Source organism: Diorhabda sublineata, chromosome 2, assembly GCF_026230105.1.
Source record: "Diorhabda sublineata isolate icDioSubl1.1 chromosome 2, icDioSubl1.1, whole genome shotgun sequence".
NCBI lineage: Eukaryota > Metazoa > Arthropoda > Insecta > Coleoptera > Chrysomelidae > Diorhabda > Diorhabda sublineata.
Genome location: NC_079475.1, coordinates 2,620,639 through 2,839,449, shown reverse-complemented (window position 1 = coordinate 2,839,449; position 218,811 = coordinate 2,620,639). Strand labels below are relative to the sequence as shown.

Here is a 218,811-nt window from a genome sequence, read left to right as displayed (position 1 = left end):
AACGATGTCGAGTTTATATTTTTAAATGATTGGGTAACATAAATTTTGCAATTTACCGCACATCTCCAGCACTCATAATAGCGGTGAAATAAATTTTAAAGGCGGAATACTTTTTCTCCATCAAAAAGGTGTAATGTTATGAAAAGGAATACTGTTTTATTAAGTACAAGTAATCGGTTTTGTTGTGAAGATCATTTCGAGGTAAGTAGGTATTTTTCAAATAGCATATTCAAAAATTACGATACAGGGTAGTTTGACGAATTATTGTAACAATAATGTAGTTTAATGTGTTACTTATGATTTCATTATTTTTTTTTGAATTGGCGAGGCGTCCGTACCTGATTATTATTAAATAAAAAAATGAACAATAGGTTTTTAAGAATTAATAATTTCTCAATATTCATTAGCATGGAGAAGATTTGACCTCTAGAATATTTTTCTTGAGTAAAAAATAAAAGCGGTATGATTTTCATGTGGTACTTTTTTTCACAAAAACTACTTGTAAGTTAATGATTAACTAAATCAAATTAATAGAATCTAGGGGTACTATAACTTTTAAAAAACAATAATATTTCCCTTTCTCCTGTTAATTATTTTGTGATGAAAATCAGACACTTTTTTACTCGAACACCATAAATCCAACAAAATCGAATTTGCTCCAAATTAAAAGTAATATACTTTAACACTTAACACGTCGCGCATTTTAACAGATGCAAAATCGTTATTTGTGGCTAAATAACTAGCCATTGCAAAAGAATCTATTTTGGGGCAAGGTGTAGAAAGAAAAATGAAAAAAACCCAGCTCCATTTTTATCAACAGATCAATTATTTGTCGTGAAATAGCGACAAGTCATTGGAGCCAGTAGCATTTTGTCAAACACACCGGCCGCTCTCCTACGTAATCGTTGCTGATGATGTAGAACCTATTTGGAAGGAAAAATATTTTGATCACAGTTTCCGAACTTAACATCGCAATTTTCCTTGTAAAATTTAAAACATGATCTACAAGAACTTTTGGAATTTATCACTTTTGTACCTTAATTATTCTATATTGATTTAGTTATTCTAGACATTTAATAATTGTTATTGAGCAGTTATTAACGACTCACCATTCACAGGGATTTTCCACTAAAGTTTAATACTTATAAGCTATTTTAATGTCGAAAAGTATAAAGACCCCATAACTCAGTAATCTACCAATTGCACTGCTCATGAAAATTAATAGTAGACAGCTGTTTAAGGGGAATAAATAATTTAATAATTCAAAAAAAAATCATAGACAATCTAAACAATCGCATATCACTGATCTATGACCCTGGCAAATTTAAATTGAAATCACACACCTTTCGTTTTCATTTATACTACTAGAAACATACTATTGGATGATTTGCATCCCCCCAAAAAGAAAATAAGAAAAAACCTTGTTCTTGAAAAACGCATAATTCTGACAGAAAAATGAAACTTTTAATTGAATCAAGGAGTAAATAGCTTTATTTGAATTTGTAGTATCTAATTATGTCAAATTTTTTAGTTCGGATAAGCTACTCCAATGGTCGTACCGTTTGCGCACGTTCGGTAGAAAATCCTGATTCTAGCAGAAAACTAATTCAATTTAAAAAAAAATTACACATGACTCGCTTTATCTTCATTTGTGCTACCTATAAATTATTATTAATCAATTTGCACCATCATGTAAATTGGAAAAAGCATAAAATTGATACGTTTCGAACGCGTCGATTTTCGTTTTAGCGATTGACTGAATATCGAATCTACAGACTTAGTTATTTTGTACTATACCTTGTTTTTAAACTAGGAGGAGTAATTTGAAAAACCTGATTCGCACCACTAAAAATTACTAGATTTAGAGTGAAATAAAGTTTAATAATTTTGAATTTTTCTAAGTGGGCCAACTAAAATGGGACGAGGCTCGTAGGTGAAACCTAAACTTTTTACAGTAAAAGTTCAAGCCAACAACAATATATGTGTTAATTTATGCAGATATAATCATAATATTTGATATACTTACTTGGAATCATCAATTTTTATTGGACTTGGTGTGTGTGTGTAAGGAATGACAAATAGATATTGTAGGCTTTAAAATAGTCACTATAGAATGCATGTTGTTCTGGAGTAAAATTATCGTGCATTTCTTGCACATACTGAAGTTGCTTGGCCATTATGTTACTTTGTAAAGTGAAAGAGCCAGGTTTGAATTGAATAACCTTCACTCCATATTTACTCATTTTTGTTCTAAAACCATCATTAAATGCAGATAATGCTGCTTTTATTGCACCATACACAGCTGTTCCAGGAAGGGCAGCGTGTGCACAGTGACTAGTAACAGTAATTACTCTGCCTGCTCGGTTCTGTGCATTCTCAAGCATACGCAGTATAGATAAAGAGTCTCGAACGAGAGAGAAAATGAATATTGTCGGCACCGTAACGTAGTGACGTTTTTTTTTCCATACCAACTGTCCATATAGGGGTATTACATATAAGACAAAACATAACTGGTATGTTCTGTGGGTGTTTAATTATCTCACTCTGTGGCCGCTCGGTCGAGGATTTGATCGATGGAGGACTAATAAGCGCATACGCAATGAAAATTAAGGCTGCCAAATTGTTTGTGATAATGATAGTCATTATTATTTCCATAAGTAATGAATGTTATGAATAAAAATAGGTAATATGTAACGTAATATATGAAAGTAGTTTATGGATTCATTTCACTAAACGTTCACAGCGCCTGAAATACTCTTTTCGCCGTAACAACTATCGTTATGGTCGCGGCGAGAATGTCACTCATGACTAACGTTCACGACGACTCTAGTAATGAGCGTTGAATTAGCGGATTCACACATCTGCTATTAAATAATAATATCTAAATGAATTAATATTATTATTTTTTTTTAAAAAAACTTGGTATATCATTTGAATAGGTGACACAAATCTTTTCTCTTGAACAAAAAAATGTGGATCTTTATTCACCACATTTCAAATTAGAAATAGAGATACAAAACATAAAGAATCAGATTAATCTGGAACGATTGAAGGCAGAGATTGATTAGGACAGTAGAAACTAGAACAATATCATTTAATAGAATTGTATCTTCACCCCCTTGAGTACAAAGTAAAGTTATGGGTCTACAGTTTACTACACAGCATTTCCATGATGATATTATGTTTAAAGTTATGTAGCATTAAAATGTATGTAGGGCAATTTTAGAAATAAGGCTAGTCAATATAAATTCATGTTTGTCATCACATGGAATGATGTGATTTTCATGTTCTAACCTAATTAAACTCAGACCGACATAATTTATGGTTTTGAAGAGCTTTAATTACTTGACAAAATAAATTCAAATTACAAGCGAACTGGACTATATGAAGTAAAATAAAAGTCAAGATGACTGCACTTAAAAATTTCATTAGCAGGACCGCCAACCATTCATAATAAAAAAACCGTAGTCTCCGCAGTTTTTTATTAATTACTGTGAAAACTGACAATTATTTAAAGTAACAATTAACAAAAAAAAATAATTAAAGACATTTAAAGTATGTCCACTTTCTGGGTGAATATTCTCTTAAACTTCTTGTCTAATGATTATATAATTTTCAAAATGTCCGCTCCTGTGTATCCTTTAACATTAGGTACACCCATTATCGCATCAAGGTCTCCCCTAGGAGCTAGATGTCGTTGTGAATCAGTAGCCTCATTACCATTCGGTAGTCGAACATGTGCATAGTCAGAATTAGTATCTAGGAGCTCAACCTCTTCTACAAGTGGTTCAAATTTGCTTTGCCTCACTTGTTTTTTTTTAAGAAAACTGGACCAGGAGAAGATAGCCAAATAGGAACTGAATAGCCATTTACTGATCTTCGATGATGATTGAATTTACGTTATGTGGCATGCAGTTTATTACAGTACATAACAGAGACCTGAGTTATTCAGTCAGAACTTGCTGCCATTTCCAGATATTCAATTTTTTTGACTTTAGGGCAAACTGAAGCGTCTTCCAAATAACCCCATTATATCGCTCATATTGTCCATGGCAAACGCGGGTGTTTATACCAAGAATCCCTCTCTTCCCAAAAAACTTTCCATTTCATTTCAAACGAGTCCAATTCCCGGTTTCAGGGGTGGACCTTGGTATAAACTGCTTCTCACACGGTCAACCCTACGCTGCTCTCGTGAGTGAAGCAAATAATTTATTGATATAATTATCCCGACAAACCAAACGTCTAACGTTATATATAAAGAGGCATTGTAAATACTTACTAAAGAACTGTTTTTTTTTGTATATATATTATGTTGTAAGATTTGTAAGCGTAATTTTTGTTTAATATATTGATCTATTTATATCAAACATTGATTTTAATTCTCCTTGGTAGTACATAAATAATAAGAGTTTATAAAAAACCTTTATTTACGTGAACGAAGTCGCGGGCACAGCTAGTAATAAGTTTGTAGTTTATAGAACATGAACGAGGCTCCCCGATCAGTATGTAGAAGACAGAAAACAAATGTTTTAGACAGCAAATCACTGATGATGAGAAGACTATCCTTTATCTATGATCTGTAACAAAATACTTGTCAATACCTAACCTAAATATATTTTCTACTTGTAAACTTTGTTCATTCATCATTTCTGGTTGTTGTGCATTGCTTTATTTCAACTTAAAAAAAACAGTTCTTATCTTGTATAACTTTTGATTAAATATGGATACTACTCCAAGTACCAGCGGTCTTTCTTCTCCACCAAAAATTGATAGGTTTGGGTAATTTATCACTAAACGAAAAACAGAGTATGATAAATTTGTATAAACAAATTTTAACTGATCAACCAAAAATCAAGTTTACTGTTGTGTCTAAAATTGTTACAACGATGGGTAAGTTATGGAAAAATTACATTTTTGTATGAAATTAACTTGAAACATATTTAGTTTTTAGGAATTGCGAAATCGACTGTATATCGTACGATAAAAGAATATCGAAGTACGGGAACAGTTGTTAGTCCAAAACATTCTGGAGGTCGTTCAGGCCTTGTTAAAACATTTGATGAAACTAGTAAAATATCATTCGACGAATTATACATAGTTTCTTTTTTTAAAACAAGATCCCCGCATTGAACAAAATTTTAAATGAAATTAAGAAAAATACGGATTTACAAAATGTCGCTCGTTCATCATTATACAAACTTATGAAAGAAATCAATTTCAAGTAGTCAATTTTGTCATGTTTTATATAAAGGACATCATTATTTTATCATTGGTCACTTGTTTGTTATAGCTTATGATTTTTTTAACCAACCTAAATAATCTATTTAGTCAAAAATAATTATTTGTAATACAGGTACTCTTATCTCCAATTAAAAAGTGCATCATATTCATACATTAATGTAGATAAAATTAATAAAACTAAAAATAAGTTTCAAATAAAGACAAGCCTATTAAGATGTTAACAAATAATCTAGCATAACTATAGGATATTTTAATGAACTTTCCCTTATACAATCTGCAGACCATTATATTTAAATATACCTATGTTTATCAAATATAGAAATAAAAGTAGGTAGTGTGTGGGTGTCCCTTATTATTTTCTTTTATTTATTTAGTGTGTATTAAATATTCATGTAATATGTATAAATTTTTAGATATTTGAAAAGAAGCTGTAAGAGTGTTTTAATAGAACGTGATGATATTGTAAGATGGAGACGACAATACTTAACATCTATCAAACGTTACATGTCAGAAGGTAGATCAATAGATACAAATATCAAAATAAAACCCAAGCTTTTAACAAAGGATTATCTACAGGTCTTAAAAGCCCATCAGGAAAAGGTAAACATCTTATAATTCTTCATGCTGGATGTGAACAAGGATTTGTTAAAGAGACATTACTCGTTTTCGAAAGTAAAAAAACTGGAGATTATCATGAGGATATGAATGGGACAGTGTTTGAACAATGGTTTTCTGAATTTCTAAAAAAATTGCCAGATTGTGCTGTAATTGTAATGAACAATGCATCCTACCATAGCCGTCAAATAGAAAAGGTTCCCACAACATGTTCATTGAAGAAAGATGTGCAGTATTGATTACGATTAAAAAATATAGAATTTTATATGGGTATGGTTCGATCCTAACTTATTTAAATAATAAATCAATATAAAGAAAAATTCAACACATATGTTACTGATGAAATGACACAACAAAATAATAAAAGTTTTGTTAAGGCTACCGCCATATCACTGAGAATTAAACCCTATAGAATTAGTTTCGGCTAAATTAAAAAATGAGGTGGCAACCAAAAACGTTGCGTTTAAATTAAAAGATGTAAAAGAGTTGTTAATGGAAGCATTGGATAATGTTAACAATATTAATTGGCAAAATTGTATAGCACATGTATTAAAAGAAGAAGAAAACATGTACGAATTGGATGGGATTATGGATGATCTTCTACAACCTATAATTATTTCCCTTTCTAACGATACTGAGAGTGATTCTGCAACAGATACTGACGGTGATAATTAGGGTTCACACCAGCAATGAAAAATTAGTGGTCCAAAACGACCACCCAAGTTATGATTTAGTGGTTCAAAAATATAATGTGGTAGACAAAAGTAAAAAAATTAACATATGCATGCTACACACACTTTTATACATATTTTTACGGCATACATAAATTCTTTTATGCAAAAACAGCACAGTAAATATAAAGTGTAGGCATTTTTAGTTAGGCAGCCGTTATTGCATTCAAGTATTATGATTTGCCTATACAGCCGGGCATTCGAGACATGCGCTCTGTGCTTAAGGGTAGTGGGGAGATTATGTTAAAAGTCAAGGGACTGTAGTAAGACGAGGCCAGTTGTGTTAGAACGATTTATGATTATGCTTCGCGACGAAGTTTATGTACCATCCTAAAAAATAAAATATATTTATTTAACAAAAACCCAAAAATATTATTCGGATCAGTCCGAGCTTTTGATCCAGGTGCTCTACAAAACATAGGTTTTTTTAAAAATATTTTGGGCGACAAATTTGTCGTTGATGTGTATGATTTTGGCGACATTTCTTGATGATTTGGCGACAATTGTCGCTATGCTGGCGTGAACCCTAGTGATAATGTTTAGATTTGCATTTATTAATGCAAATTGTTCTACATAGTAAGTAGTACGGGTTTTTATTTTGGTATTATAATTTGAAGCATGTCTTTTCAAAACGTAAGTACAGTTTTGCCCTAAATTTAGTTTTGTGGTTTTTGAGGAAGTGTCATGCACATGCCCTGAAAAGTTTACAATAGGTGACGCATGGCACTCGCTACTGAAAAAACAAATAATCAATTTAGGGTGCAATGTCACTTAACAACGTTTTGGAAAAGCAGAAATTGATAAATATAGAATTGCAAAAAAATTGTTTTAATTGTTTAAAACAATCATTAATGCTATAGTTACATGTCCCATTTTATTTTCTTTTTAAACTTGTTTATTGAACATCCCTGGGTATTGCATTGAAAAATGAAATCCTTATACTTTTCGTTTAATATGGTTCTTAGGTTAATAAACAACATTATAGTATTGTACTTTGTAGTTATCACATTATAAAAGAAATTTTACATTAACAAATAAAACCAAAGAGTTAAAAATGTAATAGTCAGATCTGATGTTTTGTGTTTTGTAAAAACTCAATAAAAATTTCAAAATAATAAAAACATTATTTCTTATAATTCCTTGCAGGTTTGGTCATTATTGATATTTCTCTTACTAAAGTATGGGTAGGTAATTATGTAAATAATGGTATCGAGATTATTTCTTCGATATTTCTTGGTAGAAATATATTGAATTTTGAATTTGAATTGAAGTTGAATTTTATACATAGCTTGTATTATTAAGAACTAAGATGAGATTCGCATATATTATCTATAAATATATTTTTATCACTGCCAAACTTACCAAATTACTTTTCAATAAAAAATGTTTGTTAACATAAATGAGGTACAATTTAATACCACATACATAAAATAAATATTGAAGAAATCTTAATTTAAAAAATTTTAAACAAAACAATACATCCACTTTATTTATTTGTTACAACCTAATATTTAGCTTCGCGATAAGTTTAGGTACTTTTGTTGGATATAATTTTGTTAAAACGTTTTGTACATTATAAGTCATTTAAAAAACAATGAATATATAAGTGTAAATAAACCAAGAACATTTTATGATATATTACTTTATTTTTATTTAACAAACATCAGTTAACTTTTTCAATAATAGTTAACACAAATACGTGGTTCTCCTATAATTGCAAAGTTGTCAACTCGAACGCTATTCCATTCACCTTATAAATATTTGCAAAGTTATCGACTCGAACGCTAGTCCATTCACCTTATAAGTATCTGCAAAGTTGCTGTTTCTGTTGATTCTCAGATACTTATTGATCATTGTCTATGTTTTCTGTCCTGTGCGCGAGAAAAACAAACTAACAATACGTGACAGCTAGGAGGGTGAACGAGATGAACGAAGCAAGCAACGAACAACGTCAGAAGTTATGGCCAGAGCACTTTTTAGACAAATGATAGTGTCTTTGAACATTTTCTTATATAGAAGTTAATAAATATAAAAACTATCCACGTTATTCATTATTTTAACATGGTAGCAGAGCGTGGTTTGTTAAAAAAGGTAATTGAATAAGAAGATTAAGTCGATATTTGAAAAAGTAAAAAATTGAAGGTTAAATAGAATAGCTTGAAAGCATGGCCGGCAGAAGAGACGATTTTGCTTTGCCGATATTTGATGGTAAAGATTGGACCAAATGGAAATTTAGATTAATGATAGTATTGGAGAGTAAAAATTGCATAAATGTAATTAATGAAAAAATGCCAGAGGGAATAGAAGAAGAGGCACAGAGAACAAATTGGAAAAGAAATGATGTCAAAGCAAGATCTCTAATAGTACAAGGTGTGTCAAATGCTCAACTTGAACTAATTATCAACGAAAAAACAGCATCTGATATGATCCAAAAATTGAAATCAATATATGAGCCATCCTCAACAGCATTGAAGCTAATCGCAAAAAGAAAATTATTAGAATTAAAAATGAAAGAAAATGATGCTAAAGAATTCTTAACGAGATTCGAACAACACATAAATGAATTACGAAGTACAGGAGAACAAATATCAGAAGATGACCACCTTAATTATCTATTACTTACTCTCTCAGAAACCTATGACAATTTAATAGATATTGTAGATGCATTGCCTCCTAATCAAAGAACTGTAGGATATGTTAAGTCAAAGTTACTCATAGATTTCAAGAAGAATCCAATTAAAGAGAATAATACACAAGTATTTAACTCACAAGCAATAAACAGAGGAAATCATGTAAAAAATTATGAAGAACAGAATGGTATTAAAAAATGCTTCAAATGTGGACATATGGGTCATATACAGAGATTTTGTACAAGTTATTGCAATACAAGAGGTCATTACAGAGGTCACAGGAACCGTAGAGGATCTTTTAGAGGCAGAGGAAGATACAGAGAAGAAACAAGCAGTTCTAACTCGACAGGAAATTTTGCAGATGCACAAGAATACAACTCTTTTCAGGTAACAGTCATGAATTCAGAGAAAGATGTAACAGAAGCAAAAGAAAAAATAACATGGCTTCTAGACAGCAGATGCAGTGATCATATTGTTAATAAAGAGACTTATTTTAACGAGATAAGAGAATTAAAAAAAACAGTAAACATTAAGGTAGGTGATGGTCATATAATAAAAGCTTTGGCTGTAGGGACAATAGTAGTAAATTTTACTGTAGGTGATAAAGAAGTCAAAACACATATTAAAAATTGCTATTTTGCACCAGAAATGTCAAAAAACTTATTAAGTATGTCAAAAATAACTGATAATGGCAATAAAATTTGGGCTCAGCAGAATTATTTGAAAATTCTAAACAAAAATGATGAAACTATTGCATTAGCTGAAAAGAGAGGAAATCTATATGAACTAAATGGTAATATAGTTTTAGAAATTGAATCCAATGTTTGTAATGTTGTAAAAGAAAAGGAAAAATGACACAAAAGGTTAGGTCACGTAAATTTTAAAAATCTCTCAATTATGTGTAAAAATAATGTTTGTGAAGGTTTACCCAGTTCATTAGAAAATACACTTATTCAATGTGAAACATGTTTATTGTCAAAAATGACAATGACAATATGAATGTTTTTCTTTGTGAAGATCATGATACGTTCAAATCGTTTCTTTATTATGTTTCAAAATTTCATTTATTTGTATGGTTGAAAAACATTAATAAGATTGTGAAAGGGAAACAAAAAGTTGAAAAATCATCAGATAAGATAAAAATATATGCTGCACAAAAATTTGAAAAGCAATTAAAATATTCAAAAAAAATGAAAAATCTCAAATGTTTGAATATAATTTAAGTACCTATCTAGTTATATACTTAGTGTTAATAAAAATATATTGTAGGGAAAGTATTTTATTTTTGCTTTTCGTAATCCAAATAACCTGAACATTGATTTGAACTGAAAATTTTAAACATTCCGCCAAATCTTTAGTCGTTGCTGTTTCCTAAACCCGTAAGGTGGCGCTAATCGCAGTGTTCAAATATAATGTGAACAGTTTCCTATCTATCCCACTATCCTTTATCTATGGCTTGGATTCACCCTTAAGAGCAGGCAATTGATTATACAAACACCGCAGTGTCCAAGTGGTTGCCGAGTTACATGAACAACTAAATAATTATAATCATAGAGATATTACCACTGTAATATCTCTATGATTATAATGCGCTTAAATGGAATTAGAATATGATTTTATTTTATACTAGTTATAACTATTAAAAGTGTATAAATATATTGGAATAATGATTAAGGCAGATTATTTCTAATGACGCCATACTGATTTCATAAGTTTTAGAAATGGTGGAGAAAAGTGAAAATTGGATTTTACGAAAATCATTGCTCAAATTCGAAAACTGATGTGATTTTCACTCTATAGGTACAAAAATTCTCAATTTTTTGCAGAAAACCGAAAAATTTTCTTGGAAATTGTGACACGCATGAATAAAATATTCATTATTTTTGATAATAAGCGAAACAACAATCGAAAAAAAAAAACATTAAAATTGGATCTTCACGAAAAGCAATGCTCAAATTCAAAAACTGATGTGATTTTCGGAATCTCCATTTCTGATAATTTTCTTTTTCTGATGAGATTAGATAGCTGTTTTTAAAAATATCAAATTTGTATATAATTGATTAGTCTCACCCTTAAGGAAATGCAACCAATCATACACAATGTTTAGAACTGGTTGTTGAATAACACGAAAAAGACTATTAATGGTTTTCGGCATCGCTCGGTAGACGGCGACAAAATTGTAAAATGATAGGATAATTAAAAGGATTGAGGTTTCATTTTAAAAAAAATTATTATTTTATCTATGCTAGTCGTATAACGGGTTGCGGATATGACAGGCGCTACAAAAACACTTCCATTAGGAATCAAACAAGAAAATTGGATTTTCACGAAAATCGTTGCGCAAACTCAAGAGTTTCGCTTATTATCAAAAATAATGAATATTTTATTCATGCGTGTCACAATTTCCAAGAAAATTTTTCGGTTTTCTGCAAAAAATTGAGAATTTTTGTACCTATAGAGTGAAAATCACATCAGTTTTCGAATTTGAGCAATGATTTTCGTAAAATCCAATTTTCACTTTTCTCCACCATTTCTAAAACTTATGAAATCAGTATGGCGTCATTGGAAATAATCTGCCTTAATCATTATTCCAATATATTTATACACTTTTAATAGTTATAACTAGTATAAAATAAAATCATATTCTAATTCCATTTAAGCGCATTATAATCATAGAGATATTACAGTGGTAATATCTCTATGATTATAATTATTTAGTTGTTCATGTAACTCGGCAACCACTTGGACACTGCGGTGTTTGTATAATCAATTGCCTGCTCTTAAGGGTGAATCCAAGCCATAGATAAAGGATAGTGGGATAGATAGGAAACTGTTCACATTATATTTGAATACTGCGACTAGCGCCACCTTACGGGTTTAGGAAACAGCAACGACTAAAGATTTGGCGGAATGTTTAAAATTTTCAGTTCAAATCAATGTTCAGGTTATTTGGATTACAAAAAGCAAAAATAAAATACTTTCCCTACAATATATTTTTATTAACACTAAGTATATAACTAGATAGGTACTTAAATTATATTCAAACATTTGAGATTTTTCATTTTTTTTGAATATTTTAATTGCTTTTCAAATTTTTGTGCAGCATATATTTTCATCTTATCTGATGATTTTTCAACTTTTTGTTTCCCTTTCACAATCTTATTAATGTTTTTCAACCATACAAATAAATGAAATTTTGAAACATAATAAAGAAACGATTTGAACGTATCATGATCTTCACAACGAAAAACATCCTCTGTAAATTCATTTGTTTAAACCTGAAAATAAAAAAATATTAAACTCACATATTACAAACACAGTATATAATGGACTAAAAATTACATACTGAAACATAAAAAAACTAACCATTTTTAAAATCTGATTATGCCAAAAGTAAGGTATTTTATGAAGCATTATTTATTAAAAATCAAATTTCCTAAAAATTAAAAATGGTTTTTGTTTAATCTATATATCTTTTATCATTTATTTTACAAAAAAACTTACTTGAAATTTTTGATGGAGTACACATCATGACCTGGGATTGCATATTTTGTTCTGGTGTAATAAGTTTAGATGAAGAAACTGGTAAAACTTCTTCACAAATCAATTTTGAAGTTGATGGTATGGAGATGTTAATTGTTTCTGCTTCAGGTGAACCTATTTGCTCTGATAAACTATGCTTTGAGCGTAGTTTAACCATTTTGGCAGAAGAAACTGTAAAAAGACATATTTCTTTCATTTATCGTAAATACTTATAGTTATTATTAGTATTGCTGCTTCAGTGATATCCTTGAGAAAGAGAAAAGAAAAGAGAAAAATTTATAATTAATAGATTTGGAAATTGATTAAACTCACCTTCTTTCCTGTTAGAAGCATTAAGAAATAGAGAAGGAATTACATCCTGTTTTAAGGTCGATTAATTTCTGGTTCCAACATAGCGGGCATCTGCACTAAAGTGAATAGTACAAATACAGTACGACTTTCGGACTCTTTCCATAGGCTTCACCTTTAAGTCTTCTCGGCCAATTGCATTAATCCAAATATCATACAGCTACAACAAAATTTTATTTGTTAGTTTTCCTGTCTTCTGTGAACTATTATTACTATATATACCTATATAACATTATGTTGACTTAATTTTTCACACCTTTAAATATAAGCAAAAATAGGCATGCCAGATGTTATGCCGTTTTTGTTAACCATTGTTATTGTTAACTTCAGGCCACATAAAATTTCTCCAAAATATAAACCCTGGCATGGGCAAGAATGTATGACATGCACGTTAGGATAAAGTTAATGGCATATTTTTTTACTTACTATTTGATCTTTTGGAAAAATATGCATTTGGGCATCCTTGTTATAATTGTTACAGCCATTAACGCAACAGTTAAAAACCATGTTGAAAAAGTTCTTAATCAATAAGCTTAAAATCACAAAAAAATGGCGGAATCCGAATAATGAGAGAATAATACAAAACTATAAACGCACAAATCAAACTATCCAATTTACTAAACACCAATAATAACCACAATAGTAATAACTAAATAATAAACTTGTTGCTGTACCTCTCAGCTGATAGATCGATAAATAATTGTATACCATGCGCAATCGCGGAGCTGTGTTGCGCCCTCTGATGAGTTTAGGAAATAAGAATATGTAGTAAACTTTCACGCTCATTAGAGTTACCAGAGCATGATTCAAGCATTTCAAAGAAATTTTATTCCAAACTACTAATCAGATCAGTTATTTAGGTATTGTTCGATTGTTCCTAACGTAATAATGTAAATTATTGCTATATATATATATATATATATATATATATATGGAATTTTCAAAAGCACTATTGTGATAAGTAATAATAAACCGTATAGCAACAGACGCCTTTTTTGTTCCAGCTTCATCCTAGTACATTTTGTAATCAACATCTTCCGCCTTCTTTCTCTTCATTGTTCTCCTGACACGACCAAGAAGGCGTCTGCTAGTTAGTGAACAAATTCATTTATTTTTTCATATCTCACAGTTCTTGTGATCCTAATGTGAAATTATTGTCTTCCGTAAGCACAAATTTATTAATTTTGCTCAATTATGTATTGCTTCTTTATGTTTTTTTTTTATTTTTGCTCGAAACTATAATTTCAAATAAATGTATGATTCAACAAAATCACGTTGGCCAGCTTGTTCTTAGAACAAATTTTTGATACAATTTTGTTTTTTAATTCAGTTGTATGCTTGAAAATTATCTCCAATTATATTTTACATATACAACCAAAATTTTAGTTCCCAATGTTGAATACATATTTATACGAAAGCTTGTAAAGCATATTCAAAGTTGGTATGGTATGTTAAAGTCATAGGTTAATAGAAAAATTGACGTAGAAATAATATTACAATTATTGTCATATTATGTTGGCGCCGCTGCGGTCGCCATCTTGCCATTACTATTTGTTTTCATTTGATTTGGTTTTTGAGCAATTTTTAAATTAAATAAAATATTATTTTGTTATTATTCTTTGTTTGAGGGATAATTATACTGAAGCATCATTTAATTATGTATTACCGTATAATACCTTTTGGAACTAACAACTAAAATGCCTCATAAACAGCAGGTAAGAATTCAATATTTTGGAGATATCTTTATTAAATATGTTTAATTTCCGAATAGAACAAGACTGTATTAAGGTTAGGTTCATTTTTGGAATTAGGGATTGTTATAGGGCTATAACAATAACTCTGTTGTATTTATGACTTATAACTATAATTTTAATTCTTGTATTATTCATCTATAACACTAAATTCGAAGTAGTACATGTAAATCATATTTTTCATATCTATGTAAACATAAGTTGATTATATTTTAACGGGAAGGAAAAGCAATGCTGAATATCAGACTAACAAAATATTTTTTATATGGGAAAGATTTGCACTAAAAACATATCTACAAATTTGTCATTATTATTTAATAGAATGTATAATAAAAGATGTTAACCGGGGCGGTTGCAAGTTAAACAATAAATTTATCAGGTATTATATAAATTATTTAATTAAAATCAAATTAGCAAAACGATCATTCTGCAGGTTAAAGTTTATTCTGAAACAGCACATCTAAAGGACCTAGAGCTACTGTTTCAGGCAAATTAAAGTTATTGTCAAGTTATGGAAGACACTTCAATGTTACCATCGATGAACATGAAGTCTGAGAAGTCTCGGCTGGATCCATCTTGAATTGCAATCCTTTTGAAAACAAATATGAAACTTGAGCTGACAACTCTTAAATTGAAAAAAGGTGAGTATGTATCTGAATGTCTCAAATTTCATCAATATTTTACTTTTCTAATTCGATGTTTCATTGAACTTTGAAAAATTCTTTTTGTATATTCATATATTTGGCAATGTATTTGATACAAATGAAAACAGAACTAGATTCATTATATATTTTTTTTGAAAATGCTTAAATCAAAGATGTATTCTAGATTTGCTTTTTTTATTAATAAATTTCTTATGCAGTTTTATTATATTTCAACTGCTATCATGAATGATTTTGAACTCTTAAAAGTTGATCATATATCTGCCTGTTTAAATTTTTGTTCTTTCTCAATTTCAGATTTGAAGAGTACCTGATGCCTCCAATGTAAAAGCAGCAAACATTCCCATATGAAAGTGTTATCAAAGTTATGGATGGAAAGGGTCAATTTCATTACTTTTCAATATCTTGATGTTTGTTTTGTTGAAAATATAAAAAAACTATTAAAAATGAATACACCAAACTGAATAACATTTATGTTAGTTGGAATATCATTTTAATATAGAATAAAAGTTCCAAAACTGTAGCATCTTATTAGTAGTTTTACATAAATGAAAGTGTGTTAATAATTCGAAAATTATTCCAACGGTTAGAAAATTTAGGAATATTGGAACATATCATAGAAAACGAGCCAAATTGTCTTTGAAAGTGTATCATTAGAGAACCGATTAATCAACCGAAAACTCTTAATTTATCAGGAGATAAAGCATGGTGGAATGTATGTATGGATTAGATTTTCTGATTCATTTAGTATCAAACTGAAAACAAAGTTTCAAAATGGAAGATACCGTTTGTGCGATTTATGGGAGTTACACCTTCTTGCATTGCTTACTTACGATGGACTGTTATTGATTTTACTCGAATGAAATCAACATGCATTTGTTAGAGTGCAGCCTTGAATTGGATCCAATAGAGCAGCACCTCTGGGATGTTGTAAAAATATTAGTTTGGTATCTTTATCCTTTTCCAACAAGCCTCCTGAAGTTGGAGAGTATTATTTTTTTTTTCAAAGGGAAAACATCACTTAGACAACCATCCAAAACTCAAAAAGTTTCAAGAATTGGAGGTAATATAGGAGTTCGAGGAGTTATCAATAGTCTTATATATATATATGACTGGTAATTTACTAATTAATTGTTAGGGGTTGTTGCTGAATGCAATGTTGGGTTAAGTTTCAATCAATAATCCTTTTAGAACAAATACAAATCACATTACTGAAGTTAATTTTTTTTGGGAATAAGAAATTTTTTCATTTTTATAATTTTATTTAATGGTCAAATTTCGTATAATTCTGAAAGTTTAATTTATATGATCAAATCACACGAATGGATAATTTTAAAGTACCGAAAAAGATATCGAGGGAGGGGTAAAGAGAAAAAAGAAAGAACAAAGAAGAAATAGGGATAGAAGAGGTGAAGAAAGGTATAAGAAAGTTTGGGCAGAAGGGGCATATGACAGGATCAAATGGAGAAAAGCGGCATGTTTTGTTATATAGAGTGTCCCACATAAAAACCGACTCAGCAGAGGCATATAGGGGTTGTCACGATTGGGGATAATTCATCTCTATATCAATTTTTCCCCGAGGAGTTGTAAACAAATGTTTTCTTTGTAACCCTCCAACATAAAAATAGCAAATTTGGTACACTCGATGTCACTGTTAAGGGGATCAAGTAACGACGAGTAGAGGGCGAACGAACCGCTCTAGGGGGATTGATTAGGGGTGACCTAACAATTAAATGTGAATTTTTTTTATCTATAACTTCTCAGGGATGTAAATTGGTATAGAAGTGAATTGACCCTAAGGTTCGTATTTTGGGCTCCCCTATACGACTCTGCTCTGTGTCGTTTTTTATGACACTCTGTATATATAGCACTAACTCTAAGTTTTATAGCGTTCTTCTAATTTTAAACCAGAGTTAAATATTGTTTATAAATGTAAAAAGAAGTGTACATATATTCATTATATTTATTTAACCCCCATATTCATTCTTAATTGTGAAAAATCAAAATTATTTGATTTTTTTCATGAAATCTTTAGCTTTCAACTTGAAATCGAATGGATCATTTTAAATTTTCGTCTGTTGTCTTTGTATTCGAATATCGTTTGTTTCAATTGGCATTGTATTTCGAATTTTTAATATTTTTTTAGTATTATCAGATATTCCATTTAAATAGTTTTGTTTTTATAAACTTTCAAAACGGACAAGTGAGTCATCCGATGAGGAATAACGAAAATTATAAAGCAATGTAAACAGATATTGAATATTTCCGTGTAGATTACAAGTTTTTTTTTTATTATTTTATACGAGATCTCTAGATGATACTCCATACACATTTTTGCTATCGATTTTTAGTGATGAAGCGTTTACTGACATTATTTCTATATTAATTTCGTACGTCGCCACCCTTTTGTCTTTTTTGTCCCTAACAAAAATACTGAATGAAGATGGCGTCTGTTATTTTCACTAGATCAAGGTAGTATCGCAATGTGTGAACATATTTTTTTTAATTAGAAAAACAATTAGAACATCCAAAACCGAAGAACATACTCCTCGAACGATGGAAGGAGATCGAATATCAAATAGAGCCATCTCTATAGATCGATATCAAAAAAGTTTGTTCAGAAAAGTACTAGATGTCACTGAGGCCCATATTATAAAAATATCTCGAACGAGCGAAAAATAAAACTTTTAAAAATTGAGAATAACGTTTTTTGAAATATGGACAAGTTTATATGAAAACTGTTAATAAATAAAATAACACTCTGTAGCATATATTGTACGTTAAAGGAAAATAAATTTACCTAACTGACTTTCTTGATAAAATACAATATCCTCGTAGTCGATTAAATTGTAATTATTTTCTATTTTGCATACAGGGTGACTGGAAACTCTAAACTATTTATTTCTGCATTCAAATGTATCATACTGTATTATCAAGTGCTTTATAATATCTATTAGTTTAACGAAGATTTAATTTGTGTTATAAATACAGGGTGTAGGGTATTTTAAAGTAGAAAGAAAATTAAAGACCGGATCTTTCTTTGTCCACCGTGTATATAGGAGACTGATTTCACTATAATATACAAGTTGTTTATTAAATTTTAATAACATTTTTTGATATCTCTCAAAATTACTCAAATACCGAACGTTGTCGTAAGATTAGTACACTCTGTATAACATCTTAGTATGCAAGAAAATAAGAATTAATAACTAGGTGTTATAGATGTTAAAACCGTATACTATGTTTCTTTAATTATTCTTTTGACTTCCTGTAGATATGTTAAGATTGTAACCGTAATTGATGTTTAGATAGCTACAAAAATGAATTTTTTTGAATATCAAATACAGAAGACTCACCCTATATATGATCTACATTCCAAAGTTTTTACAAAAAAATGTGTTTGTAAGAACAGAATTTTTTTGCAAAACTACTAGGAAACACATAAATTATGGTATTTTTCTTAGATTATATTGTAAAATACAAATAGTTGAGAAAAACTCTGTAATAACTAACTCACTTAAGTCGAATAAATTATCTTTGGTTATATAACTTTGAATTTATAATACTTTATATTTATAATATAAAGACCCTTATTAGTTATTATAGATTGTAAAAATAAATAATCCTATAATAACACATTTGGAGGCCACATTTGAGTTATATGATGAACTTGGTCGATTGGTTACAATACAAAATTTATACAGAGTGGATCACAGAAAAACACCACCACCCCGATATTTGGCATGTTTCAATACATTTTGGGGAAGGTTGAATTACCTCGAATCTTGTTCATTTTCACGATGGTAAATAGCAATAAAATCAAGAAAAACTAGGGAAAACTAAGATATTGAAGTACAAAAAGTATAAAGTTTGATACAAAATGGGACGTCCTTAAATTTCCCAAATAAAGAATGTAAATGTATATTGGTATGGTAAATAGCTACTGTCTTCTCAATAATTTGAATTTAGATTCATTATGTTAGAATTTTTTGAAATGCTATATAAATAGGCTTTTCTTTTAAATCCAGTGATAATTATTGTTCAATATAAATTATTTATTCAGGGTAATTGGTAATTTTTCAATTGTTCCCAGAAAGATCTGTCGAAAAATCTTCATGAAAACTAAGACACATTATGAAATTTCAACTACGGGGTAGCGCGAAAAACAAATATGGTATTATCTTAGTGGTAGTCAACTAAAATGAGCTTTCCCGTTTATGAATTTTCCGAAAATTGTTACAGATAGTTTCCAATATACATGTCGACCCAATAAATGTCTTTCGAACAATTATACCATATTTTCGTAAGTTATTGAAAGAAAAATGATGCAAAAATTAATTATTTTGGAAAAATAATCACGATTTGTCTTTGTTGGAATATTATTTTGAAATTTCTACAAATAAAATCTAGTACTGGTATCGATAGAACAAGTTACAAAACTTGTTTGAAAAATGACTCATTGGTCAACGATTGATTTCAAGTCTAATTACCTTTTAAGGTATTATTAGTATGAATATGCATTCGACGACGGTGGCGGCGGCGGTAACAGAATGTACATTTCCGATTGAATTTTCAAAAATCGGTTTTAAAATAACTTTATTGCAATTTTCTTTGAATTTTCTTTCTGACATACGCAGAAGTTTTTAGTGAAATAATTCGCTACTTTTTCGTGTTTAAAAATAATATCGAGTTTTGTAAAGTGAAAAGATTCCATAGAAAATGGAAATTGGTAAGTGATTTTCAAGAAATTAATTTCCGTTTATTCATATTATGTGTATAGTTGCCCGATTGTAAACTTTTTACGAAGAACATCCACTCAATCCAACGCTCCATTATTTTTTTTCTGATACTAAGATAGGGACGAGGATCACATGATATTTTTGAAAAATGTTCAAACTACAGCATAAACATTATACTGTCATTCTTTTACTATTATGTTTTGAAATATAATTGCTAATCATCATGTATATACCGCAACACCAATGTTACTCTTCGTGCTCCATTCTCTCATTTTTTACAAAAAATCACAATGCAAATTGTAACAAGTATATATAAAGAATTTTGAATGAAGATCGAAAGTAATTGGAAAAAGAATATAAAGGCAAACCCTGTTCGAAAACTACAAAACATTATTCTTGAAACGTAGAATCTTATTTACACTTTTTTCCAAAGATATTTAAAAATGCTAGATACACATTTGTTTCGAGTTCACAAACATAATTATTTTCTCTTTAAATTACTCAATAGCTGAAATTAATCTAATAGATCCTTCTGTAAAACACTGACTTTATTGTGGGAAATGTGTGAATTATTCCAAGCTTCTACTATCAAATACAATTTGCCTTGAGACGTATGTCTCGAAAGATTTCATTTGCTTTAGTTGTAAGAACTCTACTATCTAAAAACAAAACTGCTAAAAATGTCCTTTCGTACGTCGCCACCCTTTTGTCTTTTTTGTCCCTAACAAAAATACTGAATGAAGATGGCGTCTGTTATTTTCATCTAGATCAAGGTAGTATCGCAATGTGTAAACATATTTTTTTTATTAGAAAAACAAATAGAACATACTCCTCGAACGATGGAAGGAGGTCGAATATCCAATAGATTATTGAATAGGGCGATATCAAAAAAATTTGTTCAGAAAATAACTAGATGTCACTGAGGCCCATATTTTGAAAATATCTTGAACGAGCGAAAAATAAAATTTTTAAAAATTGAGAATAACGTTTTTTGAAATATGGACAAGTTTATATGAAAACCGTTAATAAATAAAATAACACTCTGTAGCATATATTGTGTTTATAATATTTTATTGAGATTTGTGATTTATATAGTTACAGATATTAATTAATGAAGAAAAATAGATTGAATTTATTTTTGAATAACTTTTTTAACATTCAGAAAGTTTTAACAAACATCCAATTAAAGTTATAAAACAATGTTTTTAAAATCTTTAGGGATCTTCTGAAATATAAAGTTAAATATGAATATTTTATTTGTTGTTGTTAATCTCGATAGAATTGATCATGTTGTGATTAGAATTTCGTGTAAAAATTGAGAAAATGGAATGAAATATGTAATCGAAATATACAGAAAACAGTGTGAAAAATTATTATCTTAGAAAGATTATTCTAAATCAATCTATAACTTTAATTTAAAGGAATCATTTGAAAACAATACGTATATAAAAGTATCTAATTCTGAATTTACAACTTTCTTGTGGTTACACAAGCTTCAAAATATGTGATGATATAATGTCATCGTCTGGTTATCACCCGGTATAATTCAAAATTTGACATATTTAAATCTAGTATCTATATTTTATGACTTTGATGATGATTAATTATAATTCACATATTCCAATTGAGCTGTTCCAATACACCTCAAATTTCACTTTGATTCGAAATAGTAGTACATAGATCCTTCTGATCAATATAAATGATAATTAGATATTTAAGTAACTTGAAAATTTGATTGAATTTGATCATAAATGAGGCAGGCAACCGCCGCAATACGGAAAAGTGATTCGAAATTTTCGGTATCGGTTTTGGTGTGCCGCGAATCGATTTTAAGTGATGGAAATCATGGAAATGGAAAATGGATATGGAGGCTTTCCTTTGTGGACAAAGATATGTGAGTACAAATCATTTTACGTATCAAATTCCCCAACTCTAAATTATAAACTTCAATAATATTTGCATAGTAAGTCAAATTACTAATTTTTTTTTTATAATTTTACCATCTCAAACATTATTATTGAAAAGTAATGAACACTTTGTATAATTAGTATCCAAGCAAGATTTATACTCAAAGATTGTAAAATTAAACCTCATTTTGGAAAATTTTCTCAATTGTTTCAAAAAATTACCCAAGAATTTTTATATGAATGAATTCCTTCTCACCGATTAGTAATTTTAGCTATCATATGTTCAGAAAAACAATGCTTATTCTAAAAGAAATTTTTATAGTGAAGGTAGATTGTTTAGAATTCAATGTTTTAAATGGTTTACTATGGAGTCTGGTATGTTTATTTTAGATATATTCTACGGACCATTATTACACCCTTTTTTTTGTTAAAAGTATCCTTTATTTATTTTTCTACGTTATCGAGAATTTACAAGAAGTATAATATATTTGAAAAACAACACGTGAATTATAATTTTACAATAATTGAATGAATACAATTAATCTCACAAGCGAACTAACCGATATTCATTGTGTGTTTATGATATTTAATACAATTGCGCTTTATATAAATAATGTCCTTCTAGAATTTTCTCCATGTAACTCCTCCATAACTAAGAATGAAAAATGACGGAGGTATTTTTCATATCTTGTTGTCTTCTTTTTTCTAATTCGATGTTTTCTTTCTTCTTTTCTTCAAATTTCTGTTTTCTTACAAATTTACTTTTATATTTACGAATTAACCATAATGTTATTAAAATTACACAAATTATTATTATTATTATTATTATTATTATTATTATTATTATTATTGTTATTATTATTATTATTATAGTAAAAATAGTCCAATTGATACATGGCTTTGCGGATTATAAATTTCATGAATTGGGTTTATATTTCTAGCAATTTTATTTATTTCGTATAATTTGTCAAAATCTATGTTGGTTAAATTTGGAGATTTATAAATTTGATTATTTAAAAATTTGAAGTTTAATTTTGGTAATATTATCATTTTCCTTCTTTAATTTGTATGTTGGTTGAGAAAATTCCACTTTCTATTTGAATACTAAAGTTCTTTGGAATTATTATAATTGATTGATAACTTATTTTAAAATAACGGTCCGAAACACATTTAGAAATCACTTCAGTTTCTGAATTTGGAATTACTAAAAGTTCGTTATTTGTCACTTGTTCTAAGTATAGTTTCTTGGAGGTTAATTTCACTAACAACACAATTTTCAGCAGAGCGTCCGTTTAACAATTCAACATTACAATTGTCTTTTAACTTAAATGTTTCTTTACAATAATATTTCTCTTCTAATGCCGGACATTCTTCTTTAATAAAATTAACTTCTTGATTTCCGGCCAAGTAAGGTTGAGGAGGGATAAATATTGTATGATTTTGGATTATAGGATATAAATAGAAAAATTCATAGGTTTTAGATTTTAGGATTGGAACATGGGTAACAAAAATTATTTTAGATTTGGAATAGGTTACTTGTGAGCCCAGAAAGAGATAATACGTTAAAATATTATTAAATTTTGGGATTTGTTCTTCTTTATAAATAGTACTTAAATATTTCATCATTTCTAAAATTTCTTGACTAGATATTACTGAACTATGGATCGTATTTAATTTAGAAAATGTTATTGCATTTTCAATATTATCAATCAATGTAATCAGTCAGTTTGAGAGTCCAGATTAATCTGTGAAATTGTACTGTGAAATGTTATAAAATTATTCAAAGTTATTATTTTATTTTCTATCGAAATGTGAAATTTCTCTAAATTGTCAGAAAGTTTCTGTTGATTATTCCATAGAGTCGTAATCGATTTATTATAATGATCAATTAATTTTTTATGTAATGAAATTTGTAAATTTACTTCATGAATTATGTGTTTTTGATTTTGTTGTAAAATATTTATAGCATTATCATATCTTTCTTCATCATCTGATTCTAGAGTTCCAAAAAGCCATTTATCTATTTTTCCTACTGCATTTATTAATCCTCTTTTTAATCTTAAATGTGAATAAATATTTTCTGATTTTCTATCTAAGGTATTAATCAAAATTTCCGTTCTACCTAGTGATTGTTCGGCTAAATTATGATAAGAAATAGGATTTGTAGCGTTCGCTTGAGATAAATTATTTTTTAAACTATAATAATATTGTTTCAAATTATTTATTTGTTTATGAATAAATTCTAAACCTATATAATATATAAGTTATACAAGCTATTTACTTTTGTAATTGTTATGTCTTCTGTCTTAGTTGTCTTATAAAGTAGTAGTAATATTAATACTGTTGTCAGCTTCATTATTCTGTAACAACTTTTCTGTTTTAGTTTTTGGTTTTCTGATTATGTTTTTGTGATAGGTTCCTCTATCAGTTTCTAACAATATACCAGAGTCTTTTATGATTTCTGCCTTTTTAAATTTAGGTAATTTTTTATCTCGGAATTTTGTTTTTATATAAGCTGTATTTTGATTTTCATTTCTCTTATTTATTATTTTTTCTTTAATATTAGCATTTCTGTCTTTAATTTTTTCATATAATAATTTAGAGGTTTCAATTCTGTGCAATTTGCAAAAATCTTGCAGGTCGTTATTCTTGAACTCTGAACCACAATCAGCTGTAATTTTGTAAGGTAAACCGTGATGAGTAACATAATTTAATATATTATCAACAACTGAGATTCCATTCACACTTGACATTGAATATGCTTGACCGTAACGAGAGAATGCATCTAGGGTAAGGTACCTAGTCATTGGCACCTTAAGCGTAGGTGCAAAAAGAAATTCAAATTTCTTGACTATGGAATATTTTGTTATATTGACTTTTTTTTATTTATATACAAGAAACTTAGAGCTTTATCTAAATGTTTACATCATAAAAATATTCTCATGACACTTTTAACAAAAATTTTTTTTGTACACACATGTAAGATTCAAGAGTTATTGGCACCTAACGCTAGTCATTGGCATAGCTATCACTGTAGTCATTGGCACATATTTATACAATGTTGGCACCTTGAGGAGCCAGTTATTGGCATCCCAAATTTGAAATTTTTGAACTGTGGACAACAATGTACACTTAAATATAACAAAAAATAAATGGAGTTGTGGATATAATTTTTTTATTAATTAAAGCTTTTTGGATTGACATGATTTGCATAGAAAATGCTCTACATATAGATTGTGTTTTTTAAGGCATCGGTAATGGTAAATTCGAATACACTTTTCACATTTGATGGCAAAATTGGAAATTGTAGAATTGGAACAGCATATATAACATAACCCTTTATTTACGATTTTATTGTTTTTTGGAGGACCTTGCTCTTGTGATGTTCCATCTTCAGATAAATGTTTTTTATCAACTTTAATTTTATCTGTTTTAATCTGATCAAAATTTTCTTTCACGTTTTCTTCTGTCTGTTTCGTGTACTCGTTATGTTCAAGGGCCGATGATAAATTCCTGATGTGTGTTTTCTTTTTTAACGCTTTTGCTTTTGTAGATTTGGTAGCAGCATTCAATTCTCTCTTATTTTTGTTCTCTTTTTTCTTTTTTTCTTTTTCAATTTTTTCTTATTGCTTGTCTTCTTGGATCGGTTTTGTTAGGGTGCCATTTCTTTGTTCCATGTTAGATACTTCAAACTCACCTGAACAACTGGGAGATTGTAAAGATCGTTCAGAAATATTTTTGGACTCAATGTCATTGTGATTGTATTGCTCTTGCAGTTGGGTAGGCTCTGCTAAATCTATATCATAAATTGTAACAGCAGAATCGTTTTCTTCATCATTATGGTAATCCTCGTGTGTATTATTTGTTAGCTTTTTAAAAATATTTACTAATAGCCCAAAGTCTTCATTTGAATTATCTACGTTTGGAGATTGTGTTTTTGCCTTAATTTGCTCTAACTTTTCAACTCCGATTATTTCAACAAAGTCATCGTAAGTGACGCTGGAACACCCCTCAACATTTTGTTGAATAGGTTGTTTAATATTAGTTGATTTGCCGAGACACTTAGAAAAATCTATTCTATTCACATCCCACGGACACAAACCACAAGCTTCAAAGCCATTTGAAATAGAAGTGGTTTTTAGACTTGCTACAGCTTCTTTGAGAATAGGAGCAAAATGAACCTTATTTAACTGAATAAACGGGTTATTTCTCCTCCACTTTAAAACTGCTAATTTCCAAGCATTCTTTAAAGGTTTAAAACAAGAAACATCTGCCGGCTGTAGCAGTCTTGTGGCACTTGGGTATAAGGCGATAAGGATTATTTGTAGTTTGGAACATAAAGTGCTGAGTTAATACGTCATGTGGGTTTTATGCCCATCCACAAACAAAATTATAGGAAATGTAACGTTTTGTTTAACAAGATGAGTATGAAATATATTCAAAAAATAGTTCCGACTTCATCCACCCGTTGTCACTAATTCCTAAGCCCCAATCGCCTGGCACACTATTAACAATGTTACTAGGAAATCTTTTGTACGGATAGATGACCATTGACAGTGTGACAACACCAGACGCTGCAAATGTAAACATCACCGTCAAATTAGCTTTAGCGAGTCCCTGATCTATCTGATAAACGTTTTTTGAGTCCCGGGGAGCAATGACTTTTTCTTCTTTAGGGCATAAAAGGAAACAAGTTTCGTCGCCATTGTACACCCTTTCCGGGTCGTTTAGAATTTCAAAATAGTTTTTCTCTTTCAAATACTTTTCTATGCCATGAAACCAATTTCTAATGTCGTTTTCAGAAATAGCGCTGCTGGCTTTGGTGACTGCTTCCGGTGTTCGATTAACGAGGTTTGGGTGTCTGTTTAAAAATGTTTTGTACCAGTGTCTTCCTGGAGTATTGTCCTTAAATGGAGTTGGCCGAGGATTCAGGTCTAAAAACGTTTTCACAGATGCCTGCACATCGTTTTTTCGTCTGGGGAAACCCTTTCTATAGCTATCAATAATCCACTGCTCTAATGTATTTTCCTCTTCTTCTGTCAAGTAAGACGAAGGACCGTGGCGAATTTTCTTAAAATTTTCACTCAAGCGGTACTGTAGAGTTGGTCTAGGAATTCCATATTTCACAGCTGCTTGTTTTTTTGGCATCCCATTTTGAATGTCCACCAAAGCTTTTTGTATCAGATTTTCGTCGTATCCTTTGACATATTTGGATTTTTCTCTAACTTTCGGCATTGTAGTCTATTAAAAAAGAAAAAAAAATGTAGAAAAACTTACTTAAAGTTCAGTCAAAAGAAAATAAAATTAATTTTTGAGTTTTTTTAAAGAAATTCATGTGTAGAAGATTGCTCATCTAAATAATGTTAAAATTGTTCAGAAACAACATAACGTCTTTATATAATTGACTTTATTGCCCAAAAACCGTTTAGAAGTTTGAAATTTAATTGTTATTCAAAAATTTCATATGTGCCAATCACTAGGCACACACTAACTTCAGATTGCACTAGTTATTGGCACGTATGCCAATAACTACTCACACAAATAATTTTGTACCTAGTAATCGGCACCCACAAAATTAACAAAATTTAACGAACATTTTCCTAAGAATCAATACTCAACAATGCTAACGATCTTTATCGATCTATCGTAAAACAGATAAACATAAATCAAGTAAAAGAAAATATTATACAAACCTTTAAACACAACACTTTTCTAATCGACACAGTAAAGCAATGGCGTTCACCAGTTCACAGTTGAAATAAAGTGAGATTCAAAGAAGCCATTTGCAGAAATAAGGTGGCAACTTTATTACTCACTGAGAATACAGTGCCATCTAGTACTAATACTAAAGCTAGTAATGTAAAGAAATCTTGTAAATGTAATAAATGAATAGAAATGCCAATCACTCGGCCAGTGCCAACTATTAGGTCTCTTACCCTATTATAGTTAAATATGACTGATTTGCTATTTTAAAAATGTCTATATGTATGTGTTCGAATGGTTTAAATTGAATTGGGGTTAAATTGAAATGAATTTAATTACTGGGGGATTTCTGTCATATTCATTCTTTTGACATATTTCACAATTATCAACAAAATTTTCTATATCTTGTAACATTTTAGGCCAATAATATTTTTCAGTTAATGATTTCTTTAATTCGTTAATTCCTCTGTGTCAATTATATTTTCGCTAATTATTTTTTTCGTCCTCTTTCAAATAATTAAAATTATGAATTTCATATTGGCTTATTTCTAAAGGATAAACACTAAGAGGCTCATTCAAAATTATATAAATTGTCTTAAACGTTTTATTTGTGTTACACTGATTATAATTTAAATTTATTTATAGTATTTTCCTTTTCCATTGGTTAAATAAACAAAGTTATGAATTATATTATTAATTTTTTTATATATATTCTAATTAATAATAACTTTTTATTATTATTATAGTTTCTAAAAGTTTACTAATTTTTTTTATATTTTACTTATTTATTATCTATTAATTCTAAATCTTATCTATTTTTATAACATATTAATAAAAAAGAGAAAGGTCTTAGTATAAAAATCCATTTTATAATTTCTTGAATTGCGTACCATTTTAATGAATGATAATATTTATTTTTCCAAAATTGTTCTTCTATTATCTTTTCATTTAATATCGCATTTAATTTTCTATTGAAATATTTTAATCTTATATTACTATTATTCTTATCAATTTATTTGTTAATTATTTCATAATTAATAACCATTTTCTCATTTCCATTATTCATGTCTCTTTTATTAATCATATTATTTTGATTTTGTATATTCAATATATTTGTATTTAATTCAGGTTTTATAACATAACATTCTTCTTCTAATATATCATTATCTAATTTTATAACATCATTTATATTTTTTTCTCCCATTGTCATATCATTATTTATTTCATTTATTTCTCAGTTTAATTCTATTAAATTTTCATTCATTCATTCATTATCATTTTCATTCATTTTTAATTCATCTGATTCCGTATATTGTAATTTTACATTTAATTCCACTTTATCAAATAATTCTTTTGTATTATTATTCATTATTTATTATATCAATACTCCTACCATTATAATATTTTCTTCTGAATTCTTTTCTGTTACATTTAATTTACCTCTTTCTTCTGCATCAAATAATTTACTGAGATCTAGTTCTACTTGTTCATTTATTTCTTTACAATGATTTAATTCCGATTCTTTCATTTTTATGAATTTTTGAATTTTTGGTGATGAATTATTAGATGTAAAATTTATTTCAATTATTTTTTCACTGGGTTCTGATTCGTTAATTTCTATGAAATTTTCAAAGTATGCTAATAGATCATTAGGAGTAATTTATTTTTTCTGCTTTTGATTCTTTTTCCCGTGGCTCTTTTCGAAAATTTACGGTTTGATCATTATTTTCTTCTAGCTCAAATTGGAAATCAATTACTTCTTCTTCTTCTTTATTATTTTTATAATTATTATTGTATAATTCTTCAGATGTAAAATTTGGTTTTTCATTTCTTGATTGGAAATATCTATTATTATTTATATTATTATTATTATTATTATTATTATTATTATTATTAATTTTTACATGTCTACTGGGTCTATCAGTAAAACTTCTCGATGTCGTGGACCTCGGTTCTGGTCTTGGTAAACGGTTTACAGGTATTTGGTTTGGCCGGAAAACGTTTTTTCTGGTGCCAAACACCTGCGCGTTTGTTGGATAATTTTGTCTCTTTTGTGGTATAGGATTTATAGGTTGACTAGGGAAATTATCATAATTATTGTTGTTATTATATCTTTGATTGTTTTTATAGTTATTTCTTTTATAATTATTATCATAATATTGCCGGTAAAAAGAATTGTAATTACTATATTGGTTATTTCTATTATTTCTTATTTGATTCGTTTGAACATTGTTATTATTATTGTTATTGTTATATTTAACTCTGGGCTCATAAAATTGGCCATAGAGTTTTTCAAAATTTTCAAACTCGTCAACATAAGCCATAGCATCCTCTAGCGATACAGGCTTTTTTAAATACATGTTATTGCGTATGGTGCCTGAACATCCTACTATAAAGGTGTTCAAAGCTGTTTTTTCGCAATGGTTTATTTGACATTTTTTGTCAATTTCCCCTAAATTTAAATTATTAATGATTCTTTGGATTGTTTGACTTTTCAGCAATTGAAGTCTATTTCCAAAGGCTATCAGACTCTCATTTTTAAATGGTCGTGTTTTTGTTAGTTCTTTTAATATGCAATCTAAATCGCGTCTGTCTGCAAAGCATTGTATCAAAGCTTGTTTTAGTTTGAGCCAGGTATTTAGTTCATTCCTATTTCCTACCATCATTTCTAGTTTTAATTTAAACAATTTCCAATTTAGGGTTTTTGGACTTGAATTTGCCATTTTTTTTTCGGAATCTGAATTATCTTTTAAGTTTAATTTACACAATGTATTTAATAAGTTATCTAAATCGTTCATAAAAATTATATGTTCAAAATTATTAGATTATCTCTTCCTTACTCAGAGTTTGATAAGGATAGATAAAAAAAGGAATAAAAATAAGGAAACTTGGCACTTACAGCTATCTGAAGTCCTGAAGTTCCTCGTTGAACACGTAGATCTAGTGCTGCTGTACTGAAGTACTTAGTCGGAATTTTTTATCGCATTTTGCGTGAAAAATCGCGACCGCATTAATCCGAATGAATGCTCCAATTATAATTTTCGGTTTTCGAAAATTATTTTTAAAAATTTATTTTACAATAATTGTATGAATACAATTAATCTCACAAGCCAACTAACTGATATTCATTGAATAAACTATTATATATTCAAGAACGATACATATATTAATTGCTAAGTTGTTTACAATCATTTGTATTTATAATAAAATAATTGCTGATAAAGTGTTTATGATATTTAATACAATTGCGTTTTATATAAATGTCATTTTCTAGAATTTTTTCCATGTAACTCGTGCGGTGCAGGTTTGGAACCTATTTTATTAGTTTGTTTACACTATATCGAGGGTTTAATACCGGTAACGAAAAATGACCCTACAGCCCTTTTTTCTTCGCCTTTGTCTTTGTTCCAAGAATTGTTTGTTTCAAATATATTTTTTTTGATATTTATGAGATTACGTTCAACAAAATTCTTAGAGAGATAGGGACCACCCTACACTAAGAGAAATAAATAATCGATAGTAATACCAAAATAACTATACATGTTGAGGGTTTATTACTGATAACGAAAATTGACCGTGCAGCCCCTTTTTAGATGTCTTTATCTTTGTTCGAAGAATTTCTTATTTACTTACAATTCGAATTTATTTTTGATATCCATGAGAAAAATAACGTTTAATAGAAAATTTTCTGATATCGTTTGCCCAATTTGGGGATGAGGACCACCCTACACCAAGATAACACAAATGTTTTTTGATTTATATGTAGCTATTCTTATGAAACTTGAAATAAATTTCAGTAACATTAATGTTAATGTAACACTAATGAAAATACTAATTCGAAAAACGAAGATATATCGTAGAAAAATTAAAAGTTTATGCATAGTGTCTTAAAGTACTTTTTCGGACATTTAAAATGAGCTTTTATAAAATCGTCTAGCATGAAAATTAAGCGATGACAAATATTAGCTAAGTAACTCGAATTTGAAGAAAAAAATGTCAATAAATTTGATACCATGTGCGGCAAAATTAAAATTAATCATAGCCCATGTAAAATTATCTTTGTTTAAGCCCTAGCAACACGTTCCAAAAGTTTGGATGGTTTGGAACACGTATATTTTGATAGAAGTTGTCTAATGTGAATTTTTTTTTTTCGATTTAAAAAAAACGTTATTTTTTCAAAATATCCAAAAACTATTTGATCAACCGATAAATTTTTTAAAACTAAAATTTAGCTCTCATTTTACTGAACATTTTGCTTGTTTATAAACTCATGTAGCTTGAAAAGTGAACGAGATATAAGCGTTTAAAATATTGATTTCAATGCTAAGGGAGAGTCTTTTTTATTATTAACATAAAAATTCTCTGAAGAAAAGGGCATAGAAGGGTTTTAACTCTCATGCTTTTGTAGCTTATAAAATTCCCTACAAAATGATGTTAGGATGAATGCAAAAAGCTTAAAGGGAAGCCGAGTTATCATTAAAAAACTGAATACATTGATAGATATGGGAAATCACGAAACGTTTTGATCTTTTTGGAGTTTTGGAGTATTTATTCTTCTATACATGCTATGTCTTCTTTGTATTTATATATCTGGACTCCTACATGTATAAATACATGCAAAAAAATAATATATATGTATATATTGTAATTATTTATTTCTACCTCTATTATTGTTTTTATTATTGTTTTTATTTTTCTATTGTTGTCGCTAGCACGTTATTTGCCGGGCATGAAACTCATTCTCTCTTTGAGTTCTGACATAAATAAATAACTTATGGATGTTTTTCCTTTTAACAAATCAATAAAAGTTTTATGTTAAAAGTTAATTGTCAATGTAGTTGAGTACGCCTATAGTCTAACCTGAAGTTAGCCGTTCCTCTAATTTGATAATTCTACACAGTTCTCTGTTATAAATCGACTCAGATGAATATTCTATTATTTAGATGTACAATATAAGGAAAATACTAAAAAATTATGTCAATTTTATATGATATAATCAAGAAGTTCTATTTCTGTGGAAGGATTACATATGATACATTGAACAAAATTTAATTATACTACACAATTCATATTATTTCTACGGAAAAGGAATCTTAACCTCACAAATAAGGAATTTTATCCATTGTCAACGTAAGTATAGGTAATATTCCTTTTTTTTTAATTATTTTATATTGTTACTATTATTATTATTGGCCAATAATACTTGAAGGAACTGACCTGAGATGAAATATCTTGCAATATCAGATCTAAAACTTGCATTTACTTCTGTGAATTGTCAGTAACAAATCTTCAACTCATTGGATTTTCTTCAGTCCAGATATTTATCTTCCATTCATCTTTAATAATTCGCAATTATTTTGATTTTGATTCAAATTTAACTTCTATTATAACTTTGCACTCCCCATTCCAAATAATGATCCTCCTTTTTTTTCCTTAGCAACCATATAATATGACTGACTAGACTTTTGCTCTTGTCTCCTCACAATGTCCTTCACTTTTCAAACACTTGTCAGTTCTTATATTTATGTTTTTAAATAAACTTTTATTTCATTAATAGTTTATGAATTTTCACTATTATGGGTCATTTTGGCAACAGTTTCATATATTTTTTTTTTAAAAAAATTTAGTTTAATTATTATCTTTAGTAAAACTAATCTCAATAAATTATAAATTTTCATTATGTACCTACTTGCTTTTAGATTTCTGATCATTTCAATATATATATATATATATATATATATATATATATATATATATATATATATATATATATATATATATATTCATTAATATTTATAGGGGGTAAAAAATTGTAGAAATATTTCATTCAATCAGAAGCCAATTCATTTTCATTTTCTTAATGAAATCCATCACTTTAAGCTTTCAAAAAAATCGAAAATAAAATGATTTCATACTTTCAGCAGTTCTTTAAATAACTGTATTAGGGTAGTTACATATAAAAAATATCACTCACATTGTAAAAAACAACAATAATTTTGCATGTTTGTTTTTCGTATTTTCGTTCTTTTTACCACATTTTTTAAATAATCTTTGTATGATGAGGGTTTGTTTTTAAGGGTAGGTGAGCTGTAAGATATAAAATATCTCTCAATACAAAACAATGAACATTCATTATATTTGAACATAACTTCAGCCCATTACCGTTTTAATTCATTAGTTTTCAATTTATTGGAGTAAGGGGTGATTTTCACCTTTTACCGAGGATACGAAATGATTTTTATAATTGTACTGATTAATATAAAATGAGTGTATAACTTAATATAATCCAAAGACATGTTTAATAATCCAAATTCTAAAATTTATTTATTTTGAATAAGACAAAGAATGTATCAGAGCAAATATAATCTTAACAGCCATATAATATGACATTAGATAATTTAGCTTGCAATATTTAAGTTTAATAAACATGTATAAGCAAAGTATCGTTTTTAAATAGCTTTTTTATGGTCTACATAACTCGTTTTCTTTTTCGAGAGGTTGTTACGTTATCCTAGACAGACAGACAGGGTAGAGTACGATTGTTTCGGTAGCGTTACAGACAGGCCATGAAATTTTGAAATTTTAGCGTAATTTATGAACAGTCCCTTTACAACATATCACCAGATAACAAAAGAACACTTATCATTGGTGATTTTAATATTGACTGTCTAAAACCCACAACAAAGTCGAAGCTACTGTACAACCACCTGCAATCCAACTCAATAAACAGTGTAAACACTACAGATCGACCAACATACTAGCTTTGCCTCTGAATGCGCGAACGATAAACAAAGAGGGTTAGTGTGCGACAAAGAACGACTTCGCCCTTTCACGACGGTAGGAATGCTAACATCCTTATTCATTCGCAAGTAGAATATAATTAAAGGAATTATGCATAATCACTAGAGAGTATTTATTGTAGATGGATTAATAGTCACAACACATAGTGATATCCTTTCTACCTAATTGAATGTTCTATATTGTAATCCTAGTCAAAATTCATTTGAATAAAAGTTAAGGATTGAAATATATCAGATTATGAGCAAGTATTTTGAGAAAAATTAAATTGATGATTATATAGTTATTCAATGATTATTTAACAATTTTTAAGAATTTTTTGAGTACTACTGCCTATAGATAATATGACTTTTCTCCTACTGTTAACACATTCTCAGATTGGTTTACGTCAAGTAAATCTTCGATTTCGTCATAAAATCGTCCTCAAATTTCTTCGCTCTTTTGCTCTGGAAAAAATTCTTTGAAAAAATAGTCGCAATGTTGCATAACATCGTTGAAATTAAAAGATACATTTTTATTTGCAACATAGTCTTTGAATTCGGCCCAAATCGATTCGATTAGATTCAAATCCGGATGATATGGTGGTAGTCGCAAAACGTTATGATTTGCTGTTAGAAAAAGTTGATGTATTTCATACCGCTTATATTTTGGCTTATAGTTCTTTATGAGGCCATATAATTCAGGTTTCAGCATCGTTTTATTAAATGGAATAACTGATAACCAAGATTGCATCTCGGTATTTTGTCGATTTGTTTATTATGATAAGGTGCATTATCGATAACCACAACGCTCTTTGGCGGCAAATTTGGAAACAACTGTTCTGACACCCATTTCTTATAATTATGAGAATTCATCTCATTATGATAATCGCCTGTATTGCGATTAGATTTCCATCTTATATATGCATTAGGCACAAATTCATTTTCTCCACCTGTATGTATTATGATTAAACGTTGCCCTTTACTAAGAAGTTTTTTTAGACCATCCTCGGTATTATCACCCCAGCCTTTTTGGTGCGTATGTGTAGCCTGAATATAAGTTTCATCTGTGTAAATAATAGGTCGACCTTTTTTTCTGTAGGTCCGCATTTTTTTAAGAATTGTATTCTCAGTAGTCGAATGGGCTGACGCTCCATTAATATTTTTTCTGTTAGTTTTCACCTTCCTCCATCGAAATCCAAGCTTATGAATGTTTTTTCTCAAAGATTCTTTGCAATCCTGATAGTTCATATCGCGAAGAATGATATTTATAATATGAATTGCGAGGTTTGAATGTTTCTCACTTTAGTGTTCAAAGGCATTTTCAAAGTAACTCTCGTCCCACTTCTCCGACTAGTCTACTGCGCATCCAATTCTCACAGGCAAAGCTATATTGGTCTATATGTACGAGGATATATTGAGAAATTCTTAGCCTACTATAGAACCAAACAAAATTTCAATGTCAAAATATTTTATTACTCAACATATTCTCCTCTTATTTGGATACATTTATTACAGCGAACCTGCAACGTCTCTAGACCTTTCAAAAAAAAGTTTCTTCTTGCTGTGCAAACCAGACCTCCACAGCTTTTATTACCTCCTCGATGGAAGAAAATTTATACTTTTTTTCAGTTGAGTAAAGAGATGATAATAGGATGGTGCCAAATATGGTGAATGAGAGGGGGTGTTCTATTAATTCAAACTCTAAATCACGAATTTTTTTCATGCCAACATAAGATTTGTGTGCAGGAGCGTTGTCCTGCAAACACAAAACACTTTTGGATAGCTTTCCGCGTCTTTTCTCTTTAATTTTTTCCCGTAGAGCGGTCGGTAATGTCGAATAGTAATCTCCAGTTATTGTTCTACCCTTATCAAGCACAGATCGAACGCGATGCTTCTACCCTTGCACGCTTTTGGTCAACATTCAAACATTTGGGGATCCATTTTGCAGCAATTTTTCTCATTTCCAAATTGACATGAACTATGTGATGAACGCTTTCGTATAAAATATTCAGTGTCTCAGATATCCGTTTTAACCCAATTCGACGGTCTAATAAAATCATGTCATGAACTGCATAGATATTTTCGGAGACTGACACAGAAACTGGCCTTCCCGATCGGTCATCATCTTCAATGGAGGATATTAAACTTAAATCTTCTTACCTCTCAACCCTTGTAAATACAGGTACTTGATAATGGCTCGATACTCCAATTTTTCGATTTTCACATTTTCGGTGAACATCTTTTACTTTTTAATTCATTGCGTAACTCTGGTTCACTTTTTTTAAATCAAACTTTACACTGACACTTCTAATAAGTTATTGTTCGTTGCTATGGTAACACAATATTTTGTTTATGCATGGAACTGGTCTAGGCTAACTACATATAAATACATCCTCGTATTCCCACAGGAACCACAGCTACTTCAAGTAATCTTATACATTATGTACGTGTTAATAACAGCCAAGCATTAAATCACTCAAAGGTGTATCTCAGCAACATACCAATGAGTAATCACAAAGCCTACTACATATTACTGCCTTTGAAGTCAATTTGAGTAATCACAAAGTTTTATACTGTCAAAACACTAAATAAGCAAAGACTGATTACTACAATCAAAATATGGAGTCAGTGAAAGGAAATAGCAACAGGAAAGTTGAAAGAAAAACAGAAGCCATCCTAATTCAATAAGATTATGTTGTTATTTGTTACACAGCAGTGTTGATTAAAATCAATCTAGGTTTTTATATACATTTTATTTACATCTTCATATATATACATCATCTATCACTTATATCTTACAAAACCAACCATGTGTTGAAAACCCGGTAAAACCATATATTAACTTAACCTTACTTTTCTCAATAATAATCAACTATAAAAACAAAACTATGTACATAGAACATTAAACTACTATTTCTACAAATCAAGCGCCATCTCTATAAGAAAGCATTTACTTAATATAACTCCTAAAGATTTCTATTATAACAGATTATTTTGCAACAGCTGAAGTAGTTAGTAGGTGTGGACCATAATTTGTAGATGGCACCATGCATTCTACCTATATAAAAGGTGGTAGAATTTCTTTGTTTCACTGTGGGAACTTCTTTAACTGTTACAAACAGACAATTAACGGTTGGTGAAAGTTATTGCAAGTATTTATAGAATGGAACATGTTTATACAGGGTGATTCATTAAGAATGTCCAATCTCTGAGCTGTAGATTCTAGACCTCAAAATATGATGATTCTGCTCAACATGCCTTATGCAAATATTTCTAGTTTCCGAGATATGGGGTGTTCAAAGTTTAAATTTAAATTTTGATTTTCTCAATAATTTTTATATATTCTCATAATTTCTCTTTGGAAATTGGCAATTTTAAGTTTTTAAGTGTTAAACAAAACCATATAACATAACTTAAAATTCATATTTTGGTAATCACTGCATGGCACACAGGTTGACATCTACATGAGCTCATGGCAGTGAAAGTGTTAAGAAAGCTTTCAACACTGTGGACTGGAATATGCTCTTGGATATCCGGAATCGACTGGGGGTTAGAGGATTTGTATGGAATTGGTTCCGGAATTACCTTGAACACAGGTGCCAGTATGTAAGCTACAATAATCAAAATAGCCTAACAAAGATGTGTATGTGTAGAATACCTCAGGGCTCGATAATACAACCAACTCTGTTCCTGGTTTATGTAAATTCCTTGGCACTTTTAGCTCTACATGGGAGGATAAGCTTGTATGCAGATGATACATTACTAACATACTTCACACAAACAGCTGAAGAAACAAAAAGGTTTATGGAGAGTGATCTGTAACTAGTCTCAGGTGGGTTTAACTACCTTAAACTGACATTAAATATACATAAATCACAATACACCAAATACATCAACCTGGGATTATTTTGAGCTTAGTTTTAGATCAATTCCACTAGCAAGAACTAAGTAGGTCAAGTATCTGGGCCTTCTTATAGACTACAAACTTTCATGGGAATCACATATAGACAGTATCTGCAGGAAGATAGCATCGGTAGTTGGAATGCTTGGGAGAGCCTCCACCATTTTGTCTTCCAAAACACTTACTAATATTATACTACTCATTTATCCATTCCCACCTTTCATACCTCAATGTTCTGCGAAACAAAGCTATGAAACGAGTCTTTGGTTTGCCTCATCTTCACCCTACATCAGGCTTATACAAATGGATTCTCAAAAAACATTAGAAAAATATTCTCCCAGTCATCTGCTTCATAGTAAAGAGCTGTGCGTGTGGACTAGCTGCACTGACACTGATACACTAATGAAAAACTGGAATTTTTACTAAAAAAATTTCTAATTCAGACCAATTCATAACTGGCCTAACGTACTTACAACTGTTCATGCTGTATTTGAAGATGGTTTTCGAAGGAAAAATATTAAAGAAGGTTTTTATATCTTTACTTTCTATATTTTGCAATAAATTAACATTACAAAATTTGATAAGATTTAATTGTTTTTTAAACCATTACAATTGTTTGTAAATTATGAAACCAATTAAGAATTTTATTTTATCATGTATTATAACGTGAAACTAAGACACACGAGGCTATACGGCTATATATTATTTGAGAATCTACAAATAATTGTCTAATTAGGTACATAATATTTCACTTATTATCGTAACCTTCACTGTCTCTCATGACCAGCTGATTTTATCAAGTCTACCATACCAAATATTAGGGAAGAGCATAAAAAATCGATATATTTTGAGTATTGATAGTCGTATTATTCCACTGTACTGTCGTACTATTTTACCCGTTTTAAGTATATATTAATAAATTAATTGAATATACAAGTAAGTATACATTTAAGGGTATACCAGAAGTGCGAGCTCTACTATAAGATATCTATATTTTTTATTCTGCATAAATCGAGATTGAAAAATATCGATATATTTTTTTTATTTACCCATCCCTATTAAATATACCACAAAGTTCGATTCATAGATAAAAGATATACAAATACTTATTATGTATTACATATATGGTCAAGACGCAAGGAAAAGTTTATCTGTCGCATTCAAATAATAATCGAAAATTCATTTCAACGGGCTACTAAAGAGACGAGAAAAACTAATATTTTTCATTTTATTACTAAGTATGCCCAGTGTAATATGAACTATATGGTACACCGAATCCACATGAACCGAACTTTATTTTAGTTCGATGAACCACAAGATGACAGAAAAGTAAAAACAAGGATCAAATTTTGTATTTATAAGAGTGATTAATTTGAATTAGAATAATTTTATAGGAATTCCAAGTAAGTTATTATTCATCATAATCATATTTTACTTTACTTATAATAATATAAAATATTTTGCTCTTTCAAAACAAAATCACATCTTTAATTTTATATAATATTATTTAATTATGTATTAATACTCTCATTTTCAAGCCCTAAAAGAAATGTTATACGTTAAGGTAATCATTTTACTTAAGTTAGTTTTTTTAGATGCTGTATGAACAGAAAACATGACAAATAATCAGTTAACTTCCAAATGGAGCTGGACTAGCCTTTGTGGCACTGAGGAATTTCAAATATGGTCTCAAGATCGTCATGATTTTGGACTTTGTTTTCAACAACTATGTTTTCATATACCAGTACTAACCTTATTAGCTGTTTGTTCTTCCTATTATTTTGGACTCCAAATAGGTAAACATCAAATTTCAGACAGTAATTTCGTTGCTATTATTCATATTTTACCATAGCTTAATTGTGATAATTTGATTTTTTTAGGTTTCGTAAGGAGGAGTAAACTTCAAAAAATTGCAATTTTAGCTAGAAGTATAATCAGTCTCATTTTATTGTTCACTCCGATATTACAGATATACAATAGTATTAATTCTAAAGAAGAAAATAAAGAAAACGCCACGTTTTTACTTTGTGCAGTCCAAGCTATATCATGGTGCTCACATTTTCTTTACACATTGGGTTTGAGAAAGCGATTAGGAAATAATCCGAGAGGTCCAACATTTATGTGTATTATATGGTCCCTTATTTTTGCTTTAACTGTAGTATCAACAAGAAGTCAATATCTGGAATATTTATTACATCCAAATGAGACTACAAAATTGTCATTTGTGATTAGCATATGTTACCTCATTTTACAATTTCTATATGCCATAACATTAATACCTGGTTCTGGAGGCTCTGTCAGCTTAAGTGAGTTAGACCAATACTCAGAGGTAGGTGTATAATGGTGTATAATGATTATTTCAAAATGTTTCCAAATTAGTAAATAGAATTATCTGTATAGTTTTTTATCTTCTTCAGGTGAAATCTCCATTTAATGAAGGCTGGAGATAATTTCAGCATACTTATTTCAGGATTGCTTATGTTTTTCAACCACAAATGTTGCCTGCGACCAGGTCCACATTTTCCTTTGATTTTTCCTTCTACTATTAATTTCAGTATATCATACTTGTTAAAGTATATTTGGGCCAGATAAGCGGTCTTTCTTCTCTTTATTGCTGTAACTAACTCATTTTCCTTTCCCATATGTCTAACACTAGATTTCTAATAAACTCGATGTCTTGTTTGTCTAACCCATTTTTCTGTTGTGGTGTCAGAAGGACAGTATGATTAACTTAATCGAAGGCTTTCTCGTAGTCTATGAAACAGACGTAGACATTTTTCCTCTGGGTTGTAGGATTTTAAGCACTTAGCTCATCAAGCTTATCAGCCTGAATTCATCACATTTCTTGGGGAGGGGAATAAATACAGAGGTAAGCCAGTCTTGAATATTACCTGTTGCATGAACTGGAACATTGGCAAGGAATTTTCTTCTTCTATTAGTTTCATTATTTCTATGTGGATTTCGTCAGGACCTGTTGCTTTTCCGTTTTTATCAGCTTAATTGCTTTGGTTATCTCTGATTTTAGCATGTTTTGAGCCTCTTTACATTCATTATTCTTGTCGAATATTCAGGGTGTATCGTTAGAAGATGTTTTGGGTCCCAATGTAAATAACACCCTAATTACATACATTAATACAAAAAGTTCAACTTCAACTTTTCTCACAAGTGGTCAAATACACAAATTAATCACTATACCTTTTTCACAACTGCACAAAGTTGAAGAATATAAGTAAAGTAACTAAATATATATTTTAATGGTTAGTACAACAAGAATAACAATCAAGTATTATATCTCTAAACTGTTAAATATTTTATTTCAAATTATAATTGAAGGTGATGGTGACATTTGTATGTTGGGTGTTGAAGCAGCTTCACAAAAACTTGGACCCCTCTTCAAGGCCAAAAAGCTTCTATACCCTACTATACCTTTCTATACCCCACAACAGCTTCTAATCCTATAAAAGGCTAGATTCGTCCACCTTTGGAGTATTGCTCGACTTCCAAGATTTGATCAGAAACTGAGATAGCCTAGAGTATAGAAGAAAGGTTGCTGACTTTATTTTGTTTCACCGATACTAGCAAGGCAGATGCTCTTCTGAGCTATCTAGTATGGTCTATCTAGAGCAGTATTTGCAAAACCTACTTGACAGGTAGATGTGGATCATAAACACCCAGTTTGCATGCAGACACACAGAACATCAATTTATTGGGACTATTCTTTGGAGAAGTGCAAGATCAACATCTACAGGCATCTCCACATGGTAGGCACTACTCTTGTGCTTGCTTTTTATACAAAAAAAAACAGGAACGTTATTTTCTTTCAATAAATTTTATGTTATATTAATTATAGAACTTGAAGGTTGTTCAACTCTGTCTCCATTGAAGTATAGATCTTGACAGGTTTTTCAACAGAGTTGATGATTTTATTAGCAATGTTAATTTTATTTTTAATAGACTCCCTAATGTATTCTAGAAATAGTCACTATCGTCATATCATTTATTATTAATAGGTATTTAGATTTTTTGCGACTTTTACAAAAGTACGAATAAAAAAAATCACCTTTTATGTTCAATATTTTATTCCAGACACCAGAACGTCAGCCGTTGATAACTAGCAATGCATATATACGTTTTGTTGAAGAAGGTGACCCAAGTTATCTTGGAGTGGCTATGGAAAATGTTAACTGGTTCTCTTATTTATTCTTTTCTTGGGTTTATTCTCTTATAAGAAAAGGCACCGAGGACAAAATTGTGAGTCCTGAGGATTTATATGATTTGCCAGTATCAATCAACAGTGATTATAATACTAATAAATTACAAGCTTATTTAAATTTAGAAAATGGTAAGCAAATGTAACTTATTTATAATTTATACAGAAAGAGATGTATTTATATTTAATTTGTTCAGTTTTTCAGAAGCTGAAATAATATCTATTTTTGTCTTATACACGGTGTCCCACGAAGAGTTAATATTGAATATTGAATATTCACTTTAAAACATCAGACTATTTTCTTTTGGCTTTTAGTTTTCCATAATATTTTGTAGCTTATCTTATTATTGTCACAAATGGTTTAATTCGTTTAACTGTTGCTTAAAATGAATCAAATACTGTAAAGAAAGCACAAGTTCTTGTAACAAATTTGCCATAATTATCATGTATTAAAAGCAAATATACATAATCTTTTTTATTTTTTAGTGCTTATGTCAACGGGTCAAAATAAAATAAAAAAATAATTTATAAGGATCTGCAAAGGTCAAATTTTTTACAGAAAAATTAAAAAACGGAAGTCTGCCATCTTTGAAAATATTTTACTTAAAAAGATCGTATCCGAAAAACCAAACGTAGAAATTTTCATGATTTTACAAGGACAATTTCTTTTATTTCAACTCTCCAAAAAGTAAACTTCAATTAATAATTTGGTAATTATATAGAATTGGGGCTCCACCCCAAACTTACTCCAAAAATTTTTTCGCTCATATAGGCTTGTTTTCTAGGGCTCCGGAGGTACTTTAAGGGTGGGGGAGACACATATTTTCCATCATACCACTCATTATCTTATGCATATTGAATGTCAATAGTTATCCCTTCATATCAGAATACGCGGTCATCTAGAGCAATAGCACATGAGCTTAGGTTAGGGTAGGATAAGTTAAGTTAGATTAGGTTGAGTCAATCGTTGAGAGCTCATCGTGAAACATGTAAGTATTTCTTTTATTTAATATTATAGGTATCAAGGACGTGACAGTTATGTTGGAAAATATGTGTCTCCCTCCTTAAAGTACTTTCTGAGCACTAAAAAATAACCCTATATGTGCTAAGAAATTTTTGGAGTAAGTTTGGGGTGAAGCCTCAATTCTAAATAATTACCAATAATTTGTTTAATCCATACCATGGTGATATTTCCCTTTAGCTGTTAAGTTACCACTGGTAAATACTAGACTACCACTATCACCACTAGTTAACTATAGACCTTCACAAAGAGCAACAACCTTCAGTAGATAAGCTTCCTTTTCATTTTTCTAACAAATATAAATCTGTAGTTGACATTACATAACTGCTTTTTACATATTATGTGTTTTGAATAGGTTTAAAATTGCTGAAACTTTTTTTATCGATTACTCGAGTTTTAAATAAAATTTCATTGAAAAGTTGTTGGTATCCAACTTGAAATTAATTTATTTTTTTTAGTTATTTACTTTCTTTAAGGCAGTCAAAAAATGAACTAAAAATTTATCTCAAATGGGAGGCTTTTTAAGTGCGCAAATCAGATATTGGGTACATTTATAATTTTTGATGATTTCAAAAAAAAAGGTGTGCCAGGTTTTTAAGCCTTAGCGATCGTTACTTAAAAATTTTGTGTCTTATTTTACATAAGAATTAAGTGCAACTGATTCTTCTCAAAAACTATTCAACATTTAACCATCAAAAACTCTTTGATGAGACTGGTGCATGCTTATTTAAAATCGATTTGATATTTGAACAAGCACCGTCTCATCAAGATCCACAACTTGTATAAACGCTCATCGAAATAAAAGTCATTCAAGAAATTTTTGAAGATTATAAGTTAAATATAAAATTCTTCTTGACAGGAATCACTCAAATTCTGTTTTGAATGAATTTTTACTGGAACCATTAAATGAGTGTATGTTTGGTGAAGTATCAAAAGCTGGCAGATAAACCTAACCTAAACAAATTTTGAGAGAAGGAACAAAATCAAATTGAAATCGATTTTAAATACGATCATTGACATTGGAACATTCAACCGTCTCACCAAGATCCACCAATTGTTGGGTCATCGAAACAAAAGACATGGCACTTAATGAATATTTAATTCTTATTTGAAACAAAAGGCACAAAATTATTTTTATTTAATTAGGCATCGCCAAGTTTGAAAAACCCGGCAGACCTTTTTTTTGAATTTTTTAAAAGCTTTAAATGGACCTAATATTTGATTTGCGCACCTAAATAGCACCTAAAAAGTCCCTTATTTACTATAAACCATTTTTTCACTTAGGCCAGCCAATTTTATAGTGGTTTCTAATGCCAAATTCAACGTCCTGTGTAGGAAGTTTCAGTTGTAATTACATTTTGATTTGCATTTACCTTCATTTGCTAGTTTCCTAATTGTTCCATTCCTCAACTGTCTCTCCACAATTTTGATTATTTTGGAGCCAGTATATTAATCAATATTTTTTGTTCAAATTTTTTTTAAGACACAGGAAAAGGTTAATTTTTTATTTTAGACCTATTATCAGCTATTTGATCTGTAATTGACACCTTCTGTTCCATTCATTCTGTATCTTTTCCTTTTTTCTTGTTCCAATTTGTATCATATTATTTGATTATGTAGAGAATTTTATTTATAGGCCAAATGTGTACCTGTGAGATTTATAACTGAAATGTCACATGTGGCTTTGGGCAGTGGTGCTTTTATTCAATTTAAATCTTCAACAATATTATCATTTATCCCTATGCATTTACAATCCTTTGGTCCAGGGATTTTCGACATTTCTATGGTGTAAGGAAATAAATAAGAAAGAGTTTTAAAAGAGGGATGGAATCGAAAGAGAAGTATTCTGGAAGTGTCTCTTCGTGCTGGACCACTCCAAAAAAGGTCCTGTGGAATTTTGATACCACTACATCCAAAAAATATTTGGATCTCAGCTACATCCCCTCGCCAGTTTTCTGCACTACCTCTTCAGGAAGCACAGGATATATAAGGTGTAGTAGAAACTGCTGGGTGTAGATTCTGTGGAGGGAGGAGGTTGGAACTCCAGATACTTAAACTCAGTAGTAGAAATTAGAAAGTGATTTGAAAATAACTCTGATAGGTGGCACCGTGAAAGATCCCAGTGCTATGTATTGACGTTTATGTCAAGTTATATCAAAAGGATTTCGTAATAGCTTCTTCTTCTAGCAAAATCCATCACAAACCCATCTGTAAATTGTTTTTCTTTAAGATAGTGCAGTCAGGCCGCCCTAGTTTACTAGTGTATTGAGGGTAGTCGGTTTGACCGTTAGTAGTGAGATTCGACATTCATGGAATAGCCTAATTAAAAGCAAAAAAATCAATAGCTGTAGGGATACACTTCAATTTATTGAGAGAAAACTTATATACTTCAGTGGACTGTAACACTTTTATTTTAAACATAAAATATAATTCTCTGGTACAACACCCTACTTCGCTGATCATTTGTGATAAACTGACTTTTATTTCTAAGCGCTGTTGCTGATTTTACAAACAATGTTTTATACAAATCAACAATAGCTGTGACAGTTCTCAAAGATATGCATGTGGTTGCTGTTTTATATTGAAAATCTTAAAGCAATAAATTATCAACAAAATATCATGCCTCTTATAATTAATAAAGCGGGTTTTTTTAATTCACCTAATTGGTACATAAAATTATTAAATACTGTTTATTTTGAAATAATTATATGAATACTTTTAGATCCAGAAGCTGTACGAGAAGTTGAGATTTCTTCACCATCAAGAAGTTATAGTTTATTGAGGGCACTTCATAAGTGCTATGCTTTGCAGTTTTATAGCATTGGTATCCTTAGGTTGACTGCCGATTGTTGTGGTTTTGCCGGACCAATGTTATTAAATAAGTTGGTTAGTTTCATTGAAAATAAGTCAGTTGATATGAAATGGGGTTACATGTACGCTGTAGGACTCATTATTACTACCACTTTTGGTAAGTATTTTTTATATTAAAACAAACATATTATGCCTATAGAAAACTTGAATGGTGCTATTTTTTTCATCTTCCCTAATTTTGAAAAATTTGGCATATCAAATTGACAAATGTAGAAATGGCAAAAATTTATAAGCAACATATTTTGAAATAAATCCTGTCAATGTATATATGGTTACACAAGTGTCATTAAAAATGTATTTGTTGATAATTCGTTTTGATTTTATGTCTCTTTTCGAAATTTTCGACGTTTTTACCTATTTTTGTCTTTATCGAAACTCACTGTTTACACTACCGGTACACCAACACTCACTCAATTTTTTCTTTTATATCAGGTTCCAAATTATTAGATTTCTTTTAGTCCCCAAGGTACTTCAAGGTTTGCAGGATTGCACGCTGAAAAATAATGAGATAAAATGAAGATAAAAATTACCACATTTTCAATTTCTGTATTCTTCACTTTGTTGATAAATTCTAGCAAATTCTACTGAAAAACTTTTCGGTTTCATGGGTAGGTTTCATTGCTTGATTGTTAATTTTGGAAAGGTAACGGAGCTTTGAATATGTACCTCAGTGTACTGGTGACAACGTTCTCACAATTTTTAAATGTTTCTTTTTCACTCGAGATTATTTTATTCAGAGAAATCTTTGAGATTTTGTTGTATGGTCCTGTTTCGATTAAAAGCTATCAACTCTCTCGAAATAGTCCTTTCTGTCCATTATAACATCTTGTTTTCTTCGTCAGCTTTAAAGTAAAACTAATCTTTTTTCCTAAAACTCCTGACAGTATTCAAATCTTTACTGCTGACTGATGGGTTTTCATCCATGATAGATATATTTTTCGAGATTTGACTTCTGCACGCCTTTCAGACGAAATTCCTAGAATCATGAGGAAGTCACTGAATGGATCTTTCAATATATCCAAGCAATTTGCCAAGATCTCCATCGCCAGTAACACCAAAACCCTAAACCTTATTCAACAATTACATTTCTTTTCTGTCAAAAGTTTGGGAAGAAAGGATTTTTAACAATGTTAATAGGCCTCAAAGAAATTGTCTTGGATTAAATTTCTTTCAATTTCAGACATCCTCTTTTTAAATTTTGAACTCATTTTAACTTGATTACTCCATTTACTGTACAGATACATGTTTTCTAGATCCAACCATTTCTTTCTGCTCTCAACTCACAAACTCTATCTGAAACCATAGTCTTACGTCAACTTTGGAAAACTGGAAAAAAACTTAACCCAACGGCATGATTTAAGAAACCAAATGTCAGCACTTACCAATCTGATTTCAATACTAATTTTTAGGTACCTGTTTTGTGGAGTCACCACAATTAAGTTTGGAATTTTTGGAAACGTTGGTGATATTCATATTGAACACACTGTTTACTGTGTTGATGTAGTGGTAGTCGAAATAGTGTGTTCAGTATGTATATCATCAATGCTTATTTATCAAAATTTTTGCCTAATTATATTAATCAATAGATCACGTACAACATAAATACTAACTCATTGATGCCAATTTTTTTTAAAATTTTTTGAAATGTGTTTTTTTTTTGTTAATATTATAATAATAATCAATATGGAGTTACGCCCAAGGAACTAAAGTTGCTTCTGGTCACTTGAGGAGTCACTTCTACCAAGCAAACTCAGTGCAACAAATTGGGTATAATCAGGATTTAATTTAGGAAAATTATAATAGTCTCAAAAATATTTTTATTAATAAAAAATTATTAATCTATAGTTTAAATTACACACTAAGTTTCTTACTAATATATGTCACCTAATTTATCTCTAAACGTCAACAATTTATATTTTATGATTGATGGTACCCATAAAAACATTCCGGGTGGAGTAAAACATTTCATTTTCTTACAGAAGTAAATTGTTGGATGTTTGCATGATACACATACTTTATATTTAGATTAACCTTTCACAATCTAATGATCTAACTATTCTAACTGATCCAAACTAAACTCATCTTTTCCTGTAAGAGCTGGTCGTGGTCCACGACCAGATGATCTTGTTCCATAATGCTGCAGAATGTACAAAACACATCCCCCTGGAATTGCAAAAGATCCGTTTTTAATCCTAATCATCTATTCAATAGCTATCCTTGGATCATGCAAGCAATTATGGCTCAGGAAAAATAAGGCCACCACCTTTTTTGGACCTTATTCCAATCCTATATGTGAATATGAATTGGTTGCACAAATCGGTGCCTCCCGTATGAACACAATTTGTCAAAACTGTAACAACATTATTGTCATTCCATCAATTCATTTTTCCATTGGAAATTATTTCAAATTTACCCCTTACTTTTCGAGAAAATGAATGCGTACGTAGGGGAAGGACTTTATAATTTACTTTATTTTCACTTAATGTCCCTGTTCCTCAAAGACCTTTTTCGGTAAGGTTATTTACAAGTTTATGAGAAGTGAAAAAATTTTTAATAAATATTCGGATTCCTGCCACCCAGAGAAGTCGGACTATAGATGATAAATATATGAGGGACTCAGAGGTGGAGTGGATCAAGTCCACCAAACTAATTATGGAGAAAATGTAGGTCAAAGTTTTTGTAGGTTTATTAATTAAAACACAACAAGTCCGAGATGAAAAATGAACGAAATACTTTATTATACTTTATATTTTTACAGATGTAAACTAAAATAACTTCAAATACAACTGGGGTAATTTCTAAAAACGATTATTTATAATTTTTTGGACTTGAACTATTTTATGACTGAAAATGTTTTTATTTTAAACATAAACAGGTTCATCAGTATGTTCTTCTTCGTCAGTCAGGAATTTATTGCCTTCGCTTTATCTAGTAGTAAATTTTTATAAAAATTGCGGTATATGGGCGGGATAAAGCGAAGGAGATCTTTCATGTGTTGCTTTTTAGATTCAGTTACATTACGTCTGGATGGATAGAGTTGGTCCTGTTGGATGGTTAATGATGTGATTTTTCTTCCTCGTGCAGTTTTATTTAAATAAAATGTTTCAAACGCAATGTCTTCATTGAGAGTTTCTTTAAATTTTAGGGATATTGGCGATGCTCTTTCCAAACGCAACCACCTGATTTTTAACCATGATGCTGCTTCCAAATTGTTGGTTGCGTTGGTTGGTAGCGCTTTTTGAAGATCAAAAGTTAGTACATAATAGTTGAGGTCTGAAGCCTTTTTTTGGTCAGATTTCAGAGCATTGCGGGCTTGACCAGCTTTTGCAAAATGTATTTCTTTATCTATTTTGAGTTTCTTTTTTATTCCCTAATTTTCTTCAACATCAATTTTCATTTTAAGGTTGTCGCATAGAGAACAAGTATCTTTAGCTGGCGGTTTAAAACTTAACATGGTAGTAACATTTTTTTTGCAAGGAATCTCATTTTCTGAGATACATTTTTCTTTGTATAACCCATAAATTTTGCTGATAGTTAATTCCTCATTCAAATATTTAATGCCAGGGTTATCTTTTCTGGTATAATGACTCTGGTAGGCGGGAAAAGAGTTGATATGCTCAATAATTTTCGAATCATCCACTTTCTTTCTTGGATACATTCCTTATTACTAAACATACTTCATGTTTCAAATTACAATGATATAATCTACCAACTCTAATTTATAATGTATCTAAAAAATACTTCTTATATACTAATATGGTGTCATTTTCTATTCGGAAGCTGTACTTAAAAGACGTTTGTTTTGCTGCCCCTGTGCCACTTCTAATTCGTTTTCTTGCGACTCTTTGTGCTGTTACCAAGCCTCTAATAAAAACATTTTGACGGGAATAGTCAGCTAGTTTCCAAAAAGGATCAAAAATTATCTTGCGCTGATTTCTTGAATTTTAGTGGTGAAGTTTTTTTTGCACTCGCATTCTATGTTCTGGGATGTTTTCGAAGGTACGAGTCTTCCCGATGAAGAAATATATTCTTTACCGCAATTTCGTCGGCTTTTTTTCACATTAGCCTTCCAATTATTTTTATTTACACTTCGCTTTATAGATTTAGTTAAACTTAAATTAATTGTTCGCTGAATACACTGTTTAATTAGAATTATTTATTTATTTATACCTGTCGCAATATCATTCTGAATTATCGTGTCTGAAACACCCGCCATAGTTGGGCTTGTATCATTGTTTAGTGTGGGTATAATAACTTCAGGACATTAGATACTGGACATTTGTAATGGAAACACAACCTCACTTTTGGGAAGTAATGCACACTGATTAAAATAATAATAATAATAATAATAATATAATTAAACCATACCTTCACACTCGATAGAATCGGACCTTTCCGAAGGCTGATAATCTGATCCACTTTCTTGGAATGGTTCATACTCTGTTTCACTGTCATCCATTTTAAATTTTATTAGTTCTGTTCAGACCAAAGAAAAAGTAACACCCACACACAACAATAAATTTCATGGACTTGATCCATTTCACCTCTGACACGAATAAGCAAAGTTTTCAGAAACCAAATGAAAACCAACACTGGCCGCTTTAATGCATAAAGTGCGACTTGTTTCACTCCTCTACTGGAATAAATATTGTTTAATATACCTTTAAAGTCGGATTAAAATAGTGCGAAATTGGACTCGATCCACTTCAATTTTGAACCCCTCAAATAACAAAATATAAAAAAGATGTTTTGTTGTTCAGTTTTTTTTTTGAATAAAGCAAAAAAAATTAGTTTACTCAAGTGCCCAACAGCAAATTTAGTTCAAAATTTAAACGTGAAATTTTCATAAGTTAAATTTCATTTTTCAATTCCATTTTTAATGAAGTCATTTAGGTAACTAGCAGTAAAGGGAATTGCCTAAATCAACTCGCTTTCACTATCAGTCACATAGTTGTGTCAACCAAACTACCTGCTCTTCTTTACCTGAGACTCTAATAGCTAAAATATGTATCTTATATTCCTTAAAAAATTGAATTGTCATTCAACTTTAGTTGCGGCTAGTCACTAGTTAAAATAAAGCAGACAAAAATTAATTTATTCATAGTTGCTTTGAAATTTATGAAATAAAATTATGAATTTTATTTAAATTGTTAAGGTCTTTCACGAGCAATGACAGCTTTCTCGGTGCTATGTATGTGAATCATTTTTAAAAAGTCAGTTTTTTTGCATTTGATTCCTTTATTCTCTTTCAAGAATTTTCGATTTTCTGTAATTGAAAGTACGGTTTTTTGATGTTTTATTAATGCGATTTTATTTTTTGTGTTTTAGATTTTAATTTAGGAAATATTTGGAGAAAATGGAAATAATTTGATAGTTGTCGGGATAGTTTTTTGTTCCTATGATAAGAAACGGTGATTCACATTTTAATGCTTAGATTCTGTTATGTTTCTAATCGATATAGTATCCATTCCTTGATTATGTTATTCATAATTTTGTCAAGATAATCATTTTCTTTTAATACAGTTTTTGCTTTTTGAATAGCTAAGTATCTAAATTCAGGATCTGATAGTTGGATAGATCTATCAGCCAAACTTATAATCACTGATCTTTTTTGTGACATAGGATGACATGAATTAAAGTTTAAATATCTTCAGGACCAAATTGGTTTTGTATACCATTTTGTTTTTATTCTATTTTGAATTTTAATAATGTGAATCAAGTAAAAATGTATATAAATTTTTTGAAAATATATCGTGAATCCTAACACAAATAACAGTTTTATTTTTTTAACGACAGCTGTCAAATTCTGCAATAGTTAAATTATAAGATTTTTTTTATATACACACGTTTTTCTTGATAATAAGAAACTATAAACGCCGTCTATTGATTATTTTCATTGTTTCTAATAGAAAAAAAATATGGTTGAGCCTTAATTTCATCATATACACACAATAGAATCCAATTCTAGATAATTTGGACATGCTTCGAACCAGTTCTTTTTTTTTCATCACAATAAAACACTGGAATGGATTTACAGCTTGTGAACGACAAACATGAGTTGACTGTTGACTCATTTCGTCATCCCCTTTTTTTAATATTGGCAAAAGTTGTGGCGGCTGTCGACAATAAATTTTCTATCAAAAGGGTGATTTTAAAACTGTTAAAGGGTTAAATGGACCATTAGATTACTATATATTTGCATCTTTTAAAATACAAAAACATTTTTTCTCCCACTCCTTTCACTAATTTCTAAATACGAGTTTTCAAATCGTTCTAAAATAATTTGGCAACAAATCGAAGTTATAAGTAATATTAGTCCGTATGAAATTCCTCACACGGCTTTAATATGAATGTTACGTAGTTCACAACAAATTTTAAATTATGTGTTTCCCTATGAAATTGTCTGACATGATTTTCACGGCCACGTGAGAAGAATGGAAGAAAGTAGACTGCCACATATCGAACTTGAAGGGAAACCAATAGGGAAAAGAGAACCTAAAATATGGATGGGCAGCTGGCAGTCCACCTCCCACGAACTGATACAGAGGAATCTGCAAAACTAACAGATCATGAGATATTAAAAATGAATAATAAGAAGATATTCGATTCACAATCTCAAGTACAAACATTTTAAAAAATTACTATTATTTGAACCAATTTCTTTGGTATTTATTACAGCCTTGAAAATGCTTGAAAAGTCTTACGTATCACGTTCCTTCCTACTTTTTATAACATATTTACTGGTAGTACTAACAGAATTTATAGGCATGTCGAGGAAAATAACATCTTAGTGGTCGCAGAGGAGATCACCAATACAAACAATAATTTGCTGAGGACTCTGTGATACTTCGACAAGCACAAAAAAATCTCTGCTTTTATAGATTACAAGAAAGCATTTGATAGTGTACTTCATTTGTGGCTTGTGGAGGTCTTGCAGATTTCCAAAGTCCAGACAAATGTAGAAAGTGTTAACAAAAATAAGAGACCATTTAGTATATAACATCAGCTTGTTGTGTGTTAGCTAATACTGACTAATTTGCACAGACATTATCAAGTGTGCAACATAATTCACCAGGAACTGGAAAACAAGTTCGGTATGCACAATAATTATACACACCAGCCATAGAAGATGCTCACAAATCACAATTTTAAACTCTACAACGATAGGTCCATTATCACCAATAATAGACTTGACACCGTGGTGGTTGATAAAAGAGTCAATGCAGTCTTTCTCTTCCACGTAGCATATGTAGCACACACACACACACACACATACACACACACACACACACACGTGTGAAAGATACTGCACGATAGCATCGCCAAAATTATTACTGGGATTACCAGATGGCTGTGATAATAGATACTTACGACTGATCCTAATCCTTTCGATACTTTCTATTCGGAATAGGTAGATGATACCAACTCTATGTAATGCATAAGTCTTTTGCGTGATACTAGTATTTTTCAACTAATTGACAAACAAAATTGAAATTGACAAAAACATGACAGCTATATGGGAATGGTGTACTGGATACAAAACCTAAGGACCGTGCACGAAGAAAACGAGGTACCTACACGAAAAACTGACAAAAGAGAATAGCCCAGCAAAACCTTTAACAAAAATAGTAAATACAGTGAAATAACAAATAAAACAGACAATAAAATCAGGGCAAAAAGAAAAATGGAGCTAGATGGGCAGATTAGAAAAGAAATGAGATAGAAATGGTAAACCAAAAATAGACATGGGCATGGCTGACATATGCAAATCTCAAAACTGAAGCACTCATTATGGCGTATCAAGCCATTTCCACAAATTACATGAAAAGTAAAATAATGAAAACCAACCACAGACAAAAATGCAGACTGTGTTGGATATTTAATGAAACGATCCATCACATTATAGCAGACTGTCCTATCTCATGGTGGCCACAAAACTGGAAAATGTGGAAACGTCTGGGAATTTTCAATTTACTGGAAAAGACAGAGAATTTCTCTAAGAATCTGGAAAAAATGACAATTTTAAATTAGGCTTATTTAAAATTATTCAACTACTAGAATTTTTTCGTTTCTTTCGAATGAGATTGAAAAATTAGCGCGCATGCGATTGTCATACCGTCTAGAAAAGATGTTTAGAATTAAAAATAGCTTTCAGATATTCAACATTGTTTAATTACATTCAAAAAATATTTCTTTCTACATTTTCTCTGCAATTACGTTGGAAATTTAAATTTGCACATTAATGCATAATTATTCTAGGATGCACTGACATTTTTCAAAACTGATAATTAAAGTAGGCTTTGCGAACTGTCCAAATATCGAACATTCGAAAAAACGTCAACAATCGTATTTCAAAAAGTGCGACGATATAAACACTTTTTTAGTCAGTCTAATAGTGTTTTTCATAGTTTTTAGAGATCCGTATTGTACAGTTCTACGTTTGGCAGACGTATTTGTTTATGAAAAGTTAGACATGCCACCAACATTAAGAGGAAGAGAAAATTGATATTGTGCTAATAGTGGGTAATAAATATAAAATATTTCGAGAAGCAGCATCCGACATCCAGAAAAAAATATTCACAATGAAACTGTTGGAAAAATATTTGATAAATTTAAGACTTATGGAGATGTATATAATAAATTTAGCAAAAAACGCCAAAGCATTGTAGAAAATAATGACGTTGCGTTGCAAGTAATGCTCTCTGCAACTGAGCATCCTAAATATCCTTTGCGAAAAAGGGCATCTTCATTGCCAATGGATATAAAAAAAAGTACAGCTTCAAAGATTCCAAATAAATACAAATATCACCCTTACAAACCTCAAAAAATTCATACTTTAAGACCAGGAGATAATGATAGACGATTTGAATTCCGTTGTGACATACAGGGAATCTTAGTAGATAACCCATTTATGTCAAGGTGTATTATTTTTACGATGATGCTACATTCTCATCAAATGGGTCAGTTTCTAGCTAAAACTGTCGTTGGTGAAGTGATCCAAATCCACATTTTACGTTGAAAACTCGGGACTAATATTCCTTGAAAACAAACGTGTGGTGCGGAATGTACAAGAATCAAATAATTAGACCTTTTTTTATTCAAGAAACCTTGAATGCTGATCGTTATTTGTGATTTTTAAACAATAAATTAAATGATTTTCTTGACAACCTTCCCTTACATGAACGTCAGCAGATATGGTTCCAGCAGGATGGTGCCCCATGTCACAGCAGAATAGAGGTACGTCGATACATTGAAACTATTTTCAATGGAAGGGTTTTTCATCGTTTTTCGGAAATTCCTTGGCCTCCGCGGCCTCCAGATTTAACCCCACTCGGTTTTTTCTTGAGAGATTACTTAAAGTAAAAAATGCATATTCATTTAAATGCGTAGTTAGAATGTTACAAACTAGTGATTAAGCAACTTAAAGGTTATCAGTGTTCGATAAAAATTAAGAGATACAGTGAAACCTCTCAAGTTGTACACCACTTTAAGTTGTACACCTCTCAATGTTGTACGCATTTTGATTTAACCAAATGAAATACATTGACTTTATTTGAGAATTTTTCTCAATTTTTACACCTCTCTAACTGTATGTTGTACAATTTCTTCGCCATAAAAATGATTCGTTTGACCTTTCAAAGTTGTACAAATTACCATAAAAAATGACAAAATCCGTAATTACGCCGAGCGCAGCCAAAATTTTCATAATCTTCCTATCACTATATTCAAATATAGTTTCAATGCTGATGAGACAGCTTTAATATATGTATCGGCAGTCACTGCTGAAGTTTTACGTGAATAAAAACGACTCATGCAAAGGAAACAAGTTATCGAAAGAACGATTGAGCGTTCTGTTTTGCTGCAGTTCGACAGGCGAGAAGTTAAAACCACTTGTGATTGGAAATTCCAACAAACCAAGGGTACTTAAAAAAGAAGATATCAAAAACTTGGAGAACCTTCCTGTTCATTGGAAATCTAACAAGAAGGCCTGGATGACTTCTCAGATCTTCGATGAATGGCTTACCTAGGTCAATAACGATATGAGAAAAGCTAACCGCAAGATAATACTAACTGTTGACAATGCTTCATCTCATAAAACTGCAAAGTTATACAGCAATATAACAGTATTGTTTTTACCTCCTAATTTAACATCGGAGCTTCAGCCTTTAGATCAAGACATCATTAGGAGTGAAAAAGTAAATTACCGCCCGAAAATGTTACAGCATATGATTTTTCACGCATGATATTACTGACGGCGAAAGCGAAGGTGAGATTGACCAAAAAGATGACTATAAGATACCAGAAGAGCCTGCCTCTGTAAAATTTGAAAAGGCACTTTCTCTCATCAGAGATCTTGAAAAACTTGCTTCTGATATACAGCCTTCTTGGATGTCGTATATTTATAAAATGAACAGTGAATGTGAGGATGGTATATTTAGAAAGAATATGATACAAGCAAAAGTTAGTGATTTTTTTAAACCTGTTAATTAATTATTTATCAGTTGGAGGATTAATTTTTTTGTTATTGTAAATTTGTTATTCGTTGCATAGACATTTTAATTATTTTTATAAATATGAGCAAGTAACTATCTATTCAATAAATAACTATTGAAGATAAAAACAAATAACAACAAATAACTTTAATGATTGCATCGTCTCCCCCCACCCTTATCTCTCTAAGTTGTACACAAATGTTTGGAACTAAAGATATACAAGATAGAGAGGTTTCACTATAATTGTTTTTAAAAGTTCATTTAGAATTGTTTAATCCAATTGCATTAATGTGCAAACTTAAATTTCCAACGCAATCGTAGAGAAAATGTAGAAAAAAATATTTTTTTAATGTACATGAACAATGTTGAATATTTGAAAGCTATTTTTAATTCTAAACATCTTTTCTTTACAAGAATTTTCGATATTGTCAAAAAGAAAGGTACTTTACTTTAGAACTAAAATCACATTTTTTGACAAACCTCGCATGCGACTGAAAAAATTTAACATCTGATTGAATTTTATGTTTTGAACCATGAAGAACTTTTTATAAAAAATAACTTTTTTTCGTAGAATTAATAATAAAAAAGTTTCCCATATGCCGCCAACTTACGTGGACATACAGTATATGTATTACAAATGCTATTTAGATTTTTTCCACTAAGTATTAATTTTTCATATTTATTTAATAAATATAAATAAAATAAAAGTGTTATGGTAATTTTTTATTTACTACACTTTTCATAAGTAATATTATTCTTTAAATACATTTTTCTCCAACCATCAAAAAATGTTGACATTTTCAGGTGCAAAAGCCATCAATTCCCGTACAAAAATTTGCTCGTTGCTTAGCAACACTTTTAATCCTAGGATTAAAAACGCTACTTTTAATCCTAGGACTAAAAGTAATTGCATTTGAGCTCTCTAATTGAAATTTGAAGAAACAAACATTGTCTCTTACAAACTTAGTAAGACAAACTAATTGGGCAACTATATATTTTTATCGTGTTCGGGATTCATTTTGAAAGCAGCGTAAAAACTACTACAAAAATTATATGATAAGTACGTCTACTAACGTCTACTTGACAATCGATATTTACCAATAATACCAGATATCCATGACTACCGACTTGCTATCGCTGTTAAAATTAATAGGTGTTCAAATTTATTACCAAATTATTAACGATTTTTGAATAAAACTAACTTTTTTCTCCAACCATCAAAAAATGTCATTTTTGTACTATTTTCAGGTGCAAAAGCCATCAATTCTCTTACCGTACAAAAATTTGCTCGTTGCTTAGCAACACTTTTAATCCTAGGACTAAAAGTACTACTAAACTACTACAAAAATTATATGATATATATCAAGTACGTCTACTTGACAATCGATATTTACCAACAATACCAGATATCTATGACTACCGACTTGCTATCGCTGTTATAATTAATAGGTGTTCAAATTTATTACCAAACTATTATCGATTTTTGAATAAAACTAACTTTATTTTAATTTTGACTTGGTTGGAGAAAAAAATCTATATAAAAATCTATTTATTGTTACGTTACGTTACGAATTCTAAGATTTGGCGAAGTCGCGATCTGTTTGATGTTTTTATATAAATTTTTATCATAGCAGGCGATTTGTTTTCATTGTTTGTTTTGTGTTGTTTGCGCACGAAATACTTCGAAGCAAATGGTCGCCTGTTTTTTCGGAATAAATGTGTGAAACCAATCGCAGAAGACGAATCATTCTCCACCAAGGCAATGCGAGCTCTCACACATCAGTTCAAACAGGAACAGTCAAAACTTCGAATTGATTAATCATCCGCCGCATAATCCTTGTTTGGCACCCAATGATTTCTTCTTATTATCGCAGATCATAAAACGACCAAATTATCAATAGTACGAAGAAGATCTTATCAATGCTGTATTAAATATAACAAAACTTATATACAAGCGTATTAAGCAACTGTTATCCCATTACCACCATGAGTGCAGGACGCTGTCCCGGCCTATAGATATAGAAAAAAATTTAGCACATTGTCTTGTAGTTCGATCTAGAATGAGTTTGCCCTGCGATGAAAAGGAGATGTGCTGCTTAGTAAACAAATAAATTATAATGAAAAAATTGACACCATCAGGTCACGATTGGTATTTGGGCTTCATGGTGAGACACCTAAATTTGTCATCTAAAAAGCCCGAACCTTTGCAGAAAATTGAAAAGTTGCCTTTGATCCTAATTTTTATAAGAAGCTATGAAAAAGTCGTTAAACGCCCCAACTCAAGCTAACTTTCTATTTAGTTACACTTATAGGGTACGAGCAATTGATAATAAGGGAAAAACATTATCTAGAGTGTCAGAAGGCTCAGGAAAAGGACCTACCACAGTTCTGGCTGGAATAGCAAATATCTCCCTCCATTTTGATCAAAGGGATTGCTGTGCAGGTTAGGTTAGGAGAACGCCTTCCCCGGCACGCTGTATCTAGCATCTAAAAACGGATGGATGGTAGAATCGCACTTTTATCATAAGTAAAGCCGTAAGACTAAAATAGGAGGTACCAACACAGACAACATCTCTACTATTTGACGGCCATTATTTAGATTTTTCAGTTACATGACGAATACAAACCATTAGATAAATTCGTATTTAGGTCAGTCAAATTCAAATTGAACAAATTATTAGTGGTAAAACTGAAATGGAAAAATCGTCAGGACGACTAAGCAAACAAAAATGTGTAGAACTGATGGGAAGGTGTGACTAAAGAAAATATCGTATTAGGATTCAGAAATACTGGGAGTTTTACCCGTTGATACCTCTAAGTTTTCCGAAAATTATTTTGATCCTTTAACGCTAGAGAAATATAAGAAAAATATTTCATCTGCTTATAAAAATGTATTACGAGGATGTATTGATATCTAGTTATGCATAAACAAAATATTGCGTTACCATAGCAACGAAAATTAACTTATTAGAAGTGTCAGTGTAAAGTTTGACGCCAAAAAAGTAAACCAGAGCTACGTAATAAATTAAAAGAAAAAAGATGTCCACCGAAATACCTGTATTTAAAAGGGTTAAGAGGTAAGCAGATTTACGAAAATATGCTTAATACCCTTGGTGATCAATGTCCTTCGTATGCTACCGTGAAAAATTGGACTGCAAACTTCAAAAGAGATAAATTTTCCATTGAATATGATAACCGATCGGGAAGGTGGCCAGTTTCTGGGTCAGTCCCCGAATATATCGATGCAGTTCATGACATGATTTTATTAGATCGTCGAATTCGTTTAAAACGGATATCTGAAGCACTGATTATTTCATACGAACGCGTTCATCATATAGTTCACGTCATTTTGGACATGAAAAAATTGCTGCAAAATGGATCCCTAAATGTTTGAATGTTGACCAAAAGTTTGCCATTTTTTAACATATCTTCTATCTATCTATACGAGGCTCTCCTAAATGCATACAAAGTCCTGCCATCAAGGAAACAAATCTCAATGAAATGATTTTTCCTAATCAGACTCTACAGCAGAGGTGTCAAACTCAATTTTGAATTGAATTGAATTATTATACAATTTTATTTATTAAATTATATAAGTATATAATATAAGGTTGTTAAAAATCATATCAAAGTTATAAAAGATGGTAGATGGTGAATTATGTTGAGCTTGAGGATCCAGATATCTGACTTTTCTTGTTTTTGACAAGCTCATTGATGTCAGGTATCATATTCGTTGTAGTTATTTTAAGAATTGGTTGGAGATGTTCATTCGTAAGTCTTGTGCGATGTTTGTTCTTATTTATTTTCATGGCGGGAAACATCTTCTCACACATCACCAAACATGCAGAGAATGCAAACTCTTGAAATATTGTGTATAAAATGTAAGAGCGTTAATATCTACTGGAAGAGTTTCTTCATTACATCAGCCGAAGATCCTACGGGTGCACAGGGCGCCGTCGGAGCAAAAAAGTTTTAACGTTAATTGTTGAATGAATATTGTGAAAAAAAATAGTGAAAATGCCAGAATGGCAGTGCTTCAAGGTAAAAAATTGATTGTGTTTCTTTTTTAGTACGTAAAGTATCGTAAATGCCAGCATCAAAATACTCTTTGATTAGTGAAACGTTGAATTGATTTTATTGTTTTGATCGCGATTTACTTCGATAAATATGAGAATGAAGGAGACTTTCTTGACGAGTCTGATGTAAATATTCATAGCAAGTGTAGCCCAGAGTCTCAAGTCGTGAAATAAGGCTTTGCTATATAATATGTTTAGCAGTTTAGTTTAGTGGGCTGGAGAACAAGAAGCTGCTATATATTTATAATTTAATGATGAATTATAGAATGTTAAGGGTGTAATGTTAGCTGTCCGAAAATGCCGTATGCGCGAGGTAATATTGTGGCTAAAGTATTTAACCAAATTAAAAAAAAACACTTGCATATTGCAGCATAAATAATGCTTTACTCCGAAGCAAAGACTGATTAACAAAAAACAAAAAAACAGTATGTCTCAAATATGAGCGCGCACATCACTGAAATGTAAAAGAATGTACATAAAAACACTCTGCTTCGGAGTGAATTGAATCTTGAACTTTGCAGTCATCAACTGAAAAACATAAAATGTTGAACAATGAGGGCACAATTTAACCCCTACGAACGGATGTTTATGTAGAGAAGGTTGCTTAGTCATATTGTTCAGCAATTACGTGAACAATAATGTATGGGATATTACTCCATTACTAGAGGATGCGGGTTCTAAAATATATTAGGTATCTTAAACAACAAAATATCAGATACAGAAAAAAAAGTTCATAACGTATCAATAGGTTTATAACAGAACAAATACTTAAATATTTTCTCATCTTCTAAGATCCTTAATACGCCTTTTGTTAATATGTTGCGGATTGATGATTTCTGGTAACAAACATTTGAAATAAAACTCCTCTAGATGCTTACACATTTTTTGGTCCCAGAAGTTGTCATCTCGAAATATCTAAAAAAAACAATTATGGTAAGTATTAGTTATAATATACTTACTGGATAAACTTACAATTTCAGACTCAATTCCAATAGGTGTCCAAACAATAAAAATACAATAACGACGTTGTGTTATATGGAGCTCCCTTGTACTTGAAAAAAGTAATTGCCGCTACGTTTTAAAAACATACGTCCTTCCCGAAGTTCTGCAAATTTAATAATTTATTTTTGGATGGCGTTTATAGGAGTCGTTTTAGCTGCTGAATAAGGACACTTCACCTCAATAATTCCGTTATCTCCTATTAGACTATCAGGTGTAGCTGCCAAATAGGGCTTTTCAGCATCAACGAATAAACCGCATTCTGCTACAGCGACGTTGTGAATTTCTTCATACAAACGAATTGCAATTTTTTCATGTCCTTTGCCCCAGTTTGTGGCTATATTGCCGTGAAATGGATTGTACAGAATTGTTTTAACAAGAGCTGCGCAGTGGGTATTTGCACGTTGTTTGCAAATTTGTCCGAAAACAGAAGCTGTTAGTCTCTTAGATCTCTCTTCTTTCCACAATAAACAGTCTGCTTGGCCGATTGTGTTGTTCTGTAAAATCTCACATTCTTCTTTGCTCAGATGAAGGTTATTGAGGAATTCTTTAACTCTTGATTCGTATTCTTCTTCATGCATATCTGATGACGGTAATCCAATCTTCATCAGCCTCTGTTATTGCTTTTCTCTTTTGTTTTATTGTACCAGAAAACAATGCTCGCCTACTTTTTTTCCATGCAATGTTTTGTGCACGTCTTGCAATGATCTTTTTGGTATACTTTCCAGGGCTCGCATGGGTCACTTTTTTATGGATATAGCGCGGAAATTCGCCAGCAGGTACGTTGTAGGATATGGCAGCCGCTTCACATCTTGTTGCATAGGAACGTCGCGTCGTATAATTGATTCTGTTCCCGCCAACAAACTTTGCTACAACAGAATTATAACATTCTGCAACATTGTTGTCCATATTTAAAATCAAACTTTCGGCATTTCGCGTAACACATTCTGCGACATACAAAATATCCTGGAACAGTCCAGTCCGGAAGCTTTCATTTCAGTTACCCAATCATATTCTTTTTTCTGTTCATCTTGGTCAATGTTTGTCATTTTAGAACAGAAATATGCTTCACATTTTTCGTGGTTTCCAAAAACGTGGTAGGGTCCATTGTAAATGTCTTTTTTCAATAATCGGACTTTCTCAGCATGGCACTCTTCGCTTTTTTCAGTGGTAATATAATTGATCGCTCCAATAATCCCACTGCGTAAACGTTTTATACTGTTCATCAAAATATTCCCTTGTTTAACACTGACAGGCAGATTTTTGGAACTTGTTTTCTTCTAGGTTAGTGCGCGCAACCGTGTACAATAATTTCGCAACAAGTGATTGCGGCATTCGATTTTTGATACTGGTGTATCATAGGGACGTGCATCGGCCAGTTTTTTTGTCACGCTACTATCACCATCACCAACAAGATATAAATATTTAACACCATGCATCTCGATGCTGTGTTTGAAACCTTCAACTATGATGTTAGATTCCATGCCTGTTGATGGACCAGACCAGTTTTTAAAACACGTGTGTGCAATTGGTTGTTCTTCCTTGTTTTCGGCTTTGCACACAAGCAACAATATTTGTTGCGTATTCCTAGGAATAATACCTTTTTGGTTTCTTGACCAATGATTACTCCCACTCCTGATGCTGCATCATAGTTTACTTTATAAGAGCGTTTGCTCCAGGCTCCATTAGCTATAATGGTGATGTATGGAATGCAATCTTTACCTATGTGTCCCTTTTCGATAGCAATTCTGCGTTCTTGTATGCCAGCTTGTTCTATTATTTCCCAAGCTATCTCATGAATACTGTCGGCCAATTCATTTTGTATTTTTTGGTACAAATGTGAACTCATTACAGGCAAATCGCAAAACCCCAATTATTCCTCTATTTGTGCTAAACCACCACCAGTGGATATTGCACCTAAGACAATCGCTTGATTCACATTTAACATAGTAGGATCGGGATCAATGTCCACCCTCTTAGATTCAAGACAGTTAGTGCACTTAATTGTAAAAACACTTCGATATCCCTGACGATATTCACTCACTATTTCTAAATTCTCATTTCTATAATTGAAGATGTCTACATGTTTAAAGTTTATAATGTCATTGAAAAAATGTTTCACATTCACAATTCACCGACCTGTTACTTTGAATTGTAACTTTTCTTGAGGTCCTTCCAGTAGGGTGGGGGTATGTAAACTTTCTCGCTGTTTTGGAACACCATCTTCTATGTGCAAATACGTGGAGCTTGTTGCCTCAACTTCGACTCGTACGTCCTCTCTAAAAGGTAGTGATGTAGCACTACTACTAGTACTTGGAATGTTTATTTCTTCTGTAGCCACGTTTTTCGGTCTGGGAGTTACATTTTCGTCACAAAGTAACTGCCTTGTTCTGCAAGTAAGTGAGTGTTTTTAATCAGTTAAAATACATTGAGGAAATTTGAGACTTGAAGCGCGTGGAAGATTCTTTCGTTCTCGACAAAAATAATAGGATATTTCCGCTTACAACTAAGAGATGGCGATACTATCTTTTACTCTTGCTTGTCTAGACACAAGCTTTAAAAAACATGATTCTTCTTTCTGTGACACATTATGATCGCGGCCCTTATTGATACATTTCAGGGGCCGGAAGTGGCCCGCGGGCCGTATCTTTGCATGACTGCCCTACAGCCTGTTGTTACCGTAAAGCATTACAGGAGGGACGGATATTGTTGCTGATCTGGTTCCTGAAAAAGTGGTTTCCCATTTCAAGCAATCTATATACGGCGGAGTTTTATCAACAACTGCAAGAAGCTGATAAAGAGAATAAAATCAAAAAGACATAAAGTTCCAAACAGATGTGAGAATTATAAAAAAGACAAATACTGAAATTATGTGATACTGTAAGAGAACATGTAAAATCTTTATATGAAGAAATCGAGTCGAGTCGAGTTCAATCTCACCAAACAGTCAAATATAAGGAGGTTGTCTTGCAAAAACACAACACCTTTGAATAGCTTTCCGCGTCTTTTCTCTTCAATTTTTTCCCATAGAGTGGTTTAGTAATGTTGAATAGTAATCTCCAGTTATTGTTCTACCCTTATCCAAAAAATGAATCATGATTACTCCATGGCAATCCCAAAAAATTGAAGCAAGAACTTTTCCAGCAGATTTTTGAACACGAAACTTCTTTGGTCTTGGAGAACCAGAGTGTCGCCATTCCATCGATTGTTGCTTTGTTTCTGGATTGTAGAAATGTATCCAAGTCTCATTCATAGTAACAATTCGGTTTAAGAAGTTTACATAGTTTTCAAATCGCGCACAGATGGAACGCGATGCTTCTACTCTTGCACGCTTTTGGTCAACAATCAAACATTTGGAGAAACATTTTGCAGCAATTTTTCTCATGTCCAAATTGACGTGAACTATATGATGAACGCATTCGTATGAAATATTCAGTGCTTCAGATATCCTTTTTAACCCAATTCGACGATCTGATAAAATCATGTCATGAACTGCATCGACATTTTCGGGGACTAACCCAGAAATTGGCTACCTTCCCGATCGGTCATCATCTTCAATGGAAAATTTACCTCTTTTGAAGCTTGCAGTCCAATTTTTCATGGTCACATACGAAGGACATTGTTCTCCAAGGGTAACAAGCATATCTTAGTAAATCTGCTTACCCCTTAACCCTTTTGAATACAGGTACAATTTTTCGATTTTCACAATATCGGTGGAAATGTTTTTTCTTTTAATTTATTGCGTAACTCTGGTTTACTTTTTTGACGTCAAACTTTACACTGACACTTCTAATAAGTTATTGTTCGTTGCTATGGTAACACAATAATTTGTTTATGCATGGAACTGGTCTAGTCTAACTACATATTAATACATCCTTGTCAATGCTGACAATGATTTTTTTATTTTATTTTAGCTGCTCTTTGTGATTCCCATTTTAATTTCTTGATGTCAGTGGTTGGTCTGAAAATGCGAGGTGCTATAATAAATAGTATATACAGAAAAGTATTATCAGTTCGATCAACAATTCTTTTATCAAAATTGTCTGTTGGAGAAATAATGAATTACATGTCAACCGATACAGATCGTATTATGAATTCTTGTCCAAGTTTTCACGCATTATGGAGCATACCGTTTCAGGTAAATAAAAAAATAAATAAATTTTCTCTTTATTTTAGAATTTCGTGACAATTTCAGCTCGTCGTAACTCTTTATTTGCTTTACGAACAAGTTGGTTTAGCATTTTTAGCCGGTGGTATATTCACCATAATACTTATTCCGATAAACAAATTCATTGCTAACAAAATAGGACAGCTCAGTACTAAAATAATGGAACAAAAAGATGAAAGGATGAAATTAATGTCGGAAATTTTAAGAAGTATCAGAGCAATTAAATTGTATGTTTGGGAACAGCATTTCGTTCGAAATATTACAAGTTAGTTGTAAATGTCGATGCTCAATAGAAAAATTGATAAAAACTTTGTTTTAGAAAAACGAGATGCGGAACTGAAGTACTTGAAAAGTCGTAAATATTTGGATGCACTTTGTGTATATTTCTGGGCAACTACTCCTGTAATCATATCCATTTTAACGTTTATCACTTACGTTCTTATGGGAAATAAGCTAACAGCTGCGACTGTATTCACTAGTATCGCATTATTGAATATGCTAGTTAGTCCATTAAATGCGTTTCCTTGGGTATTGAATGGTATGACCGAAGCTTGGGTATCAATAAATCGCATCCAAAAATTATTAGATGTAAGTAAAAATGTGACCATCTCATATTTTAACATTTATAGAAGTATCATAAATATATTAATAGAAATATCTACTTCTTCTTCTGCTGCCTTGCACCTACAGTGTCTTGGCGATTATCTTATGGTCAGGAATCTATTTATAGCAACATTACACAGTTCACCTTATAAAAGAAAAACGAACGAATGGCTTAATAGGATGATAAAAGAAATAAACGATGATGGAAATACAAATAACAATTCTACAAAAAGATAAAATATCAAAACTATAAAACAATAATAAAAACAAGAGGGATAAAAGCGAGAGACGGCAAAACAGAACACCTCCCACAAGAGATGAGAAATATGAGAATGAATGCCCCACAAAAATGAGGTGAAAGACGAAACAAGAAAACTGCGGAATGACAAAGCCCCGGGAGATGAAGGAATAGAAACGGAACTTCTTAAATATGATGGAGAAAAACTAAGTTAACATATTCATCAACTAATGGAGCAAATATAGAAACAACAGAAAATCCCTAACGAGAGCACAGGCATAATCACGTCAATATATAAGAAAGGTAATAAGGAAACATGTGAGAGCTATAGAGATAAAAGGAAGGAATTAGCAGAGACAGAACTAGGGGATTATCAAAACGGCTTTAGACCAGGAAGATGAACTATAGACGCAACCCACTTCATAGACCAAATGATAGAAAAGACAGCGGAATTTATAAGAGAAATACATATAGTCTTTATTGACGTCATAAGTGATTTCAACTCAATAAAAAGAGAGAAAATAACAGAGAAATTAGAAAGACAAGGATATCCAAAAAAATTGAGAAAACTCATAGTAATAATACTAAATAAGAGTGAAATTAAAAGTGAGATTCCAAGGTATAACGTCAGATAAAATGCACACAAATAAGGGCGTTAAGCAGGGAGATCCAATGTCACCAACGCTATTCAATATAATTTCGGAAGGCATTGTGAGAAACGCAGGACTACATACTACTTATAACAGATGGAATACAGATAGTAGCATAAGCATATGATGTAACGATCATAGCAAATGGAAAGAGGGAATTAATAAAATCGATCAACAAATTAGAAAAAGAAGCAGAAATTACGGACTGGAAATAAATGCAGAAAAAACAAAATACATGAAAATAGGGGGAAAACTAAAACAGAGAGCAAACCAACTGAAAACTTGCAAATATAATTTTGAATTTTGAAACTATCTAGGAATAACGTTGGGACAAACAACCAGAGAGAGGATAAGGGATAGGATACAAAAGGGCTATCAAACCTATGGAAGAAACAAAAACCTACTAAAAAACAAAAACATAATTAAGCAAAACAAAATAAAAATGTACAAAACCCTAATGAGACCAGTAATCACATATGCGATGGAAACAACAGTAATAAACAAAAGAGAAGAAGAAGAACTTAGAGGAACCGAAAGGAAGATAATGAGAACTATAACACAGGAAGGAGAAAGAAGAACAAAGAAAAACGAAGAAATAGAGAGAGAACTGGGGAAGGAGAATATAGTGAGATACATAAAAGCGCAAAGGCTCAACTGGGCCGGGCACATAATGAGAAGAAAATCAATTTAAATGATCAAAAGAATGACGCCAGGGATCCCATTGTGGTCAAGGAGAAGGGGCAGGCCGAGAACAACTTGGAGAAACGAAATAGAGGAGGACACAAGAGCACTCAATATAGAAAACTGGAGAGCAAAATGCCGGAAACGAAAAGAATGGAAAATAATAACAAAAGCAGCCAAAACAAACTATAAAGAAAATAAAAATTAGAAAAGGAGGAGTAATCCATCTCAAAAAAAAAGAATTCAAAGCGCCAAAAGCAATAGCCATAATCCACGTGGGATTGAAAGGCTTGATGATAATGATGAAGTAAAAAATCTGACTTTCTCATATTTTAACGTTTATAGAAGTATTATAAATATATTGATAGAAATATCTTCTTCTTCTCCTACTGCCTTGCACCTACAGTGCGTTGGCGATTATCTTATGGCCAGACATCTATTTATAGCAACATTACACAGTTCACCTCTGTTGTTTGTGCCAGTCCAACGTTTTATATTACGTAACCATGACATTTGTTTTCGGCTTACGCCTCTCTTTCCTTGTATAATCAATCTTTCTCCTCTAAGAACGTGCCCCAAGTACCTTGATCAATTTGTCTCAGTCCCCGCTCTTCTAAGTACATCCTCGTTTCTCACTCTGTCTGTCCATGATATACGCAACATTCTTCGAAGGGTCACATTTCGAAGGTTCTAGTTTATTGATGGACGATAGACGTGTTATCTATATGCAGTTGGGCACTTAAAATTGCATTTCTACTTATTAACATGCACTTGGTTTTTGTTGCATCTATTTTTAAGCCATATGATTTCCCAATATTATTTAGTAATAATTGCATCTCGAGTACGTTGTCTGTGAGTATTGCCGTATCGTCCGCATAGCGAATATTATTCAGCGGGTATCCATTAATTTTAACGCTATAATCAGAGCCCTCAAGAGCCTCAGCAAAGACATTCTCTACATTGAGGTTGAACAGCATAGGAGACAAAATACACCCCTGGCGTACCCCTTAAAAACTTTGAAGTCTTCTGTGTTGATTGTCTGATTCAGCCTAACCCGTGCTTTCTGGTTCCAGTAGAGGTTTTGAATAATTCTTATATCTCTGTTGTCGATGCTGACGCTCTGCAGCGTTTTTATCATAGTGTCATGTTTGACGGTATCAAACGCCGTCTCGTAATCGATGTAAACGTATTTTCATTGGTCAATGCAGTTTTGAAAGAGGATATTTAGGCAAAAAACTGCTTCGCGTGCACCCATACCAAACTGGGTCACTCTACTTAGTTCTTCTAACTTTCTGAACATCCTTGTGTGAACGATACGGAGGAATAGTTTGAGTATATGACTCATCAAACTAATCAGTCGATGATCTTTGTAAAATACAAATACCGCTTTTGATGTCTTTATATATTATTATAAAAGTTAAGTAACCCGTGCTATAGATGTCTTTGAAAAGGTTTACCAACATGTCAATGTTATCGTCTAACAGATTTATAGCTGTCATCTGGTCCAGTAGCTTTACCCAGCTTTGTTACTTTTATCGCGTGTTCTATCTCACTTCGGATAATGGGACGGCCGGATAATTTTTCAGTGGGTAGGCTTATGCTAGGATGTTTTGGTCTGTCATCACTAAATAGAGATGAAGCGTAATCCCCCCATGTCTTGGCCAGTTCCTCCTGGGTATTTATAAAATCATTTTGGTCATTTTTTAGGCGGGTGGTTTGATATTTCGCGAGATCTCTTTTACCTATTTGTGTGGTTCTAAGCTATCGCCCCTCGTTTGTAAGAGTTCTAATTCTTCGCAACGGTCCTTTATCCAGTTTTCCTTTGCTAGCTTAATTTTTGTTCTTATCATTTGTATTTCTGTTGGTTTTGTTGGGTTTTGTATAGTCTACATTTTATTGGTTCTTTTTATATTATTTGCGACTTCAGCATTAGCCTCGGTTATAGCTGTCTTTATTTTTCCTTCTATGTCCTGATGATCTTGTTCTATCTTTCTTAGGTTCTGGTTGATATGTCTACTATAAGTTGCTTTAAGATGTTCGTCTCTCACTAGTTTCCTCGTGTGCATGTATTTGTTATTAGCTGTTTTCTTGATCGTTGAAGGACGAAGTTTTATATTCGCAATCAGTGGATTATGATCAGATGCAATATCTACATCGGGATATGGAGAGAAATATAACTTTCTCCTTTTTCTAAAATTCAATATATCAACTTCATCCTGTCGTGTGCAGTTATTATAGTCAAACCGATTCTCCCTCTTTGATTTTTCAAACAAGACCATCAAAGGTGAAATTACAGTGGAAAGAAGAATCTAACCAATTCAACAACCTATATAGCTGTTGTTATTTTCAGTGGGTTTGGGTTCTTAGTTGAGAAATGATGAAGTCCAAAGTTGACAAAATGTTCAGTTTATTGAACAAAGTTTGAAAAAGTACCTGTCAATGTACACAAAAATCAGTATCGTAACTTTTACAAATTTAATAAGAAAAATATTCAGGACTTTATATAACTTATACAACCTATTGGCTTGTTTACAATTCTGTGATAAAAAATTAATGAACAAAGTTTTGGCATGTGGCGACAAGATTTGAATACAAAAATAAAGCTTAATTTGATACGAAATGAACATACCTTTTGAATCGATTGATAATACTTGTTTTGATCAACAAAACTCTTGCTGAATAATCGTCGGATTGTTGCTCAATACTTAACAATTCTTGAAATTAAAGTAAATTAAAAATTAACATGAACATGGTTACCAACTTTGATTCTATATAAAACAAAATAATGTGAGGTAAGTATAGGGTCAAGGCTGGGATAGGTCGGGTCAGCTGTTTGATCAATTCTCAACAATACTTCGTTTTATTAGCAAATCTAGATTCAGTCCCCTATACGTATTCAGAATCATCAGGAAGGTTGAGGAACTCGATTACGTGGAAGTGACTGTATCGATTTAAGGCGACCAGCTGAAATAATTGGACAAGTTTGTGAGGTGAAATTGATGGAAACCATGCAAAAAAATGAAAATCGAAAAACATCCTTAAGAGGTGTTAAGCAGGACGGTATTTCAGCCTATGCAATGCTGTATATACAATAGAAAAATAGTAGACAATATCAGAAATGGGAAAGGAGAAATTTTGAGGTGGTTAAGGTGAAGAGAGAATATAAAATCGAGAAAAGATTCAAAAATTTTATATAAACCAAATCGCTGCCCTAGTGCTAAACTATCACATTTCAAAACCAATCATTCATAAGGTTTTGTTTTTATTAAGGTGTAGACGAACACAACAATGAAATTGGACGAACACTGATTTCATTGACAGTAGTTTTTATATCTGACGCAAGGTTAGACAACTTGAAAAAAATGAGGTAATTCTAGTAGTACTAATTTCACGATGACACTTCTTTCTTCATGACAGTCCCAACAGTCTTCCACGCTTACTAAGACATTATATAATCTTTCAAGTAAGAGGACGTTTTGGGAGGACGGTTGGATCGCCTGATATCAGTAGTGGGAGGCTCTGGAGCGGCCCCTACAACTGGAACCTTTGGTGTTGAAGTCGGAACTTAAAGGTATCCCCCGTTGACTACGGTCAGAGTCTGGATCATGAATAGGTTGAAAGTCATGTAGGTTTAGAGGAGAAAGAGCAGTCGAGATATCTCCTTCTGGTTCAGGGGCAAAGTGGAATTTCTGAACGCCGAAGCAGGTCAATTTATCTCCACTTGTTGATCATCGATCTGAACGATGTAGTGAAGTCTTCCGAGCTTCTTGAGAATGGTGCCGAGATTCCGGTTGTTGGCATAGTATTCACAAAGTTTTACTTCCGCCCATCTTGACTTAGCATCGATCACAATAAGAAATGGGTTACAATGAAACGGGCCAGCGTAATCGATATAAATACGCTGCCAATTTGATTCTGGTTCATGCCATGTGCTTTAGGGGGGCTGGTTTTATGTTTGGTTCGTGGAAGACGATCAATGTCCTTGCCAGTACACATGTCGAAGGGCTAATTGTTTCATTTTAGTTGTACCTAATGAGTCCGATGAATTTCATCCAAGATTGCCTTTTGTAGAGATTTCGGAACGACAATTCGAACAATATACCATCTTCAACAGTGTATTCACATGCCAATGTTGGATCGATTTCAGCAATTATCTTTTAAATTTCACGATCAGAGAATGAAGCAGTTTTGATGGTTTCGGCATTCACAATTTGAGATGAAATTTGATTGACGTTAGCCATGCAAATGTTAGAAATTCCAAGATTGAGGGCTGCGTCGGTTGAAATTGTTGCCCGATGCACCAAAGCTCTGGAAAAACCATCTGCGTTGGCATTTAGACGACCGCTCTTGAATACTACATTGTAGTTGAACGCAGAAAGATATGTTGCATACGTAAAAAATGTATCGTCAGTCAGGATATTTGGTATTAGGACTGATGATTTTGCTCAACGGTTTGTTGTCAGTTTCTTATCTTATTCAATCTTATTTAATCGGTGAGATTCACAAAAATTACACATAAATCATTTCTAAGAATTAAGTTTAAAATAATTATTACAATAACTCTACTTCGAGTTGTTACAGTATTGCCCAGATATATAAAAAAATGATTTTGCATTGTTATTATTTGTTTGTTATGTTACTGTATTGCACTAAAACTTTTACATAACATTTTTGATTTATGCTAATTTCTTATAGGACTATTATAATCCTATAATAGTATCCTTACGTCAAAGAATTAAAAAAGGCAAGATTTTTTTAATAAAATTGTAAGATTAGGCTACAATTTTTTTGTATACAAGATTTTAGTTTGTTGAATTAGTCGTCTTCAGATTGTTCGTCGACTTCACCAACAGTGAAAGTTCACAAATTTTCGAAAAAAGAATGGTATATACGTGAAATGAGGTTCTCTATGCACAAACTCAATAGATCCGCTTTCTTCAAAACAGTAATACCTGGGGGAATTGGGTATGCTTGTTTGACTCCAAGAGTTGGAGTGTTGAGTGTGTCATTGTTTACTGAAGAGGCAACACATTACTTTGATTTCACTTTCCTCGACGTTGGTCTAAGTTGGTCTAGGTATTTGAAGTGATTTTGGACGATAAACCTCTGGGAATGATTGTTATAGAGCCTCCTCTTTTCTTTACTTTCTTGTCATCCAAATTAAATGATGTCTTTTTATTCATAAGATGTTTTGTAAAACACAGAGTTTCCTGTATCCTTCCGAACCTCAAACATAATAACATTAGCCCACACTATTCTTTCTCCCGATGTATCATATTGAAGGTGAGTAGCTCCTCTCCAATCCAGGACATCTCGTGTGTCCATTTCTTTGACAACAAACTGATCATGTTTCTGTTTTGATTTAAAATTTTTCTCAAAAAAATGTAAGTACAATAAGTACAGGTAAGATAATGGCTATTGTTAGCAGGAGGTCACAACACGTGTTAATTCACATGAGAGTAAAAACTGTATTTTCACTTATTAATAAATACGTATTGCACTGTAACTTAATGATACATTTACGATGAGAGTAAAATTAAATGAGAGTTGCACAGAAAAATCAAAATGATACGTATAACAGTCACTGCTACTACGATCGATACAAAAAGGAAATTGAAATTATAAAATTAGAATTTATGATACTACAATTATTATAGTCCATTGCCATCTTGCAATCCTATTGCGGATTTGTGGATATAATTAAAAAATTAAAAAACCGCTATGGAAAAATAGGGCTTGACCGTATAAGGGTGAAAAATTTAGAGTAATATAATATTTTTTATTTTAAGCCATGACAAAAAAGAATAAAAATCTTGCCAAAAAAATCAAAGTTTATAATAAACAAATAAAAAATAGGGGTTGATCGTAGAGGATTAAAAATTTGGGGTTGTATGTATTTTTTAATGCTGTATCACTCGCAAAGTATTTAGAATGTTCTACTACGAAATTAAAATTTCAAAATTCGCAAAATTCAATTAATCCGTGATCACTGTTTATTTTTAGCTTCCTTTCATGGATCTTGATAAAATCTATGATCAATCTGCTCTAGATGAAGGAAATACCGATAATGTGATTATTAATGGTACTTTTGAATGGGAACAGGCGGTAGCCTCTATAAAAATTTCAAAAGAAAAAGGTAAAATGACAAAAACTGTCACTGTTCCAATTATAAGTGAACATGAACAATCTTCAGCCAGTGAAACAACGGACAAAGTTATTTTTAAATTAGTAGATATAAATTTGAAGATTAAGAAGGTAAGGAAGATTTATGGTTTTATTGATAAATTCTGACTTTTACTGCCACGTGTATACTTAAGTATACCCCCTTTGTCTTTACATTAGTCCACGTGTATGCCAGGCCTTTTCGTTATTTTGTTAAGGGACTTATGTTGGTATGGTTATGGTTTGGTCTTGAAAATTTGCGAGGATTTTTAATAATGCTTTCGTTCTGGATGTAACTTTTTAGAAAAAAATCAAAAATATACATCAATTTTAGTATACAAATAAACAAATTGAAAAATATACCAAGAATATAAGAAATGAAAAATAAATTTTTTTCTTTTAAAAGATGAATTCTAAACAGTTATTTTTCAGGACAATATTGGCACTTGGGTGAGACTTGATTGGTTTTTCTTATACTATATGTTTGCCGTTGAGCTGCTCTATTTCAATGATGATAACTCACGCATCTATTCTTCTTCTCGTGTTGTGATATAGTCTGGAAGATTGTTATACATTAATAGCAGTTGAATACTTATATTTTCTTTGAATTGACTTATACCCATTTTCTTAGCAGGAAATTAAGTATTGTAAACATAATGAGCATTTACAAGCGCTGTCCCGGTTATCAATTAAACTGCAATTGTTTTGATCCACATTAGGCTTCCACCTAATTAATGTCGAGTAGGATGAAAGTTGATCTGAAACATCTATAAATCCTTTGGTTTTATTATTTCTATAACTGCTTGAGGTTTCTGATGATCTTCATTTCTGCCAGTGATGGTGATCAATATGTCTCTGTGGTTTGTAATCTGCATTGAAACCTCACGATAATCTTTCCATTAAGTACGCCATTAAGTGACGCCATTTTTTCATCTATACACATGCTCATCTGACAATTTAACAGTTTTAAAATTTGCGGTCAATATATCCACCAAAATTAAATTTTTTTGTAATTTTTCTCCATCAGGGCACAAATCCTTGTCTGCGAAATGCAAGAATTCTACTAGTATTTCAAATATATTTTTTGACATATGTGAGGTAGCTTTAGACCAAAACAAATAAAAAAAAAATTTCTCCAATAGTTCAATAGTTCGACATTTTTTATCCAAACCCATTCACACTAGAATACAACACACCAACGCACACTGAGACGAAACACCAAACAATTATTAGACGTTGTCATGTTAAAATCAGACTTTTAGATATACGAAAAAAAAAAATAAATGCAAATTCCTATTGTTTTTTAACGAGGATTCAATCTCTGTATTCAAATTTTAATTTTGATGTTCAGGGTGGCCCGGGAGACACTTGTTTTTAATTGAAACCCTCCTATTTGACGTAGTAAATTGATTCAACACCCTACTTCCAACAAATTTTACTTGGATCCCTTTTTTAATAGGAGCAAGCGTATACAAAGTGTTACGGGGTTTTTCGACAAAACAAAATCCTCCTTTTCTATTTAAGAGGAGTAGGTATCATTTAATGTACAATAAATTTTTCGCGCACACAAAACTCCTTTTTCTTAGTATTATTTTCCGGTTCAAAATCGTGAATCCATTGTCCATATACCCGGTTATAATCTTTGTTCTGAAAAAAAATTTAAAACGTCGCGATTGTTGTGAATAAGAGGTACCATTTACGAGAACGTGGACGAGAAATACGAGGATATATTGAAAAATTTTTAGCCTACTATAGACCCAAACAAAATTTCAATGTCAAAATATTTTATGACTCAACATATTCTCCTCTTAATTGGATACATTTATTACAGCGAACCTGCGAGAAAAGATAGTCGAACGGAGCCAAATCTGGCGAATAAGGAGGGTGTTCTAGTAATTTAAACCTCCAATCACGCATTTTTTGCATGGCAACATGAGATTTGTGTGCAGTGGCGTTGTCCTGCAAAAACAAAACACCTTTGGATAACTTTCCGCGTCTTTTCTCATCAAAATTTTCCTGTAGAGTGGTCATTAATGTCGAATCTCCAGTTGTTGTTCTACCCTTATTCAAAAAATCAATCATGATTACTCCATGGCAATCCCAAAAATCTGAAGCAAGAACTTTTCCAGCAGATTTTTGAACACGAAACTTCTTTGGTCTTGGAGAACCAGAGTGTCGCCATTCCATCGATTGTTGCTTTGTTTCTGGATCGTAGAAATGTACTCAAGTCTCATCCATAGTAACAATTCGGTTTAAGAAATCTACATCGTTTTCAAATCGAGCACAGATCGAAAGCGATGTTTCTACCCTTGCCTTCTTTTTTTCAACATTCAATCATTTGGGGATCCAATTTGGTAGCAATTTTTCTTATGTCCAAATTGACGTGAACTATATGATGAACTCGTTCGTATGAAATATTCAGTACTTCAGATATCCGTTTTAGTCACATTCGACGGTCTGATAAAATCATATTATGAACTGCATTGATATTTTCGGGGACTGACACAGTAACTGGCCGCCTTCCCGATCGGTCATTATCTTCAATGGAAAATTTACCTCTTTTGAAGCTTGCAGTCTAATTTTTCACGGTCGCATACAAAGGATATTGATGACCAAGGGTATTAAGTATATATTAAGCGTAAATTTGCTTACCTCTTAACCCTTTTAAATACAGGTACTTGATGATGGATCGATACTCCAATTTTTCGATTTTCACAATTTTGGTGGACCTCTTTTTTCTTTCAATTTATTGCGTAACTCTGGTTTATTTCTTGACGTCAAACTTTATGCTGACACTTATTTTATAAGTTACTTATGTTATTTTTCGTTCCTATGGTAACGCAATATTTTGTTTACGCATGGAACTGGTCTAGGCTAACTAGATATCAATACATCCTCGTACGTTTTTTTTGTTATAACTCTCTGGTTTGAAGGAATATATCATTGATTGACTCATTACCAATTAATGTAAGCAATATGCTTGTTTTTCCTCGTATCCTCGGCCGTTTAATTATTACAGAGGTTGTCGCTCCATCTCTTGCGGGGTCTTCCAACGCTTCGGCGCCCCAACAGCGACTTATTTCTAGATATTTTCACTATTCTGTTATCATTTACTCGATCTATGTGTTCGTTCCACTCTATCTTTCTTCCCAATATCCATTCGTTTACGTTGTAAATCTTACATGTTTTTCCTATGTCCTCGCTTCTCTCCTGTCAAAAAGTTTTCCAGCGATCCTGCGCACCATTTTCATTTCGGTGGTTTCTAATATCCTCTTTGTGTTCGATGTGTCTGGTCTGGATTTCTCTTTGTATGTTAATATAGGCCGAATGACAGCCTTGTAAATTCGGGATTTGGTCTCGATTGTATCGATTCTATCTTGATATTTCTATGCCTAGATATTTAAATTTCATCTCTTGTTGTATAATTTCATCATCTACCAGTTTGCATCTGATAGGGGTCGTGCATTTCGTTTTTGATGCAGATATCTTTATTTTTGAACTTTTTGCCGTTGCATTGAATTTGAATAGTAATCTCTCTGTAAGTCATCTTCGTTTTCTGCAATCAGAACAGCATCATCTGCATAGCATAGGATATTGACGTCTTTGTTCCCCATTTAATACCCTTTCAGGTAACGAGTGCTTTTTATTACTTCGTCCATAATGATATTGAACAATACGGGCCTAAGAAGATCTCCTTGTCGAATACCATTGTTTACAGGAATTTCTTCGGTGGGTATGCCATTGATTTGGCCTGTATTTTGTTTCTCTGGTAAATATTTTCGATAGGTTTTATGATGTTATATGGGATTTGTCTGTTGTATAGAAGGTGTACCATATCCTCCAGTTGTATTCGGCCAAACGCCTTTTCCAGCCCTATAAAAACAGTTTGTTGTACTCGATGGATTTTTCAGTTATTTGTCGCAGGACAAATATCGCATCTGTACAAGATCTTCCTGTTCTGAATCCTTGCTGTTCATCGCTCAATCATTTATTTTGTTTGTCATGATATTTGTTACTAGCTTCAAGGTTGTATTTAGAAGGTTTATGCATCGGTAGTTTACGTGTATCTTTTTGTCTCCTTTTTTTCAACACTGAAATTGTTGTACTTAGGCGCCATTCATCCGGAATTTTTTGATGTAATAGGATTTTGCGAGTTATAGCTGTTAGCTGCTGTGTCAGGCTTCTCCCCCCGTATTTAAGAAGTTCATTCGGAATGCCGCCTGGGCCTGGACTGTTCTTAAATTTCATTAATGCAGTTTCTATATCTCTTTCTTCTATGTCAGCTACTTAGTTGTGATTTCTGGAGTATCCGGTATGCTTTCTGTATCTTCTTTTTTATACAATTCTTCAAGATATTGGACCCAAGTTTCCTTCGTTATATGCTTTGAGATAATATATTCACTTGCTTCTTTTCTCTGAGTTCTGATGAATCTCCACATCTGTTTTTGGAGACAATAAAAGTCATTTTTTTCTAAAATGCTTCCCAATACTGTTCTTTTTCTGCCTAGTATATTGGTGTCGTTTCTTCCCCTCTTATAGTTATCGTAGTCTTCCGGCGTTTTTGTTGTCATGTGTTTTAGATAAATCTTCTTTTTTTTTATACATTGTTTTTTGACTTCGTTGCAGAACCATGGGGTTTTATTGGGACCGTGTTTTTGTTGTTTTACATTTCGGGTGCCAAGGGCTTCTGTTGCAACTTCTATTATGTTCCGTTTTAGTTTTTCTCAGCTGTCATTCACTCATTCTGCTCCGCTTATTGGGCTCTTACCAACTTTCCCCTGTAGTCTTTTTTGGTAAAGTACTTTTATACTAATATCTCAAAGTGATTCAACATTTTTTTTGCGTTTGTGTCTCTGGTTCTAATTTTTCCTTATTTTTCACTTTTATTCCAATTTCAATTTCTAATAGTAGTAATCTGTGATCGCTGCCCACATCAGCCGAGTTTGGGGTTCTTATATCTTATTTGTGTCGGATGTACCAACCTGTTAGGTTAGGTAGTCGTAGTTAGGTAGATGTAGTCGATTGTTGTAGTCTGGTATATCTGAACGTATACTTGTAGTTTATTTTGTGATAATCACCTCTTAATCTCTGAAATCGTTGTTTTACACCTGGAATTATTTCGTTGCCTATACGATTGATTCTCCGATAGTATCTCAACTGAACTGTTTGAGTTTAAGAACTATTATACTGACATTATTATAATGTCAGTATAATATAATGTGTTATTGTCCTTGATATTTTTTTTTTTGTATTGCAGCTGCTTTTCCTTCCTTTGCTCGTTCATTTTTGTCTACTCCTCTTTATACGATTATTTAATCTCCTTAAATCCTTTTTTCTTTGTCTCTTGTGGTGCACAGATCTCCATGTGGTTATCCTGGAGCTCTTTAGCAACTTCTTGTTCCTTGTTGCTAAGTGTTCTTATGTTCCAAGTAGTGAAGCGAAGTACATTTCTCTCTTTCCATCTCGTTTTCCTTTTTCATGCATGGTTCGTCATCTTTACATCCGTCTTTGTCCAATGCACAGCTTCGGCTCTGTGAGCTTGCTGCTGTTGTTTTTTACTTTGAGCAGGGAGCTGGCCTGACCCATGAACCCTCCTCCTTTTATCGGGCATGGGACCGGCAACGTAGTCACAGGGCTACTCAATTCAACCGCGATCATGCAGGCGGAATAAATACCTTATATAAATTAGTGCTTAGAAAATGTAGTATTTAAAAAGTAAGACAACATTTATTTTAGGGAGAATTTATTGGAGTCATAGGTTCTGTTGGTTGTGGAAAATCTACACTTATTTCTTCCATTTTAGGAGAACTCTCGAAAGAAAGTGGCACTATTGCGGTGAAAAATCTCGAAGCAGGTAAATGGATTTTTAAAGTCCCTACAAATATGACATAATACGCTTAGTTCAATGACGTCGTTAAGTCCTAATTCCGTGCGAGCAATTGACTTCCTTACATATTAATAAATTCTGCATCGTATGACAAATTAAAGCTTTATGTATGCAAGACCATTAAACAGTGTAAAGATATGTACGTATATATGGTGTGTGTGTGTGTGTGTGTGTGTGTGTGTGTGTGTGTGTGTGTGTGTGTGTGTGTGTGCACTACATGGTTGGTATATTCCAGGCGCCAAAAACTAGCATTTTGTAAATATTGTACGTTGTTACTACCAAATCCAAATTCATTTAAAGGCATATTGGGATCATTTACAATAAGGCCCTTTCGTAAGTTCAAAGATATTCACGAGCAGTGCAAAAAGCACGTTGAAACGCATTTCCCTAAGGAGGAATTGAAAGCTGCTTTTCCCGAAGGTGTGCCTGGACTAGCAACTGAATAAATATTCCCAGGAAATTATTGAAGAACGTCGCAAAATTATATTATTACCTGCATCAAGTCACACGACTTAGCACTGAAAGGTAAACATTATGGTGAAGGTATACTCGAGGATTTATACAGGCTGCGAATTGACGCGGGAGATTTGATTTTAACACATTGAAAAAGGGAAAAAGAATGTAAGCTACCGTTCAGTGGATATTCAAAATGAAATTATTGGTATTTGAGGAAGCGGTCTTAAGCTACTAAGAAGCAGCAGCATGTAGTGTGCTAGCAGATAAAACAGTTAATATTTCTGGCACTGAACAACTATCGATTGGGATGCGATATTTTGATGAAACATGATGAAACACACACAGGAAGTCCAAGAAATGTTTGTCGGATTCATTGAGCTAAAAGATTTGGATGCGAAATCGATTGCACATAGTATAGATGAGTTTCTGGTTTTGATTTTGATAGTTGTCAGGCGAAGAGGTACAAGGGATCTTACGCAAAAAGTACTCCAAAGCCCTCTACTTTCATTGCTTGTTCCACAAACTGAATCTAGTTATCAATGATCTACCAAAGATACTATAAACTTTGTAGCTTTGGACGTGATCAAAGCCTCGGAACACCTTAAAAGGATTTTACTTTTAATTAAAAACCACCGCGAAAATCCGGAAAAAGTGACAGACGAAATTATAAAGAAAGCTGCTGTTGTTGCTGATACTTGGATTCAATTACCACCTCCCTTAAAGTACGTTTTGCTGAAGAAGACACGCCATAATTCGCATTATCGCACACCCAGATGGAAAAGATGATCTATTGCCCAGTTTTATGATTTATCGAACATAAAGAATGAAATCGAACTTTGGCAGTAATTGTGGCACGATAGGCTTAATCTAACGAATCTAACAGTTGTTGATATCCTAAAAGAAACTACTCCTTCTTTCCCTAAACGGAAAAAGCATTAAAAATTTTGATCGCTTTCCCATGCACGACCTGTACAGTAGAGCGATTCTTTAGCAGCCTCAGAAGACTAAAAACCCGGCTAAGAAGCACTATAGCATAAGGTCTGGCCATGATGAGTGTACACAGATCTATAATAAATAAAAACCTCAATAATTTTAAAGATAAAGTGGTTGAAAGTTTTGCAAAAAATCCCCGCAGATTATGTTTCAATTAAATATTATTTTTGATTTATTTATTTCGCTGTCGAGGGCTTGTGAAGTTTTATACATTGATATTAGAACTGTTTGATGGAAAATTAATTTCCCATTGATATTTTTACTATTATTAGCTATAATTTAGCAAAAGCTTTGACGACCTATCTAATTATGCAACTACCAACGACTATTTGAAATTAAAAGAAAATACTGCTGCATTTAATATTTATTTATATAAAGTCATTCAAAGATAACTGCTATCAGAAATGGAAATATGAAAAGTGTTTTTTATTATTCGATTAAACTTTGTTCTACAACCATTAACATACACTGGCGACCAAAAAATTGAAATCAGTATTCGCAAACTGTACATCATTGCATGTGCTTTTGTAAGCTGAATGTGATACTCTATACTAAAAAAAATGCATTTTTATCTTGGATTTATTCGATTTATTTGATTTAAATCTTGGATTTATTCTGAAAAAAGCAACCAATTAACATTTTGGGCGAAATTCAATATTTTGTTAGGGAAGATATGGAACGAACAAAATGAAAAAACTTGACACTAATAACGTGTATTCCCTCCTCTTGCATTGATGACTGGTGAGAAGCTCAACGCAAGTTCAACGGTTCAAAGAGCTCCTATGGAGCTGGATATCCTCCAGACCACCACACTGCTAGTTACTTCTATTTTTTCCAGTATTTGAAGACTCTCCTTTAACGGTTATCGAGCTACATCAGAGATAAGGACTCTAGGATCATTGTACAGGTGGCAACGTTCCTTGAAAGGGGAGTACAAAAACTTGTATCACACTACTCACATCTTGTTTTTATGTTTAAAGTTTCCAATCATATTAGATGTATACTTTACTGATTGTTTCATTTGATCAAACTCAGATTTGACAACGAATCTGTAATAGGTCATGAAATCTCAAAAAGTACAGAGAATCTTGAATTACCAAGAAAAGTACAAAACTGTCACAATAAATAATTACATTTTGTGGTAGAGATTTCTATCTCTTAGAAATTTTCTTGATTTACGTAGGGTAGTTGCTCCACGACGTTACAGAAGAAGATAACATTGTGGAAAAAGAAATAGATTCCACAGACCTGGGCTTACCAAGTATGGAAACAAAAACACAAAGAAGAAAAGGAATCAACCAGGAATAATGTGCTCTCTTGGACATATTTAGATCTAGAGAAGGTGAGAATTAAGTATAGAGATCCAGATATAATCAAGAGTTATACTAAAAATACAAGAAACTACAGCTCTCAGAATTTCTCAGAGTACCTAAACTGCAATGGACAAACCTATAGTACAATTGCAACGTTAATAAACATGGATACCTAGGCACGATCATCACAAGAGAAAACAAAATGAACGCAGAATAGACCAACAGGACCAATATATCAACGCTATTTCACAGATAAAACCGTCCATAGTATTGGATTATTTAAGGAAACGCCAAACTAAAATGGGTCAGAATTAGAAATAACTGCATAAAAGAGCTAACATCATGAACATATGAGAATGAGTCGATAAAGAAGAGCCAGGAAACTAATGGAGGTATGTAAACAAAGGAAAAAAGAAAGAGGAATATAAAAAAGACAATTGACATGGCAAAGGAAATAGAATTTATTAAAATGGAATATAATGTAACCAAAGAAACAGAAAAGTATGAACAACGGGTGGGAGAGGACACAAACCCCTAATCTAACGTCTGAAAGAAATAAGAATATGACAAGATGTACTTCAGAAACTAATGTCCTCCTTTTGTCGAAGAAATGATCGATAGTTCCTTGAATTACAATTTTGCATAGATAAAAATAATGACATATTCAAAATCGGATTTAATGCTCATAATAACCAATTTTGACATTTATCGGGACTCCTTTCTTTGGGGAAGCTAAAGCCTGTGGAATTAGCTACCATGGAACGTTTACTACTTACAGCAGTTCAAGATCCATATCCACATGGCAGGCACCACTCGAACTACTTGAGTGTAATTGGCTTCTCACACACACTTGTGCTTGCTTTTTAAATAAGAAAAAAAGATCTTATTGACTAGTGACACTCATTGGACACTAATTGGAATTTCTGGAACTGTTAATGATGTTCATACTGATCACATTGTTCAAAATCAGTTTATCTTCAGTCTCTGAAGACAAAAACTTATCAGAACGCACTTCAGTTATTATAATTGAGAATTTTGGTGTAGTAGTAGTGTAAACAGTGTGCTCAGTACAAACTTCATTGCCGTCATTGACCAAACTTTGTATTAAGTTTTGAAATTTTGTAGGATTTGGTCTAGTTAGTCAACAGCCGTGGTTGCAGAGAGGTACTATACGAGATAACATATTATTTGGAAAACCTTATGAAGAAAAAAAGTACATGAATGTTATTTTTGCTAGTGGGCTAGTTGAAGACCTAATGATGTTACCGTCTCGTGACAACACAGGTACCCTTTTCTAATACCAAAGTATTTTTATTTCTTTAATTTTTTATTTCTTTTGATATGTTTATGTTTCTAAATGTTCTCGATTTTAGGTCTCTTTTGTTTCATAATTAGTTTTTTTTTATAATAAAGATAAATATTGACGTTTCGACTAATTTCTAAAAATCTTTCGTGTATCAGATTCCGTTTAAAAATTTTTTGAATCTTTATAATTGAATTTATGTTTTTTTGATATATCATGGTTCGTTAACGCAGTTTTATCTTTTTTATCGTATTAATGATCTCTTAATCTATTTTATAAATACTGAGATGTCTGCCCTATGTAGGCAGCGTCACAATTAGTACAAGGCACTTGATATATGTTTTTTCTTTTGTTTTTTGGTGTTTTAGATTTTAGTTTATTTAACAGTTACTGTTTGGAATATAATAAATTATAGTTAGATTCTATTTTCTCAAGTAACTTGTCCTTCGCCTATACAATTATCTAGATATTGAACTATTGCAAGAAAATCAGATTGGTTTCATAATAAATAAATGTTAATTCTCGAAATCTGTCAATAAATACAGTTTCAACCCTCCTTGTGTTAAAATATTGACAGCTTGCTTCGATATTTCAAAATAAATTCCGATTCCAAACTTGCCAAAAATCAAAAATAATACGTCATGACGAATTTTACACACTTCCATCATATATAGAGCCCCTCAGGGAGGATATCATGTGGCTACTAAAAAATATCAACTTCTCTTCTTTATTAATTTATAGGGTGATTTGTGAAATTAATAGTGTTTATACAGCTCATTTCATTTTTAAAAATTGTTCTTGATCTAGTACACTACTATCAAGCATTTGACTGGTATTAGCTAAATTTCTACTATCGGCTCTGGAAAATACATTTAGGGCTTCGTATTAAGTAATTTTAAAACTACAAAATAACCAATCGAACCACTTAAGTTGCAACCTCGTAACTCCATAGCACCAAATTTTACAGTAGAAAAAAAACGATGAAAAAATGATTAAATGAAGGTTTGAAATGTGTCTTTCAAATAAAAGTTCGATGTTCAAAAAATTATTGAAATAAAACAGCTCAAATAAGTTAACACGGAATGCGGTTAGCTTTGAACAAAATGGCGATCTGAAGTTCTGTATTTAGACTTTCAAATTATAACGTTTTTTTAGTTTTATCGAGTTTTTTAGTTAGATGCGTTGAGAAATTATCAAATGGTATCAAAAAGTTCATTTTGATAAAAAAACGGGGTCGCGTGGCTTGCGACTTAAACCGACGATATGCGACAATGTTGTCGCTCTTTTATCCAAATTTTAGTGAACGATCAAATCTTACCAAAAATAGAAGAATCACGATGATAACACATAACCTAACCTAATCTAAGGTAACCTAATTAGCTTGAACAAATGTTATAAATTTCGAGTATTTTAATTAAAACGATAAACTGTATCGAATTACAATAACGACAAACATAAAACAAAAATAACAGTAATCAATAGCAATAACGAGTGACAACATAAATAACTGGCAAAAAATACTATAATTGTAACAATAAAAATAATTTGAAGTAGATTCTCGAAATAGAAACTAGCAGCCTCTACACATTTTTTTGTCTAATTCTTGATTGTTGTATCAAATTACGGAAAGTCTACAATAAACTGCAAGAAAATACTAGAACTGCAACAAAAAAAAATGAATTTAAGGTAGATTCTCGAAATGGAACCCAGCATCCTCTACACATTTTTTGCCGAATTATTGATTGTTATATTGAATTACGGAGAGTCTACAAAAAACTGAAAAAAATACTAGAATTGCAACAAAATGAAAATAATTTGAAGTAGATTCTCGAAATGCAACCTAGTAGCCTCTACACATTTTTTTATCGAATTGTTGATTGTTTTATTGAATTACGGAAAGTATACGAATAACTGCAAGAAATACTAGAATTGCAACAAATCAATAATAATTTGGAGTAGAATCTTGAAATTGAATCTAGCAGACTCTACACATTTTTTTGACGAATTGTTGATCACCGTATCGAATTACGGAAAGTCTACAAAAAACTGTGAAAAATACTAGAATTGCAAAAAATAGAAATAATTTAAAGTAGTTTTTCTAAATGGAATTTAGCAACCTCTATACATTTTATTATCGAATTGTTGATTGTTTATTAAATTACGAAAAGTATACGAGAAACTGCAAGAAATACTAGAATTGCAACAAAGCAAAAATAATTTGGAAAAGATTCTTGAAATGTCTAGTCTAGCAGACTCTACACATTTTTTTTGCCGAATTGTTGATTACCGTATTGAATTACGGAAAGTCTACAAAAAACTGTTTAAAAATACTAGAATTGCAAAAAATAGAAATAATTTAAAGTAGTTTTTCTAAATGGAATTTAGCAACCTCTACACATTTTATTATCGAATTGTTGATTGCCGTATTGAATTACGGAAAGTCTACAAAAAACTGAGAAAACTACTAGAAATGCAACAAAAAGAAATGAATTTAAGGTAGATTCTCGAAATGGTATCTAGCAGCCTCTAAACATTTTTTTGCCGAAATGTTGATTGTTGTATTGACTTACGGAAAATTACGTAAATCAACAAAATACTGCAAGAAATACTAGAAATGCAACAAAATAAAAATAATTTGAATTCGATTCTTGAAATGGACCCCAGTAGCCTCTACATATTTTTTTGCCGAATTGTTGATTACCGTATTGAATTACGGAAAGTCTACAAAAAACTGTCTATAAATACTAGAAATGCGAAAAATAGGAATAATTTAAAGTAGTTTTTCTAAATGGAACCTAGCAACCTCTACACATTTTTTATCGAATTGTTGATTTTCGTATTGAATAACTGAATGTCTACGAAAAACTATAAAAAAATACTAGAACTGCAACAAAAAAAAATGAATTTAAGGTAGATTCTTGAAATGGAACCCAGCATCCTCTACACATTTTTTGCCGAATTATTGATTGTTATATTGAATTACGGAGAGTCTACAAAAAACTGAAAAAAATACTAGAATTGCAACAAAATGAAAATAATTTGAAGTAGATTCTCGAAATGCAACCTAGTAGCCTCTACACATTTTTTTATCGAATTGTTGATTGTTGTATTGAATTACGGAAAGTATACGAATAACTGCAAGAAATACTAGAATTGCAACAAATCAATAATAATTTGGAGTAGATTCTTGAAATTGAATCTAGCAGACTCTACACATTTTTTTGACGAATTGTTGATTACCGTATCGAATTACGGAAAGTCTACAAAAAACTGTGAAAAATACTAGAATTGCAAAAAATAGAAATAATTTAAAGTAGTTTTTCTAAATGGAATTTAGCAACCTCTATACATTTTATTATCGAATTGTTGATTGTTTATTAAATTACGAAAAGTATACGAGAAACTGCAAGAAATACTAGAATTGCAACAAAGCAAAAATAATTTGGAAAAGATTCTTGAAATGGTATCTAGCAGACTCTACACATTTTTTTTTGCCGAATTGTTGATTACCGTATTGAATTACGGAAAGTCTACAAAAAACTGTTTAAAAATACTAGAATTGCAAAAAATAGAAATAATTTAAAGTAGTTTTTCTAAATGGAATTTAGCAACCTCTACACATTTTATTATCGAATTGTTGATTGCCGGTTTGAATTACGGAAAGTCTACAAAAAACTGCAAACTCTAAGAAAAACTGTCTAAAAATACTAGTGTTGCAACAAAATAAAATTAATTTAAGGTAGATTATCGAAATGGAACCTACACCGTATTGAATTACGGAAAGTCTAGAAAAACTGTCTAAAAATACTAGAATTGCAAAAAATAGAAATAATTCAAAGTAGTTTTTCTAAATGGAATTTAGCAACCTCTACACTAAAAATACTAGAACGGCAACAAAAAGAAATGAATTTAAGGTAGATTCTCGAAATGGAACCTAGCAGCCTCTACACATTTTTTTGCCGATTTTTTGTTTGTTGTATTGAATAACGGAAAGTCTACAAAAAACTGACTAAAAATACTAGAATTGCAACAAAATAAAATTAATTTGAAGAAGATTCTTGAAATGGACCCCAGTAGCCTCTACACATTTTTTTGTCGAATTGTTTATTGTCGTATTGTAGCCTCTACATATTTTTTTCCCGAATTGTTTATTGGTGTATCGAATTACGGAAAGTCTACACAAAACTGTCTAAAAATACTAGAATTGCAAAAAAGAGAAATAATTTAAAGTAGTTTTTCTAAACGAAATTTAGCAACCTCTACATATTTTATTATCGAATTGTTGATTGTAGTATTGAATTACGCAAAGTGTACGAAAAACTGCAAGAAATACTAGAATTGCAACAAAGCAAAAATAATTTGGAGTAGATTCTTGAAATGGAATCTAGCAGACTCTACTCATTTTTTTTCCAAATTGTTGATTACCGTATTGAATTACGTTAACTCTACGAAAAACTGTCTAAAAATACTAGTGTTGCAACAAAATAAAATTAATTTAAGGTAGATTATCGAAATGGAACCTACATATTTTTTTGCCGAATTGTTGATTACTGTATTGAATTACGGAAAGTCTAAAAATACTAGAATTGCAAAAAATAGAAATGATTCAAAGTAGTTTTTCTAAATGGAACCTAGCAACCTCTACACATTTTTTATCGAATTGTTTATTGTCGTATTGTAGCCCCTACATATTTTTTGCCGAATTGTTGATTACCGTATAGAATTTCGGAAAGTCTACAGAAAATTGCAAGAAATACTGGAATTACAACAAAATGAAAATAATTTAAGTAGATTCTGGAAATGGAACCCAGCAGACTGTACAAATTTTTTTGCCGAATTGTTGATTGGTGTATTGAATTACGGAAAGTCTACAAAAAACTGACTAAAAATACTAGAACTGCAACAAAAAGAAATGAATTTAAGGTTGATTCTCGAAATGCAACCTAGTATCTCTACACATTTTTTTATCGAATTGTTGATTACCGTATTGAATTACGGAAAGTCTACAAAAAATTGCAAGAAATACTAGAATTACAACAAAAAGAAATGAATTTAAGGTAGATTCTCGAAATGGTATCTAGCAGCCTCTAAACATTTTTTTGCCGAAATGTTGATTGTTGTATTGACTTACGGAAAATTACGTAAATCAACAAAATACTGCAAGAAATACTAGAAATGCAACAAAATAAAAATAATTTGAATTCGATTCTTGAAATGGACCCCAGTAGCCTCTACATATTTTTTTGCCGAATTGTTGATTGGTGTATTGAATTACGGAAAGTCTACAAAAAACTGTCTAAAAATACTAGAATTGCAAAAAATAGAAATAATTCAAAGTAGTTATTCTAAATGGAATTTAGCAACCTCTACACTAAAAATACTAGAACTGCAACAAAGAGAAATGAATTTAAGGTAGATTGTCGAAATGCAACCTAGTAGCTCTACACATTTTTTTATCGAATTGTTGATGGTTGTATTGAATTACGGAAAGTCTACAAAAAACTGAAAAAAATACTAGAATTGCAACGAAATAAAATTAATTGAAGGTAGATTCTCGAAATGGATCCTAGCAGTCTCTACACATTTTTTTGCCGAATTGTTGATTACCGTATTGAATTACGGAAAGTCTAAAAATACTAGAATGGCAAAAAATAGAAATAATTCAAAGTAGTTTTTCTAAATGGAACCTAGCAACCTCTACACATTTTTTATCGAATTGTTTATTGACGTATTGTATCCTCTACATATTTTTTTGCCGAATTGTTGATTACCGTATTGAATTACGGAAAGTCTACAAAAAACTGCAAAAAATACTAGAATTGCAACAAAATAAAAATAATTTGAAGAAGATTCTTGAAATGGACCCCAGTAGCCTCTACACATTTTTTTGCCGAATTATTGATTACCGTATTGAATTACGGAAAGTCTACAGAAAACTGAGAAAACTACTAGAAATGCAACAAAAAGAAATGAATTTAAGGTAGATTCTCGAAATGGAACCTAGCAGCCTCTACACATTTTTTATCGAATTGTTTATTGTCGTATTGTAGCCTCTACATATTTTTTTCCCGAATTGTTTATTGGTGTATCGAATTACGGAAAGTCTACACAAAACTGTCTAAAAATACTAGAATTGCAAAAAAGAGAAATAATTTAAAGTAGTTTTTCTAAACGAAATTTAGCAACCTCTACATATTTTATTATCGAATTGTTGATTGTAGTATTGAATTACGCAAAGTGTACGAAAAACTGCAAGAAATACTAGAATTGCAACAAAGCAAAAATAATTTGGAGTAGATTCTTGAAATGGAACTTAGCAACCTCTTTTATTATAGAATTGTTGATTGTTGTATCGAATTACGGAAAGTCTACGAAAAACTGCAAGGAATACTAGAATTGCAACAAAGAAAAATAATTTGAAGTAGATTCTTGAAATAGAATCTAGCAGACTCTACTCATTTTTTGCCGAATTGTTGATTACCGTCTTGAATTACGGAAAGTCTACAAAAAACTGTCTAAAAATACTAGAACTGCAACAAAAAGAAATCAATTTGAGGTAGATTCTTGAAATGGAACTTAGCAACCTCTTTTATTATAGAATTGTTGATTGTTGTATCGAATTACGGAAAGTCTATGAAAAACTGCAAGGAATACTAGAATTGCAACAAAGCAAAATAATTTGGAGTAGATTCTTGAAATGGAATCTAACAGACTCTACACATTTTATTATCGAATTGTTGATTGATGTATTAAATTACGGAAAGTCTACGAATAACTGCAAGAAATACTAGAATTGCAACAAAGGAAAAATAATTTGGAGTAGATTCTTGAAATGGAACTTAGCAACCCTCTTTTATTATAGAATTGTTGATTGTTGTATCGAATTACGGAAAGTCTACGAAAAACTGCAAGGAATACTAGAATTGCAACACAGCAAAATAATTTGAAGTAGATTCTTGAAATAGAATCTAACAGACTCTACTCATTTTTTTGCCGAATTGTTGATTACCGTATTGAATTACGGAAAGTCTACAGAAAACTGAGAAAACTACTAGAAATGCAACAAAAAGAAATGAATTTAAGGTAGATTCTCGAAATGGAACCTAGCAGCCTCTACACATTTTTTATCGAATTGTTTATTGTCGTATTGTAGCCTCTACATATTTTTTTCCCGAATTGTTTATTGGTGTATCGAATTACGGAAAGTCTACACAAAACTGTCTAAAAATACTAGAATTGCAAAAAAGAGAAATAATTAAAAGTAGTTTTTCTAAACGAAATTTAGCAACCTCTACATATTTTATTATCGAATTGTTGATTGTAGTATTGAATTACGCAAAGTGTACGAAAAACTGCAAGAAATACTAGAATTGCAACAAAGCAAAAATAATTTGGAGTAGATTCTTGAAATGGAACTTAGCAACCTCTTTTATTATAGAATTGTTGATTGTTGTATCGAATTACGGAAAGTCTACGAAAAACTGCAAGGAATACTAGAATTGCAACAAAGAAAAATAATTTGAAGTAGATTCTTGAAATAGAATCTAGCAGACTCTACTCATTTTTTGCCGAATTGTTGATTACCGTCTTGAATTACGGAAAGTCTACAAAAAACTGTCTAAAAATACTAGAACTGCAACAAAAAGAAATCAATTTGAGGTAGATTCTTGAAATGGAACTTAGCAACCTCTTTTATTATAGAATTGTTGATTGTTGTATCGAATTACGGAAAGTCTATGAAAAACTGCAAGGAATACTAGAATTGCAACAAAGCAAAATAATTTGGAGTAGATTCTTGAAATGGAATCTAACAGACTCTACACATTTTATTATCGAATTGTTGATTGATGTATTAAATTACGGAAAGTCTACGAATAACTGCAAGAAATACTAGAATTGCAACAAAGGAAAAATAATTTGGAGTAGATTCTTGAAATGGAACTTAGCAACCCTCTTTTATTATAGAATTGTTGATTGTTGTATCGAATTACGGAAAGTCTACGAAAAACTGCAAGGAATACTAGAATTGCAACACAGCAAAATAATTTGAAGTAGATTCTTGAAATAGAATCTAACAGACTCTACTCATTTTTTTGCCGAATTGTTGATTACCGTATTGAATTACGGAAAGTCTACAAAAAACTGTCTAAAAATACTAGAACTGCATTAAAAACAAATGAATTTAAGGTAGATTCTTGAAATGGTATCTAGCAGACTCTACACATTTTATTATCGAATTGTTGATTGTTGTATCGAATCGAAAACTGCAAGGAATACTAGAATTGCAACAATGCAAAATAATTTGAAGTAGATTCTTGAAATAGAATCTAGCAGACTCTTCACATTTTTTTGCCGAATCGTTGATTACCGTATTGAATTACGAAAAGTCTACAAATAACTGCAAGAAATACTAGAATTGCAACGAAGCAAAAATAATTTGGAGTAGATTCTTGAAATGGAACTTAGCAACCGCTTTTATTATAGAATTGTTATTTGTTGTATCGAATTACGGAAAGTCTACAAAAAACTGTCTAAAAATACTAGAACTGCAACAAAAAGAAATGAATTTAAGGTAGAATTGCAACAAAGGAAAAATAATTTGGAGTAGATTCTTGAAATGGAATCTAACAGACTCTACACATTTTATTATCGAATTGTTGATTGTATTAAATTACGGAAAGTCTACGAATAACTGCAAGGAATACTAGAATTGCAACAAAGCAAAATAATTCGGAGTAGATTCTTGAAATAGAATCTAACAGACTCTACACATTTTATTATCGAATTGTTGATTGTTGTATTAAATCACGGAAAGTCTACGAATAACTGCAAGGAATACTAGAATTGCAACAAAGCAAAATAATTTGAAATAGAATCTAACAGACTCTACACATTTTATTATCGAATTGTTGATTGTTGTATTAAATCACGGAAAGTCTACGAATAACTGCAAAAAATACTAGAATTGCAACAAAGGAAAAATAATTTGGAGTAGATTCTTGAAATGGAACTTAGCAACCTTTCATTATAGAATTGTTGATTGTTGTATCGAATTACGGAAAGTCTACAAAAAACTGTCTAAAAATACTAGAACTGCAACAAAAAGAAATGAATTTAAGGTAGATTCTTGAAATGGTATCTAACAGACTCTACACATTTCATTATCGAATTGTTGATTGTTGTATTAAATCACGGAAAGTCTACGAATAACTGCAAGGAATACTAGAATTGCAACAAAGCAAAAATAATTTAGAGTAGATTTTTGAAATGGAATCTAACAGACTCTACTCATTTTTTTGCCGAATCGTTGATTACCGTATGGAATTACGGAAAGTCTACAAAAAACTTTCTAAGAATACTAGAACTGCAACAAAAAGATATGAATTTAAGGTAGATTCTTGAAATGGTATCTAGCAGACTCTACACATTTTATAATCGAATTGTTGATTGTTGTATTAAATTACGGAAAGACTACGAAAAACTGCAAGGAATACTAGAATTGCAACAAAGGAAAAATAATTTGGAGTAAATTCTTGAAATGGAATCTAACAGACTCTACACATTTCATTATCCAATTGTTGATTGTATTAAATTACGGAAACTCTACGAATAACTGCAAGAAATACTAGAATTGCAACAAAGGGAAAATAATTTGGAGTAGATTCTTGAAATGGAACTTAGCAACCTCTTTTATTATAGAATTGTTGATTGTTGTATCGAATTACGGGAAGTCTACGAAAAACTGCAAGGAATACTAGAATTGCAACAAAGCAAAATAATTTGAAGTAGATTCTTGAAATAGAATCTAACAGACTCTACTCATTTTTTTGCCGAATTGTTGATTACCGTATTGAATTACGGAAAGTCTACAGAAAACTATCTAAAAATATTAGAACTGCATCAAAAAGAAATGAATTTAAGGTAGATTCTTGAAATAGAATCTAACAGACTCTACACATTTTATTATCGAATTGTTGATTGTTGTATTAAATCACGGAAAGTCTACGAATAACTGCAAGGAATACTAGAATTGCAACAAAGCAAAATAATTTGAAATAGAATCTAACACTACACATTTTATTATCGAATTGTTGATTGTTGTATTAAATCACGGAAAGTCTACGAATAACTGCAAGAAATACTAGAATTGCAACAAAGGAAAAATAATTTGGAGTAGATTCTTGAAATGGAACTTAGCAACCTGTTTTATTATAGAATTGTTGATTGTTGTATCGAATTACGGAAAGTCTACAAAAAACTGTCTAAAAATACTACAACTGCAACAAAAAGAAATGAATTTAAGGTAGATTCTTGAAATGGTATCTAACAGACTCTACACATTTTATTATCGAATTGTTGATTGTATTAAATTACGGAAAGTCTACGAATAACTGCAAGAAATACTAGAATTTTAACAAAGGGAAAATAATTTGGAGTAGATTCTTGAAATGGAACTTAGCAACCTCTTTTATTATAGAATTGTTGATTGTTGTATCGAATTACGGGAAGTCTACGAAAAACTGCAAGGAATACTAGAATTGCAACAAAGCAAAATAATATGGAGTAGATTCTTGAAATGGAACTTAGCATCCTCTTTTATTATAGAATTGTTGATTGTTGTATCGAATTACGGAAAGTACAAAAAACTGTCTAAAAATACTAGAACTGCAACAAAAAGAAATGAATTTAAGGTAGATTCTTGAAATGGTATCTAGCAGACTCTACACATTTTATTATCGAATTGTTGATTGTTGTATTAAATTACGGAAAGTCTACGAATAACTGCAAGGAATACTAGAATTGCAACAAAGCAAAATAATTTGGAGTAGATTCTTGAAATAGAATCTAACAGACTCTACACATTTTATTATCGAATTGTTGATTGTTGTATTAAATCACGGAAAATCTACGAATAACTGCAAGGAATACTAGAATTGCAAAAAAGGAAAAATAATTTGGAGTATATTCTTGAAATGGAATCTAACAGACTCTACACATTTCATTATCGAATTGTTGATTGTTGTATTAAATCACGGAAAGTCTACGAATAACTGCAAGAAATACTAGAATTGCAACAAAGGAAAAATAATTTGGAGTAGATTCTTGAAATGGAACTTAGCAACCTCTTTTATTATAGAATTGTTGATTGTTGTATCGAATTACGGAAAGTCTACAAAAAACTGTCTAAAAATACTACAACTGCAACAAAAAGAAATGAATTTAAGGTAGATTCTTGAAATGGTATCTAACAGACTCTACACATTTTATTATCGAATTGATGATTATTGTATTAAATTACGGAAAGTCTACGAATAACTGCAAGGAATACTAGAATTGCAACAAAGCAAAATAATTTGGAGTAGATTCTTGAAATGGAACTTAGCAACCTCTTTTATTATAGAATTGTTGATTGTTGTATCGAATTACGGGAAGTCTACGAAAAACTGCAAGGAATACTAGAATTGCAACAAAGCAAAATAATATGGAGTAGATTCTTGAAATGGAACTTAGCATCCTCTTTTATTATAGAATTGTTGATTGTTGTATCGAATTACGGAAAGTACAAAAAACTGTCTAAAAATACTAGAACTGCAACAAAAAGAAATGAATTTAAGGTAGATTCTTGAAATGGTATCTAGCAGACTCTACACATTTTATTATCGAATTGTTGATTGTTGTATTAAATTACGGAAAGTCTACGAATAACTGCAAGGAATACTAGAATTGCAACAAAGCAAAATAATTTGGAGTAGATTCTTGAAATAGAATCTAACAGACTCTACACATTTTATTATCGAATTGTTGATTGTTGTATTAAATCACGGAAAATCTACGAATAACTGCAAGGAATACTAGAATTGCAAAAAAGGAAAAATTATTTGGAGTATATTCTTGAAATGGAATCTAACAGACTCTACACATTTCATTATCGAATTGTTGATTGTATTAAATTACGGAAAGTCTACGAATAACTGCAAGGAATACTAGAATTGCAACAAAGGAAAAATAATTTGAAGTAGATTCTTGAAATGGAATCTAACAGACTCTACACATTTTATTATCGAATTGTTGTATCGAATTACGGAAAGTCTACGAATAACTGCAAGAAATACTAGAATTGCAACAAAGCAAAAATAATTTAGAGTAGATTTTTGAAATGGAATCTAGCAGACTCTACTCATTTTTTTGCCGAATCGTTGATTACCGTATGGAATTACGGAAAGTCTACAAAAAACTGTCTAAGAATACTAGAACTGCAACAAAAAGATATGAATTTAAGGTACATTCTTGAAATGGTATCTAGCAGACTCTACACATTTCATTATCGAATTGTTGATTGTATTAAATTACGGAAACTCTACGAATAACTGCAAGAAATACTAGAATTGCAACAAAGGGAAAATAATTTGGAGTAGATTCTTGAAATGGAACTTAGCAACTTCTTTTATTATAGAATTGTTGATTGTTGTATCGAATTACGGGAAGTCTACGAAAAACTGCAAGGAATACTAGAATTGCAACAAAGCAAAATAATTTGAAGTAGATTCTTGAAATAGAATCTAACAGACTCTACTCATTTTTTTGCCGAATTGTTGATTACCGTATTGAATTACGGAAAGTCTACAGAAAACTATCTAAAAATATTAGAACTGCATCAAAAAGAACTGAATTTAAGGTAGATTCTTGAAATGGTATCTAGCAGACTCTACACATTTTATTATCGAATTGTTAATTGTTGTATTAAATTACGGAAAGTCTACGAAAAACTGCAAGGAATACTAGAATTGCAACAAAGCAAAATAATTTGGAGTAGATTCTTGAAATAGAATCTAACAGACTCTACACATTTTATTATCGAATTGTTGATTGTTGTATTAAATCACGGAAAATCTACGAATAACTGCAAGGAATACTAGAATTGCAAAAAAGGAAAAATAATTTGGAGTATATTCTTGAAATGGAATCTAACAGACTCTACACATTTCATTATCGAATTGTTGATTGTATTAAATTACGGAAAGTCTACGAATAACTGCAAGGAATACTAGAATTGCAACAAAGGAAAAATAATTTGGAGTAGATTCTTGAAATGGAACTTAGCATCCTCTTTTATTATAGAATTGTTGATTGTTGTATCGAATTACGGAAAGTACAAAAAACTGTCTAAAAATACTAGAACTGCAACAAAAAGAAATGAATTGAGGTAGATTCTTGAAATGGCATCTAGAAGACTCTACACATTTTATTATCGAATTGTTGATTGTTGTATTAAATTACGGAAAGTCTACGAATAACTGCAAGGAATACTAGAATTGCAACAAAGCAAAATAATTTGGAGTAGATTCTTGAAATAGAATCTAACAGACTCTACACATTTTATTATCGAATTGTTGATTGTTGTATTAAATCACGGAAAGTCTACGAATAACTGCAAGGAATACTAGAATTGCAACAAAGCAAAATAATTTGGAGTACATTCTTGAAATAGAATCTAACAGACTCTACACATTTTATTATCGAATTGTTGATTGTTGTATTAAATCACGGAAAGTCTACGAATAACTGCAAGGAATACTAGAATTGCAACAAAGCAAAATAATTTGAAATAGAATCTAACAGACTCTATACATTTTATTATCGAATTGTTGATTGTTGTATTAAATCACGGAAAGTCTACGAATAACTGCAAGAAATACTAGAATTGCAACAAAGGAAAAATAATTTGGAGTAGATTCTTGAAATGGAACTTAGCAACCTCTTTTATTATAGAATTGTTGATTGTTGTATCGAATTACGGAAAGTCTACAAAAAACTGTCTAAAAATACTACAACTGCAACAAAAAGAAATGAATTTAAGGTAGATTCTTGAAATGGTATCTAACAGACTCTACACATTTTATTATCGAATTGTTGATTGTATTAAATTACGGAAAGTCTACGAATAACTGCAAGAAATACTAGAATTTTAACAAAGGGAAAATAATTTGGAGTAGATTCTTGAAATGGAACTTAGCAACCTCTTTTATTATAGAATTGTTGATTGTTGTATCGAATTACGGGAAGTCTACGAAAAACTGCAAGGAATACTAGAATTGCAACAAAGCAAAATAATATGGAGTAGATTCTTGAAATGGAACTTAGCATCCTCTTTTATTATAGAATTGTTGATTGTTGTATCGAATTACGGAAAGTACAAAAAACTGTCTAAAAATACTAGAACTGCAACAAAAAGAAATGAATTTAAGGTAGATTCTTGAAATGGTATCTAGCAGACTCTACACATTTTATTATCGAATTGTTGATTGTTGTATTAAATTACGGAAAGTCTACGAATAACTGCAAGGAATACTAGAATTGCAACAAAGCAAAATAATTTGGAGTAGATTCTTGAAATAGAATCTAACAGACTCTACACATTTTATTATCGAATTGTTGATTGTTGTATTAAATCACGGAAAATCTACGAATAACTGCAAGGAATACTAGAATTGCAAAAAAGGAAAAATAATTTGGAGTATATTCTTGAAATGGAATCTAACAGACTCTACACATTTCATTATCGAATTGTTGATTGTATTAAATTACGGAAAGTCTACGAATAACTGCAAGGAATACTAGAATTGCAACAAAGGAAAAATAATTTGAAGTAGATTCTTGAAATGGAATCTAACAGACTCTACACATTTTATTATCGAATTGTTGTATCGAATTACGGAAAGTCTACGAATAACTGCAAGAAATACTAGAATTGCAACAAAGGAAAAATAATTTGGAGTAGATTCTTGAAATGGAACTTAGCAACCTCTTTTATTATAGAATTGTTGATTGTTGTATCGAATTACGGAAAGTCTACAAAAAACTGTCTAAAAATACTACAACTGCAACAAAAAGAAATGAATTTAAGGTAGATTCTTGAAATGGTATCTAACAGACTCTACACATTTTATTATCGAATTGTTGATTGTATTAAATTACGGAAAGTCTACGAATAACTGCAAGAAATACTAGAATTTTAACAAAGGGAAAATAATTTGGAGTAGATTCTTGAAATGGAACTTAGCAACCTCTTTTATTATAGAATTGTTGATTGTTGTATCGAATTACGGGAAGTCTACGAAAAACTGCAAGGAATACTAGAATTGCAACAAAGCAAAATAATATGGAGTAGATTCTTGAAATGGAACTTAGCATCCTCTTTTATTATAGAATTGTTGATTGTTGTATCGAATTACGGAAAGTACAAAAAACTGTCTAAAAATACTAGAACTGCAACAAAAAGAAATGAATTTAAGGTAGATTCTTGAAATGGTATCTAGCAGACTCTACACATTTTATTATCGAATTGTTGATTGTTGTATCGAATCGAAAACTGCAAGGAATACTAGAATTGCATCAAAGCAAAATAATTTGGAGAAGATTCTTGAAATAGAATCTAACAGACTCTACACATTTTATTATCGAATTTTTGATTGATGTATTAAATTACGGAAAGTCTACGAATAACTGCAAGAAATACTAGAATTGCAACAAAGGATAAATAATTTGGAGTAGATTCTTGAAATAGAATCTAGCAGACTCTACTCATTTTTTTGCCGAATTGTTACACATTTTATTATCGAATTGATGATTGTTGTATTAAATTACGGAAAGTCTACGAATAACTGCAAGGAATACTAGAATTGCAACAATGCAAAATAATTTGAAGTAGATTCTTGAAATAGAATCTAGCAGACTCTTCACATTTTTTTGCCGAATCGTTGATTACCGTATTGAATTACGAAAAGTCTACAAATAACTGCAAGAAATACTAGAATTGCAACGAAGCAAAAATAATTTGGAGTAGATTCTTGAAATGGAACTTAGCAACCGCTTTTATTATAGAATTGTTATTTGTTGTATCGAATTACGGAAAGTCTACAAAAAACTGTCTAAAAATAATAGAACTGCAACAAAAAGAAATGAATTTTAGGTAGATTCTTGAAATGGAATCTAGCAGACTCTACTCATTTTTTTGCCGAATTGTTGATTACCGTATTGAATTACGGAAAATCTACAAAAAACTGTCTAAAAATACTAGAACTGCAACAAAAAGAAATGAATTTAAGGTAGAATTGCAACAAAGGAAAAATAATTTGGAGTAGATTCTTGAAATGGAATCTAACAGACTCTACACATTTTATTATCGAATTGTTGATTGTATTAAATTACGGAAAGTCTACGAATAACTGCAAGGAATACTAGAATTGCAACAAAGCAAAATAATTCGGAGTAGATTCTTGAAATAGAATCTAACAGACTCTACACATTTTATTATCGAATTGTTGATTGTTGTATTAAATCACGGAAAGTCTACGAATAACTGCAAGGAATACTAGAATTGCAACAAAGCAAAATAATTTGAAATAGAATCTAACAGACTCTACACATTTTATTATCGAATTGTTGATTGCTGTATTAAATCACGGAAAGTCTACGAATAACTGCAAAAAATACTAGAATTGCAACAAAGGAAAAATAATTTGGAGTAGATTCTTGAAATGGAACTTAGCAACCTCTTTCATTATAGAATTGTTGATTGTTGTATCGAATTACGGAAAGTCTACAAAAAACTGTCTAAAAATACTAGAACTGCAACAAAAAGAAATGAATTTAAGGTAGATTCTTGAAATGGTATCTAACAGACTCTACACATTTCATTATCGAATTGTTGATTGTTGTATTAAATCACGGAAAGTCTACGAATAACTGCAAGGAATACTAGAATTGCAACAAAGCAAAAATAATTTAGAGTAGATTTTTGAAATGGAATCTAACAGACTCTACTCATTTTTTTGCCGAATCGTTGATTACCGTATGGAATTACGGAAAGTCTACAAAAAACTTTCTAAGAATACTAGAACTGCAACAAAAAGATATGAATTTAAGGTAGATTCTTGAAATGGTATCTAGCAGACTCTACACATTTTATAATCGAATTGTTGATTGTTGTATTAAATTACGGAAAGACTACGAAAAACTGCAAGGAATACTAGAATTGCAACAAAGGAAAAATAATTTGGAGTAAATTCTTGAAATGGAATCTAACAGACTCTACACATTTCATTATCCAATTGTTGATTGTATTAAATTACGGAAACTCTACGAATAACTGCAAGAAATACTAGAATTGCAACAAAGGGAAAATAATTTGGAGTAGATTCTTCAAATGGAACTTAGCAACCTCTTTTATTATAGAATTGTTGATTGTTGTATCGAATTACGGGAAGTCTACGAAAAACTGCAAGGAATACTAGAATTGCAACAAAGCAAAATAATTTGAAGTAGATTCTTGAAATAGAATCTAACAGACTCTACTCATTTTTTTGCCGAATTGTTGATTACCGTATTGAATTACGGAAAGTCTACAGAAAACTATCTAAAAATATTAGAACTGCATCAAAAAGAAATGAATTTAAGGTAGATTCTTGAAATGGTATCTAGCAGACTCTACACATTTTATTATCGAATTGTTAATTGTTGTATTAAATTACGGAAAGTCTACGAAAAACTGCAAGGAATACTAGAATTGCAACAAAGCAAAATAATTTGAAGTAGATTCTTGAAATGGAACTTAGCATCCTCTTTTATTATAGAATTGTTGATTGTTGTATCGAATTACGGAAAGTACAAAAAACTGTCTAAAAATACTAGAACTGCAACAAAAAGAAATGAATTTAAGGTAGATTCTTGAAATGGCATCTAGCAGACTCTACACATTTTATTATCGAATTGTTGATTGTTGTATTAAATTACGGAAAGTCTACGAATAACTGCAAGGAATACTAGAATTGCAACAAAGCAAAATAATTTGGAGTAGATTCTTGAAATAGAATCTAACAGACTCTACACATTTTATTATCGAATTGTTGATTGTTGTATTAAATCACGGAAAGTCTACGAATAACTGCAAGGAATACTAGAATTGCAACAAAGCAAAATAATTTGAAATAGAATCTAACACTCTACACATTTTATTATCGAATTGTTGATTGTTGTATTAAATCACGGAAAGTCTACGAATAACTGCAAGAAATACTAGAATTGCAACAAAGGAAAAATAATTTGGAGTAGATTCTTGAAATGGAACTTAGCAACCTCTTTTATTATAGAATTGTTGATTGTTGTATCGAATTACGGAAAGTCTACAAAAAACTGTCTAAAAATACTACAACTGCAACAAAAAGAAATGAATTTAAGGTAGATTCTTGAAATGGTATCTAACAGACTCTACACATTTTATTATCGAATTGTTGATTGTATTAAATTACGGAAAGTCTACGAATAACTGCAAGAAATACTAGAATTTTAACAAAGGGAAAATAATTTGGAGTAGATTCTTGAAATGGAACTTAGCAACCTCTTTTATTATAGAATTGTTGATTGTTGTATCGAATTACGGGAAGTCTACGAAAAACTGCAAGGAATACTAGAATTGCAACAAAGCAAAATAATATGGAGTAGATTCTTGAAATGGAACTTAGCATCCTCTTTTATTATAGAATTGTTGATTGTTGTATCGAATTACGGAAAGTACAAAAAACTGTCTAAAAATACTAGAACTGCAACAAAAAGAAATGAATTTAAGGTAGATTCTTGAAATGGTATCTAGCAGACTCTACACATTTTATTATCGAATTGTTGATTGTTGTATTAAATTACGGAAAGTCTACGAATAACTGCAAGGAATACTAGAATTGCAACAAAGCAAAATAATTTGGAGTAGATTCTTGAAATAGAATCTAACAGACTCTACACATTTTATTATCGAATTGTTGATTGTTGTATTAAATCACGGAAAATCTACGAATAACTGCAAGGAATACTAGAATTGCAAAAATGGAAAAATAATTTGGAGTATATTCTTGAAATGGAATCTAACAGACTCTACACATTTCATTATCGAATTGTTGATTGTTGTATTAAATCACGGAAAGTCTACGAATAACTGCAAGAAATACTAGAATTGCAACAAAGGAAAAATAATTTGGAGTAGATTCTTGAAATGGAACTTAGCCAACCTCTTTTATTATAGAATTGTTGATTGTTGTATCGAATTACGGAAAGTCTACAAAAAACTGTCTAAAAATACTACAACTGCAACAAAAAGAAATGAATTTAAGGTAGATTCTTGAAATGGTATCTAACAGACTCTACACATTTTATTATCGAATTGTTGATTGTATTAAATTACGGAAAGTCTACGAATAACTGCAAGAAATACTAGAATTTTAACAAAGGGAAAATAATTTGGAGTAGATTCTTGAAATGGAACTTAGCAACCTCTTTTATTATAGAATTGTTGATTGTTGTATCGAATTACGGGAAGTCTACGAAAAACTGCAAGGAATACTAGAATTGCAACAAAGCAAAATAATATGGAGTAGATTCTTGAAATGGAACTTAGCATCCTCTTTTATTATAGAATTGTTGATTGTTGTATCGAATTACGGAAAGTACAAAAAACTGTCTAAAAATACTAGAACTGCAACAAAAAGAAATGAATTTAAGGTAGATTCTTGAAATGGTATCTAGCAGACTCTACACATTTTATTATCGAATTGTTGATTGTTGTATTAAATTACGGAAAGTCTACGAATAACTGCAAGGAATACTAGAATTGCAACAAAGCAAAATAATTTGGAGTAGATTCTTGAAATAGAATCTAACAGACTCTACACATTTTATTATCGAATTGTTGATTGTTGTATTAAATCACGGAAAATCTACGAATAACTGCAAGGAATACTAGAATTGCAAAAAAGGAAAAATAATTTGGAGTATATTCTTGAAATGGAATCTAACAGACTCTACACATTTTATTATCGAATTGTTGATTGTTGTATTAAATCACGGAAAGTCTACGAATAACTGCAAGGAATACTAGAATTGCAACAAAGCAAAATAATTTGAAATAGAATCTAACAGACTCTACACATTTTATTATCGAATTGTTGATTGTTGTATTAAATCACGGAAAGTCTACGAATAACTGCAAGAAATACTAGAATTGCAACAAAGGAAAAATAATTTGGAGTAGATTCTTGAAATGGAACTTAGCAACCTCTTTTATTATAGAATTGTTGATTGTTGTATCGAATTACGGAAAGTCTACAAAAAACTGTCTAAAAATACTACAACTGCAACAAAAAGAAATGAATTTAAGGTAGATTCTTGAAATGGTATCTAACAGACTCTACACATTTTATTATCGAATTGTTGATTGTATTAAATTACGGAAAGTCTACGAATAACTGCAAGAAATACTAGAATTTTAACAAAGGGAAAATAATTTGGAGTAGATTCTTGAAATGGAACTTAGCAACCTCTTTTATTATAGAATTGTTGATTGTTGTATCGAATTACGGGAAGTCTACGAAAAACTGCAAGGAATACTAGAATTGCAACAAAGCAAAATAATATGGAGTAGATTCTTGAAATGGAACTTAGCATCCTCTTTTATTATAGAATTGTTGATTGTTGTATCGAATTACGGAAAGTACAAAAAACTGTCTAAAAATACTAGAACTGCAACAAAAAGAAATGAATTTAAGGTAGATTCTTGAAATGGTATCTAGCAGACTCTACACATTTTATTATCGAATTGTTGATTGTTGTATTAAATTACGGAAAGTCTACGAATAACTGCAAGGAATACTAGAATTGCAACAAAGCAAAATAATTTGGAGTAGATTCTTGAAATAGAATCTAACAGACTCTACACATTTTATTATCGAATTGTTGATTGTTGTATTAAATCACGGAAAATCTACGAATAACTGCAAGGAATACTAGAATTGCAAAAAAGGAAAAATAATTTGGAGTATATTCTTGAAATGGAATCTAACAGACTCTACACATTTCATTATCGAATTGTTGATTGTATTAAATTACGGAAAGTCTACGAATAACTGCAAGGAATACTAGAATTGCAACAAAGGAAAAATAATTTGAAGTAGATTCTTGAAATGGAATCTAACAGACTCTACACATTTTATTATCGAATTGTTGTATCGAATTACGGAAAGTCTACGAATAACTGCAAGAAATACTAGAATTGCAACAAAGGAAAAATAATTTGGAGTAGATTCTTGAAATGGAACTTAGCAACCTCTTTTATTATAGAATTGTTGATTGTTGTATCGAATTACGGAAAGTCTACAAAAAACTGTCTAAAAATACTACAACTGCAACAAAAAGAAATGAATTTAAGGTAGATTCTTGAAATGGTATCTAACAGACTCTACACATTTTATTATCGAATTGTTGATTGTATTAAATTACGGAAAGTCTACGAATAACTGCAAGAAATACTAGAATTTTAACAAAGGGAAAATAATTTGGAGTAGATTCTTGAAATGGAACTTAGCAACCTCTTTTATTATAGAATTGTTGATTGTTGTATCGAATTACGGGAAGTCTACGAAAAACTGCAAGGAATACTAGAATTGCAACAAAGCAAAATAATATGGAGTAGATTCTTGAAATGGAACTTAGCATCCTCTTTTATTATAGAATTGTTGATTGTTGTATCGAATTACGGAAAGTACAAAAAACTGTCTAAAAATACTAGAACTGCAACAAAAAGAAATGAATTTAAGGTAGATTCTTGAAATGGTATCTAGCAGACTCTACACATTTTATTATCGAATTGTTGATTGTTGTATTAAATTACGGAAAGTCTACGAATAACTGCAAGGAATACTAGAATTGCAACAAAGCAAAATAATTTGGAGTAGATTCTTGAAATAGAATCTAACAGACTCTACACATTTTATTATCGAATTGTTGATTGTTGTATTAAATCACGGAAAATCTACGAATAACTGCAAGGAATACTAGAATTGCAAAAAAGGAAAAATAATTTGGAGTATATTCTTGAAATGGAATCTAACAGACTCTACACATTTCATTATCGAATTGTTGATTGTATTAAATTACGGAAAGTCTACGAATAACTGCAAGGAATACTAGAATTGCAACAAAGGAAAAATAATTTGAAGTAGATTCTTGAAATGGAATCTAGCAGACTCCACACATTTTTTTGCCGAATCGTTAATTACCGTATTGAATTACGGAAAGTCTACAGAAAACTATCTAAAAATACTAGAACTGCAACAAAAAGAAATGAATTTAAGGTAGATTCTTGAAATGGAATCTAACAGACTCTACACATTTTATTATCGAATTGTTGATTGTTGTATTAAATTACGGAAAGTCTACGAATAACTGCAAGGAATACTAGAATTGCAACAAAGCAAAATAATTTGGAGTAGATTCTTGAAATAGAATCTAACAGACTCTACACATTTTATTATCGAATTGTTGATTGTTGTATTAAATCACGGAAAATCTACGAATAACTGCAAGGAATACTAGAATTGCAAAAAAGGAAAAATAATTTGGAGTATATTCTTGAAATGGAATCTAACAGACTCTACACATTTCATTATCGAATTGTTGATTGTATTAAATTACGGAAAGTCTACGAATAACTGCAAGGAATACTAGAATTGCAACAAAGGAAAAATAATTTGAAGTAGATTCTTGAAATGGAATCTAACAGACTCTACACATTTTATTATCGAATTGTTGTATCGAATTACGGAAAGTCTACGAATAACTGCAAGAAATACTAGAATTGCAACAAAGGAAAAATAATTTGGAGTAGATTCTTGAAATGGAACTTAGCAACCTCTTTTATTATAGAATTGTTGATTGTTGTATCGAATTACGGAAAGTCTACAAAAAACTGTCTAAAAATACTACAACTGCAACAAAAAGAAATGAATTTAAGGTAGATTCTTGAAATGGTATCTAACAGACTCTACACATTTTATTATCGAATTGTTGATTGTATTAAATTACGGAAAGTCTACGAATAACTGCAAGAAATACTAGAATTTTAACAAAGGGAAAATAATTTGGAGTAGATTCTTGAAATGGAACTTAGCAACCTCTTTTATTATAGAATTGTTGATTGTTGTATCGAATTACGGGAAGTCTACGAAAAACTGCAAGGAATACTAGAATTGCAACAAAGCAAAATAATATGGAGTAGATTCTTGAAATGGAACTTAGCATCCTCTTTTATTATAGAATTGTTGATTGTTGTATCGAATTACGGAAAGTACAAAAAACTGTCTAAAAATACTAGAACTGCAACAAAAAGAAATGAATTTAAGGTAGATTCTTGAAATGGAATCTAACAGACTCTACACATTTTATTATCGAATTGTTGATTGTTGTATTAAATTACGGAAAGTCTACGAATAACTGCAAGGAATACTAGAATTGCAACAAAAAGAAATGAATTTAAGGTAGATTCTTGAAATGGCATCTAGCAGACTCTACACATTTTATTATAGAATTGTTGATTGTTGTATCGAATTACGGAAAGTCTACGGAAAACTGCAAGGAATACTAGAATTGCAACAAAGCAAAATAATTTGAAATAGAATCTAACAGATTCTACACATTTTATTATCGAATTGTTGATTGATGTATTAAATTACGGAAAGACTACGAATAACTGCAAGAAATACTAGAATTGCAAAAAAGGAAAAATAATTTGGAGTATATTCTTGAAATGGAATCTAACAGACTCTACACATTTTATTATCGAATTGATGATTGTTGTATTAAATTACGGAAAGTCTACGAATAACTGCAAGGAATACTAGAATTGCAACAAAGCAAAATAATTTGAAGTAGATTCTTGAAATGGAATCTAGCAGACTCCACACATTTTTTTGCCGAATCGTTAATTACCGTATTGAATTACGGAAAGTCTACAGAAAACTATCTAAAAATACTAGAACTGCAACAAAAAGAAATGAATTTAAGGTAGATTCTTGAAATGGAATCTAACAGACTCTACACATTTTATTATCGAATTGTTGATTGTTGTATTAAATTACGGAAAGTCTACGAATAACTGCAAGGAATACTAGAATTGCAACAAAAAGAAATGAATTTAAGGTAGATTCTTGAAATGGCATCTAGCAGACTCTACACATTTTATTATAGAATTGTTGATTGTTGTATCGAATTACGGAAAGTCTACGGAAAACTGCAAGGAATACTAGAATTGCAACAAAGCAAAATAATTTGAAATAGAATCTAACAGCTACACATTTTATTATCGAATTGTTGATTGATGTATTAAATTACGGAAAGACTACGAATAACTGCAAGAAATACTAGAATTGCAACAAAGGGAAAATAATTTGGAGTAGATTCTTGAAATGGAACTTAGCAACCTCTTTTATTATAGAATTGTTGATTGTTGTATCGAATTACGGGAAGTCTACGAAAAACTGCAAGGAATACTAGAATTGCAACAAAGCAAAATAATTTGAAGTAGATTCTTGAAATAGAATCTAACAGACTCTACTCATTTTTTTGCCGAATTGTTGATACCGTATTGAATTACGGAAAGTCTACTGAAAACTATCTAAAAATACTAGAACTGCAACAAAAAGAAATGAATTTAAGGTAGATTCTTGAAATGGTATCTAACAGACTCTACACATTTTATTATCGAATTGATGATTGTTGTATTAAATTACGGAAAGTCTACGAATAACTGCAAGGAATACTAGAATTGCAACAAAGCAAAATAATTTGAAGTAGATTCTTGAAATGGAATCTAGCAGACTCCACACATTTTTTTGCCGAATCGTTGATTACCGTATTGAATTACGAAAAGTCTACAGAAAACTATCTAATAATACTAGAACTGCAACAAAAAGAAATGAATTTAAGGTAGATTCTTGAAATGGTATCTAGCAGACTCTACACATTTTATTATCGAATTGTTGATTGTTGTATTAAATTACGGAAAGTCTACGAATAACTGCAAGAAATACTAGAATTGCAACAAAGGAAAAATAATTTGGAGTAGATTCTTGAAATGGAACTTAGCAACCTCTTTTATTATAGAATTGTTGATTGTTGTATCGAATTACGGAAAGTCTACAAAAAACTGTCTAAAAATACTAGAACTGCAACAAAAAGAAATGAATTTAAGGTAGATTCTTGAAATGGTATCTAACAGACTCTACACATTTTATTATCGAATTGATGATTGTTGTATTAAATTACGGAAAGTCTACGAATAACTGCAAGGAATACTAGAATTGCAACAAAGCAAAATAATTTTAAGTAGATTCTTGAAATGGAACTTAGCATCCTCTTTTATTATAGAATTGTTGATTATTGTATCGAATTACGGAAAGTCTACGGAAAACTGCAAGGAATACTAGAATTGCAACAAAGCAAAATAATTTTAAATAGAATCTAACAGACTCTACACATTTCATTATCGAATTGTTGATTGTATTAAATTACGGAAAGTCTACGAATAACTGCAAGAAATACTAGAATTGCAACAAAGGGAAAATAATTTGGAGTAGATTCTTGAAATGGAACTAGCAACCTCTTTTATTATAGAATTGTTGATTGTTGTATCGAATTACGGGAAGTCTACGAAAAACTGCAAGGAATACTAGAATTGCAACAAAGCAAAATAATTTGAAGTAGATTCTTGAAATAGAATCTAACAGACTCTACTAATTTTTTTGCCGAATTGTTGATTACCGTATTGAATTACGGAAAGTCTACAGAAAACTATCTAAAAATATTAGAACTGCATCAAAAAGAAATGAATTTAAGGTAGGTTCTTGAAATGGTATCTAGCAGACTCTACACATTTTATTATCGAATTGTTGATTGTTGTATTAAATTACGGAAAGTCTACGAAAAACTGCAAGGAATACTAGAATTGCAACAAAGGAAAAATAATTTGGAGTAGATTCTTGAAATGGAATCTAACAGACCCTACACATTTCATTATCGAATTGTTGATTGTATTAAATTACGGAAAGTCTACGATTAACTGCAAGAAATACTAGAATTGCAACAAAGGGAAAATAATTTGGAGTAGATTCTTGAAATGGAACTTAGCAACCTCTTTTATTATAGAATTGTTGATTGTTGTATCGAATTACGGGAAGTCTACGAAAAACTGCAAGGAATACTAGATTGCAACAAAGCAAAATAATTTGAAGTAGATTCTTGAAATAGAATCTAACAGACTCTACTCATTTTTTTGCCGAATTGTTGATTACCGTATTGAATTACGGAAAGTCTACAGAAAACTATCTAAAAATATTAGAACTGCATCAAAAAGAAATGAATTTAAGGTAGATTCTTGAAATGGTATCTAGCAGACTCTACACATTTTATTATCGAATTGTTGATTGTTGTATTAAATTACGGAAAGTCTACGAAAAACTGCAAGGTATACTAGAATTGCAACAAAGCAAAATAATTTGGAGTAGATTCTTGAAATGGAACTTAGCATCCTCTTTTATTATAGAATTGTTGATTGTTGTATCGAATTACGGAAAGTCTACGAAAAACTGCAAGGAATACTAGAATTGCAACAAAGGAAAAATAATTTGAAGTAGATTCTTGAAATGGAATCTAACAGACTCTACACATTTTATTATCGAATTGTTGTATCGAATTACGGAAAGTCTACGAATAACTGCAAGAAATACTAGAATTGCAACAAAGGAAAAATAATTTGGAGTAGATTCTTGAAATGGAACTTAGCAACCTCTTTTATTATAGAATTGTTGATTGTTGTATCGAATTACGGAAAGTCTACAAAAAACTGTCTAAAAATACTACAACTGCAACAAAAAGAAATGAATTTAAGGTAGATTCTTGAAATGGTATCTAACAGACTCTACACATTTTATTATCGAATTGATGATTGTTGTATTAAATTACGGAAAGTCTACGAATAACTGCAAGGAATACTAGAATTTTAACAAAGGGAAAATAATTTGGAGTAGATTCTTGAAATGGAACTTAGCAACCTCTTTTATTATAGAATTGTTGATTGTTGTATCGAATTACGGGAAGTCTACGAAAAACTGCAAGGAATACTAGAATTGCAACAAAGCAAAATAATATGGAGTAGATTCTTGAAATGGAACTTAGCATCCTCTTTTATTATAGAATTGTTGATTGTTGTATCGAATTACGGAAAGTCTACAAAAAACTGTCTAAAAATACTACAACTGCAACAAAAAGAAATGAATTTAAGGTAGATTCTTGAAATGGTATCTAACAGACTCTACACATTTTATTATCGAATTGTTGATTGTATTAAATTACGGAAAGTCTACGAATAACTGCAAGAAATACTAGAATTTTAACAAAGGGAAAATAATTTGGAGTAGATTCTTGAAATGGAACTTAGCAACCTCTTTTATTATAGAATTGTTGATTGTTGTATCGAATTACGGGAAGTCTACGAAAAACTGCAAGGAATACTAGAATTGCAACAAAGCAAAATAATATGGAGTAGATTCTTGAAATGGAACTTAGCATCCTCTTTTATTATAGAATTGTTGATTGTTGTATCGAATTACGGAAAGTACAAAAAACTGTCTAAAAATACTAGAACTGCAACAAAAAGAAATGAATTTAAGGTAGATTCTTGAAATGGTATCTAGCAGACTCTACACATTTTATTATCGAATTATTGATTGTTGTATTAAATTACGGAAAGTCTACGAATAACTGCAAGGAATACTAGAATTGCAACAAAGCAAAATAATTTGGAGTAGATTCTTGAAATAGAATCTAACAGACTCTACACATTTTATTATCGAATTGTTGATTGTTGTATTAAATCACGGAAAATCTACGAATAACTGCAAGGAATACTAGAATTGCAAAAAAGGAAAAATAATTTGGAGTATATTCTTGAAATGGAATCTAACAGACTCTACACATTTCATTATCGAATTGTTGATTGTATTAAATTACGGAAAGTCTACGAATAACTGCAAGGAATACTAGAATTGCAACAAAGGAAAAATAATTTGAAGTAGATTCTTGAAATGGAATCTAACAGACTCTACACATTTTATTATCGAATTGTTGTATCGAATTACGGAAAGTCTACGAATAACTGCAAGAAATACTAGAATTGCAACAAAGGAAAAATAATTTGGAGTAGATTCTTGAAATGGAACTTAGCAACCTCTTTTATTATAGAATTGTTGATTGTTGTATCGAATTACGGAAAGTCTACAAAAAACTGTCTAAAAATACTACAACTGCAACAAAAAGAAATGAATTTAAGGTAGATTCTTGAAATGGTATCTAACAGACTCTACACATTTTATTATCGAATTGTTGATTGTATTAAATTACGGAAAGTCTACGAATAACTGCAAGAAATACTAGAATTTTAACAAAGGGAAAATAATTTGGAGTAGATTCTTGAAATGGAACTTAGCAACCTCTTTTATTATAGAATTGTTGATTGTTGTATCGAATTACGGGAAGTCTACGAAAAACTGCAAGGAATACTAGAATTGCAACAAAGCAAAATAATATGGAGTAGATTCTTGAAATGGAACTTAGCATCCTCTTTTATTATAGAATTGTTGATTGTTGTATCGAATTACGGAAAGTACAAAAAACTGTCTAAAAATACTAGAACTGCAACAAAAAGAAATGAATTTAAGGTAGATTCTTGAAATGGTATCTAGCAGACTCTACACATTTTATTATCGAATTGTTGATTGTTGTATTAAATTACGGAAAGTCTACGAATAACTGCAAGGAATACTAGAATTGCAACAAAGCAAAATAATTTGGAGTAGATTCTTGAAATAGAATCTAACAGACTCTACACATTTTATTATCGAATTGTTGATTGTTGTATTAAATCACGGAAAATCTACGAATAACTGCAAGGAATACTAGAATTGCAAAAAAGGAAAAATAATTTGGAGTATATTCTTGAAATGGAATCTAACAGACTCTACACATTTCATTATCGAATTGTTGATTGTATTAAATTACGGAAAGTCTACGAATAACTGCAAGGAATACTAGAATTGCAACAAAGGAAAAATAATTTGAAGTAGATTCTTGAAATGGAATCTAGCAGACTCCACACATTTTTTTGCCGAATCGTTAATTACCGTATTGAATTACGGAAAGTCTACAGAAAACTATCTAAAAATACTAGAACTGCAACAAAAAGAAATGAATTTAAGGTAGATTCTTGAAATGGAATCTAACAGACTCTACACATTTTATTATCGAATTGTTGATTGTTGTATTAAATTACGGAAAGTCTACGAATAACTGCAAGGAATACTAGAATTGCAACAAAAAGAAATGAATTTAAGGTAGATTCTTGAAATGGCATCTAGCAGACTCTACACATTTTATTATAGAATTGTTGATTGTTGTATCGAATTACGGAAAGTCTACGGAAAACTGCAAGGAATACTAGAATTGCAACAAAGCAAAATAATTTGAAATAGAATCTAACAGACTCTACACATTTTATTATCGAATTGTTGATTGATGTATTAAATTACGGAAAGACTACGAATAACTGCAAGAAATACTAGAATTGCAAAAAAGGAAAAATAATTTGGAGTATATTCTTGAAATGGAATCTAACAGACTCTACACATTTTATTATCGAATTGATGATTGTTGTATTAAATTACGGAAAGTCTACGAATAACTGCAAGGAATACTAGAATTGCAACAAAGCAAAATAATTTGAAGTAGATTCTTGAAATGGAATCTAGCAGACTCCACACATTTTTTTGCCGAATCGTTAATTACCGTATTGAATTACGGAAAGTCTACAGAAAACTATCTAAAAATACTAGAACTGCAACAAAAAGAAATGAATTTAAGGTAGATTCTTGAAATGGAATCTAACAGACTCTACACATTTTATTATCGAATTGTTGATTGTTGTATTAAATTACGGAAAGTCTACGAATAACTGCAAGGAATACTAGAATTGCAACAAAAAGAAATGAATTTAAGGTAGATTCTTGAAATGGCATCTAGCAGACTCTACACATTTTATTATAGAATTGTTGATTGTTGTATCGAATTACGGAAAGTCTACGGAAAACTGCAAGGAATACTAGAATTGCAACAAAGCAAAATAATTTGAAATAGAATCTAACAGACTCTACACATTTTATTATCGAATTGTTGATTGATGTATTAAATTACGGAAAGACTACGAATAACTGCAAGAAATACTAGAATTGCAACAAAGGGAAAATAATTTGGAGTAGATTCTTGAAATGGAACTTAGCAACCTCTTTTATTATAGAATTGTTGATTGTTGTATCGAATTACGGGAAGTCTACGAAAAACTGCAAGGAATACTAGAATTGCAACAAAGCAAAATAATTTGAAGTAGATTCTTGAAATAGAATCTAACAGACTCTACTCATTTTTTTGCCGAATTGTTGATACCGTATTGAATTACGGAAAGTCTACTGAAAACTATCTAAAAATATTAGAACTGCATCAAAAAGAAATGAATTTAAGGTAGATTCTTGAAATGGTATCTAGCAGACTCTACACATTTTATTATCGAATTGTTGATTGTTGTATTAAATTACGGAAAGTCTACGAAAAACTGCAAGGTATACTAGAATTGCAACAAAGCAAAATAATTTGGAGTAGATTCTTGAAATGGTATCTAGCAGACTCTACACATTTTATTATCGAATTGTTGATTGTTGTATTAAATTACGGAAAGTCTACAAATAACTGCAAGAAATACCAGAATTGCAACAAAGCAAAAATAATTTGCAGTAGATTCTTGAAATGGAACTTAGCAACCTCTTTTATTATAGAATTGTTGATTGTTGTATCGAATTACGGAAAGTCTACAAAAAACTGTCTAAAAATACTAGAACTGCAACAAAAAGAAATGAATTTAAGGTAGATTCTTGAAATGGTGTCTAACAGACTCTACACATTTTATTATCGAATTGATGATTGTTGTATTAAATTACGGAAAGTCTACGAATAACTGCAAGGAATACTAGAATTGCAACAAAGCAAAATAATTTGAAGTAGATTCTTGAAATGGAATCTAGCAGACTCTACACATTTTTTTGCCGAATCGTTGATTACCGTATTGAATTACGAAAAGTCTACAGAAAACTATCTAATAATACTAGAACTGCAACAAAAAGAAATGAATTTAAGGTAGATTCTTGAAATGGTATCTAGCAGACTCTACACATTTTATTATCGAATTGTTGATTGTTGTATTAAATTACGGAAAGTCTACGAATAACTGCAAGAAATACTAGAATTGCAACAAAGGAAAAATAATTTGGAGTAGATTCTTGAAATGGAACTTAGCAACCTCTTTTATTATAGAATTGTTGATTGTTGTATCGAATTACGGAAAGTCTACAAAAAACTGTCTAAAAATACTAGAACTGCAACAAAAAGAAATGAATTTAAGGTAGATTCTTGAAATGGTATCTAACAGACTCTACACATTTTATTATCGAATTGATGATTGTTGTATTAAATTACGGAAAGTCTACGAATAACTGCAAGGAATACTAGAATTGCAACAAAGCAAAATAATTTTAAGTAGATTCTTGAAATGGAACTTAGCATCCTCTTTTATTATAGAATTGTTGATTATTGTATCGAATTACGGAAAGTCTACGGAAAACTGCAAGGAATACTAGAATTGCAACAAAGCAAAATAATTTTAAATAGAATCTAACAGACTCTACACATTTCATTATCGAATTGTTGATTGTATTAAATTACGGAAAGTCTACGAATAACTGCAAGAAATACTAGAATTGCAACAAAGGGAAAATAATTTGGAGTAGATTCTTGAAATGGAACTAGCAACCTCTTTTATTATAGAATTGTTGATTGTTGTATCGAATTACGGGAAGTCTACGAAAAACTGCAAGGAATACTAGAATTGCAACAAAGCAAAATAATTTGAAGTAGATTCTTGAAATAGAATCTAACAGACTCTACTAATTTTTTTGCCGAATTGTTGATTACCGTATTGAATTACGGAAAGTCTACAGAAAACTATCTAAAAATATTAGAACTGCATCAAAAAGAAATGAATTTAAGGTAGGTTCTTGAAATGGTATCTAGCAGACTCTACACATTTTATTATCGAATTGTTGATTGTTGTATTAAATTACGGAAAGTCTACGAAAAACTGCAAGGAATACTAGAATTGCAACAAAGGAAAAATAATTTGGAGTAGATTCTTGAAATGGAATCTAACAGACCCTACACATTTCATTATCGAATTGTTGATTGTATTAAATTACGGAAAGTCTACGATTAACTGCAAGAAATACTAGAATTGCAACAAAGGGAAAATAATTTGGAGTAGATTCTTGAAATGGAACTTAGCAACCTCTTTTATTATAGAATTGTTGATTGTTGTATCGAATTACGGGAAGTCTACGAAAAACTGCAAGGAATACTAGATTGCAACAAAGCAAAATAATTTGAAGTAGATTCTTGAAATAGAATCTAACAGACTCTACTCATTTTTTTGCCGAATTGTTGATTACCGTATTGAATTACGGAAAGTCTACAGAAAACTATCTAAAAATATTAGAACTGCATCAAAAAGAAATGAATTTAAGGTAGATTCTTGAAATGGTATCTAGCAGACTCTACACATTTTATTATCGAATTGTTGATTGTTGTATTAAATTACGGAAAGTCTACGAAAAACTGCAAGGTATACTAGAATTGCAACAAAGCAAAATAATTTGGAGTAGATTCTTGAAATGGAACTTAGCATCCTCTTTTATTATAGAATTGTTGATTGTTGTATCGAATTACGGAAAGTCTACGAAAAACTGCAAGGAATACTAGAATTGCAACAAAGCAAAATAATTTGAAGTAGATTCTTGAAATAGAATCTAGCAGACTACTCATTTTTTGCCGAATTGTTGATTACCGTCTTGAATTACGGAAAGTCTACAGAAAACTATCTAAAAATATTAGAACTGCATCAAAAAGAAATGAATTTAAGGTAGATTCTTGAAACGGTATCTAACAGACTCTACACATTTTATTATCGAATTGATGATTGTTGTATTAAATTACGGAAAGTCTACGAATAACTGCAAGGAATACTAGAATTGCAACAAAGCAAAATAATTTTAAGTAGATTCTTGAAATGGAACTTAGCATCCTCTTTTATTATAGAATTGTTGATTATTGTATCGAATTACGGAAAGTCTACGGAAAACTGCAAGGAATACTAGAATTGCAACAAAGCAAAATAATTTTAAATAGAATTTAACAGACTCTACACATTTCATTATCGAATTGTTGATTGTATTAAATTACGGAAAGTCTACGAATAACTGCAAGAAATACTAGAATTGCAACAAAGGGAAAATAATTTGGAGTAGATTCTTGAAATGGAACTAGCAACCTCTTTTATTATAGAATTGTTGATTGTTGTATCGAATTACGGGAAGTCTACGAAAAACTGCAAGGAATACTAGAATTGCAACAAAGCAAAATAATTTGAAGTAGATTCTTGAAATAGAATCTAACAGACTCTACTAATTTTTTTGCCGAATTGTTGATTACCGTATTGAATTACGGAAAGTCTACAGAAAACTATCTAAAAATATTAGAACTGCATCAAAAAGAAATGAATTTAAGGTAGGTTCTTGAAATGGTATCTAGCAGACTCTACACATTTTATTATCGAATTGTTGATTGTTGTATTAAATTACGGAAAGTCTACGAAAAACTGCAAGGAATACTAGAATTGCAACAAAGGAAAAATAATTTGGAGTAGATTCTTGAAATGGAATCTAACAGACCCTACACATTTCATTATCGAATTGTTGATTGTATTAAATTACGGAAAGTCTACGATTAACTGCAAGAAATACTAGAATTGCAACAAAGGGAAAATAATTTGCAGTAGATTCTTGAAATGGAACTTAGCAACCTCTTTTATTATAGAATTGTTGATTGTTGTATCGAATTACGGGAAGTCTACGAAAAACTGCAAGGAATACTAGATTGCAACAAAGCAAAATAATTTGAAGTAGATTCTTGAAATAGAATCTAACAGACTCTACTCATTTTTTTGCCGAATTGTTGATTACCGTATTGAATTACGGAAAGTCTACAGAAAACTATCTAAAAATATTAGAACTGCATCAAAAAGAAATGAATTTAAGGTAGATTCTTGAAATGGTATCTAGCAGACTCTACACATTTTATTATCGAATTGTTGATTGTTGTATTAAATTACGGAAAGTCTACGAAAAACTGCAAGGTATACTAGAATTGCAACAAAGCAAAATAATTTGGAGTAGATTCTTGAAATGGAACTTAGCATCCTCTTTTATTATAGAATTGTTGATTGTTGTATCGAATTACGGAAAGTCTACGAAAAACTGCAAGGAATACTAGAATTGCAACAAAGCAAAATAATTTGAAGTAGATTCTTGAAATAGAATCTAGCAGACTACTCATTTTTTGCCGAATTGTTGATTACCGTCTTGAATTACGGAAAGTCTACAGAAAACTATCTAAAAATATTAGAACTGCATCAAAAAGAAATGAATTTAAGGTAGATTCTTGAAACGGTATCTAGCAGACTCTACACATTTTATTATCGAATTGTTGATTGTTGTATTAAATTACGGAAAGTCTACGATTAACTGCAAGAAATACTAGAATTGCAACAAAGGAAAAATAATTTGGAGTAGATTCTTGAAATGGAACTTAGCAACCTCTTTTATTATAGAATTGTTGATTGTTGTATCGAATTACGGAAAGTCTACGAAAAACTGCAAGGAATACTAGAATTGCAACAAAGCAAAATAATTTGAAGTAGATTCTTGAAATAGAATCTAGCAGACTACTCATTTTTTGCCGAATTGTTGATAACCGTCTTGAATTACGGAAAGTCTACAGAAAACTATCTAAAAATATTAGAACTGCAACAAAAAGAAATGAATTTAAGGTAGATTCTTGAAATGACATCTAGCAGACTCTACACATTTTATTATCGAATTGTTGATTGTTGTATTAAATTTCGGAAAGTCTACGAATAACTGCAAGGAATACTAGAATTGCAACAAAGGAAAAATAATTTGGAGTAGATTCTTGAAATGGAATCTAACAGACTACACATTTCATTATCGAATTGTTCATTGTATTAAATTACGGAAAGTCTACGATTAACTGCAAGAAATACTAGAATTGCAACAAAGGAAAAATAATTTGGAGTAGATTCTTGAAATGGAACTTAGCAACCTCTTTTATTTTAGAATTGTTGATTGTTGTATCGAATTAAGGAAAGTCTACGAAAAACTGCAAGGAATACTAGAATTGCAACAAAGCAAAATAATTTGAAGTAGATTCTTGAAATAGAATCTAGCAGACTCTACACATTTTTTTGCCGAATCGTTGATTACCGTATTGAATTACGAAAAGTCTACAGAAAACTATCTAATAATACTAGAACTGCAACAAAAAGAAATGAATTTAAGGTAGATTCTTGAAATGGTATCTAGCAGACTCTACACATTTTATTATCGAATTGTTGATTGTTGTATTAAATTACGGAAAGTCTACGAATAACTGCAAGAAATACTAGAATTGCAACAAAGGAAAAATAATTTGGAGTAGATTCTTGAAATGGAACTTAGCAACCTCTTTTATTATAGAATTGTTGATTGTTGTATCGAATTACGGAAAGTCTACGAAAAACTGCAAGGAATACTAGAATTGCAACAAAGCAAAATAATTTGAAGTAGATTCTTGAAATAGAATCTAGCAGACTACTCATTTTTTGCCGAATTGTTGATAACCGTCTTGAATTACGGAAAGTCTACAGAAAACTGTCTAAAAATATTAGAACTGCAACAAAAAGAAATGAATTTAAGGTAGATTCTTGAAATGACATCTAGCAGACTCTACACATTTTATTATCGAATTGTTGATTGATGTATTAAATTACGGAAAGACTACGAATAACTGCAAGAAATACTAGAATTGCAACAAAGGGAAAATAATTTGGAGTAGATTCTTGAAATGGAACTTAGCAACCTCTTTTATTATAGAATTGTTGATTGTTGTATCGAATTACGGGAAGTCTACGAAAAACTGCAAGGAATACTAGAATTGCAACAAAGCAAAATAATTTGAAGTAGATTCTTGAAATAGAATCTAACAGACTCTACTCATTTTTTTGCCGAATTGTTGATACCGTATTGAATTACGGAAAGTCTACTGAAAACTATCTAAAAATACTAGAACTGCAACAAAAAGAAATGAATTTAAGGTAGATTCTTGAAATGGTATCTAACAGACTCTACACATTTTATTATCGAATTGATGATTGTTGTATTAAATTACGGAAAGTCTACGAATAACTGCAAGGAATACTAGAATTGCAACAAAGCAAAATAATTTGAAGTAGATTCTTGAAATGGAATCTAGCAGACTCCACACATTTTTTTGCCGAATCGTTGATTACCGTATTGAATTACGAAAAGTCTACAGAAAACTATCTAATAATACTAGAACTGCAACAAAAAGAAATGAATTTAAGGTAGATTCTTGAAATGGTATCTAGCAGACTCTACACATTTTATTATCGAATTGTTGATTGTTGTATTAAATTACGGAAAGTCTACGAATAACTGCAAGAAATACTAGAATTGCAACAAAGGAAAAATAATTTGGAGTAGATTCTTGAAATGGAACTTAGCAACCTCTTTTATTATAGAATTGTTGATTGTTGTATCGAATTACGGAAAGTCTACAAAAAACTGTCTAAAAATACTAGAACTGCAACAAAAAGAAATGAATTTAAGGTAGATTCTTGAAATGGTATCTAACAGACTCTACACATTTTATTATCGAATTGATGATTGTTGTATTAAATTACGGAAAGTCTACGAATAACTGCAAGGAATACTAGAATTGCAACAAAGCAAAATAATTTTAAGTAGATTCTTGAAATGGAACTTAGCATCCTCTTTTATTATAGAATTGTTGATTATTGTATCGAATTACGGAAAGTCTACGGAAAACTGCAAGGAATACTAGAATTGCAACAAAGCAAAATAATTTTAAATAGAATCTAACAGACTCTACACATTTCATTATCGAATTGTTGATTGTATTAAATTACGGAAAGTCTACGAATAACTGCAAGAAATACTAGAATTGCAACAAAGGGAAAATAATTTGGAGTAGATTCTTGAAATGGAACTAGCAACCTCTTTTATTATAGAATTGTTGATTGTTGTATCGAATTACGGGAAGTCTACGAAAAACTGCAAGGAATACTAGAATTGCAACAAAGCAAAATAATTTGAAGTAGATTCTTGAAATAGAATCTAACAGACTCTACTAATTTTTTTGCCGAATTGTTGATTACCGTATTGAATTACGGAAAGTCTACAGAAAACTATCTAAAAATATTAGAACTGCATCAAAAAGAAATGAATTTAAGGTAGGTTCTTGAAATGGTATCTAGCAGACTCTACACATTTTATTATCGAATTGTTGATTGTTGTATTAAATTACGGAAAGTCTACGAAAAACTGCAAGGAATACTAGAATTGCAACAAAGGAAAAATAATTTGGAGTAGATTCTTGAAATGGAATCTAACAGACCCTACACATTTCATTATCGAATTGTTGATTGTATTAAATTACGGAAAGTCTACGATTAACTGCAAGAAATACTAGAATTGCAACAAAGGGAAAATAATTTGGAGTAGATTCTTGAAATGGAACTTAGCAACCTCTTTTATTATAGAATTGTTGATTGTTGTATCGAATTACGGGAAGTCTACGAAAAACTGCAAGGAATACTAGATTGCAACAAAGCAAAATAATTTGAAGTAGATTCTTGAAATAGAATCTAACAGACTCTACTCATTTTTTTGCCGAATTGTTGATTACCGTATTGAATTACGGAAAGTCTACAGAAAACTATCTAAAAATATTAGAACTGCATCAAAAAGAAATGAATTTAAGGTAGATTCTTGAAATGGTATCTAGCAGACTCTACACATTTTATTATCGAATTGTTGATTGTTGTATTAAATTACGGAAAGTCTACGAAAAACTGCAAGGTATACTAGAATTGCAACAAAGCAAAATAATTTGGAGTAGATTCTTGAAATGGAACTTAGCATCCTCTTTTATTATAGAATTGTTGATTGTTGTATCGAATTACGGAAAGTCTACGAAAAACTGCAAGGAATACTAGAATTGCAACAAAGGAAAAATAATTTGAAGTAGATTCTTGAAATGGAATCTAACAGACTCTACACATTTTATTATCGAATTGTTGTATCGAATTACGGAAAGTCTACGAATAACTGCAAGAAATACTAGAATTGCAACAAAGGAAAAATAATTTGGAGTAGATTCTTGAAATGGAACTTAGCAACCTCTTTTATTATAGAATTGTTGATTGTTGTATCGAATTACGGAAAGTCTACAAAAAACTGTCTAAAAATACTACAACTGCAACAAAAAGAAATGAATTTAAGGTAGATTCTTGAAATGGTATCTAACAGACTCTACACATTTTATTATCGAATTGATGATTGTTGTATTAAATTACGGAAAGTCTACGAATAACTGCAAGGAATACTAGAATTTTAACAAAGGGAAAATAATTTGGAGTAGATTCTTGAAATGGAACTTAGCAACCTCTTTTATTATAGAATTGTTGATTGTTGTATCGAATTACGGGAAGTCTACGAAAAACTGCAAGGAATACTAGAATTGCAACAAAGCAAAATAATATGGAGTAGATTCTTGAAATGGAACTTAGCATCCTCTTTTATTATAGAATTGTTGATTGTTGTATCGAATTACGGAAAGTACAAAAAACTGTCTAAAAATACTAGAACTGCAACAAAAAGAAATGAATTTAAGGTAGATTCTTGAAATGGTATCTAGCAGACTCTACACATTTTATTATCGAATTATTGATTGTTGTATTAAATTACGGAAAGTCTACGAATAACTGCAAGGAATACTAGAATTGCAACAAAGCAAAATAATTTGGAGTAGATTCTTGAAATAGAATCTAACAGACTCTACACATTTTATTATCGAATTGTTGATTGTTGTATTAAATCACGGAAAATCTACGAATAACTGCAAGGAATACTAGAATTGCAAAAAAGGAAAAATAATTTGGAGTATATTCTTGAAATGGAATCTAACAGACTCTACACATTTCATTATCGAATTGTTGATTGTATTAAATTACGGAAAGTCTACGAATAACTGCAAGGAATACTAGAATTGCAACAAAGGAAAAATAATTTGAAGTAGATTCTTGAAATGGAATCTAACAGACTCTACACATTTTATTATCGAATTGTTGTATCGAATTACGGAAAGTCTACGAATAACTGCAAGAAATACTAGAATTGCAACAAAGGAAAAATAATTTGGAGTAGATTCTTGAAATGGAACTTAGCAACCTCTTTTATTATAGAATTGTTGATTGTTGTATCGAATTACGGAAAGTCTACAAAAAACTGTCTAAAAATACTACAACTGCAACAAAAAGAAATGAATTTAAGGTAGATTCTTGAAATGGTATCTAACAGACTCTACACATTTTATTATCGAATTGTTGATTGTATTAAATTACGGAAAGTCTACGAATAACTGCAAGAAATACTAGAATTTTAACAAAGGGAAAATAATTTGGAGTAGATTCTTGAAATGGAACTTAGCAACCTCTTTTATTATAGAATTGTTGATTGTTGTATCGAATTACGGGAAGTCTACGAAAAACTGCAAGGAATACTAGAATTGCAACAAAGCAAAATAATATGGAGTAGATTCTTGAAATGGAACTTAGCATCCTCTTTTATTATAGAATTGTTGATTGTTGTATCGAATTACGGAAAGTACAAAAAACTGTCTAAAAATACTAGAACTGCAACAAAAAGAAATGAATTTAAGGTAGATTCTTGAAATGGTATCTAGCAGACTCTACACATTTTATTATCGAATTGTTGATTGTTGTATTAAATTACGGAAAGTCTACGAATAACTGCAAGGAATACTAGAATTGCAACAAAGCAAAATAATTTGGAGTAGATTCTTGAAATAGAATCTAACAGACTCTACACATTTTATTATCGAATTGTTGATTGTTGTATTAAATCACGGAAAATCTACGAATAACTGCAAGGAATACTAGAATTGCAAAAAAGGAAAAATAATTTGGAGTATATTCTTGAAATGGAATCTAACAGACTCTACACATTTCATTATCGAATTGTTGATTGTATTAAATTACGGAAAGTCTACGAATAACTGCAAGGAATACTAGAATTGCAACAAAGGAAAAATAATTTGAAGTAGATTCTTGAAATGGAATCTAGCAGACTCCACACATTTTTTTGCCGAATCGTTAATTACCGTATTGAATTACGGAAAGTCTACAGAAAACTATCTAAAAATACTAGAACTGCAACAAAAAGAAATGAATTTAAGGTAGATTCTTGAAATGGAATCTAACAGACTCTACACATTTTATTATCGAATTGTTGATTGTTGTATTAAATTACGGAAAGTCTACGAATAACTGCAAGGAATACTAGAATTGCAACAAAAAGAAATGAATTTAAGGTAGATTCTTGAAATGGCATCTAGCAGACTCTACACATTTTATTATAGAATTGTTGATTGTTGTATCGAATTACGGAAAGTCTACGGAAAACTGCAAGGAATACTAGAATTGCAACAAAGCAAAATAATTTGAAATAGAATCTAACAGACTCTACACATTTTATTATCGAATTGTTGATTGATGTATTAAATTACGGAAAGACTACGAATAACTGCAAGAAATACTAGAATTGCAAAAAAGGAAAAATAATTTGGAGTATATTCTTGAAATGGAATCTAACAGACTCTACACATTTTATTATCGAATTGATGATTGTTGTATTAAATTACGGAAAGTCTACGAATAACTGCAAGGAATACTAGAATTGCAACAAAGCAAAATAATTTGAAGTAGATTCTTGAAATGGAATCTAGCAGACTCCACACATTTTTTTGCCGAATCGTTAATTACCGTATTGAATTACGGAAAGTCTACAGAAAACTATCTAAAAATACTAGAACTGCAACAAAAAGAAATGAATTTAAGGTAGATTCTTGAAATGGAATCTAACAGACTCTACACATTTTATTATCGAATTGTTGATTGTTGTATTAAATTACGGAAAGTCTACGAATAACTGCAAGGAATACTAGAATTGCAACAAAAAGAAATGAATTTAAGGTAGATTCTTGAAATGGCATCTAGCAGACTCTACACATTTTATTATAGAATTGTTGATTGTTGTATCGAATTACGGAAAGTCTACGGAAAACTGCAAGGAATACTAGAATTGCAACAAAGCAAAATAATTTGAAATAGAATCTAACAGACTCTACACATTTTATTATCGAATTGTTGATTGATGTATTAAATTACGGAAAGACTACGAATAACTGCAAGAAATACTAGAATTGCAACAAAGGGAAAATAATTTGGAGTAGATTCTTGAAATGGAACTTAGCAACCTCTTTTATTATAGAATTGTTGATTGTTGTATCGAATTACGGGAAGTCTACGAAAAACTGCAAGGAATACTAGAATTGCAACAAAGCAAAATAATTTGAAGTAGATTCTTGAAATAGAATCTAACAGACTCTACTCATTTTTTTGCCGAATTGTTGATACCGTATTGAATTACGGAAAGTCTACTGAAAACTATCTAAAAATATTAGAACTGCATCAAAAAGAAATGAATTTAAGGTAGATTCTTGAAATGGTATCTAGCAGACTCTACACATTTTATTATCGAATTGTTGATTGTTGTATTAAATTACGGAAAGTCTACGAAAAACTGCAAGGTATACTAGAATTGCAACAAAGCAAAATAATTTGGAGTAGATTCTTGAAATGGTATCTAGCAGACTCTACACATTTTATTATCGAATTGTTGATTGTTGTATTAAATTACGGAAAGTCTACAAATAACTGCAAGAAATACCAGAATTGCAACAAAGCAAAAATAATTTGCAGTAGATTCTTGAAATGGAACTTAGCAACCTCTTTTATTATAGAATTGTTGATTGTTGTATCGAATTACGGAAAGTCTACAAAAAACTGTCTAAAAATACTAGAACTGCAACAAAAAGAAATGAATTTAAGGTAGATTCTTGAAATGGTATCTAACAGACTCTACACATTTTATTATCGAATTGATGATTGTTGTATTAAATTACGGAAAGTCTACGAATAACTGCAAGGAATACTAGAATTGCAACAAAGCAAAATAATTTGAAGTAGATTCTTGAAATGGAATCTAGCAGACTCTACACATTTTTTTGCCGAATCGTTGATTACCGTATTGAATTACGAAAAGTCTACAGAAAACTATCTAATAATACTAGAACTGCAACAAAAAGAAATGAATTTAAGGTAGATTCTTGAAATGGTATCTAGCAGACTCTACACATTTTATTATCGAATTGTTGATTGTTGTATTAAATTACGGAAAGTCTACGAATAACTGCAAGAAATACTAGAATTGCAACAAAGGAAAAATAATTTGGAGTAGATTCTTGAAATGGAACTTAGCAACCTCTTTTATTATAGAATTGTTGATTGTTGTATCGAATTACGGAAAGTCTACAAAAAACTGTCTAAAAATACTAGAACTGCAACAAAAAGAAATGAATTTAAGGTAGATTCTTGAAATGGTATCTAACAGACTCTACACATTTTATTATCGAATTGATGATTGTTGTATTAAATTACGGAAAGTCTACGAATAACTGCAAGGAATACTAGAATTGCAACAAAGCAAAATAATTTTAAGTAGATTCTTGAAATGGAACTTAGCATCCTCTTTTATTATAGAATTGTTGATTATTGTATCGAATTACGGAAAGTCTACGGAAAACTGCAAGGAATACTAGAATTGCAACAAAGCAAAATAATTTTAAATAGAATCTAACAGACTCTACACATTTCATTATCGAATTGTTGATTGTATTAAATTACGGAAAGTCTACGAATAACTGCAAGAAATACTAGAATTGCAACAAAGGGAAAATAATTTGGAGTAGATTCTTGAAATGGAACTAGCAACCTCTTTTATTATAGAATTGTTGATTGTTGTATCGAATTACGGGAAGTCTACGAAAAACTGCAAGGAATACTAGAATTGCAACAAAGCAAAATAATTTGAAGTAGATTCTTGAAATAGAATCTAACAGACTCTACTAATTTTTTTGCCGAATTGTTGATTACCGTATTGAATTACGGAAAGTCTACAGAAAACTATCTAAAAATATTAGAACTGCATCAAAAAGAAATGAATTTAAGGTAGGTTCTTGAAATGGTATCTAGCAGACTCTACACATTTTATTATCGAATTGTTGATTGTTGTATTAAATTACGGAAAGTCTACGAAAAACTGCAAGGAATACTAGAATTGCAACAAAGGAAAAATAATTTGGAGTAGATTCTTGAAATGGAATCTAACAGACCCTACACATTTCATTATCGAATTGTTGATTGTATTAAATTACGGAAAGTCTACGATTAACTGCAAGAAATACTAGAATTGCAACAAAGGGAAAATAATTTGGAGTAGATTCTTGAAATGGAACTTAGCAACCTCTTTTATTATAGAATTGTTGATTGTTGTATCGAATTACGGGAAGTCTACGAAAAACTGCAAGGAATACTAGATTGCAACAAAGCAAAATAATTTGAAGTAGATTCTTGAAATAGAATCTAACAGACTCTACTCATTTTTTTGCCGAATTGTTGATTACCGTATTGAATTACGGAAAGTCTACAGAAAACTATCTAAAAATATTAGAACTGCATCAAAAAGAAATGAATTTAAGGTAGATTCTTGAAATGGTATCTAGCAGACTCTACACATTTTATTATCGAATTGTTGATTGTTGTATTAAATTACGGAAAGTCTACGAAAAACTGCAAGGTATACTAGAATTGCAACAAAGCAAAATAATTTGGAGTAGATTCTTGAAATGGAACTTAGCATCCTCTTTTATTATAGAATTGTTGATTGTTGTATCGAATTACGGAAAGTCTACGAAAAACTGCAAGGAATACTAGAATTGCAACAAAGCAAAATAATTTGAAGTAGATTCTTGAAATAGAATCTAGCAGACTACTCATTTTTTGCCGAATTGTTGATTACCGTCTTGAATTACGGAAAGTCTACAGAAAACTATCTAAAAATATTAGAACTGCATCAAAAAGAAATGAATTTAAGGTAGATTCTTGAAACGGTATCTAACAGACTCTACACATTTTATTATCGAATTGATGATTGTTGTATTAAATTACGGAAAGTCTACGAATAACTGCAAGGAATACTAGAATTGCAACAAAGCAAAATAATTTTAAGTAGATTCTTGAAATGGAACTTAGCATCCTCTTTTATTATAGAATTGTTGATTATTGTATCGAATTACGGAAAGTCTACGGAAAACTGCAAGGAATACTAGAATTGCAACAAAGCAAAATAATTTTAAATAGAATCTAACAGACTCTACACATTTCATTATCGAATTGTTGATTGTATTAAATTACGGAAAGTCTACGAATAACTGCAAGAAATACTAGAATTGCAACAAAGGGAAAATAATTTGGAGTAGATTCTTGAAATGGAACTAGCAACCTCTTTTATTATAGAATTGTTGATTGTTGTATCGAATTACGGGAAGTCTACGAAAAACTGCAAGGAATACTAGAATTGCAACAAAGCAAAATAATTTGAAGTAGATTCTTGAAATAGAATCTAACAGACTCTACTAATTTTTTTGCCGAATTGTTGATTACCGTATTGAATTACGGAAAGTCTACAGAAAACTATCTAAAAATATTAGAACTGCATCAAAAAGAAATGAATTTAAGGTAGGTTCTTGAAATGGTATCTAGCAGACTCTACACATTTTATTATCGAATTGTTGATTGTTGTATTAAATTACGGAAAGTCTACGAAAAACTGCAAGGAATACTAGAATTGCAACAAAGGAAAAATAATTTGGAGTAGATTCTTGAAATGGAATCTAACAGACCCTACACATTTCATTATCGAATTGTTGATTGTATTAAATTACGGAAAGTCTACGATTAACTGCAAGAAATACTAGAATTGCAACAAAGGGAAAATAATTTGCAGTAGATTCTTGAAATGGAACTTAGCAACCTCTTTTATTATAGAATTGTTGATTGTTGTATCGAATTACGGGAAGTCTACGAAAAACCGCAAGGAATACTAGATTGCAACAAAGCAAAATAATTTGAAGTAGATTCTTGAAATAGAATCTAACAGACTCTACTCATTTTTTTGCCGAATTGTTGATTACCGTATTGAATTACGGAAAGTCTACAGAAAACTATCTAAAAATATTAGAACTGCATCAAAAAGAAATGAATTTAAGGTAGATTCTTGAAATGGTATCTAGCAGACTCTACACATTTTATTATCGAATTGTTGATTGTTGTATTAAATTACGGAAAGTCTACGAAAAACTGCAAGGTATACTAGAATTGCAACAAAGCAAAATAATTTGGAGTAGATTCTTGAAATGGAACTTAGCATCCTCTTTTATTATAGAATTGTTGATTGTTGTATCGAATTACGGAAAGTCTACGAAAAACTGCAAGGAATACTAGAATTGCAACAAAGCAAAATAATTTGAAGTAGATTCTTGAAATAGAATCTAGCAGACTACTCATTTTTTGCCGAATTGTTGATTACCGTCTTGAATTACGGAAAGTCTACAGAAAACTATCTAAAAATATTAGAACTGCATCAAAAAGAAATGAATTTAAGGTAGATTCTTGAAACGGTATCTAGCAGACTCTACACATTTTATTATCGAATTGTTGATTGTTGTATTAAATTACGGAAAGTCTACGATTAACTGCAAGAAATACTAGAATTGCAACAAAGGAAAAATAATTTGGAGTAGATTCTTGAAATGGAACTTAGCAACCTCTTTTATTATAGAATTGTTGATTGTTGTATCGAATTACGGAAAGTCTACGAAAAACTGCAAGGAATACTAGAATTGCAACAAAGCAAAATAATTTGAAGTAGATTCTTGAAATAGAATCTAGCAGACTACTCATTTTTTGCCGAATTGTTGATAACCGTCTTGAATTACGGAAAGTCTACAGAAAACTATCTAAAAATATTAGAACTGCAACAAAAAGAAATGAATTTAAGGTAGATTCTTGAAATGACATCTAGCAGACTCTACACATTTTATTATCGAATTGTTGATTGTTGTATTAAATTTCGGAAAGTCTACGAATAACTGCAAGGAATACTAGAATTGCAACAAAGGAAAAATAATTTGGAGTAGATTCTTGAAATGGAATCTAACAGACTACACATTTCATTATCGAATTGTTCATTGTATTAAATTACGGAAAGTCTACGATTAACTGCAAGAAATACTAGAATTGCAACAAAGGAAAAATAATTTGGAGTAGATTCTTGAAATGGAACTTAGCAACCTCTTTTATTTTAGAATTGTTGATTGTTGTATCGAATTAAGGAAAGTCTACGAAAAACTGCAAGGAATACTAGAATTGCAACAAAGCAAAATAATTTGAAGTAGATTCTTGAAATAGAATCTAGCAGACTACTCTCATTTTTTGCCGAATTGTTGATTACCGTCTTGAATTACGGAAAGTCTACAAAAAACTGTCTAAAAATACTAGAACTGCAACAAAGCAAAATAATTTGAAGTAGATTCTTGAAATGGAATCTAGCAGACTACACATTTTTTTGCCGAATCGTTGATTACCGTATTGAATTACGGAAAGTTCAAAAAACTGTCTAAAAATACTAGAACTGCAACAAAAAGAAATGAATTTAAGGTAGATTCTTGAAATGGCATCTAGCAGACTCTACACATTTTATTATCGAATTGTTGATTGTTGTATTAAATTACGGAAAGTCTACGAAAAACTGCAAGGAATACTAGAATTGCAACAAAAAGAAATGAATTTAAGGTAGATTCTTGAAATGGCATCTAGCAGACTCTACACATTTTATTATAGAATTGTTGATTGTTGTATTAAATTACGGAAAGTCTACGAATACTGCAAGGAATACTAGAATTGCAACAAAGCAAAATAATTTGGAGTAGATTCTTGAAATAGAATCTAACAGACTCTACACATTTTATTATCGAATTGTTGATTGTTGTATTAAATCACGGAAAGTCTACGAATAACTGCAAGGAATACTAGAATTGCAACAAAGGAAAAATAATTTGGAGTAGATTCTTGAAGTGGAATCTAACAGACTCTACACATTTCATTATCGAATTGTTGATTGTATTAAATTACGGAAAGTCTACGATTAACTGCAAGAAATACTAGAATTGCAACAAAGGGAAAATAATTTGGAGTAGATTCTTGAAATGGAACTTAGCAACCAACCTCTTTTATTATAGAATTGTTGATTGTTGTATCGAATTACGGGAAGTCTACGAAAAACTGCAAGGAATACTAGAATTGCAACAAAGCAAAATAATTTGAAGTAGATTCTTGAAATAGAATCTAACACTCTACCCCTTTTTTTGCCGAATTGTTGATTACCGTATTGAATTACGGAAAGTCTACAGAAAACTATCTAAAAATACTAGAACTGCAACAAAAAGAAATGAATTTAAGGTAGATTCTTGAAATGGAATCTAACAGACTCTACACATTTTATTATAGAATTGTTGATTGTTGTATCGAATTACGGAAAGTCTACGGAAAACTGCAAGGAATACTAGAATTGCAACAAAGCAAAATAATTTGAAATAGAATCTAACAGACTCTACACATTTTATTATCGAATTGTTGATTGATGTATTAAATTACGGAAAGTCTACGAATAACTGCAAGAAATACTAGAATTGCAACAAAAAGAAATGAATTTAAGGTAGATTCTTGAAATGGCATCTAGCAGACTCTACACATTTTATTATAGAATTGTTGATTGTTGTATCGAATTACGGAAAGTCTACGGAAAACTGCAAGGAATACTAGAATTGCAACAAAGCAAAATAATTTGAAATAGAATCTAACAGACTCTACACATTTTATTATCGAATTGTTGATTGATGTATTAAATTACGGAAAGTCTACGAATAACTGCAAGAAATACTAGAATTGCAACAAAGGGAAAATAATTTGGAGTAGATTCTTGAAATGGAACTTAGCAACCTCTTTTATTATAGAATTGTTGATTGTTGCATCGAATTACGGGAAGTCTACGAAAAACTGCAAGGAATACTAGAATTGCAACAAAGCAAAATAATTTGAAGTAGATTCTTGAAATAGAATCTAACAGACTCTACTCATTTTTTTGCCGAATTGTTGATACCGTATTGAATTACGGAAAGTCTACAGAAAACTATCTAAAAATATTAGAACTGCATCAAAAAGAAATGAATTTAAGGTAGATTCTTGAAATGGTATCTAGCAGACTCTACACATTTTATTATCGAATTGTTGATTGTTGTATTAAATTACGGAAAGTCTACGAAAAACTGCAAGGTATACTAGAATTGCAACAAAGCAAAATAATTTGGAGTAGATTCTTGAAATGGTATCTAGCAGACTCTACACATTTTATTATCGAATTGTTGATTGTTGTATCGAATTACGGAAAGTCTACGAATAACTGCAAGGAATACTAGAATTGCAACAAAGCAAAATAATTTGAAGTAGATTCTTGAAATGGAATCTAGCAGACTACACATTTTTTTGCCGAATCGTTGATTACCGTATTGAATTACGAAAAGTCTACAGAAAACTATCTAATAATACTAGAACTGCAACAAAAAGAAATGAATTTAAGGAAGATTCTTGAAATGGTATCTAGCAGACTCTACACATTTTATTATCGAATTGTTGATTGTTGTATTAAATTACGGAAAGTCTACGAATAACTGCAAGAAATACTAGAATTGCAACAAAGGAAAAATAATTTGGAGTAGATTCTTGAAATGGAACTTAGCAACCTCTTTTATTATAGAATTGTTGATTGTTGTATCGAATTACGGAAAGTCTACAAAAAACTGTCTAAAAATACTAGAACTGCAACAAAAAGAAATGAATTTAAGGTAGATTCTTGAAATGGTATCTAGCAGACTCTACACATTTTATTATCGAATTGTTGATTGTTGTATTAAATTACGGAAAGTCTACGAAAAACTGCAAGGTATACTAGAATTGCAACAAAGCAAAATAATTTGGAGTAGATTCTTGAAATGGTATCTAGCAGACTCTACACATTTTATTATCGAATTGTTGATTGTTGTATTAAATTACGGAAAGTCTACAAATAACTGCAAGAAATACCAGAATTGCAACAAAGCAAAAATAATTTGCAGTAGATTCTTGAAATGGAACTTAGCAACCTCTTTTATTATAGAATTGTTGATTGTTGTATCGAATTACGGAAAGTCTACAAAAAACTGTCTAAAAATACTAGAACTGCAACAAAAAGAAATGAATTTAAGCTAGATTCTTGAAATGGTATCTAACAGACTCTACACATTTTATTATCGAATTGATGATTGTTGTATTAAATTACGGAAAGTCTACGAATAACTGCAAGGAATACTAGAATTGCAACAAAGCAAAATAATTTGAAGTAGATTCTTGAAATGGAATCTAGCAGACTCCACACAATTTTTTGCCGAATCGTTAATTACCGTATTGAATTACGAAAAGTCTACAGAAAACTATCTAATAATACTAGAACTGCAACAAAAAGAAATGAATTTAAGGTAGATTCTTGAAATGGTATCTAGCAGACTTACACATTTTATTATCGAATTGTTGATTGTTGTATTAAATCACGGAAAGTCTACGAATAACTGCAAGAAATACTAGAATTGCAACAAAGGGAAAATAATTTGGAGTAGATTCTTGAAATGGAACTTAGCAACCTCTTTTATTATAGAATTGTTGATTGTTGTATCGAATTACGGAAAGTCTACGAATAACTGCAAGGAATACTAGAATTGCAACAAAGCAAAATAATTTGAAGTAGATTCTTGAAATGGAATCTAGCAGACTCTACACATTTTTTTGCCGAATCGTTGATTACCGTATTGAATTACGAAAAGTCTACAGAAAACTATCTAATAATACTAGAACTGCAACAAAAAGAAATGAATTTAAGGAAGATTCTTGAAATGGTATCTAGCAGACTCTACACATTTTATTATCGAATTGTTGATTGTTGTATTAAATTACGGAAAGTCTACGAATAACTGCAAGAAATACTAGAATTGCAACAAAGGAAAAATAATTTGGAGTAGATTCTTGAAATGGAACTTAGCAACTTCTTTTATTAAAGAATTGTTGATTGTTGTATCGAATTACGGAAAGTCTACAAAAAACTGTCTAAAAATACTAGAACTGCAACAAAAAGAAATGAATTTAAGGTAGATTCTTGAAATGGTATCTAACAGACTCTACACATTTTATTATCGAATTGATGATTGTTGTATTAAATTACGGAAAGTCTACGAATAACTGCAAGGAATACTAGAATTGCAACAAAGCAAAATAATTTTAAGTAGATTCTTGAAATGGAACTTAGCATCCTCTTTTATTATAGAATTGTTGATTATTGTATCGAATTACGGAAAGTCTACGGAAAACTGCAAGGAATACTAGAATTGCAACAAAGCAAAATAATTTGAAATAGAATCTAACAGACTCTACACATTTCATTATCGAATTGTTGATTGTATTAAATTACGGAAAGTCTACGAATAACTGCAAGAAATACTAGAATTGCAACAAAGGGAAAATAATTTGGAGTAGATTCTTGAAATGGAACTAGCAACCTCTTTTATTATAGAATTGTTGATTGTTGTATCGAATTACGGGAAGTCTACGAAAAACTGCAAGGAATACTAGAATTGCAACAAAGCAAAATAATTTGAAGTAGATTCTTGAAATAGAATCTAACAGACTCTACTAATTTTTTTGCCGAATTGTTGATTACCGTATTGAATTACGGAAAGTCTACAGAAAACTATCTAAAAATATTAGAACTGCATCAAAAAGAAATGAATTTAAGGTAGGTTCTTGAAATGGTATCTAGCAGACTCTACACATTTTATTATCGAATTGTTGATTGTTGTATTAAATTACGGAAAGTCTACGAAAAACTGCTAGGAATACTAGAATTGCAACAAAGCAAAATAATTTGGAGTAGATTCTTGAAATGGAACTTAGCAACCTCTTTTATTATAGAATTGTTGATTGTTGTATCGAATTACGGAAAGTCTACGAAAAACTGCAAGGAATACTAGAATTGCAACAAAGCAAAATAATTTGAAGTAGATTCTTGAAATAGAATCTAGCAGACTACTCATTTTTTGCCGAATTGTTGATTACCGTCTTGAATTACGGAAAGTCTACAAAAAACTGTCTAAAAATACTAGAACTGCAACAAAGCAAAATAATTTGAAGTAGATTCTTGAAATAGAATCTAACAGACTCTACTCATTTTTTTGCCGAATTGTTGATTACCGTATTGAATTACGGAAAGTCTACAGAAAACTATCTAAAAATACTAGAACTGCAACAAAAAGAAATGAATTTAAGGTAGATTCTAGAAATGGTATCTAGCAGACTTACACATTTTATTATCGAATTGTTGATTGTTGTATTAAATCACGGAAAGTCTACGAATAACTGCAAGGAATACTAGAATTGCAACAAAGGAAAAATAATTTGGAGTAGATTCTTGAAATGGAATCTAACAGACTCTACACATTTTTTTGCCGAATCGTTGATTACCGTATTAAATTACGAAAAGTCTACAGAAAACTATCTAATAATACTAGAACTGCAACAAAAAGAAATGAATTTAAGGTAGATTCTGGAAATGGTATCTAACAGACTCTACACATTTTATTATCGAATTGATGATTGTTGTATTAAATTACGGAAAGTCTACGAATAACTGCAAGGAATACTAGAATTGCAACAAAGCAAAATAATTTGAAGTAGATTCTTGAAATGGAATCTAGCAGACTCTACACATTTTTTTGCCGAATCGTTAATTACCGTATTGAATTACGAAAAGTCTACAGAAAACTACCTAATAATACTAGAACTGCAACAAAAAGAAATGAATTTAAGGTAGATTCTAGAAATGGTATCTAGCAGACTTACACATTTTATTATCGAATTGTTGATTGTTGTATTAAATCACGGAAAGTCTACGAATAACTGCAAGGAATACTAGAATTGCAACAAAGGAAAAATAATTTGGAGTAGATTCTTGAAATGGAATCTAACAGACCCTACACATTTCATTATCGAATTGTTGATTGTATTAAATTACGGAAAGTCTACGATTAACTGCAAGAAATACTAGAATTGCAACAAAGGGAAAATAATTTGGAGTAGATTCTTGAAATGGAACTTAGCAACCTCTTTTATTATAGAATTGTTGATTGTTGTATCGAATTACGGGAAGTCTACGAAAAACTGCAAGGAATACTAGATTGCAACAAAGCAAAATAATTTGAAGTAGATTCTTGAAATAGAATCTAACAGACTCTACTCATTTTTTTGCCGAATTGTTGATTACCGTATTGAATTACGGAAAGTCTACAGAAAACTATCTAAAAATATTAGAACTGCATCAAAAAGAAATGAATTTAAGGTAGATTCTTGAAATGGTATCTAGCAGACTCTACACATTTTATTATCGAATTGTTGATTGTTGTATTAAATTACGGAAAGTCTACGAAAAACTGCAAGGTATACTAGAATTGCAACAAAGCAAAATAATTTGGAGTAGATTCTTGAAATGGAACTTAGCATCCTCTTTTATTATAGAATTGTTGATTGTTGTATCGAATTACGGAAAGTCTACGAAAAACTGCAAGGAATACTAGAATTGCAACAAAGCAAAATAATTTGAAGTAGATTCTTGAAATAGAATCTAGCAGACTACTCATTTTTTGCCGAATTGTTGATTACCGTCTTGAATTACGGAAAGTCTACAGAAAACTATCTAAAAATATTAGAACTGCATCAAAAAGAAATGAATTTAAGGTAGATTCTTGAAACGGTATCTAGCAGACTCTACACATTTTATTATCGAATTGTTGATTGTTGTATTAAATTACGGAAAGTCTACGATTAACTGCAAGAAATACTAGAATTGCAACAAAGGAAAAATAATTTGGAGTAGATTCTTGAAATGGAACTTAGCAACCTCTTTTATTATAGAATTGTTGATTGTTGTATCGAATTACGGAAAGTCTACGAAAAACTGCAAGGAATACTAGAATTGCAACAAAGCAAAATAATTTGAAGTAGATTCTTGAAATAGAATCTAGCAGACTACTCATTTTTTGCCGAATTGTTGATTACCGTCTTGAATTACGGAAAGTCTACAGAAAACTATCTAAAAATATTAGAACTGCATCAAAAAGAAATGAATTTAAGGTAGATTCTTGAAATGGTATCTAGCAGACTCTACACATTTTATTATCGAATTGTTGATTGTTGTATTAAATTACGGAAAGTCTACGATTAACTGCAAGAAATACTAGAATTGCAACAAAGGAAAAATAATTTGGAGTAGATTCTTGAAATGGAACTTAGCAACCTCTTTTATTATAGAATTGTTGATTGTTGTATCGAATTACGGAAAGTCTACGAAAAACTGCAAGGAATACTAGAATTGCAACAAAGCAAAATAATTTGAAGTAGATTCTTGAAATAGAATCTAGCAGACTACTCATTTTTTGCCGAATTGTTGATTACCGTCTTGAATTACGGAAAGTCTACAGAAAACTATCTAAAAATATTAGAACTGCATCAAAAAGAAATGAATTTAAGGTAGATTCTTGAAATGACATCTAGCAGACTCTACACATTTTATTATCGAATTGTTGATTGTTGTATTAAATTTCGGAAAGTCTACGAATAACTGCAAGGAATACTAGATTGCAACAAAGCAAAATAATTTGAAGTAGATTCTTGAAATAGAATCTAACAGACTCTACTCATTTTTTTGCCGAATTGTTGATTACCGTATTGAATTACGGAAAGTCTACAGAAAACTATCTAAAAATATTAGAATTGCATCAAAAAGAAATGAATTTAAGGTAGATTCTTGAAATGGTATCTAGCAGACTCTACACATTTTATTATCGAATTGTTGATTGTTGTATTAAATTACAGAAAGTCTACGAAAAACTGCAAGGTATACTAGAATTGCAACAAAGCAAAATAATTTGGAGTAGATTCTTGAAATGGAACTTAGCATCCTCTTTTATTATAGAATTGTTGATTGTTGTATCGAATTACGGAAAGTCTACGAAAAACTGCAAGGAATACTAGAATTGCAACAAAGCAAAATAATTTGAAGTAGATTCTTGAAATAGAATCTAGCAGACTACTCATTTTTTGCCGAATTGTTGATTACCGTCTTGAATTACGGAAAGTCTACAGAAAACTATCTAAAAATATTAGAACTGCAACAAAAAGAAATGAATTTAAGGTAGATTCTTGAAATGACATCTAGCAGACTCTACACATTTTATTATCGAATTGTTGATTGTTGTATTAAATTACGGAAAGTCTACGAATAACTGCAAGAAATACTAGAATTGCAACAAAGGAAAAATAATTTGGAGTAGATTCTTGAAATGGAACTTAGCAACCTCTTTTATTATAGAATTGTTGATTGTTGTATCGAATTACGGAAAGTCTACGAAAAACTGCAAGGAATACTAGAATTGCAACAAAGCAAAATAATTTGAAGTAGATTCTTGAAATAGAATCTAGCAGACTACTCATTTTTTGCCGAATTGTTGATTACCGTCTTGAATTACGGAAAGTCTACAGAAAACTATCTAAAAATATTAGAACTGCATCAAAAAGAAATGAATTTAAGGTAGATTCTTGAAATGGTATCTAGCAGACTCTACACATTTTATTATCGAGTTGTTGATTGTTGTATTAAATTACGGAAAGTCTACGATTAACTGCAAGAAATACTAGAATTGCAACAAAGGAAAAATAATTTGGAGTAGATTCTTGAAATGGAACTTAGCAACCTCTTTTATTATTATAGAATTGTTGATTGTTGTATCGAATTACGGAAAGTCTACGAAAAACTGCAAGGAATACTAGAATTGCAACAAAGCAAAATAATTTGAAGTAGATTCTTGAAATAGAATCTAGCAGACTACTCATTTTTTGCCGAATTGTGGATTACCGTCTTGAATTACGGAAAGTCTACAGAAAACTATCTAAAAATATTAGAACTGCATCAAAAAGAAATGAATTTAAGGTAGATTCTTGAAATGACATCTAGCAGACTCTACACATTTTATTATCGAATTGTTGATTGTTGTATTAAATTTCGGAAAGTCTACGAATAACTGCAAGGAATACTAGAATTGCAACAAAGGAAAAATAATTTGGAGTAGATTCTTGAAATGGAATCTAACAGACTCTACACATTTCATTATCGAATTGTTGATTGTATTAAATTACGGAAAGTCTACGATTAACTGCAAGAAATACTAGAATTGCAACAAAGGAAAAATAATTTGGAGTAGATTCTTGAAATGGAACTTAGCAACCTCTTTTATTTTAGAATTGTTGATTGTTGTATCGAATTAAGAAAGTCTACGAAAAACTGCAAGGAATACTAGAATTGCAACAAAGCAAAATAATTTGAAGTAGATTCTTGAAATAGAATCTAGCAGACTACTCATTTTTTGCCGAATTGTTGATTACCGTCTTGAATTACGGAAAGTCTACAAAAAACTGTCTAAAAATACTAGAACTGCAACAAAGCAAAATAATTTGAAGTAGATTCTTGAAATGGAATCTAGCAGACTACACATTTTTTTGCCGAATCGTTGATTACCGTATTGAATTACGGAAAGTACAAAAAACTGTCTAAAAATACTAGAACTGCAACAAAAAGAAATGAATTTAAGGTAGATTCTTGAAATGGCATCTAGCAGACTCTACACATTTTATTATCGAATTGTTGATTGTTGTATTAAATTACGGAAAGTCTACGAAAAACTGCAAGGAATACTAGAATTGCAACAAAAAGAAATGAATTTAAGGTAGATTCTTGAAATGGCATCTAGCAGACTCTACACATTTTATTATAGAATTGTTGATTGTTGTATCGAATTACGGAAAGTCTACGGAAAACTGCTAGGAATACTAGAATTGCAACAAAGCAAAATAATTTGAAATAGAATCTAACAGACTCTACACATTTTATCATCGAATTGTTGATTGTTGTATTAAATTACGGAAAGTCTACGAATAACTGCAAGGAATACTAGAATTGCAACAAAGCAAAATAATTTGGAGTAGATTCTTGAAATAGAATCTAACAGACTCTACACATTTTATTATCGAATTGTTGATTGTTGTATTAAATCACGGAAAGTCTACGAATAACTGCAAGGAATACTAGAATTGCAACAAAGTAAAAATAATTTGGAGTAGATTCTTGAAATGGAATCTAACAGACTCTACACATTTCATTATCGAATTGTTGATTGTATTAAATTACGGAAAGTCTACGATTAACTGCAAGAAATACTAGAATTGCAACAAAGGGAAAATAATTTGGAGTAGATTCTTGAAATGGAACTTAGCAACCAACCTCTTTTATTATAGAATTGTTGATTGTTGTATCGAATTACGGGAAGTCTACGAAAAACTGCAAGGAATACTAGAATTGCAACAAAGAAAAATAATTTGGAGTAGATTCTTGAAATGGAACTTAGCATCCTCTTTTATTATAGAATTGTTGATTGTTGTATCGAATTACGGAAAGTACAAAAAACTGTCTAAAAATACTAGAACTGCAACAAAAAGAAATGAATTTAAGGTAGATTCTTGAAATGGCATCTAGCAGACTACACATTTCATTATCGAATTGTTGATTGTATTAAATTACGGAAAGTCTACGAATAACTGCAAGGAATACTAGAATTGCAACAAAGCAAAATAATTTGGAGTAGATTCTTGAAATAGAATCTAACAGACTCTACACATTTTATTATCGAATTGTTGATTGTTGTATCGAATTACGGAAAGTCTACGAAAAACTGCAAGGAATACTAGAATTGCAACAAAGCAAAATAATTTGGAGTAGATTCTTGAAATGGAACTTAGCATCCTCTTTTATTATAGAATTGTTGATTGTTGTATCGAATTACGGAAAGTACAAAAAACTGTCTAAAAATACTAGAACTGCAACAAAAAGAAATGAATTTAAGGTAAATTCTTGAAATGGCATCTAGCAGACTACACATTTTATTATGGAATTGTTGTATCGAATTACGGAAAGTCTAAGGAAAACTGCAAGGAATACTAGAATTGCAACAAAGCAAAATAATTTGAAGTAGATTCTTGAAATAGAATCTAACAGACTCTACTCATTTTTTTGCCGAATTGTTGATTACCGTATTGAATTACGGAAAGTCTACAGAAAACTATCTAAAAATATTAGAACTGCATCAAAAAGAAATGAATTTAAGGTAGATTCTTGAAATGGTATCTAGCTGACTCTACACATTTTATTATCGAATTGTTGATTGTTGTATTAAATTACGGAAAGTCTACGATTAACTGCAAGAAATACTAGAATTGCAACAAAGGGAAAATAATTTGGAGTAGATTCTTGAAATGGAACTTAGCAACCAACCTCTTTTATTATAGAATTGTTGATTGTTGTATCGAATTACGGGAAGTCTACGAAAAACTGCAAGGAATACTAGAATTGCAACAAAGCAAAATAATTTGGAGTAGATTCTTGAAATGGAACTTAGCATCCTCTTTTATTATAGAATTGTTGATTGTTGTATCGAATTACGGAAAGTACAAAAAATCGTCTAAAAATACTAGAACTGCAACAAAAAGAAATGAATTTAAGGTAGATTCTTGAAATGGCATCTAGCAGACTACACATTTCATTATCGAATTGTTGATTGTATTAAATTACGGAAAGTCTACGAATAACTGCAAGGAATACTAGAATTGCAACAAAGCAAAATAATTTGGAGTAGATTCTTGAAATGGAATCTAACAGACTACACATTTCATTATCGAATTGTTCATTGTATTAAATTACGGAAAGTCTACGATTAACTGCAAGAAATACTAGAATTGCAACAAAGGAAAAATAATTTGGAGTAGATTCTTGAAATGGAACTTAGCAACCTCTTTTATTTTAGAATTGTTGATTGTTGTATCGAATTAAGGAAAGTCTACGAAAAACTGCAAGGAATACTAGAATTGCAACAAAGCAAAATAATTTGAAGTAGATTCTTGAAATAGAATCTAGCAGACTACTCTCATTTTTTGCCGAATTGTTGATTACCGTCTTGAATTACGGAAAGTCTACAAAAAACTGTCTAAAAATACTAGAACTGCAACAAAGCAAAATAATTTGAAGTAGATTCTTGAAATGGAATCTAGCAGACTACACATTTTTTTGCCGAATCGTTGATTACCGTATTGAATTACGGAAAGTTCAAAAAACTGTCTAAAAATACTAGAACTGCAACAAAAAGAAATGAATTTAAGGTAGATTCTTGAAATGGCATCTAGCAGACTCTACACATTTTATTATCGAATTGTTGATTGTTGTATTAAATTACGGAAAGTCTACGAAAAACTGCAAGGAATACTAGAATTGCAACAAAAAGAAATGAATTTAAGGTAGATTCTTGAAATGGCATCTAGCAGACTCTACACATTTTATTATAGAATTGTTGATTGTTGTATTAAATTACGGAAAGTCTACGAATACTGCAAGGAATACTAGAATTGCAACAAAGCAAAATAATTTGGAGTAGATTCTTGAAATAGAATCTAACAGACTCTACACATTTTATTATCGAATTGTTGATTGTTGTATTAAATCACGGAAAGTCTACGAATAACTGCAAGGAATACTAGAATTGCAACAAAGGAAAAATAATTTGGAGTAGATTCTTGAAGTGGAATCTAACAGACTCTACACATTTCATTATCGAATTGTTGATTGTATTAAATTACGGAAAGTCTACGATTAACTGCAAGAAATACTAGAATTGCAACAAAGGGAAAATAATTTGGAGTAGATTCTTGAAATGGAACTTAGCAACCAACCTCTTTTATTATAGAATTGTTGATTGTTGTATCGAATTACGGGAAGTCTACGAAAAACTGCAAGGAATACTAGAATTGCAACAAAGCAAAATAATTTGAAGTAGATTCTTGAAATAGAATCTAACACTCTACCCCTTTTTTTGCCGAATTGTTGATTACCGTATTGAATTACGGAAAGTCTACAGAAAACTATCTAAAAATACTAGAACTGCAACAAAAAGAAATGAATTTAAGGTAGATTCTTGAAATGGAATCTAACAGACTCTACACATTTTATTATAGAATTGTTGATTGTTGTATCGAATTACGGAAAGTCTACGGAAAACTGCAAGGAATACTAGAATTGCAACAAAGCAAAATAATTTGAAATAGAATCTAACAGACTCTACACATTTTATTATCGAATTGTTGATTGATGTATTAAATTACGGAAAGTCTACGAATAACTGCAAGAAATACTAGAATTGCAACAAAAAGAAATGAATTTAAGGTAGATTCTTGAAATGGCATCTAGCAGACTCTACACATTTTATTATAGAATTGTTGATTGTTGTATCGAATTACGGAAAGTCTACGGAAAACTGCAAGGAATACTAGAATTGCAACAAAGCAAAATAATTTGAAATAGAATCTAACAGACTCTACACATTTTATTATCGAATTGTTGATTGATGTATTAAATTACGGAAAGTCTACGAATAACTGCAAGAAATACTAGAATTGCAACAAAGGGAAAATAATTTGGAGTAGATTCTTGAAATGGAACTTAGCAACCTCTTTTATTATAGAATTGTTGATTGTTGCATCGAATTACGGGAAGTCTACGAAAAACTGCAAGGAATACTAGAATTGCAACAAAGCAAAATAATTTGAAGTAGATTCTTGAAATAGAATCTAACAGACTCTACTCATTTTTTTGCCGAATTGTTGATACCGTATTGAATTACGGAAAGTCTACAGAAAACTATCTAAAAATATTAGAACTGCATCAAAAAGAAATGAATTTAAGGTAGATTCTTGAAATGGTATCTAGCAGACTCTACACATTTTATTATCGAATTGTTGATTGTTGTATTAAATTACGGAAAGTCTACGAAAAACTGCAAGGTATACTAGAATTGCAACAAAGCAAAATAATTTGGAGTAGATTCTTGAAATGGTATCTAGCAGACTCTACACATTTTATTATCGAATTGTTGATTGTTGTATCGAATTACGGAAAGTCTACGAATAACTGCAAGGAATACTAGAATTGCAACAAAGCAAAATAATTTGAAGTAGATTCTTGAAATGGAATCTAGCAGACTACACATTTTTTTGCCGAATCGTTGATTACCGTATTGAATTACGAAAAGTCTACAGAAAACTATCTAATAATACTAGAACTGCAACAAAAAGAAATGAATTTAAGGAAGATTCTTGAAATGGTATCTAGCAGACTCTACACATTTTATTATCGAATTGTTGATTGTTGTATTAAATTACGGAAAGTCTACGAATAACTGCAAGAAATACTAGAATTGCAACAAAGGAAAAATAATTTGGAGTAGATTCTTGAAATGGAACTTAGCAACCTCTTTTATTATAGAATTGTTGATTGTTGTATCGAATTACGGAAAGTCTACAAAAAACTGTCTAAAAATACTAGAACTGCAACAAAAAGAAATGAATTTAAGGTAGATTCTTGAAATGGTATCTAGCAGACTCTACACATTTTATTATCGAATTGTTGATTGTTGTATTAAATTACGGAAAGTCTACGAAAAACTGCAAGGTATACTAGAATTGCAACAAAGCAAAATAATTTGGAGTAGATTCTTGAAATGGTATCTAGCAGACTCTACACATTTTATTATCGAATTGTTGATTGTTGTATTAAATTACGGAAAGTCTACAAATAACTGCAAGAAATACCAGAATTGCAACAAAGCAAAAATAATTTGCAGTAGATTCTTGAAATGGAACTTAGCAACCTCTTTTATTATAGAATTGTTGATTGTTGTATCGAATTACGGAAAGTCTACAAAAAACTGTCTAAAAATACTAGAACTGCAACAAAAAGAAATGAATTTAAGCTAGATTCTTGAAATGGTATCTAACAGACTCTACACATTTTATTATCGAATTGATGATTGTTGTATTAAATTACGGAAAGTCTACGAATAACTGCAAGGAATACTAGAATTGCAACAAAGCAAAATAATTTGAAGTAGATTCTTGAAATGGAATCTAGCAGACTCCACACAATTTTTTGCCGAATCGTTAATTACCGTATTGAATTACGAAAAGTCTACAGAAAACTATCTAATAATACTAGAACTGCAACAAAAAGAAATGAATTTAAGGTAGATTCTTGAAATGGTATCTAGCAGACTTACACATTTTATTATCGAATTGTTGATTGTTGTATTAAATCACGGAAAGTCTACGAATAACTGCAAGAAATACTAGAATTGCAACAAAGGGAAAATAATTTGGAGTAGATTCTTGAAATGGAACTTAGCAACCTCTTTTATTATAGAATTGTTGATTGTTGTATCGAATTACGGAAAGTCTACGAATAACTGCAAGGAATACTAGAATTGCAACAAAGCAAAATAATTTGAAGTAGATTCTTGAAATGGAATCTAGCAGACTCTACACATTTTTTTGCCGAATCGTTGATTACCGTATTGAATTACGAAAAGTCTACAGAAAACTATCTAATAATACTAGAACTGCAACAAAAAGAAATGAATTTAAGGAAGATTCTTGAAATGGTATCTAGCAGACTCTACACATTTTATTATCGAATTGTTGATTGTTGTATTAAATTACGGAAAGTCTACGAATAACTGCAAGAAATACTAGAATTGCAACAAAGGAAAAATAATTTGGAGTAGATTCTTGAAATGGAACTTAGCAACTTCTTTTATTAAAGAATTGTTGATTGTTGTATCGAATTACGGAAAGTCTACAAAAAACTGTCTAAAAATACTAGAACTGCAACAAAAAGAAATGAATTTAAGGTAGATTCTTGAAATGGTATCTAACAGACTCTACACATTTTATTATCGAATTGATGATTGTTGTATTAAATTACGGAAAGTCTACGAATAACTGCAAGGAATACTAGAATTGCAACAAAGCAAAATAATTTTAAGTAGATTCTTGAAATGGAACTTAGCATCCTCTTTTATTATAGAATTGTTGATTATTGTATCGAATTACGGAAAGTCTACGGAAAACTGCAAGGAATACTAGAATTGCAACAAAGCAAAATAATTTGAAATAGAATCTAACAGACTCTACACATTTCATTATCGAATTGTTGATTGTATTAAATTACGGAAAGTCTACGAATAACTGCAAGAAATACTAGAATTGCAACAAAGGGAAAATAATTTGGAGTAGATTCTTGAAATGGAACTAGCAACCTCTTTTATTATAGAATTGTTGATTGTTGTATCGAATTACGGGAAGTCTACGAAAAACTGCAAGGAATACTAGAATTGCAACAAAGCAAAATAATTTGAAGTAGATTCTTGAAATAGAATCTAACAGACTCTACTAATTTTTTTGCCGAATTGTTGATTACCGTATTGAATTACGGAAAGTCTACAGAAAACTATCTAAAAATATTAGAACTGCATCAAAAAGAAATGAATTTAAGGTAGGTTCTTGAAATGGTATCTAGCAGACTCTACACATTTTATTATCGAATTGTTGATTGTTGTATTAAATTACGGAAAGTCTACGAAAAACTGCTAGGAATACTAGAATTGCAACAAAGCAAAATAATTTGGAGTAGATTCTTGAAATGGAACTTAGCAACCTCTTTTATTATAGAATTGTTGATTGTTGTATCGAATTACGGAAAGTCTACGAAAAACTGCTAGGAATACTAGAATTGCAACAAAGCAAAATAATTTGGAGTAGATTCTTGAAATGGAACTTAGCAACCTCTTTTATTATAGAATTGTTGATTGTTGTATCGAATTACGGAAAGTCTACGAATAACTGCAAGAAATACTAGAATTGCAACAAAGGGAAAATAATTTGGAGTAGATTCTTGAAATGGAATCTAACAGACTCTACTAATTTTTTTGCCGAATTGTTGATTACCGTATTGAATTACGGAAAGTCTACAGAAAACTATCTAAAAATATTAGAACTGCATCAAAAAGAAATGAATTTAAGGTAGGTTCTTGAAATGGTATCTAGCAGACTCTACACATTTTATTATCGAATTGTTGATTGTTGTATTAAATTACGGAAAGTCTACGAAAAACTGCTAGGAATACTAGAATTGCAACAAAGCAAAATAATTTGGAGTAGATTCTTGAAATGGAACTTAGCAACCTCTTTTATTATAGAATTGTTGATTGTTGTATCGAATTACGGAAAGTCTACGAAAAACTGCAAGGAATACTAGAATTGCAACAAAGCAAAATAATTTGAAGTAGATTCTTGAAATAGAATCTAGCAGACTACTCATTTTTTGCCGAATTGTTGATTACCGTCTTGAATTACGGAAAGTCTACAAAAAACTGTCTAAAAATACTAGAACTGCAACAAAGCAAAATAATTTGAAGTAGATTCTTGAAATAGAATCTAACAGACTCTACTCATTTTTTTGCCGAATTGTTGATTACCGTATTGAATTACGGAAAGTCTACAGAAAACTATCTAAAAATACTAGAACTGCAACAAAAAGAAATGAATTTAAGGTAGATTCTAGAAATGGTATCTAGCAGACTTACACATTTTATTATCGAATTGTTGATTGTTGTATTAAATCACGGAAAGTCTACGAATAACTGCAAGGAATACTAGAATTGCAACAAAGGAAAAATAATTTGGAGTAGATTCTTGAAATGGAATCTAACAGACTCTACACATTTTTTTGCCGAATCGTTGATTACCGTATTAAATTACGAAAAGTCTACAGAAAACTATCTAATAATACTAGAACTGCAACAAAAAGAAATGAATTTAAGGTAGATTCTGGAAATGGTATCTAACAGACTCTACACATTTTATTATCGAATTGATGATTGTTGTATTAAATTACGGAAAGTCTACGAATAACTGCAAGGAATACTAGAATTGCAACAAAGCAAAATAATTTGAAGTAGATTCTTGAAATGGAATCTAGCAGACTCTACACATTTTTTTGCCGAATCGTTAATTACCGTATTGAATTACGAAAAGTCTACAGAAAACTACCTAATAATACTAGAACTGCAACAAAAAGAAATGAATTTAAGGTAGATTCTAGAAATGGTATCTAGCAGACTTACACATTTTATTATCGAATTGTTGATTGTTGTATTAAATCACGGAAAGTCTACGAATAACTGCAAGGAATACTAGAATTGCAACAAAGGAAAAATAATTTGGAGTAGATTCTTGAAATGGAATCTAACAGACCCTACACATTTCATTATCGAATTGTTGATTGTATTAAATTACGGAAAGTCTACGATTAACTGCAAGAAATACTAGAATTGCAACAAAGGGAAAATAATTTGGAGTAGATTCTTGAAATGGAACTTAGCAACCTCTTTTATTATAGAATTGTTGATTGTTGTATCGAATTACGGGAAGTCTACGAAAAACTGCAAGGAATACTAGATTGCAACAAAGCAAAATAATTTGAAGTAGATTCTTGAAATAGAATCTAACAGACTCTACTCATTTTTTTGCCGAATTGTTGATTACCGTATTGAATTACGGAAAGTCTACAGAAAACTATCTAAAAATATTAGAACTGCATCAAAAAGAAATGAATTTAAGGTAGATTCTTGAAATGGTATCTAGCAGACTCTACACATTTTATTATCGAATTGTTGATTGTTGTATTAAATTACGGAAAGTCTACGAAAAACTGCAAGGTATACTAGAATTGCAACAAAGCAAAATAATTTGGAGTAGATTCTTGAAATGGAACTTAGCATCCTCTTTTATTATAGAATTGTTGATTGTTGTATCGAATTACGGAAAGTCTACGAAAAACTGCAAGGAATACTAGAATTGCAACAAAGCAAAATAATTTGAAGTAGATTCTTGAAATAGAATCTAGCAGACTACTCATTTTTTGCCGAATTGTTGATTACCGTCTTGAATTACGGAAAGTCTACAGAAAACTATCTAAAAATATTAGAACTGCATCAAAAAGAAATGAATTTAAGGTAGATTCTTGAAACGGTATCTAGCAGACTCTACACATTTTATTATCGAATTGTTGATTGTTGTATTAAATTACGGAAAGTCTACGATTAACTGCAAGAAATACTAGAATTGCAACAAAGGAAAAATAATTTGGAGTAGATTCTTGAAATGGAACTTAGCAACCTCTTTTATTATAGAATTGTTGATTGTTGTATCGAATTACGGAAAGTCTACGAAAAACTGCAAGGAATACTAGAATTGCAACAAAGCAAAATAATTTGAAGTAGATTCTTGAAATAGAATCTAGCAGACTACTCATTTTTTGCCGAATTGTTGATTACCGTCTTGAATTACGGAAAGTCTACAGAAAACTATCTAAAAATATTAGAACTGCATCAAAAAGAAATGAATTTAAGGTAGATTCTTGAAATGGTATCTAGCAGACTCTACACATTTTATTATCGAATTGTTGATTGTTGTATTAAATTACGGAAAGTCTACGATTAACTGCAAGAAATACTAGAATTGCAACAAAGGAAAAATAATTTGGAGTAGATTCTTGAAATGGAACTTAGCAACCTCTTTTATTATAGAATTGTTGATTGTTGTATCGAATTACGGAAAGTCTACGAAAAACTGCAAGGAATACTAGAATTGCAACAAAGCAAAATAATTTGAAGTAGATTCTTGAAATAGAATCTAGCAGACTACTCATTTTTTGCCGAATTGTTGATTACCGTCTTGAATTACGGAAAGTCTACAGAAAACTATCTAAAAATATTAGAACTGCATCAAAAAGAAATGAATTTAAGGTAGATTCTTGAAATGACATCTAGCAGACTCTACACATTTTATTATCGAATTGTTGATTGTTGTATTAAATTTCGGAAAGTCTACGAATAACTGCAAGGAATACTAGATTGCAACAAAGCAAAATAATTTGAAGTAGATTCTTGAAATAGAATCTAACAGACTCTACTCATTTTTTTGCCGAATTGTTGATTACCGTATTGAATTACGGAAAGTCTACAGAAAACTATCTAAAAATATTAGAATTGCATCAAAAAGAAATGAATTTAAGGTAGATTCTTGAAATGGTATCTAGCAGACTCTACACATTTTATTATCGAATTGTTGATTGTTGTATTAAATTACAGAAAGTCTACGAAAAACTGCAAGGTATACTAGAATTGCAACAAAGCAAAATAATTTGGAGTAGATTCTTGAAATGGAACTTAGCATCCTCTTTTATTATAGAATTGTTGATTGTTGTATCGAATTACGGAAAGTCTACGAAAAACTGCAAGGAATACTAGAATTGCAACAAAGCAAAATAATTTGAAGTAGATTCTTGAAATAGAATCTAGCAGACTACTCATTTTTTGCCGAATTGTTGATTACCGTCTTGAATTACGGAAAGTCTACAGAAAACTATCTAAAAATATTAGAACTGCAACAAAAAGAAATGAATTTAAGGTAGATTCTTGAAATGACATCTAGCAGACTCTACACATTTTATTATCGAATTGTTGATTGTTGTATTAAATTACGGAAAGTCTACGAATAACTGCAAGAAATACTAGAATTGCAACAAAGGAAAAATAATTTGGAGTAGATTCTTGAAATGGAACTTAGCAACCTCTTTTATTATAGAATTGTTGATTGTTGTATCGAATTACGGAAAGTCTACGAAAAACTGCAAGGAATACTAGAATTGCAACAAAGCAAAATAATTTGAAGTAGATTCTTGAAATAGAATCTAGCAGACTACTCATTTTTTGCCGAATTGTTGATTACCGTCTTGAATTACGGAAAGTCTACAGAAAACTATCTAAAAATATTAGAACTGCATCAAAAAGAAATGAATTTAAGGTAGATTCTTGAAATGGTATCTAGCAGACTCTACACATTTTATTATCGAGTTGTTGATTGTTGTATTAAATTACGGAAAGTCTACGATTAACTGCAAGAAATACTAGAATTGCAACAAAGGAAAAATAATTTGGAGTAGATTCTTGAAATGGAACTTAGCAACCTCTTTTATTATTATAGAATTGTTGATTGTTGTATCGAATTACGGAAAGTCTACGAAAAACTGCAAGGAATACTAGAATTGCAACAAAGCAAAATAATTTGAAGTAGATTCTTGAAATAGAATCTAGCAGACTACTCATTTTTTGCCGAATTGTTGATTACCGTCTTGAATTACGGAAAGTCTACAGAAAACTATCTAAAAATATTAGAACTGCATCAAAAAGAAATGAATTTAAGGTAGATTCTTGAAATGACATCTAGCAGACTCTACACATTTTATTATCGAATTGTTGATTGTTGTATTAAATTTCGGAAAGTCTACGAATAACTGCAAGGAATACTAGAATTGCAACAAAGGAAAAATAATTTGGAGTAGATTCTTGAAATGGAATCTAACAGACTCTACACATTTCATTATCGAATTGTTGATTGTATTAAATTACGGAAAGTCTACGATTAACTGCAAGAAATACTAGAATTGCAACAAAGGAAAAATAATTTGGAGTAGATTCTTGAAATGGAACTTAGCAACCTCTTTTATTTTAGAATTGTTGATTGTTGTATCGAATTAAGGAAAGTCTACGAAAAACTGCAAGGAATACTAGAATTGCAACAAAGCAAAATAATTTGAAGTAGATTCTTGAAATAGAATCTAGCAGACTACTCATTTTTTGCCGAATTGTTGATTACCATCTTGAATTACGGAAAGTCTACAAAAAACTGTCTAAAAATACTAGAACTGCAACAAAGCAAAATAATTTGAAGTAGATTCTTGAAATGGAATCTAGCAGACTACACATTTTTTTGCCGAATCGTTGATTACCGTATTGAATTACGGAAAGTACAAAAAACTGTCTAAAAATACTAGAACTGCAACAAAAAGAAATGAATTTAAGGTAGATTCTTGAAATGGCATCTAGCAGACTCTACACATTTTATTATCGAATTGTTGATTGTTGTATTAAATTACGGAAAGTCTACGAAAAACTGCAAGGAATACTAGAATTGCAACAAAAAGAAATGAATTTAAGGTAGATTCTTGAAATGGCATCTAGCAGACTCTACACATTTTATTATAGAATTGTTGATTGTTGTATCGAATTACGGAAAGTCTACGGAAAACTGCTAGGAATACTAGAATTGCAACAAAGCAAAATAATTTGGAGTAGATTCTTGAAATAGAATCTAACAGACTCTACACATTTTATTATCGAATTGTTGATTGTTGTATTAAATCACGGAAAGTCTACGAATAACTGCAAGGAATACTAGAATTGCAACAAAGTAAAAATAATTTGGAGTAGATTCTTGAAATGGAATCTAACAGACTCTACACATTTCATTATCGAATTGTTGATTGTATTAAATTACGGAAAGTCTACGATTAACTGCAAGAAATACTAGAATTGCAACAAAGGGAAAATAATTTGGAGTAGATTCTTGAAATGGAACTTAGCAACCAACCTCTTTTATTATAGAATTGTTGATTGTTGTATCGAATTACGGGAAGTCTACGAAAAACTGCAAGGAATACTAGAATTGCAACAAAGAAAAATAATTTGGAGTAGATTCTTGAAATGGAACTTAGCATCCTCTTTTATTATAGAATTGTTGATTGTTGTATCGAATTACGGAAAGTACAAAAAACTGTCTAAAAATACTAGAACTGCAACAAAAAGAAATGAATTTAAGGTAGATTCTTGAAATGGCATCTAGCAGACTACACATTTCATTATCGAATTGTTGATTGTATTAAATTACGGAAAGTCTACGAATAACTGCAAGGAATACTAGAATTGCAACAAAGCAAAATAATTTGGAGTAGATTCTTGAAATAGAATCTAACAGACTCTACACATTTTATTATCGAATTGTTGATTGTTGTATCGAATTACGGAAAGTCTACGAAAAACTGCAAGGAATACTAGAATTGCAACAAAGCAAAATAATTTGGAGTAGATTCTTGAAATGGAACTTAGCATCCTCTTTTATTATAGAATTGTTGATTGTTGTATCGAATTACGGAAAGTACAAAAAACTGTCTAAAAATACTAGAACTGCAACAAAAAGAAATGAATTTAAGGTAAATTCTTGAAATGGCATCTAGCAGACTACACATTTTATTATGGAATTGTTGTATCGAATTACGGAAAGTCTAAGGAAAACTGCAAGGAATACTAGAATTGCAACAAAGCAAAATAATTTGAAGTAGATTCTTGAAATAGAATCTAACAGACTCTACTCATTTTTTTGCCGAATTGTTGATTACCGTATTGAATTACGGAAAGTCTACAGAAAACTATCTAAAAATATTAGAACTGCATCAAAAAGAAATGAATTTAAGGTAGATTCTTGAAATGGTATCTAGCTGACTCTACACATTTTATTATCGAATTGTTGATTGTTGTATTAAATTACGGAAAGTCTACGATTAACTGCAAGAAATACTAGAATTGCAACAAAGGGAAAATAATTTGGAGTAGATTCTTGAAATGGAACTTAGCAACCAACCTCTTTTATTATAGAATTGTTGATTGTTGTATCGAATTACGGGAAGTCTACGAAAAACTGCAAGGAATACTAGAATTGCAACAAAGCAAAATAATTTGGAGTAGATTCTTGAAATGGAACTTAGCATCCTCTTTTATTATAGAATTGTTGATTGTTGTATCGAATTACGGAAAGTACAAAAAATCGTCTAAAAATACTAGAACTGCAACAAAAAGAAATGAATTTAAGGTAGATTCTTGAAATGGCATCTAGCAGACTACACATTTCATTATCGAATTGTTGATTGTATTAAATTACGGAAAGTCTACGAATAACTGCAAGGAATACTAGAATTGCAACAAAGCAAAATAATTTGGAGTAGATTCTTGAAATAGAATCTAACAGACTCTACACATTTTATTATCGAATTGTTGATTGTTGTATCGAATTACGGAAAGTCTACGAAAAACTGCGGAATACTAGAATTGCAACAAAGCAAAATAATTTGGAGTAGATTCTTGAAATGGAACTTAGCATCCTCTTTTATTATAGAATTGTTGATTGTTGTATCGAATTACGGAAAGTACAAAAAACTGTCTAAAAATACTAGAACTGCAACAAAAAGAAATGAATTTAAGGTAAATTCTTGAAATGGCATCTAGCAGACTACACATTTTATTATCGAATTGTTGATTGTTGTATCGAATTACGGAAAGTCTAAGGAAAACTGCAAGGAATACTAGAATTGCAACAAAGCAAAATAATTTGAAGTAGATTCTTGAAATAGAATCTAACAGACTCTACTCATTTTTTTGCCGAATTGTTGATTACCGTATTGAATTACGGAAAGTCTACAGAAAACTATCTAAAAATATTAGAACTGCATCAAAAAGAAATGAATTTAAGGTAGATTCTTGAAATGGTATCTAGCTGACTCTACACATTTTATTATCGAATTGTTGATTGTTGTATTAAATTACGGAAAGTCTACGAAAAACTGCAAGGAATACTAGAATTGCAACAAAGCAAAATAATTTGGAGTAGATTCTTGAAATAGAATCTAAACTCTACACATTTTATTATCGAATTGTTGATTGTTGTATTAAATCACGGAAAGTCTACGAATAACTGCAAGGAATACTAGAATTGCAACAAAGCAAAATAATTTGGAGTAGATTCTTGAAATGGAACTTAGCATCCTCTTTTATTATAGAATTGTTGATTGTTGTATCGAATTACGGAAAGTACAAAAAACTGTCTAAAAATACTAGAACTGCAACAAAAAGAAATGAATTTAAGGTAGATTCTTGACATGGCATCTAGCAGACTCTACACATTTTATTATCAAATTGTTGATTGTTGTATTAAATTATGGAAAGTCTACGAATAACTGCAAGGAATACTAGAATTGCAACAAAGCAAAATAATTTGGAGTAGATTCTTGAAATAGAATCTAAACTCTACACATTTCATTATCGAATTGTTGATTGTATTAAATTACGGAAAGTCTACGATTAACTGCAAGAAATACTAGAATTGCAACAAAGCAAAATAATTTGGAGTAGATTCTTGAAATGGAACTTAGCATCCTCTTTTATTATAGAATTGTTGATTGTTGTATGGAATTACGGAAAGTCTACGAAAAACTGCAAGGAATACTAGAATTGCAACAAAGCAAAATAATTTGAAGTTGATTCTTGGAATAGAATCTAACAGACTCTACTCATTTTTTTGCCGAATTGTTGATTACCGTATTGAATTACGGAAAGTCTACAAAAAACTGTCTAAAAATACTAGAACTGCAACAAAAAGAAATGAATTTAAGGTAGATTCTTGAAATGGAATCTAACAGACTACACATTTTATTATCGAATTGTTTATTGATGTATTAAATTACGGAAAGTCTACGAATAACTGCAAGATATACTAGAATTGCAACAAAGGGAAAATAATTTGGAGTAGATTCTTGAAATGGAACTTAGCAACCTCTTTTATTATAGAATTGTTGATTGTTGTATCGAATTACGGGAAGTCTACGAAAAACTGCATGGAATACTAGAATTGCAACAAAGCAAAATAATTTGAAGTAGATTCTTGAAATAGAATCTAACAGACTCTACTCATTGTTTTGCCGAATTGTTGATTACCGTATTGAATTACGGAAAGTCTACAGAAAACTATCTAAAAATATTAAAACTGCATCAAAAAGAAATGAATTTAAGGTAGATTCTTGAAATGGTATCTAGCAGACTCTACACATTTTATTATCGAATTGTTGATTGTTGTATTAAATTACGGAAAGTCTACGAAAAACTGCAAGGTATACTAGAATTGCAACAAAGCAAAATAATTTGGAGTAGATTCTTGAAATGGAACTTAGCATCCTCTTTTATTATAGAATTGTTGATTGTTGCATCGAATTACGGAAAGTCTACGAAAAACTGCAAGGAATACTAGAATTGGAACAAAGCAAAATAATTTGAAGTAGATTCTTGAAATAGAATCTAGCAGACTACTCATTTTTTGCCGAATTGTTGATTACCGTATTGAATTACGGAAAGTCTACAGAAAACTATCTAAAAATACTAGAACTGCAACAAAAAGAAATGAATTTAAAGTAGATTCTTGAAATGGCATCTAGCAGACTCTACACATTTTATTATCGAATTGTTGATTGTTGTATTAAATTACGGAAAGTCTACGAATAACTGCAAGGAATACTAGAATTGCAACAAAGCAAAATAATTTGGAGTAGATTCTTGAAATAGAATCTAACAGACTCTACACATTTTATTATCGAATTGTTGATTGTATTAAATTACGGAAAGTCTACGATTAACTGCAAGAAATACTAGAATTGCAACAAAGGGAAAATAATTTGGAGTAGATTCTTGAAATGGAACTTAGCAACCTCTTTTATTATAGAATTGTTGATTGTTGTATCGAATTACGGGAAGTCTACGAAAAACTGCAAGGAATACTAGAATTGCAACAAAGCAAAATAATTTGGAGTAGATTCTTGAAATGGAACTTAGCATCCTCTTTTATTATAGAATTGTTGATTGTTGTATCGAATTACGGAAAGTACAAAAAACTGTCTAAAAATACTAGAACTGCAACAAAAAGAAATGAATTTAAGGTAGATTCTTGAAATGGCATCTAGCAGACTATACACATTTTATTATCGAATTGTTGATTGTTGTATTAAATTACGGAAAGTCTACGAAAAACTGCAAGGAATACTAGAATTGCAACAAAGCAAAATAATTTGGAGTAGATTCTTGAAATGGAACTAGCATCCTCTTTTATTATAGAATTGTTGATTGTTGTATCGAATTACGGAAAGTACAAAAAACTGTCTAAAAATACTAGAACTGCAACAAAAAGAAATGAATTTAAGGTAGATTCTTGAAATGGCATCTAGCAGACTATACACATTTTATTATCGAATTGTTGATTGTTGTATCGAATTACGGAAAGTCTACGGAAAACTGCAAGGAATACTAGAATTGCAACAAAGCAAAATAATTTGAAATAGAATCTAACAGACTACACATTTTATTATCGAATTGTTGATTGTTGTATTAAATCACGGAAAGTCTACGAATAACTGCAAGAAATACTAGAATTGCAACAAAGGAAAAATAATTTGGAGTAGATTCTTGAAATGGAACTTAGCAACCTCTTTTATTATAGAATTGTTGATTGTTGTATCGAATTACGGAAAGTCTACAAAAAACTGTCTAAAAATACTAGAACTGCAACAAAAAGAAATGAATTTAAGGTAGATTCTTGAAATGGTATCTAACAGACTCTACACATTTTATTATCGAATTGATGATTGTTGTATTAAATTACGGAAAGTCTACGAATAACTGCAAGGAATACTAGAATTGCAACAAAGCAATATAATTTTAAGTAGATTCTTGAAATGGAACTTTGCATCCTCTTTTATTATAGAATTGTTGATTGTTGTATCGAATTACGGAAAGTCTACGGAAAACTGCAAGGAATACTAGAATTGCAACAAAGCAAAATAATTTGAAGTAGATTCTTGAAATAGAATCTAGCAGACTACTCATTTTTTGCCGAATTGTTGATTACCGTATTGAATTACGGAAAGTCTACAGAAAACTATCTAAAAATACTAGAACTGCAACAAAAAGAAATGAATTTAAGGTAGATTCTTGAAATGGCATCTAGCAGACTCTACACATTTTATTATCGAATTGTTGATTGTTGTATTAAATTACGGAAAGTCTACGAATAACTGCAAGGAATACTAGAATTGCAACAAAGCAAAATAATTTGGAGTAGATTCTTGAAATAGAATCTAACAAGACTCTACACATTTTATTATCGAATTGTTGATTGTATTAAATTACGGAAAGTCTACGATTAACTGCAAGAAATACTAGAATTGCAACAAAGGGAAAATAATTTGGAGTAGATTCTTGAAATGGAACTTAGCAACCTCTTTTATTATAGAATTGTTGATTGTTGTATCGAATTACGGGAAGTCTACGAAAAACTGCAAGGAATATTAGAATTGCAACAAAGCAAAATAATTTGAAGTAGATTCTTGAAATAGAATCTAACAGACTCTACTCATTTTTTTGCCGAATTGTTGATTACCCTATTGAATTACGGAAAGTCTACAAATAACTGCAAGAAATACTAGAATTGCAACAAAGCAAAATAATTTGAAATAGAATCTAACAGACTCTACACATTTTATTATCGAATTGTTGATTGTTGTATCGAATTACGGAAAGTCTACGAATAACTGCAAGAAATACTAGAATTGGAACAAAGCAAAAATAATTTAGAGTAGATTTTTGAAATGGAATCTAGCAGACTACTCATTTTTTTGCCGAATCGTTGATTACCGTATGGAATTACGGAAAGTCTACAAAAAACTGTCTAAGAATACTAGAACTGCAACAAAAAGGAATGAATTTAAGGTAGATTCTTGAAATGGTATCTAGCAGACTCTACACATTTTATAATCGAATTGTTGATTGTTGTATTAAATTACGGAAAGACTACGAAAAACTTCAAGGAATACTAGAATTGCAACAAAGGAAAAATAATTTGGAGTAAATTCTTGAAATGGAATCTAACAGACTCTACACATTTTATTATCGAATTGTTGATTGATGTATTAAATTACGGAAAGTCTACGAATAACTGCAAGAAATACTAGAATTGCAACAAAGGGAAAATAATTTGGAGTAGATTCTTGAAATGGAACTTAGCAACCTCTTTTATTATAGAATTGTTGATTGTTGTATCGAATTACGGGAAGTCTACGAAAAACTGCAAGGAATACTAGAATTGCAACAAAGCAAAATAATTTGAAGTAGATTCTTGAAATAGAATCTAACAGACTCTACTCATTGTTTTGCCGAATTGTTGATTACCGTATTGAATTACGGAAAGTCTACAGAAAACTATCTAAAAATATTAAAACTGCATCAAAAAGAAATGAATTTAAGGTAGATTCTTGAAATGGTATCTAGCAGACTCTACACATTTTATTATCGAATTGTTGATTGTTGTATTAAATTACGGAAAGTCTACGAAAAACTGCAAGGTATACTAGAATTGCAACAAAGCAAAATAATTTGGAGTAGATTCTTGAAATGGAACTTAGCATCCTCTTTTATTATAGAATTGTTGATTGTTGCATCGAATTACGGAAAGTCTACGAAAAACTGCAAGGAATACTAGAATTGGAACAAAGCAAAATAATTTGAAGTAGATTCTTGAAATAGAATCTAGCAGACTACTCATTTTTTGCCGAATTGTTGATTACCGTATTGAATTACGGAAAGTCTACAGAAAACTATCTAAAAATACTAGAACTGCAACAAAAAGAAATGAATTTAAAGTAGATTCTTGAAATGGCATCTAGCAGACTCTACACATTTTATTATCGAATTGTTGATTGTTGTATTAAATTACGGAAAGTCTACGAATAACTGCAAGGAATACTAGAATTGCAACAAAGCAAAATAATTTGGAGTAGATTCTTGAAATAGAATCTAACAGACTCTACACATTTTATTATCGAATTGTTGATTGTATTAAATTACGGAAAGTCTACGATTAACTGCAAGAAATACTAGAATTGCAACAAAGGGAAAATAATTTGGAGTAGATTCTTGAAATGGAACTTAGCAACCTCTTTTATTATAGAATTGTTGATTGTTGTATCGAATTACGGGAAGTCTACGAAAAACTGCAAGGAATACTAGAATTGCAACAAAGCAAAATAATTTGAAGTAGATTCTTGAAATAGAATCTAACAGACTCTACTCATTTTTTTGCCGAATTGTTGATTACCCTATTGAATTACGGAAAGTCTACAAATAACTGCAAGAAATACTAGAATTGCAACAAAGCAAAATAATTTGAAATAGATTCTTGAAATAGAATCTAACAGACTCTACACATTTTTATTATCGAATTGTTGATTGTTGTATCGAATTACGGAAAGTCTACGAATAACTGCAAGAAATACTAGAATTGGAACAAAGCAAAAATAATTTAGAGTAGATTTTTGAAATGGAATCTAGCAGACTCTACTCATTTTTTTGCCGAATCGTTGATTACCGTATGGAATTACGGAAAGTCTACAAAAAACTGTCTAAGAATACTAGAACTGCAACAAAAAGGAATGAATTTAAGGTAGATTCTTGAAATGGTATCTAGCAGACTCTACACATTTTATAATCGAATTGTTGATTGTTGTATTAAATTACGGAAAGTCTACGAATAACTGCAAGAAATACTAGAATTGCAACAAAGGGAAAATAATTTGGAGTAGATTCTTGAAATGGAACTTAGCAACCTCTTTTATTATAGAATTGTTGATTGTTGTATCGAATTACGGGAAGTCTACGAAAAACTGCAAGGAATACTAGAATTGCAACAAAGCAAAATAATTTGAAGTAGATTCTTGAAATAGAATCTAACAGACTCTACTCATTTTTTTGCCAAATTGTTGATTACCGTATTGAATTACGAAAAGTCTACAGAAAACTATCTAATAATACTAGAACTGCAACAAAAAGAAATGAATTTAAGGTAGATTCTTGAAATGGTATCTAGCAGACTCTACACATTTTATTATCGAATTGTTGATTGTTGTATTAAATTACGGAAAGTCTACGAAAAACTGCAAGGAATACTAGAATTGCAACAAAGCAAAATAATTTGTAGTAGATTCTTGAAATGGAACTTAGCATCCTCTTTTATTATAGAATTGTTGATTGTTGTATCGAATTACGGAAAGTACAAAAAACTGTCTAAAAATACTAGAACTGCAACAAAAAGAAATGAATTTAAGGTAGATTCTTGAAATGGCATCTAGCAGACTATACACATTTTATTATCGAATTGTTGATTGTTGTATCGAATTACGGAAAGTCTACGGAAAACTGCAAGGAATACTAGAATTGCAACAAAGCAAAATAATTTGAAATAGAATCTAACAGACTCTACACATTTTATTATCGAATTGTTGATTGTTGTATTAAATCACGGAAAGTCTACGAATAACTGCAAGAAATACTAGAATTGCAACAAAGGAAAAATAATTTGGAGTAGATTCTTGAAATGGAACTTAGCAACCTCTTTTATTATAGAATTGTTGATTGTTGTATCGAATTACGGAAAGTCTACAAAAAACTGTCTAAAAATACTAGAACTGCAACAAAAAGAAATGAATTTAAGGTAGATTCTTGAAATAGTATCTAACAGACTCTACACATTTTATTATCGAATTGTTGATTGATGTATTAAATTACGGAAAGTCTACAGAAAACTATCTAAAAATATTAAAACTGCATCAAAAAGAAATGAATTTAAGGTAGATTCTTGAAATGGTATCTAGCAGACTCTACACATTTTATTATCGAATTGTTGATTGTTGTATTAAATTACGGAAAGTCTACGAAAAACTGCAAGGTATACTAGAATTGCAACAAAGCAAAATAACTTGGAGTAGATTCTTGAAATGGAACTTAGCATCCTCTTTTATTATAGAATTGTTGATTGTTGTATCGAATTACGGAAAGTCTACGAAAAACTGCAAGGAATACTAGAATTGCAACAAAGCAAAATAATTTGAAGTAGATTCTTGAAATAGAATCTAGCAGACTACTCATTTTTTGCCGAATTGTTGATTACCGTATTGAATTACGGAAAGTCTACAGAAAACTATCTAAAAATACTAGAACTGCAACAAAAAGAAATGAATTTAAGGTAGATTCTTGAAATGGCATCTAGCAGACTCTACACATTTTATTATCGAATTGTTGATTGTTGTATTAAATTACGGAAAGTCTACGAATAACTGCAAGGAATACTAGAATTGCAACAAAGCAAAATAATTTGGAGTAGATTCTTGAAATAGAATCTAACAGACTCTACACATTTTATTATCGAATTGTTGATTGTATTAAATTACGGAAAGTCTACGATTAACTGCAAGAAATACTAGAATTGCAACAAAGGGAAAATAATTTGGAGTAGATTCTTGAAATGGAACTTAGCAACCTCTTTTATTATAGAATTGTTGATTGTTGTATCGAATTACGGGAAGTCTACGAAAAACTGCAAGGAATACTAGAATTGCAACAAAGCAAAATAATTTGAAGTAGATTCTTGAAATAGAATCTAACAGACTCTACTCATTTTTTTGCCGAATTGTTGATTACCCTATTGAATTACGGAAAGTCTACAGAAAACTATCTAAAAATACTAGAACTGCAACAAAAAGAAATGAATTTAAGGTAGATTCTTGAAATGGAATCTAACAGACTCTACACATTTTATTATCGAATTGTTGATTGTTGTATTAAATTACGGAAAGTCTACGAATAACTGCAAGAAATACTAGAATTGCAACAAAGGAAAAATAATTTGGAGTAGATTCTTGAAATGGAACTTAGCAACCTCTTTTATTATAGAATTGTTGATTGTTGTATCGAATTACGGAAAGTCTACGAAAAACTGCAAGGAATACTAGAATTGCAACAAAACAAAATAATTTGAAGTAGATTCTTGAAATAGAATCTAGCAGACTACTCATTTTTTGCCGAATTGTTGATTACCGTATTGAATTACGAAAAGTCTACAGAAAACTATCTAAAAATACTAGAACTGCAACAAAAAGAAATGAATTTAAGGTAGATTCTGGAAATGGTATCTAACAGACTCTACACATTTTATTATCGAATTGATGATTGTTGTATTAAATTACGGAAAGCCTACGAATAAACTGCAAGGAATACTAGAATTGCAACAAAGCAAAATAATTTGAAGTAGATTCTTGAAATGGAATCTAGCTGACTCTACACATTTTTTTGCCGAATCGTTGATTACCGTATTGAATTACGAAAAGTCTACAGAAAACTATCTAATAATACTAGAACTGCAACAAAAAGAAATGAATTTAAGGTAGATTCTTGAAATGGTATCTAGCAGACTCTACACATTTTATTATCGAATTGTTGATTGTTGTATCGAATTACGGAAAGTCTACGAAAAACTGCAAGGAATACTAGAATTGCAACAAAGCAAAATAATTTGAAGTAGATTCTTGGAATAGAATCTAACAGACTCTACTCATTTTTTTGCCGAATTGTTGATTACCGTATTGAATTACGGAAAGTCTACAAAAAACTGTCTAAAAATACTAGAACTGCAACAAAAAGAAATGAATTTAAGGTAGATTCTTGAAATGGAATCTAACAGACTCTACACATTTTATTATCGAATTGTTGATTGTTGTATCGAATTACGGAAAGTCTACGAATAACTGCAAGAAATACTAGAATTGGAACAAAGCAAAAATAATTTAGAGTAGATTTTTGAAATGGAATCTAGCAGACTACTCATTTTTTTGCCGAATCGTTGATTACCGTATGGAATTACGGAAAGTCTACAAAAAACTGTCTAAGAATACTAGAACTGCAACAAAAAGGAATGAATTTAAGGTAGATTCTTGAAATGGTATCTAGCAGACTCTACACATTTTATAATCGAATTGTTGATTGTTGTATTAAATTACGGAAAGACTACGAAAAACTTCAAGGAATACTAGAATTGCAACAAAGGAAAAATAATTTGGAGTAAATTCTTGAAATGGAATCTAACAGACTCTACACATTTTATTATCGAATTGTTGATTGATGTATTAAATTACGGAAAGTCTACGAATAACTGCAAGAAATACTAGAATTGCAACAAAGGGAAAATAATTTGGAGTAGATTCTTGAAATGGAACTTAGCAACCTCTTTTATTATAGAATTGTTGATTGTTGTATCGAATTACGGGAAGTCTACGAAAAACTGCAAGGAATACTAGAATTGCAACAAAGCAAAATAATTTGAAGTAGATTCTTGAAATAGAATCTAACAGACTCTACTCATTGTTTTGCCGAATTGTTGATTACCGTATTGAATTACGGAAAGTCTACAGAAAACTATCTAAAAATATTAAAACTGCATCAAAAAGAAATGAATTTAAGGTAGATTCTTGAAATGGTATCTAGCAGACTCTACACATTTTATTATCGAATTGTTGATTGTTGTATTAAATTACGGAAAGTCTACGAAAAACTGGAAGGTATACTAGAATTGCAACAAAGCAAAATAATTTGGAGTAGATTCTTGAAATGGAACTTAGCATCCTCTTTTATTATAGAATTGTTGATTGTTGCATCGAATTACGGAAAGTCTACGAAAAACTGCAAGGAATACTAGAATTGGAACAAAGCAAAATAATTTGAAGTAGATTCTTGAAATAGAATCTAGCAGACTACTCATTTTTTGCCGAATTGTTGATTACCGTATTGAATTACGGAAAGTCTACAGAAAACTATCTAAAAATACTAGAACTGCAACAAAAAGAAATGAATTTAAAGTAGATTCTTGAAATGGCATCTAGCAGACTCTACACATTTTATTATCGAATTGTTGATTGTTGTATTAAATTACGGAAAGTCTACGAATAACTGCAAGGAATACTAGAATTGCAACAAAGCAAAATAATTTGGAGTAGATTCTTGAAATAGAATCTAACAGACTCTACACATTTTATTATCGAATTGTTGATTGTATTAAATTACGGAAAGTCTACGATTAACTGCAAGAAATACTAGAATTGCAACAAAGGGAAAATAATTTGGAGTAGATTCTTGAAATGGAACTTAGCAACCTCTTTTATTATAGAATTGTTGATTGTTGTATCGAATTACGGGAAGTCTACGAAAAACTGCAAGGAATACTAGAATTGCAACAAAGCAAAATAATTTGGAGTAGATTCTTGAAATGGAACTTAGCATCCTCTTTTATTATAGAATTGTTGATTGTTGTATCGAATTACGGAAAGTACAAAAAACTGTCTAAAAATACTAGAACTGCAACAAAAAGAAATGAATTTAAGGTAGATTCTTGAAATGGCATCTAGCAGACTATACACATTTTATTATCGAATTGTTGATTGTTGTATTAAATTACGGAAAGTCTACGAAAAACTGCAAGGAATACTAGAATTGCAACAAAGCAAAATAATTTGGAGTAGATTCTTGAAATGGAACTAGCATCCTCTTTTATTATAGAATTGTTGATTGTTGTATCGAATTACGGAAAGTACAAAAAACTGTCTAAAAATACTAGAACTGCAACAAAAAGAAATGAATTTAAGGTAGATTCTTGAAATGGCATCTAGCAGACTATACACATTTTATTATCGAATTGTTGATTGTTGTATCGAATTACGGAAAGTCTACGGAAAACTGCAAGGAATACTAGAATTGCAACAAAGCAAAATAATTTGAAATAGAATCTAACAGACTACACATTTTATTATCGAATTGTTGATTGTTGTATTAAATCACGGAAAGTCTACGAATAACTGCAAGAAATACTAGAATTGCAACAAAGGAAAAATAATTTGGAGTAGATTCTTGAAATGGAACTTAGCAACCTCTTTTATTATAGAATTGTTGATTGTTGTATCGAATTACGGAAAGTCTACAAAAAACTGTCTAAAAATACTAGAACTGCAACAAAAAGAAATGAATTTAAGGTAGATTCTTGAAATGGTATCTAACAGACTCTACACATTTTATTATCGAATTGATGATTGTTGTATTAAATTACGGAAAGTCTACGAATAACTGCAAGGAATACTAGAATTGCAACAAAGCAATATAATTTTAAGTAGATTCTTGAAATGGAACTTTGCATCCTCTTTTATTATAGAATTGTTGATTGTTGTATCGAATTACGGAAAGTCTACGGAAAACTGCAAGGAATACTAGAATTGCAACAAAGCAAAATAATTTGGAATAGAATCTAACAGACTTACACATTTTATTATCGAATTGTTGATTGATGTATTAAATTACGGAAAGTCTACGAATAACTGCAAGAAATACTAGAATTGCAACAAAGGGAAAATAATTTGGAGTAGATTCTTGAAATGGAACTTAGCAACCTCTTTTATTATAGAATTGTTGATTGTTGTATCGAATTACGGGAAGTCTACGAAAAACTGCAAGGAATACTAGAATTGCAACAAAGCAAAATAATTTGAAGTAGATTCTTGAAATAGAATCTAACAGACTCTACTCATTTTTTTGCCGAATTGTTGATTACCGTATTGAATTACGGAAAGTCTACAGAAAACTATCTAAAAATATTAAAACTGCATCAAAAAGAAATGAATTTAAGGTAGATTCTTGAAATGGTATCTAGCAGACTCTACACATTTTATTATCGAATTGTTGATTGTTGTATTAAATTACGGAAAGTCTACGAAAAACTGCAAGGTATACTAGAATTGCAACAAAGCAAAATAATTTGGAGTAGATTCTTGAAATGGAACTTAGCATCCTCTTTTATTATAGAATTGTTGATTGTTGTATCGAATTACGGAAAGTCTACGAAAAACTGCAAGGAATACTAGAATTGCAACAAAGCAAAATAATTTGAAGTAGATTCTTGAAATAGAATCTAGCAGACTACTCATTTTTTGCCGAATTGTTGATTACCGTATTGAATTACGGAAAGTCTACAGAAAACTATCTAAAAATACTAGAACTGCAACAAAAAGAAATGAATTTAAGGTAGATTCTTGAAATGGCATCTAGCAGACTCTACACATTTTATTATCGAATTGTTGATTGTTGTATTAAATTACGGAAAGTCTACGAATAACTGCAAGGAATACTAGAATTGCAACAAAGCAAAATAATTTGGAGTAGATTCTTGAAATAGAATCTAACAAGACTCTACACATTTTATTATCGAATTGTTGATTGTATTAAATTACGGAAAGTCTACGATTAACTGCAAGAAATACTAGAATTGCAACAAAGGGAAAATAATTTGGAGTAGATTCTTGAAATGGAACTTAGCAACCTCTTTTATTATAGAATTGTTGATTGTTGTATCGAATTACGGGAAGTCTACGAAAAACTGCAAGGAATATTAGAATTGCAACAAAGCAAAATAATTTGAAGTAGATTCTTGAAATAGAATCTAACAGACTCTACTCATTTTTTTGCCGAATTGTTGATTACCCTATTGAATTACGGAAAGTCTACAAATAACTGCAAGAAATACTAGAATTGCAACAAAGCAAAATAATTTGAAATAGAATCTAACAGACTCTACACATTTTATTATCGAATTGTTGATTGTTGTATCGAATTACGGAAAGTCTACGAATAACTGCAAGAAATACTAGAATTGGAACAAAGCAAAAATAATTTAGAGTAGATTTTTGAAATGGAATCTAGCAGACTACTCATTTTTTTGCCGAATCGTTGATTACCGTATGGAATTACGGAAAGTCTACAAAAAACTGTCTAAGAATACTAGAACTGCAACAAAAAGGAATGAATTTAAGGTAGATTCTTGAAATGGTATCTAGCAGACTCTACACATTTTATAATCGAATTGTTGATTGTTGTATTAAATTACGGAAAGACTACGAAAAACTTCAAGGAATACTAGAATTGCAACAAAGGAAAAATAATTTGGAGTAAATTCTTGAAATGGAATCTAACAGACTCTACACATTTTATTATCGAATTGTTGATTGATGTATTAAATTACGGAAAGTCTACGAATAACTGCAAGAAATACTAGAATTGCAACAAAGGGAAAATAATTTGGAGTAGATTCTTGAAATGGAACTTAGCAACCTCTTTTATTATAGAATTGTTGATTGTTGTATCGAATTACGGGAAGTCTACGAAAAACTGCAAGGAATACTAGAATTGCAACAAAGCAAAATAATTTGAAGTAGATTCTTGAAATAGAATCTAACAGACTCTACTCATTGTTTTGCCGAATTGTTGATTACCGTATTGAATTACGGAAAGTCTACAGAAAACTATCTAAAAATATTAAAACTGCATCAAAAAGAAATGAATTTAAGGTAGATTCTTGAAATGGTATCTAGCAGACTCTACACATTTTATTATCGAATTGTTGATTGTTGTATTAAATTACGGAAAGTCTACGAAAAACTGCAAGGTATACTAGAATTGCAACAAAGCAAAATAATTTGGAGTAGATTCTTGAAATGGAACTTAGCATCCTCTTTTATTATAGAATTGTTGATTGTTGCATCGAATTACGGAAAGTCTACGAAAAACTGCAAGGAATACTAGAATTGGAACAAAGCAAAATAATTTGAAGTAGATTCTTGAAATAGAATCTAGCAGACTACTCATTTTTTGCCGAATTGTTGATTACCGTATTGAATTACGGAAAGTCTACAGAAAACTATCTAAAAATACTAGAACTGCAACAAAAAGAAATGAATTTAAGGTAGATTCTTGAAATGGCATCTAGCAGACTATACACATTTTATTATCGAATTGTTGATTGTTGTATCGAATTACGGAAAGTCTACGGAAAACTGCAAGGAATACTAGAATTGCAACAAAGCAAAATAATTTGAAATAGAATCTAACAGACTCTACACATTTTATTATCGAATTGTTGATTGTTGTATTAAATCACGGAAAGTCTACGAATAACTGCAAGAAATACTAGAATTGCAACAAAGGAAAAATAATTTGGAGTAGATTCTTGAAATGGAACTTAGCAACCTCTTTTATTATAGAATTGTTGATTGTTGTATCGAATTACGGAAAGTCTACAAAAAACTGTCTAAAAATACTAGAACTGCAACAAAAAGAAATGAATTTAAGGTAGATTCTTGAAATAGTATCTAACAGACTCTACACATTTTATTATCGAATTGATGATTGTTGTATTAAATTACGGAAAGTCTACGAATAACTGCAAGGAATACTAGAATTGCAACAAAGCAATATAATTTTAAGTAGATTCTTGAAATGGAACTTTGCATCCTCTTTTATTATAGAATTGTTGATTGTTGTATCGAATTACGGAAAGTCTACGGAAAACTGCAAGGAATACTAGAATTGCAACAAAGCAAAATAATTTGAAATAGAATCTAACAGACTCTACACATTTTATTATCGAATTGTTGATTGTTGTATTAAATCACGGAAAGTCTACGAATAACTGCAAGAAATACTAGAATTGCAACAAAGGAAAAATAATTTGGAGTAGATTCTTGAAATGGAACTTAGCAACCTCTTTTATTATAGAATTGTTGATTGTTGTATCGAATTACGGAAAGTCTACAAAAAACTGTCTAAAAATACTAGAACTGCAACAAAAAGAAATGAATTTAAGGTAGATTCTTGAAATAGTATCTAACAGACTCTACACATTTTATTATCGAATTGTTGATTGATGTATTAAATTACGGAAAGTCTACAGAAAACTATCTAAAAATATTAAAACTGCATCAAAAAGAAATGAATTTAAGGTAGATTCTTGAAATGGTATCTAGCAGACTCTACACATTTTATTATCGAATTGTTGATTGTTGTATTAAATTACGGAAAGTCTACGAAAAACTGCAAGGTATACTAGAATTGCAACAAAGCAAAATAACTTGGAGTAGATTCTTGAAATGGAACTTAGCATCCTCTTTTATTATAGAATTGTTGATTGTTGTATCGAATTACGGAAAGTCTACGAAAAACTGCAAGGAATACTAGAATTGCAACAAAGCAAAATAATTTGAAGTAGATTCTTGAAATAGAATCTAGCAGACTACTCATTTTTTGCCGAATTGTTGATTACCGTATTGAATTACGGAAAGTCTACAGAAAACTATCTAAAAATACTAGAACTGCAACAAAAAGAAATGAATTTAAGGTAGATTCTTGAAATGGCATCTAGCAGACTCTACACATTTTATTATCGAATTGTTGATTGTTGTATTAAATTACGGAAAGTCTACGAATAACTGCAAGGAATACTAGAATTGCAACAAAGCAAAATAATTTGGAGTAGATTCTTGAAATAGAATCTAACAGACTCTACACATTTTATTATCGAATTGTTGATTGTATTAAATTACGGAAAGTCTACGATTAACTGCAAGAAATACTAGAATTGCAACAAAGGGAAAATAATTTGGAGTAGATTCTTGAAATGGAACTTAGCAACCTCTTTTATTATAGAATTGTTGATTGTTGTATCGAATTACGGGAAGTCTACGAAAAACTGCAAGGAATACTAGAATTGCAACAAAGCAAAATAATTTGAAGTAGATTCTTGAAATAGAATCTAACAGACTCTACTCATTTTTTTGCCGAATTGTTGATTACCCTATTGAATTACGGAAAGTCTACAGAAAACTATCTAAAAATACTAGAACTGCAACAAAAAGAAATGAATTTAAGGTAGATTCTTGAAATGGAATCTAACAGACTATACACATTTTATTATCGAATTGTTGATTGTTGTATCGAATTACGGAAAGTCTACGGAAAACTGCAAGGAATACTAGAATTGCAACAAAGCAAAATAATTTGAAATAGAATCTAACAGACTCTACACATTTTATTATCGAATTGTTGATTGTTGTATTAAATCACGGAAAGTCTACGAATAACTGCAAGAAATACTAGAATTGCAACAAAGGAAAAATAATTTGGAGTAGATTCTTGAAATGGAACTTAGCAACCTCTTTTATTATAGAATTGTTGATTGTTGTATCGAATTACGGAAAGTCTACAAAAAACTGTCTAAAAATACTAGAACTGCAACAAAAAGAAATGAATTTAAGGTAGATTCTTGAAATAGTATCTAACAGACTCTACACATTTTATTATCGAATTGATGATTGTTGTATTAAATTACGGAAAGTCTACGAATAACTGCAAGGAATACTAGAATTGCAACAAAGCAATATAATTTTAAGTAGATTCTTGAAATGGAACTTTGCATCCTCTTTTATTATAGAATTGTTGATTGTTGTATCGAATTACGGAAAGTCTACGGAAAACTGCAAGGAATACTAGAATTGCAACAAAGCAAAATAATTTGAAATAGAATCTAACAGACTCTACACATTTTATTATCGAATTGTTGATTGTTGTATTAAATCACGGAAAGTCTACGAATAACTGCAAGAAATACTAGAATTGCAACAAAGGAAAAATAATTTGGAGTAGATTCTTGAAATGGAACTTAGCAACCTCTTTTATTATAGAATTGTTGATTGTTGTATCGAATTACGGAAAGTCTACAAAAAACTGTCTAAAAATACTAGAACTGCAACAAAAAGAAATGAATTTAAGGTAGATTCTTGAAATAGTATCTAACAGACTCTACACATTTTATTATCGAATTGTTGATTGATGTATTAAATTACGGAAAGTCTACAGAAAACTATCTAAAAATATTAAAACTGCATCAAAAAGAAATGAATTTAAGGTAGATTCTTGAAATGGTATCTAGCAGACTCTACACATTTTATTATCGAATTGTTGATTGTTGTATTAAATTACGGAAAGTCTACGAAAAACTGCAAGGTATACTAGAATTGCAACAAAGCAAAATAACTTGGAGTAGATTCTTGAAATGGAACTTAGCATCCTCTTTTATTATAGAATTGTTGATTGTTGTATCGAATTACGGAAAGTCTACGAAAAACTGCAAGGAATACTAGAATTGCAACAAAGCAAAATAATTTGAAGTAGATTCTTGAAATAGAATCTAGCAGACTACTCATTTTTTGCCGAATTGTTGATTACCGTATTGAATTACGGAAAGTCTACAGAAAACTATCTAAAAATACTAGAACTGCAACAAAAAGAAATGAATTTAAGGTAGATTCTTGAAATGGCATCTAGCAGACTCTACACATTTTATTATCGAATTGTTGATTGTTGTATTAAATTACGGAAAGTCTACGAATAACTGCAAGGAATACTAGAATTGCAACAAAGCAAAATAATTTGGAGTAGATTCTTGAAATAGAATCTAACAGACTCTACACATTTTATTATCGAATTGTTGATTGTATTAAATTACGGAAAGTCTACGATTAACTGCAAGAAATACTAGAATTGCAACAAAGGGAAAATAATTTGGAGTAGATTCTTGAAATGGAACTTAGCAACCTCTTTTATTATAGAATTGTTGATTGTTGTATCGAATTACGGGAAGTCTACGAAAAACTGCAAGGAATACTAGAATTGCAACAAAGCAAAATAATTTGAAGTAGATTCTTGAAATAGAATCTAACAGACTCTACTCATTTTTTTGCCGAATTGTTGATTACCCTATTGAATTACGGAAAGTCTACAGAAAACTATCTAAAAATACTAGAACTGCAACAAAAAGAAATGAATTTAAGGTAGATTCTTGAAATGGAATCTAACAGACTCTACACATTTTATTATCGAATTGTTGATTGTTGTATTAAATTACGGAAAGTCTACGAATAACTGCAAGAAATACTAGAATTGCAACAAAGGAAAAATAATTTGGAGTAGATTCTTGAAATGGAACTTAGCAACCTCTTTTATTATAGAATTGTTGATTGTTGTATCGAATTACGGAAAGTCTACGAAAAACTGCAAGGAATACTAGAATTGCAACAAAACAAAATAATTTGAAGTAGATTCTTGAAATAGAATCTAGCAGACTACTCATTTTTTGCCGAATTGTTGATTACCGTATTGAATTACGAAAAGTCTACAGAAAACTATCTAAAAATACTAGAACTGCAACAAAAAGAAATGAATTTAAGGTAGATTCTGGAAATGGTATCTAACAGACTCTACACATTTTATTATCGAATTGATGATTGTTGTATTAAATTACGGAAAGCCTACGAATAACTGCAAGGAATACTAGAATTGCAACAAAGCAAAATAATTTGAAGTAGATTCTTGAAATGGAATCTAGCTGACTCTACACATTTTTTTGCCGAATCGTTGATTACCGTATTGAATTACGAAAAGTCTACAGAAAACTGTCTAAAAATACTAGAACTGCAACAAAAAGAAATGAATTTAAGGTAGATTCTTGAAATGGAATCTAACAGACTCTACACATTTTATTATCGAATTGTTGATTGTTGTATCGAATTACGGAAAGTCTACGAATAACTGCAAGAAATACTAGAATTGGAACAAAGCAAAAATAATTTAGAGTAGATTTTTGAAATGGAATCTAGCAGACTCTACTCATTTTTTTGCCGAATCGTTGATTACCGTATGGAATTACGGAAAGTCTACAAAAAACTGTCTAAGAATACTAGAACTGCAACAAAAAGGAATGAATTTAAGGTAGATTCTTGAAATGGTATCTAGCAGACTCTACACATTTTATAATCGAATTGTTGATTGTTGTATTAAATTACGGAAAGACTACGAAAAACTGCAAGGAATACTAGAATTGCAACAAAGGAAAAATAATTTGGAGTAAATTTTTGAAATGGAACTTAGCATCCTCTTTTATTATAGAATTGTTGATTGTTGTATCGAATTACGGAAAGTACAAAAAACTGTCTAAAAATACTAGAACTGCAACAAAAAGAAATGAATTTAAGGTAGATTCTTGAAATGGCATCTAGCAGACTCTACACATTTCATTATCGAATTGTTGATTGTATTAAATTACGGAAAGTCTACGAATAACTGCAAGAAATACTAGAATTGCAACAAAGGGAAAATAATTTGGAGTAGATTCTTGAAATGGAACTTAGCAATCTCTTTTATTATAGAATTGTTGATTGTTGTATTAAATTACGGAAACTCTACGAAAAACTGCAAGGAATACTAGAATTGCAACAAAGCAAAATAATTTGGAGTAGATTCTTGAAATGGAACTTAGCATCCTCTTTTATTATAGAATTGTTGATTGTTGTATCGAATTACGGAAAGTACAAAAAACTGTCTAAAAATACTAGAACTGCAACAAAAAGAAATGAATTTAAGGTAGATTCTTGAATTGGAATCTAGCAGACTCTACACATTTTTTTGCCGAATCGTTGATTACCGTATTGAATTACGAAAAGTCTACAAATAACTGCAAGAAATACTAGAATTGCAACAAAGCAAAATAATTTGAAATAGAATCTAACAGACTCTACACATTTTATTATCGAATTGTTGATTGTTGTATTAAATTACGGAAAGTCTACGAAAAACTGCAAGGAATACTAGAATTGCAACAAGCAAAATAATTTGAAGTAGATTCTTGAAATGGAATCCAACAGACTCTACACATTTTATTATCGAATTGTTGATTGTTGTATCGAATTACGGAAAGTCTACGAATAACTGCAAGAAATACTAGAATTGCAACAAAGCAAAAATAATTTAGAGTAGATTTTTGAAATGGAATCTAGCAGACTCTACTCATTTTTTGCCGAATTGTTGATTACCGTATTGAATTACGAAAAGTCTACAGAAAACTATCTAAAAATACTAGAACTGCAACAAAAAGAAATGAATTTAAGGTAGATTCTGGAAATGGTATCTAACAGACTCTACACATTTTATTATCGAATTGATGATTGTTGTATTAAATTACGGAAAGCCTACGAATAACTGCAAGGAATACTAGAATTGCAACAAAGCAAAATAATTTGAAGTAGATTCTTGAAATGGAATCTAGCTGACTCTACACATTTTTTTGCCGAATCGTTGATTACCGTATTGAATTACGAAAAGTCTACAGAAAACTATCTAATAATACTAGAACTGCAACAAAAAGAAATGAATTTAAGGTAGATTCTTGAAATGGTATCTAGCAGACTCTACACATTTTATTATCGAATTGTTGATTGTTGTATCGAATTACGGAAAGTCTACGAAAAACTGCAAGGAATACTAGAATTGCAACAAAGCAAAATAATTTGAAGTAGATTCTTGGAATAGAATCTAACAGACTCTACTCATTTTTTTGCCGAATTGTTGATTACCGTATTGAATTACGGAAAGTCTACAAAAAACTGTCTAAAAATACTAGAACTGCAACAAAAAGAAATGAATTTAAGGTAGATTCTTGAAATGGAATCTAACAGACTCTACACATTTTATTATCGAATTGTTGATTGTTGTATCGAATTACGGAAAGTCTACGAATAACTGCAAGAAATACTAGAATTGGAACAAAGCAAAAATAATTTAGAGTAGATTTTTGAAATGGAATCTAGCAGACTCTACTCATTTTTTTGCCGAATCGTTGATTACCGTATGGAATTACGGAAAGTCTACAAAAAACTGTCTAAGAATACTAGAACTGCAACAAAAAGGAATGAATTTAAGGTAGATTCTTGAAATGGTATCTAGCAGACTCTACACATTTTATAATCGAATTGTTGATTGTTGTATTAAATTACGGAAAGACTACGAAAAACTGCAAGGAATACTAGAATTGCAACAAAGGAAAAATAATTTGGAGTAAATTTTTGAAATGGAACTTAGCATCCTCTTTTATTATAGAATTGTTGATTGTTGTATCGAATTACGGAAAGTACAAAAAACTGTCTAAAAATACTAGAACTGCAACAAAAAGAAATGAATTTAAGGTAGATTCTTGAAATGGCATCTAGCAGACTCTACACATTTCATTATCGAATTGTTGATTGTATTAAATTACGGAAAGTCTACGAATAACTGCAAGAAATACTAGAATTGCAACAAAGGGAAAATAATTTGGAGTAGATTCTTGAAATGGAACTTAGCAATCTCTTTTATTATAGAATTGTTGATTGTTGTATTAAATTACGGAAACTCTACGAAAAACTGCAAGGAATACTAGAATTGCAACAAAGCAAAATAATTTGGAGTAGATTCTTGAAATGGAACTTAGCATCCTCTTTTATTATAGAATTGTTGATTGTTGTATCGAATTACGGAAAGTACAAAAAACTGTCTAAAAATACTAGAACTGCAACAAAAAGAAATGAATTTAAGGTAGATTCTTGAATTGGAATCTAGCAGACTCTACACATTTTTTTGCCGAATCGTTGATTACCGTATTGAATTACGAAAAGTCTACAAATAACTGCAAGAAATACTAGAATTGCAACAAAGCAAAATAATTTGAAATAGAATCTAACAGACTCTACACATTTTATTATCGAATTGTTGATTGTTGTATTAAATTACGGAAAGTCTACGAAAAACTGCAAGGAATACTAGAATTGCAACAAGCAAAATAATTTGAAGTAGATTCTTGAAATGGAATCCAACAGAATCTACACATTTTATTATCGAATTGTTGATTGTTGTATCGAATTACGGAAAGTCTACGAATAACTGCAAGAAATACTAGAATTGCAACAAAGCAAAAATAATTTAGAGTAGATTTTTGAAATGGAATCTAGCAGACTCTACTCATTTTTTTGCCGAATCGTTGATTACCGTATGGAATTACGGAAAGTCTACAAAAAACTGTCTAAGAATACTAGAACTGCAACAAAAAGAAATGAATTTAAGGTAGATTCTTGAAATGGTATCTAGCAGACTCTACACATTTCATTATCGAATTGTTGATTGTATTAAATTACGGAAAGTCTACGAATAACTGCAAGGAATACTAGAATTGCAACAAAGGAAAAATAATTTGGAGTAGATTCTTGAAATGGAATCTAACAGACTCTACACATTTCATTATCGAATTGTTGATTGTATTAAATTACGGAAAGTCTACGATTAACTGCAAGAAATACTAGAATTGCAACAAAGGGAAAATAATTTGGAGTAGATTCTTGAAATGGAACTTAGCAACTTCTTTTATTATAGAATTGTTAATTGTTGTATCGAATTACGGAAAGTCTACGAAAAACTGCAAGGAATACTAGAATTGCAACAATGCAAAATAATTTGAAGTAGATTCTTGAAATGGAATCTAGCAGACTCTACACATTTTTTTGCCGAATCGTTGATTACCGTATTGAATTACGAAAAGTCTACAAATAACTGCAAGAAATATTAGAATTGCAACAAAGCAAAATAATTTGAAATAGATTCTTGAAATAGAATCTAACAGACTTTACACATTTTATTATCGAATTGTTGATTGTTGTATTAAATTACGGAAAGTCTACGAAAAACTGCAAGGAATACTAGAATTGCAACAAAGCAAAATAATTTGAAGTAGATTCTTGAAATGGAATCTAACAGACTCTACACATTTTATTATCGAATTGTTGATTGTTGTATCGAATTACGGAAAGTCTACGAATAACTGCAAGAAATACTAGAATTGCAACAAAGCAAAATAATTTGGAGTAGATTCTTGAAATGGAACTTAGCAATCTCTTTTATTATAGAATTGTTGATTGTTGTATTAAATTACGGGAAGTCTACGAAAAACTGCAAGGAATACTAGAATTGCAACAAAGCAAAATAATTTGAAGTAGATTCTTGAAATAGAATCTAACAGACTCTACTCATTTTTTTGCCGAATTGTTGATTACCGTATTGAATTACGGAAAGTCTACAGAAAACTATCTAAAAATATTAGAACTGCATCAAAAATAAATGAATTTAAGGTAGATTCTTGAAATGGTATCTAGCAGACTCTACACATTTTATTATCGAATTGTTGATTGTATTAAATTACGGAAACTCTACGAAAAACTGCAAGGAATACTAGAATTGCAACAAAGCAAAATAATTTGGAGTAGATTCTTGAAATGGAACTTAGCATCCTCTTTTATTATAGAATTGTTGATTGTTGTATCGAATTACGGAAAGTACAAAAAACTGTCTAAAAATACTAGAACTGCAACAAAAAGAAATGAATTTAAGGTAGATTCTTGAATTGGAATCTAGCAGACTCTACACATTTTTTTGCCGAATCGTTGATTACCGTATTGAATTACGAAAAGTCTACAAATAACTGCAAGAAATACTAGAATTGCAACAAAGCAAAATAATTTGAAATAGAATCTAACAGACTCTACACATTTTATTATCGAATTGTTGATTGTTGTATTAAATTACGGAAAGTCTACGAAAAACTGCAAGGAATACTAGAATTGCAACAAGCAAAATAATTTGAAGTAGATTCTTGAAATGGAATCCAACAGACTCTACACATTTTATTATCGAATTGTTGATTGTTGTATCGAATTACGGAAAGTCTACGAATAACTGCAAGAAATACTAGAATTGCAACAAAGCAAAAATAATTTAGAGTAGATTTTTGAAATGGAATCTAGCAGACTCTACTCATTTTTTTGCCGAATCGTTGATTACCGTATGGAATTACGGAAAGTCTACAAAAAACTGTCTAAGAATACTAGAACTGCAACAAAAAGAAATGAATTTAAGGTAGATTCTTGAAATGGAATCTAACAGAATCTACACATTTCATTATCGAATTGTTGATTGTATTAAATTACGGAAAGTCTACGATTAACTGCAAGAAATACTAGAATTGCAACAAAGGGAAAATAATTTGGAGTAGATTCTTGAAATGGAACTTAGCAACTTCTTTTATTATAGAATTGTTAATTGTTGTATCGAATTACGGAAAGTCTACGAAAAACTGCAAGGAATACTAGAATTGCAACAATGCAAAATAATTTGAAGTAGATTCTTGAAATGGAATCTAGCAGACTCTACACATTTTTTTGCCGAATCGTTGATTACCGTATTGAATTACGAAAAGTCTACAAATAACTGCAAGAAATATTAGAATTGCAACAAAGCAAAATAATTTGAAATAGATTCTTGAAATAGAATCTAACAGACTTTACACATTTTATTATCGAATTGTTGATTGTTGTATTAAATTACGGAAAGTCTACGAAAAACTGCAAGGAATACTAGAATTGCAACAAAGCAAAATAATTTGAAGTAGATTCTTGAAATGGAATCTAACAGACTCTACACATTTTATTATCGAATTGTTGATTGTTGTATCGAATTACGGAAAGTCTACGAATAACTGCAAGAAATACTAGAATTGCAACAAAGCAAAATAATTTGGAGTAGATTCTTGAAATGGAACTTAGCAATCTCTTTTATTATAGAATTGTTGATTGTTGTATCGAATTACGGGAAGTCTACGAAAAACTGCAAGGAATACTAGAATTGCAACAAAGCAAAATAATTTGAAGTAGATTCTTGAAATAGAATCTAACAGACTCTACTCATTTTTTTGCCGAATTGTTGATTACCGTATTGAATTACGGAAAGTCTACGAATAACTGCAAGGAATACTAGAATTGCAACAAAGCAAAATAATTTGAAGTAGATTCTTGAAATGGAATCTAGCAGACTACACATTTTTTTGCCGAATCGTTGATTACCGTATTGAATTACGAAAAGTCTACAAATAACTGCAAGAAATACTAGAATTGCAACAAAGCAAAAATAATTTGGAGTAGATTCTTGAAATGAAACTTAGCAACCTCTTTTATTATAGAATTGTTGATTGTTGTATCGAATTACGGAAAGTCTACGAAAAACTGCAAGGAATACTAGAATTGCAACAAAGCAAAATAATTTGAAGTAGATTCTTGGAATAGAATCTAACAGACTTTACTCATTTTTTTGCCGAATCCTTGATTACCGTATCGAATTACGGAAAGTACAAAAAACTGTCTAAAAATACTAGAACTGCAACAAAAAGAAATGAATTTAAGGTAGATTCTTGAAATGGCATCTAGCAGACTCTACACATTTTATTATCGAATTGTTGATTGTTGTATTAAATTACGGAAAGTCTACGAATAACTGCAAGGAATACTAGAATTGCAACAAAGCAAAATAATTTGGAGTAGATTCTTGAAATGGAATCTAACAGACTCTACACATTTTATTATCGAATTGTTGATTGTTGTATCGAATTACGGAAAGTCTACGAATAACTGCAAGAAATACTAGAATTGGAACAAAGCAAAAATAATTTAGAGTAGATTTTTGAAATGGAATCTAGCAGACTCTACTCATTTTTCTGCCGAATTGTTGATTACCGCATTGAATTACGGAAAGTCTACAAAAAACTGTCTAAAAATACTAGAACTGCAACAAGAAGAAATGAATTTTAGGTAGATTCTTGAAATGGAATCTAGCAGACTCTACTCATTTTTTTGCCGAATCGTTGATTACCGTATTGAATTACGGAAAGTCTACAAAAAACTGAAAAAACTACTAGAAATGCAACAAAATGAAAATAATTTTATGTAGATTCTGGAAATGAAACCCAGCAGACTTACAAATTTTTTTGCCGAATTTTTGATTACCGTATTGAATTTCGGAAAGTTTACAGAAAACTCACTAGAACTACAACAAAAAAATATGATTTTAAGGTAGATTCTCGAAATGGAACTTAGCAACCTCTTCTATTATAGAATTGTTGATTGTTGTATCGAATTACGGAAAGTCTATGAAAAACTGCAAGGAATACTAGAATTGCAACAAAGGAAAAATAATTTGGAGTAGATTCTTGTAATGGAACTTAGCAGCCTCTTTTATTATCGAATTGTTGATTGTTGTACTGAAATACGGAAATTCTACGAATAACTGCAAGAAATACTAGAATTGCAACAAAGCAAAAATAATTTGGAGTAGATTTTTGAAATGGAACCTTACAACCTTTTTTATTATAGAATTGTTGATTGTTGTATCGAATTACGGAAAGTCTACGAAAAACTGCAAGAAATACTAGAATTGAAACAAAGCAAAAATAATTTGGAGTAGATTCTTGAAATGGAATCTAGCAGACTCTACTCATTTTTCTGCCGAATTGTTGATTACCGCATTGAATTACGGAAAGTCTACAAAAAACTGTCTAAAAATACTAGAACTGCAACAAGAAGAAATGAATTTTAGGTAGATTCTTGAAATGGAATCTAGCAGACTCTACTCATTTTTTTGCCGAATCGTTGATTACCGTATTGAATTACGGAAAGTCTACAAAAAACTGAAAAAACTACTAGAAATGCAACAAAATGAAAATAATTTTATGTAGATTCTGGAAATGAAACCCAGCAGACTTACAAATTTTTTTGCCGAATTTTTGATTACCGTATTGAATTTCGGAAAGTTTACAGAAAACTCACTAGAACTACAACAAAAAAATATGATTTTAAGGTAGATTCTCGAAATGGAACCCAGTAGCTCTACACATTTTATTATCGAATTGTTGATTGTGGTATCGAATTACGAAAAGTCCACGAAAAACTGCAAGGAATACTAGAATTGCAACAAAGCAAAATAATTTGAAGTAGATTCTTGAAATGGAATCCTAACAGACTACTCTACACATTTTATAATCGAATTGTTGATTATTGTATCGAATTACGGAAAGTCTACGAAAAACTGCAGGAAATACTATAATTGCAACAAAGCAAAAATAATTTGGAGTAGATTTTTGAAATGGAACCTTACAACCTTTTTTATTATAGAATTGTTGATTGTTGTATCGAATTACGGAAAGTCTACGAAAAACTGCAAGAAATACTAGAATTGCAACAAAACAAAATAATTTGATGTAGATTCTTGAAATGGAATCTAGCAGACTCTACTCATTTTTTTGCCGAATCGTTGATTGTTGTATCGAATTACGGAAAGTCTACGAAAAACTGCAAGAAATACTAGAATTGCAACAAAGCAAAATAATTTGAAGTAGATTCTTGAAATGGAATCTAACTACCCTACACATTTTATTATCGAATTGTTGATTGTTGTATCAAATTACGGAAAGTCTACGAATAACTGCAAGAAATACTAGAATTGCAACAAAGCAAAAATAATTTGGAGTAGATTTTTGAAATGGAACCTTACAACCTCTTTTATTATAGAATTGTTGATTGTTGTATCGAATTACGGAGAGTCTACGAAAAACTGCAAGAAATACTAGAATTAAAACAAAGCAAAAATAATTTGGAGTAGATTTTTGAAATGGAATCTAGTAGACTCTATACATTTACTTGCCGAATCGTTGATTACCGTATTGAATTACGGAAAGTCTACAAAAAACTGTCTAAAAATACTAGAACTGCAACAAAAAGAAATTAATTTAAGGTAGATTCTTGAAATGGTATCTAGCAAACTCTACACATTTTATTATCGAATTGTTGATTGTGGTATCGAATTACGAAAAGTCTACGAAAAACTGCAAGGAATACTAGAATTGCAACAAAGCAAAATAATTTGAAGTAGATTCTTGAAATGGAATCCTAACAGACTACTCTACACATTTTATAATCGAATTGTTGATTATTGTATCGAATTACGGAAATTCTACGAAAAACTGCAGGAAATACTATAATTGCAACAAAGCAAAAATAATTTGGAGTAGATTCTTGAAATGGAATCTAGCAGACTCTATACATTTACTTGCCGAATCGTTGATTACCGTATTGAATAACGGAAAGTTTACAAAAAACTGTCTAAAAATACTAGCATTGCAAAAAATAGAAATAATTTAAAGTAGTTTTTCTAAATGGAATCTGGCAACCTCTACACATTTTTTTATCGAATTGTTGATTGTTGCATTCAATTACGGAGAGTCTACGAAAAACTGCAAGAAATACTGGAATTGCAACAAAATAAAAATAATTTGAATTAGATTCTTGAAATGGACCCCAGTAGCCTCTACATATTTTTTTGCCGAATTGTTGTGTACCGTATTGAATTACTGAAAGTCTACAAAAAATTGTCTTAAAATACTAGAATCGCAAAAAATAGAAATAATTTAAAGTAGTTTTTCTAAATGGAACCTAGCAACCTCTACACATTTTGTTATCGAATTATTGATTGTCGTATTGAATAACTGAAAAAACCGCAAAAAAATACTAGAACTCGAAATGGACTCTAGCAGCCTCTAAACATTTTTCTGCCGAATTGTTGATTACCGTATTGAATTATGGAAAGTCTACAAAATACTGCAAGGAATACTAGAATTGCAACAAAGCAAAAGTAATTTGGAGTAGTTTCTTGAATGGAACCTCTTAAACATTTTTTTGCCGAATTGCAATATTTTGTTGCAATTCTAGCATGTTTATTCGGTTTTTGGTAGAGGCCTCTAGCTTTCATTTCGATGATTTTAAAAGTCCAATCCAAGGGCCAGGAAATGTTTAATCGAACCTAGAATACGCTGGGTGTCGTTTCCGTTCATCAGATGTCTATGGCTGATTCAACGGAACAGACTTAAGTAATTAAACGAAAAATTTTGAAATTTGTATAACAGAGAGAATCTCAAATCTTGTGTATCAGTGATTTTTATATAGTTGATGGAATATCCCTCACTGAAACTTCCAAGAAAAATATTCTTAATCTGACCTGACCGCTGGAATACCCGGCTGTTATCAAATGATTTACCAAAGCGATTTCTCAGTACCTCTATAAGTATTGTACATTTCCATAAGGGACAAGTCACATAGTCTTATATAAAATTGAATTTTATTTATTTATTTCAATCCAAGATTCCATGATCTCAATTTTGAACCTGAAAGTTTGACACCTTAGGAGCCAGTGCAGATACTCCTGAAACACAGCTATCAATTTGACTAGAGTTTTTCCGAAAATCCATTTGTAATTAATATTCAATAAAACTTGTACTGTATTGTTTCACTCGACTATCTCACTCCAGTATTAACTATTAACTATTAACTAACTATTAACCTAACCAAAGTAGTTTTGTTATATTGACATTGAGTATACTGCTCATAGTTATGACAGTGTCTATCGTGCCCTTAATCAAACTGTAGTAGTTTGTTCTTTCATGACCTCTAATTATGGTTAAAATGGTGAATATTAATTGAACAATTTTCTTACAGAAGTAGGAGATAGTGGCGGAACTTTATCGGGTGGACAAAAAGCTAGAATAGCTCTGGCCAGAGCACTTTATCAAGAAAAACCCATATATCTTTTGGATGATATTCTTTCGGCAGTTGACGTTAAAGTTGGCAAACATATTTTTCAGCATTGTATAATGGATATGTTACAACATAAAACCAGAATACTATGTACGCATAATGTGAAATATTTGTTGCAAGCTGACCAAATAGTTGTATTAGAAAACGGGAGAATCACAACTGTGGGTAAGTAAAAATTGTTTCGAACCACCCAATTGATTGGTATATACAATTGGGGGCAAATGAAACAAGTGTATATTGATGTCATAGATCGTTTCGTATATAAGATCGTCCACAATCATATCTAACTTGAACAATTTCAACTTCTTCTTTTATGATATGTGTAACACAATTTTGCCAGTTAATGTCACATTTTCCAAGGTTGCATCCTTTACATTTTTAACTTGAGTCCAAATCAATTCTAGGATTCTTTTCATAATGATATGGTGACAGCCTAATTACAGTTTTATTTTTTTGTTGTGTCATTATATCGGTAACATATGAATTATATATTCGTAACAGTTTAGATAGAACTATATTCATATCAAACTGTATATTCTTAGATTGTAACCATTTTTGCATATCTTTTTTAATATAGATGTTGTTGAAACCTTTTCTGGCCTACGGCTGGCAATTTTTTAGAAATTCACAATACCAGCTTTCAAATACCAATCCACTCATATCCTCATGATAATTTCCAGTTTTTTCACTTCCAAATATTAGCCATACATCTTCAACAAATCCATTGTCTGCTTTCGCATGGAGGATTATTAAATGTTTGCCTTTTCCAGATGGATTTTTCAAACCTATAGGCAAGCATCTCTTTTATCTCAAATAGCTGGATCTATACATATTTTGGAATTAATTTGTATGACCTTCATTTAGCCAGGTTTCATCAAGATGATAAATGGGTTTCTGTTCCCAACTATACTGTTTGATGGATCTTCAACACCTTACATTTTAACAAAATACTCTTTCTATTTTTTTTCAAATATCTGGAAAATTAAATTTTCTTTTATTATTTCAAATTTTCGAAATTTTTGGACACATGCACTAAAAAAATTATATTTCTAAGTTTAAGTGAGTCAGGTCTAATATTTTTGGGATTTTGACAAATAACACTTACAGCTTTCAAAATCTGTGAAAACCTTGACAAAATGTATATAGGGTGTTCAGAAAATGGTGCCGAATTTCGCTATCTATAAACTTCGAAAATTTTGTCAAATAGCAAGCCCCATTTTTCTCTTTACTATTAGATTTCTATGCTTTAAATTAATGGGACTTCGTTAGTAAATTTATATATCTCAAATTAACTGCTTTTGTAGAAACTTGAAAAAACTGAATTTACCGGGTCAGCTAGTCATAATATACGTCAAAAATTCTGTTCTTTTGATAGATCTGTTTTGATTAATCACCAACTACTATGCAATAACTACAATCGAATATTTATAATTTCGTTTTATTTAATAAAAATACTACTAACAGACAGATGTAAGTTAATCACGAGAATTCTTACTAGCCATTCAACTCTAAAACTTCATTATTTGTGTTAGCAGTGTTTACCCTGTCCCTTTGTTTTTATTTTACTTCGTCTGGCCTCTTTTGTTACTAGTCTCATACAAAACACCGTTGCCGTTGTGACACAACTATCTCAGAAGGGGAAACTAAATGCTTTAAACATACACCTACCTTGAAAACTCTTGATTTTTAACACAAGCAAATAAATTGTTAAACTACAAAATGTGGCTTCCCTTGAAGATAAATACAAATTTCAGCGATTAATACATTATAAAGCTAAATTTTTCGTAAAATCTTAGAGCTAAAGTTCACTTCACTACAAAATGTCTTGTTTATAGAATATTTAGTCAATTGGTAAGACGCAAATATATCTAACAGCTCCACGAATTTTTTAATGGCCACAACTCTACTCAAACCATCGTCACCCCGATACATTTTCATGATTCTTCCCAACTGCCACTCGCATGTTGGAATATTATCACTTTTGATCAGCACTAAACTGCCAATCTTGATCAATTCATCTGAATGTTTCTTCCATTTTGTACGTGTGTGTAGCTCATTAAGAAACTCCTGCCATCTCGACCAAAGGTTTGTAATTTCTGCCACTTGAATCAATATATTAGAAAAATCCTCAAATGTGTAAACGAACTATTCTTTAAAATCCGCTTGAGAAGGTATTTTGTGCTTTTTATTCCCAAATTCCTACAAAAATAGGAATGAAATGCCATTTGACACATTCAGACACTAATGCATGTGCTATTTTATCTGAGTTATATTTAAGGAATTCGTAGATTTCAAAATTTTTCTTTTTTCTCCTAAGTAGTTTGTATCGTTATCGGAAAAAAGGTTTTCCGACAAATCTTTTAAATGTAGCTAAAAACGCTTCGGTAGTTAATACTTAAACAACTCCAGTCTAAAATCGGTTGTGTTTTGACTAATCAGGAATCTACAGAACTGCCAATTTAGAAATCGGTAAAAAAATTGAAAAAGTGAATTTTCCTAAACCTCAGTCGAACACAGCACCTGTAGTTTGGAGGCAAGGAACATTAACACTGAGCTATCATGAATGTGTTTGACGTATTTCTGTTTCTTAGCGTACTATGGCTTTGTGAAATAATTTATAAATTGAAATAGCTTTTGAAACAAAATAAATTTGACTCAAAACTCTCGAGATTATCGTGTGTTCAGATTTCTCAGTGTTTCAATATTTTATGCAAAATCATTTAGACATAAAAACCAACTAAAAATTGATAAAGAAAATGACACTTTTCTTTAACATCACTAGAAATTAGAGAAGCTACTAAAGTTGACAAATCAAATGTATTACCGGGAAAGTTAAGGAAACAGAAAGAAAACAGAAATATCTACTTTAACAAACACAGGCAAATCAAAGGCTATTCAAACAAGCATAGATTTTAAGAAGAGTAATAAGCTACTACAAAAATGGCAAGATTCTCAGGAAAAATGAAGGGGATCCAGTTATGAGAGTGTGGATAGAAGATGAATTGAAAACGTAAATAAGAAATTTTAAAGTTTTAAAAAAATGTAAAAAATTGGAGCAAAAACAAAAAGAATATAGATAAACATAAGAAGCTTAGGAATTCATATTCAACATTCTTCTAAAACCTGGTTATATCAAAATGAGGTACACCTATTCAATATTGACTCATATACAGCAATCCATAACTGTAGATAGAGGAGGAACCACTTTATATATAAAGAATGAACTAAATTTTAAGCACCCTTGACAGTGATATATTGCCCAAAATGTTCAATGCATTTATAAGAAAACTGATTTAAATAACCTTAGTGCATATCTTTTCAATTTTAAAAAACAAATTCCATAAAAAATCAACGATATTAACAACCAACTAACCCAATCTAACCTATAAATTTCAACCTCACTTATAACCTATAAAATTTATTGTGATTATATTCGAACCAATAAATATTCAGAGAAATTTACGATGAGAGTGAAATTAATATGAGAGCTGCACAGAAAAATCAAAATAATTCGATCGATTCACAAATAAAACCAAAAAAAGATGGCCAAAAACCAAAGATTATATACTCTCAGCTTATCGCTTGCTTATTCGTCCATATCCTGGTGCACAGCAGGCCTTTACTCATTTACTCATATTGAGTAAGTAAAAACGACAGCACAATTCGCAACAAATAATGACTTGTAAATGCACAAAAATGCAAATAGCTAATAAACAAACTATATCAAACACATTTGCAAAGATTTTATACACCTTTGCAAGATGGAGGTTGTTCATTTAATAATCTTGGTTGTTTCTCGATACAAGATTGCAACTTAGTTTCAGAATCCAAATTGACAAACATTCAAAAATAAAAGACCAAAAAGTAAGCATTTAGATGTGAGCCAGTCACAGAGATGGCATTGGTAATCGCTTGAACTTCACCTATTCCAGTGCACAGGCCCTGCCAAAAACTGTATAGTGGTAAATTCCATGATGTTTTCTGGATGAGAAGTGACAATGGCGGGGATAACTGATCGATTGATAATTGAAAAAAAAATCATAATAAAAGGAAAAAAAGCGATGGAAAGGTAGGGTTGATCGTATAGGGATGAAAATTTAGGGTTGGAAATTTGAACTGAAAAATTAGGGGTGGACTACCCTTAACATTTGGGGGGATGAAAAATAAATGTTCGAATAGTGCTTCTAATAATGTAACAAAATTGCAAACAAAAAAACTACAACAAAAATATTCAGTAGTCATGGAATAAGCATAGTATTCTACTCGCGTATATAATGAGTTATTAATCACTCGGTCGTTTGTCACTCGCGACAGTAAACCTCACCTCGTTAATAATAACATTCACTATACACTTGTAAATAATATACTATTTCAAATGTAGGAAAACCCACTGAAGTTCTTCGAAATATCAACGACACCCTTTCCGTTGATTTGGAATTGGAAGATTCAGTTTCCACTGGTTTTGGAGAGTTGACTAACTTCGTTAACATCGAAAATATTTTTTGCGAGGATGATTCCCGGGATGATCAAGATACTGGATTATTTGAAGAAATTAGCGAAAGAGGCAGTTTGAATTTTAGTGTCATAGTTTCTTATTGGAAAGGTATTGGACATTTGATCAGTTGTTCTATTTTGATTGCTTTAGTTGCGATGCAGTTCTCAAGAAATTTGACTGACTGGTAAGTATAAATAGGGAAAGAAGAGAAGTCGTTGTATCCTTCATTTGAACAGATGGATCCTACTATTATTTTTGATCGTTTTTGTAGAATAATAATTCGTAGCATTACCAATTAAATCTCAATGAAGAACATGACATATATTTAAATTACAGCCCATGGCAACTTTTCACAATTAAAAGAAATTTATAAAATATATATTTCGAACTCTTTGAGTTGTTTTGTTTTCCTTCCTCCTTCCTATATTATATCACTCCATCTGTTTCTGTCATCTGTTCTTTTGGTCCATCCCGTTATTATCACTCTTCTCAAATCTGACGTTACCTCTCTTATCCATTTCTTTTTCGGCCTACCTCTTCATTCCTCCTCACTCTGTCTTGTTCTTCCTCTACTACTTTTACTACATTATATAACTCCATCTGTTTCTGTCATCATCTGTTTTTTCTGTCCATCCAGTTATTCTTACTCTTCTTGAATCGGATGTATCCGATCTGAAGTTACCTCTCTTATCTATTTCTTTTTCCGCCAACCTCTTCTAATTTCCTCCCCTCTATTTGACAATTCTGTTTGCATTCATTCAACACACCCCAACTACTTGACTCTTTGTGCTCTGACCTTCTATTTTTCTGCACTCTTCTGGTTTAGTACTCAGGAGTTACACCCATAAAATACATTCGGCTTAATCATTATTTTGTTCCATTTTATGTTTGTTGCCTCCGAGATTGCTTTTGATTTCAGAGTATTATTCTATTACTCTAGTACTCTATGCTATCCGATTTTCTAGTGCTTTCATCTGTATTTGAAATCAGCACTCCTAGATAGTCAGAAGTCTCAACTTTTTTCCAAATGATACTCCTCGTTGTCCATTCTGAAAATTCTGTTTTCTTTCCAATTTCTACGGGTGATAAACTTTAATATTTCCAGTAATAGATTCACGCTTGTGTCCGAATTTGCGCTTTTTATTACTTTTAAGGTTAGGTTGAAAAGTAAACATGTCCTTTTGCTTCAGCCCTCTTTTACCTCAAGAATTTTCGATAGCCTTTCAGACAATAAAATTTATCTAAACTTTATTCCAAGTCTCTTTCATAATTCTTTTCTTGAAATACCAAAAAAGCCTCATATAAGTTTATCCTCTTTATTATATCGTAAGTTTAGTTTATAATCTATGGACAGTAGATATTGATCTTACTAGTATTAATCTTTATTGTTTTGAAGGTAAAAATTTTGTCCGCAGTGCATCGCCCCTTCCTAAAGCCTCCTTGAAATTCAACGACTTCTTGGTTATGACTTGGTCCCAGTTTGTTTCTGGTCAAAACTTCGTAGGTCACATACAGTAATGTTATGCTCCTGTAGTTCTCGCATTAGGATTTGTCACCTCTCTTATAGAGCTTTGTAACCATCTGGTGACCGCTCTTCATCCCAAATTCTCCTCATCAATCGGCAGATCATTTTATGCAGCTGTTGCTTACCCATGTTTAATGTTTCTACTGTGTTACTACTGTTACTTTTCTCTTCCACTTTTATTAATTTTCATTTGCGTATTTCGCGTTTCATCTCTATGGTGAATGGTTCTACTATTTCCATTCTATCAACCTTGCTTTGTTGCCTGATGTTAGATGATTTCCACTGTTTACACGAACACTCACATTACACTGTCTGACGCACGTTTCGATAACCAAGTTATCGTCTTCAGAGATTGAAGATAAACTAAAACCTAATGACTTGACTCACCATTAAATTAAACTAATAAACCTTCTCCCGTAAAAAATTAATTACAGCGGGAATCCTCACGTTCATTCCTTAATTACTAAACTGTAATAGAGTGTGCTGAAAAGAATTGGCCCTTTGTCCCTATTAAGCTACTCTTACATCTGGACTATGATTATGAAAGAAGAGTGAAAATGATTATATATGTAGCTAAAACAGCACATTTAGTTGAACGAGAAAATGCAGAAATAAAAATTTATGAAAAAAAAAATAAAAAAAGAGTAAAAATTATAATATATGCAAGTAAAACAGCACCTTTAGTTGAACGAAAAAGTGCAGTAATGATGATTTATGAAAGAAGAGTAAAAATGATTATATATGTAGCTAAAACAGCACATTTAGTTGAACGAAAAAGTGCAAATTGAAGATTTATGAAAGAAGAGTAAAAATGATTATATATTTGGTATATAAAACAGGACTAAATGTTAAAAGAGTAAAAATTATAATATATGCAACTAAAATAGAACATTTAGTTGAACGAAAAAATGCAAATAGAAAATTTATCTTAGAAACTGAAGAAAGGTTGAACGAAAAAGTGCAGAAATGATGATTTATGAAAGAAGAGTGAAAATGATTATATATGTAGCTAAAACAGCACATTCAGTTGAATGAAAAGTGCAGAATTGAAGATTTAAAATAGAAAATGAAAAAATTGGAGATTTATGGAAGTAAATGAAAAAAGGGTAAAAATGATAATATATGCAGCTAAAACAGCACAATTAGTTGAACGAAAAAGTGCATAATTGAAGATATATGTTCATAGAGGCGTTAACTTGGTTATCGCAATGCGCGTCCGACAGTGTTGGTGTAGTTTTGGTGTAAACAGTGTATTCAGTATGAATATCGCCAACGGTTCCAGAAATTACAAATTAGTTGGTCTCCATGATTGCTCCCTCTTTATCTCTACCATATCTTATTGCTCCGGTTATGAACATTGACAAATATGTATCATTATCGAAATTTCTGATGACTTAATATTTCAAATAGCAAGCATAATCCATCAATTTACTAGGGTCTAGCCGAGCAACAACAGTTCGTAAGGAGGCACGATATTGTCATTACCACATTCAATTAGGTCCCACTAGACCGATTCTTTTTACTCATTGCAGTTGCAAGCAGTCAGAGATATCGATAAACGTCACGTTCTTTCAATAAAAAGGTCTCAGTTTCCTGAATTACTCTTCGAATTTTTTTAGGTGGCTAGCCAACGGAGTAACAGATACATCTCAGAATTCCACTACTAACTTTACATTATATCATGAAGTAACTAGTATTAGGGATGAAAACCTGTATTGGACGATTTCCACTAACATGACAACATTTTTAAAGGTTTACATCGAATTTGTGTGTATTAACACATTATTCACATTGTTGAGGGCATTTATATTTGCCTATGGTGGAATAAGGGCTGCGATCAAATTCCATAAAATGTTGCTACGGACAGTGGTGAAAGTAAGTATATGTACTCTATTAATGGAAACTATTATAGTTTTTTCTAGCACGTGCTTGTCATATTTAGATGTAAGTATTTTAGCCTAATCTAAAATTAACCTACAGAAAACTAATCTAAAACTACGTGTTTTTTGTTAACTTAGTTTTTATATTGGATTAGGGAGCAAAGAATCTTCGGACTCATCATCAGACACTTCAACCGAAGTTGAGCTAGCAGATTCTAATGACTCTGGTATTATCCCAAAACAAAAAATTTTAACCTTTACTCCCATCTGACACGTTTTCTGGTTCTTTAAGAACCATATCAACAATCTGCTGAACGTTATATAATATTTTGTAACAACTCTTGAACCTGTACAACATTGTTTCTGTTTGCTTGTTAATTTGGGGTTTCTTCAAAAGTTATGCTTGGCCTCATTAGACGATAGGCGTTCCCCAGTAATGGAAAATTGCCATTTCGATGAAGCCAACCTGTACTAGTAGAAAACGACTCAATCACCATTCATTGATTGATTCAATTGAACACAGTAGTCTAGTTTGGTGGTTTCTAGTTCTACAGCTTTGTAGAATTTTATTTCTGATCTATAAATATGTTTATGTTGCTAAGTAAGTCAGTTTTAAATGAATAGTCGTAACGAAAAGAACGAAATAGTAAAAGTAATTACAGAAATTGTTTAAGTGCTATTTATACGTAAATTCACCTTACGAATAGAAAAAGTTTAAATAAATACGCAAAACATTACATTATATTAGTCTAATTATTGCTAGCTGTTAAATAAACAGCATTTATTTTTAAATAAAATGTCGTTAAAAGCCGATTTCTATTGGTCATTTTCCAAATGGATGCGGTCGGACGTTTTTATTGCAATCTGTGAAAGAATTGAATGCGTGGTGGATCGAAGATGTTCTCAACAATTTCTATAACTCCTGGTCCTATCAGAGTCCCGAACAAAAAACAAATGGACAGTGATAGGCAAAGTGAGTGCCAACTCTGTTCCACGAAAGTATTAAATTCTACCTGCTCTAGGGTTCTTCGAAACAATAACTAACAAACAAATTGTTTGGAAATTTGTGCTATATTTCTCACCTTTCAAGTTATCTAAGTAATAATAAACCATTTTGTGTTTCATCTTGAACCTCCTATTTTCAAACAGGATTTTCATATTGATCTATGTGTAACTAATTAATCAATTTTTTTAGACCAGAAGCTCGTTTTTTGATGTCACTCCAATAGGAAGAATTATAAACAGATTTTCCAGTGATACATACACTGTTGATGACTCATTACCATTTATTCTAAATATTTTTTTGGCTCAATTATTCGGATTAATTGGTGAGTATTCAAAAAAGAAATTGTTTTGTCTCCTTTATGATATTTTTGGAGTTAAAATTCATGTTGTATCTATTCATGAGGAATAGCTATTTTCTAGCTATATTTTTCAAGTATAAGCAGCAGTTACTAGTATTTTAGATTGAATATAAAATTTAGTAGAGTTTGCTTTTTCTTAATCTAATTGTAACTAAGTACGTTCATTTCTTTGATTTGTATAAGTGCGGCTAAGAGTAGTAAAAATGGTGATAGGTAGAATCAATTGTAGGCTTCAACTTTTTGTTATTTGGTATTGGTATTGGGACTTATACAGGGTGTCCCATGACGAGTTAAAACTATCTGTTTATGACAAATTACTTATAGTAAAATCATGAAAATTTCTACGTTTGGGTTTTCGGATACGATGTTTTTAACTAACATATTTTCAAAGATGGCCGACTTCCAGTGGAACCGGAAATCGACTATAACTTTGTTATTTTAAATAGAACACCCTATACTTTTGTCTAAAAACTTTCTTCGAAAAATGCATACTTTTTAAATTATTTTTTTTGTACTCAAAAAGTATGTACCCTTTAAATTTGGATTTAATCCTTTCCTTAGGTCGCTTTTGGTGGTAAATCACTCCTTCGAATACGGAAGTTACTCGGCAGTAATGTGAGGAAGCTTGGGAAGGGTTTTCGAAAACTAAACCATGCTTTCATAAGTGCTGCGTTTTTCTTTCTCTTTACGGGGCTTTCAGGTGGCTGGATAGGGCAAACACTTTTCCCCCAAGATTTCAAAGTTGCCGGCCCTAGAGATAAAGTGTTAAGGAACATCGTTTTACTCACTTTTACATGAGTATTGGTATCACTTTTTGGCAAAATTTAAATGTCTTTTTTTTCTTGTTTTCATGGCATTGTAGGCGTTGCACAAATAATTGCTTCGCATTCCATCACAATTTCCAAAATATGTTAAAAATTAAACGCCTCTCATTTTCATCAATTGTTAAAAACTTGTATGTTTCCGGCATATAGTTGCACCGTGATTTCATTTTTTATTTTCTTCTCTGCCGCGTCTTTCTAGTCTTTCTCCCAACTGTATCATTCATCTGAGCTTTCTGGGTTATTTCCGATTTGTTTATGAATAGGTTCATTCATATCTATATTTTCCACAGTGTGATATTCAGGTAACATTGCGCCTTTGTCAAAGACGTCTTCATTTGTCCAAAAAACATTTTCACTGTTCGCAAATTCATTAGACATAATAAAAACCTTATCTTGGTCGCCTACTTCATCAGTGTTATCATATTTTTCTTCTCCTTCTTATGCCAAATTAAAAATATTGTCTTGGCCGCCTACTCCATTAATGTTATCATCTTCTTCTCCTTTTGTGGCAAAATAAACATATTGTCTTGGTCGCCTACTCCATCAATGTTATCATCTTTTTCTTCTCCTTTTGTGGCAAAATAAACAAATTGTCTTGGTCGCTTACTTCATCAATGTTATTATCTTTTTCTTCTCCTTCTTGTGACAAAATAAAAATATTGTCTTGGTCGCTTACTCCTTCATTTTATATCTTTTTCTGCTCCTTCTGTGGCAAAATAAACATATTGTCTTGGTCGCTTACTTCATCAATGTTATCATCTTTTTCTTCTTCTTGTGACAAAATAAAAATATTGTCTTGGTCGCCTATTTTACTGTTGGAACATTAACTTTCTCCAACAAATAATTAAGAATAATATTTAAATTTCATAAATATTCAAAAAATCAACAATATAACTCATAAAATAATAAAAATATTGACTCGACTTGAAATTTTCCTGTCCGCCATTTCACATTTACACTGTTTGTTGTATTTAAAATATTTCTTCGCTACGGTGGCCGCGCAGCATTTTTTACGGAACACAATGGTACCAGTAACTCATTTTTGGCATTTTTTAGATTTAAGACATTTGCAGATTAAGGTATCGATATTTAGGAAAGGTAGACAAATAAAATAAAAATGATTTTATAATAACAGAAAAGTGATTTTTGTAATTTTCAGGATCAGTTTGTGTAACTATGTATGGTCTACCATGGATATGCGTATTTCTAATTCCATTAATTCCGGTTTATACGTGGTTATTGAATCAGTACAGAATAACGTCAAGAGAACTCAAAAGAATATCAAGCGTAACACTTTCACCTATATATAACCATTTCAGTGAAACATTACAAGGTAAATAGACTCATTCTGTATATTTTATAGTCAACAAGTAATTCGATTCAATCTATCAAACTTCATTCATATATTCACATATTCATTTTAATTTGGATGGCTTTGTAGTATGAGTATAAGAGTAACTGAAAATCTAGTATCAACAGTAACCAATCCATTTTTCAATAAAGTCGATAATATCGATATATCGATACATAAAAATTTTGGCTAAGCGATATATTTTTGTGTCTTTAAAAATTTCTAATTTTGCAAATAACTCAGAATCTATGCCGAATTTCGAGAAAAGTGAAATGTAATTCAAGTAATTTTCTACAAAAAGGGTTTCCTGTGATTTTTTCTTAATCTCAAAATTACAAAAAGCGAATTTGTTACTGGTTTTTTTCAACAGTGCATTTTTTACGGATTACTCTTGAAATTTAGAGGTAAATTTTCGAAAAAAAATGCCGAGAAGGAAATTACCTTCGAAGAAGCTCAAATATGATTTTTCCTAAATTACAAAAAACTCTAAAATTCCAGAAATCCTTTTTTAAAATCTTGATTGTTTGTAAGTACTCTAAACTTAAATGTGGGATAGGGATAATCCTTAAAAACGCTATTCTTGTGATTTATCAAAAAATATAGAAAATATTAAAAATTTAGTCGATTTCATCATCACTCTCGAACATTTCTTCCAAAAGGAATTCCGTGCTCGTCAGGGTGTCTTTACAGTCTTCTACTGCAGGACTTATCTCTCCGTCAAAAAATTCTTCCCCCAAGTCAACAGGAATCAGATTCGTGCATGAATTTTGTAAACACGACCCACCCAGCTTTCTTGCAAGTACACAAAAAATCATTTTTAAAATTTCCCATCCCCATTTTACTTGATCTTGGGTGATATTTGAGTGCGATTCTTGATCCAGGAAGTACACTCTTGAGCAATGCTATTAAGCTGAATCTGAGGTTGGAGGAAGAGACCCTAGATTGACCACATTTTTCTCAACAACAGCCTTTGAAAAAACATGTATATCTATACAAATCGAGGTCAGATACATTACGAGACGCATTATATAAAGTAAGAACTGCATTCACTCCATTTTCCACTATACACTGTCAAACCTTCAAGAGCTTCTCTGAGATTATATTCAACTTTTAATTTTTGTTCAATCGACTTGACAAACACCTTTCTTACCTCTCTTGAAAAAACAAAAAGTTGTATCGCAACCAGTAAAAGCGTGTAAAATTTTGTGAAAGAGCTACAGAGTCAAATTTAGTTGGCTTATCAATATCACTGTTTAACATCGTATAATCCCATCATTAAATTATAAATATATAGCAGCTCCTGTTTCTCCTGCCCACTAAACTAAACTGCTAACCAAATTTTATAGCAAAGCCTTATTCACGACTTGAGACTCTGGACTACACTTGATATGAATATTTACATCAAACTCGTCAAGAAAGTCTCCTTCATTCTCATATTTATCGAAGAAAATCGCTATTAAAGCAATAACAAACAATTCAACCTTTCACTAATCAAAGAGTATTTTGTTGCTGGCTACGACACGTACTAAAAAAAGAAACAATTAACTTTTTACCTTGAAGGACTCCCTTAGGTCTTTTTCTGGCATTTTCACTATTTTTTTTTCACAATTTCTATGCAATAATTATACTTTACATGTGCACTAAGATGTCTGTCTGTTTTGCTCCGACGGTGCCCTCTACACCCGTAGAATCTTTGGCTGATGTGTTGAAAAAACTCTCCCAGTAGAAAGAGGTTTTTTTTGTAATGGATATCTATATAGAAGGTGATGCGTGATTTGGCGAGTTTTCAAATTTTTGATGGGAAACCAAAGGTATGATATGGGGATGATATTAATGCTTGACAACTTGTATGCTTTAGTTTTCTCATTATTTTGCGAAAATGGTTGGTATCCAACAACTTATAAAAAAGTATAGTCAACTATAAAAAAATCTCACATTAATAAAAGTATTTTTTTTGCTATCACAGAGTGAGTTCAAAGGTATAATTTTAAAGGTTATCATTTAATTAACGACTTCAAGCAAGGTGCTGCTGCTGGGTGCAGCAGAGTCACAGACACATGTGTTCACCCAGGCAATCAGCATAAAACAATTCCATTCGTTTTTTTTGCAGGTGCAGTTGAAACTCTAACGATTAAAATTCATTTTCATTTGTCTCGAAATGTTGACTTTTCGAGGAGATTCAGCAGTTTCTTCTTCAGCTGGTGACGTAATTTCTCTCAGATTCTGCGTGGCAAGAAATCTTTTTAGTATGATTGTAACCTCGAAGTTTGAGCGCATTTTACAAAGAAATGACAGCTCTTAAGGAAAAATCACAGGAAATCTTTTTTATGGATTTCTTAAGCTACATTTTTGATCCCTTCGAAACACAAAAATATATCGCTTAGCAGCCAGAATTTTGATTACTGTATCAATAAAGCACACTGAGAACTACTTAAATCCAGAAAATCAGCGTCATAACTAATTTTCGTGGGTCCAGGAGTTGTGATCACTGGACTGTTTGCACAAAATGGTTTTTTTCAATATCCATGGTTCTGCGGGGAATTATAAAACAAATTTTAACTATATGAAGATTTGATACTTCGGCTACATAGTTTTATAATTAATTAGTATAAAAAAAATTGAAACAAAATTTTTAAAGAGTAAAAAGTTGGCAAAGTTACCTCGACTTTGGTATTACTTTGCCGACTGGCAATTTTGCACGTTTTTATAGGCCAAGTTAACAGTCTGGAAGGGTTACTTCGCCCTTCTTTAATGTGTTTTAACAAAATATTTACATAAACATAATCCATTATATTAAAAAACAAAATAATAATAACTCAACTAAATAGTAACAAAATGATAAGAACATAATTCTTAACTATTCTGAGTACCGAGTAAGTTACAAAAGAAACTTAACGAATGCTTTATAATAAATATTTGAATTTTTACTTAACAAAGAACTAAAACATGTTATGTTTGGAGACATTAAAATTTTCGAATATAAAAATTTGTCTTTATGCCGATGAAAGTTTTGGGGAGATAGTCACAATACCGTGTTAAAGAGTGAGACCTGTGTCTCGATAACTCGTCGTGTATATTCAAAATCGAACTGCTACATCATCTACTTTTCCTTGATCTATTTCAGCATTGAACGTATATCTTTTGTAAAACGAAGAATTATCTGATATATTTTTCAGGTTTCACGTTTACAGAAATGACAAAAATTTGTTATTTGCAGGTCTTACAACAATTAGAGCAATGAGAGCTGTTCAAAAATTCAAACAAGATAATGACGAAAATCTCGAAGCTAACCTCAAAGCCCAATTCGCAAGTCAAGCTGCGGCTCGTTGGTTAGGAATAAGACTGCAATTTATCGGCGTGGTTATTATTACTGGAGTCAGTTTAATAGCTGTTATTCAACATCAGTACGACATTGCAGATTCAGGTAATTAAATTATATGGAACAACTAACCCAAGCTAATGCCGAAATTTCTATCTGGCCAAGGATGTTTTTAAAAAGAAATTATTCATCAATAATATTTGTTTTACTTGGGGACCACTTGTACACCTATGGGCATGATTTTTTTTAATTTTAAAGAATTTTTGAGAATAATCTAGATTCATGTAACTCCTCCATCCCTAGGAATGAAAAATATCAGAGATTGTATTTCGGTTCCTGTTCTTTCTTTAAGTTCAATTTCTTCAATTTTCTTAAAAGTTCTCCTATGTATTCCCTAGTTAACCAAAGTATTGAATTAGTCACAAAAATATTATTATTATTGAAAATAGTCCAATTGATACATGGCTTTTCGGATTTTGTATTTCGTGAATTGGTTTTGTTTTTAGCGGTTTTATTTATATCAGTTTTTCAAAATTATTTTACTTGGGTTTGGAGATTTGTGTATTTGATTATTTAGAAACATAAAATCTATTTTTGGTAATATTACTGATTTTCCTTTTTTAATTTGTGTATCACTTGAGAAAATTCCATTTGAATACTACAATTTTTGAAATTTTAATAATTGATAGATGATTTACTTTTAAGTAGCGGTCCGAAGCACATTTAGATGTTCACTTCAGTTTCTGAATTTGGAATCACTAAAATTTCATTGTTTGTCACTTGTTCTAATATAGTTTCTTAGGTTCACGTAACTAACAAAACAGTTTTTAGGAGAGCGGCAACAGTTCTAACTATATTAAAAGTATCACAAGTGTTACTTTTGAAAACTAAACCGCATCTAACCAACCCAAAAAACACTTTGCATGTTGTCTATTAAATTGGATAGGTTTTGAGTATATCTTTCACCACGAGCGGAGCCAAGTGGAGTGTTACGTGCTGATAAGAAGACTGCGATGACAAGTGGACCCTCGACCTCAATCAAAATACCGAATACGCGAATCAAGAAAAAATCTTGGATGAATACTTAAAAGTCCAAATTCTGAAGACGCCATGGAACACACAAAGTTTTCTATTTCCACAAAACGAAACTTGCGCTTTCAATTGAAATAGATAGAGAGATTCCCCTGATTGTCTATTCGGGATTTAAAAGTGGAGCATTCTGCAGAGTTTGCGTGGTAATGGTACGTTCGCTTGATGAAGGTAAAGGCGGTCACCAAAGTATCGGCCAGCTGGTAACCGAACCTTTTTGTAAATGAAAAATTCCCTAGAAGTATTTGAAGATCATGCGAAATCAGAATACCAAAAGCGAAATAGAGAACTGGCAGATAACTTTCTTAAAGTAATGTTTTCGGAGGCTTTTTCGGTCACTGAACATCTGTCTTCTGAAAGACTAAAAGAGGAGAACCGAAAGAAACTAATCCCCATCATAAAAGCAATTATATTTCCGGCAAACAAAGCATCTTGAGAGGTAAAATCGATTCAGGGCGCATACAAATTACACCAGAACCTGAACAACCACCGCAGAAAGATGGTAATTTTAGAGCCCTTTGCGGTTTGCGGCTGAGTCTGCAGATAAAGATCTGGCTGAGAATTTGAATACTTCACAGAAGAGTGCCCTGTACACAAGCCCTCAGATCCAAAACAAAATAATTGACTGTGCTGAATTAATTCAACATAAAATAATTGAAGAAGTAAAGAACGCCAAACTATCTGTGATTCTGGCTGACGAAACCACCAACATCGATAAGTCTCATTTATATTCGATATGTTGATTTTACAGATAATAAACACCATAGACTTAAAGAGATAATCCTTGAGTGTCCTTGATATTCTTATTTTTACAGAACCATTACTTGAATGCTCTCATGTGGTTGGTCAAAGTTGCGATGGGGCTGTAGCTATGAGTGGGTAGTTGCACGGTGCTCAAGCTTATGTTCTCTTTACGTACATTGTACCATCCTCTCTCAACCTTGCTATTGCTGATTCATGTTCATCAGCAAATGTCCGAAATTGCTTTGGGATTGTGCAGTATTTTGGTTCCTATTTTCGACGTTCTGTCAACGCACTGCTTTGTTGGAAAAAATATTCGAGAGCTTGAAGAGCTACGGTAACCAGAAAGACTTGCTCTCAATATGTGAAACACGGTGGGGGATCCACGAACATGAACAAAAGATTCCATATAACCCCAATTTAATCACAGTAAGGAAACGTTGCAACCAGCCGCCCAATTGCTAAGTACACTTCGATCTTCGGATTTTGTGATGATTCATCAAAAAGTTATGAACTAATTACAAACAATTGACAGATCTCATCACGGTATTCAAACATGTAGATGATGTCCTTCAACTCCTGAGAAACAACACTGATGTCGAATATCGTTATCTTTAAAAAGACGCAAATATATCACTGGAAGAAAATTGTGGTATACTGCGAATGTCACGCCTCGCCGGAAGACACTTAAATAGAACGAATGTTCGTTCCTGTATCGGATATATACAAGTATTACAAAATTAATTTGTTCATTCCATTTCTTGATCATACAATTCAACAATTGCTTGAAAGGTTTACCAAACATCGTATAGTAAAGTAAGTATCAGCATTATCTGGTGTGCTACCTTTAAATTTTACTGCCGTTTTGAAATTGAAGAGGCAATTTCCATGTACTCGTCACTGCTTCTTGAAAGCAACATATTCAGTGGTTAAAGCAGAACTTGAAGTATGGAAAATAGTGATGAAAAGTACCTACCCCTACCCTAAAATTTAGTTTGAAATGCCAAAATATGTGCGAAGTAGTTGATACAAAGAGAGTTCTGGATCACTTTCGAGTGATCTAGAACTTTCCTTGTATTTCGGTGAGCCCCTGCACCCCAGACCAAACCCCAGCACGACGAAAGTCATGTTGACGCCAGACCAACAACTCTCTTACTATCGCACCCCCACACCCTTCTGTACTCACTTTGCCCATACACTTACGCCATGCGCAGAGGACAACGCTCGAAATACAAGGAGAGTCTGACACAGTTCTTGGTAATTGGTCTTGTATCAACTACTGTGCGATAAAAATCTTTATCCTAATATTTACATAGTATTACAAATCTTGACTACCATTCCTGTATCCACTGTTACCCCAGAAAGGTATTTCTTGAGCCTAAGGAGACTGAAAAACTATTTACGGAACATTACAAGTGAAAACAGACTCATGAACATTCACTATGGAATAGATGCAGATGGATATATTTAAAAGAAAAAGTCGAAGATTTCTTCTTTAATGGTTTTAGATTTAGCGCAGAGGAACGAAATTAATTTAACCATTTCATTTAATGTTAAGAACTTTATAAATACCTATGCCGTAATTTTTCCGATGAAAATATAGAGTAAGTATATTCAAACCAACTCCTACCACAAAAAAAACTAAACCCTGGCTACATCCGTGTATTTTACCCCAGGGGTAGTTCAAGTACAGATAGGAACAGGTCCCTTAGGTTGAGTAAAGGTAGTTACTTGTCGTCATCGGATGCAGCGGACGGATCGCTCTCTCGCCAGTCGTGAGTTTGATTTGCATTTTGTCGCTGTGGAAGTTTTATGAGGTTGGTTTTTGATTTCGTTTATTATAAAAATTTTGATTTTTGTCGAATGTACAGTGTGGGTATTGCTTGCTGACAGGAGAGAATTCCTGATACTGTTGACACACCGTACGGATGATTCGGAATGAATTCACCTTCTAGGCATTTCCAATCTCCGATATGTACGATGCGATGATCCATTTGAATCAATGTTTTTAATCACCCTTGAAAAATCCGGTCAGTCCGACACGTACGTGTGCTTCGTCCGATGACAAGTGCGTGACTACCTAACAGAGGAGAGGCAACTAGCTGGATTATAGTTCTAACTTGCATTCCCCAATGAATTTAAATAAAATGTTAGCTTAACGTTAAATGGATTTTAATTAGATTCTCATACATTTCTTTTTAATTTTTGGGGGTTGCGAAGTCGGCACCCTGGTCAGTTTTTTGTTATTAACAATTTAATTGTCTAAACAGCCATAATTTATTATCTACAATGGTTACAGAGTTTCCGATGAAACATTCTGGTTGTAAATCTTCTAAAGATTATTTCCGTTTTTGAATTTTGGAAAAATATTAGAACCAGAGTTATAGGCAAAGTAGTCTAAAAAAATGCAAAAATGAGCTGATTTCTCTTTTAATCGGTTGAATTTCGGCCTGAGCAAATACTATTGAGATCATTTTAAAGAAAATATTTTTCCCTTCAAAACTAGCCCTCAATCGTACATTTTCAAGCATTTGAAATAGTTTTATAGCACTTGGAAGACAAAATTTTAATAGGAAAATTGTACTTTTATGTGTTTATTTATAGACCATTCGTGCAAAGGCCAAACATTTTCGAAAAAAAAAACATTTTATTCCACATATTAAAAGACAACTTTTTATCCCTCACTTGAAGTGCCGCCGCACGTGAATCAACGATCTAAGCGACCGTTTTCTTTGGGAGTCTGAAGCATACATATTTTTCCAAATATCAATTAAACAACACTTGTTAATTGCTTTTGCATTTTTTAATAACATCTTACACAAGTTATTACTACATTTTCTTAACCGATTCCATTTCGCTTCTATGTATATGAAATATTTATTTGTCACAAAATAAATTATATTGTAGTATTATTTTTCAACAATATTTTTAGTTAGCTTTCAATATTAATCTTTTTACATTATTTACAAGTTGCAACGGTTTTCATAAGTTTTACAAGCGCAGAATGAAATGCAAGGTAGTCAGCTGCTTTGCAAATACAATATTTTGTTACACATTTTTTATTCGGTACCAATTCACTTTTTGGTGGATATAGAACATTAATTTTTTGATGTATGCTGCGGATTTATCCGAATATGATCAGTGTTCAATATATTAACTTGCTTGTAGTTTGACAAGGGAAAGACCTCCATTATTGTTTTGTACTCATAAAATTTTTGTTCGTAGCGATTATCATCAAACGTGATTGGTGTTGTAAAATTATTCTTGAATCTGCTTCTTCTATGTTCTCATCTTGTTATATATTTAAATTACCGTTTCCGTGTTAGACTGCCAAGGTATTCCATTAGCAGCACTGGCCCTCATTTTTTACAGTTCTTGAAAATATATTCACGAAGAAAGTTTTGTAGAAAAATTTTATTTTTACTGTTACCCCAAAACAAGGTGTCGTCTTTCGGCATGTCTATCTCAAAAAGTGCTACTTGAACTTAAGACAAACCTTACTACATTAGTTCTATGACTATAGTAATTCTTGACTGCAAAATTTGTATATTCCCGACCGTTTTGGGCTATTTCAACTAATAAAACTTTGCATATCAAAGTACAATGTAAACAGCATTTCTATATTATATATTCAACTTACCACCACACGAATACAGTGTCTTGAAAAACTGTACTGTTGATTAATAATTTAAGGGCTGTTATCAGTAATTTATTTATTAGTTCATCAGGTATGTGTCTTGTACACAACGTTATTCATTCCACTTATTCAAAAAGTTTCGCATTATTACTTCAAACTGCGTTTTGCGAATTTGCAATTCTTTGCACGAATGGCCTATAAACAAATAAAAGTGTCATTTTCATATTAAATTTTTGTTTTCCTACGTATGAGGGCTAGTTTTCAAAGAAAAAATATTTTCTTCAAAATTGATTCAATAGAATTTGCTCAGGCAGAAACACGACAGATTGAAAGAAAAATTAGCTATTTTTTGAATTTTTTTAGACTACTTTGCCTATAAATTTGGTTCTAATAAATATTTTTCTAATATTCAAAAACGGAAATATTCGATAGAAGATTTACCAGACTTCATCAGAAACCCCGTAATTTTAGATAATAAATTATGGCGGTGTAAACAATCAAATTGTTTACTGACTAGGGCTCGTAACCCCCAAAAATCGATTCTCCCGACCAAAAAACAATCATTTGTTCCTGACGACCCATAAAGAGAAACTCCTGGCTATGTCGCACAAGTTTGAACCTACTTCTGAATGTAATTTTGTATTTCTTGTTGATATGTTGATGCGATATTTGTTCCAAAAGTGCTACACCACTCTTTCAACTTAATTTTTATTTGGGTTTTTACATTCTTCCACAATTCTTTTTTTCTTTATTGACAGTCCTTTTCTGTTCATGTTCCTTATGACCGAGTCCGATTTGTGCTTTTATCTACAAATCTCATTGGCTTTCAGTTTAATTTTGAACAGTTTAATTTTGAAAAGTTTTATTTATATCAAAAGATTGTGACAACTGATGTAGAGTGGGATTTTCTATAAACATGCTACCATTACCACCATCAACGAAACGTCAAAATAATAAGTAGAACATTTTTTTAAATAAATAATTAGAATCCCCCCGGGTATTTATGATTTATATGTTCCATTTTTTTAGGATTCATTGGATTGGCTATATCCTATGCACTAGGAATAACAAGTGCTCTTAGCGGTTTGGTAAATTCCTTTACAGAAACAGAACGAGAACTGGTAGCCGTAGAACGTGTTAATCAGTACATCGATTTCAACGAATTGGAAACTAAATATTTTGTTATGGATCCTCCTTTTGCGTGGCCAAGTCAAGGTGTTATTAGTTTCGATAACGTCTTTTTGCAGTATAGGTTTGTATATAATAACAATAATTACATTTTTTCATTTTCCATAGCGGTTGCTTTACCGGAGAAAACACTGTTAATGACTGAATCATAATAGTACATGCAATGAAAAAAATTGCCGGTTATTTTTTAGTTTGGAACTTTAGATAAATAAGATGAATTCAAATACAACTGGCAATCCCTAAATGTCAGAAGAGGTAGCATGTGGATTTATATGCCATATGGGAGAAAATTTCTACTGTAGAATCAAAATTGAAATTCAACTCAACAAGAAATTTAGTTGGAATTCAAAAATAAGATGAAACCAGAAAATTCTTTATATATTGGAACACAACAAAAGTAATAGAATTAGAAAATGTTAAATAAATATGTACATCAAATTAATCATAACAATGGAGGAACCAACATTAGTCAATGTTGTTATTTACAGTGGGTTGGGTTCTTTGTTTAGAAATGATCAAATCCAAAGTTGACAAAATATTCAGTTTATTGAACAGAGTTTCAAAAGGTACCTGTCAACGCACAAAAATCAGTATCTAACTTTTACATATATCTATAAATTTGTTTCTTCTTCTCCATTGGCCTTTTGTCTAACAATATACCTCCAAGATCTGTTTGCTTGCTACCAGCTTGTTTGAAGAGTGCACCGTGAGGTACGTCTGAAGATCTGCTTCATGTTTTTCAAAAGTAGGAATAGATGACTACAACACAACATTCCTCATATGGTTGTGTAGACATGTGCCCTGTGGTAATCCCTTCATATTTTCCTGGCGTCAACATGTCTGTGATTCATTTAGATGTTTTGCTAATATATTCAAATGAAAATTATCATAGATTCCAGAAATAAGCAAAAATATGCATAACGTTATTAAGTAAATGTGCCCTAGTATTTTATGTACACACGATGATAATGCTATTGGGCGGTAGTTATTATGACAATTAGCGACTTTTTCTTCTCTTAGTTTCAGTATTATTAAAGATGCTATTGCTCAGGTAAGGACAGTTATCCCTTGATAATGTTTATTTTTATTTAGCAAATTTTTGATCATGATCTATGGTAAGTTGGTCAGCATTGAGTGAGTTGATGATCTTTTCCTCTTTATCTTCATAAAAAATGATCGTGGTCATCTCGTCCAATATTGTTTCAATCATTGCTCCGTATCGGTACGGATGTTCCGTAAAGGATTTAAAACTCTCCTGTTTTCTATTCTTCATGATCCTCGTAGCCATTTTCGTATATTCTTATATAGCTTTCTTGGGAACAGTAGTTAATATATCTTCAATGTACTACTTTTTAAACTCGGAGCTTTTCCACAGTCACGCTTGTTTCTGGGATATCTATATTAGGTCCTTTTTCAATTTTTATTTCCCTCTACTATTTCAATGCTTACCAGTACCTTCTTGAATTTATTCCAATCAACTTTGTCTTGTCCTACATCTTCTTATTGATTGTTTACCATATGTTGAATAGATCCCATCTTAAGAGATGGTTATTTGTGGTAGCTGTAGGCATGTGATCTCTATTTTCGGCTGTTTCCCATACTTCTCTTGGACTATTAGAGCTAATTCTGGAGTCTCCAGTGTTATTTTCATGACACTTCGACTTTGACCTAGTTGTAGTTGCTTCTCCCGTATAGCTCTTCAATCACATCCATTGAGTGTATACCTTTCGTTTTCGTAGGTCCTGATCTCCAGCTTCATTCTGGGCGTTCATTCCAATAATGATAAATGGTCCGTGTATTTTTCTAAATATCTCTAGATAGCTTTGCTTTATATTGTACAAGTCCGGTGGAGAATAGATGGTAACTATTCAGATTTGTTTAACCTCATCATTTCTACCTTGCCGCATGATTATTCAGTGTCGGAAAACAATGCTTTGGTCCAATTTCAGGAATGTTTCATTCAGAAAAATTATGTCCGACTGAGTTAAAACGGTTAACTCAGTATAATTCGAATATAAGTTTCTAATGTTCCATTATAGAATAATTAATTCTTTGTAAGTCGGATTCATCATTAACTGTTTCACGTTTTAGATCTTTTCAAAAGTCATATCCTGTTGTTTTTGTTACATTTATATATCTACAACTTCAGGCGATTCTAGAATATGCGAATTTCTGAAAGAACTTCCCTTTTTGTTATTCCTTAATTTTTGATTGTTCTAACAATCTCTTAAAAAAATCAACTACTCGTGATAGGGTCTGGTTGGTACTCCTGTATCTATTATTGTTTTTATCTCTGCGACTTATTGATTATCTCTGGAATAAGAGTCCTAGATGGTGGAGGGAGTAGGCACTTGGTGTTGATGAGGAAAATTGTTGTTACTTCTTTGATGCACTTCTATTACATTTTGTTGCCTTTGACTCGGTATTTTTAATACAGGAAAATCTCTACCTGTAAATATGACTTTATCTCTTTGTTGTTCAATTTTAGGAAAACTCTGACTAGTTTCAAAGTATGAGCATTTTTTGTCTTTCATGCTCCGTACAATTTCTGTCCGTGGATTTATGTTGAGTATTACAAAAAATGCATGTAGGTTCCTTCAGTCGTCATTTCTCTTCCTTGTGTTAATTATTACATATGGCGCATCTCTTCTGGCTCCGACATATATTTTTTGGGTGCTCGAATCCTAAACAGTTCATACATTGGATTACTGTACCTGGACCCAAAGTAATTTTCGTCGATCATTTCTGGTAATTGCCTCTAAAGGTGACTACTATAGTCTACGCTGGTTTATAATTAATTGTATTATCTTTATTTATGATTCTTTTACTTAATCTTTTTGCTGTTGCGATCGGTTTTTTAGCCACTTCCTCCGCAATTACTTCTTCCATTGAGGTGTTTATATCAATGTCACTGACTATATCCCTTTTACTGAAACTAGTCAAGAAGGGATGAATGCGTCCCAGTGTTTTTTTATTTTTGGTTTCAACTACTTCAATGTACGGGGATTTATCGTATACTTCACAACTCTTTATTGAGTTCTTGTTATGTTAACTTGTGATATATGATTATCAGGTGGTTAACGATGTGAAGGCCCAAGGCTTCTCGAATCTAATGACATGAGTACTTAAATTAAGGTTATAGGGGTTAGGTTATAATATGACAATACTGAAGGAATTGAGCAATGAAACGGAACTTATTGCGTGTTCTAGAAGGTCGTATTTGCACTATCAACAACTTAAACATTCCAAAATACAAGATTTAATTTAAATTTTAAGGAATAATCAATTTCACACGTGATCACCTCAAAAGTTAAGCACGGAATCGCATTTAGTGTATGTAAATTAATATTGAATATTATGTTGTCAAATTTGTAACCTGTAAAGACAATAGGAGATCACTCTCAGAGTAATTACAAGAAACAGACTTAGTTAAAGAACACAATTATAAAAAAAGACGATTGTCGAATAGAGTAGAAAAAGCATATAATTGCCCGTGAAAAAATATCGAGAGAGGCGAACCGAAGAAGAAAAAAATCTAGAAAAGCATAAGAAACTTGATATTCAGCAAAGATTAGAGAGGAGATATGCCAAAAAGTAACCTCGGAAACACAAATGATGGATATACCAACCAGCAGAAGATTCTTCGAGAACCCCGAATTGGCTGCAGAAATCACTGAGATAAGTTATGACTTGATAACTAGATTAAAAGTGATATTAGAAGCCATATCAAGCGGCCATAAGATTGACGTAGCAAAATATGATAAATACGCCATGGAAACTGCGAAACTATATGTTGAGTTATTGACTCCAACGATGCATAAGGTCTTACTTCATGGAGCTTCAATAACAGAGGGATTAGGGATTAAATTGGAATTAACTAGGATACTTTAGTTGGCTTTTAGAAGTTCGTCGACTTGAGTCGTCAATGATAAATAAATGCATATGTGACGTTGCTACTACCTATTGCTTTAATGTAGTCAAATAGTGGAGATTTTGCTGAGGTAGCTGCAGCATATGATAAGGGTGGGGAGTGAATATTTGGATTGGTTTTTGATAGTGAGGGAAGGCTAGACATATTGCTGTGATCTTGTTTGCCAAAATCACAATCAATAGATGAAAAAAAATAAGAGAAACGGATCAACTATATAAATAAATCTGAACGGGAGAAAAACCATACAAACTGTGTTTCAGTGATTTCCAGATACCAAATAATTTTAAGTTTATGATAAAAACGCTGCCTCAACAATTTGTGGTATCACATTTTAATAACAAAAAGCGAAAAATTTATTATTGTTGGGATTTAGCTTAACGATCTGAACCTGAGAGTTAGAAAATTATGATCAAGTTTCACTACGAGAAAATAAGTTGTATGAACTACACTTTCATCCACTTTATTATATTGAATTATGTAATTGTCTCTATATACCTCGCGAGATAACCATCGGACTTCCGTATGTAAAAGAAGAGATGTATGTACACTTCCCATGTCTTCACATAATATTTTAAATAAACGATTAGTTAGGGGCCTAGACTTTATGAAATTTACAACTTTAGCATCATCAAGAGCAATTTCATAAGAACAGGGTAACTTTTTTGCAGCAAGTGCCTGTATGAATCATACAGTGGCTATTAAAACAGTTTCTGGCAACATTTTTAATATGTTGTACAGCCCTATTAATATTGCTACTTATATTATAACCTTCTCTCTTGAGGAAATTGAATATTTCTATTCCAGTAGTACGTGTGGTAAAGATTTACAAAAAATTTCCCAAGCGATACGTTGAATTTCCGAAATATTCTGACTGCGCCAATTACATTACTGAACTTCGAGAAGGCGTTTTTAAAAAACGAATTACACATTGAGAAACGTTTATTCTATTTTTCGCTTTCATATTCATATCTAACAATGACAATTAATATTGCGAGCCCAGCTATATCAGTAGATTCATCCATTTTTATAAAAATTCGCATGATTTCAAGCGAAAACTTTAGTTCGTTATTTATACCGGCTGCAAAATCTATGATACGCTGAGTTAGAGTAATTTATATCACTTTCATTAGTACAACCATCGCTATCTTTGTTGAATCCGAGGCAGAAGATGAAGAGCCAACATCTGCAATAGTACGGTTTATAGTACTTTTTTGGAGCCACCTTTCCATTCTGCAACAAATATTCGAAAATTTCGATGCAAAAAAAGCATAAGTTTTAAATTCTAAAACTTATTTTAGATAGTTACCTATTTTTATATATTGAAATACAGGGCTATTCATGGTAACCGGATGTTTTTAAAATAATCATAAAAATTTGAATATTTACTTTAAAAAAGTTGTATTAGTACACTTGTTAAAGCTTAGCATTTGTGACTTACGAAAAATTATGCCCGGCAAGTGGTGTCCATTTTGGGCAATACATTGTTGTAGCCTTTGACGGAAACTGGCCTCACTCAATTCTTTACAGCATGTCTATATCAATCTGGGTGACGCGTTGACTAATTGCGATCTTTAGGTCCACCAAAGTACATTTAGATTAAAATAAGCATCGTCACTCATTAACAATACAAATTTTCATTTTCTACAAAAATGGTAAGCATTTGTGGACACATAGTAATCGCTGCTGGAAATCTTGCCCTTTGGACTGCTGCTGTCGGCTATCTTGTAAGGATGGAAATTTAGATATGTATGCAGAATTACTCTTATCGTACATGTGCTCATATGAAGTGCTGCTAAATGCGTCTGAATAGAGAGGCGTGGGCTTCTGTCAAAGGCTTCCCTTACTCGTTCAATATTATCCGGAGTGCTAGCAGTTCGTTGGGGACCCGGTGATTTTTTCTTCTTGTTCGATGGTTGTTCACCCATCGCAATATGAGAAGAGACACTTGCATTACGATGGATATTAAACGGCGGAAAACTCGCTAAACAGCAGTTACGGATTCGTCATTTTGCACAAAATTGTCATACGTGTACAAACATTGATCTAGCGTCCACGGTTCCATCTCTACTTATTCAATTGTTAAAACTAAATAATGCATCATTGAATATAAATCAATAAGTAAATATTTGTTAAACACTTCAATGTACCTTTAATGTATAATCTTTATTTCACGTTGTCACGTTAGGTTAGATTTATAACAATAATAATCCACCACTAATGATAGGTAGAGGTAGACAACCCGCCCTATTAAACTCAAAAAGGCACGATAATTCAATTAGTAGAAGTTCCTATGAATATAATGGGACTATTGCTTTCAATTCATTTCTCAATTTCGTACAGCGTCATTTTATTTGTCACAAATGACAGATCCAGAATAACAACAATAATATATTTTTTATGTTTCCAAATGTTTTTGATTTTAGATCTTTTCTGCTTAAAAATTAGTTTTTTTAATAAAATATAGACAAAAAATGACGTTTCGACTTTTCTTTGAGTCAATCTATCTTTTAAAAAGTTATTAAAAAAAACAGAAGAAACCTAAAATCAAGAATATTTAGAAACATAAACTCATCAAAAAGGTCAAAAAAATTGAAGAAATTTATATTTTATCTAGATCATTATCTTCGAAAACATACAACTGTTTAAACTAGTTAAGAAAAATGTGTTCCTCAATTCAAGTATCGTTACTTTGTTAAAAAATATAAGGTTCATATATTTTGTATACAGGGCAAGTAAAAATTTTGGAAACAACATTAATGTTACAGCTATCCTTATTAAATTTGTTTTTTTCTATATTTTATATCGTGAACGATAATACATCGCGATTGTAATCCAACGATTCCTTGTCTTTTTCTCAATTACTTGCCGAACATTACAATAATTTGGCGCCCAACGGGGGGCCATGAAACGAACTATATTATCTAGTTATTAAGGTTATTCTTTGCCCTTATCCTTAACGGATCTGATGACATAGTTGTTGACGTTAAATAGATTATCTTTCTTTTACTAGTAACATGTCTTTTACATATATGACTTATCAAATATTTAGTGAAAGTCCACTTACTATTTTTGTCTATCCCATTTATTCCTAGTACCCTCTCATCAGCTACTTCATAGTTAATTTTTTATGCTCCGTTTCTCTGCTAGTATCTTTACATTTGATCCTAGGTTTCTGTACGTCTGTTTCTTCCAAATATTCCAAAGAAACCATCTACGTTTTTCATTTCATTATTGGTTCTTTTCCATTCTTCTACTGTGTTGACATATTTTTTCCGCTTTGTGTTGTTCTCATTATTTTCTTCACCATCATTCAATCTGTTGTTTTTCAATTTGTTTGGAGACCCAAGCTTCACAAGCTTAAGTTGCCGTGGATCTAATTTTTCATTAACGTCCTGAGCACTCGATAGTTTTTTTTACCATTCGCTATTCTACGTTGTTTTCTTTTTTTTGGCTCTTCCATTATTACCGCCTTTGCCTGCGTCTTCTTGTATTTGTTCTATTACAAATGTAGTTTTATTTATTTGTTTAATTTCTTAGATCTTTTGATATATTAATTCATCTAAATGTTTTTGATTTTTCTGTTTTAAAATTAGTTTTTTTTGGTATTTTTAAAAAGAAAGATAAATGTTGACGTTTGGACTTTTCTTTAAGTGTTTATTTATCATTTAATCATATTGCTGTATCTATCACAAATCATTTAGTATGTATTTAAATTAGGTTCCATCGATATCCACATATTTTATATTTTTAGGAGGCATTTAAATCCGTCTCTTAATCACATTTCATTTACTACTAGACCTTATGAAAAAATTGGAGTGGTGGGTCGTACTGGAGCCGGAAAAAGTTCACTAATATCGGTTTTATTTAGACTATTTGATCAATATTCAGGATTAATAACTATAGATACTGTCGATATCAAGAATATATCCCTTGCTGCCTTAAGGTATGTACATTCAAAAACATTTTTTTGTCGTTTTCTATAAAAAAATCATATGAAAATGTCTAAGAAGTAAATTACAGATATTTTGGTATAATTTAATCTTTTAATTTTTTATGTAAATATCTTTGCTACTTCTTGAATTATGGAATTGGAATATAATCCTGAATTAATCGGTAAAAACAAATTATTTATAATTTTCAATATTTGTTTTAAGATCAAGAATGTCCTGCATACCTCAAGAACCATTCTTATTCAGTGGAACTTTGTGGGAGAATCTCGATCCGCTGGGAGAATTCAAAGATTTTGAAATATGGAATGCTTTAGACAGAGTTTATTTGACTGGTATAATCAAATCACTTGGTGGATTAAATTACAAAATAGACGGAAGCGGTTCAAATTTTTCTGTTGGACAGAAACAATTGGTTTGCTTAGCCAGGGCAGTACTTCATAACGCAAAGGTAAGATCTAATTGTACATGGTAAGCGTTTATAAAATTATATTTGATTAACACACATATACAGATGTCTGGATTATTATCCATATTTGAAAGTGTCTAGAGGACTAACAAGCACATATAAGGCAGTAAAAAAATTACTACTACGTTTGATGATGTATTGATAAAAAATACTAAAAATAAGATTTAGTGAATATATGGACTAAAGAAAAAGAAAATATGAAAATGTACGTGAGTATATGTAAAATCAAAGTAATGATTATGATCAAAATACAAATAGAATAAAATGCAAAACAACAACTGAAACAGTAACAGCGTATTAATGTCTATTTTCACAAAGAATGGGAAAATATAGATATTGACACGGAAGTGAAAATGAAGATCCACAATACAATAACGATACCAATTGTAAGAATAATTAAACCAAAATGAATACAATTAAAATGAAAAGCGTAGGAAGACTAGCGGGGAAAACAGAGTGAGAAAATTGTAGAAATTAAGAGAAGGGAAGAAAACAAAACATGTGATAAGAAAATAATATAATTGCTATAGACATATCCTCAGAATGAAAACAAACGGACTTACAAGGAAAGTGATGGAAGCTGCCAGGAGATCGAGAAGAAAGTGGATAGATCAAAAATAGAAGTTATGAGAGAGGAAAGAATGGAAACATTGGGAACAAGAGATTGAGTTGAAATTTCTAGAATTAGGTTATAATTATAATGTTATCGTCTTCAGAGACTGAAGGTAGAGTAAAACATATCAACATGACCTACCTATTTATAATAAATTTTCCCACCAATGAACTGTGAGAAATAATTCTAGCGGGAAAATCTTTTCGACGGAAAATTCCACATTATTTCTTTTACTACTAAACTATAGAGCGGATAGTAAGGAATGGTCTCTATTCAAACTATTCTTACATTTAACAATCTTCATGTACTCTTCAAATCGAACATAACAGATATTCTGCCCAACATAATTCATGTCACAATCATTACAGTTAATTTTATAGTTATCGGTATCACCAAACAATTGTTTTGACGTATTGATTGAATTTATAAACCCATTTTAATAAAATTATAAACCCATTCTAATAAAAATTCCTTCTAATCCTTTTGTGTAAAGAACACCAAAGCAAATATTTCCTTATTAAATCGTTCGATGTTAAGTGGAAAATTAATTGAACGACGTAGCAGAAAATGTACCAGAGTTGGGTGCAATGGAAAGAATCTATCGGGATGTACCTGCAAGAAGTGGTGTTATTCCTAAATACATCAAATTCTAGTCTATTTCTATTTATGAATGAACAATTTGAATTGAGTTTGAAAATAAAATGATATACCTTTTTCGTATCAAATATAGCAAAAATATCTTCTAAATACCTGCACCATATCTTGAGAAAATATTGGAACTCTTGACTAATCAGTTTTTCAAAGTAGCTCATGAATAGTTCAGCCATAAACGGTGGTAGGCAATTGCCCATAGCTATTCTTCTTCGTGTTGTTTCCAAAATTCGTTTTTGTATTAGAAATATCAGCTTCCTAATTATTGGAGTCCAGTAAGTCCTTAACTACTCCAAGGCCTCCTATCTCAAAAATGATTCACCGTCTGAGGAAGTTGTAGAGACTTTTAATGTTTTACATTATTGATAATAAATACAAATAGCGTTTTTTTTATTTTTGACCCCCAATTTTGAAAATTGCTCAAATCGAATTAAATGTGAGTTTTGAGAGGAGTTTATTGATGTCACACGAACAAGTTTAAACGACTTTATAGCTGGTATCTCGATTTTCCTATGTGAACCTTAAATAACTGGACTACTGAGTTAACTTGAGGTAAAACTACCAACTTTTTCCATCTTTTCAATATATAATTATAATGCCTGCTTTATTCATTTCTATGTTTAATGAAAAATGTGATCCAATGCCATATATAATTTGTTATTGACTATGTTTTTTAGATAATATGTATCGACGAAGCAACTGCAAATGTGGACGTCGAAACTGATAGACTCATACAAAATACAATTCGCACTGCATTCCGAAATAGTACAGTAATAACCATAGCTCATAGAATCCAAAGTGTGTTCGACTCAGATAGAGTGTTAGTCATGGATAAAGGAGAGATCGTGGAATTTAACAAACCTGATATATTATTATCAAACCAACAATCTTATTTTTATAAATTAGTTGAAGAGATGTAAGACTAACTGAAATATAAATATATTATTCGGTTAGGTGATTTATGTTTTATTTCTCCCAAGTTTTACTTCTCATTGAAAATGACTTTTAGGAAAATTTAAAAATATTGACATTTCCACCTATAACATACTTTTTTCTACGCCCATGTCTGTAAACGTCAAAAATCGCACTGTCAAAATTCCTTGTAAATGACATTTAACAATGCACATGCACGTAATGTGATCTCAGAACATACACGTGCGTTTTGAGAAGAAAACTTAAACTTGGTTTAATTAAATTATAATCAAATTTTCATTTACGTAAGACCATTGTATAAAGATTAGGATAGTAAAACAGTGACAATGTTGGAGGCAATTTTGCATGCCATCTAGTTACTTTTACGCTCATTCTTCATAAAAATGTCCCGTTGCTTAGTGCCATCTGAAATAAAGTTTTTTTTATCTTCGAAATTCGAACCGATAGTAAATTGTTAACGATTTTATTTTTTATTACGAAAGTGACACAAATTAACTATTCGATAGGAATTTTTACAATAGACATTTTGAAATATCTTGTTTCTAATAATGTTATAGCAGATATTCATCTCGAACCGAAAATAAACTATTTTGTAGGTTTTTTTCAACTTTCAGTTGATTTATGTGATTTGTCCATTTCTCCTTTCTTCTTGGGAAAAATATTTTTGATTTTGTTCCGCTTTCGTACTCTATTGATATATTTGATAAAATTAAAAACAATAACTTGTAAAAAGTTCTAACTATACTAATATTTTAAACGTAACGAGATGAAATATACTAAATGTATATTTATACAATATCGTTCTAATAAATCAAATAATGACATTGCAGAATTCTTCAATTGTGCAATATGTCCTTTCTTGAAGAAATGTCGTCGATATTTGTTGCATATAATTCTAAAGATACCTAGATGATAATTTTTTAGCATGAAGGTTCTAACAGGTCAGAGGTCGGTTGGGCAATAAACATCTTATGGCATTACCCAATGCTTGGACTTAGTTAAATTGTAAACAGACGAATTTCAATGTAAATAGAGTAGGATGAGTTAAAATTTTGTATTTTCAAAGGTATGAAGTACATTATGAATAAATTGAAATAAATAAATGTATTTTATGTATGAATTTTATTTCATCTATTGTCGTAATTGCATATTCACAAGAGATTTTGTAAAATTCGTGAGAGTTCCTTCTCTATACAAAACGTTCGCAGTGACTTGCGTTTTCAAATCCTTCACTTTCTGAATTTTCATCATTTTTGTAACGGAATGGTAGGCAATCTTTTAGATTGACTAATATTTTCACTGAAATGTTTGCTTTTGTTAGTGATTTCTGGCTTATATTTGCCAAAACAGCATTCATTACCTGTAATAAGGAACATCAATGGTAACATACATATTTATTGTAATGGTTATGGTAAAGTATTTTTTTATGTCCAAAAACTTGAATTTATTTCATTTCAATAATGGGCATAAATGGAATAATTGTATCTTATATCATCGTCGGAATGACAGAATCTTCCGAATTGTGTATCATTCTCAAAAACAACTACACATCATTGAAATTTCTTGGTATGCTCAAACAACGGTAAAAACACTCAAACTTATCTTTAATAAGGGTTTTTAAAATCAAACAAAACCAGAAATAAAAAGTATACAAATAAATATATACGTACCAAAGATATTTAAATAATCTGATTTTAATATAAATATTATAATCATTGAAATTCAATGCGAAAATTTTTATAAGACCAATAAATAAAAAAACTTTCTAATAAAGAAAAAAATTTGTCCTATCAACTATTACCAAAATACCTACTTATAATCGTTTTGTCAGTTATTATTTATTGTATTATCTATTTATAATTTTTCGATTGACCACAATATAATATAGAAATGTTAAAACAGCTCGTTGTTGAGTTAAATATATTTATATTACTACTGGTACTAATTTAACAAAATGATTTTATTCACAAATCTTTTATAGGTAAATCAAGTATGAGTCATATATTTTTGAAATTAAAACCAATTAAAGTGCAAT

The 218,811-nt window shown here is 30.9% G+C and overlaps 2 protein-coding genes and 1 long non-coding RNA gene across 3 annotated transcripts; 2 read left to right on the top strand and 1 right to left on the bottom strand.

Annotated features, from left to right (window-relative positions):
* The first annotated feature begins 4,720 nt into the window (after window positions 1-4,720).
* LOC130453152 (uncharacterized) lies at window positions 4,721-6,095 on the top strand. The gene is made up of 3 exons (XM_056792760.1): window positions 4,721-4,779; window positions 5,655-5,755; window positions 5,818-6,095. Exons 1-3 carry the CDS (start codon window positions 4,721-4,723, stop codon window positions 6,093-6,095), a joined length of 438 nt encoding a protein of 145 aa, XP_056648738.1.
* A 6,100-nt stretch (window positions 6,096-12,195) lies between these two features.
* LOC130452684 (uncharacterized) lies at window positions 12,196-13,633 on the bottom strand. Its single transcript, XR_008910989.1, has 4 exons — window positions 13,535-13,633; window positions 13,073-13,268; window positions 12,722-12,931; window positions 12,196-12,495 (listed from the first exon to the last, which is right to left on the bottom strand). It is a non-coding gene; the product is annotated as an uncharacterized LOC130452684 (long non-coding RNA).
* Window positions 13,634-39,831: 26,198 nt separating this feature from the next.
* LOC130452676 (ATP-binding cassette sub-family C member 10) lies at window positions 39,832-216,801 on the top strand. Its single transcript, XM_056792064.1, has 21 exons — window positions 39,832-39,953; window positions 40,146-40,346; window positions 40,431-40,879; window positions 42,637-42,892; window positions 46,504-46,749; window positions 66,135-66,358; window positions 66,416-66,653; window positions 66,708-66,976; window positions 74,564-74,815; window positions 80,459-80,576; window positions 84,497-84,655; window positions 184,721-184,984; window positions 189,201-189,498; window positions 192,459-192,714; window positions 193,915-194,047; window positions 196,067-196,240; window positions 199,476-199,682; window positions 206,074-206,296; window positions 213,915-214,106; window positions 214,318-214,561; window positions 216,521-216,801. Exons 2-21 carry the CDS (start codon window positions 40,166-40,168, stop codon window positions 216,761-216,763), a joined length of 4,626 nt encoding a protein of 1,541 aa, XP_056648042.1. The 5' UTR covers window positions 39,832-39,953; window positions 40,146-40,165; the 3' UTR covers window positions 216,764-216,801.
* The last annotated feature ends 2,010 nt before the right edge of the window (window positions 216,802-218,811 follow it).

Bases quoted from the DNA above. Each gene is read 5' to 3' on its own strand.
- LOC130453152 (XM_056792760.1), top strand. From the start codon at position 4,721: ATGGATACTACTCCAAGTACCAGCGGTCTTTCTTCTCCACCAAAAATT. The intron at 4,780-5,654 runs GTAATTTATCAC...ATAAATTTTTAG, and splicing joins CCAAAAATTGATAGGTTTGG to ATATTTGAAAAGAAGCTGTA. The intron at 5,756-5,817 runs GTAGATCAATAG...GATTATCTACAG, and splicing joins CAAACGTTACATGTCAGAAG to GTCTTAAAAGCCCATCAGGA.
- LOC130452676 (XM_056792064.1), top strand. From the start codon at position 40,166: ATGACAAATAATCAGTTAACTTCCAAATGGAGCTGGACTAGCCTTTGT. The intron at 80,577-84,496 runs GTAAATGGATTT...GAAATTTTGTAG, and splicing joins GGTGAAAAATCTCGAAGCAG to GATTTGGTCTAGTTAGTCAA. The intron at 189,499-192,458 runs GTAAGTATAAAT...GAATTTTTTTAG, and splicing joins TCAAGAAATTTGACTGACTG to GTGGCTAGCCAACGGAGTAA.